Source organism: Anas acuta, chromosome 9 (assembly GCF_963932015.1).
Source record: "Anas acuta chromosome 9, bAnaAcu1.1, whole genome shotgun sequence".
Taxonomy (NCBI): Eukaryota; Metazoa; Chordata; class Aves; order Anseriformes; family Anatidae; genus Anas; species Anas acuta.
The window spans coordinates 5,237,090-5,481,393 of record NC_088987.1 but is presented as its reverse complement, the minus strand read 5'-3'; the positions used below and the strand labels follow the sequence as shown (position 1 = coordinate 5,481,393).

Sequence of the window (244,304 nt, the reverse complement as noted above, 5' to 3'; positions counted from 1 at the left end):
AAAATGGACAATGCCTGCACAAGTGCTGTTCCTCTCTCTTTCAAGATAGACAGCTGAGCTCATGTTCTTCATTCTGCTTTATAAACAGAATTTTGCGTGCCTATATGTTATTTATGTTTGAAATCAATGTCATCCAGTGGACATCCTAGTTCCATTTTCATTCCTATTTGCCTTCCTTTCATGTTTTTTTCTTTCTGAATTCTTACCTGTTTTCTTCCACTGCTCTCTCATTTATTAATGGTCACAGCAGCATTACTTTTAAATTATCGTAATGTGCAGGTTTGTCATTTTGTCCAGCAGGGTACTGTGACTTTCACAGAACATAACACTTTTGTCCTGCTGAAAAAAAGTACTGGGGAAAAAAAATAAGAATACTTCAAGAGACTTAGAAGCTTCTATTTAAACCAGCAGGAGGTGGTCTAAAGACAGAAATGTGTATCAACGCTGCATTCACAAGGCCAATCTGCACACTCCAATGCAGTTAATCTGCCACAGAAATCAGCCCCTTGGCATCCCACTGACCATGCCCTTCACTCGGATCCTTCCTGTCTGCTCTCTGCTCCTTGCTTCACACTGAGACCCCTCTTTCAAGCAGGATCAGGCATTATGTTGTTCCCCCCTAGGAGAGGCACGTGTTTTCTGCTTGCTTTTATTTATTCTCCTGGCGCTAGTCCAATGGCATTTATTTATTTCATAAATGTTTAAATAGTTGGCAGCACATCACAAGCATCTCTTACCTTTTATTCCTAATGTAAATTTAATAATTTTTCACCATGATTTTCTGCAGCATTTTAAAGTGTTTATCAGCTATTCAACAAGAAGACAGGAAAAAAGGGGAAAAAAAGAAAGCCTACAGTCTCTCCTTTAAAACTGCTCTTACAGAAATTTATATTTTTAATTACTTCTGGTTTTATAATAATAAGCCAACACTAAATATTTCCACCGCAGCCAATCATTCTTTTTTGAGGCAGAATTTCAACAAACCCCAGCACTTAAAATTATAAGACAGTCTAGGGATATAGGAGGAGTTGATTAAAGGAGGGAGCATATTTTATACAAGGAGATTTAAAACTGCAATAATAATTGATGTCATGGAAAATAAGCTCTCCCACAAACACCATGGCAGTATCGGATAGGTTGAATATATGGGATTTGAGATGGGTTCAGAATGTGGTGGAGGAATAAAGACAATGAATTTTTGCTATTAGCCTTAGTAATTTCTTTAGCAGTTTTATTGTTTTCAATTAAAATGTAATTTACACGATAGCCAGCAGAGGGAGCATTTAAAACGAAGACTTGAAAAGGTCCAGCCTCTCTCAAAAACAAAATACAGAAATGAAAGCACTATAGCAGGAATTGTGCCAAAACTTTCCTGGCAGCCCAGGCCCCGTTATTTATGAATTCACACATGGACAAGGCATAAAATTCACACTAATCTGAGATTACTCAGATTTCGGGGTGGGCAGGTGGGGGGGGGAAAGCCATTACCACATAGTCATTAGACACATAAAGCCATTTTTCTATTTCAGCATGATACACTTTCAGTCTTTGGCATACCATAAGGATTTTTTTCAGCCCTAGTTGCTATTAGTTCAGATTTGCAAGCTGATAAGGACATGTGCAGTTAATTTGGGTCTCACATGCAATTTTGTAGACACCTGTGCATGTTCCTATTCTGCAGATCTGAAAGGGTGAGTGCGTGCACCAAGGGGAGAGTCTGCCTTGCTGCTGCAAGGATGCAGCTGTGTGGTTGTATAGTGCTGCATTTTTAGGACTTCCAGTTGCCTGCATATACATCCATCTTTATCAGTGACAGATGCATGGAAAGGAGGCATAGAAGCATCTCCAAAATCTATGGAGAGATGTGAGTGACCTGGAAATGGTTGCTGGGGGGTAATAGCTGGGGAAATGGGGCTATTTCTGCTCTCATGCCTTGTGTTTCTGCTCCTTCATGCTACATAAGGCAACTGGTTGCAAGGACAAGGCTGGCCTCATGCACCCTCTGCTGCACACTGGAGCAGAAGCCTGCTTCCAAAGCAGCCCTGGCATCTGCAGCAGCCAGTTATTTTAGTGATCAGATGAGTTACCTTTGTTTTTCACCATCCAGCCACATGCACACACTGCATTCTTTTTGCAGCTGTCACATCATCTGCTCCAGCATTTTCATCCCCTCCATGCAAACGTGCTGTGGGTTGCAAAGCACTGCAGTGTAGGAATGGCTCTGTAAAGGAGCAGCGTACATTCAGTATCTGCCCATGGATTTTCACCACTCACCCTCCTGCCCCCCACAAAAATATGCTGAAAAAATTAATCAGAACATCATGGATTTATGGGATAAATTTTTAAACACTGTAAGGAACTACTTATTAAAAATTATATGCATATATTCTTTTACGTATGCATATATGCACTGCATACATTGCAATGCTACAAACCTAGAACCAGTTCGTTGAAGATTACAGGCTGACTCTTGGTTTGCAATATTCCTTTTACTCAGACTAAAATGATGCTGTCGGCATGAATTTTGGCTCAGGCCTTCTACTTTAAAGAGTGCCAACTTCTTGATTTCTTGGGCTGATTGAGCTTCCAAGGGAGTTTCTGAGTTTGAGCAAGATCTAAAAGATTTGCTAACCCATCACCTCGAGGCAGAGGCATATGCTTACTTACATCAGCCACTCATCCCAGCTCTTGGAGCCTTCGCTTCCAAATGTAAATTCCAACTTTAACTTATTTCTCATTGCCACTTTGAAATGCATCTTTATACTCAGCAGAGATTATTCTGCTTTCTGCCTACTCAGGCAGTTATCTCCTGAGCTGTGAAGACCAAGTCGTTTACTATCTGCATATTAACCCAGAAGAGCCAACTCAGCTGGATGCTCTTCCTCCTAAGATTTCCACAGCAGACTTGTTTACTCACTTGTAATCAATGAAGGGCAACCGGGTTAACTCAGCTCCAATTCGTCTGTGTTGACAGGACCCCACTTGCAGGCATCTACCTTGGCTTGACCCAGTGTAACTCAGGGTCCACAGCTGCAACTGGGAGCAAACCTGCCTTTCTAAACAAGGTGAGGCACAGAAATCATTAAAAGCTAATGTGTACCAGGATCTGTAACAAATTTTCTCAGTTATCCAGATGAAAAACAAGTTAAGGCAGAAGGTGCTTTTCCTGTTAATACCTAATCCTTGCCATGAGTAACACTGCTGTCTGTCTCGGGATCCTGGGATCATCATTGCATGGGAAGAAGGGAAGATTAACAAGCAACGAGAGCAGCAAGCTCTGAGACCAGCAGTGCTGATCTCTCCTGCCTCCAGGACCTGGCAGCAGCAGCACAAGCCTCTCCCCCGGCCGTGCCAGGCCCGGGCAAAGGAGAGGTTGTTTACCACAGATAGGACTGGGGAATTCCACCGTCACTTCTAGTTTCTCTCAGCAGCTCTTGCTTGAGTGCCAAATCTCCTTGATCTTGATAGAACAATGAGGGCGTTTCTCATTTAGGCTTTCAGGAAGCGGTGATAAATTTGAACACAGCACTGAGTTCAGCCTCACAAGCCCCTCGGCTGCTCTGCAGCCTGGCAGCAGTGAAACACATGGATGTGGGACCAGCTTGGCTCTTGGCTGCTCGCTGCTGTTTCACCTGGTGTGCCTTCTGTAGCCCACCTAGGCCAGGCACCACACGAGGCAGCAGGTCACCTGTGTCAGCAGTGTTTGTTCAGGCAGAGCTTTTAATACATAAACACACTGTCGCAAGCCGGCTCTTGCACTACCGAAACAGGTTCCTGTCCCTAATACTTATTTCCTTGACTGTTCCTACAACACTGAGAGGCTGCTTCAAGCTTGGCAGCACTGGGAGCCCTCTAGAAACACCATACTCCTCCCAGCAGCTGCGGGGACTTCACTGTTTGGAAAGGAAGGAGCTAGGTGACAAAGATATTGCCATGTTAGGACCTTATCTACAGTCTGCTAAATGGGAAGAAAAAAAAAATCCAGACATAAATGGTATTTTACCATACCCTTCCCAGCAGGCAGGAAGGTGAGGTCACTGCAGTGCAGGCAGGTGAAGACAGGACATTCCCACTTGGTGCTTTCCCTGGGAACCAATAAATGAATCAGCAAAGGGAAAAACACAGGGCTACTGTCCTTTGTCTGCTTGGCCTTATTGCTAGGCTTGCTTCCCTGAAATACTTGAAGAGACCAGTGAAGAAGCAGCGCTTCCAGCATGGATGACAGCTGGTGCTCACAGCTGAGGAGGAAGGCAGCTGGCCGCAGCATCCTGCCTGCATTCTCACCCAGCCGGGCAGCTGGGCTCATCGGGAGCAGCTGCAAATGAGGCATTGGCATCGTTACTACAGAGAAATGAAAAATAAACCTTGGGAAATGGTACGAGCTCAGGCAAATCCACTGAGTTTTGCTAGCAAAAATGTGCTAGAGGTTTCCAGTTTTCACCAGCTGAAAATGAATCGCTTACAATTATGCAGAAGAGTACCTATAGGTGCTTTAAATTATCCCATGTATCTGAAGTTTCGTTTCCCCTAAGTGAAGAAAGTTTCATTTGTGTTTTCTCTCTGATCACATTGAGCAATAATCATTAAGTGAAATGAGTCCAGCAGGGCAAAGTCACTGAGTTTCATCCACTTCTTTTACAGCTCCTATCAGGACTAACAGGAACAAGGAAAATGTTGCAATCCAACAACCCACGGTCAGAGATATCACCACTCCTGGCATTACTGTTCTTGAAAGCAATGTTCTGCCAAACCACTTTGTGCCTGTAATTCCAGTTTTCCATTATCTTTAGGTTTTTATGGGTCTGGTATTTAACAGGTCTGCATGCAGCACAGAAGGTAAGGTTGGAAAGTTGCCTTTTTCCAGCCTGATCTGATTTACCTTTGCAGAGAAACCAGCTTACCTGTCTGTCATCACACAGCTGGAGATGTAGCTATGTCACCACTGAGCTTGACTTTAGATTTCTCTTTGTTTCTTATCCTTTTCTCTCTCCTACATGTATTTCTTCATGCTTTTGACACTTGTTTTCTGTGGAAACTCCTTTTTCCAGAGATAAAGAGAAGGTTTAAACTTAAGGTGAGCAGGATTTTGGGGAGGTCTTTGCAATAACGAGGCAGCAAGTGTCTCCTGCAATGGTGTTTCTACCAGAGGTCAAGAGATAAATTTTAAAGGTGTTCAGCAAGAAACTCATATAACCACTATATATTCTAACCATAAGGAAGGCCATAAAGCTCAGTGGGCTTAGTGGTATGAGCATCAGGCACTCCTGGATTCTCAGACTTACTGGCAAAGCCAGTAACCTGTCTTTTTAGGGTTAATATGGTTAATATCATCTCCGTCTTTTTTGTTTTCTCAGACTGTTTCACGAGGAAATAACCACAGGAATGTGGGTGCTGCGTTCAACATCAGTGCATTTCTGGCTTCTCAACTTACTGTAACTGCATTCTGAGTCAGAATCTTGTTTTCCTTTGATGGTCTATTTTGACTTGGGAATGAAGAGCATGGGAAGGTTGTTCTCCCCTCATCTAAGTTTGCTCCTCAGATGACATCACCAGTGTGGCTCATAAGCCCATGCTCCCCACTTAGGTGGGGATAACCTAAGCCTCACCTCAGAGAACGTAGGGAAGGAAGGAAATTGGCCCCAAAATTCAGTCCCGACACGGTCTGCCAGCCATGCTTGCCACCTCACCCCAAGTCCCCATGCACCTTCCATCACACCTGGAGACAACTTAGTTTATACACAATAATTTCCATGGTGCACGAAGCCAAATATGTGTTTATCTAACGTATAATATCAACTAGGAATGCACAAAAATTTTGAAGCTTGAATAATGTTAGATCTCCTATTCAAGTTCAAGTTGAGACCATATTCACCAAGAAAAGTCAGGTGAGATTTTTCCAGTATGGTGACATCTTCCTTTTCTTCCTTTTACGCAATTAGGCACACAACTTGCTCATCCCAATTAATTTAGTCTTTTGAGAAAAATAAAATCCATATATGAAATCTAATAGCACAGGTAGATCTGCAGGGATTAACAATATGAAGGAGAACATTGTCAAGCATATAATGATATTTTGTGGTATGTTTGCTACAGCTAATGCTTTTAATTGCATTTTCCAGTTTAATTCTAGTAGCCAAAGGCTCAATGCACAAGGCAAATAAAAGACAGGATAATTGGCATGCCCAAGTGCCTCTTTTCAACATAAATCAGGCAGACAGCAAATATGAGTTGAGCAAGGAGATCACCGTGTTGCAGTTTAATTCTCTCAAGATTTTGCCAAAATTAATTTCACACTGCAGGATAGAAAAACAGGCCTGGGAAGTGCATTCAAAATGTCAGGAGGGACTGGAGCCACAGTATCCCCTTCCACATTAGCATTTCACACAAGTGTGAGAAAGCTTGTAAGCAAACAGATCGAGGAGGAATAGGATCAGATGGAAACGTCTTTCTGGGTGTATTTTCCTATTCCCTACATTTGTCAGAAATTGCTGGGGAATTTGTATTAATAAAAACTTTTTCTTTGATTACAGGAGAAATTAGTAAAAGGCTTTAACGTAGAAAGACCTTCCTACAAGCCCAACGGCAGCAAGATTTGCTCATCCATGCCCAGCTGTTTTTTTGACATCAGCCCAGCAAATTCATGCAGAAGTGAACTATCACACTACTTCAACTGGTGGTGCACAGCGCTCTGTATGTACACAAGGAGCTGCAAGATAACAATGATTTGGAGTGTAAATTCTCTGGGGCTAGGATTATGGATTTAGACTCACAAATACATTACCACAGCTTTGTTTTTAAATCCATCTGAGTCACAAGGTAAAATAAGTAAAAAAAATAAAAAAATAAAAAAAATTGAGTTTTAAGCCAAAGTGTTTTTTCTACTATTTGATCTACAAGTACAGCCACTGCAAAGAACTTTGAAACTGCTAACATTCATGGAAGCAGAGAAATCTGCTCATCTACCTGAGCCCTATGCATTTTTTGTTTGAAGACAGAGTAAATAGGTACTTCCACTTATCAGCACTGCAGAGCTTACACAGTTTGTTTGGAGAAAGCTCAATTCTCTAGGGCTTTGCATGGCAGCAGCCGAAACACAGCTGGTCACATTCTCTGCTGGTGTTATCTGAAATACTTCTGTTACTTCTGAGAGAGTTTTACCCTTAACGCTGGTAGACAGTTGACCTAATTGCATCTGCATCGTGGTCTGAGTTCCAAAAACTTGGCAGCTGTTTTTTTCTTTTTTTTTTTTTTCTGACTATAAAGAAAACAAGTCTGTATTTGGCAGCTACACAGATTATTTGGTTGTCTAGTCTAACAAAACACTACAGTGGTGTTGTCAATCGCATCCAGTTTTGGAGAGCTACACTGTTTTGTACAGTATTTCCAGGCTTGTTTCCATTAAACAAGCCTGTTCCTGCTGCAGTTCATGTGACTTTGGCCCCCATTAACCATAATGAGGGTAGGATCAAATCCAATGCATGGTCCCAAAGACACTTGTGCACATTTCTAACCCCACAGTCATCGGCAGTAAAAGCAAAACATTTGTGGAAATTCCAGTCAGCAAACCAGCCCCCAGAATTATTTGGTTTGTGTGCATATAAAGTGGCACAGGACAAGGACAGGTAGGTCAAGGAAAATAGTGGGGGTATGCAGCTGAGAGGGACAAAAAATGAGTTTGACTATGCATTAGTGTAAGGTTGCAATCCAAGGTTACAGTGCTTGTTCAATATATCCCTTGCTGAAGACAAGCTCCCAAAGGGCGTGAAGTTTCTCCCCAGCTTCAGGATAATCCCATTACCTGGGTGAACCTCTGAGCACAAACCGTGCCTCTGCATCTGTTCTGTGACTTCTGCAGGGACTGTCTGCACAGCCAGGCCTTTGTGCATTTACCTGCTGATGTCTCAAGCGCAGAGGTGTCTTTACACTCTTGTACATTTAGTTTACAATCTTCAGTTTGGGTTAGTTTTACTGTGAGCCCTTCTTTACAGTCAAAAGGTAGTGTTATAAGGGATGAAATCCAGATGTTCCGTGTTTATTCAGGATTAATGATTTCATAATACTCAGTCTGCAAGTCATGACTAGATTTTTTCAGCTGCCAGCAGCACAGCCCAAGTGTCAAGCTGTGTTTCCTCTGCTCGGTACATTCACAACACTGAGCTGAGCTGCAGAGATGTTAAATTGCCATGGCTGGGAATAAAAGCTTCAGAAATAAATATTTTGCCTGTGGAAAACCAGATTGCACAAATAGATAACGCATACCTTAACAATGCTCCTCAGGGTACAAATGTCCACTTTCTGGAAACATTCAGCTCTGTGCTGACAAACGAGTGAAGCACGATGCTGACCACCAGCTGACCTTTTTTCTGGTTCTGCCTGTGTCAGGATAAAGCATGGATATTTTTTCAACTACACAAATTTGGCAGCATTGATACTGTTATATTAATGCAGGGTCTTAAGCAGAACACAACCTAAGGCCTTTATCTTGAGATAATGTTTCTGCATTTGACATTTCTGTTCAGAAGATGTATCTTGGCCAAGATCACCCAGCATTTAAACCCTGCTCAGTTTTTCTTACCTTTACAGGACTTTTGCTCTCTGCAGCAGCTGCTGAGATTCCACCAAAGAGCAGAGATTAGTCAGAAGATTTTGGAGAACTACATGCTTACCAAAAACTAAACTAGCTTAATCTGAAAAAGATATTTATGCTAAGAAAATTTAATAGCAGCTATCTTATATGCAAAGAGATAACTGGTTCAACTACAGTACTACTCCATCAGGGGATTAATGTGAACCAGAATATTTAAAGCACAATAAGCAAAATTTTGCTAAATGCAGCAAAACTCAAGATTACTTTACACTGCATAGACTGTGTGCAGGTATCTGAATATCTGTATATTTAGATAGTAGCATGCATACATTCACACACCTCTGTGTCTGTGCAGACATGGTGGGTTTAAGTCTGAAGTGGCACCATGTGCAAGAATTATCTAATCAGTCAAGTTTTTAAGTAATCTGTTTCTCATGACATCCCTTCCCTGGGGGAAAAATAAAACAAAACAAAACAAAGGTTTGTCAAGTTGTAAAACTCAGTTCTCACACAGTGCTTTTCAGGCTTGAATTCTTCCTGATCCACCTGTGGGGGAGATGGGTGCTGAGATTTCTTCTGCCTGACGGTCCCCCTGAAGACAAGCACTAGCAGCATGAACATCAGGCTGCAGACACAGCTCCCACTCCTTGTACGCCTGCAAGTCATGCTTTCACTTAGAGCAGACTTCAAAATGCTTTGTTCATGTACAAGTCTCTGGATTGACAATTGTTATGGGGCCGTGCAAATCAGACACAGGCTAAGTCAGACAGACAGCAAACCACGACGGCAAATGAGGAATGCCTTCAGGCACCTGTTTTGATTTAAAAGTGCTAATGAAGCAAAAGATGTTGTTTTTTCCTACAACTCTCTTCCCACAAATCTCGCCTCGGGAACATTTATAAAATTCTGGAAACTTCTGTATTGCATTTTAAGAACCATAATCTAGAGCCACTGGCAGGCAGCTGCCTGGCTACAATACCTCTTTCAGATTGAAGGAGGGCTCTTTGAAATCAAGAGAGAAGTCACTAAACCTACTCTGATTTCCAACAGGAAAAATGCCTTCAGCAATTCACTGCCTTCAAAACAATTCAGTGCTGAAGAAACCTGATTCACTGTCAATGCAAAGAAACTTAAAATCCAAATCAACTTGGTGGTATTCCTCACCACTCTTTGAGGAATAAATTTATTCCTTAGATCTAGTCAAATTCTCCCCTCTTTTAGTTTAAAGCCATTCCCCTTGTCCTGTCACTATGCTCCCAGTGTCCCTTCCCACCTTTCCCCTAGGCCTCCTCCAGGTGCTGCAGGCCGCTGTGAGGGTTAACAGGCACAGTTCTTTCAGAGAGCACAATGCCTGACTTCCAGGAAGGAAACCATGCTTGAAAAGGGAGGTTTTAAAAACAATGTGCTCACACCTCCTTTTTACTCTCAACAAAACTTCCCGAAAAGAAGAAAAGGGGAACTCAGGCGGCAGCCATGGATGAAGGCTTCTTGGTCTGGCCCAGCACCACCTTGCCCCTTAAACGCATCAAATAAGCTCTTCATGTCACCACACCCTAAGACAGCCACCAGAACTGAAGAAGATTGCTTTTAAATCTAGTCAAAAAGGCGTGGGAGCTGTAAACTGAACTGCCAGTGGGGCAGTGCCCATGTGGGGTCAAACCACCACCTCCATGAGGCTGCTGGTGGTGGCTCTCGGGCGGTGTCTGACTGACTCCTGGCTTGGACCCCACAGGGAACTCCTGAGGGGGCACCACAGCATGGGCACCATCCCAGCACCTTGGAGGAACCTGAGGTGGTTACTGGCTGCAGAAACAAAAAGCGGGCTCGACTGTTTAATTCAACAATCAACAACTTCCTTCACGGAAAAGCACTGTTCAGCCTGAAACAAAGAAAACAAAAGCAAAACCAAAAAATGTCCTTCTGAAGGAAATTACTGTTCTAAACAGGCTCTGTCTTCATCACTGTGTGTAAATATCTGAGGGGATGGCGTCAGGAGGACGGAGCCAGTCTCTTTTCTGTTGAGCCCAGTGGGAAGATGAGGCAATGGGGAAAAACTGAAGTGCAGGAATTTCCAGCTGAATAACAGAGGGTATTTCTTTACTGTGAGGGTGACAGAGCCCTGGAAAAGGTTGCCCAGAGAGGTTGTGAAGTATCTCTAGAGATATTCAAAACCTGCCTGGATGCCATCCTGCACAATGTGCTCTAGGTGATCCTGCTCAGCAGGGGGTTGGACTACGTGATCTTCAAAGGCCCCTTCCAGCCTCAGCCATTCTGTGATTCTGTGGTTTCTCCTAAACAGGAGTTGCCTTCCAAAATGCATATTTCATTACAGGTAACATTAGGGAGATCTTCCTCCCTCATCTGTTTGACAGGTGGGTTTCAGCAGCCTAAAAATACTCAATAAAAATTTACAACAGGGGTAACAGGGGTGATAGAGAGCTAGTCACAATTTATTTATATATTTATTTTTTCTCTAAAGAATCAACTTAAAAGACACCAGAGCCTGGAGACAGTCCAGATTCCATCAGCTGGAGGAGTGGCTGAGCCCATATTGCTGTCAGGGCAAGCTGAAGCCTCCATGCCTCTTCCTCCTAGCCCTAGCACAGGCTCCCACCTCTCTGTGGGGCTTCCTGAGCTCCTCACTGAGCCAGTATCTCCTTGCTAGCCCAGGAGATAACTATGCATATGTAGGTATCGTATCAACCCTGATTATCATGTCCTGCCCCCACCACTGAAGCCAATAGCAGCGTGCTGTAAGGGAGCAGCCACTTCTGTGACACCGTGTCATTGTCTCCTAGTGTTTTTCACCTGCAACATTAAGGTCCTTTTAAAAATTAAGCCCTCCTGTCACTCCCTTTTGCATGAGGCCTCTCTGTTCCATTGATACTGTGTTCTTTCTGCACAGTGAATGGGTCTCTGCTGAGAGGTAGGCTTTTATATAGTGATATTTCTTCTCTATGTGATTAAGAACCTAATTGTCCCAAAGACATTATAGAACTGCAGCCTTATCAAAGCCAAGGAGCAAGCTCAGCTGCCTCCAGAAGTCATAGAAAAGAACATAGAAAGGAACATATTTTAACCCAAGTCAAGCCCTTAGATAATTGTTTTAATTAAGTCAGTCATGGAGGTAGTTTTACAATCTAACTGTGCTAGAGAACTATTTTATTAGCTGATGGCAGTCATCAATTATTTTTCAAGTGCCTTTTTGTGATAGTTTCTTACTAGTTACAAATAAATTACTTTTATATTTAATTTTTCCAAAGAACCATTCTGTTGCAATATTTTCACTTTTTCCTTACTCCAAACCCCACGAATATTTAACCAGCTCAACCGGTATGTATCCACAGCGCAAAATTATCCAGAAGAGGAGAGTAAAGAAAAGGAACATTTTGCCCAGTCAGACAGCATTGACACACACCACAAAATATTGCTGTGTCCTTTGGCACTCTGTGCTTTGGCACCATGTGCTTTGCCAAGGCTGAGGCCCGCCACAGACGTACCAAAACATCTCCAAGGCTTTTGCGAGAGCTGCCTCAGCTCTTGCCAGTGTAGATTTCAAGCCGTGCTTTTCCTGCTCTGTGTATGTATGTCTGTGTAGCTGTAATAAGAACACAGACATCCTCTGCAGCCTTCTCCCTGGCAATCTCATCTACTGAATTTGTCAACACAACTTTTCAACATTCGTCAGTAAAAAAATTGTAATGGTTTTACAATTTCGAAGCATATTACAGGCAAGTCTGAATTCCTTTAATATCTGGGTTTATGGTTGAACCTCCAGGTTGTGCCTTTGCTGCATTTCCAATCTTTTGTCCTCCACAATAAAAGTTTAACTTTTTTTTTAATTTCCTTACACAATCTAAGAACTTTTATCAATTCTAGGAGCTGGGCTTTAATAAAGGTCGAATATATTGATATGAGTCATCATATGAACATTTTCATTAGCCAAAAAACTGTTTTCTTTCTGCCCATCCTTCGCTGCCCTGTGCAGTTAGTCATGCTCTCAGCTATGCCTCTGCAGCAGTTTGGTGTCCCTGCTGTGAAACAGCTCCCAACGAAACAGTCAACACAAACTTTTTAGAAGTAATTTTTTACCTTCTTCTGTGATCTGCCTTTCCATCGTGGCCCCAGTCCTCCTGCTCAGCTCCAGCACTGCACAGGAGCAGATGGCCAGGCACTGCTGCTGCCCCTGCCCCAAAGATAAACAAGCAAGCCCACAGGGGTACCTGGGGCTTACAAGGCTTGCCTGGCTCCTCTGCAGATGTGGGGGCAGTGGGGATTTTCGAAGCCTCCAGACCCTACCCACTGCAGGACCCTTGCACACACTCTATGCATTACCTCTCGTAGCCTCTCCCTCCCATTGAATGACCCGGTCACCTCTCTTTTTCCCCTGCTCAGAAACCTTGTCTATGCTAAGGTGAGGGCATCATCCGAGGAGCTCTGATTTCCAGCTCTAGGAAGACCCAACAACCCTACACATCCACTTGGAAACGCCATCTGAAACTATATAAATTCCTGAATACTGTGCACTCAGGTCCGAGGAGAAGAAGGCTGGGATAAAGAAGGATGGGATTTTGACAGGACACAAAGCACGTTTTGAAGCCTCTTTCTTTCGAAGTGTTGACATCTTATGTTTTGTTTTCAGATGGACTTTATTTGCATTACCTGAACAAACTTTCTAGTTAATAAATTACTTAACAACTCTAAGAAACCAGAGTAGTAGGTAATCTGCTGATAATCTTCTGGTGTTCAGACACAGAGGAGTAGCGACTGAACAAAGCTGAATATTGTGGTTGCTGACAGGTCTCCAGGATTTCTTGGTAGACAACTCACGCATTAACTCACATCTCAATTAATGAGGAAAAAAAAAAAAGTGCTATGAGTTGTTCAGAATGAAGTACTGGGCTGCACAGAGCAATCACACTAATCGTCACTGCTCTAAAATTGATTTTTTTTTTAAACTTTGTTGTTTACTTTAAGGTGGTGTTTGTTTTTTTTTTTTTTCATTGGCTATTTATTGTCAGGAATCTTTTCCAACATCCTTCCTAAGTAAATAAGGAAATCCTTCTATAAAGAGGCCAAGGAATTGTTTGTTATACCTTTTTTATTCCCAGACACTCAAGTTCTTGTCTTGCAAACTAATGTCAGCTTGAGTTTAACTCGAAAATTTTGAGTGAGGAAAAGTGAAAATCGTAGCCCCAAGAGCAAATATAGCACAGCTTAGTGAAGTACACTGCAGTTTGCTTTTAGTTAAATATTGCTATCGTTATAAGTGTTTTTCAGTTAAATATTACACAACTTTGGATGCGAATGATGAAAATAAAAAGAATGTTGACCCAGGAGACAGCTTCCCTTTTGATTACCTCTCCTACCCTTTCTGTTTTCTGTGTTTCAGTTCTGTTCAAGCCCAAAAAAATATCTTGCACCCGGCAAAAATTGCCACCTGTAAACAACACCGGAGCAGTTCAGGCTCCCTCCCTGTGGCAATCAGGCCACAGAACCAGTTTCATACTCTGCTTACTGGTAGCTGTGGGGAACTTCTTCCCAGTATATAGTGACCTGTTATAACTTCCGAGTCAATTTAGCTTTATAGTATTTATTTATGGGGTCAATAAAAGGCGAGTAAACAGCGCCGGGTGCAGAGGGAGTCTGGGCTGCTCCAACACACACACACGTTACATCAGGCAGCTGGTTTTTGTGCTCCTGGGCTAATTCATATTCATTACTACTTCTAGAAAAGGCAGAGTTATTATAATTAGTTCCCAGAATCTGAACCCGGATTCTTCCTCCCAGGCTTTTTCCTTGTCCTTCTCCTTTGTCCATCTTGGCCGGATATCAGAGACTTGCACAGTGTCCCATGCAAGCTTTGTCTTTTAGTTGTCCTTCAGCTTTCCCCTTCTCCTTAATCTCTTGGCCAGATATCAGAGACTCACGTAGTGTCCCATGCAATAGTCATAATAGCTAGCAGTTATTCTGAACCCCCCCCAGATATCAGAGACTCAAGGTTTACCCTTCAAGCCCTCTATTGACACGAATTGCTGAAACATTCCTTACAATCCCTCATCTTCTTTTTAATATTCTCAATTCCTGTCTCTTCTTCAACGTTTGCCAGTAACACCTGGATTTCATCAGTCAGTTCTTGGGGGGTCCATTTCTTAAGCATCATTATTGACACATCACCTCTCTTCTCTACTGAAGTCATCACAAATTGGGTACTATTTATTATTCAGCGTATCAATAATGTAAAGCAAGGTATCAGACAAGGTATAAATAATAACATCATTACACCCATTTTCCAGGACAGAAAGGAAGTGCCTTTGCTCTTCAGAGTCACTGAAAAAGATCCACTGAAGATCCACATACACAAGATAGTTTTGCACCTCCATTGTAGTGTTTGCATGCCATTTATGCACTACCTTCTGTAGCATAACAGTGTGTACAATTTTATCACTGCTAAGATATTGTTGGCCTGTTCACTGATTCCAATGTCTCTTTTCAGGTTTGCTTCAAATAATTGATAACCCAACAACATGCACAAGCAATTCAGGTTCTCCTCCCAGTCTGCACAATCTTGCACTGCCTTCACTGCCATGCATTTCACATTCACTAACCTCTGAAGGTTTCCTATAAAATTCTGGGCAGCCCTATCCAGCCCAGACCAGCCTGTATAGTTCCTGATCTCTCACAGCTCCCCCTGAATTTGCAGCTGTTCACCTGCAAAAACAACAGCTGTTAACCTAAAAACCACCACCAACAACACAAAATAAAACAAACAATAAAAACACAACACACACACACACACAAAACCAAACCAAAACCAAACACCACATCTGAGATGTTGCAGATACCACCACACTGAATTTAAAAGAGCATTTTCTGAGAGAGAATCACTACACTTTCAGTAAGTATAAAATGAGTGGTTGAAGAACCTTTGTATCTTAAAGTAATGAGTATCTAGATCAGAATATGCAGCATTCAGCAGTCTTCCAGGCTCCAGGTTCATAGGTCACAGATCATAGGAGTCCCCAAGGCTCTCCAGTGTCCGTGCTGGGTTAGTGCAACAGAGATCAGTATAGGCATTGCTCACTTCACCTGAACAAAGCAGCCACCAAGCAGTCCCAACATCTACACAGCAGCAGAACACAGTGGAATAAAAACACCTAAAACAACCAGAAAGTGTACACACAGCAGTTGATAGCACTGTACAGATCCTCTTCATATACAGATATGCAGATATGCAGAGGTGTTGTGGGTGCAAAATACAAATGAAAGTATTCCCCACTTCTGTTATTGTGTCCTCAAAATGTTTTTGCTGATACAAATACAAAACCAAATCCACATGTCCTCAGCATGGATTAAATACATTGCAGGACAAGCCAAACCAGGACTGCAGGAAAACAGATTTTGCTGGACAGAGCTGAGAATTTAACTTCATGCCATGTTTTTTCAATCATAAGATAGAAAACAATCCATCCTACTAATATAATACAAATATATGGTCCAATTCATTGTGCCTTTTTTTTTTTTTTTTTTTTTTTTTTACTAGTTACAGGAATAGGGAAGGGTTCATGTAAGTAAAAATACTTCATGTAAGTAAAAATCATTCCCAGGTGCTTCTCCCCTGTTTCTCTGCACCCACAGCATTTTGTCACCAGCTGGGAGAAGACATTCAAGTGAGACCCCACATGCAACACTGACAGCACACAGGAGTGCAAAGGGCAGTTTCTCTCTGCTAGGAAGCAGAAATCTCACTCAATTCTCTACCTACCACCTTGTGCATTGCTTTTAATCTATCCCAGGAGGAAACTATAGCTCAGGCAAAGCTAGAAAGATATATGACAGATGCTTTACCATGAAGAAACCTTTGAAAAAGTCATTTTTTGCATAGAGACCTGGCACCCTAAAGAGAAATATTTGTCTTCCATTTTCAAGGGAGGTTAAAAGCACTCATCTGTGATGAAGATAATCAAATTTCATGCTTCAAGGCTTAAGCTGATTGCTTAGCAGGGCTTTGCTATGTGCCAGGGACAATTCTTTTTCTTTCTGAAATGTTTCAGAGGCAACTCGGTGTGTTATGGGTTTCCTCCCAGCTACCTCCAGAGATGAGGCTGCAATGAATCTGTTTCAACATTATCACTCTGTTAATATAATACAGAGGCAGACTTCCATGCAGCTGTAAACATCCCTTTTGCTCCCATCACCAGGGACCCTTTGCATCACCTAGTGCTTCACACAATCTGGTCATGTAGCAGGGTAATAGCTGCATGGCCAGAACCACCCTTAGCATCTGCACCTGAGATGCATTGCTAAAGAACTAAAATTCTGAGTTGCAGCACTACAAATAGTAATTCAAACAATGACACGTGAAAGATTATAAAACAAGGACATGACAAGGAATCTTGAACCATAGCACCCCAGTGAGACTAACTGCACTGATTCTCTGTGTTTTGCTTGGGATGTGCCTGGTGACAGTACCTGGCATTTGGCTCAGCCTGCATTACTGCAGGCCAAGACTGGGGCTTCAACAAACTCACAGCAAAGTTTAGCATCAGAAGATGTTCTTTAAGCCACAGCAACCCAATAAACCCCGGTTAGGTTGCCCAGGATATTGTATTGCACAAGAACTGATTTTCCAGAGATGCTGCCAACAAATTTCAAATCCATGGTAATGATCTTACAAAGGCATACAAATCTGGAGAATGCTGCTTCCACTATTCCTGTCAGTGCTCAGTGAGGACACCACCATCCAGCATGTGCATTCCCTTGTGTGGATGCAGCTCCCTCTTGCAGTGTAAACTAAACAAGAGAATTCCCTTCATTTTCTGTTCTCAACCATCCTACGGTGATATATTTGTATCAATACTACAGACTAAAAAGCTGCTATGTTCTACTCAAGAGCTGGCTTTCTGAGCACAAACTTTTGTGGAAGACATACTGCTCCATTTATCAAATCTACTGCGTGGGATATTAAAAAAAGTCAGGTCTGAATAAATTAATTCAGAGGTGCATTTGGGGGAAGCTAGGCCATTGCTGTTATATGTGCAACACTATAGGCTAAAAGGGCATTGCACTGATATATCCACATTCTGATCCCATGACAGTGTTAATGATGATTAACTCATGTATTTGCAATGGTTCACAACTGACATCAAAACATGAGGTCTGAATCTGGTGCAGGGACCACAAGGGAATTAGCAAAACACTGAAGCCAAGCTGTGATCTGTTGCACATATGTGCAAATAGGCGGACCACTCTGCAAGGTTAACTCCGCAATGGCTGGCACAGACTGGGATTTTTGTGCCGTTCGTGGCCTGTGCCTGGGGGAGAAAAGTGTGGTGGTACCCCACATAGCACTTGGAGGCCATGGAAGTGGCCACACACCACCACAGCAGAGCAGTGACAGCAATTTCTTCCTCTGCTCGTGCAGCCACATTTGCAGTGGCTTCACAGTAGGAACTAATGGCTGAAAGTAGCCCAGCCCAAAACGACAGAAACATTCAGGTGCCCCTTGATGGGCATCCAGTACCTAAGTTAGGGGTTAGCTTGTAAAGCAAGACTTAAGTCGTCACATCATCTTTGGTGACAAAAAGCTGTGTGAACCCTCTTCCTGACAGGTTGGAAGCTACAGCCTGAAAGCACAGGTGTGGGGCTGCTCTCATCACCAGAACAGATAAATTCCCTCTCTGCAACTACAGCACTACAATTACATGCTTTGATACCTGTGACGAAAAGCACAACCTCCTTTGCCGCTAGGCAGAGAAATCAATGTCAAGAACTGCTATTTACTCAAAAGTCAACTCTGCTTTCTCTGACTTGGAAAACGAGCATGGGCCCTGCTGCGCTGGGGCTCACAGGGGGCGATAGCAGAGATAGTAACAACCATCTGCATCACTTCGGGAAATATAGGTATAAATACAGGCAAACCTCTGTCCTCCTCTGGAGATGTCACTGCTGGAGAAGAACAGTTCCCAGGTATTGCAGGTCCAGTGCCAGGTGTTTCTTTGACAAGCCATATAACACAGGTCTTGAGTCTACAGCACAGATGAAGGTTTAGGCCTGATTAAATGGTTCACTGAGCAAGCTTTAATAGGATGAAAGAGCCAGGAAGAATCAGAGGTTTTGTAAGTGAGATGCTTTGTTCCAGCACTACACAATGCACAGAAATTATTTTTCTTTAAATGAGTGCTAACAGCATTCCTTCCCACTGGTGTCATGACCCTGAGTTTTTGCTGTGTAAAATCTCATCAAAGCAGTAATTTTATACTCTCTGAACCTTTGAAACAAATTATTTTCAGTATAAGTTTGCACCTATTAGACAAAACTTAACTTCAAAAATGTAAGCATTTGAAGTAGCAAAGATTCTCAATTATATTTGATGGTGAAAACTGTTGGAGTTTCACTCTCACGTTAGCCTCTGTTGGTGTGGAAAACCCATATTTTATCATTGTGCAATGATATTTTAAGATTTTAAGTACATTTGAGTGTTTTTTTCCTTGGTTGTTTTCAAAATAAACTTCATTAATTTATTCCTAGAATGCTGACACTGGCTAAACAAGTATTAAAACAGAGACATAAGCAATATCCAAGGAAGATTTCAAATGATGAGTAATGGAGACACAGACTAGGCCTGGTAGACATCTACAGCCTGTATACACAGTTCTTGAATAATCTTTCATGAACTGGTATGTTAACCTATAAAAAAAAAATAGTTCTGTTACAGTCAGGGAGAAATCTATAAAGTCACAGAACAAAGACTAACTCATAGTGAACAGCAGGAGTGCTACTTAGTGCCCTGGGCTTGCTTTCACTTTTGTTTCCATTCTTTTCTTGAAAGTAAACACTGGAGGAAAATTTGTTTCCTTCAAAGACAGTTACTTGAATGATAGGAACGAAACTCTACACCCTCTGTTCAGCACGCTGGATTCTTCTTCCAGGTTGGTTGACTGCTCTTCATATGGCTCCCTCAGGTGAATTTTCTTGCTTAGGAACTTCTCACTTAGGACTGAGATCATTTTTTGTAAGATTCTCTCAGGTATATGCTAAAATCTCTAAGAGTCTCGTGTTCTGGAGTTGATGTAAAGAGCTACTGCACATTAAGCAAAGGCAAACGGGAGTCCCGCTAGTCCTGCTCCAAACAGAGCCGGGATGCTGCAAAACAGAAGGAGCCCAAAACGTCCGACTGGCGTGGCTCAGAAGTCACAGGAGGAGACCATGAGCTCACTTTCAAGCAAACATTAATCCTCTCCATCTGACATATGTTTTGAAATTACACGAATTTGAACTGTTTTGGCACACAGATTAATGCTGCAGAGAGCCAGACAAATAAAGTGCCTGCTGCCACGTTCAATAGGGACTTGGGGATCATTTAGCCACATTATGATAGAATAAAAACCAACTAATTTCCCTGTAACTGGTTCAACACAGCACAGTTACCTCTTCGTTTTAGATACCCAGGGGAGAGGAAGAGATCTTTGTTGTGGTTTTGCCCTGTGATAGAGCTGAGAGCTCCCGCTGCACCTTGGCACTCAGGTTCTGAGCGCTGGGCTGAGGCCAGGAGCCCTGATGCCCTTCAGCGACTGCTCAAGAACCGAGACCAAGTCTCCACACTCGGATTCGAAGCCCCACTCTCTCTAACCCTCTGTAGGTGTTTGAAGGAGGTCTCAAAATCCCGCTGAAAGCCAACGCGCACCCCCTGCGCCCCCTTGAAAAACTTCTAAGGGAGGGGACCAAGGCCTGAGGCAGGAGCTCCCCGCCGGCCGCCTCGTATACCCGGCGGGGCTGCGAGGGGCGGGAGCGGGGCGGTGTGAGCGGGCCCGGCCCCGCCTGCCTCCCGCCCCGCCGGGTAAAGGCGGCCGAGGGCCCGGCTCGGTACTGCCTCGGGCGATCCGTGCCCGGCCATGATGCTGCCCACAGCCGGCCTCAGCCCTTGGCAGACCTGCGGGGCCGTGCTGGCCGCCGCCGTGCTCCTGCAGTCCGTCTGCGTGGCCGTCACCTTCCTCTACTTCACCAACGAGCTCAAGCAGGTCGGTGCAGGGCGGGACGGGGCTCGGGCACGCCGCCGCCTTTGTCCCCTTGCGAGGGGCTCCCGGGGTCGGATTTCGGTGTGGAAGCCCCGCTGGGCTTTGTGGGGGGCTGAGGAGGTGCTGGCTGCTGCCTGGCTCGGCCCTCTCCCTGCACAGCATCGCTGGCACTCCGGGCAAGTTGTGCTCCCCTCGTGTGTGCGAGCCGGATTTCCACTGCCCCCCGCGGTGCTTGGGGGTTTTTTTAGGGTGCCGTACCCAAACCTGGCCGTCCTGCTGCACGGTGCTGCCAGGATTTGCTTCTCCTGGTGCAAAGGTAGACCAGGCTGCAGGCATGTGCGCTACGCTTAAGCCATGCCACAAAATAGTGCATGAATGTAAACATATCTTACCTATGTGTTTGAGCTTCCCTGCGTGTTTATTCCACGCCAAATTTAATAGGTGGAGTCTTCTGAAATGTCAAGAAGCAAGCACTAAAGGGCACGCGGTATTGTTCTGCAGCGTAAGGCAGTGCTTGTGTTTTGGAAGGATGTGCAAGATTTTCCTGCTAAGTTTCTAGCTGTGACTGCCCCCTGCTTGGTGAAACCGGGGAGTCACAGAAATGTGTTGATTTAATGAAGTTAGCTTACATAATAGCAAGGATGAACAAAAATGCATAAACAAATTCTCATGACTTCCTGAATACTGCTCAGAGTCCTTTGCTAACAAGCTTGCCTATGTAAGCAATTGGTAACCACACTGATTTGCATAAAGGGAAGGTAAAGATATGTACACCTGGTATACGACCACATCTAACAGTACCTGACCAAAATACAGCTCAAGATTTCTGAAGAAAACACTCCTGCATTTGGTGTGCAAAGCTCAGTCCCGTGCTGGAGTTCTGCTGGGCTATAAAGTAATTTTGGTGGCTCCTAGGAGGACTTTACATACACGTTTTTCATGCTTCCTCTGGAGCATGATAAAGAAGTAAAAAGTGTACCTAGAGGCATGGACTGCTGCCCCACGTCTACATTGTGCATGTGGAATAAATCTTGAAAAGATGCAATGATTTTTGTCTGCACATTTTTTTTTCTTGTTGTTCACAAGATCTGCATTTCTACACCTTCACCAAATTGCTGTGGCTGCACAGACTTCAGATATTTTTATCTTTACCAACAAAAATTGTGTAACTAGCAGTTTTTCTCTACAGCTGTAGTCATCTGAATAGCACTCAAATACAACCGCTTTAAGAATTTTGCTGTGGGAGGAAGTGCTGAGATGCGAGTACAATAAAGTTCATTATGCTTCAGGATACAGGGCTGCAAAGAAAATACACTATTTCCTTCTTTTTTGAAAACACAGTCCATACACTAGCCCTAGGGTAAGAAAGAACCTCTACAAGGCAGCATTCCTGCAGGAATTGTGTCCTCACAGACTCCAGTGCTACAGATAAGCCTCATTGAGCAAGTCTTACAATAAGCTTTGCCTTCTCTACCCAAAAAACAGAAATACCAGTCCTTCAGTACCATAGTGGCTCTGGTACAAGGCTGCATTCCCTGAGGATTTCAAAATGGATGGAAAATACTGTTTCAGTGTTACTACAGTAAAACTGTTTGGGGGGAAAATTGCACCAGGTAAGGGTAAGGCAGAGGTGCAGTACTGTTTGCTCCCAGATTAGAGGGTGAAGCTTGCAGGTGAACCTTGCCAGGTCAGTAAAATCTCATCTGCACCCTTTTTAAAACTCATCAAACTACCTTGTTAAAGAAGCTGCTATGGTTAAATCCATCACAGTCCTTATTTGTAAGGGCAGTTTTTCCTTAAAAATCACATAATTTTAACTACTTCAAGTGACTTTTTGAAACAAGAGCCCTGATTATGAAATATCACTGCTTTCTTCAGTAAAGACACAGAAGTCTTTACCAACACTTGCAGGGTTGGCACCATCTCCCACTGATGCCTACGAAGTACAGAATTGTTTCAGGTGTTACATTAAGTTCAGGAGAGTTGGCTGCTGCAAGCTGAAGGTGCTGAGCAGAGTGGTGGGAATTGCAGGGTGCTGTGGGGGAATTCTTCTAAGCCTCCCGTAGGGGGATGTCTCTTCCTAAAGGAGCAGGAGTGTGAAGGATTGCTTTCAATGCCCTGGTCTTAAGGACAGCTGAAAGTGGTGCATGTTGAATAAAAGTATCTGTTTAGCAAACCAAACCGAACTCCTTAACATAAGAACAGTGGCATTTAGATGTTACAAGTCCATCTGAATGCTTTGCATGCCGCTGGCTGCCTGTTCTGAGTTCAGGCAGTACTTGGCTTGCAGGAGGAGCCTGCAGCAGCAGCACCCAGCTCGGCAGGGTGCAGGCGTGCAGCGTGAGCTGGGCAACAGCGCCAGCTGCAGCCGGGTGCCTCACCTTGCCCTGTGCACCCACGTTCTGCCACTTTCATTTCTCTTTATCAGGACAAAACATACTCTCTATTATGAAAGGGTATGGACGAGACAGTCCGTGTCACAAGCATTTGACGTTATCATTTCATTTGGACCCACATCATCTCTGAGCTTTGCTCTGTACTCTCAGGTCAGATACAGTCACAGAGTCCCCAAGCACGTATGTGTGCAGACAGACAAACACCAGAGAAAGCCTGGATTTTAGGTGATGCCAGCTGAAAAGACAGAATGGAAAATACTTGTACGGTTCAATATTTGATTTCATCCTCAGTAACTTGTGAAGAAAAATCCCCTGTGCAAAAGAAACTGCATGCTCTCGTTCTGCAGTAAATAAATGAAGTATTTACAGCATTAACGATTTGGGTATTGAATTTTCATAAAGCTTATTTACTTGAGTGCTGGGTACCAAATGTATGTCTGTGGCGGTACTGTAAGTGTATTTTTGCATATTAGCTGTCATTGTAATTAAATAAATATGTAAAATCAGGATGAATTACTCATGTTGTCTCTATAGTCATAACTTGTACCATACTAGCAATGCTTTTAAGAAAAGAAAGCACATTCCTAAACATGATGAATTCAGTGACATACCTCAGCTGGAGGTCTGCGAGCACATCCGAGGTGACAAATTCTGGTTTTCCCTTCTGCTGCAGCTCTGGGACATGTACTCAAAGAACAGCGTCGCTTGTCTCACTGGGGAGGAACTTGGAGATTTCATCCAAAACTTGGATGTAATTGAAAGTGAAGACAGAGCAGCTGACCCCTGCTGGCAAGTAAAGTGGCACCTGGGAAAGTTAATTAAAAAGGTATTTGGAACTGACATGTTGAAATGGGTGGAGCTTGATGCTGTTTGGATTTAGAGAATGCTAATAGCAGGATGTAGTGGGATTCCCTGATTGTTTTGTTGCAGGGCAGTAGTCCAACCATAGCTTCAGCTGCAGAGTGTTTGCACTGAAGCCAAAAAATAATAATAAATCATGGCTACAGTTGCACTGCATTCAGGAAATAATAAGGCAAACACAAATAGATTTTTACTGAGGTAATTTCAGCGAAGCTTCAGTCCCCTGCTTCACAGAGGAGGGTGGGACTGGGCTCTCCCTCTGAAGCCAGTGTCAGCCACTGGTGGCAAGGAGAATCTAGCAGCTGTGAGATGCTGATGTTCACAGTCCTGCAGGAGCAAATCCATTTTTCACTCACACACCTGCCTTGCACAGAGAGCAGGAGTTGTGCCTGACCCAACACTAGTATTTTTTTTCAGCCTGAGCACGCAGATCATAAATTGGGCCACTCCTGTTTGTAGGTACAGAGACTGTCATGAAAAAATCAGGTAAAACGTAATGGGAAGTCAGGGAAAAAGGTGCCTGAGAGATGGCCTTGTCATGGGCAGTGAAATGCAACAGGGGAGGAAGGAATGAGCGAGCACACAGCATCAGGCACAACTCCTTCCTGGCTTGCCATTCACAGAACTCTGTCTCCTACACAACTCGCACACAATGCGTGCAATTGTGGCTACAGAAAAGAAAATGAGCCTGGCTGTGAAATCAGGAAGACTAAAATCTTCCGGAATGGTTTTCAAAATCCCAGCTCCAGCACAGAAAAAAGCTCATCCATAAAAACTCATTTCAGGCTGCAACTTAACTGGTGAAACTTGCATCCCAAAATAGCTCCTCAATTTGTATTCAGAGATCTGAGCTCCTTTGGTGGAAGTTCTACCAGTGAAGTCCCTGAAATCCAGCATAAAGAAAATGCTGCTTTATGTAGTAGACATTTACACAACTGGCCAATCTGCTCGCTCCCTGCTTGCTTGAAAAAAACTAGCCTGGGTGCTAGAAATAGAAATAAATGATGGCTGGCTGGCTGGGCAGATAGCAAGAAATGTGACAGGGCAGAACCAGCAGCAAGCCACAACACAGGGAAGTCAGTCAGCCAGGATAAATCATCCCAAACCACCAGCATGCTTGCTGCGGCTGTGCTGGTGTCAGTAACCTGGCCAGTTCATTCTAGCAGACAGTGAACAGAAAGGAGGGGGCTGCACGAAGTGAGGTGTGCTGGCTTCAAAACTTAGATAGACAGGCAGAGGCATAAAAATAAATGAAATGTAATTTCCCAGAGCCAAGATCCCACAGATGTGCACTGCTGCCAAGTATTACTCTGTGAGTGGAAGCTGATACTCGTACACTTTCTCTCTTCTTATTTAAGAAAAGCAGTAGGGTCACATTTTCCGAAAGACTTAAAGCCCAGATGGCTGATTTCCCTTGAAAATGTTTTCCCTAGTATTTAGTTGTGTAAAAGGTGTAAATGTAGAAATATTTCATTACAATAAATTAATAATCTTTTTTTATGAGGTTGTTGATCATACTCAGAATAGCGTCTATTCATGAGTGGGAGAAAGGAGACTGTTTTTTCTACATCTATCACTTTCTGCTGACAAACTAATTAGTTTTCTCTGTGTTTGTTGGCAGATGATGTCGAGAAGCTTTGAGGAAAACTTATCTGCAGTCAATGGTACTATAATAATTTTATTAATTGTTGTAAAAAGGAACTGCTAGTGGCGTCTGTTGTGTAGAGACTCAAGTAATTTATTAGAATTGCAAAGAACAGTGACTGAGGTTTGGTACAGTTACACGGTTCTTTGGCAGCAAGTCATCGACACATGATTACCTATTTCTGGAAGGCAAATTTTCAGGAGCCAGAAATATGGTCAAGGGCGATGTAACTGAGGGGGATGCAGAGGACAGCTTCTAGACCACAGTATTGCGTGGGAGTTATGGGGATGTTGATATGTCCTGCTGTCCTGGGGATGTGCAGCACTGTGCTGTGGGCAGATCCATTACTGACAGCTCTGCTGAAGCCGTGCTGCCCTGAACACGGATAGCAAAAATGCTGCAACCTGCAGGTGGAAATTCAGAGTAAAGGCTACAAATACTTAACCTTAAAAGATACGAACCATGAATATGAGAATTTGTTACTGTGGGTTATTTGCCTAGTGGTAACTGGGGAGCAGGGGCAGAAGAACAAAGAGGCACATAAAGATGTTCCAAGGAGAGCAGGAGCAAAAGGTTTGATTGAGCCTTCTTAGCCAAGAGCACTCAATCTATGACTTAGCCAGTTAAAAAACCTGACATCCATATTCCTTAAAACCACGCGGTGCAGAAGTGTTTAGCACGTGACAGACATGCTTTCTTACATCCTTGTTTCTAATCGGAGATTCTGCTTCTCGTCCCTGTGTAGCTGACAGAGCCCTGACACTTCCGCGCACGGACGGACAACAGCCGCAGCGTCCTGTGCACAGGATAGCAGCACACCTGACGGGCAACAGCAACAGGAGGAGCTCCTTGTCAGCACACAGTAAGGAGAAGCCTATAAGAACAGTTAAAGGTCACAGAGCTTACTCTCTCACCGGTAGCTTGCTGTTTACATATGCTTTTTTTATACTCACATGGAGTTAAGAGTACGAAACAAATCATAGAGAAATCTCCTTGTTCCAGACAATGTGTTTTTCAGCTCATTGGCACAGAACAAGGAGAAAGCCTGTTCCCCTCGGTTACCTCACTGACTTTTCTTCTGGAGCCTTTGTTAGACAAAAATAAAAAAATCTCTTCCTAATGTTAAGCTTTCCTCTTTTCTTTAATTTACTTCTGTAGGTTGTATGAGGCCCAGCTGCTATGGTGACAGACCTATTAGAGCCAGAGACAGGGAGGCTTGACATTCAGGCTGTATTAATGAAAGGCTTGGTGGGGTTTCATCAGCTTTGGAGGGTACCAGGCACAAATGGATATTTTAACTTTGTTACCAAGTAATGACATAATGTTTTTTCTCTTATTTGAGAGCACAGAAATCCAAAATAAAAATAGTTTATATGAATACCGACATAGCCCCGAACAGCTTACTTCTGCACCTCCAACTGTTTTGAGAGGATGGAGCTAGTGACCTGCTATTGGGAACTGCTGGGAAGAGCAGGTTTCCTTACCTGGGTGTTAACAGCAGACATCAGGCTTCACCACCCCCAGGCTCTTAACTTCCCCTCTCTCTTTTTTTTTCTCAAGTAGATTCCTCACCCCGAAGAGGCACCGGACATAAAATAAGCAACTGGGAATCGTCAAGGAAAGGCCACTCTTTCCTTTACAATGTGGAGCTGAGGAATGGTGAGCTGGTGGTACCGCAAACGGGGTATTATTACATCTACTCACAAATTTACTTTCGCTTCCGTGAAAATGAGAACGAGGATTCGGGTTTGTTGGCACAAATCAGAAACCCCAAGCAGCTCGTCCAGTATGTTTACAAGCTGACTGATTACCCAGAGCCCATTTTGCTCATGAAAAGTGCAAGAACAAGCTGCTGGTCTAAAAAGGCAGAATACGGACTTTACTCCATCTACCAGGGTGGTGTGTTTCAGCTGAAAAGGAACGACAGGATTTTTGTCTCGGTCAGTAACAGTGACATAGTAGACATGGACAAGGAGGCGAGCTTTTTTGGAGCCTTTATGATCGGTTAAAAGATGAAAACCACGCTCCAAAGGAACCGGTTTTCATAGCCAGGACCACCTCGAAATGCCATAAAACAGGATAGTAAGCAAATGCTGTAGCAATACCAACAATACCAGGATCCCCCTTCCCAGCTCACTCTCGCCGTGCCGAAACACGCTCCCACCAGCCGGGAAGGAGCCCGGCTGCCACGGGGCGGGCGATGCCTCGCGCAGGCTGGGGATGCGCGGGGCCGTCGGGGGCGGTCAGACCCCGCAGGTAAGCACCTTGCTGTGATCTCTGCAGAGGTGCTCCACGCTGGCTCAGTTGGGTGGCCGAGGGGCTGCTCCGGGCGTGGGTGCCTGAGGCTGAAACTGGAGATACATTTCACTCATGGTCTGCGTTGAGATGCTGTCAGGAATATCTCTGTTCCAGCAAGGAGCCATGTAAGTCCCACTTTCCAGATGACAATGGAATTATTCTGGGCGTTTTTGTTGGAACCTGAGTTTTACAAAAGGGAAAGGCCATCCCAAACTCATGCTGCACGTCTTTAACTCATCTGCCAAAGCACTTAAGCACCTAATTAATTTTAAGCGCACAAACAGGCTGACTAAACCCGGGTATTTACATGCTTGAAATTAAATATGTGCTTAAGCATTTTTCAGGATCATGGCTTGAATAAACACATTAGTCTGTCTTAATCAGTATATTGTACATAAAAACAGCTGCTGAAAGGGCACAGAAGAGGTTTTGAAATCAATCAGTATTTTGAGATCAACACATTATGATAGCGCCTGTTTACTTAATTGCTGTACTGCAAGGATTTCACTGTGCTTCCAACAGGTTCAGTAATGCAGTTGCTGTACACTTGTTGACAGCAAGTACTTGATACCAAAAAAAAAAAAAAAGTGATTTTCTCTAGATACTGAATTCTATTAGACATTTGCCACAAATTGAGCATGACATGGTTCTTCCATGTTTATTTGTTCTGGCCTGTATTTGGTAAAGATGCAATGCTGAACAACACACCCCGATGACTAATGTTTTAAGGAAAACATACACAACTATGTGTACTTAACCAGAAGCTGCAGTTTAGGTAATGCTGTTTTGATTTTTTATTTTGTTTGTAGAGATGGGTGGAAATTTTTCATAACTTTTCTTAAACTTGCGACTGCAATTATTAACTCTATGATTAGAACTATTTTCTGTTTTAAAAAATACAGAGAAGATAAAGGTTTGCAGGTGTAAGTTGTATGGGCTAGATAGATCCTCGGCATAAATCAGTACATCTGCAGCGGTGTCAGTGGAGCTATACCAGTTTGCACCATCAATGCATTTTGCCCAGATTCAGAGAAACCAACGGGAAACAGAAGGTGAAAGTGAAAAAAAAAAAATGGAGGGAAAGGAAGACAGTTGCTTGTCAAATGTTGCTTTCAGTCAACAGAATAACGCCAGGAGAAAACCTGGTTGTCTATTTTTTTAACATATTAAGGTTCCCACGGCAACCTTCCCATTCACCTTCCCATTGTGGTAATTAAATCACTGTACAGCCCTTGCAAATGGGCCTCGGGAGTAGACGTGCATCATTCATCTCACCGCTTTGTCAACAAGAGGAAATGAAGGGGCACGAGCCCCTGTGTTTAATTTGTTGTTCGGAAGAGCAGTTCGCTTGGTTGGGCACTTAAATTCCTGTGTATGAGCAGTCAGAGGAGACCTTCAACAACACCCTCCTTTTGACAGACTAGGACAAAGAAACACTGGGGTGAGCTTAAAATAATAACATTGTCTGCTGTTTTAACATAGCGTCACATATTCCTTTTTCAGTGGTAATCAAATATGTGAATTCCTCCTTCGTTTACTGAAATACTTTGTCTCAAATTCAAATAATCTATTTCAACACAGAACAGAACACATATCTATAGTTTTCTTCCTGATTTCAGTACTTAATTCAGAAATTTTCTGCCTGGCAGACAAGGCTAGGGAGAACAAAGCCATTCCCTATATAACTGGATGTCTGCTACATTGGAAGAATGACTGTTGTAGCTGCTTATCTTTTCAAATGTACCAAGCATTTTAGTTGCAGGACAGGAGTGCCCCGTGTTACCAATTTCTTAAAAAAAAAAAATTGTCTGTAAAAAATTATTTTTTTAAAAAGTTATTTTAGGAGCTTATTTGAAAGAAATACGTTTGAACTGTGAAAAACCATTTCCGATTGCTGGTGGCAGCTTAAGAGTCAGAAGCCCTCCATATGGCTGAGAACCAATTTGTGTAATGTAGCAGTTGTGGGCAGCTAGAAAGGACTGGAAGGGAATCCGGAGGGGTCTTCGCACACTTGCAGCTGACATTAAGACAAACTATTGCACGTACATTTTGTTTTTTTGCTCGATGTTCTCTCTCCAACTCCGAATATATATCATGCTCACTGTTGCCTAGGGTATATTCCTGGGCATTATCTTCTTTTTTTAATCTGCATGTACGTATTCTTGGTCCCTGCATGCAGAGCATATCACAACAGGGATCACACTGAATAATCATATTTTATTTCTGAGTAATCCAAAGGCATGCTTGCCAGATATTATCCTGGGGAGAGACTATCAAGCGATAACTGAGAAGACACATTCGAAGACGAGTGGAAAGATATATCAACTTCTGATTGTACATTTGCACCGAGTCATACTTCTCATCTCACTTTTTGTCAAATGGTAAATGTAGCAAATTTTTATTTGTGGGTGTAGGTTGCAGTAACATGTAAGTATTGTAATTTTTCTACATATATTTTCTATAAAATGTTTTTAGTAAATACTTATTTAGCCTTGTCGTTTTTATTGCCTTCTATAACAGCAACCAGTGTGTCATTGTTTCTTTGGTTGGTGTCAGGTATAATCCATTAAATGCCACAAACACCTGCAATGCAAAGGACATAATGCAAGCCACTGTGCAATACCACATCATATAACACCGTGTAATTGGCTTCCTGACCATAGAACAGCAGGTGAGCAGCATCTGGAAGCAATGTGCTGAAGAAAACACTCAAAAAGATTTCATGACCAGAGACTGCAATGCTGAACACTAACCTTGACGTTCTTCTCACATTTCTGGAAAAATCTGGTACGGAAACACCTAATCCTTACCCATCGCCAAATGGCAGCAGATGATGTATTGAATTTATAGAGCTGATGACCATTTACATGGATGAACAGCATTAAAAGGGAGGTCCGTAGCCTGTGCCAGTGGTATTTTATCGGTGCTGCACTGGGCTCTCTGGCAGAGCCCCACATCACTGGTTTATGTGCTGCACATCCACATGTCCCACAAAAGGCTGGTTGCCTCCAAAATGGACTCACAACCCAAATACATTCCCCCCAGGGTTAGTGTTAGGATTACCAGGGACCCTGCTCATCAGACAAAGCCCTTGACGGCCACGCTGAGCCCCCCCCAAGGGCACTGCAGGCCAGGAGCAACCCCCACAACCACATCCCAAATTGCAGGGATGCCCACAGGGTTTAGGAAGAAAACATCCCTTTCATACAGACTGCTTTTATTTCAGCAGAGGTTTCTCTTTTCTGGTGTTTCCATGGGAAAGAGGGCTTATCAGCTAACTCGCTTTTATTGTACCTTTCATTACTTCAGAGAAATGGACGTCTGTTTTTTGCTTCTCTTTGGCTTAGTATATATATAATTATTACTGTTTGTATTGCAGCAGCATTCATTTGGCCAAGCAGGATCAGGGATGCATTTATGGTACTCCATGCAAACATAAACAGCCTGATTCAGACACTGAGATTTTGAGATACATAATTTCACTTTTCAGATAACATCTAAATATTAGAGACTAAGGAAAGAGTGAATGTAATGATCAAAACAACACAAATAACACATTAGGACAAGGTCTCATTCATCCCTCCAAGGCACCTTGTTCCATTCAGTAGCAGAAATAAAAGATGGATTAGGATAACTTTGGGTCTTATCCAATTTTCAGACCGGACTTTTTTTTTTTTTAATACACAGTTACATGGACATTTATGGCTATTTGCATCGGCATTACTCAGAACTCTGTTTCCACGACTTTTCTCTTTTCGTTCATACTAACAGAGAGAAATTGCACACTATGTATGTCACATGTTAAAAATCACTTATCTTCCCCTCCTTGACAGGGCACCACAGCTAACTGTGCCTGAGCTCCACGCCACAGCTGCCTTGTAATGCCCCTCCTTTTCCTCAGGTATTTGTAATCCAAACCTACATACACATCTCCATTACTTCCTTCTGAAAGTTTTCTGAAAGCCCAGGGAGATGGGGCAGCCACTCAGGGCCGGGATCTGGCAGTTTAAGCAGCTTTCCATTTTCAGGGGCTGTTCTGCCAGCGTTAACATAATTCATGCTCCTCGTCTATAATAAAATATATAATGTGTTGTGCAATAATAACATACACAATAATCATGATGTGTTCTGCACACTACAGACTCCAAGGCATAAATCCTTTTCAAGGTGCTTTTGGTTTTGTCCAGTTGTGAATTCTTCATCTTGTATTATTCTCAATTTATATCAAGTCATCCTTATTTCTCCCTTAAAGCTACCAGGTGAAGAAAAAGAAGATGAATTGCAGGTTTGTTGTAGATTCAGGCAAGTTACCACTCCCTGTTGCACACGAGAAACAGAAGTATCAACAAGAAAGTATGACCAGGAATAATGCAGTATGCAATCCCATCCTGCATATTCTGGTACTAACACAACTCCAATCACAGAGCACATCAGTAAGCACACACAAGTCAGGCAAACAACCCTCATTAGCACAAGACTTCTGTCACAAAGTTTGCTGTCCTGTGAATGACCAGAAAGGTGCCTGCTGCCTCCAGAAGCAAAGCCTCCGAATGAATGCCCAATGACATTAAAAAAAAATGCAAGGTACATCTCCTACCCTCATGCTATAAATTATTTAATAAATTCTCTGTACTTTTAACCAGGAATAAATGTGTCTGTGACTGATGAACCTTCTTCTCTCTCCACATAGTGACCGAGTTCACAAAGAGGGACGCTCATGCGCTGGTGCGACCCAGCGGCACAAGGAGCTGAAGCACGCTGAAAAAGTAAATCTAAAATGTATGCCTCTGAATTAGCAGCATTAGAGAACAGCTTTGCTGATTAATTAACTAACAGTATTTCGAAGCTGGCTTCCAGATGTTTACTTCCATGTAAACAACTCTAAAGTGACTTGAGCACATTCTGTTTTTCACATTGTTACGTTGGATTACCACTATTTGATCAGCATTACTCACTGATGATAGTTACTAAACCATAACCTTTGAAAGCATTCACCAGATGCTACCTTCTGCTCTTAAAATACAACATTTATAATAAAAGTCAAACCATCTCTGCCCTTAGATATAATCAAAAAAATGCATTTGCTTTTCTGTGAATTGTTGGAGACACATCATTTCTAAATGGGAGACCTCTCCCTTGAAGTCAGTTTTCCACATTCTTCATCTCTCCACAATAAAGCCATAATCATTCTATATTCAAAGCCTTCGGATATTTCCATGACAACAAACAATAATATAAACTAGAATTAAAACTTTATTGGATGAAAAGAAAATTGAAAGAATGGAACATAGGAGAGAGATTTCAAAACACCATAAATAGAAACTCTCTTCTACCTTATCTCTAGTGCTCAATACAGCTTTAAGGCTGCAGAAGAGAAGTGCCAATATTTTAAGAGTTCCCTGAAAGGTAAGTGTCCTTTGTAATGCTGTTTTTAGTTCTTTTTTTTATTATTATTTAGTATGACTAAAAGAGATATTCCAAAAATACATATAGTTAGTGAATAAAACTGTGAATAAAAAGTCTTTAAATTTTACCTCTTTCTCTCCATTTTTCTCATCCTGGTGATATCAGTGACTTCAATCTTTTCTGTGGTTGGTAAGGCAACATAGAAGTACTGTTCCTGCAGCTGAGGGCAGGTAGGTAAGTATCGGGAGCTTAAAGCCACCTTCTCTCCCAGTTATTATATCTTCTCTCACCACTATCTGCATGTCAGTCCTTCACTAGATGCAAGCAGATGCAGGATTTCATGCAAAGTTAGTGGAAGTTCAGCTCTTTATATCCCCTCCAGATTTGGCCTTCGATTATCAAAGAATCAGAAAACTGGAAGTGCTTTTCTTCTCTCAGCTGTTTTTCTGGCCCCAACCCCAAGAAGGAAAAGCAGCCAGAGGAGCCCTTAAATCATGCTGCCCTTCAAGCGAGCAGGGGGTCGGTGCTGCTGGGTGCAAAGAATGACTGCAATCTGTGATCCAAGTGGGTCAGCACTCAAGACATCAAACTCACGATGAATGAGGTGTTAATTGCATCACAAGCTCAAGCTGTCAGGAACATATAAATCTGCTGCTACCTCAAACTTGGCTACTTGATTTTGCTACACACACTTCAGTTTGAGTATTATTTTACTTTTCTTGGTTGTTGTTTTCTGAAAAATTAAAAGAAAGCTTTTGTCTCCCTGGGGAAAGGAAACCGGTCATTTTTGACAAGATACAGCTCAGCAAAAATTGGAAGGATTTCATGAGAATGAAAAATCCTCGCTGCAAAGTCACATTTGTAGCCTCAGGCCATCTTCTCTGCCAAATATCAAAGTCCTGCAGCTATTGCCACTGGTTTGAGAATATATCATGAGGGAAAAAAAGAGTGAAAGAATTCTTTATAATAATAGAAAGTATTTGTCAGCCTAAATACAGAGACAGTTACCAGTTCCTCTATAATACATTGCAACGTCATTTAAATTAGATTGGACACAAAACCGTAATACAAGTTAACTGAATATTGGTGGCATACAGACCATGATTTTTCTTCAGAAATATATAAAGTGATTACATAGACAGATGGATAAATAAAGTGAGAAGCACGATAGGCTTTCCTTTTTTTTTTTTTTTTTTTTTTTCCAACTGCAATTGATTTGTGGCTATACCCCCATAAAATTTAGCAACTGTTGAGTAACTTGCTACAAAACTGTCTCACAGTTCAAGAGCAAGAATGATGAATACTGACTCCAATGAAACTGCAAAATATATCGAAATTGGGATGTGGATGAGGCACTACGGGTAGCGCCTGCGTTATTACGGGAAGCGCTGCAAAGTGCTCGTCATCAGGCAGGGTCGGAGGCACAGGCAGAGTAACCCAGCCTTGGGTCACCCCACACTTACGTTCTGTCCTTACATAAGGCTCAGCAGTTACGAGATAGCAATAGCAGATATTGTGCACACATAGGCAAGTGTGCACAGGAGTGTCCCCTGGCAAAAAAGCACAAAACTCTGTGTCCCTGCTGTGTTAAGCTGGATGCCAGCGGGGACTGGGAGCACTGGTTGCCCCAGAGAGATGGGGTGCAAGGGCAGGGGCGAGCACAAAGATGGGAAGCAGGGAGTGAGACAAGGCTGGGGGCTGTTTGGCTGGGCTGGGGGGGGCAGAGGACGGAGCCCCCCTGGCAGCGCTTTGCTCGGCTCAGGCTGCCAGGGCGCTGCGGTGAGGGATGATTTGTGAGTGACAATGTAACTGTAAGTGAAAATTCAGTCGTGAGTGAAAATTTGTGTGTGAAAATGTAATCGTGAGTGAAAATTTGTGAGAGAAAATGTAATTGTGAGGTAAAATTTGTGAGAGGACGTGCAACTGTGAGGGAAAATGCAATTGTGAGTGGAAATTTGTGAGAGGAAATGTAATTGTGAGGTAAAATTTGTGAGAGAACATGCAATTGTGAGTGGAAATGTAATTGTGAGTGGAAATTTGTGAGAGAACATGCAACTGTGAGGTAAAATTTGTGAGAGAAAACGTAATTGTGAGTGGAAATGTAACTGGGCGAAGCACCCGGACGGGGCTGCCGATCGCTGCAGCTCCCTCAGCCCCCAGACACCCAAGCAGGGGGCAGCAGCAGCAGCAGCAGCCGCCCCCCGTCCCCCCCTCAGCGAGCCGGGGCCGAGCCTCGCTCCGCACCCGCGGAGGCTGCGCCCCCCCCCCCCCCGCGGCTCTGAGGCGCGGCCAGCGCCGTCCCCCCCGGGCCGGGGGGCGTAGGGGAAGGGGGGGGAGAGGCGGAGCGGGGCCGCGGCTCCCTCCCCGCCCTCCGCACCTGCCCCGGCCCCGCGGAGGAGGGCGCGCAGCGGCGCGGGGATGCGCGGCCCTGGGCGGCAGGATGCGGGAGGGGAGCGCGGGCGGGCGCGGCGCGGAGAACAGGACGGGCGGCGAGCCCCCGCTGCACCTCTTCCCCGCGCCCGTGCTCACCGGCATCACGGTGGCCTGCGTGGTCCTCTTCGTCATCGGGATCTTCGGCAACCTGATGACCATGCTGGTGGTGTCGCGGTTTCGGGACATGAGGACCACCACCAACTTCTACCTGTCCAGCATGGCGTTCTCCGACCTGCTCATCTTCCTCTGCATGCCCTTGGACCTGTTCCGCCTCTGGCAGTACCGGCCCTGGAACTTCGGGGACCTCCTCTGCAAGCTCTTCCAGTTCGTCAGCGAGAGCTGCACCTACTCCACCATCCTCAACATCACCGCCCTCAGCGTGGAGCGGTACGTCGCCATCTGCTTCCCCCTGCGCGCCAAGGTGATCATCACCAAGAGGAAGGTCAAGCTGGTCATCCTCATCCTCTGGGCCGTCTCCTTCGTTAGCGCCGGCCCCATCTTTGTCCTGGTGGGGGTCGAGCACGAGAACGGCACCAACCCCCTGAGCACCAACGAGTGCCGCGCCACGGAGTACGCCATCCGCTCGGGGCTCCTCACCATCATGGTCTGGACCTCCAGCGTCTTCTTTTTCCTGCCCGTCTTTTGCCTGACCGTGCTGTACAGCCTCATTGGGAGGAAGCTCTGGAGGAGAAAGAGAAAGAACATCGGTCCGAACACGGTCATCAGGGACAAGAACAACAAGCAAACTGTGAAAATGTTAGGTACGACTCGTCGTGCTCTGTGTTTCTGAGGGTCTGTGTGCTTGTGTGTGTGACAGAGAGAGAGAGGAAGACTGAGAGAGAGCTGGTAGGTCACTATAATCACTTCTAAAGGAAAGCATTTATTTAAAATGCTTCAGACAAAGGGCTACACTTCAAGGTAGTGGTAGAATAACTCTTCCCCCGTCCTTAGATTTATTTCTAACCGGTTGGAGCTGGGGGCTCTAAAACAGTTAAGCAGATTTTAATAACAATCACTGACAGAGACAAATACTACAGTTACAATTAGCTCTTGCCCTGGAGACTTTTGAACATCTTTGCTCTTTGGTTGTGGATACCGACATTATTTACAGAAGGATAGTTTATTTGATTTTTAAACAGAGCTACCTCTTCTAAAACCACAAAGTTGAGCTGTAGACTAAGCAAGCAGGGACAGTACGGTGCCCTTAGTTTCAAATGAAAAGGATATCAAGTTTCCAGCAAATTGGGGATATTTACCGGCATGGCTGGGTAAGCTCATGAAAGCTGATGGGCATTTTTGTATTAGAAAAACACCGGCACATGCTGAACAGTGAGCATTTTGTCTCCTTTGAGGTCTGATCCTCTGAATTCTCACTGGTTTCAGGAAATCAGGATTGAGGTGATAGGTGCTGTCATTCTTAACTCTGTGTATTTACATTGCCGGGTGGCTTAAATAACAACAGCTATTGCTGCCGCACAGAAACACAGATTTTAACATCCCGATGCTGCAAGCCCTCCCCGTGAGAGCATGTGGCGGGAGTCTGAGGCACAGAACCAAAAAGTTGCTCTGCAGTTCGGTGCCTGGAGGCAGCAGGGTCCTGCTGCTGCGTGCTTTCATTCAAGCCATAGACCCCGTGTGTGGGATTTCCGTGGGTCTGCTCCCGGGGATGCTTTACATGACGGTTCCACAGGCAGCAGCTCCGCCGTGCTCATTGCAGCCTGGCAGAGGTGACGGGCTAATGAGCTTGAAGAAGAGGTGGCAGCGTGTCCTAAGTAGCTGAATTATTAAATGGGAGCCTAACTGATCTTTTGTTCGCGCCCTGCTTTATTACTATGCAACAGCAGCAAGGATAATAAAACCCGCCGCATGCTTTGTGCCCTTCCAGCTACGTTTTATGATCAATAGAATTACTTCATTTGGGTAAACGTGACCTTGGAAGCAATTCATCATTTACACTTCTAGAGTCTTGAGATTATGAATCTCTATTTACAATAAGTAAACTGCTAGCTTATATTACTACTGTGTTTACATTTCTGCATACTTAACCATAAAGAATTTCAAAACAATAATGGCTTATTTCTGCCCTGAAAGCATTACAGTATTTCAGACACCCTTTTTTTCTTTTGCACGTCTGAGAATAGCAAGACAGTAGCAAGACTGTCCTCTGACAGAGAGCCAATATCTGAATGATAACAGCCTGATGTCAGATGGAAAGAAAAGAAGTTAGCGAGGGCTCAATACTAGCAGATGCACAAAGCAATCTGCTCTCATTGATTTCAATTTTCTGCTTAAAATTTAGAAGGCACTTTCTAAGACTTTAGCAGGTCATGGAACATAAAGTAAATGGGATTAGCATCAACTTTTCTTCTAAATTGTAGAGAAACATTATGCTTCTAGGACCATAATTAAACACCTGAATATATAGCCTGACTTTCAAAAGAGCTATCGTACCCCATTCCTGCTGAAATCAATGTGATTTTGCAAGACCAAACCGCATCTTCCAAAGCCTGACTAGGAGGGTTATGCATGCCCACCTATGAAAATATTAGTAATGCTTAAAATTCTGTTTATAAGGACCACAATGGTAATATTCATTACACACATTAAATTCTAGAATGCAGTAACTAGTGAGTGAGGGAAACATTATCTGAACTGTGCAGGTGGAGAAACTGAGGAAAAAGGGCAATAGTTGGCTCAAGAAGATGCAGAGGTGGAAAACAGATACTCTGAATTCCAGCTCTGTACTTCAGAGTCCATCATAAGTCCTACATAAGTACCTATGTAAGCACAGGAATGCTTTTTCATAAAGTTTTTTTTGGGAAATATGCTGATTATGATCCCTCTTAGCTCTTTGAATTTTGTATCTGCTATATGTTGACATAGGCAAGCAGGACTGTGAACAAGAGAAAACAGATTAACTGGGAACAATTGCTTGGGAACATCAGAAAACCTTGAGTTTTCTGTGTTTTTGTTCGTTTTTATATTAATAGATACACACAAAACTGTATGAAAAATAACAAAGGTCAATAGCATACAGTAAGTGAACAGAAGTTTCCCTTTCTCAGTGTTCAAAGATGCACGTTCCTATTACTCTACCTGTATTTTATATAACACAAATATACATATGCATAACCATAGTGATGGTGTAATATTACAGATGTGCCATGTAACTATAACTATGTAGTTATACGTTATGTGTTTACCTTTCGTGGAGTAACTCATGTTCCAAAACACAGACAAACTGGAGGGGGGACCGCTGCCTGTTGTTACCTTGGTGTACGTGCTCTACTGATCTGGATGATGGTTTATTTTATCTTTGGGCCCCTGCCTTCAATCATTTTGCTTCCCAGTGATTACATTTTTCATTATAACCCACAGTGTTGAGTCTATCGCATTGTATATATCTTGCTTTGGTAGATGAAGATGATAGATTACATTACATTTTTTGTCACCATTCTGATTCCTCTCCTTTTATGGAAAAGATAAGTTTGATGGTTCAGAAGTGTGCTACAGCATGCAGTATACGAGCAGGTTGTTTAGATACGGCTGATTTGTAGTACGTATTGCTAATTTATGCTGTCAGAAAATGTACTTGAGATAAAATGAAAAATTATAGGGTGCGTTTTCACACTTTGGGATTATTTCGTTACAGAGATAGAATGACATTTCATTTAAATCACCCATATTTCCCTACTCACACTTAACACACTTTCTTCTGCTGTTTTCATTTTAGTTGTGGTGGTATTTGCTTTCATACTCTGCTGGTTGCCTTTTCACGTAGGACGGTATTTATTTTCCAAATCCTTTGAAGCCGGATCCTTGGAGATAGCAGTGATCAGCCAGTACTGCAACTTGGTGTCCTTTGTCCTCTTCTACCTTAGCGCCGCCATCAACCCCATCCTCTACAACATCATGTCCAAGAAGTACCGAATCGCCGCTTGCCGGCTCTTTGGACTCAAACCCCTCCCAAAGAAAAGACTCTCCAGCACGAAGCAGGAAAGTTCGCGTGTGTGGACAGAACCGAGCGTCACCACATGACACGGCGTGCCGAGCAGCAGAGCATCGCTTTCCAGCATTACCCAGAAAGCCATAACGAAAGAGACGCGGGGCAGGAGACACAAATCGAAAAGCAAAGCTGTACTTCTGTCGTCACCTGGATTTGCTGAAAGACGTGACGCGGGCGGCTAAGGATTTTCAAAAACTGACTAGGCCTCGAGAATCTCAAAGGAGACACACGGTTACAGAATTTGGCGACACTCGAGTCATACTTTGCTGCTGCTTTTGTCCACCATATGATTTTTGAATGCAGGGGAGCTAGGTTTTCCCATCTGGAACACGCAAACGTAGCCCGGCTCACTTGAGAGTTTGTACGACTTCAGTAGCAGCTAATTCGGGCTGAGTTATTCCAGAGTTAACTTTAGTTTTGCTAAAAATTTGGCTAACCTATAGCCAGACCCTAGAGAGAGAAAAAAAAATAATTGCCTTTTTGGAGTAGTAAACATAGAATTTGATACACTTTTCATAATCCAGATTTTTAAACAAAGATCAAAAAGAAGAGGAGACATACAAATGGATAGTTTTTAAACATGCTAAAAATAAATGACCCTCATGTCATGTCTGAATCAAAAGGAAACAAAAAAATACCTTTATAGAAGCAGCTTAGAACATGGCTGTGCTGAAATATTTTTTGAATATTTATCAGTGGGACAAGGACAGTGCTGACTTCAGGACTGCAGTGATGCTATAAAAACTGGGAATGCGATCTCCCACCAAAGTCATTTTTTTTTAACTAGCTAATTCATCTGTAATTGTTCTGTTCAGCTTGACTGTGAACGACTCGCTGTAGCCAAACTCGGAAGCTTTTAGTTGTTCCAGTATTTGTGCTGCCTGTGGCTGCCTGTGCCTATGCTGCGCCCCCCATACCCCAGTTTGTCAGCAGTGTGAGGAGGGGGCTCCTGCCCGCGGAGCACCACGGGCTCCTGCTGCAGGCGTAGCAGGCGGTCAGAGCTTGGGGTGCAGTCGTGCTGGTTTGCTGCAGTGTGAAATTCAAAACTGTGATCGTGTTTCAGAACATTTTAAACTGACAAGGCCTGAAAAAGAAAGAGAAAAATGTGCATTAAGACACACAGGTGGACGCATTCTCATACCTGATCCAGAAAAAAATTAAATCGAGTTTTATAACTCAAGTATGCCACTCTAACACAAAGCAAACCAGAACACTCTCCATCCCTTACGCTAGTACATATGCCTTACATGGCACCTGTTGTCAAACCAACACGTGGAGTTTGTGGTCCAGCTAATAGAGCTTAGGGGCATGCATGTGCAATAGCAGCTTTTATTTATTTGATTCTAGTATTTATTGCCAGCTGGTCCACAACTGAGTCTACAGAATGAATTGTCTGTCTGCAAAATTCCCGTTGCCTTCAGCCTCCTATTACCGCCGATGGGCCATGTGCTGCCTGTTCCACTTCAGCTGACGGTGCTGCTCAGGTATAAGGGAAAAGAGAATTTGGCCTATTCTGCATATTCTGTGTCTTTTTTATCATACAGAGCTTCGATAGGGCTGGCTTGCTCCCCCCAGCACACTTGCTGTGAGAGCAGGCTTGATGCGAGGACTGAACGCAGGCACACAGGTTTAGGGGCAAACCACAGAACTAGCTGGGGAAGCACAGCAAATGGGAGATGCAAAAGGCCAAAATAGTGAGATGAACTTCGTTTGAATCTCTGGAGCGGACTGAGGCCCTGGCTGGCGGGTGTTAGGGGAGCAGCAGTGCTGTAGCATCACCCCCCGTTTGTCTCTAACCACTTCTGCCTTTCTGTTCGTTTTGTTCTTTCGGTCGTTGCCAGCTGACATTCAGATCTGATGGCAGACATCGTGCAACTCAGGGAAACCAGAAATCGGGGAATCTTGAAAAGATTGTAAAGATGTAAGCTCACTACTAACACGTCTGTGTAAATGAACTGATCACGCACCTGACATCACATCAGTGTTTCAACTTTCAGCTGTGTCTGTGGTATTAAATGTGAACAGAAAAAGAAATAAAGTCATGAGACCCTTCATAACTGCACGTGGGGCTGGGCAGGGCCGTGCACAGGAACCTGGTTTATAAACCAGGACAGCTGTAACGTTACAGCCCCTGGGGCAGGCACGCTCCTTTTCTGCCTGTTAAGTAGGGGTGTACAGATCGTTTCATTTCACCCAGTATTTCCTCAGGAGACGCTGTAAATTCTAACTACACCGTGACTGTGAAATTGGCAGAACTCTGTGCATAGAATAGAATTGATAACATTTAATCTGGGGTCACAAAAAGAAGCAGGGGGGCTGGCTTCTTGTGCTGAGGCGGGACAGGACTGCTCTTCAGTCTCACTTAGGAAATGGCCTTTTCTTTGCTAGTCACTGAGCATCCAGCCAAATCCAGCAAAATGCATGCAGTTTTAGGAAAGAAGAGTAGCCACCTCCATTTGACTCTTGCACCAAGCAGGAAAAGTTTCAGACAGGGAACATTCAAGCATTCACACATGCTGTAGCAGCTCCTGCAGCCTGCACCATACCTCCTGTTCATTCTGCCTCCCTTGACACTAAAACTTACCTGTAGGGAAATGCTAAAGTCGGGGGAGTCGCGCTTACTGGGGTGCGTTGACTCTAGATGGTGACCAGGGTCTGCTTCTTCAGACAGCTACTGGGCAAAACGAGCTGCTCTCACCTGGAGGACGGGAAGCAGCCACCTGGATAACCTGCCCTTTTCATCAGAAAGTCAAATACTGCCAGCTGCCTCCAGGAGGACACACGCCTCTCCACCACCGCTGCGGGATGAGGATGGAGTTGCCTGCCTCGAGGGTACGTTATAGCCTGAAGCTTTAAGAAACAGCTTCATTTAAAAAAAATTAAAAATGTGACCAGGACATCAGGAGGCTTTTCTAGAACAGCTGGTTCCCTTCCCCCTGCAATTTTGGGTCTGGACGTGGCTGTAGAGATCTGTGGTACCTGCAGTGAAGACTCTGCAGGAAAATTGCCTGCAGGCTGCAGAGCCATATGCTGCCCTTCTGCAAACTCTCCCCTGTAGGAACAAACTTGGCCAGTTCTGATAAAAAAATAATAATAATAAAAAAAAAAATATATAGGGACTTTGTGAGTCAAAATATTGCTGTGTTCTCACTGCCCTGTGTGTGAGAAGCCATATAGGAAGTAACAGGAGGTTCATTCATTAAACAGCTCAAGTTTTAAAAGATTTTCCAACTCTACATTTTGTATCACAGCTTCACAAATAAACAGGAACAATTTGGCAGCATTTTATGTCTCGGCAGCATGTTGAATTGGCGATAAAATAGGTCAAAAGCATTTTACCAGAAAGCTCCGTTCATTTTAGAAAAATACTTTTGATAGAAGCATGCCCAGGCAGAAAATCATGTCCTATTGTATTGCTTGCCAAAAATAAAATATCCTGGAAAAGGAGCACTTACATGTCAGATCTGGAGTTGCTGGATGCTCAGCATTTATGTACGTTTGTGTCAAATGACATTTAAAGCAGTTACTTACCCAAATACCTTGAGAACCTCTCTGTCCATCGTTGGCCTGTGGCAGCTGAGGTGCTGCAGCTGGTTCCCCCAAACCCACCTGCTGCTGCCCGGGTGACATTGCCACGAGAAGCTGGCTTCCAGACAAGCTGAAGCTTCCAAAACAATTAACATTTGCAGTTTTGTTTGGATGAGCTTTTCTATGGAAAGCTAGCGTAGAGGTAAGCTACAGGTTTCATGTGTAGTTCACCATCATCTCTTTTGGGTACTTCAATGCGACCCATGTGAAGGTGGGTTTTGGTCTTGCTTTTTGGTGGGCTTCCATAGCAAAAGCCCTGCGTGGATCCGTTCACCTCCAGCCCCCTGGGGCTGTGGATCTGTGATCACACCACTGCAATTGTGTGAGAATAGTGAAAGAGGAAGAAAAAACAATCCATCTCAGGTTAATGAAGGCTTATGGCTTTTTGAACAATCACTTCTGCTTGCTGCTAAAGCTTTAGGGTGAGCATCAGTACGTTTCTAGCTCCAGCACATGCTACGTACATCAGTGTTAGCAAATGTAACTCGTACACACGCTCGCTGTCCATGCACGTGTGAATTCCAGCCTTGTGGTGGGCTTCTAATGAGCTTTCTCATGCCTCTCCCGGCTGAAGGTCTCAGTTCCCTTCCACGTCAGCGTGACACAGCCCTTTCCATCTCAGCTAGGGACTGGTGCATGCTGTGGCTTTCCAAATCAGAGCAAAATCCAAAGGGTCTCATTAGCCCTGTATCCAGACCAAAAAAACAAAAAACAACCAACCAACCCCAAACCTCTCTACTTGAAAGAAATGTGGCGTTTGACACCATTTCAAGCAATGCTGCATGAAAGGGCACTGCTCCCTTTTCTTTTCCTCACATCCTGATTGATTTTCAGATGATTGCAGAGCTGTACATGAGAAAGAACAGGCATGGCGATTTCTAAGCCTCTGTTCACGCTGGCCTTCTCTACATGGCCCCCTTCCATGCACTGCCCAGCGCTGCAAACTGCCCCTCAGCAGGGTGGGACAGAGTCAGACCCCACCAATGCTTTCTGCCACGGGCCTGCAGCACAACCAGCTCCCAGGTGCTGAGATTTAAACACCTGCAACACCCCCATATTACAAAAAGCAGCAAAAACTCGTGCTACAAATTCTCACCATAAATTAAGCCAATATCCATGATCACACACGGGCATGTATTCTGCCCGGTCAATAGCACAAGGGGACTTTTAGCAAGCAGCGACAATGCAATTGATTGTTGTAAAATTCCCTGTGCTGTAAAAGGTGCCAACTTCTATTTTTGGCTGCACAGGAGCATGTGCTCAGCTGTGGCTCTCAGCCCACTGACCGGCCACCAGCTCGTGAAGGAAGCGGGTGGGCAGCACAGGGACTGTACCGGGGCAGTGCATGGTGTGGGGCTCCTGCCTGGGCAGTCCCTGAACACCTCCGGCCTAATGCCAATACATAAGGGGAAAAAAAAAAAAAAAAGGCAACAACATTTCAGATACAGTCAGATCAGCACAGCGGTTTCTTCCTCATAAAAGCCCTTTGGCTACAGGAACATGATTGCTGATGCCTTTGGCTAGAGGAACCTTGGCCAATGGCCCAGCTGAGCTGCTGGGCACATGGAGGTGAGCGGTCCCGAGAGCCCCCCGGGCCTGGTGTGTGGGTGTCTTGGGGAAAAAAGGGCACTCTGAGGCCTCTGTCAATGAGCACAGTGTTTGTGCTGGATTAGGGTGGGATTTCTCCACTCCGTTCACTTGCTGATCCTCACAAGACTTCTGCCTTCCTCCTGTTTGCTCTGTTTTGTTTGCAGAGAGTAAGTTTTTATGCAACAGAAAGCGAGGGAGATGAGCTAATAAAATTACTAAGAAATGACATCCACTGAGCACATTGACCCAAGCAGTTATTTATTAATCCTGCTAGTAGACCTAAAAATAGCGTAGATTGCATGCAATACCATCTACACAAGCAATTAGTACAGCCGCTATAACTACCCAAACCAACAACAGCACGTCCACCTAAATAGCAGCAGATAGCCAGCTAATCTGCTGTGTTTGAAAGCGTCTTGTCAAACCTCATAGCTGCTTTTTTATTTCACCCAGCCAAGAATCCGCACATCGAGAGAGCAATTGTCAAGAGCAGAAACGGATGCAATCATTTAGAACTTATTAAAGGTATTACCAATGAGATAGCCTTTTCGAGGGATCTCAGCTGGCTTTCTGCTCAGCCATAAAAGTATTAAACCAAAATGTCCATCTCCTCCTCTCTGTTTACCTGTGGTTCTCATTTCTGAGAAGAACAAGAGCTGACATTTATATCTTCACTCCGAGGCAGGTGAATATTACGGGCCGGGAATATAATTTCTACACCACTTCACAGAATTATAATACATCAAGAATTCTGCAATAACTGTAATTCCTGAAAAAATATTTATGCAGGAAATATAATTCATGGATAAGATTTCTACAGTAATTGCCGCATGGCTTTTCCCTAATGCCTGCCAGCAGGTGGGCGAGCAGAAGCAGAGCGGGGCCGGAGCTGCTCAGCACCGCTTCGATGGGAGCCCCATTCCAGCTGCACGGCCTCCTGTCACGGCTGGCCTCAAACAACCCGGCCAGGCAGCCGGGCCATGCTGGAGCCCTGGGACACACGGGATGAGGACTCAGGCCATGCTCTTTCCTTCAGGAAGCCCCTGAAGCTGGAGTTCCTGGCGTGTTTTATTCTCAGGGGTGTTTTCAAACACTGCTTGCTACGCCTCAGGACAGGAGGGAGAGGCACAGGAGAATTGCAGTCACCTAGGGGCAGGCAGGAAGGCCTCGGGACAACACCCGCCTCCCTCCGAGTGCATGTTTTCTCCTCAGGAGCTATTTGCTGTAGGCTGAATTTGAGTGTAGGGCCCGGCGCTGGCTGCTGCCCCGCGGTGCCTCCGGGCCCGGCTCCCACACAGAGACCCCTCCAAGGGCTGTGCTCGCCTCCGCCAAACTGCTCGTGCTCCGAACTGGCGACACAGGCTGAAGCCAAAAGCACAACAAATTTTACCTGATTCGTTTTCAAGCAGGCTCTCTGATTACCGAGAGGAGACGGAATTGCTGCTGCTATAGAAACAGCAGCCTCCAGCCCGGTGACCACGCTCGGCTGCTGGAGGACCTGGAGATTGCTCGGTTTGCGAGGTGGGGCACGGCCGGCCGGCCTCGGTCGGCTCCACATGAGCCCGGAGGTCGGTGGTAAGGCCACAGAAATATCTAGAAATAGAAGCCCCTGCTCTGCTCCGAAACTTTTCAAAGCAGGTAACTTTCCAACACCGATAGAGGCAAGAGATGGTGTTAAACACAGTCCTGCCCGAGCAGGGATACTGAGTGCTCTGTAGGGCATGAATAAAACAAAGCCCACAGGAAAGTTCGTGCTACCCACCCCGACCCTACCAGTCCGGGTGTGCGATTACAACACAACACAACACAGTGCTCGGATGGTGAACATCAATCCTCCTTCAGTGTCCTGGGCTTGCCAGGCTCTCACTGTTCCCCGGCATCCACAGGCTGTGGCCATGGGAGCTGGGAAGCAAGGAGCGGGTGAAATGAGAGCTCTTCAGGTAGCAAAGCGCTGGCTACCCGGCTACAGACATCTTCAGAAGATTTTGTTAGAGAGGGGTTGTTTTGACGAGCACCGTTTAAATAAATAAATAAAGAGCAACCAAGATGGGAAAAAAAGAAAGAAACAAACAAAACACACAAAAAAACCCCACAAACATTTCCTTCAGAAAAACACTCATGTTTGCAAATTGCAGTAATGAAAAAAGTAAACAAATAAAATGCTGCATTTATGCAGTGATTTGAAGAGGAGAAGCTGTTTAAAAAACAAACACCGTGTTTGCCACGGGACATGTATACATGCCAGCTTAATTCTCTATGACAAGTAATTGAATTTATTGTGCATAATTAATGGTAAATGAAAACTTCTGGTATTTCAAGTGTTTATTTACTCAGAGACATCAAATGCAGGTATATTTTTACTGTCATTAACATTTCAGGCAAGCTGTTCAGCCAAAGTGACTAAAACACCTCAGCAACTTGTCTCACCCAGAAGAGGACACAGGAAAATTCAGCTCCTAAATTCCCAGGTAAAGATCGGGGCTGAGTGCACTGCACCCACACTCCAAGTTCCCAAACCCCAGCCCACTCCAGCAGGAACTCAATATTCTCGGGGAGGGTTTTACACTGAATGTTACAGCAGCCTTCAGATGTGTGCCGCAGCTACGGCCCTGTTCAGGGACAGCCAAACTCCAGCTTTCCAGGGGCGGGATGGAATTGCCACGTATTTAGCGCAGTCTTAGAAAAGATCTCGCTTAAATCCCTTGAGTGAAAAGGGATTGAGAGGCTTCTCTGCGCAGCCAGAGACTGCAGCTGTCAAACTCCCCAGAAATCTCCTGCCGAGGTTTCTGAGACACTTGTGTAAAAGCCACCACAGAAGGCCAGGTTGCTGAGCGGCACTTCCCTGAGCCCACAAAGTCGGGCTGCAGGGCCATGGTCACTTCCAGACAGCGCCAGGGCTTGGAAATAGGCCAAAATGCTCATCTTGGTGAAAGTAGTTAATCCAAAGCTGAAAGTGGAGGATCTGGGATACCACAGCATCACTACAGAACAAACCGCCTCAAAAATTGTCATCTGTACTCTGGGGTGCAGCCCCACAGGGAGACTCAGAGCACCAAACTGCACCAGCAAACACTTTGTAAATGATAAAAACCTTTCCAACTACAAATCAGAAACATCCTGAATTAAACTTAGGATTCTCACTCCTGCTTTTGGTTGCAGTAACATCACCTGAGTACCTGAAAGGGCCCACCTAACAGACTGAAAGGACTGTATTCAATGAAGAAAACTTCTGGTAATATCAGAAAGAATTAAAACATTTATTGGGCATAAATATATTACATATACACTACAGATACAGTTAAGTCTTACATACATAGTGTAGTATTTGCAAAATCTATACATTAAAATTGATATGGCAGTTTTAATACAATGCATATGAAATAGTCTAAAATTTACAATACAAGAAAACGTATGATTATTTTTTTTAAAGTTGAAAAGCTTGGAATGTATGTTCCCATAGTGAGGTAAAAACTTTTTTTTTTTTTTTTTTTTTTTCAATTTAAAGAACTGTGCAAGGATAAGGTTCATACACATTCAGTTAGGGCACTTCTCAATCGTGACACTGAATACTGAACTACTGTAGCCAACAAACAGGATTAGAAAACATTTCAAGTTCTTAAAGAAAAAGGCAGAACAATATAAAAACATATCTCCTTCCTTAAGGGCTGTAAATATTTAGTGTTTCATTCTACCTTTTTTTTTTTGTGTGTGTGTGTGTGTGTGTGTGTTCATTATTTCTTTGAGAGCAGAGAGCTCCTGGAGTTGATTCAGTGCCTGATGCTACCGGATCAAAGGGCAAAAAGACGTACGGGGAAGACAAGGCAACACCAAACTGCGGGAATGGAAACCCAAACAGAAACGGTTTATGATCTGTGATGTTAACATATGAACCACAGCCAGTTCAGTATGACAGAAAATACAAACTAAAATAATGCCAAGGTAACTGATTTAGGGCCTGCTCCAACTCCTGCAGAACACTTGGTTAACCCGGGGTTGGAGTGGGCATTGTCACGAGCATGATTGCACAGGGGACCAAACAGGTTGGCACTGACACAAATGCTTGAAGTCCAACAGATTGCTTCTCTCTGCACTTCGGCTTGCTGCTTTCAGTATCTTTGTACTGCAAGCTTTCAAAATCGATCAAATAATATAAAGCAAGTTTTTTTTTTCTTTTTCTTCAATTTTTCTTTTTTAAAAAAGATGTCAAGCTTGGGTTTAATAGCAGCACTGCTGAAACAATACTCCAAAAATAAAAATGGGACTCTACTCAGATTTCTGGGTTTCCAAACTAGCAGTCTTTTCATTGTTTTAAAAAATACACTTTCCCCACCCCTCCATTGAAAACAGCTGTATATGCTTTGCTCACAAAATACAGATGCAAGGTCACAAAGTTTCATATCACAAATAAATTTAAATAAGATGTAAATAAATTTGACAAGCCATGACTTTGGCAAAAAAAAAAAAAAAACAAAAAAATATATATATTTAGCTCAATGCCATTAGTTTGCAAGGCTAAATTAAACTAATTATAGTCAATAACAAAATACAGAACATTTCTAATATTTGCTACATCTAGAGAGGCACACAGAATAATTCATTGATCTTAGCACTTTCTTTCCAGAGATGATTATGTTTTTGGATACATGTAAACGTTTGAATCACTGATAATGTTTTTTGGCATTTAATGTACTAGATGCTCCCATCTTCAAAAACACAAGAAAATGTAAGAAGATTAATAATACTAGGAATGCTGCCAGGTAAAAAGTTGACCTAAAGTACAACAGTATAAAACAGACAAAATATAACATGCTACAGGGGGTGGGGAGGGGAATTAGTACATAAGTACACTTTTTATTTTTTATTTTTTTACAATAAATAAAAGATTGCACTGTAATTGGTATTTAAAGTACTGTATGCAGTATATAGTATAAATAAACCTAAAACAAAAATAATGTTGTTTTTCCCCATTACTTTGGTTAAGGGAATATTATGCTAGTATAGGACACTGAATCCTAGACAATGGAGACAGAGCACAAAATAGCTAGGACAAAAGCAAAACCAAGTAGCAAAAATATACAAAAACAATAGGCAGGGAAATACACTGTGTCTGTTGCACCCTTTTGGAATCTATTTGCACCTCCAGCTCACTTATGTCCCTGAGGTACTCGCACAATGTTGACTTAATATAAATAATCCAATGACTCAAGAGTTAAAAATCTATCTTGATGGATTAAAATGTGTGTCTCGGAAGAGGCAGGCAGGAGGGGGGAAACACAGCTGTAAGAGCAAGGACTATACCTCCGTAGGACTCCAGTCCCAATTTTGCAATGTACCAAGTATTTTGATTAGCCCTGTGTTAAGAATAACGTAGGCACCCGTTTAAGGTACTTAAAATAAACAGATCCCATTTCTGATATCTCCAAGAAAGTTCTATAAAATCAATACCCCTCCAAAAACCAAAAGATCAACTGACAAGTGAAGTTTGCTTACATTTAGTGTAAATCTCACCTAATTCAGTAGAGGCAGTAAGCTGTCACCAGCTCTAATCATATCAATCAGACTGAACATAATAGAATAATATCTACTATTAGATTAGGAATAGTTATATACAGTGACAAACAGACAAGTTAAAGCAGCTTTTAAATAGCTGAACATGGGAATAACTAACTATTGCACAATGCCCTCTTACTTAAAATTACTGCTAGGAATCAAAATGGTAAAAAATCTATAATGCTTCATAATTTATATGCAGTTTGGTTACTTGATTTCTTATACAGGCAGTTTCATAGTGTTGTAACTGTAAAAGTAACAGGTTTTTAGACTGCAGGATACTGTTCTGATTTAAATGCACTAAGCAGTTAAAATAACAATTTACTTTTTATCTTGAAAACATGGGGCAAATGTAGTGAATAATTCATAGGCAACATTGCTAATACTGTTCAATGAAGACCTGGTATTGTTGACTAACACTGTATTCTAGTCTTACCACTATACACACTTGTGACTAATGTTTAGGAGAAAAAGAAGAAACAAAAAGTGATTCAATTAAAATTTCCTAAATAGTAAGATAAAATAAGAGACTGTAAGAACTTCAGTGAAAACAAAAACAGAACCACGATGACAAGGCAAATTGGTGACATTTTTGAAACTGTGAAGGAAAAAAATCTTGCTTTTGGTATCTGGTTTGCTTGTTTCTCCAGTTTGACCACTTCCTAGTTTTGAATTTCAAAAAGGTGCATCAAAACACTGATTTATCTTTCTTCAAGCTAGAACTGTAAAAACAAGAGAAGTATATAAAATGCATGGTAGAACAAAAGGATTTCAAAAAGGAATATCTGAATAAATGTGTGGATTATAATGCGTAGCATTAGTTAAATTTGTATCTCAAACTTCCATTGAATTCTCTACTTCATAAAGAAGTATTGTAATATACAGGCGAATATAATTGACAAACTTGCAAAGCCAAGAACGATGAGGGCTGCAAACTGTTCATCAGTAGGAATCATGTTCTTTATCTTAGGATTATCTATGCTTCCCATTTCTCCCGCAAGCATGATCTCGTTTCGCTGAAGCATAAAGGCAACGGATGGGCTGAAAGGGCCACTAAGTTCCTGTGAGGTATCCAAGCACCGGCGACACACGCAGACGCGAAACCGATAGTCTGTGTTGACTTGAAGGCCTGAGATTTGGAACGTGGTCTCATCTCCCTTGTACACCTTCAAAACAAAAGAGCAAGCACAGTTAAATAAATAAAACAGAACTACCTTCACTTTTTCCAAATATCAGAACAATTCAAGAAGCGTATGATGTATTTGTTGAGTGAAAAATGAGTGTATATTTCCATTCTAAGTAGAGGCAGAGGAAACCTGTATGTGAAAAGGTTCTGCATTTCATACGAAGTCACAAGTTGTCATAAATAAAGGTAAATTGTGCAAGGATTTGGGCCAGGAAGTTAGGTCAAGTCTGAGTCTGGTAAGGAAACATTTCTGTAGATCTGAAGGGAAGGCTCTCGTGAGGCGAGGGTAGGCCTCAGCAAAATGGTGGCATGCAGAGGAGCAGAACAGAGATGTCCGACCAGGGCAGGTCTCCACAGAGAGCTCAACACACTGAATGCACGCAAGAACAGACAAGACTTCAGGCAACACATCATACATAAGACGTGCTCATCTTTCATGGGTGTGATAAATATCACAGACAGACTTCTGTACTGTTAAAATGTGACTACATGCTTAAAATGCCTAAGATGTAAGCACCGTATCTGGCCCCAAAATGAAGACAATCTGCAAACTAAGTTTATTGCAAGACATTCACTGCACAGTCATAAAATCGGTTGCAAATATTATTTTAATATACTTTCCTCACATTTTTCTCAAGAGTCAGCAATTATGCCAGAAATTACACTTTCTGAATTGTGGAAACAATAAAATATTATTAAGGTATAAAAAGCTCCTCTTGGTTGCATTGTATTTCGTTCTTTAACAATCCAAAATCCGTGATGTATTTATGCTAATCAAATGTAGGTAACTTATGACTCAGAGTATGAGTCACAATATGAGAAAGAAGAGAGAGAACTGAGTATCTCAAAGACAGTTTTGCGACTTAAATGGAAAAAGACCACTGGAAACACTTATATACTCTGAAAACAAATAACCAGCCAACAATTTATATAACGCAGGGTTGCTGAAACTGGTATTCTATTAAATAAAATACAAGGTGTCACAAAGTGCTTGTATCTCCTAGAAAAAAACCCTCAGCTTTGGATGCTTCTTCCTTTACTCATTTTGCCAGTTTCCTTCTCCTCACAGCAGGAGCAGGAAGCTGAGTGCTCCTCTGCCCTCCCGAAGGTAAGAGCTCTGGCTGAGAAAAGGTAACGAGGGAAATTAAAACTGAGCTGACAGAGGACTTCCTGTGTGTTACTCCAGGGAAGGAAAAAAAAAAAAATCAAAATGAGACAGACTCAGCTAAACACCACTTAAAGAACACAACTTCCCTGCCCATGCTTACCCCTGAGACTACTCCTTCAGTTAGGAAGCCAGTCTGATCGCCTGGAAAGGTCTAGGACAAAAGATTAAGGTTTTCCTTCCATTCATTTTCTCTCCTCCTTTTAAACTTTTAAACTTCCACAATTTTTACAAATACAGTTTGTATGACGGTGACTGAGGTTCCAGACAAAGAACTCCAGTAACCAGCTGGTTCCTGGCCCCAAGACATAAGGCAAGAAGCAGCGCTCCAACAAAATTATTTTACCTTCATCACGTAAGCCCAGCATTCACAGGAAGTTCATTGTAGCTCAAGTGACAGGAGCACAACGAATTCATGCTGTAAATGTCTGCAATTAACCAAAGCTACACACCATTGCCTTTCTTGCAATCTTTGCTCATCTTCCCAAAGCCACCAAGAAGCAAGCCATTAAGGTACAGTAATACATCACAGCAAAAAACAATTACAAGCACTGTAGCTGCCCACAGAATTAATGTGAAGGCTGAAACATCTGTTTGCAAAGCATACCTCTTATCAAGAAAGGCCCTGCCACTGCATTTTCCAATGGCAATTGGAAACGTTCCTCCACCACAGCAGTCAGAATTCTTCTACTTCAGGGACCTAGCTAGCCCCCTATTTCTGTAGTCTCTAAGACATCACAACCCAAAGCTGTCCAGCACAGCTGTAAGCTATGTGTATTTTTGGTGCTGTTGTCATTATTAACTTCCTTTCAAAATGCATCATCAGAGGAGTTCCACATGCCTTTGCCATAAAGTAATTCATTTGCCACAAACATCACTACTTAAACAACAACAAAAACCAAAACAGTAAAAACCCCAAACTGAATTTTAATTTAAAAAAATACCACCTAAACTTCCAAAATTACATTTCAGAGATAGTAGGGATTGGATCTATACAACCTGTCTTTGCATCGAAAAAAACCTCTGCAGTTAATTGTTTCTGTTACTTGTTTCGGTGTGGCCGGGTGGTGGATACCGGTGTAACTGGAGGCTAAGGTCAGCTAAATCAAAGACTTGTATCTTCATTACAGTCTAATAGATACAGATGGCCATTCAAGCCAGCTACTCAACAGCACTTCTCAGAAAAAAGCCAGACAGCCAAGTGAGAGAACCGTGCATCTTTAAAGAAGGCTTGAGGAACAGTCAAAGGAACACCAAATACATGAATATTCAGTGCTGATAAAGACAAACCATTTCCTGTGCTAGAGCTAGGAAGGTGATGGAAATTGTCCTGCTTTCAGTGAAGATTGTTAGCACCAGTGGAGCTACGTCCCTTCTCTGCAACAGGCAAACGATTCTTGTGCTTAATCATCATCCCTTCCCACAGCAGCCTCTGCATCCTGCACAACTGGCTGCAGCGAGAGCCCTCGAGGGCTATGCAACAGAAGGCACTACTGGCCTGAGCTCAGTTTTACCTGCCTTAGTGTCCACGCTGAATTTTGTCTGCCTTAGTGCCCCCAGGACCATGCTAATCCAGGGCAGAATGCTCTCAGCACAAACATAAATGCTTGGCTGTTAATGCAGTTACACTCTGTGAACAGACTTCACATACACAGCAAAACAAAATAAACGAAACAAAAAAGTAATTTATTTTTTAATTTGACCATTATGTATAAGGCCTTTGAACTTGCTAAACAAAGGTTAACCCAATATGATTGTGTAAAGCAGCATTTATATATATATATATAGCACACAATGCTTTGGTGGCCACCAAAACGGAGTAAAGAATCCACCCAATTTATCGCTTTCAGTTCCTAGAAACAGCTCTTCTGTTTAGGCACCTGAGAATATAATAAAAACATGATGAGCTTTTTGCCTTGCTCCCTCAGTGAAAATATCATCACAAGTAATAAACCACTGCTGAAGCCCCTTACGGCATTTGATACTATTGATCAAAATAGACAGCTTAGAGAATTCCTGTAGGCAAGGATTTCTCCGTTTCACAGATGTCATTAAATAATTCCAAAACCCCTCAATCTTCTCCAAATAATAAAAATATGACAGCCACAATTGCTCTATAGGCAACACACTGGGAAGTGTAAGATAACCTTACGTGGCTGTTGCACTCTATTGCAATGACCACGGCATTTAATAATTAATACAAGCCTGTTTCGTATGGTGATCAAGAAACAGAAACAGAGGCAGGTTTCTTTCTTTCTTTCTTTCTATTTATTTAGAAAGCATGCCCACTTGAAAGGTTTTATTTCTTCTAAGTCATTTGACAGATTCCTCTGTAAGAAAGAGTCTGGGCTTCTTGTTTTACCCAGACTCATAATTAGTGTCACTCACTCCACTGCTGGAACCCTTTAGAGGCGTGTGGACACAAGGTGGGCTGCACTTACATTCTCTAACAGAAGTAAATTATTTGTTCCATCTCATTACACAAATCTGGCATCAGGAGGCAGAGAAAATACTCAGCATAAATAGCACAAAGACTGAATGTCAATGCCTGTTATACATATGCATATTATATATATTATTCTGGCCTGTAAGCAGTACAAGTGTCTTTGACTTGCTATTTAAAACAGAGAAGGAAAAACATGGGCTTGTGGATCAGAACTTTAAACAAATTAACAGTACAGTGAGTGTTTCAGAGATTGTGTGTGTGCCGAGTCTGGAACAGAGCACAAACAATAAAAATCAGAGCTTGGTAAGATCGACTGGATTCTCCCAGGTGTCCACCTCTTGGTGCAGAAAGGCCCTCGGGAAAGCAGCCTTTCCACTGCACTGCTGGGACATTGTACATTTTTGCAATGCACTTACTTTCATTTGTAAAACATTTAGGGACAGTTTTTCTCAGAATTTTTATTCAAATTTTCAGAAATTTCAAACGTAGATTTTTTTTTTCCTCACAGGCAGATGATTTGAGGATGAAGGAGCTTTACAACTTAGCGCTGTCATTTCCCTCGGACATCTCTTATTAAGAGTTGGCTCCTTAGTGAGTTGATCCCCAAAGCTGTTCAAATAGGAAACTAAAACTCAGGCTGCTGCGTGCTAGGAGAACATTATCCCAAACTTCACCTGCTTGTGCTGCACAACCCAGCCCCTCGCACTCACTTGAGGTTAACCCTATGCAAAGCTGAGGATGATTTCAACACAACTGAAAGCTAAGTTCTAACTGAATAAGCTCTGTCAGACAAAACTGCAGGAAACACAAAAACCAATCTCAGCCAGCGACTCCTGCAGTTTGCAGTGGTTTACTTCCTGACTTGTAAACAAGGAAGATCTGATTTCCTAAAAGGAACTGTAATGTCACATGGCACTGCTTTCTGATGTGTCCAAATAAAGCGTACAAGTACACAAAAAAAGAACATACTGCTCAAGAAATAGGAAAAGGAGTATTCAGTATCTCTAACGTGCTTTTTAGGTAGCCAAATTACTATCTGCTTAGCTCCTGCAAATCAAACTCATCAGACACAATTCTGAGAAGAGAAATATTTACCCACAAGTTCATCCAGAAGAGGGCAGGGATGCCAGCAGTCTGAAAGAAAGGTGTCTGAGTACTTTGACACCAGCTCTGCAAGGCCGGATGGCGGAGGAAGGGTGGCTTATGGGATGCGGAGGGCTGCATCCATGGGGCTACAAATAGAGGGAGGCAGCTCAGGTGTGATGATCAGAAACTACAGGAGCAGGAGCTTTACCCAGGAGCATGCCAGTAGCTAAATTTGCAGCAGGGGAATGAGATGCTAAAGCAATTTCACTTGTTTCATATGTTAATGAAAATTAGTATTTTATATAGTCTGTATGTGTTTCTACAACATAAATGAGGCCCAAGTACAGTGGGTTCCTCCAAGGTGTTCTTACTTCTCTCGAGAGCATCCCAAAGATGTACATACACTGCAGATCGGGGAACTCAAACTTAGAGAGTTAACAGATGGCAATGAGACATTGTTTTCTCCAGTTAATGTTTTACTTCACAGGAAGTTTGCTATATTCATTCACTTTAGATACAAAACATACTAGACAGGTGTTACGATGCCCTCCTTTAAACTGTTCTGCTGGTAGTCCCAGAAAAAATCAGTGTGGTGTCCTGCTGAGCTACACTGTATGAATGAGAGAAGTGAAACACGGGCACTTGTTTCAGCACGCACCCTACTCTGTGCCAGGAAAAATGAAGCAGGCTACTTCACACTTAGTCAACACAGTGTGCACGCATGGATTTTCTCTTCTCTGAATGAAATTAATATGAAGAACAACACATTCTGCATCTTCTGGAGGGCTTCTGAGCAAACAACTGGGTCAAGATCTGTAGTGTAAAATTCTTCCAGGACTAGTACTTATGTATCACAGCCATGAAGCTTGAGCAACAGTTGCACAAGCTTCCTTAAGGAGTCCAAGCAGACTCCATGCTCAGCTCTGTCCCACTCTGTGTGCACAACTGTTCCCAAATAGTCACGGGATGTGGTTGTGTTTTCACAGGGCAAACATAATAATCGTGAAAAAGATCTAACTCAGTTTTCATAGGACCTTTCTTTCCAAAAACTGACCTACATGAAAAAAAACTCAAATCCATTATGCAAAGCATGCCACATTCTTGTCCATAAAACACAACCATGCTAGTTTAAAATACATAACAACAGTATGAATGCAAAGCCAGTACTGCAAAAGGCATATTGAAATCTTCCTGCTATGTCTGACTAGATCAGCCACACTTCAGGTATATGTAAGTCCACAGTTTCTGTGGGGCACCTGATGCAGAGCAGTAACACATCCATACATCTACACCCTACACAGGAATGGGATGGCGGAACAAACCAATTAAAAGTTGTCTACTTGAGTGAAATCCTTGATACAAAGGCTTGAGAGCTACCCTGAAAATCCAGGAAGTGACTGAGTGAACTAGGAAAAACGATCCACCGCGCTCATCTCATCTCTAGGCAGCAGTCAGCACCAGCAGAAATCCTGGGTGGACAGAATTGTAACTTTCTATGGGTTAGTCCAGTTGGGAACAGCAATCAGCTCTGGAGAGGGCGTAAATCATTCCGGTGAGATAACCGTGTTCTATATAATCCCTTGGGGGAGAAAACAACCTACTACATACAGTTCTTGATTTTGACTCAGTCTATACCGAAGTTCACCTGATGCATCACCATAGGGTGTAATTCAATGCAGTAGAAAGAAGCAGCCCGAAGAATGGTCAAAACTATTTCTGTTTCCATCAATTAGACAAGACAATTGAGAACATTTTCCTACCTGCTTATATTCAGATTCTCTTCCAACCAGTACCTGCAGAATGTAACCAACAGGATCCCCCTTCATGGGTGCGACCATTTCCCAGGCAATTTCACAAACATTTCCTTCCAACTGTGTCACCCGAGGGGCTACAATAAAAATAAATGTACAAGCATTTAGTATAAAGACCTCATTCAAACGTTACTTATTTTACATGCACTTCACTACAGAACAGAACATTTTAAAAAGAGAATCTCAGGACATCACGGGTTTAATAGCACAATCTATAATACATTTATGTGGCCAAAAAGCAAATTACTATCACAACTGGATGAAAGAAGTTCATGGGGCTGAATTTTTAAGTCACTCAAAAGTCTCACTTATTTCAAGACAATCTTGCCTGATTTAAGCAGTTCTGGATTCTTGTGGTGTTAAACAGTAACAAACAATATGCAGAGAAAATTTGGTGAAATTCAAAGATAATTAATGCAATGGGCTTTTTGAAGCAGAAGCCAACTCAGGAATTACACTGGCATTAATAAAAGCAGCAACTTCATGAAGTTCTGAGCAGTCACCTGTACCAGTGGAGATATTTGTGTGCTCTTCCCATGCCCAAGGGCAGCCGGCTACACAGCACAGAAAGAGAGAACTACTATCGAATATTTCGTTCAGGAAGAATGAGAGGAGGAATGTCAGAACAGAATTTAAATAATCTATATTAGAGTTATGTATTAAATACATATTAATATTAAATATTAAATACAAATGTATTTAATATTTGCATATGTATAAAATATTAAATACATATGTATTAAATACATATTAGTGTTATGTGTTAAAGTCCAGCCTGGGAACCAGAAGTACAAGCATCATTTTAAATACCTGGACTCATGAATAATTCTGAGCCTGAAATTGAGATGATCAAACCTGGTGTTTTTAACAAGGCTTAGACTTGTGCTTTCACTGGAATTCCAATAAACTCCACTTTGCCAGCTGTTAAAATGCTGCCTTCCTGGTGAACAGATCTCTTACCACCTGAATGCCGTGCTATGCCCACCAGCAAGCGTGCCGGTGAGCCGAGCAGAGCAGCTATGTGTACATGCACAGCTAAGCATGTGCCACTGGAAGGCAACTGTGACAGCATTTGGGCTCCACCAACGTATTTATCAGGCACAACAAGAAAGCACATGACCAAAAAATGAAGCAGGGAGAAACACTGGTGCTAAAGACTTCACCAAGCAGTTAACATGCACGTGCAAGGCCATGAGCTCGTTAAAGGCAACGTAGGCTCACAGCCCCTGAAAACAGACAACAGGAGACTCTATCAAGGAAACAAACGCTGCTGCGGCCGCATACATTATGTGAATTCTAGATTAATTTGCTTCCACTCAAGAGGAACACATGAATCTTACGCAGACCCAAATGTCATCAATATTCGTTTCTCTCTGCACATCTGCCTGCGTTGAGAGACTGATAATAGACACCTTCATTTCAGCTGACAACAACTTTCTCAATTATTTTCTCTCCTTTTTGTTCCCTCCCCTGATACATGTAGATTTTTGTCTGATACTTACAAAACTGCCATTATCAATATTCAGTTTTAGGGTTGGCATTACTGAAGGAGTAGGCTACTTTACGGAATAAACATGTGCTTCTGATACCTGGAGAACGAAGTTTATGGCATACATTCCTCTGTATTGCTCTGAATACAGAAGGAATCAACATGATTATGTTGTTGGCTGCCTCAAGGGATCGTTTTTCCCCGTAGCATTACCTTCTCACGGCAGCGTTCACTAACACAGTGTTTGCTGTGCCCTTTTCTCTGTGTTTTGTCGTGTACCTGTGGTCCCATCCCACACACAACCCAGTATTTGCACCCTGTCTTCATGGCGTGATATTCAGCCCTCGGTATGAGTCACCTTTAACAGGGACTCAGTACTCAGGCAGCTCAAAACAAACCAAAAATCTAAGTGAGAGCTGAACTTACTAAAACGGATTTCTGTCCATCAGAATGAGACTGTGACTACAGTGCCTGCCTGTGCTATCTTTAGTCAGTCAGTGCTGCTAAGAGGAGAGAAGGCAACAGTACCGTAGGCTTAGCATGTGTCCTAGCAAGCCTGGTTAACCTAGCAGGAGCTACAAATTAAACCGCTCTGACAAACTAATGATTACTATTTCTCATGGTAAATAGTACAGCTTGAAAAATGAGTTTTAAGCACACAGAAAAACAAAAAAAAAAGAAAAGGTTAGCATGGCATCTGATTTCAGCTTATCTGACAACCAATATAGCAAATCCGCTCCCTGCATAATAGTTCTTGGAAGAAGGAGCAGAATTACTTGGGGCAGAAATCACACAAAGGAAAAGATGTATCATAATACAACTTTATTTAATTAGGCCTTTTGTTCTTCTAGCGGAACGCATGCTAAGAGACATAATGAATCAAATGTTTTATGTATGTGACTTTGTTACTAATTTTCTAAATTAAAGAAAAATAAACTCTGAAATGCTCTGCTGAACGTTACCCACCCAAACCAGAATGCAATTCTAACACTTGAGCTGGTATGTACACGTATGTAGTGCAGCTGTTATACTCCTTATGGAAGTGTTCCAGTAATTAAGAGCATCCCCTGGAAAATGTTATTGTTAGTAGCAGCATTTTACCTGTGTCTGTATAACAACGCTGGTAGGTACAACATTTACGTTGCTTATAAGAACTTTTTTGTGATAATTTAGCTTCCCTCCATCATGTAACTTCATTATTCACAGATATACAGAAGCAGCATGCACCAATTTTTTGTTATTGCATACTTACGTTAACATTTACAGAGTGATTGCATTTATCAATTACTTAAATAATTACATGTTACCTAGATATATGTAAAATATTACATACCTTTGATTGCAGGTGGGACTGACTTAGTTGTGCAGAAGGTAACTATTTCTGAGAAGGGTCCCTCCCCAGCATCATTGACAGCCTGTATTCTAAACGAGTAACAAGTGGATTCTGTCAGCCTTTGAATCTTGTAGGTATGACTTGGTCCCCTGTAAATTGGAATAAACCTGAAAACAATGAAAATTAAAATACATAATTACGTTGGAGCAGCACTAATGTTTCAGTCTGTTACATCTATCAGCTCAACGCATACATGTGAAAACTGACAGAACATGCTTTGCAAAGCTGTTAAATGCAAGTTTAAAAATGGTTTGCTACTAGCACACGATGATTATTGAATTAGGTAAATCAGAACAGTTTCATTGCCCCTTTTGCAAATAATAATTCATGTAATCATTTTTGCAAGTTAAGTATCTGGAAATACTTCTGTCAACACATTTTCTACCTTGTAGTAATCAAAATGGATTAAACTCGTGCTCTGCTACAATACACTGAGTGTGCTGCTAGTTTAAAGATGTTTAAAGCAAGATTAATTCTTTGAGTCTTTTATTGCTTGATTTGGACCTTATTCACACACTAAGACCCACAGATGAGATCGTGCCCTTATCGATGCCACCTTAAGTCGGAGTCACTATGTAAATCAGAGCATCAGGATTGCATTTAATATTTAATACATTGTGGAATATGAATGAAAAGGAAGAGGGAAAGCATAGTAACTAAGAGGTGGATATGTAGGATGGAAGGATGCCAGTTCTGGAGCTGCGGGGGACACTTGCAATGACAGGTCTGCTTGGGAGCAGGCTGAGAAGAAGAAAAAGACATGACACTAAGGAAGTGACTTCCAAAGTATTTCCATTGACAAGACCAAACCTCAACACACACAATCATGTCCAACAATATAATGCAGGAAAAAAAAAAATCAATCTTAAAGAAAAAAAAAAAGTACTGGTTGCTAGAGACTCTGACTTCTATTTTCAATTGCTCTGCTCAGATAAATGCTTTTCAGTAATAGTTGTAGGTTAGCCAGCAATTTCTAACTGAGATCCTGACCCCACAGGTGCTGAGGGTAACTAAAAAGGAAGCCCTCAGCATCTTGCATCAAACCACTTAGCCTCCACTGGGGATCAGTCTTACTTGCGACAGTTCTGAGTCTGGAGAACATTCACCACGCAGAATCACACGGTATTTGGATGATTTAGTACACTTATTCAAGTACCTTAACTATTTCAGCTGATTTGAAACCACCAGGAAGCCAACAACGTGATTTGCTTGTGACCTCCCTATCTAGGTACTAGCTTTGTCTTGGGTAATAAGTCCTGATCACTTTGGCTTTGCACGAGATACACCGTACAACCAATTTGAACATTTCAAAGAAACTGGGTCTGTCATTAGCTCTCGGGGACAGAAATCAATTCATATTACATTATGATTGAAACCCAAGGACGTACAAACACAGATCAAGAATCATCTGTAATAAAAAGAAATGTTCAGTTAATTTAAATTGCTGAAAATGTACTTTGAGGCCTCATGCGACTAACTACCCCTAGAGAGTCTTAGCAAGCCCTTAGCCTTGATTAGAAATCAAAGCGCTATGTCCATAAATTTTTAGGAGCAGATTTTAAAGCTGATTTCCAAAGGCAACCTTTTTCCAAATTCATGCTCATGTAGCTTTAACTACTTTATGCTTGCCATCTCACGTTTCTCAGGTTCACACAGGCAGCAATGGCAGGGTCAAAAGGCTGCAACAGACTTGGTGTGATGGGGTAAGATTTTTAGGGGTTCACAGCCTGATGAACAAACCACTTCTTTAGGCCAGAAATTAGACTGAAAAACCAAGCTGACTGTCTCTCTCTTCCACTCTACTTTTTGCACCTCGGGCTCGCTGAGAAGCCACTGCAGTACTCATGGGAGTGCTCAGAGGCTCTTACCCATGGGCTACAGATAGTAAAAAAGACGCAATGTGATGTTACAGAACAATGCTCTTCCTCTATGTGGAGCTAGGCAAATGTGCAAGGATAAATATCCCTTACTAGCTAATGGTTCTGAACACTCTTGCCCCAGTTTGGGCTTACAGTGCACTTTTTAGACATATTTATAGTGTAAATACCAAGAGATGCTAGTTCTCAAGTTACAGTCTTGCCTTTCAAACACGAGCAAGGTTTCATAACACTGACAAAGTGATCTGGCAAAACACTTCTGCTCCTCCCATCATTTGGGAATTGGAGTAATATTCCCATCCCGTTTCCATCTCTACCCCTTTCTACTTCCGTATTTTTATCTGAAGAAACATCTGTAATGATAGCAAAAAGCATTACAGAATTGCATCCACGTTCAATACACAGGACCGTAATGAAAGCACACTCAAACTTCTGAGATTCAACCACCTTTGAAGAAAGATGGCTTCCAATTTTGGAAGAAGAAAGGCTGACTAGTAAGTTAATCAACCTTAATTGCTGATAGGCTTTACTATGACAATAATGCTTTAGAAGAATCCAAACAATGATGTAAGAAACGTAATACGGATGAAATATTTTAGCTTCAATACACCAGTGATTATTTTTATAACAATGTAGTATTTTTCTCATGTGCAAAGCAGGTACTCTGTGCTTCTCCGGGGTTATTTCTGTTATGTTAAAAAATAGCATATTTCCCATTTGATGTAAACGGCTATAGAATTGAAGCAATATATCCTCTGATCTTTTTTCAGTCTTCCATATCTTCTGTGGAAGGACTGCAATGATCTTAAAGTTGAATTACTTATGATTGCTTACCACTACAGTGATGTCTGTACACTTTAAAAATTGCCTAAATACAACAATTTGTTCATATTATTGCAAATTGATTTTCCAAATCTAAAGGCAATTTTAAAAGCACATTTAAAGGTAAGATCTATATACCTTTGCCTTTTTGGAAAGTCTGACATTGTTCACCGTGCTTCATCGAAGCCCTGTTCCACACCTTTTTAGAATACGCTAGGTTTGAGCTTATCTTCATGTCTTATATACTGATAGGGCTGAAAGGTGAACTGGATCCGAGAACTGACAGAAGTTAAAGGTCCCTGTAAATGGCAGAGTCTTGTACTAGATTAGTTCCCTAGCAGGTCCAATGTTATGTTAAATCCGTCGTATATGTAAAAATGTAAGGCTAGTATGGGTACACAAGTGATTTAAACAAGCCCAAAGTGTTCTTGTTCCTATATAGGAACACACTTAAAGAAGTATGTTTATGCTTTTGTGCTTATTTCTTTAACACTCCCCCCTTTTAAGAGGGACAAAACCAAAACACAAAACGTGCTCGAGTGCATCCCAGCCGTGTTCATTCTCTAATCTCTGCCTGCTCAGACCATTCATGTAAACCCCCAGAGTATGCTAATAAGCACCAAGAGATGTTCGATTCTAAAAGGCTTGCCCAGCCAAATTTGGAAGATATTAGGCTGCATTCCTTACCTGGTATTTTGTGTTTGAGAAAAGACTCTGCAGGCTAACTGTATCCTCAATACAGTAATTTTATTTATTTTAAATTTGCACCATCCAGAAGTGAACCTGTGGTATCAGGATTTAACGTGATGCAGTATTGCCTCTCCTCGTAAGTAACAGCACAAACTGAGAAGGAAGCAACTTTCTCGAGGGAAAAAGACTCTCCCCAGAGAATTCTTCCCCCTCATCTCACTTGAGTGATCTGAATTCTCTCTTCCCCAGACATTCTCATGTCAGTCACGGATTATTCATTTACTTACACAGAGAGGAAAAGAGAGAACACAATGTCCTGGAGTGATTGTTTGGGAGACACCATTGCTGCTAGTTTTTCATCAATACCTTTTTATTCACTGCGAAGATCTTCTTGGAAATGTTTTACATGTTTGAGCTATTTTGTTTCCTCCACTTCAGTCACTTCCAGTCAAGCAGAGGATTATGAATATACTTGCTCTACCTTCATTCATTATCGCTCGGCACATCTTAATCAGCAGGTTCCCTTTCAAAGTCTCTGGTTTTGTTTGTATTTTAGTAACACGATTGTCTTTGCAACAATTTCATTTGAAAGAAAATCTAATGTACAGTACTAAATAAGACAGCAATCTTGAGCCAAGTACAAGGGCTATAATAGCCATCTGAATGGCTCTCTTACTGCCTCCCAGAAAAACGTGGTCATCTGCCACAGTTCGGGCTGGATCGCGGTCATTAATACACCACGGGGCTGACCTGGTGACCCGAGGCTGCTGCTCAGCACACACGGGCAACTGCACAATTAGAAAGCAAAGTACATGAATTTCACAAAGCAACAGCTCTTTTAATGTTATTATTGCAATGTCCCAGTTATCTGCACATTTATAGCCCCCACCTACTTTTTTTTTTTTAGACTGTTCCTCTTATTTTCTCTAAAGAACATTATCAAACACTCACTGCTTTAAGTGATTTTCTTTCCCCACCAGCAGTTCCCTACACTACGCAGTCGCACCCAGCAAAGCAAAGCTTCAAAACAAAAACATCTCGTTCACCCCCCGAGACAGGGAACATTCAGTTCTCCGAAGTGCTGGAGCAGAACAAGGCCGGGCAGCCCCGCTGTGGGGCTCAGCCCCTCGGCAGCACCTGCCCCTCGACCCTGACTTCTTGCCCTAATTTGAGGCATGGACCAAACACAGATGGGACACTTTGGCCCCTCTGATCCGATGATCTGTTTTCCAGAAGGTACCTTTTGGGAAGTGTATAAAGCATGCTTGCTCAGGGCATGTTTAGAAACCAACTTCCTCCCTACACCAGCAACTGAATTCCTGTTTACAGGCATAACAACAACATGACCCACTGAAGGAGACCACGTTTTGTTTTTTTTTTTCCTTGTACTTAGAAATTCAAAACTAAGTGGAGAGAGGGAAGATACAGGAAAAGAAGTACTAACAGCTAAATGAAATGAGTTTGTTTTCTTTGCTTAATTATCTCGCACATCCACAGGCAAGACAAGGAGCACTTGCAGCCAAAATTGATTTTTAGCTTGCTTCTACTACATCATCCTTTCATCTGCTGCTGAATTTAAGCATGCAATCCTTATTTACCACAGATAGCCACACGTCACGTTTCTGGACTTACTGAAAACGGAGATGCCTCAACATACAGAATAAAAATTAATTTCTGGCGGATGCATTACCATCTTCCCCTTGAAGTTCATACTGCTGAGGGCAGCTTGGATTTGCAGCCTGTGACCACAGAAGACTGAATCAAAGCATCAGACCCCTTCCCATCCACCCCACTTTGCCATATCGTGGCTTTAGGATCATATTTGTCCTGATGGATCGCCAGAGAGAAGAAAGCTGCCAATGCTTGGGATTGCTTCTGTTTTGTCCCCTTTCAGACTGCAACCTTGTGCAATCATTTAGACTTTTGGGAAGTTGGCAAAGAAAAATTGCACATAGACCACCTGAGTTCTGCTGTTTACCCGGGTGGTAGATGAGATCGTCAAAGTGCCCGTTGTGGTTCTTGTGTGCAACCACATCAGAGGTCAATGAACAGACAGAACGGAGAATATTGAGCACAACTTAGTGTGAATTAACAGCATCTAAATGAAAGATCTGGGAGGAATTATGGAGAGCATCCAGTGCCCTGTCAAAGAAGAACTAGATTACTAAGCAGCTACCAGTACCATGGTTTACAATGGCAAAGTGTTAAAAATTAACAGCAGATACAAATAAGAACAGCCTTAATAAAGCTAAAACCAAAGCAGAAGAGAACGCAGGTCAGCAGCAGCAAATTAATGCTCTTACCAGCCGCACTCCTGGTCAAGGAGCATGAGGGGTGATGCTGTATGAAACAAACCAAACAGCCTTCCAAAACGACTCTGTAAAAGGGTTGGGGTGAGGCAGTGCTCCTCTAACTGAGATTATCGATCTACTGTCTGCTTAGGTGGAATAAAGACCTGCAACAGATCTCTGCTGACCAATTCACGTTTCAGACCATTATCACATTATTACTGCTTTGCAAATATTACCACTTCATTTTTGTCAGTACATTCAGGTAGGTAAGGTGCAGCTTCATAATCAAATACACTGTGAAAAACACCTGGCCTGATGAAGTTAATTGGTAAACTCCAAATAATTTAACAATGCAGGATTTGACCTCCATATAAATTAAGGCATCGAGTCATTAGTCTTTTGTTGAAGTCAAAGTCGTTGGCAACCTTAAGGCAAGACCCTGCAGCTGTACATAGATGATGACCGACCATCCCAGAAAGAAATTGGTATGCTCAGGAAAAGTTCACCCTGTATTCAAGTTAAGGTAAAACTATGCAAGAAGAAGGAAATCAATTCACGGGATTATATAATTTGTTTGCAAGTTTTATTCCTGTATTCTTTGCAGCTAGAATTTTCCAGGAGTACATCTGTGTGTGCCTGTGGCCTTTGGGATATTCATATTTGAATACTCCTACCAAGAAAAACAGTTACCAGAAAACCAGCATGTGCCAATTAAAATTTATAGTCATTAGGCAGGTCCTACTTTTGGATCTAATTTTCTTTTTCTTTGTTTCCTCCTTTTTTTTTTTCCAAGAATTGCATCTCCTTAAATGAAAGATACCTGCAGTTTAACAAAGTATTTTAAAATAGTTTAAGATATACATAAGCAATCTTTCATATGCTAGGAAAGGGAAATGCTACTACTACTGTATACCCAGTGATATAGGGTCATAACTCACTTATTCAGCAAATAAACAGAACAAAAGCACTTACAGTTTAGAATGTCAGCAAACACAACCTTACAATCCACTTACAAAAGCAGACTAAGAACGGCCAACAATCCTTCACTGATATTTTTTAAAGAATATCTAAGATGCTTCTCATCCCAATGATTCCCTTAAAATATAACTATACATATTTTTATTTGTCTGTATACACACAAAAATCACAGAATTCACCTTAATTGCAATATATACTTACCTAAAGGAAGCACAAGTAACTGATTAATGTCTCACAAATAATGTACTTGCTATTTCTTTCTTTCAGACTAGACACTGTAAGCTTTTTAAGACACTAAGGGGTATAATTAGTTGTACGAACAACTAAAGACTAATTACCAGTACAGGAAAAAAAAAATCAGAAGAATTACTATAATTAGATTCATTTGTTTCACCTTGAAAATAAAAATCCACAGTATTCTGGAAAACTGCAACTTGATTAATGCGATTTTCTTGACATTACTGAGGTTAGGAAATGAAGTCAAAACTGAAAGTTTATTTTAAAAAGAAAGAAATTTTATCGTCCTCTTTACATAAAGGTCAACCTCCTTCAACTAACGTTCCCATGTATTGTGCTTTCTAGAAACAGATTTTTCTTCATTTCCACTTAATGCTTACACATAATTGAAAGGACAAGAGATGCTAATTTGATCTCCCTAAATGTCACACACCAAAGAGCAAATGAGACAGAAAGCAGGTACATTTCTGATGTGTACACCTTTCCAAGCCCCTGTGTTAATCAGTGTCAGGAGATTTCCAAGTATTTTGTTCCACGGGTCTTGCAATCAATGAAACATTTAGTCTGCAACAACCAGCCTGTTATACCTCATTACAGCACGGAAAAGTTAAAAACAATTCTTAATGACCAAGACACACTCAAGAGCACTGGCTGACTATCACTGCACAAAGCCCAAACCGAATCTTTACAAAAAGCCTAATAGAACCATCAGGGTCAGATGTGACTTACCATTGATTTTTGTTTTTAAAAAGAATTTGCTCACCTTTGCGTTTCTGTTTGTGAAAATGCTTCAATGTCACTTTAAAATTAACTCAGATTTTAAACCTCACCAGCAAGGAAAGCTACAATACACAAACTGCATGCTCATATTCACCAAAGAAGGGGAAATTATAATATCAACTGGAGGGATTTCAACATAAAGCAGAAAAAAATACTTTCAGATGTCTCAGAGAAGATAGTAACGATAACTTTGGAGAGACGAAGGATAATACAAAGGCCAGCCCTCTGGCTCAATGATTTTGAGTTATCCATGTCTTGCCCAGAGTCGGGTGCTGTCCATTCTCTGAACAGAGGGGACACCATGGCACCTTCTGACAATGCTTTCAAGCCATAAAAGATTCCCAATCATCCTCTTTATTCTAGATAATTCATCCTTTTTTTTTTCTTTCTTTTTCAAACTAAAGACTGGCATTTATACTACTCCATTAGACATCTGTAGTTTACCTGGGTTAGCCTGTTACAGCACTCCACAATTAGAAATGCCAGTGATGCTCGAAGGACTGTATCCCAGTGTTTTTCACAGCCATACACATGACTGAGTAACTCTTCATGGGGTTTATTTGTAGGGAAATGATCTGAGAAGACTCCTGCCTCTGTAACCACCTGCTGTTCCTACCAATTCACGTGTGGGCTGTCATTTTCTGTTCTTTAGGACTGACAGCTCTCCTGAATGTACAAAACTTTGCTGCTGTATCCTTTCAGGAACAGGAGCACACAAATGGGGAGGAAAAATGGACGGTCAGATAGGGAACAAATAAATAGACCTTATTGCCAAGACCTGTCCTCCCCAGATGTTCTCAAACACAGCACCTCTCAGAGACACCAGCACACCGATCCCACCTGTGTGCTGTGCCCACACTGGCACACCTGAGGGCTCAGGGCTATGGCTCATTTCAGATACTAACCAAAGAGATTGCTGCAAACCCAGCCATGAAGGACAGCCACTGCATGCATGGGCTCCATTCAAGTAATCAATGCAGTTTTTCTGCATCTTTGGGAGCTCATGTGGACTATAACTCAAATTTAGAGCGTAGTAGAGTAGCACGTGCAAGGAGCAGCAATTCCTCCTAATTAACAGCTCTTCAGAGACCATTTGCAGTAGGAAGTTTGTGCAAAACCAAATGGTGATGCTAGAAAAAGCTTCTTTGGTTCTTTGCTGCCAGGTAACATAACGCATTTTATTCTTACAAGGAAACTTCTTTCTCCAACATAAAAACAGGTTCAAAACAATTTGCAGTTCTTCACCCTCCTACCTGCAGTGCTACATGAAAGCAAACAAAAGAAGCCTGCTGGATGCTTCTTTACAGCTGGCTTGATCACATGCTGCTGCAGGTGATGGGCTCCTGCCAAGCATCACTGCACTCTTTAGAAACTGTTTTATCAGCCAGACTTTCAAATGGGCATTTGTATTCATTGGACACCTCTCAGTATTAATACAGGGGAGCATGTACCCTCTCTACATCGGTAGTTGAAACACTGGGAGGTATTTAGGCATTATTCATTGTGGTTTTATTGCTTACAATTAGAGCTTTTGGGCCAGACCTTCAGCTGGCATAAACTCAGCACAGCTCTACTTAAATTGAAAGAATCATGCTAATTTACACAAAATTATTATTCGTACTGAAGGTCCCTATGGATTATCTACTTGATACATCAGTTACTTTACCTAATTATACTAGTTGAGAGTGTTTCTTGGTAAATTAGGGACCCTCTATGATATTTATTCATTGAAGAGATCAGAATGTTAGGCAACATTCACATATTGCATAACTTAGTTATGCAATTTGCTTTGTTAGACTACAGGCACAGAATCCCTGCTCAAACAACAGATTGTATACACCTGCAGAAGGAAATAATCAGGAAAACACTTCTCTTACTGTGATTCACAAGTGCTTATGAGCCAGAATTCATTTTCATTAACACAACAAGAAGAATCATATCTCTTACCTCTTATTTCTGTCTTCAATCTGTAAGATATAGACCATGTCATCCGCAGCATGAAGCTTGGAACTGCTGTCTCCCCATTTCAGCTTCAGGCTCTGAGGACCTGCTGCAGCACACTCTAACCGAGGAGGTAAGGGTGGTAATGGCCGAGTTTTTGCTTTAATAAAGTGGCTAAATGGTCCAGCTCCAATTTCATTGACAGCTTGGATCCTGATCCTAAAATGAACAAGATAAAGGTGAATATTAAATAAAGTGCTTTCACAAGCATAGGTAAGTCTCAAAAAACAAGACAGCCTTCTGGCACAGACTGGCCCATCACCAATACCATCTCCCAGCTATTACTGCTTTGCTTTGGCAAGGTGAAAGCCTCTGTAAAGCCATCAGGTATTATCAACCTGTTTGTATTAAGAGCAGCAGCAAAGATATTGAGAAATGCAGTAAGGCAGAGGCGGAAAGATTTGGCTAAGCAATCTCAGAAACTGATGGCAGTCCACATGTGAGTCTAGCTAATACATTTTATTACCCTGTCAGGCTGGAGCGATGGTGAAGTAATATCTTAGACTGCAAGCAGTCACGTTTCCTCAATGGTACTACTGGCACAGTGAATTACTGCTAACAGTGAGTAAGAATCTAGCCAAGGGGATTGCAAAGTATGCACTCTGACAGTTCTTAAAACATGAATCTTCCTTGTAGTCATGCAAGATGACATGGGGAACTGCTGATTAAATATCCTCACTATGAAGGACAGAGGCATAGATAGAGCTGAGACCTGGAAAACATTAACTGTGGAACTATGAATACATACAACGCAAAAGTGTTTTGTGTTTTTCTAACAAAGTTCATGAACTAATCCATGTTCTCCGAAATAATGATTTCAGCGAAAGCATGGGTGTAACTGCCATGAAACCTTTAACACCTCTGAAGAGCAAAGAGCAGTGTTATTTCAGCATGTGCAGCGTTTCCTGAAGCACACTACTGAAGCACGTGGAATTCTACTGGGAAGAGCTAACCCTGGAAGGTTAAATTCACAACCCCTCTACACGGTGGTGGTGTGGTGTTAGATATCTTAGTAACTTGCAAAATATGGGGAAACAGCTCTCAGAATCTTACACAAAATGTAGAAACATTATCTAGTGAACAACATTTTATAGTAATTAAGAATTGGACTCAAGTTACTCTGACAAGATGCACAAAAGCTCTTGAACAATGTGAGCAAATTGAAGACATTTAGGGAAGAAAATACTAGACCACCAACCTAGTCACACAAGTTTTAATTTGGAAATATTCTTAAGATTGAGCCAGTCTTCTGCATTCTTTCTTTCTTAACGTAAGGGCTCCTGGCTTGTATTGTTTTGTCACTCTCTCCTGCCTGTCTGTACCTCAGCTTAATAATTGGCACAATGAGAATCTGTTACAGGAACGAGTGAAGAGTGGTAGTCTTTTACTATGGTAACATCAACAGCAACATCAAAACAAACGTGAAATATGCATTTGGAAAGAGCTTTGAGGACCTTAGATATGAGATTCCATGTAAATAGAAATATTGATACAGATGAGCCTGAAAGGTTTCAAAAGGTTGTTAAATCAAAAAAAAAGAATAGAAAGAAAATAGGCTGAGCCAGACTAATTATTTTTTAGACAGTACAGTCGAGTTTAGATCACTGGATAGATGCCATTTACTTTGGAAATTCTGTGCACAGCAGCCCTGAATTTTCTCATGGGAAAAGACTCTCTGTAAGAAGTGTTGCTTCTTCTCAAAACTATCAGCCACCAAGAACCAGAAACTCCCTGGGGAAGGTGGTAGGGAAAGAAAGGAGAAGAGCAGAGTCTTATATACCATCACAACTCCCTGTTCCAGAGAGAGAAGATAAATACAAGAATCTATGGTTGGCATACATACCTCAACGAAAATAAATAGCTAAGTGATAAAAATTCATATATGTAACAAGAAAAATTGCTTTGAAGAATAAGTTTGTAGGTGCACTGTTTGAAAAAGGTTATGGAGCATTGAAGGAAAAAAAAACACCTGTTTGCTCTGCGATTTCAAAACCAAAAAGGATTAAATGATTAATAAACATATTGCAAAAGAATAGAGCCTGATCTACTAATTAGGCAGATGAAATAATTGTACGCTCTAAGAATGTGGAATGTTTACACACCCCTGTGTCAATGTGTGGTTAAACCTTTGCTTATTGATCTAGCCCTGACAAGGCATCCCTTGGTTGCCTTAGTAGAAGTGTTGAGCTGATTTTTCCTCCTAATCCCCTTTTAGCTTCAGGAAACACATCCTGACCAATTTATGACACTGCACAGGACTGATTTCATCCTCCTCCAAACCAGCGGATGGCAGGAAGAGAGGTCCAGTGGGAGCCTCCTCTTGAACTGCATGCGAGCAGCTGAAGGAAAAAGAACAAAAGGCTTCTCTGCTATCATAAGGAGTGTAGTAAATATAGACATTGATCTTATTTCATATTATGTTATTGGCTTGCTTCAGATTGAAAAATCATTACATTAATATTTAATAGTCTTTCCAGTAAAAAAAATGTGAAAATTGCCTGCATTTTCAGTGGATTCTGGCAAGTCATCTGTTAGCACATGCACGTAAACATCAACAGCACAAAACACTATTACTTTTTTGTAGATTGATTACAGCAACATGCTCCAGAGCACACAGCTTTTTTCATTTTGTATTATCCAGGGTCTAAACCTCCACCTCACCTGTCCTCAAACATCATAACCAACTCATTTCCAAATGGCAGTTATCACACCTGAAACCAAGTAGCAGTTGAAGTGAATCTCTCAAACACCACATCACATTTCTTATCCACAGGCCGACATGCTTTTATGATGTGCACACAAACATAGCTATGTTTCCTCGTCCTCCCTGTGCCAGGTACTTGCACGAGGTAAAAATTTGGCTCTTCCTTTTCTCTCATTTGTGGTTTGTTTTTATCAGCTGCGTGGAGTTTCTGATGCACACACGTTTGCACCAACCAGCCCACCCCTTCTGGCCCAGGAGTACAGTAAGACTGATGGAGATTCTTAAGCCTTAAAATAGAGAAGTATTTCCTGATGAATGATGACATGGGGAAAGCAACTCATTTATTTGCCTCTACCATGGCTGGATGTGGCCAGCCTGTTGCTGTAGATTATGCCAGCATACAATTCTTCGTAAATTCCCACTGTTGTTCCTAGATTCTGAGCTTTGTCAGGCACACAGAAAACAGGTTTTGATTTTCTGTGCACATGGCAATCTAGTTCAGACCCAGCTCTCACCTCCCCCTGAAGCACAGCAGCATTCCTTCAATGGATATTAGGCTTCAAAAACCTCCAAAGGGAAGGACAGAAGGAAGAAGGGGAGAAAAGGGGAGCACCTGGAGAAGGAGGGAGAGCACATGGGAGGTGACACCTTCTACCACAGCATCTTTGCTCCATCTCAGGTGCTTTCTCATGGCCCTGCCCCGACCTGGGTCACTGTAAGCTCCTCCTGCTGGGTGACACAAATCTTGTGGGCTTGGTAACTTCCACAGTGAAGTGGAAACCAATTACTGCTTCTATAAATGATACTGGGACAATCAATTTCTGATTAACAGCCTTATTTTTATGTGAAATTTGTCTATAAACATGTAGAATTTGTAAGAATCACTTTCTCAATTTTCTTCAACTTTTTCAGCAAAGATTTCTGTCTTTAACTTTAGCTTAAGCACCCAAAATAGTGTCTTGGAAAGGCTGTTTTAAAATCTGACGATCACAGTTTGAAAACAAATTTTTGAAAATATAAAGAGTATACTTAGGGATAGTATTTAATTCTGCAGGCTCCAGCCCCAAAATATTTATATTCATTCTCACATTTTCCCACTGCATCTTTTAAACAGTTAAAAAAAAAATCAAATGAAGTAAATTTAGAAACCATTAAAAGACCTTTAACAGATTGTCATATCTTGTAAGATTCTTGACCCAGGAAAATAAACACACTAAACAGGATGCTATTTTCAGTTTGGTCACAAAATCCTTTGTGTAGTATTCCAACAAGCTGAAAAATCATTTCTGAATTAATCTTACAGAGTCTGACATGTGAAGAGTTTGATTCACCAGTTCCCATAAGCTGAATGCCACCAGTTGCAATACATGTGTGTGAAAACCTGCAGGAGTTAAAATACCCCAGACTTCAAAAGGGATGAGATGCAGCTTGGTCTACACACACCATCAGCCTGAATGTAAAAAATAGCCATCTTCCACAGCCTCCAGGACAAGCCAGCCCCACAGATCCCCTCTTCTGGAGCTGGAGCAAGACTTAGTTTTCTACTCTGAACACAGATGTTGTTTTTTAACCCACTTAGAAATTGCTAACGTGAGCATTCACGTGCATTGTTATCTCCTCATGCTGGAAGACCTTCCCCTTGATACCATTCAGAAATTAAAAATGGCTGGAATACGTATTCCTAAACCAAAGTAGAAATAAGTGTTACTATTAAAATTGGATAAGGCCACCATGTCTCTGTAAGCGATGTAACTTCCCGGTAAAAAAAGCATTCTGAACAAAATCTGAAGTTGTTTCGCAGTGAAGCGTCTCAGCAGAGCAGCACAATTAACCATGGAAAGCGTAGAGCAAAGCTTGGGAACAGAGCGTAACAGAAAATTGATATTTCTATTACTGTCAAATACTTGTTTATTGTGGAATATTTATTTACTCACTTCTAGTTAGATCAGTTCACAGAAAACCAGCCCAAGTATTATTACACTATAATCAGAGCTCCCAGAGCTTTGTGACTATGTCAATAAAACAGAAAGACTGCACAACTCGCAGACATATTTCTGCAGCTGGCCCGCTCACCACCCGTGATGTTTACAGAGTGCTTTTGTGAGGCATCTGCTTTTTGCAAAAGCAGGGCTGGTGCCTGACATTGGAGAAGTCGCCTTGAAATCAGCCCTGTCCTAGCCGCGAGCTGCATGGCAGAGGCACGCCCCAGTTCCTCATGCCTTGAATATTTTTTGAGATGGATCTTCTTGGGGCATGCTGGATGGATTTGCTATCAAACAGGGAAATCACCGAACTTGTCAGCTGCACGCCACCTACGCAAAGAGCCCTGAGCTTGCTGCGCCACACACTCGAGTCGTTCACAGGCTGCCATCCCTGCATCACAGGAGGGCAATGCCAGGCCAAAGCTAACAAGCCCAACGGGGCAGACACACGTAGACATACTGCTAGAATCACACTGCTATTCTAAACAACGCTCCTTTCCAATTTTGGCTTTGGTGGATCCAAAATAACCAAGATTTGCTTTCAAGTTCAGGGTTTCCACAAACACAAACATTGACAGAGGAATTCCAGCGCAGCTAAAGCATCTAAGCCCTTTGCTAACTTGCTCCAAATTCTGCTGAAGCTTTGGCAAGAGACTTCTTAGTCACAAAACCAGTAGTGTTTGGCTTGTTTAGTCTAGGAAAAACAAAGCCTGGAAGAAAACACATTCACTGCTTTTAAACGCAGCAGGGAATAAACACTGGAGAGAGAGAAGAGCTGGTTAAGTTAAACAAAGTTGACAGGAAAAGAAAAACTGTTGGTGAACAAATTTAGAGAATGAGACCAGTGATGTTCTGAAATACCCTAATTTAATTGGGGAGAGCAAGAAAAAGAACCAACTGATCACCTTTTAGAAAACAGCCTAAAACATGCTGCAAGGAAATATATGGTGTCCAGTCTTCAAGAGCAACTGATTGCCATCCCTACCAAAAACTCTTTCCACGTCTGCATTTCAAAAATGGTCCACCTTTGCTTTTCTAATAAAGCACAGTTATCAACAGCTTCTCATGTTCTTGCCATCACGTTTCACTCCATTTTCTTTAACAGTAATTCTGCTTTGGAGCAGCTCACAGGAAGCCATGCATGATAGATGATCAAAACTAACAACTTTCTTCTTCTGACGTGGTACTTGGGGCCTACAACAGCACAGGAGACTGAAGAGGACATGTATAAAGGGATGGTGTTCTCAGGATACTTTTCTGAAGGCACAGATGTTCCCTGATAAAGACAGGTACATACAAGCTTAAAGAAGAAATACCAGTGAAAGAGTTAATGATCAATAGCAAAAATACTCTGATGTATGTTTTTATTAGCAAAAACCCTTCAAACTATACGTGGTGCTGCATAAAGTGCAACTCAACTTTCTTCATTTGTCTTCCCTGGCAGACACAGGATTTGGGAGTTGGGAAGTTCTTCCTCTTGTTTTATTGAAGAAAAGAGAGCTTTCATATGTTATTAATTTCATATTACTTACATATATTATTAGTCTGATTTGTGCTCTTCACACTTTTTTTTTTTTGGCAGAAACTTAGTCTTCCAACAATATTTAGAACAGTTGCAGAGTTAATGCTCATGCTTAGCTTTAGCCTTTCTATTTGGATCAGAGACAACCAGACTCCCTGACTACAAATATGTTTTTTTAAAAACAAATGCAAGAAATGAGAATGCAAAGAAAAAAAGAAAAAGAAATCCAGTATGATCTCAGCACAACAACACTTCTGCGTTGAGCTTCAGGGACAAAACTGGAGCCTGATTAGAAAGCAGAGCAATGTCCTGCCCATCATTTCAACCAGGAACCAGCTAAAGAAAAGAGACTGAAGAACTGAAGAATGAAGACTTCTGTGAGGAATTTAGATATTCTACTCCGTCTGTCTTGACCGTTTTGCTCAAAGCTCTCATTTTGCTTTAGCTGCTTTGACTCTTGTCTGACCACATGAAGAGACAGCAGGTAGTTCAGGACTGCCCAAAGACGATGCCACAGCTGGGTAGCCAGTCAATGAACAAACCGTTCAACTTCTTACCAGGTGTATTGCACTTTTGATTATTCTTCAATAAGTTGCGTCTGGCTTAAAGTAAGATCACATAAACACCAGTGCAGGGAGTGAGAAAAGTGGGAGAACACACAGGTGGTGGAGGCAGGTTGGAAACATCACCAGCAACCTGAACTGGCTCAGACTGCTGTGCAGCTTTACCTAGGTGCTGTGTTTAAACTTGCTTAGGCTAAACTTGCTTAGGTTCTATCCCTCCCTTACCCCTTCCCTTCTCTCTACCCATTTAAAAGTTAAAAAAACAAGGACAGTTTACACCAAGATCAGTTTTCCCAGTCAGGATCAATACACTAATACTTCACTGGCACAAAATGGGGGACAACACAAGGAGGGAACAAGAGGTTTCTTGCTGGCAATAAACACACTTGAAAACAAAAAAAACTTATACTTCCTAACTGTCTTTGACAGAAAGGGTCACAGAGTTACAAGCCACTGAACAACTGCAGGCAGCAATAATGCAGTTGCACTTCCTGGGTTTATAAGTGATCTGGAACTGAGGGGCTTTCAGTCACCAAATTCCTATTTCTCCTTACTTCTTTCAGGTTGTCAGAGAAATGTATTTTAGAAATAAATCTACATTTTTGTTTTTTACTATGTGGTTTTAAAACCTAAATATTGTAGGCAACAATCAGGACACACTGTGCTAGGCACTGTAAGCAATGAAAGTATGCTGCTTACTTTAAATAACTTCTAGTATGCATATTTGAGTATTTGCTACAAGAAGTTCATTTTTTTTAGGGTTCAGGTTAAAATTTGAGAACTGAAATTTTTATTTAAACTCTACAAAATTTGTAGGATTTTGACCCTGAACCCAGAAATAATGTTATAGTAATTCTGTAGCATATCTAATTTTACAGCTGTGCAATCAGATTTCAGTTTTTATTAGAGCAGTACTTAAAATAGAATTTCCCTTGTCACATCTTCTGTTATATTGCTGTTCATTGCCTGCATGGTACCCTCTTATTTTTTCTTTTAGTTTTAGTTAAGGAAAAAACACGTAAGACATTAAAATACTAATACAATTTCTGTGTTGTCACATAGAAATTTGTAATCTGAACTGTTATGAGGAAATGGTTTTAAACTCAGATTATCTTTTAATTAATTTCCATACATTAGCTATAACAAATAGCTATAGCTATATAAATAAAAGTTCACCATGTGCAAATTGCTTTCCCCTCACAGCGATCAATATATTTAATAATACACTCTTGTAACAGTACTGCTAAACATCTGGAAAAAAAATGAGAAGTTGCATTCTAATTTTAGTTATCTCCCATTTTTGGAATTTATTTACCTACCAGAGTAGTCTTACCATAGCAGAGCAACTTGAAAATAAAATAGAAGGACAGGAGGAATAGGAAAAATGAGGGTGGGGAAAAAAAACAGTATTTGAGCCTGATATACCACAATTCATTCCATAAATGAATTACTGCAGATTTCTAGGCTCACTAGTTTTGTTTCTTTTATTTATTTATTTATTTATTTTTAACTCCCTCTACGTGCCATAAACATTTCTCATGTAAAATAAATTACGTACTCTCATCCTGAATGCTCTGTACCATATCAAAAAGATTGTACTCACCGGTATGAGGTTTCTGGGAGCAAATCATGAATAACGTAACTTGTAACATTTCCTACGGGAATGTTGATGTCACCAAGGTCGATGTTGTACGAAGTAATCTCAGCTCCATTATTGCATGGTTCTTCCCAGTTCAATACAAGGCACACAGAGGGTGAAAGCTGATAGGCATCCATGTGCTCATCCTCCAGCACGGAGAGGATGGAGACTGCATCGGGTACAGACGCAGGGATTCGGCAGGTTACCAGATCACTGTAGGGCCCAGCTCCTGCCTGGTTAATAGCCTGTGTGACAAAATAACATTTTTATAGGATAAATATTCTCTTTCAAATGTCGGTCAAGTTTTTAATCCTGAACTGTGCAGCCTGGAACAACTGCATGGTTTCCTCAGAGGATACGTATCACCGGCTCATTCTCTAAAGGATGATTCATACCTCCTACCTCTATTAATTAATATCTTCCTTTGTTACTCAGGAGTGTCACTCAGCTAAATTGGAGAATACTTATAATTTCCCTAACAGCTACCTAATCAAACTTAATAGTAATCTTTTTAGCTGCAGCAAAAATTGTTTGGAAAGAGAAAATGTCAGAGTCATGGTGCTGCCAGTGACAGGTGGCATCATGCTGTCCAGCACAATGGACACCCAAAATTGTCAAGGGGCCCTGTATAAAAACCTCAGCCTACTGCAGTCATCTGCAGAGTGCAACATCAGATACTTCATGCAAGGATCCCTAGACATAAGGGGCACTCAGCCTGCTGAGAGCTACACAGGTTCCTAACTCACATAACAAATAGCTGATTTGATGCTAAAAGTTTCTGATATAAGAATATACAAACTCAGCATGGCATTAAGTCTATGACTCAGATTTCCCCAGAGGTCACAGATTACTAGCGAACTACTGCCAAAGCACATAGCTCAATATTTTCCACAAGAGAGGAGACCAAATTATCAATTTGTTTTGTTATAAAACAGTTAGCGAGCCTCTCATCTTGATTCATAAATCCAGGATCCCAGTGGAAACCAAGGTTCAAAATCCAGCCGAAGTCTGCTCACTCATCGGAGGCTGAAGATTTTAAAAAGCTCAACACTGCACAATTGCACAGACCTGCTTCTTTTCTGATCAGTTGATTCTCAGCCAATGTTAAATGCTGTATGTGCTGCAGTGTTACCTCCTCAGGACTGTTCCAAGCTCCTGTGCACAGCGTCACAGAACTATTCAGGCTGGGAGGGACCCTGGGACATACCTACTCCAGGCTCAAAGCTGAATACAGATCAGGTTGCTCAGGCTTTTGTACTGACTTGAAAAATTCCAAGGATGAAGACTCCAAGGAGACCCTCTAACACCTTTAACATCCTTAACTGCCCTCAGTGATAACTTTTTCTTCTTTATATCCTGCCTCAACAGCTCTATTTCAGTCTCTGCCTGGAGCAAAACTGGATCCAGGATCTGCTAGGCTTGTTCCTGCTGATACAGCCCACAAAGTACACACGGAGCCCACGACAGGACATCTGGGCTACAGAAGTGGAGAAGGTACAGGCCTTCAAAGCAGCTTTTGACATTTCCCAGTAACATCCACCACCATCCTTTGCGCTTGGGACAGTGAGCCCAGATTCTCCCACAGATTACAATTAACTGGAAAACCTGGGTTTACAGTCTTGCCAGTAGGACTACGATGGCAAGGGAAGGACAAGTCAAGCAGCTGTTTGATTCCTTGCCTTAGCTCTAGTGAATAATATTTTTCTGCTATGCGTAGTACAAATACAAAGCCATATTCTGTTTTTCCAGGAAGCGTTTTGTTCAGCTGAAGAAAGACATAATAAAGTTAGATTTGTCAGCCTTTAAAAAGCTCTTCAAAACAAATCCTGCTCCAGGGACATCTTCTATTTAGTGAAGCTCTTCTAGAGCTGATAAAAGTGAGCCTTGTTTTGTGGTCTGCCAATGATATTAGTCTTGCCTCTAAACCAGTGTTTGGCAATCTGTATCTTGCTCCCAGCAATTTATTTTTAGTGGTGCTTTTAACTGTTTTATTGGACAACCTCATCATCATAACTGATAGGAATTTCATTCTTCTTTGCTTCCTAGATATTCCCCCTGCCTAACTGACACAGTATTTCTCTTTGCAGAAGCCACAGTTGTTTTCAGGAATATTCATTAGATGAAAAAAAGTTGAGCAACAATAAGGACAAATTGTCTGCCCTGCAGATAAATATGCCTGATTCCTCAATTCCCTCTTTTTATTGGGTTACTGTAGGTTGAGATAGCAGTGTTGTACATTTATTAGAAGGCAGAGTAAAATTGTTTGGGAAAACTTTATTTTTTTAAGAAGTAAAAGAAATATTTTCTGTTATAGCTGCTAACAGCTATGAAATTAACTATTATTCTCACTGTTAAAAAAAAAAAAGACTAGTTTCTGACACTATTTAGCTCTCCTTTGTTCATAACACTTTTTTTTTTTGTTCTTGTAATTGCTTCAATGTGTACCTTATATCGTGGTTTCTGAGATATGCATATCCATATAACACAGATTGTATCTACAGCATGAAGCCCTCTAAAAAGAAATGCACAGCCAACTGATGGATTTCAATATCATGTCTTTGTGTTGTCGTGCATTTCACTTCAGTCGATGGATTAAATTACATTAGCCATGTTAAAACCTAGGTAAATGCATATAACATTTTTGTGGCAGGTCATTTAAAATGAATGCCCACTTGAAATTAAAGATCCCATAGAGCTGGCTGTTTCCATTTTTAACATCAAAATCTCCTGGAGTTCCCCACCATTCACCGCAGAAGTGGTCTCACGCTCTCCTCCCTGCCCAGTGGGTTCTGAATGCCTTCCCTCTTGTGCAAACAGATGCACTTTCTGGCTCAGACTTCCAAGCCACCCAACCACGTTCTTTCAATTAGTTTCCCCAGTACTGCCAGGGCAAGGAATAGGGCCAGTTCCCAAAAAGTCACAAAACACAGTTGAGGGTACTTAAAGGTGTGAGGCCCTTGCTCTTTGGCTGTTGGCCAACCGCTCGAAAGCTACTTTGTATGAAAAATTCAACATCCTGTTAAAAAAAAAAAAGTAATAAGGAAACTCTTGACAGAAGCATGTTGTCCTTGATCAAAGAAATGACCTTGGGTGGTCCACACGCTGCCAGCTGGGTGGGTAGGTTAACTTTTCATTGGATTTATTGGTGGTATTCTGCCTTAACATACAAATAAATCTTCTGGAATGGTATCTTGTGTAAAAGTATTTTTACTTTACTCTCACTTACTTTACTTTCCATTTATTTTTTCAGTGGACATAAAGGAGAAAAGAGCACTGTATTTTTATTTTTATATATACTAATATATTGTATTTTAATGTTTAGTTTTTACTGAAATGAGACAAAAAGATTGAAGAAATAGAGATCATATAGAGACTCTATATGATACTCAGTCTTGCAGATCTATGAGAAAAATGGTAAGAGAAAACAAGATGAAGACTCATCTTCTGGCAGCTATAACCTCCTATGTATATAGGAATCTATTCAGCTGCTTTATTTGATAAATGAAACAGATGTTGGAGTTTATTATTTAAGCTAGGGGAATCTTCAACAACCAGTTGGGAGGTAAATGTTGTTTACCTATCATAACCAATAATTTTTTTTTTTTAATTGTCTAAAACATCTTTTTTTTTTTAACATCAGAGGGCAAGGTGGCTGTTAAAAGTATTATTCACTGAAAACAAGTTACAAGAGACACAAGAGCAATTTTCGTGAGCTAGAAGTTACGCCAACTCCCTTGTTTATCACTTTGAATAGTGCTGAAACTCAACCACGTAACAGTCTGCATTATTTAAAATAAATTAACATTGCTGCCAACTTACAGAGCACGTAATTTCATAGTGGCTAATGATATTTAAAAAAAAAAAAAAAGTCACACGTAGCTGAAGGCAGCTATGTTTACATCTTAAATTGCAATGCACGCATAAACTTCCATACCTGTAGCCTACAGCAGTATTGTGCTGCCGCTGACAGCTCACTGATTTCAAAACAGGTATCTGTGCCACTATATGCAAGCTGTAGAGATCCCTCATCTTCTCCCCACTCTAATCTGTATTCAGAGATGTCGGCCCCAGAACATTCAGGACTCTGCAACACAAATATTTATGTCAATTAAAAAATGAGTACTTCAGATCCTTGTGGTTCACTGGTTAGGAATTAAGAACATGAAAAAAATCTCTTATTTTGAAATTAATACACCATTACTTCTGCAAATTGAAATGCCCTGAATTACTGTTCCATAATAGGTTAGTGAAGCAGGCCAATTCTGCCCAAAATTTATCTGAAAGTCACAGAAACAAGACAGCGTATGCAGCTACTTCATCTTTCATCACAACACTCAGAAATAAATTCTCCCCCCACTGGCTTGGCAGAAGCACGACTGTGGAGAACACAAAAAAGCATCAATGCGGTTAAGTGATCAGAACATCTCTGGCAGAGCTAGCCCTCAAGCCTGACGTAGTTGTTCATGTTATGGAGAAAAGATCAACCTCAGCAATTGAGTAGCTTGTCTCAGGTTTTTAATGAAAGTCAGATATTGAGCTACTACTCAAATCACGGGATATGGGAGGGTGGACCTCTGTATGTTCATGTGCGAAAAAAGACTTACTGCAATACCTTTATTATTCTGAAGTCTGTGGGAATGCAGAATTTATCCAGATATTTTTACTGGAATTTGCTGGAGATGAGCTAGTGCAGGCGTAATGCCGTGGCTCCTGAACCAAAATTTTATTTTATTTTTTACAAGAACTGTCTAGTGCTGTGCTGTGTCAACTGAAGTGCTCTGAGGAATCTCTGCTTTATGTAGGGAAGCGTGGGCCAGGATATGACAGACTTTCGGATTATGGCATGCAACAAGCTCTCTTTTTAATTCTCTGAATGGGGAACTAGAAAAGTGATACAACTACACAGGCAAATCTGCTTGGAAAAAAAAAAACAAAAACAACAACAACAAAAAACAGCAACCCTAGAAACTGTGAGAAAGTTAAACAGTCACCCAGTTTAGCAACTGCAAATTTGTCAATATAGCTGTTACTGGGAAAACAAAGATGAGTGGTGGGTTGAGCAAAACACCACATGGAATTTCCACTGTAGCAGGTCTGACTACTAGTAAAAGGTACGGAGCATCCCTGCGTGGGTTCACCAGCTTTGTCCCTGGGCTTCCAGCTACTTTTATAGGAGTACTGCCAACTGCTAAGCCTGCTAAACATGAGAGGTAACTAAAAAAGAGCATCTCAACACTTGCAACTTCTAAAAGGTAACATCTAAAAGCTCAGTGCAACTTTATCTCAGAATCACAAAATGTTGCAAGAAATATCAACAAAACACACCAAAAGTGTATCAAATGCACTTGTTTCATTATAAAATTGAACTTGGATTATGTTTCTATTTAGATGTATTATTAGCACAATTACTTTCTTAAAACATCTCATGAACATCAGTAACATTTCTCAACAAAGGCATCCTTTAGTGGAGGGAAACTGAAAGATGCAGTGCTGAATAGCTGCTAGGTTTCCAGAGAAAGTTTGTGGCAGAATTACAGCCGCATTGTTCTGCATCACAGCTTTATTTATGACATCCATTCCTTTCTGCCTTAATTACATAACTTTTTTTTTTTTTTTCTTAATGACACCGATCCACATTTCAGCGTTTAAGCTAGGACTTAATCAAAGAACCAATGTCTAAGGTTGTGGAGAACAGAGAAAGAACTTATACAAACAAAAATAAAAGTAAATATTTGGGGAAGAGACAAACAATTTTTGAGAAAAGCTGAACTGTAAGCATTTGTGAAGAGTTAATTTCATATCAGAGACTTCAGCTTTAGCCAAAATCAAATATTTGCCTTCACAATTCTACCGCAGGACATTCTGACATGCTAAAAGCCTGCAGAGTGCACTTTAAACAGACCAACTCTCTATCATCTGACGCCAGTGTAGGAGTTCTTGTGTCTGAATGCTGGTCCAGATGACTCATGATCAACTTTATGCAATGCTTTAAAAAGAAAAGTAGAGATGACAACTTTCTACAATAGAGGAGTTTCTATATACACTTTTCTTGCAAAAAAAAAAATTGTTCTAAACCAGTTAACAGCTCTTGAGCCAGCTTTCAAGTGCACAGCGATCACATTAGTTTGGGTAAGTAAAAGAGAAGTTAAATGAGGGCACCTGACCTACCTCCCAGCTTACAAGTACACGTGTGTCAGACAGAAAGGACAGAGAAGGTGCTCTGCACTGCCCGGGTGGTCCTGCTGCCGTGGTGATTTCTGTAGCTTCTGAATACGGCCCGTACTAGAGGGAAACAAGATATCTATACATTAATACATAAACATACACGCATCTCATGTTCCTCAAAGGCTTTTCAAATGATTTTTTTTTTTTTTTCAACTGATTTTCAGGAACAGCACACAGAAACTTTCTGAATGCAATAATCTCTCTCAAAGATGAGCTAGGCTTCCAACATGCAGCACCAAATATCAGAGCACAGGATTGGACTATGCAAGGTTCTGCCAGGTTAAAATGTGAGGAGAGCTTGGGTAGGAGCAGACTGGCAGACTGCACCTCAGCTGCTCCAGGGCATCGTCCTGTGAAGCGGTGAGTGCTCGTGAAAGCGTAAGCCACTTCTAATTCATCAAAGAGCAGGAATGTGTGCTCAGCAATAGAAAACTGAGAAACTCTTTTCCTCTACCTTAGCTCAGAGTAATGTGTTCCCATGGCTATGCCACAGCCTGGCATAACTGGCTTTCCCTGGCTTTAAGGAGGAGCTCAGCAATAGCAAAGCACGTACTGGAGTCCAAACCCAACTTCTGTATGAAACATCTGCCACAAGTTAACTGCAAAAGGATGGCATATGATGGAGCTGCAGTCTGGGTGTCTAACAGCAGCACCTGGTGAGCAGTGGTACAAGGTACGTACACCACATGCCACCGTGCCCAGCGGTCAGAGGCCTCAACATGAAGCTCGGCCAGCTGTTCAGACCTTTTGAGCCTTGGTAAAAATTAGCAAAAGAAACAGAAACACAGATTTCAACAGTCTGGAAAGCTGGCTTCAGCCGGCAGTGCGAGGACAGGAGAGAGAGAAGGTGGAAGCAGCCTGAGGCTGTGAGAGCGGAATAATGAACCTTGTTCAGTGCATCCCCAAGCTAATTAGAAACCATTCTCCGGAACAAAGGAATGTGACTATAAGCAATTAGAGGAAACACTGGTATTTGCTTATTTTAGAATGGAATACTAATAAGTATGGAAAAGTGAGCCATTACAAAGATTGAACAACACCAAAATTGTTCCAGAAAACCTCTCAACAGGCATCTCTGCTAGCAAGGACGGCTAACACTGATTGCTTTGTTTGAATTACAAAAGATATATACTTCAAAAAAACTCATGTATTGATTCCTGTTGTTTTGTTCACTTAACAGGAGGGAGACGGGTGTATGTATTTGGTAAAGAACACTCCTTCACCCCTATTTCACATTTGGTTAAAAAACAAACAAACAAACAAAAACAACCAAGCCAAAACCAGCCCCTCCATTTAATCGAGAGAGGAGCTAGAAATACTTTGCACCTCTGAGTACAGTTACTACACAGTTAAGATTTGAAAACAATAAAGGAATGCAGTGGAAGTACAGAGATTCCTTCTTGTAAGCAGATATGACTGCTGCATGTTTTGGTCCAGCTGACTTTGGCCAGTCAATTCATGTTAGTACATGAAATCTTATTTTAAAAGACTACCAGATCCAAAACCACAGCTCTTCCTCAAAAGTTCTATTAAGCATTTCTCACTTTTTCTCTTGCCTATCTTCAGTTTCACCTTTCTGATCATCAGCTCTAATGCAATCACTGTCCAGAATCACACAACTCAGGCATTTTACTACCTCTAATGAGAAAAAGCCAAATCACATACCCCGCCATCGTTCAAAGCTCTCACTCTGAACTGATACGTTGCGCCGGGAAGAAGGTTGCTGACTGTGCACTCCAGATCAGGACCATGGTACACTTCAGAAACAACTTCTTCTGGTTCTGTCATTTCTACACTGTACTCTGAGATGGGACAGTCGCTTTCTGATGGAGGGACGTCTAGAAAGAAAACACATAATTCACTAACAACATACGGGCATATGCCAGGAAGATTAGTTTTTTTAATTCACAACACATAGATACAATCACATACACTATATACACTCACATACTGTCAGCAATGATTTTCCTCTTTGATAGATGCCTTACCTGCAGTATCTTCACCATGCATATAATCAACATTTTTAAGGCCAATGAATAAAACTACTCTTAACTCTAAACATACACCAGGTCAGATCATCACATGCAAGATCAGCAGCTCCTCCCAAGGCAAGGATGATCTTTCAACCTGGGAGACTCTGTTTGGCACCAGCAGGTGCCCAGCTATTTTTTAAGCAAAGCAAAGTAGCCACCATCCTCTTCTGAAGAACTGTTTCTTCCCCCATATCAAAGGTGGGGTTTTTTGGAAAAAAAAAAAAAAAAGTTGATAAGGCAAAAGAGAGAAAAGGTACAGAAAACTTAAGACTGGTGCTAGACGAGTGCTGAGTACATTCCTTCTGGGTCAGAGAGAAATTATGAGGCACATGGTGTCTGTCTGACCTAATCTTGGCTGCTGGCTATTGTTGGACACAAGCTAGTGAGGGTCATGTACACTCCAAAACTACTACTTACACATGGAATTTCTGGCAAAGCCCCACTAACACCTAATAAAAACACAAACAACTGCCATTCTCAAACTTTGTTAGTCACACTGCTAACATTTATGAGATTCTAAATCTCAGTACAATGATCTAAACCCTAAGTGTCACTTGGAATAACAGCTTTTTGCAAAACTCAATTTGTTTTCCGTGCCTGTATTTGGTTTGTTACAGGCACCTTTTCCACCATGAAAACAACATATTTGGTAATATTTCCATGTTATGTCACAAGCCAGTACTGCCGAATCAGCCTGTCTGGGGTTCTGAAAAGCAGTGCCACCAGAAGGTGCATCTTCTAGGAAACAACATGATCTTCTGCATGCATAAGTCGCTTTTTATACTGGATTGAGATATATTTGTCAGTTAGAAATGGTGCTGCTCTAGAATTTAGCTTATCAGTTGACACCACAAAGAGTCTTGGATGCTGCAAGTTTACCATAGCAAAGAAAAAATCTGTTGCATACTGGCATGTATCTTGTATTCTGAAAAACTGTGTATTTTTGACTGTTTAGTGTCATGTCCATGGCCCAAGTTCTTTACAAAATTACTGGTATCGCATGAGTTGTGTTTGTTTGAAGCAGGATTTAAATGTCACCCCAAATGCTCCAAGCTATTTAACAGTGATGTGCTCCAGCGGCTTACCCCATTGTAGCTGAACTTCTTTGTGCTTCGGCTTCCCTAAAACTCTTGGTGGCCGGCAGTGGCCTGGTGCAACACTTAGCGTACGGACAGGTAAACTTTCAGAACACTGGAAGAGAAGAGGAGCTGAAGTTAGCTCTGTGGTACAATTAGTGCCTATAAAATCAGCCATGATTAGGAAGTGATAAAAGAACTATGTTCTACAACAGCCATTTATTAGTGGTTTACATAAACAATAAAGGATAGGAGATGCTATCAAGCGTGTTTCTTGCAAATGCAATGAATAATGAATTCTTTCATTAGCATTGTAGCACAGAAATTTTGTTGGCTAATTTTTGGGGCTCTTTATTCTAATTTTCCTTTTTTTTCTAAAACAGTATTGAGTGCTAATGTACTCAAGCATAAAAAATCACAGCACTAGGAACAGAAGCATAGGTAATAAAATGACTTTAAATCAAAGAAGGGAATAGCAGGAATCAGTGGCTGGAAAATGGAACCTAAATGCATAAAGAACGATTCAGCCACATGAAAGGCGATTACCCCTACTACAACTTCAGCCACAGGTGTTGGTCAGTAGAGACTCACACAGATCAGAGTCTGTAGCCTTTCACAAGCAAGTGGTCAGATCACACAAACATCATGGTCTTTTCTAGCTTAAGTATAAACATTTACAGATTGGTTCTGAGGAAAGCAAACCACGCTGAATTGCAATTTGACTAAAAAGTCATCAGATGCACATATAAGTCTTGAAAAATTCGTCAACTTGCAACAGAAGATTAACAGCAATCAGTGTTGCTTTATTGTGCTACACGAAATATATTCACTTGCTTTTAAAAAAATATTTACCATATATAGCAGATAAATCTCTGAAAAATGTAAAACCAATAGCCCTTACTGTTAAATAATACTTACCTGACTGTGTCCGCCAGTGCTGATACAGCATGCCCGGAGTTTATACAAAGTGCCTGGTTTCAAGTGAGTACAGGTATATTCTGTTGCTGATCCACTATATGCCACTTCCCACTGGTTTGCTAGAAAATGAGATATATCCAAGTTTATAAAAGTACAACACAACAAGTTTACTACTGTCTAGGAGAAAAGAAAACCCTTAATATGGTCTTTCATGAATGATTTGTTTCAGGAAAGTCATTAGCTTTAATATTATTAAGAACATTATTCCTGCTTCAGGACATACATAGACACATACACACAGAAATATGTGCATAGAAATGCATATACATACAAATATATATATTTCTAAAATATATTAAAAATATAAAATAGAATAATAAATTCAGCCCTGTAACATAAAATTCCACCTGTCACGGAGAACAAGTATACTTGCTCAAAAAATTAAAAAAAAATAATAATCAAAACTCTCCCAGAAATCCTGCAGGTTTTAAGACTGCAAGTACATAACTCTGTTTCAATCATATCTGCAGTATTATCATACTAAGAGCCTAAAGGGCCAGTACTTTTGAGTAGCCAGCATGGATTAAAATGCATAAAACTTGTTTCAAGTTTACCTTCAGGACTTCCTTGAGAAATCTCCAATAGGTACTTTAGGATTTCTGAACCACCATTATCTTGTGGAGGATCTGAAAAAAACAACAACAATCAAGGCAAGTAGTTAGTGAATCAAGAATAGGAATGAAATAGAACAAAAAAGAATACAGAAACTGTTTTTGAATCTGCTCTTTCTCCTCGACAAACTAACTCCCCCACACTAACTACACCGACGAATTTATAGCAGAAGTGGGTAGCAGAAGTTAGTTCTCAGAATGAGTCAGAATAAGGTGGCTGGCTAACATTTCAGAGATGCTATAAACATAATGCATGGAAAAAGAACTGAAAAAGATGCGGTATGGAGGTTTGTCCCATTGATAAAGGAAGCAGCTGCAGGGTAAGCAGTGTCCATCTGCAATGGGACACAAAATAGAAGACAAGCCCGAATGCACACTTGATTAAAACTCCGAGTTAATTAATTAAAAACAAGAAAAAAAAATCTGATTCTTAAAACGTAAGTTCTTTTAAACATCCTTCAAAATATTCAGACAATTGAGCTGTCCAGCCTTCCAGATGTATTTATTATTTTTTTTTAACTTTATGGACTTACAAATGGCATGAAATACCTAAGGTATAAGATGCATTTACAGAATTTTATTTGAATTCAATATTCAACATTATGACCCTCCAAAGCTCTCCTATGCCAAACTGAACCTGCTTACCCCACTTAACACTAAAGCCGTGAGATGTTATTGGCCCTTTAATGATCGGTCTGGTTGGAGGTCCTGGCCTGTCTGGGCTTGTTGTACAGACCAAAACTTCGCTTGGAGAACTCTTTCCTTCCACATTAGAAGCAAACAGCTGAAACAAAAAAATGCAACAAATTTAACATTGCTTACTGTGACGTTTTTTCTGACAGTTTTGTACAATACTTCCTTTAGTAACTACACAAATATCATTAACTTAGAAAGCATGTCACTTCCCAAAATAGCGTGTGGGATTTTAATAACAACTGATTGTCAACGTTGTTTCTTTAGAAACTACATCGATTTTTCCACCCCCTCCACCACCACGTAAGCTTAAGATAACAGCATTGCTGTTTTTCTCTGAACAACAACAAAGAAGAATCACATGGCAACTCGAAGTTATTTACTCACTGAAGATGAAGATAACAACTGTGCTATTTTTGTTTTGGAGGTATAAACTGCTATTTAGAACAATTTCTTTCAGGCTATCAGTAATCACATAATTAAAACCCCAAGTAGTATGACAGGCAAACAAGAAAGGCATAATCGACAGTCACCAAAACTGGCAGGATGTGCCCAAAGTAAATTTGCTCAGCCAAATCTTTTGTCTCTACTCAAGAATACCTTCTGCTGACTTCAGTGAGAACGCTGCTAAGCTACGAGAAGACCCGAGGACCTGGCCAGGAGACGGAGCAGATCAGGAAGAAACCCCAAATGGTCTAATGCTTTGTGGCTGGTGAGAGCTGTATCAGCTCAGAATAGTCTCCGGGATATGAATCTGCTGCCAAGGAAGTGAGTAATAAAATATTTATTGTAATTGCTAAGAGTAAATATTAAGCTCGCAGGAACTTTTCCACTTGGGAAGCTCTGATATTCTCAGGATGGTCGTTTCTATCCCCTCTTCTAACAGAGGCTTCTGGGGAAAACAATTTGTAGTTTTTAAAGCCAAAAAATTAATTGAGGTTCACCAGCCCATATGCTTGCTTTAAAGAAGCCAAAGCCAGTATTGACTCCTGTGTAAGTTTTTCTTATAGCTATTTGTTATTTTTCTAAAAGGTATGGCTTTACATCTTTGTATGATCTAAATAAGAAAAACTGTCAGCAGACAAGAATTCCAAATTATCACCAACCCTGTGTTTCTCACTGAATTTGCCTGGCTCCCAATTTTCTGCTTATTGAAGTCCTACACATTCGGTCTGCTAAACTGAATAGCCAGTTATGAAAGTTTCAACCACTGTGGACATCCTTGATGACCTGCTACCCTACTCTTCCTGGCATCTTTATTTTTTTACTGCCATGTTTTTGAATTATTTAATTATCTCTTGGCTCTTCTCTGACTGTTCTCCAATTTAAGACATCCTACCATGAACACCAGATATGTAAGTCAGACAAATATCTCAGTAACAGCTCCAGGGGAACAGTTTGAGATATAAATGTAATACAACTTATTTTTAACTTATAATTTCCTTTATTCATATAGCTAAAGTCTGCACTGGCCCAGTGGGAACTGAAAATTCATATTAACCTGATTCTTCAGCTGGAATATGCAATGCTTTTTCCGAGCCCCTGCTTCCCCAAACTAGAGTTTCTCATCTTCTTACTAGAAATAAAAATGGCACTCTGCTTCCATCTCACTGATAACATTACAACACAGTATACACCAGCACTGTTGTTTGTGGAACTTCATTAGAAACAGTCACTGCTGGTTCTAGGTGGTAATTCAAACATTTGGGAGAGTGAAATTTCTGCACCTTTTCAGGTGCTTTGTGTCACTTGCCCCCCGTGCTAAACCCTCATGTGATGCTGAACAAATCCCTTTACAAAGGTGTATTACACTTCCATTGTCACTTTAAGGAACCAACCTTAATTTTGACCAAAATTTTTAGCAGGATGTCCCCTCTCTAAAGTGGACACTGATTTACATAAATTAAACCCTCCCACCCCCTACAAGAGATTTGGACAATCTCTATTACCCAGAGCGCCATACAAGAAAACCAACTATTTTGCCCAGGCTCAAAGACAAGCCTAGAATTAGCAGTATAGTCCCTACTGCTAGTTGTAAAATGCTGCTGTGACACTACTGTTTTAGCGTTTTGTTTTTTACTGTTTTGGGGATCCTTTCCCAAGTTTCACAGCTCACTAATGATGGTCCATGTGCAATGAGGGGAGGTCTCACTACTGTCAGATTACAGTTGTGCTCCGAGCCGGTGACACGAGGAAGAAGCCCAGTTCAACCCATCATCAACCCAGCTGTGAAAAATTCATTTTTAATTTGCAAGCAGCACTGCAGAAAAGCACTTAAGCATCCACAACACTGAACTAAAAGGCATCATCTCTTCACGACGCTGCACCCGCTTTCCAGTTCCTGAAGTAGTTCATGCACCTTCACAAGGTCTTCCAGCCTGCAAAGGAGCACACAGTCTGGAGGAGACAGCTTGCTGCAGGCCCTGGCAGACAGGGGTGGTGCAGCCAAACACCATCTTGTGCAGCAGCACTTGGCTCCCAGACACCTCATGCCCATGGCAGCTCACAGATTGACCGGATTCATCCATCAGGTGTTCATATAAAATAATGCCTTATGTGACAGGGAGAATTTGGTTTTGATGGCTCAGTTTTGCAGGTAATAATAAAGGTTCCCTACAGTGCCTCGAAAAAAACAACACACATCCAAGACAGAAAATACTGTGCAGTGACAAGAGGAGGAAGATTTTACCCTGAATTTATACTGTGTGCTTCTTCTGAGATTCTTCACAGTACAGGCTTGCTCCTCTCCAGTGTACTTTGGGTGAAACACGCTATCCTAGAGAGAGAAAGAAATTCCAGTAAATGCTCTCCGTATTAGTGTGCAGCTAGAATATGCTGTATCAAAGGGGCTTCATAGTTGAGTGAATTTTATGTTTGTTTTCGGTTTGCTTGCTTTTTTTTTAAGCTACTAGGTCACAATAATGTTGCCTCTAGAAGGATGGTGCAACCAACCTGAATAATATAATTTTGCTGTAAAATAAGCTTAAAAGCAGTAACAACAGTTTAACATGTTTTAAGAGGAATAAAAGTGACAGATGATTACAGAAAGCAAGCACACCACTCAGCAGAACATGGAGGATAAACTGCCCTATAGGTTATGGACTCCTGTGAAGCTTTGTAAACGAATCACGGATGACAGCACAGTCTTTTAGCTAAGAATTTTAGCTACTTTTTAAGCTAAGGATTCAAAATTCTACTGTGAAGCTGAACAAATCACACATCTCTGCCCTGCCAAGTACTGAGTACTCTTAAAAGGCATTCTATTAAAATGCTTTTTCTGTTACATAAAGTTTTAAGAGTCCTCACATAACCCTTACAGAAGTATTAACTGCAATGGCCCTCCAAAACAGGAATCCACAATATTTTCAATAAACTTGGACTAATAAATGGAAACTCAATTTGAGCCACTCAGTACGCTTCACAGTAACACAGCACTTACATTATCTTCTTCTTGAATTTCCAAGGTGTAGGAAATCACTTCCTCTGGTGTACATCCTTCTACTTTATTCCATTGCAATGCAACCCACGTAACACCAGCTCGAACAAGCCTTGGTGCAGAAGGAGTCTGAGGAATGTTACCTGCAGTGTAGCATACCACCTCCTGGCTGTACCCACTATACAAGAACAGAGAAGGAGAGAGGAATATTTTAAAAGAACAGCACAGTGTTTTCACATATATAGATGGATTACTATTTATTTTTTTTTGTATTTTCAAAAAATCTCGACAATGTTAATATGCCCAAGTGGAAAAGATGAGCACACAAAATTAGGGAAAAGCCAGAACCAAAAAATAGAAACAAATGCAGGATTACAAGTGTCCTCACAACCATTTTTACGGATTTCATTGCAATAATATTAGGAAAATAATAATGGATTGACTCAGATTAACTTACTATTAACTGTGAAGTAGAAAAAAATCTAATTTAACAAAAGGAAAATAAAGCACAGCAAATAATGTCCAACTTCTCAGCTTTTAGAAGTTGAACTTTACATGTAGTTTCTACCTTTGTACACTCAGAACACAATTTCTATTCAAGCTACAGCCTTGAAAGCCAAGTGCTTCAGCAAATCTAGTCCCTCTGCTTCACACATCCCTCTCCAAAGAAAGCAGGGAAAACCTATCCAGTCATGGCCACACACGCTTAGCATCACGTAGGAGCTGTTTGGTGTAGGCACAGATACCTTCCAACTCTCCAGGCTGGCTCTGCTCCTTTCTGACCTTCCCTGCCCAAATTTCTTTGCATTCAAAGCTGAGCAATAAAGTCATTCTTTCACAAAGCTCAGGTTGCAAAGAAAGAGAACATCTGCAGCAGAAGAGATGCATGCTCTCATCTTGTCTAAATCCCAGCACACAATGCCCTGAAACAGAACAGGCGGTTGTGTTGAACAAGTGTGGGAAGTTCTCCTAACACCCCAGGCAGACTATACAAAGTACAATGGAAATTTGAGATCAAAACTTAAAATAGATAGATTTCGGTGAATTTTCAGCAGCACATCATCGGAACTCTCAATTGAGTGCAGTGTTCTTGCAATTTTCAGATCTGTTTCCAAAGTACAAAGGTATATTGTTTCTTAACAAAGCCATCACATGAATTTAATGCACACAAAAATCCGTATCTACTTTTTGTGGGTCTTCTTTCTCAAAAACAACAGATGTATGAGTGTTGAAAAAAACAAAAACACCTGTAATGAGCACCCCAACAAGGAAAAAATCATCTCAAATGATAAATCCACAAGCATTACAACTAACCAACACCATCTTAAAATATGAAGTGTTAGATGACATTAGCATGTCATAATTTTGAGTGCTGTCTATAAAAAACAAGCCGTGTGCTGTTGGTGCTTATCTTGTAGATTAACACATAGCAGCTGACCATGAATATACTTGTTAGTCCAATCCTTCTTCAATAGCCTGAGAAAAAAAAAGAGAGAATATAACAGAAAAAAAAAAAGGGGGGGGGGAGTGGGTGGGCAGAAGTTGTGCAGCATGCCCAAAAACATTTTTAAAAAATCTGGAATCTGGCAAAAAGAAGAGATTCCAAAGCTGGGAACTTCGCAGAGGCACCACCATCTGGCAGTGCCCTTCCATTTGCACTTGGCAGCTCCAGCTCAAGTCCCTCCACAGTTCATGGACTATTTAAACAGGGAGGGAAGTAATATTGAAAGAAACTGGCAAAAGGAACATGAACAGTCCCTGCACATCTCAGAGGGACACCAAGTAACTTTTAAAAGTCATATATCACTAGGAGTTTTGTGTTTAAGATGACAGAACGATACAGCAATCTTCCTCAGCAAAGCACATCGCTATAGCCTAGTTGTTTTTCTTTCCTTTTAGTAATAATTATTAGATCCTGCTTAGCTAAGGACAATAAATGAGTATACAAAAGCACTGGATGTTTAGCTTCTTCACAGCTAAACTCTTCCTCGCCTACTCTCCTCCAGAGGCGCACAGCCGCTCACGGGGACGTGTCTTGGACATGCTCTGGTCCTTGCTGGGCAGTGTTTTAGCCCAGTGCTCCCCAGGAAGTCCTTGAGAATTGGAATAAGCCTGATTTCTCATCACCTTCACTTAAATGCATCTGTGCACAGGCAAAAAAGAAGACTCTGAAACCCATCTTGCAGTACCCTTGAGTGTGCCCGTCCCCTCTCAGTCCCGGTTCTTGCCCCCTTCTTTCCCACCCTGTCAGCCAGCCCTGCCAGTTCCCCTGAAGAAGGAAAGGACTGTACTGCTGAAAAAAGACAGAAGGGCTTTGCTTTAAAATAGAAAAATAAATACATCAAGATTCCTTTCAAAATCTGTAACTCAACTTCCTCTTGCTTGTTTTTCTTGGTTCGCAGAGGTCCCTAGTGGGAGTTTCACATAAAAGATGTATTCTTTTTGTGTAAGAAATAGACCACAAAACACCATTTAGCACCTCAAAAGGAGTCTATCTGCTTCGACCAACCTCATCACTCTGAAGGGACGTGGCAATTCCCTGGGGGTGAATGATACCACCGGAGAAGGTGTGATATACATTAAAGCATTAATAATAGATCAAACATCAGATATTCAATCCAAAACCATAAAGAGGGAAAAAAAATAAATCAAGAAAGTCAGAAGTCCCTCTTTACACTGTCATATTGCAAGTTAAACTCTTCAACTACCACTTTTTGTCAATGAAGTGTGCATCCTGGGATAACTTACCTAGTACCGATGTCATTCTGAGCTGCTAATCGGAAGGTGTAACCCAAAGCTGGACAAAGCTTCGTCAACTTGCAATGCTTCTGGCTTCCGAAGTAACACTCTCTGAAACCACTGTTCCTTTTTCCCTAGAAAGAGAATCATCTGTAATTAGATAGCTTCAAAACAAAACCAGACGTTTCTTATCCTATGACGAACTGTTAAATGATATTAGAATTAGATGCTTTCACACAGGGACTGTGCAAACAGAACTCTGAAGTCACTGACAGCATCGCAACGTTACCTAAAACAATAACATAACACCATCAGTCTGTTGTCTGATTCCTCCTCTTTCCAGATTCTTACCTTCATGAGATGTATTTACAGCTTGTCATTATACTTGAAATCAGATTTATTCATTAACGAAGAAATGTCTAAGTTAGGTGTGAGATTCATCTGTGAATCGACCCGCTCACAGGAACCCTGTAACGCTTCTTGAGCGCTACCCTCTGCACACCAAATTCCACGTAAACCCTACAAGCCCTTCAAAAACATTTCATCCCACAAGAGGGCTCTCGCTGCCCGCCGTCCAGCCCACCACCGACTCCCGCTGCTCCAGGGACGGGTGAGCACGGGCACAGCCTTAACCCCGTCCCACACAGCGCTCAGACGTGTGCCCTAAGGGCAGCAGAGATTGAACCCATGGAGATGGAACCCATATTGAGCAGTGTGGGACCGGACACGCACCTGGCTGCTCAGAGCATGCAGCATGTGATGGCAGAGATGATCTGCTGGAAAGCATGATACCTTGTTGAGAAAGTTGGATGTCAAAGGTACATGTGGGAGCTTCGCATTAGTTTGACCTGGAGCTACTATGAGCCCTGACAAAGCCAAGACGGGGCAGCAGCATGAGATGGTCTTGAGAAAACTAAGTCCCAAATACTTCCCGAGGCACATCATGTACAAGCCAGGACAGGGGCATTCAAAAACCCCCCTCCTCATTTAAAATAAAACAAAAACCTTTTCAATCCCACCCAACTATATATGAGCTAGGATTAAAAAATGTTGAGTTGCTGCAGGACAGCCTCCAAAACGTCAAAGAGCAGCTGGTCTCACCCTACCCCACCCCACTCACACATGAGAAACAGTGGTTTTGGGGTCCTTCAGGACGGAGTGCTGACAAAGGGCCCAGGCTGCTCAACTCTATACAAATAACACCTACGTGAGATGACAGAGTTTAAACTGTTTTAATTTCAAAATCTGAATGCAAAATCATTGCACAGTAACGTCACAAAGTCCCCAAAGGCACAGCAGAAGAGAAGCCTAGCAGAACACCACCAAGCGCTCGAACTGGTGCACAGACACCTCCAAGGAAGTGGCAGGGATGCACCAAGAGCTGCACTGTGCCATTTGGACGCCTGGCACCTGCCTCTACAGGTTTGTATTTTTATTTTACCTTGGTAAAATTAACACCTGCCCATAGATGAGACTACATAGTTCACAGCTTGACAGAAGAATCGATGTTTCTAGACACAAGCAAACTATGAGGAAAATTAATAATACAGGCATCTCTCCTTGCACTTAACTTCCAAACATCCCAACCTCCTCCTTGGGCTCTTTCTTTCCAGGCACTGTTCTTCTTCCATGCTCGATACATTACTTCATCACTGAAGATTTCCAAAGTGCCCGAGTGGGACAGACATTTTTCCCTGACACCATTCTCCAGCCTCTATCAATTCCCACCTCTTCTCATTCGGATTGCAACACAGAAGCAAGAAGTCCATAAAATGTTTGTAGTAAATCTCTGAAATGTGTTTACCAAACTAGAAACAATCGTGCAGACCTCCAGCGCTGCACAACCATTTGGAGACACTAAAGGGACATTTAGCACACTGGTAAACAACTGTAACTTACTTTTATTTCCCCAGTGCTGTTCAACACTCGCTCTACAACTTGGTTTTATCCACAATCTTCTTCAACTTCACCCACCTGCTCTGGCTGCAACATTACGGTACAGATCAACTAAATTAAGGGCTGGAACTGGAAGAAAATCGTGAATCCTAAAGCCAAAGTCCCTCGTAAGTGAGAGCACTTTTTCAAATCTAAATCCCTAGACATACAGTTGCATGATAAAAATTATTTTCAACAAAAATAAGAGGTCTAAGTGTTTCCCAGCTCAATGATAACCTGTTTAATATCCAGACTACACAAAACCTAATTACCAATCCTATGTTTTAATAAAATATCCATTAATCAGTGCAGGACTACTAAGAATAGCTTTTTTTTCCTGTGCAAACTTTTGCAGATTCAGATGCCTTGAATAAACTTTTCTTTAACTGTTTAAAATCATCCTGACTTCCCTGTTTTTATGCTTACGGGTGTACTTTTTTCCATCATTTTCCTCTGCTTCTTCTCCTGGAGAAGCAGAGTGGCCAAACGCTAAGCACGCAATTAAATAAACAGATGTACAGTGGTGGCTGGCTGAAAAGGGAAGTCTCACCTGTAGCACAACGCCTGAACTGAAAGCACTGGACCACAGAAACCCCAGTTTGACTAACTGGTGGGTTAAAACTTTACAAAGACTGCCAGACACTAAAGTTATCGTCAACCTTATGGTAATAAAAATTCTGATATCATATACATTTTTCTTCTAGACCCGGTACTGTACATTCCCCAGACTTGCTCAGAGACTGACTGGTATTCAAATCACTCAGACTGGCTGGTATTTTGCCTTCTATTGGCACTAATTGGAGAGGCTGGCCGATATTTCTAATTATCCTGGCATTAATAGCCTGGAAATAGTCTCTCCGCTCCTTCTCTCCCAAGATTTATGAAAGCTCTAATGCTGGCATAATTATAGACAAGCACAACTGGCAGGCTGGTACTGGCTGCCACCCAAGAGCCTTGCAGCTTTCCCAGAATCCTTCTCCTATTCTTTGTACGCTCAGCATCCAAGTTTTAATCCTCTCAATAATGTTTCATAAGTTGCTTAAAATATACTGTATCATTTCTGCAAATATTTCTAATCCACAGATTTCAGAGGGAGAGCAGACACTGGCTGACTTCTTCACCAGCTCTCCTTTCTCCAGCCTATGTTCCCTGTTGTTCACAACGCCATCCCATAATGTGCTGGTCAGCAGGGCCTGTCCGAGGAAACCAGAACAATTCAGTTCTACAAATCCATTACAATTTGCACACTGCCATAACACAGCACGTTAACACAAATTTAAAAGTTTTGCCTGCTATTTCAGCTCTATTTAAAGCTATGCATTCCATTAAAACAGGGCGCTGAAGTTTCTTGTGGAGCTCAGAGTTTACTGAGATGCCAGCTATGAGAATTTAAACAAGTTTTGTTGACTGCATTCCCTGCAGCAGACACAGTAAACACAAAAGAAGATGAGCCACTGCAGGTAGGGTGGATGTAGAAACAGCACAGTCCTTCCCAAGACCTCAAAGCAAAAGACTGAACAAAAGCTGCCAGCAGCAGCTCTGCAACCAGGAGGCACGGCACCAATCTGTTGCAGGCCACGCTAGCGTTACCTTCTGTGTTTGCTTCACACTGGCAATAAAAAGCAACAGACTGATCCTCAATCTGGCACGAGGCTGCAATGCAAACTGTCAACGGTTACTACAAACTCACCCTAATATCTCTGCAATGCATTTGTGATGCAGGCTCTTCTACGAGGGGCTGCATTTTCTGTATATGTAAGCGTTTAGAAACAGCACAGGAAACATCCCTCAAATAGGTGTGTAATGAAAATTTTATCCAAGACTATGCTCTGGCATGTGTAACTGCAGTGACACGGGCACAAAACAGACCCAGAGGGCAGGAGGGTGAGCAAACACGAGCCCAAGCATGGGAATGGAGCTGTGTACCCGAATTCTGGTGGATCATCACTGAGATGCACAGACCAGTGTCAGGTAGTATAAATTCGTACACCTCTGCCAGCTAGCTACCTCACGAAATTTAAAACTTCTTGGTAGAACAAAATGATCTCCCTTTATCTGTATATAAACTTAATAATCAACTCCTCATCAACAAATCATTAAATTGCTCGGTACTGTACCTGTCTCTGTTCTGTGCCAGTTAAATCACAACGCTTTGGGGATCAGAATTACAGCAGCATCACACACTGCATGAGAGATGTCCTTGTCTCTGGTTCAGGAACAGTCCTCCACTTCCCCATGGAGAATGAATAGGATACTACCACCACCCATATGCACAAGAGAAACATTTATTTACTACCACTTAATCACAGAACGATCATTTCACATCTAATTAGCAACAAAGGCTTGATTCTTACAGCACTGCCAGAGGCATTTTTCACTGCAGTTACTGAGGTTGATGAACGCTGGCATCAGGAGAAAGCAGCAGCCCTGCTACAGCGATGCTTTCTGTTAGGTAGGTTTTTAACATAACTTTTGAGATCAGCCTTTTGCTTACCCTGAATGATCAATTCCGGCACAAAGCTATCTGATTAGCGAGGCATCGCAATGACAATTCAAAGACCTGTGGCAGTACTGAGAAAGAAAGTGTTTGCCTGTTCTGAGCAACAGGTAACAGTCCATGCAAACGAATGAATCCAAACTGGGAGGGAACAAGGTGAAATAACAGGATTAGCTTTGTCCATCTACTGTTTTATTTTCCAGTCTGCAAGTCAGGAAAAAAATAATAATTATTTAGAACTAAACAGAAGAACCAGAGGAATTTGGGCAGGACCAACCCAACGATGTATGAAGCAGTACAGCATTCTCTTCCTGCAAGTAGGTCAGGAAACAACAAACCTAATTCCAGCAAAGAGACAAAAGCAATTCATTTTGGTTTCATCTAAAGCTCATCCCACTAAAACACAGTGGCACAAAAGAAGATTTCTGAAACGTGTACGGGAACAGACAGCTACGCCAGAGAACGGGGAGAGCACTGCATCAGCAAACTACAGTAAGAGCCTGCTCCAAGCACCTCCCTGCACGAGGCTCACTGAGGAGCACGGCACCCGCGGTCCCAGGCAGATGCCCCAGTGCCGAGCTGGAACGTGGTGCTGCAGCCCCGCAGGGCCTGGCAGCTGCAGGAGGGATTAGGTGCTGTCCTCTTGCTGCAATTTACAGCCCCACCTAATCCTAGGCCCTGTAAAGCAACGTGACGCTTCTGCTATCATCTTACAGCAACCGTTTATTTTTTGCATAGGGGAGCGATGCCATCTACTCTCCTGGCTGCATTTCTGATGCTATAAACCACCACTTTAACTGCCTCGGTCAGACGTGAGTGAAGCCTGAGATACTGCATGTGGCAGGCTGCAGGGGTTGAACCAACCCAGCTGGGGGGAGCTGGGGCACAGGGACCAGTCCTGGGGGCACAGGGCCCTGCTCGCTCACCCCACGGCTGCTCCCACTCCCCTCCCATGCCTGACACTGGTTTTATTCCTATAGACTGGGGGTGAAGCCTGTCAGTGCTGATCCCAGGACATGTGCAGTGAGGGTTTTTCATGGCTCACTCTCATCCTCTCCCCCATTATGAAGTGACTCCACTTACTAAGACTCTAGCTTTATTAGTGGATGGATTTCTTGTTCTCCAGTCATGCAAAACCCTCTCTACTTTGCCGTCACATTTTAATTTCCTTCTCATCACTGATTTTCCTGTGTTTATATTTTATTCTGTGCCCCGTAGCTAATGAATGTTGCTCTAGCTGAGCTCTGGCATAGCTTTTGCTGTTGCCTGGTGTGCGTTCTCTTCTTCCCCCACGTATTTATTTCTTGATTTCACCAGGACACAGTGGGGCATTGTAACAAACTCAGTGGTTTTGCTTATGTGGCATTTACACGGCCCAGTGAGAGGGTACAGGACTTCACAAGTGACTTATCTTCTGTACTTGGGTGCTGTAACTTTGGGAGTTCACATCACTGCATCAGGGACACAACTTGGAAAGGTGCGCAGAGCAGCTTGCCCATCTCACCGAGCTGGTAGCTCAGGCTCCTGCAAAAAGAGCCCTCTGGCACACCCAGCTGCATTTTCAGATGTTTTCATTAGCAAGCCTTAACATCAAATTTTAATTTAGCAACTCAAAATTGCATTTCTGGCTCATATCAGACTAAAAATTGTTTTCAGATGAGCTACACCTGTGGCTTTAACTGTCTCACAACTGGACAAGCACATCACGAGGCACGTCAAACCACTGGAGATGACATTGGGCTGTCATTTTTTCATCTGTGCTGGCTAGCTATCCACTGGGATCTCAGATTTCAGGATTGTTACTGAGAAAAAGTAATCAAAAGAGATAGGCAATCAGGTTTGCTTTTTTTTTTTTTTTTTTTGCCATTGGTACATGAGCTAGCTGAAAAAAAAGCAGCTTTTGCTCTGTGAAAGAAAATAGACATGATCACTCTTTCTAGCTATATGCTCTGTATTAAAAGGTTTAAAGACAAGGAAGGGTACTGTAGGATTCTCTGACTGGTATCAAAAATTACGACTAGGAGCCACACAGACAAAATTCACATTGAAAGTAGGTGCACTGTATAAATGCTCTGTTGTTGGTCCTTCTGACAATCCTGTTGCTTCCCTTCCCTTTGCAGGCTGGAATCATCCATGTGTTTCCACTACTTCATTCCTCTGTGCTGTTATGTTCCCATGGCTTCCCAGTTAATGGAAGCCTTGCAAGGGATCAAAACTGCAGATCCAAGACATCACAGAAGGTATAATGGAATTATCCTGGCCCATCCTTTTGGAGAAATGTTATTTTATTTCCTTTCCCGGACCTCACACTCCATCATTTTTTCTTCTTCACTGACAACCTTTCCCCTTCCACTATGCAGAGGGGGGCAGCAAGCCATTCTGAAGTTATTGTTTAATTTTAGTTCAGTTCAGAGGGTTTCTCATCATGGAAGTCCCACTTGCTGTGATAGTACATACAGTAAATGTTTGCACAGTGAACGGTTCCAAATGTCAAAAGTAGCAGAATGATCTGGGAACATGTTACCAGTGAAATGATGGAAAACAATTCATAATATACTATTCCCTTTAGAATATTATTTTTAGAATATTAAAAACCTCAAGATATGTTTCTCAGACTGTACGACGAAACACCCTTTCACACTCTTCATTTCCTGACTCATCACATTTTATTTTATTTTTTCTTAACATGTTACCCAAGCCTTTTGCCACCCAACACATTTTTTCCCTTAAAGATGATAATCACTGACTCATGCTTTCTGCAGAAATATGTCTTGTGCAATGGAAAGGAGGCATAAAGGAATTAGGGGAAGGAGGGAGAACTCACAACTAGAACCTACCTCTCCAGCAAGTAACACTCCACATCTGGCTTTTGGCACCCTCCCCAACAGCATGATACTCACTAACAGTGTAAGATCATCGGGAGATAGAACTTACTTCCCTTTTTGTCTGTAAGAAGACTAATTGCCACCATGTAGAGGGCACCATTATTTTAACCCTGAATATATTTTCTGCACAAAGGGCTGCACAATCATGCCTTATCTCCTTTGAGGCAGAAACAGTGTTATTCTGCATTTAGCATCCAGGAGAATGTGATCATGAACAGACTTCTAAGACACATCACAAAGCAAGTAATAGTAAGTAATCCTAATTAACAAATTAGGCACACCAAACAAGCAATAAAAAGTTAAATTTCAAGAGTACAGAAGCAGAGTGGTGTCTCTGCATAAAACACACTGAATGAGAAGTATTCCCCCCACTGTCCCTTTTACCCTCCCAGCTCTCCACCTAATGCCACCAGGATTTCATTTTCCTACTTCTAGTTTCCCCTGTATTTAATTATTTTTCTTTACTCAGAAAATCCTTGTAAAGTCTGAGTGCCATTTATTTATGTATTTATTTCAACTAGTTACTACTTACCTCATCCCACTCTAGAAGGTAGCTGGTGATTTTTGAACCATTATCAATGGGTGCCTACAAACAAAAATAAACAGAAGGCGGTTTTGGGAAGAAGAGAAAACTACTTTTTCCCCCCTAGGCAAGTGACTACAGTTTAAAGTGAAATCAAAGCTTGGGGTTTGCACACAGCTTGGCAACCTCTTAACAAGTAACGAGAAGAAGCTAATGTAATGAATGTAATGAAACACATACATTTTAAAAGTCAAGTCAGTGCACAGGGAGGGATTTGTCAGCGTACAGTGAGTTCAAGTCCCTTACTGAAAAATGACCCTCTCAGCTTTCAGTTACTGGCTACAGTTACATTCATTGTTGGCCAGCTGGTATTCTTCTGTTTTGTTGTATGCCCAATCTGATCCAAGTGTTACCCACCTTCCACTGTAAGGTTAAGGAGCTTTTGGTCCTGTGCGAGGGTTTGGGTGGGAAGGGACACTCTGGTGCTGAGCTGTGAGTGGTGAAGCTTACTGGCTCTGAGCAGGATCCCTTTACTGAATTGTACATTGCATATACCCTGCAAATAGACAAATTGACATGGGTTATAAGTTTGCTGACGGTTACAAGATGAGAAAGCACAGCCTTAGCCACAATATTTGACTACCAAAGCATCCATGATACAGTGGGTTAATGACAGATTACTCACAGAACAGTGGCTATCGTTACTCTACTTCACTTGGTACAGGTATGCAAAAAAAAAAAGATTCACAGCAGAAGAGGAGCATTACAGCACTTCATGCACACGCTCCCCTAGCCCACCGAGTTACCATCAGCTTTTCTTTCCACCACAAGAAACTGTTTCCTTGGCCACTGGCAGCCTTTCAAGCACTGTGCTAAAATCCTCTTCAGAATACAACAGAAACCATGAAGTCATAGCAAAAGGTATGAACTTTAATGCCCTGCTTACACTTGACTCACACATACCGCATGCAGTGGTGGTAACTGCTAGTCTCCTTCCATGACTGCAAGCTTCTCCTACACAGCTGCACTGTCAGTACTCGGTGAGCTTTATGGATTAAAGCTGACACAATAATAGGGACAAACACAGCTCAGAAACATTGCTCTGACAAACTAAAAATCTTAGATGTGAATTTGATTTCAAGCAATTTTCTATATGTACCAGCTTAGAGGGGGATATACGTTACAAATACATGGGAAAACAAGTAGAATACATCTGAGCACCTCCTCGTGGTGCTTTTCTCTGAAAAATTAATGATGTTATTTTTCCCTTTCACATTTTCCATGGAGCAAAAGTGCAAATTGGAAGTCAACACAGAAAAAGTTCAAACCCTGACCAGACAATGACCTCCGGACTAGCTGTGCTATTGTGTGATTGAATGCAGAGTTTAAGAAAGGGCAATTTCTAAATTTGTTTTCAGTAGATAAGAGCAATTTCTGTACAATGGCCACCTACATAGAATCAAACCTTTGGGGGAAGTTCACAAGAACTGCTGTAGCGCTGCTTTACAGATCACCTGTTAGCAGTCAGGAGTGAAAACAAATGCAATTAATTAATTGCGTCTGCATCTGGCAACTCTGTGCATGTGTGCCGGAAATCAGCGTAGCTGAGAATCAAATGGGGAATACAACCGAATGAAAGTGAGTTTAACGAGCTTTTTCTGCAAGTCATTGAAAAACTGCATTTGAGTTTGCCAGTTGTGCTCAGCAGCTGAGGTGTCCCTGTCCATAAGCCCCCTGCTGTAAAACCTACCACCTACTACCAGGTGTAACGTCAGCTTTTGGAAGATGAAAGAAAGGAAAATGAGGGTTGTAGAATTAGGTGGCTCTGGAATTTCTAAGGCAGAAGCTCTTTGTGTGATTAAAGACTTCATTTTCATCCACCTTAGCCATAAAATGGACTGACAGGCCCTCAAAAAAGAGAGTACCGTCATCTTTAAAACTACCAACAAGGTAATACTTGAAGTAATGCAGGATACAGATTCAGAATGAAACAGGCTGTTCTAGGTGCCCAGGGCCTAATACAGCATCTATCTGTGCGAAAACAGAAGCCCTTAGAGATGCTGCCAAGGTTAAGGAGACCCAAGATGACGTGCTGAGTAATTGCTGGTCACATAAATTTCTTTACTTAGCAGATTTACTTCTTCATAGTTGTTAATACATAACACGGTTTCAGCGAACAAAAAAAATTGTTGTAGAAAGCAGTCTGCTTTTAAACATTGGTTTCCTCCACTACAAACACATGCTGCTGTTTTTTTAAGTCTGACTTTTGTGTTTGGCAGTCACTTATTCTTTTTAAACAAAAGTTACAGCTAACTGTTCACAAATGATTTATAATTTGGCAAAAATGCAGGAAAATGCAGGGAACTGTAGGTAGGCAGAATGAATTGGTTTGGACGTTGGCCAGGATACGGGGGCAAATACCCCCCAACGCCCTTAAAAATTGCATGAGATCTCAACACTCCACTTTGCATGACTACCACTTTGCTGCTTGAAGCTTGCTTTAAAACTTCTGTTCAATTGCTTACAGGAGGAAGCTCAGCAGTGTTTTACAACTTTCTTCTTGCTACCATCCATCTGCTACTATGGCTGGGACTTCTGCCCGGCCTGGGAGCCCGAGCGGTTTATTTAGTTAGAAGAAGTTACTTATGGCCTTGAGAAGTTCATATTAGAGCTCTATTAGAAAAAAAACCCTAAAGAAAAAAAAAAGCTGTAGTATCAGAGGAAGAAAGACTCATTTGGGTTGATTTTTCTCTCTCTTTGCTCAGAAGTGAAGTGCTTGTTCTAAAGCTTAACAAACAGTAACAGCCTTAGTGGGAAAAAGCATGCCAAACATGGCCCTTGTCTAGAAAAACAGAAGGAAACAATAGACAGGAGTGAAAGGAGTTTTTTTAAGGATACCGAGCATAAGTGAACAGGATGTGAATTTTAAGCACTGGTTTGTAAGTAAAGCCTTTAAAAATGCAGTATGAGCAGATAGCGTTAAAAACAGCAGGAAGCAAAACTGAGAATGTGTTAGTAATTGGGCAACAAGCACAATTTTAGAAACAAAGAGAAATACGGTCTAAAAATATCAATATGGGACAGGGTGAACCCATTTTCGGGAATAAATTCTGACATTACTATGGTCAGATGGATTTGTAATCAGCAGATTTACTTTACAAAGCACAGAGTATTTATGAAAAAACATACCGGAGCACTTTCAGGTTTCCTAGCACATCTATGTTGCAATAAAAATGGCCAAATGCCACTTGCTTTAGTCAAATTTTGAACAAGGTTGAGGTGTCCCATTTTCTACAGAAGCACTTCAAGGCCCGTTACACGTACATATGGAAATATACATGTAGGTGTCTTTTCTCCTCTTACTTCAGCCATGACAATGATATGATAGAAAATGTATTGTTCAAAAAGCACTCTCATAACTTCAAATCCGAGATAAAATGCATCAGAAAATATTAAGGAGCCTCTGAAAAAACACCTTCAGAGGTAACCACAGGAATCTTGAGTTACACTTTAAAGTTAGACAAAAAAAATTCCATGTTTATTTAATTGATCAGATTATATTTAAGTGACATTCATAGTCACACTAACTCACCTGACATGATAATCTGTTGCTGGCCTAAGGTCTTTTAGGTTATATTCTAATTCTTCTCCACTGCAGAAAAGAAAGAAAAAAATAATCAATTAATTATGAAAAGGGGCATCACACTTAGCAGATCTCCTGATTTTCCAGTGACTAGTGACTCAAGCATATTATTACTTGAAAGAAGAAACAAAAATCCCAGCACAGACCAACAGCAGTAAACCATACACAAACAATTTGTCAACACACTTCATGTTTCTTCAAAACTTGATAAAGCTATGTGTATGTAACAGAACAGTAGTTATCATCCCAACTTGTAAAGTAATCTAATTATATTGGCTTATTTCAATGCTATCCTTACATTTTGCTGACATTTAGATAAAGCTTGCTGTTTTTCAGCCCTCCCAGGGCTGAAGGGGTGCAATCAATACAACATTACTTTTGTACTTCTTGCACATGTATTAATTCAAAAGACTTTTACAAAAGTGTGAGCCACTGGACTTCAGATGAAAAGGTTGTTTCTTGCACAACTGCTTCACTGATGATCATTGCTTTCTTTTCCAGAGCCACACTCTCTGTGAGGACCATGCCAAGGAGAGGTTTAATTAATGCTCTAACAGCCAGATATCCAGATCTCTTTCAATAACAAGAATATTACAAGAACAAAGTTTCAGGCATTTAAGGAAAAAAAACAGCATATAAATTGTTAATTTTAAATCTAACCAACAAAAAAACACATTCTTTTTCCTTTTGGTTCATTTGCTAGTAAATGAACACTACGCTTGGTCATACGCTGCCAATTCTGTTAAGTATGGCACGGGCCAGTGCTTAGTAAGTAATAAGCATCTCATGTAAGTGCTTGGCTTATTCACAATTTTATTAAAATACAGGAAACAAGAAAACTCTCAATTTAGCACAAAGAAATATTCCACAAATAGTTATGGATAGGGATATAGGGATATATAGGGATATATCTCAAAAACACGAGAACAAAATCAGCCAAAAAGCACGCGCTTGCTGGGCTGCCAGAAATCCAGCAAAAATCCTCCTTTTTTTTTTTTCCTTTTTAAATATAGTCCAATTATCTGCAAATTCATTTTTTTCCCTCTGAAACGAGTGCACCTCTTTGCAAAGAGAATGTATCCAACATATTGCAGGACTTTCTTTTGCCTATAGTAATAACGATCACTGTTGGTCATGACGGAGTATAGTGCATTAAGCTGATGGCTGTACTCTGGCCAGCAGCAGGAGACAGATTACTACTAGCAGCTTTAAAACAGATGCACAACATTTCATAACCAGGAGAAAATGCGCAGCCATCCCAGCAGCGAGCACAAAAAGTACTTGAAAGTATCCTTTCCATTTTAGGAGCTCAGCAGAATACATTAACATATTGAGATAACTCACAAACAGCCAGTGTAAATATCAGAAACAATCAGGCAGCATTTCCCTGATTAATATTCTCTGTTTATATTCCCCAAGACAGTCCATGCAGCACACCAGGAAGAATACCCTAATTCACAGGACATCTTAAGAAAGGAGATAGTTTAGTCTCAAGAGGGAATTCCACAAATGCTGTACCACCTGGACTCTATTTAATGACATTTGTGAAGGATTAGCTATTTCACAATAACCAAGGTCACATCTCAAAACTTTCTATCCTAGTCATCATTAAGAGCAAAAGAAAGAAAGGCGTAACACCATATGTACTTGATCACAAAATGAGCTCAGAGGATCACTGAAAGTGGAGACAGAGAAATCCCCCAGAATTTTTACTTAAGACTGCTAAAAGCCAAGCATTCCAGATTTTTCTGTGGACTGACGTAGCCAGCTCATTGCCGTGCTCTTTCCTCAACTGAGTTAAGACAACATGAAGCAGCAGAGAACTCAACTTTCGCTTGTTAACTTTAAAAATAGCCTTTAATGTTCTGAATTCTGCAAGTCCACAGAAATCCAGTCCATTAGGAAGGCAGCTACCCCATTTGAATGGTGTACATGAAAGGGTTTTGACATTTACCACAGAAGTAACCTTTTCATCGCTAATGGGTGAGACAGCAAGGCATGCAAGATCTGCAGCGTGCTGGGGAGGCAGAAAGGGGAGGCAATGAGGGGCTTGGGACAGGAACTCCACCAGATCAGCCTCCAGCTGCAGGCTCCTTCACAGCAAAGGGGTTTGACGGGATGGAGAAGAAAAAATGACAGGCTGCTGCAAATGTGCCTGTTTTGTGCAACTGACGGGCATGCCAAGATATACCCTGAAAGCCTGAGAGAACTTATATCTATTGAAAACATGAATTGAGAAGTGCACAAGTGTAAAAATGATACTGTTACCTGTAAATTATCTTGTATTTTCCATCTCTCCCTTTATCTGATAAGGCAACCTCGTAAGTACAGGTGTAAGGCAAACCATTGTTGTGTCTATCTGCATTTAAAAGGCCAGTGGGAGGTGACCAGGAAAGTAAAACTGTTCTTGCTTGAATATTTGTTACCTACAAAAGAAACAGAAGTTACTCTGAATTCCAAGAAAAACACCAGCCTCTAGGCATTTTCCTTTTGTTCGCATCCTTACAATTGATTTCTTGTAAACATGAAATTTCAGAGCTAGAGGTGTGAAGTCAAAAATGGTCATCAACAACACAAAGAAAAATACAGGTTCATAAACTAATCTCTAACAGATGAGGAAGACAGAGTGAACTGGCTAGTTATCATCTGAGCATCCATCAGAGGACTCCTTGCACCACTCCTGAAGTCCCTGCTGCTGTGGCCACTACCAGAAGGCAGGTGGGACTCAGCGGAACAAAGATGTCATCCTATAGATCATTTTATAATCATTTTTCTAAAGTTTTTGTTAGTGAGATTCTCTAATAAAACTCCAGTGGCATTTTCAGTTGTCATGTTCCTTCTCACAATTTGAAACAGCAATAATTCAACTGCAAATAATTAAAAAATAAATTCAATCTGCAAAATTACCCTGACTCAAAAAGAGGGTAATCCTGGGGATTATCCTAACAGAAGTTAGGATAATCCTAACAGAAGTTTAGCCCATCAATTTAAAATTGTATCACAAATCAATCACTGTAAGTCCTGACAAAGGCTGCATTTATGATCTGTGGTCATCACTGGGTGCAGGAGCCTCCAAGCAGACAACTGGCTATCTCAGAAAGACAGCACAAACCATTAATGTGCATCTTCTGAAAAATGTCCAGAGAAGATGCTCTGCAGCCTCAAGCTCTCTGCCACCAGCTCTCCAATTTTCACAATGAAAATGACAGCCTTTTCTTTCTGTACTGTCAAATGTAAAGATATTTTTTAGGATAGTAAAACGTGAGCTTTTATATCATTTATTTATTTCTCATACACATTAAATTTCATTGGTTTTATCATTTTAAGGGACTCAATACACAAAGCAAAGCACTATTTCAGAAGGTGTGAGAGGAATGAGGCAGGTGCCCAGTTACACATTTCCTACTCTTTTCTTAAAGGTTCTGAACACCTTACCCATAAATGATGTGGTAACAAAGCATTAACATTAATTTGCTGTGTAAGTGGGCTTCCAATGAAACAGCTCAGGTTCAAGTTTGGATTCTGTCTGAACACCCCCAGGAATGGGATGGAATATCAGGGTTCAAGGCCTGTTTGTTTCCAAACCTGACACTCAGAGGTTAAAGATTTTCATTTACAGCAACACATTTAGTCTTGCCAGAAAGAAAACCTTTGTGGAACATAATGTGAAAAACAAGCTGTAAAGCAACAAGTTTTAAGTGGTATCAACCTTTTTTTTTTTGGTAAATAAAAAAAGATTGTGCATTCTTATATGAATTTTCATTGGACTTGTCAAATTTTTCTGATGCTATGAAATCAATGTTTACTTCAAAAACTTGGACCAATGAAAACTGATACCGGATTAGACAGCATATAAAAATCTTGAATGCATCAAATAAGACAAGCAAATTAAATATTCAATATAAATTTGTAAGTGAATTATGACAAAAGGGATTTAGAGCTGAAAGTCTGTATTTCAAATAATTTTGAATAGGTCATAAACATACATTACTACTATACCAGCTCAACCCATCAACACAAAGTTTCTTTTATTATTATGGAAATACGCTTGCATAATTGTTTTTCAAAAATTCAGATGGACTTGGAGCTTGAGGAATGATATCCTGCCAATGTTCTGTTGAAATGTTTTTCTCTATGACTACTCTCAAGGACACACGTATATATTCTGCATATGGTTAAAAACTCTGGCCTTTCATGAACTTTAGCAATCTGAAAACAGTTAGGTCTTTTAGAAGTTTCTTAAAATAAAAGCAAGTGCATTGTCGACTAACCACTAGAAAACATTAAGACTAGTATTCTGAAGGCAGTGTGCACACATTTCCATGCAGTTTCCAAAGCCAGCTCCTAAGTACAGTGCTCCTGCAGATACCTGCAACTTCTCACTGCTCCGTTCTGCTGCCCTGCTTTGGTGGCATGAAGTCCACACCTACCACTGATGGCAATCTTGAAATACAATCCTTAGCTGCACTGGGTACACAAAGCAAGTGGAGTAAAGCAAGAGAGTTTGTCTGTATGATAAAGTCAGAGAAGGCAAATTTATACACTCCCTGGGTATATAAGGCAGCACAGTCAGAGCGAGCGCTGGGAACAGATTTATTTGCATGGCGTGAGATAAACCTATCTGCTGCTCACGGACTAACAGGCTCAGTATCATATCACGTTTACCAACTGAGGGCGTATCACCTCAATATCTGATTTAATGGCCAAAGCCACCACTTCACCTAACTCCTACGTGGAGCAAGAAACGCTCGTTTTGCGATGAAAAAGGGCAGGATAAAGAAATGGGATTACGGTATGCTGAAAATAACAAGCAGGCTCTGGCAGGCCAGCTCAGTAGCTCTAACCTCCTTTTGTCTTGCCTACCCCTGGGGAAACAAGCACCTTTTGGAAGGCACTGAGCAGCTGAGCAGAACCGGAGCAGCACTTTTTGATGCTGTAAGGAACAGGACAGCTAATGTCACACTGCTGGGGCTAGGTCCCTATTGAACCTGCAGACATAAAAACCTTAAGTAGGAAACAGTTTACACTTCTACTGCTGCCCTAAATCCATCCTACTGAAACACAAATAACAGAGCACCTTGTCAGAGGCTGGGCAGGAAACACGGCTTTTTTTTAGGTACCGCACCCTGAATCTCATCCCTAAATTCACAGCATTCAGCTCTTCTGGCTTTGCCTTCTAGCTGAGAAGTAACAAAAGATTCTCCCACAAGGCGTTTTGTATGTCTCGTGAAAAGCAGAGTTAATTAGTTTCTGAAAACTTCTCGGTTTACACAGTAAATGCACGCTTTATACACTATCAAAACTTGGTGGTGTAAATAATTATTTGATAAAAGCCCCTGGGAAAGAATCCCAACTCCTGCACTGCTTTAATAAGGTTACAAGACTGATGAATATCAGCCCTTCCAGTCTTTCAGGTAATGAACAATGTTTCTGTACAACTTTCATTATCTTTCAAATTCCGGGTTAGCATTCACAGGCATCGTGTGGTTTGGGGTTTTATTGTGTGTGTGAGAACTACACTGAAAGCAACATTCATTTACTCCCTTGAGGGCAATGTTTGAAAGACTTGGGGGTCAAATGAATGCACGGTTATTACTGGGTCGAGATTTCGCTTTCTGACTGTGGGCCTAATCCTGCAATTTTAGGCAAAAACTCCTAAGATTAAATATGAGTTTCAGTGCAGAAGTCAGCAGGAGCAGGCTGCCCTTTGGGAAGCCAGACACTGCTTGAACCCTGATTCCCTGCTGCTGCAGCCCTGCCCCTATACCCTCGGAGGTGCTGTGCCCTGAGCAGCTTCCCAGCCTCTCTGCCCCACTTCTGAGTGTGGGTTCAGGTTTCCCTTCCCTCAGCAAGGTGTTTGCTTCAGAGAGTGCTTGCTTGTCTACCACAGCGTGAGTTAAAATAAAAACATGAAAGAGATAAATAAAAACATGAAATGTTTCTACTATTGAAAACAGGCTGCTTTTTGTGTGTTTTTAAGAAATCAATCATTTAAAAAGCACGTTTACGTTGTGCTCAGAAAGGTGCAGCACATAGGGGCACCTGGGCAAGCTAGATTAGAGATGGCTTTAAGTGACAGCATGGCCATGAGTCCCCTGCAGGCGCTGAGTATCCTCAGGATTTGCTCCAACAGCCTATCCCTCCTGACGACTTCACCGCTGCTCATACCTGAGATGGCTGCTGGTGTGGACGTACCACAGCCATATATGCTGCAGACACAGCACCCCTCTGCGTGCCACTGATTTACTGCTCTGTATCGTTCTTTAAATTGTGCCATTTCTTTCAGAACAATTGCTTTTCTATATACTGTTTCTTTCCCGTTCACATATGTATAAGGCTCACCAGAAAACATGGCCCAGTTTAATATTTATGCATAACGATACATTTCTTTCAGATATAATATTGATTATGTGCACACATAATCATTCACAGCAATTAATGGCTTGTGGTACTCCTCTGAGTTTAATTACTCACAAATGTCTAAGTTAGAGAGAAAGTAATAGATAATTCCTAGCATTCTTTCATTACATGTCATTAACATTGAACTAGGATGTCGTATTTTAGATTTATTTTAAAGGTTCCTAGTTTTGAAATGGTTTGAGGAAAATTAATTTTTGTCTATTGGTACTTTTTTGCTCTTCTCTACTTAAGTTCTCTGGCTGCCACAAATCTAATTACATATCGTGGGTTTTATTTAGACCCACAGTACCCTTCTGGTTTCTCATTTGACACACCAAATTAGAAAAACATCACATTAAAAGGCCTTACAACCAGATTTATTAACAACCTTACCTGACCGTGGTCACACCCAGCATCACAGTTATTTACACAGTGATTCAATTTCCATTACAATTCATGTGCTTTTATGGTTAAGAGAAACTTAGAGTATAGTAATTACCATTGAACAATAGAATTAGCTTAATTTAATCATGATCGTAGATATAAATTGCTCATGACAAATAAAATTAAACCCAGAGGAAAGGGAGTAAGAGCTGTGTAAATCACCACAGTGTGCTGGATTCCCCATGATGCTGTTAATACTGGGAGCTCCCTGTAGAGAGTGACTGGTGCAATCCCTACAAATACCCTCAAGCATAAAAGATGCTTAAAATTTATTCCCACTGACCATATCCCTGTAAAATGAGATAGATATATATAGAGGCAACAATCTGCGAGGTAAAAATTCAGAGAAATTTGCAATCCCCAGTACGTTGTGACACAATCTACTTATCGTATTTGCTATTTTTGTACTTGGTATGTGGTAATTCTGGAATTTTGGATCACGTACCTGTGGCTTCTCCATTCCAGAAAGAATGTCTTGAACCCTTTTTGTTTCTGAATCATATTCTGAAAAACAGAGAATGTGGACACAGGAAGAAAAATAAATCACTGAAACGAAACAGAAGTGTCAGCTACATCAACCATCCCTCAGGAAGCTGCGAACAGGACAGGCAGGTTACCTGCACACGGGCATCAGCTGCTTTGCTAGTGTGAATTTAAGGTATGCAGCTGCATAAATACTGGTTTTAACAGAGAAAAAGGAGGGAATGAAAAGGTTAGGATTACTTCTAGAGGTGTCCTCCACAATGTTATTAAGGGATTTGGTTTCACAGAGCAGGAACACCCTCGTTCCAAGGACTGCCTGTGGAAGAGGCCTGGGCTTTCCACAGCCCTGGTGCTGCTGAGCCCAGCCCCAGTGAGACACCCAAATGTCGTTCCCTGCATCCTCCCACAGCCACAAGGCCCTGTGACACCAGGCCCCTGACAGAGATGACATCTCCTCGCCCTGAGCTTTAAAAGTGTTGGCAGAGTCTGGTGGGCACAGCTCTGGCAGCGGCTTCTCCTCTCAGAGCGACCGCGTCCCCCCAGGAGACTGGCACAGCAGCTCTTGTGGGGGGCTGCAGGACAGGGCGGGAAGCATTTCTCCCAGATTAGATGCATTAATTAAGCACAGAAAGTGACACAACAGTGATCATCTGGGCTGTGGAATCAATATTCCCCTCACCTTTTCCCCGAAAAAGCCTTGAGGTAAAGCATCAGCTTAGAGTAATGAGGTGACACGAAGCAGCTTTATTCCTTTTGGACCGCAGCACTGAGAGGCCTCGCTTTCCACTACACTGTTCTCAAATGGAAAACTAGGAACACATTTTTTTTTCTTTTTCTTTTCTTTTTTTTTTTCAAATGTTAATGTTAAAGGTTTGCTAGCCAAAGCAGAAGAATATATTCCCCAACCCCCAAACAAAAAAAAAAGACACAAAATTTGGCGTAGGAAGCAAAAAAAAAATATTAATAAAGAAAAACGGGTAAGATCACTTCAACAGCCTTCCCAACTGATTCCCCCAAAGCCTGACCTACTTCTTGTAGCCCAAGAATGCGTCTTTATTTTTGTCTGTGACCTGCTTTAAAAAAGTACATCTTCTTTTTAAAAATTCCATCCGCCTGGCTGCCAAAAAATAAAATTGGCTGAACGCTGATGGCAAGGCTCCAGTGTAAATGCCCATCTCTCCTACAAGAATGCACCTTGGTGCAGAGAGGCAATGACAGATCTGCTGCTCCATGCATTCCTGGATTCCTTTTGGTCTCAGCCATTTGGAAAAGAAAGTAATAGTAATAATTCAGAATAAGAGGAGGATAGCATGATTGCTTTTTTCCATAGTAGATAACCCTTAGAGTGTATTATAAAGTGCATAAACCGTCAGGGTTTAGCCAGCATAAGATAATACTGACTACACAGACGGACTAAATTGCTAAGGAAAAGTTTGAGATGCTGGTCCAAGTGAAAACGTCATCTAAATTGAGGGGGCTCAGGACTCAGGCTTCCCTTTAGCATTATTACAGATGCAGAACTGCGCCACAAAAGGCTGGATCCAGGTCTGGAAACTCTGGAGGTCCTGTAGGCTTATCTCGGAGGGATGTTAATAAGAAGCAGCTTCTGCAGCTACAGAATGCAACAAAAATGCTGCTACTATTCTATTGAAAGTTTATGGTTATTATGTCACCCTTAATTACAACCCCCAGAAGCTAAGCGTGAATCATTCTCAACCTTAAATCCCAAACATGTGGACTGAATTTTCTTCCCTCTCTCTGCTTTCTAGCAAGGATGCTATCTGTGGCACACTAAGCAGGAGAAGAAAATAAACCCCGGAGCCCAAAGAAATCTCACTTCTCTCTCCTGTGAAAAATGATCACTTTGTACAGTAACTAAGTCCTCTGACCCTGCCAGGTCAGGGCTGAAGGTTCAAATTGTTCAAAATACCGGAGCTGACTTTAAGACCTAAGGGAACTGGGTATACTCGGCAAATAAATAATAATAATTAAAAAAAAAAAAGTACCTCAGACTTCTCCACGAAAAGTCCAAACTTTTTGCTATTACCTCCCTAAGTATGTAGTGTGTTCACAATGAAGCCCTGAGTATCAGGCACAGTGAAGCCTTGCATTAATAAGGACACGTGCACATCTATGTGCATAATGCGGACATTTATGTCCTCAAGAGTATATACAGAAACTGGAGATGGGAAATTTTCTTCAAAGATTATGGGGAGAGAGAATGGGACATACACAAACCTAAGGTGACAATGTGAGCACAAAGAAATTAAGAACTGAAGTTGATCCTCATGGCCCAGACAGCTTGCCACAACTATTAAAGACTAGAATAATACATATATGGGTAGGCGTTACATCAGATATACCCTATGTTGCTGATTTGCTGGTACCATGAACCATTTTACAAAAGCAACAACAAAGAACGAAAAGTTTATCATAAAAATTGCCCTTTCATCACTAGCTTTGAAAGCACTATACCATACGGAAAGAAAGATGTGTGCCTTTGAGCTCTGCACTGAACTAAAACAAAAAAAGATTAATAGGTAATGCCATGTGAAAATAGCACAAGTGTAAAATAAAAGGCAGAAAGCAACAGATATGCACATTAATGACACATAAGAGCAGAGAATAGCTCAGGTTGGAAGGGGACCCAGGAGGTGATCTAGCCCATCCTCTGCCTCAAAGTAAGAAAAAAAAACACAAAACACCAGTGTAACTTTGTCCCAGGGAAGCGCTTAACAAAACAGAAGCTACCAGCTTTGAGAGAGAAAGTAGCTGACAATTGTCACAGTCTCCTAGTCTTTCAAATAGTTAGTTTCCCATTTTATGAGCCATAAAAGTTCTCAGGCCGCTATGGATGGTTGATCTCCTTTCAGTAACAAATGTAATTATTCACAGTCTCCTGAGCTAGACTAAGCTAAGGAGAACAAGACTTGTCAAGAATCCTTCCCTCAGCAGGAAGCTGGCCTCACCTGCCAGCCCCTCTCATAACACATTAGGCATCAAGCTCAACATCCTTCTCCCACGCCAACTAGGAGCAGAAATCATTTGGAAAAAGAAAATGAGACAAAAAACGTCTTATATATTCTGCAGCGATAATACAGAACGGCTGAAAAGCCTTTTTCCTGCAATAACACCTACCCCATGGCTGTTGATAGCCATTACGTGTTGATGAGTCTTCTACACAATGAGCTCACGGGCGTATTTCGGGATGAGGAGTGTACGCTCACACACACAGGTGCAGTGGTAGAAAGGTGGAGAAGAACAGGAGGAGGAAGAGAGGGGCCATGAGGTCCCTTTTGCTTTCCTTTCTTGACACTGGGCAAGGAATTTCAGCCATTTCATGCAAGAACCCAACTAACACTTCAGGTCATTGTCCCGTTATAACTTTTCCCCTCAACATCTGTTCCCTACATCTGCCATGGCAACTCTTCATCCTAGGAGGAAGACGGGGGTGGGGATAAAATCCTTGTGAATGCTCATGGAGTCCTCCGAGGGACAGAACCAAAACAGTTATCCTGCAGTTCCCAGTGCCTAAGAGATATTAGAGCTGTCCCGAGGTACAAAACGAGGTTCTCATCCCCAAGTTGTGGGTTAGTTGGATCCAATACCCCAGCTGTAAGACCTGGATTATATCTAAGTTTATATTTTGATCATCTCCCTTTTTTCAAAGTTTTGGGTCATTACCAAAGCTTCACAGATATAACCAGGAGTAAATGCCCCCCAAAATAAGGAATCCTTTCCCAGCAGCTGTTTGGTGCTAACAGGGTTTCAATGCTAATTCTTGCTGAACTAAAGCCTTTCATTATACGCTTCTGTTAGCCTGCATCTATGTTCCTTTCTGCACGTACAGTACAAATATAATTTTCAGACCTTTCCAACAACACTTCTGAAATCCAAGAACAGCTTTAAAAACCGGGAAAAAAAAATCTTTTCATTTCAAGGTAAGTTTGAAGTTTCCATGAATAGTTTTCATGTTTGCATGAACAGCAGCTGTGTATGTAAATGGTTTGAAATAGCTACAAGCTCTAAACTAATTAACATTTTCCCATTGCAAATACAGATTTTAGGTTTGTTCTGCATTCTTTCCTTCACAGAAAGGAAGAGGTCCAGCTCAATACTTAGCTTCTGGCCACAGAGAGTATTTACTGTTTCAACAGCCTTCCCATTCCAGAGGCATGACATCAGCACTAGCACTTCACAAACTTTTAGTCTAATTCTCAAGCAGAGCTCCATGCTCACAGATATGCCAGTCATAACATGACATGCTTTCTCAGAATTTGTTCCAGATTTATTGGGGCTGTGACCAGCTTTAATGCTAGGAAAGATCTTTTATCAGTCACGTACAGCACAACCTGCAAGAAAACAAACTCTTCAAAACGCAGCACAACTCCTTTGCGAACCGCCTGCTGGTGTCAAAGTTTAAGACACAAACAGACTTTTTCTTTTCAGATTATTGTAGAAATTTAAAAACTCTTCATACTAGGACAAAAAAGAAAAAACTTCAGATGCCACGTGGCAGCTGAGTCACAGAAACGAGGACCACTGGGGATGTCACACAGTCATCAAGTCTGTCATCTCACACTGAAACACAACCACACGAGAGATTTCTAATGCTTTTAATTTTTTAAAAAATGTAATAAAACAAATAAACCATGACCGTGGCGATCTCACAACATCCTAAATAGGGCAAATCTACCACAGAACATAACTCTCCTCCTCATCACAAAGGTTATCTCCTAGACTTTCCCTGCCGCAGCTTAATCCTACCACTCCTTTCCTGCATACCCCCTGCAGAGGAGTTCATCCCCACTGTGAAAGGTTCCAGCCTTTCACATATTTGAAGACATTTTGCTTTTCAAACTGACCAAGCTCATTTCTTTTATAAGCTCTATTTACTAGATCACAGATCCCACTTACTGCTTTCCTCTGGGATGCTTTTTAAACTGCTCGCCACCCTTCTGAAGCAGTGGCACCAGCACTGGCCACAGCAGTGCAGCCGAGCTCCCTGCAGGACCTGGTTACACAGCTCACTTTGGGGTTGCTGCTTCTTGTTGTCTACAAGGGAACTTGGTTTTTGTTTTGGTAGCCTACTCTATCTCCCAGAACTACTTTGCACAACTACTGCATAGTAAACTAAACTAAAACTAAACTAAACTAAAATAACGCAGGTTTGAGAAGAACTGGCTAAAATGGAGTACTTTGTTCTTGCCTCTATCAAACTGTTTTTCTTTCAAAGCCAATTGAGTTTGACTCATGTCCTGTTGCGTCCTCCTTCCCCCTGTCTTAACCCATCGAGCAATGCCAACCCTACCACAGCCTGATATGGGCTTTAATTTAATAAGAATCAATCCTTATTCCAGCCCTCAATTCCTTAATGAAAATATTGAATAAAGTAAGACCTAGGACAGATTGCTGCTGAATATAATTTGATTCATCTTGCCAGCTTGTCCAGTGCAGGACAGTGCCACGGATAAACAGTAAGGATATGTGCTAGCAAACGGCTGCAATAGAGCAGAGCAAATCCAGTCCATACTGAACACACATGGCTTTATGCAACTCTTCGCAGCACCACTTCCACAATAGACAAAACTTTGCGAGTCCAAGAATCCAAAACTTGGGAAAAAAAAGTCTATTTCCAAAACAGTCAAATACACCATGCTAAAATATAGTACACAAATGAGGATTACTAATTAAGCCTAAAAGTATCAGGATGAGCTTTCAATTCTAAATACTCAGTATTTCAAATATTCTCCTAACGACATGAAAAAGCTAACAAAAACATTAGTAAGAACATGACTGCAGCTTCCATATCTAAGATAGAGGGCTTAGCATTGTCCAACTTCAAGAAAAGATCCAACCATTGAAGTGTTTCCATTCTTAAAAATAAAAATAAAAACTGCAGTGTATGAGAAATCTGCAGAAATCTGCTTTCTGACTTTAGCAAGGAAAAGAAAAAAAACCTCTAGCCATCCTCACTCACTGAAACATATACCTCTGCACCATTGTAATTTATGCGTACATTTAATTTTCTACTTTAAATGATCTCTTGGCCATAGTTCATATCTATCAATTTGATAGTTTTACCTCAACTGCTATAAGTATCCTACCATCAATGGGGCAGGATACTTTAAAATATCTGGAGTGCAAGTTCAGTTCATGTGGTTTATCCCTCTGTTTCACGTCAGTATTCTGCAACTCTAACCAAAGATATCTGCTATCACTTCGACAAGCATCAGATGTTTTCACATCAAGCTGATGTAGAAGCACTCAGCTGTATGTAACAAAGTCACTTCTGCTAAAAATTGTTTTAAAAATATAAATTAATTGCATTCAATCCTCCTTGTCCTCCAATATTGTTTTGATGCATATTTTTTTTTGGGACACATCAAGGAAAATAACATCAGCTGCACCTACAAGGGAAATGAAATGCTGGATGCAAGGGACAAACGGAGCGTAAGTGACATGTTGGATTTGTTTTTCTCTGCTTCTTTGTTGCTACTGCTGGGACACAGTAATAACAACTTCTGCTTTACTGGCGGAAGATCTGAGTGAATTCCTACTGTGAACACGCAGTCGGTCCATTAGAAGGCAGAAAAGGGCTTTCTTAGGAAAATATAGCAACCGCCCCATCTATATAACATACATATTGCTTCTTAAGAAAGCACTTTGTACAAATTACAAGGAAGATAACAGATGCAGTGCACTACATATGGCTGCAGCTGGCTGGTTTTAAAGAAACATCAAATCAAACAATGACTTAACCCACAGAAACAGAGAGAGCACAAGCTGAATTTGCTCTAACAACAAACTCCACTCACACACAGGACCTCTTCTTGGAGAGCTCTTTGCTACTTTTGACTTGCTTTAGCTTATTTTCTATATCAAAGTAGGGGGGGTTGTTTTGTTTTTATTGTTATTTTAGGCATCGTTTCTTTTGCTCTTACACAACAACAGCCTGCATGCTACGTGGGTTTGGGAAGACAGGAATCTGCAGACAAACACAGGCTGACTGCACCAGCTGCTGCATGCGGTGGCCACCAGTCTTCCCTTCTGTGAGGAGCACTGAAGAACGGCTTAGCTGATTCATAGAAACATAGCTAACCAAGAATAACCATGTTATATACTGTTGTTTTTTACTAGCATAATTTAAGTGCTTCAGGCTACAATTTAGAAACACTCCCCTAAGTTGTGCTGGCATAGGCAAAACCCCCTGCCTGAGCAGGCAGGCAAGCATCTACATGTGCAAGGCAGGTAAAGGTATGCCATACATGCTAATTCCTACTCGTGCTGGCAAATTCTCATGGGTGAAAGCTATTAATAAGGTTCGACAAAGGATCTTTGCAGCTGAAAATGTGAGTCTGCAGCTGGACGTAAAGCCCTACGGCTGTCATCAGCTGAGAGACGCAGCACGTCTGCCTTCTGGCCAAGGAGGGGACAGGCGGCTCTACTGCACGGGCACCAGGGAGAGTTGCAGCTCAGTGCTCTATGTACCTCACTGGTTAGATCATACAGGCAGGCTTGGAAAATATATTTTTTTTAACTGGACAAACAATCCTTTCCAATGGTTTAAATCACTGTCCCTTCCTGCTCTTCGCCCTATTTTGACTACTGAGAGAACTGCTATGATGTGAGTTTATTAGTGTGTGTTTGTTTTAAACAAGCATTACCTCTCTTCTTTTTTGAATTTCTTCCTTTTCTGCATCATTTGTGATTTGGTTGGATTTATAGCAGCTATAATTATTCGATATATCTTTGCAAAACACTCTTCTACCTATTCTTTTAGGAGTTTTTAAGTAGACTACTTGCAGTTGGCATTAATGCCTTTCATTTGAAACTACCAGAAAATGTTCTGATTTGAGAAGGAGGCTGAAAGGGCTGCTTCAAATTTTCCCGGAGCTCCTGACTCACAACTTCTGGGTAAAAATCTGATGCTTCATTTCAGCTACAAGCTTTGCCGGCAAACGGTAGCCTTTTTTTAGAACAATGAAGTTCTTCAAGCATCTCATGGGTTTCTACGACAGTTGGAATGTGCGGCATCGCCTCATCCCTAATTCCTTCCATTTATTTGCGTGCTGTTCCATGCCTTCCCTCTCTCGGTTCTCCTTATTTCCTGTCACTTCAGCCCATGACTGCCTGTCTGTCTCGCCTTCATCAGTATTCAAGAGCCACGGTCCGACCTGGCAGGGCAGCCCGGGCAGCCCTCCAAGTCTGAGGAACTGAGCGGTCATTCAAAAGCAGAAGTAACTTCTGCCCAGATCACCACATTACTACTATTATTACTCCAGGCTGCCACAAACAAGGTGGTCGTAGAGGCCCCGCAGGTATCCCCAGTCCAAGGGAGGAGGAGGAGTGGAGGCCCAACCGCGCCTCACAGTTTTTGATGCTCCTCACATTGTGAAAGGCCTCGACAGCGACTCAAAAGGAGGCCTGGCTGCTGCCAGCTGTGAAGTGACGTTATCTGGAATTTACAGACGCGAGATTTCCTCTCGGAAATAAAAGGTTCCCTTCAGTCACGGCAACTGACTTCTCAGCAGCTGGGCGATGTGAGGGCCAGAAAGTCACGGATCCGAACAACGAGAGGCAGTCTCACCACTGCTCCTCCCAGCTGAGCTCTACATTGATGGAAAGCACGAGTTTGACAGCACAAAAATTACAATCTTCTCCTCACGGGCCAGTCAGCGACAGCTCTGCTGCATACCACCACCAGCCTGAGATGCAGCAGACTGCACTGGCATACATTTGTCTCCATCATACTTTCACTCCATGGTCCTTCTTGCTGAGACAGCCAACACACAGGTCCATCCATATCTGAGGTGATCCCTGAGCCCTCTAAGATGTGAGTGGGAAACACAATTCCTGTCAAACACAGCCTCTGACAGGCCTCCAGCGTTACCAGCCCAGGCGGCACTCAGGCGAGAGGTTTTCCAACCCTGTGACTGCAGCCCCATGCCAATGGAAACAGCTTTCTCCGAAATACCGTCTCCAATGCAGGGAGACAATGGGATCAGAATTGAACCTAAAACAAGCTTGCCTTTTCTTAACCCTCAATACGACCATACGAAAAAAGGCCTTTGATGATCTGCCCCTTACGCACAATAATAGCGTTTTTCCGATCAAACAAGAAACTAGCAAAATAGCCTGCAAATCTCCATATTTGCACAGGAAAACAATCAGACAGCACAGCTGAAACAAACTCCATAGGAGCTCCAAACGTGGTCTGGATTAAACACTGCTCCTTAGCCAAAATTAACAATCCCCTTGGCAGAGAGCGCCGTAAAGCCACCGGTCGGCTACAACAATGCGAAGGCAGCAGAGCACTTCCCGAGGGTAGACGCGTAGGGTGCCCCTCAGAGGCTACGGAGCTTTAAGAAAATAACTGCAGGCCTAATTCTGCCCTCAGTCACAACCACTCAGCCTCACTTGAATCAGAAGAGAAATGCAGAAACGCCTTTAGACTTCATTGCAGACAATGGAAAGAGATACTATATTTTAAGAATAATTGCTTTTTCTTTTTTTTACTCTTGGAAAGAGTCAGAGTCATTCATCTTCCCCAAGAAAGTAAGCAAGCAAAACTTCATCTAAAGCAGGACACGACATATATGTATTCACTGTACTTGATTTTAACATTTACACTGAAGTAGAAATTTTATTTCCATGCACTATTTACAGTATCTGCATGTTTAAAAAAATTAAAAGCAGACTTCTCCTGTGGAATCGCAGAAAAATCACTCCAAATTTGAAATACGAAGAGTTTTCATGGAACCTGCACGGGGATTTTCCACTGCCAAACCAGGTGAATGGCTACAGAGTCACGATGCCTTTTGAGTGAACCCCATCCTAGCTTTTCTGTTACAAATGACATTATTAACCTCTTTTTCCAGATGAAAGCAATGCGATAACCAGATTGCAGGCAGCTGGGGGGACATCACAATAACCCAAGAAAAGAATGAACATTTTTGGCATTCCACTGAGCCAAACCACTACACCTCAGCGATGGGGAAGCTGAGGAGCTCCCGCTGCCCTCTAAATCAACTCGCACACTGACAGTTTGACAGCAGAACAGAAATAAACTGTCTTCCTAATGACGGAGGACAAGCAACTCACCCAAATAACCCCAGCCTAAATTATTTTGCAGTCAAATCTGAATGATGACCGGCCTACGACTACTTCAGCTAGAAGCATATTAAATAACATTTCATAAAGAGCAAACGTGACCAACGCTATCATTTCCGAAGGAGAAAGCAAAGCGAGTTTTGCGAGGCAGCAAGTTGTTTTTGTACAAACTTTGGCTTAGGGCTGCGTGCGGCTTTGCAGCCGTTGGCTTTCCGTCTGCTCCCCAGCTGTGCCCCCAGGCCCCTCGCACAACTCCTGTGCACGCCGGAGCATGAGAATCATGCACTCTGCTCAGCCTTACGGCTCGTCCGCTACCAGGAACAATTTTTAAACACGTGTCTCAAGTGAACCCAGCATAAATCCATTTCACTGGCAGGTGCTAAATTCCTTCAACACATTTTTTTTCAATAAAAAAGGCTGCCACGATGATATTAAGTACCCTCCCGTGTCTCTGACATAAGTCAAAATCCCTGGTCTGTGTGTCCACACCGAATAGCTATAACTAAGTTGGAAGAATTGTCTGTGCAAACAGCAGGGGATACATACAATATACAACCTCAGATACTTCAACCATTTTCACCACTTTGAAATATTCAAAATATTTCTCAGAAATATCCACCTGATTACAGCTCACTGGGAAGGCTTCAGCAAAGCTACAGGAATTTCAACTTGATCTGGATTTCATTGCTGAGATGAAATTCAGACAACAGTCACATGAATCAGTAAATCAAAGCAGCTGCTTCTAAGCACAGCTCCTTGCAGAAAAAAATAAACAAAAAACAAAGTCCCAAGCTTCAGGACAAAATATTTTATAATAAACCTTGGAGAAAATGGAAATGACTGCTTCATTCTAAAAGAAAGCTTATCCATTTTTTAATTGCAATACTCAAAATTTTGGGAATCAAATTCCATCTTTCTTCAGAAAAGGAAACTCAGTGATTGGCATTGTAGCCCAGCCTAAGAGATGCAGATAAACAAAACCCATTAGCTTCAGTGGGACGTGAAATTTCAATTCATTGGCTTTGTAAATCCAAATGAATATACAAACAGACATTGTTCAGAACATCTGGGTATACAAATAGGGTTCATTAAATTATTAGGTGTTTTATTTTTTATGCTCTGGAGGGAGGAAATGTTCTACCTCTTCACTAATAAATACCCTCTCCCTTCTGGCTTGATGTCCCAGATATGTCCAAATAAGGGAAATTTGTTTCCCTTCCTTTGTCGGTGGTCCACATTATCTCCTGCTAACTGGTGAGAATACACTGTTTATCTTGTTCTGAAGCTCTGTGACCTTTATGTAACTTCTCCCCAGCGCAGGGATTTAGTCACCGAGCATTTAAGCAGGATGAAAATGTGCTTGATATATTTTTTTTCTGTTGGTTAGCTATCTATAAATTACGTAAACTCCTAGGAGAAAGTCTCAGACTCAGATTTCACTCTTCTGGATTTGACTGTCGGCTGCAGCAGAAGCTGCAAATTCTTGAGATAATATGAAGATCCTTTGGGGGAAGAGGTTGTGCCTTACGTCATTCAGCACCAACTTCCTGATAAATCATGGAGCAGATAGCTTATCCAGCTCCCCTTGGCAGTGGTAACACGAGACAAGGGAGGGATGAAAGCAGATGGGACAAATAATATCAGGGTCTGAAGAAGCTGGTGAGGATTGTGAAAAAACAGCCTTGGGGAAAAAATAAAACAAGGATTTTTAAGTCACTAGTGAGGTCAACTGAGAGCTCTGGCTCCTGACTTCCCCCCCTCTTTACTGTATACTTACCTAGATGGACTCTGAGCTAGCTTGCTTATTATTAAGATTAGGAAGCTGCAGTTAAGGTTTATTTTCTCTGAGCTTCTGCGATGGCACTGAAAATATAACCAGAACCATGGTCACCCACTCTCCCCTAGTTATCTCTCAGAGCCGTGGAAGCCCAGGAGCCCAGCGTGGAGCAGCTTACAACCATGCCAAGTTAAAATGTCCACAGCTACCAGATGTTTTGTTTGTATTTTCAGGTACAGAAAGTCTGGATGAAACCAAATTTAATGTATTTACATTCACCTTTAAAAGTAGGTTAGATTCAAGATGAAAAGCATCATGAAAATAAATTAAAAGGCAAGAGATTATCATCTAAATAGGAGCGTTACCAACAAATTCTAGTGCCTAGGTTATGAAGCTGGTTCCTTCATGGCCGAGGGAAAGAATAAATTAGCACAGGGCTTGGACTTGCTTTTCAGTATCACTGGTCTTGTGATGTTTAGGTTTTACATCATGGGACTTTGATAGAGAAAGGTAAGTCAAATCTCAAGGCTGAAGAGGGAACAGATTGATCTTCTCTCCCTCCATACAGTGTCTTTCTTGGTGAAACTGGATAAACATCTCAGAGATTCTTTTTGCTGAAGAAAAGCCATAAATTAAGTCTGATCTGGATAAATTCTTGCATGCAAACAGATTGACATGAACGTGGGAAATGTACTTTGCTTGAACTCTGCATGATGTCAGTGCTTCTAATACACTCATCAGTCTGTAGGAGCTCGCCGAAGTGGACAGTTAGGTGATTGCTACAAAGCATTAAGCAGTGCAGGATCCGTGCAGCCCAGCTAGCAGACCTGGCTCTGGTGCACAAAGGTGTACTCGGCACATCAGAAACTCAAAACCATTTCGCTTTCTGCCTGGACAAACAATTTCACACCCTATTACCTTGGAAAAAATACAAAACAAAGACTATTTAAGAAGTATCCATACATCCAAATAAAAAGAAAGAAGAACACAAGCTGTGTCATGATGCAGGAGATGAGGCAGAGGCACAAGAATATCACACCGCTAATTCCCTGGTGCCACAAATTAACCGTGGCTTCTCAAGGTCAGATGAGTGCCCTAATTAATGCATCATATTTCCTCTCGCTTATTAAAAATACAAAAAAACAATGCACACACAACACGAAGCATATTCCTAATTAGATATGAATCTAACCAATTCTGTAAGGTAATATTGTTTGCTGAAACTGTAAAAAACCCAGCAGGCGCAGTAGCACGATTCAGATCTCATATGTGATGATCTACACTCACAAGATCCAAAATGTTTCCATTTCCAGTAAATACCGCTTCATATTTCATTACTCAGTACAGCTCTAAAATTCACGTATCCTGACAAATGCATTTTAGTCTTTGGTGTGTTTCTTTTTGTGTCATGCTTCCAATAAAATCACTGTGTCAGTTTTGACATCTTGTCTTCAGGAGACAATCTTGTTAAATCTCCGTATTTTATACAATTTTACACAGATTTAAGGAACCAGAGGAAGCTGCACGTATGCGGGGGTATCCCGTATGTCTGCAGCAGAACCATTTATGATAAATTCTGTCCTCAGATCATTTCTACGTGGGTATAACAGATGTCCTCAACAGTATGTACAAAATCCCAAACTCATTTAGATCAGAAGGAACCTCAAAGCCCACCCAGTCCCAGCCCCTACCATGGGCAGGGCCCCCTCGTAGCAGCCCGGGCTGCCCAAATCCCACCCAGCCTGGCCCTGGGCACTGCCAGGGATGGGGCAGCCCCAGCTTCTTGGGGCAGCGTGGGCAGTGCCTCACCTCCCTCATAGCAAAGAATTTCTTCCTAATGTCTAATCTAAACCTCCCCTCTCCGTTCAAAACTGTTACTCCTTGTCCTGTCACTACACTCGCTGCCTGTTCCTCACTCCATTCATCAATTCCTGGCTAAGAGAACATAAACATTATACATATTGCCGCAGTGTTTCTCAGCCCCAGTGCTTTCAGGGACCAGAAATAAAGAAACTACTCTTTTAAGCTGTTAAATCTGTAGAACATACAGGTACAGATACATACATGGCCCAATAAACTTGCAAAACCGATTCAGGAATAGAATAGAAAAGAATTGGCAGGATCCAGAATGAGTAAGTGGAGGAACTTCGCCTGGTTCCTGTCCGCACTGAATCACATCTCCCTCAATTTCCCTTTAATTCGCAGGCTCTGGAGTCGTCAAACTTGACACAATTAAAAAAACAAACTAAAAAAAATAAATAAACCACCACCCTTTTTCTAAATATATTTAAATGTTACAAAGCAAATGGAGATCAGGATGGGCTTGAACCAAGAGCCCTGCCAGCTCCATTTATTTCCTATGTTGTCATCCACCCTGCATGACGTCCCAGCAGCTTCCTGAGCATATTCCACATGGCTCGAGGACACTTGCTGACAGTGGTTCTCGCGAGCATCCACCCAGGCTGACAGCTCCAGCCAACTTTACCTCTGTGTCAGCAGCTTCTGATGGAGCTGGAGCACAAGGCTTTCTGTATGGAAACGTCAGCCTCGTGCATATCGGAAAAAGGAAAAAGAATGTAACCAGCAGATTAGGAAGCAAGAAAAGAGATCAGTATTAAGAAAGATTCGCTCAAGTACTTCTCTTTTGCTGAGTTCAGTACTTTTAAAGTGTTTGCAAAGTAAAACCACCCTAGTTGGAAAGGTCTCTTGCTAAGCCCATTTTCCAAGTGTTCCTGACACATTCACCTCAACCAAACGAGCACATGGAGGTAGCTGTATCTCCTGACAAACGTCCAGCAGCAATGCAGGCAGGGATGGATGTAAGCAAGGGTTTTACCTTTGGGAACACCTCAAGTGTGCTTCAGTGCACAGACGTGCAAAACCTCAGCTCTAGGAAAGCACCACCTTTGTGGTTTTAGGCTGGTTGTACACATACGATAACGGCATTACAAAGGCTTATGATCCATCTACTGTCTCTCTGTTGTTCTAGGGCAGAGAATGGTTAGAGGCAGCTTCTGCAAGCCAGGTATACGTTCAGGTGCTGGTGAAGCTGCCTGCCTGCAGCCTGCTCGGGTTCTTTGTGCTGGCAGCCGTGCCCCAGAGCCCACCCCGTGGACGGGCAGGATGCACTCACCAGCTCCACCTCCCGCTTCCCACTCCTGCTCATGGGAGTGCTGTAGTTCTGCCTATCTTAGGTTCTGAAAACTTCAGTGAGAGCTAAAAAAAGATTTTATCTGATCTGAAAGAAAAAATGTTTTAGTAGCACAGAGGCAAAAGCATCATAAGAATGCTTAAAACTGCTCTGTTCCCACCGCGCTTGCGGTCGCACACAAAGCTTCCCAGCTAGCAGATCATTCCACGACCAAGGAGCGAACCACCGAGTGCACGCGAAGGAAGTGACTCAGACTGAAATTCATAAAGGACAGCATGAATGGGACAGGATTTCCGCTTACAGCTCTTTTACATGGCAAGGCTCCTTTCAAAAAAAAAAAAAAAGGAAAAAACAGCCAATGCCTCCACTCCCGGTCAGGTTTTAAACCAGCTCTGCAGAAAAGCAGCAGCATGGATTGCAAATCAGAACCCCTACACCAGGCCTCCAAGCCCTCTATCTGCACAAGGCACTGTCCATCCTACCACAACAAACACACAGAACAGTTGCTAACCTTTCAATGAGAAGCCACTGGTTTTCGTTTCTTTTTTAAATTTTACAATGGCATATTTCTAGCATCCAGCACAAGCCAAAAATCTTTATTTCAACTCTGGCTCCCAAAAGCAAGACACAATGCTGTCATTGAAAAAGGCCAGAGGAAACACACGTCATTTACATAGTCCAGCATCATTCACTTACTCAACTTTAGCACTACTGATGATGCTGTCACCCCATTTATTGCACCAGTGCTGAACCAGCTCTTTGGAAAAAATCCTGGTTCCTTGAGCATCATCAGGAAGCAGCAAGGCATTGACACAAGGCAGAATGTTCCAGAAGCACTTACGTGCATAATACACGCAATTAGTGGGTATTTTGATGGAAAAGTACGTCATTAACTTAAATATCTCATGTCCCGTAATCTGGAAAAAGTAAAGTTGTCCTTGCGTGGTACGATGAACATTTTCTCCAGTATTATTCTTACAGCACCGTGCAAAAACCTTGCTGTAGTCATAACAGAGATTGCTTCAAGGTGGCTAGCAAGAAGCAACACAGCCCTGCAAGAAATCTCTGCCGAGAAATGATGCTCAGGCAGCTGCGTTACTCAGACACACGGGTACCAGACCCGGGAGCAAAAATGCCTGTTGTCCACTGCCAGGTGCCAGCGGAGGAGCATGCCCACAGTGCTGTGAGGGCATGGCACAGCCCCATCCAGCAATGCCACGATGCCCAGGGCAGGCTGCTAAGCTCCTGGAGGGCTGAAGCTGCTGCGTGGTAGCACAATCTGGCGATCCAATGTGGTTTCTACTAACTGCAGCAATAGGCAAACTTCTAACTCAGTGAGCAAGCTCCTGCTCCAGCAACATGCAGGGATCCTGGTCGCCCTGCCAGGCAGCTGCTGGCCTGCCCCAGTCCCAAGCCAGCTCACCAGGTCGCTCTGACACCCGAGCACCCACAAAAGACCTGCCAGCTGCCACCCCACGTGCACGCTAACCTGGTAGGAACAATAAGCTATAAAACACAGCCGAACCTCAGCTAACAAATTCTTGTGAAGGAACCTATCGCCTTCAGTTCTCCCGCACCTTTCTCCAAGTTTTACTCTGAATTCATACATTCCTATGTGCCTCTCAAGAGGTTTTTGGTTAGTCTGGTTTTCCAAATCAAGACTCTTATTCTTTAAGTATGATATACCTTTTATAGTTTTTCCAGGGTACTCTGCAGTTTTGGAAGCAGCAACACAGCATCATCAAATTTTTAACTAGTGGCAGACTTGAATCCACACACACACAGAGTGCAAGCCAAAACAGCTCTCGTTTCTAACAGATAAAAAGGGAATGATGCTACAGCTACCAGGGAATAGTCATGAAAGATAGGAAGGCAATGGGTTCATCTTACAAAACAAATATAGCAGAGCAAACTCAACGTTTATGTTTAAGTTCACACTGTATTAACACTGTCTTTATGTGTGGGTGGCAGTGTTTTTTTGGCATAGTTACTAGATCCATATACAGGCAGCCGGTCGTAAGCCGGAAAGGTGCAATAAAAAGGAATTAAAAATAAATAAAACTGTCTTTACCATGTGGCTCTTGTTCGTTAGACTTTGGGCTGCTTCTTGCTCTGCGCTCTGGCTTCTTTACTCCTGGTGCCCCCCCGCCGCCTCCACTGCTTGCTCCATTGTGGCTCTTTGCATAACCATTATATACAGTTGTGCAGCTGCCTATATGGCTTTTGTAGATGGATGAAGGAGGACTATTCAGACGGTTTTGGCGATCGATCTGCCTGTCTTTGAGTTTTTTGTGCTGTGGTTTGCTGTACTGATCTTCCCTGGTAATATAGCTGGACATCCCATATAGTGGTATGATTTCTGAAACGAAAGAATTCGCCCACATTAAGTCAGAACAGCAACAAAATTCTTAAGAAAAGCAGATTCTTGACTATCTCCACATTAAATACCAGAGTTTCCTTATCACTTTTACAACAAACCATTTATTTTTTCTTCTAAGAAAGCTCTTCTGCAGAACTGATGTATTTTTTTCATCATATTACATGTGCTCACTTGCTGATTGAGATTTCATAACTCTTTGGATGAATGTGTATCTAAAAGTAAAATACAGTAATTGAGGCAATCAGATTTCAAGGAAAAGTCCAGGGAGACTAATACTTTGGAAAAAAGCCTTCCTAAATTCATTAAGCAATCCAGCAGATTCTTCCCCAGAACTTGACTGGACAGAATAAGCTGAGATGCCCTGGTGTCCAGCTGCAATCATGTCAGTCCCACCTGCCTGAGGAGAGGAATGGAAGTGCAGCCTGAAGTGAAAGCTTTGGGTTTTACAACAGGAGCTGAAAAAGATAAACTATCTTAAAAAGCTTGAAAAATACCACAGATACTACACACATACTTCAGATAAACATTAAATATGTTCCCCACCTCAATGTTCTTTACAATCTTGCTACACCCATTCATGCGTTATCACGAACACTTGTGCAGCAAGCAGGCATCCCACCCAGTATCAGTAGCCTTGTTTTAAGCTGAGATCACCGTGTGTGCTGTATTATAACTCTCCACGTCGTTTCAACTAGCTAGATTCTTGCTTTTCTATTTCTCTGCTGTCTGGTCCTTTACCTTTCCTTTTCTGGTTACACGATCATATTTAGATTCTCACATCAACTACCTGGTTAAGAACAGCGTGATACAAATAAATACATTTCTGTGTCACAAGTATAGGTCATTCCAGCAAGGCAAACAAAGATTTATTTATTTTCTTAATTTATGTTTAAGTTGAAACAGCCTCTTAGTATCCAAAGGCTATAGAAATATTCAACATCTACTTTGCTAGTAGCTGAAAGCCCTTGTGTTTACCTAACACGCTCCAATGCTTGCACACAACACTTCGTTAACTCCCTGACAAACTGCACTGCTCCTTTCTCAAGAGAAAAACTCCTCACCTATTTATCTGATGGGCTGCAGTGGTACTTTCCCACTCCCTTCCCTCAGGAAAAGGAAGTTAAATATCAGCTGTAACGTCCATTCCCTTTTAGAAGATGAGGTCTGTTGTTCAACAGAAACTTCAAAGAGCAGCATCACTAGATACTTCTCTTTCTGCCTCTTCCTCCCCGTACCAAAAAACACTTACTTCTGGTGATAAGGCATTTGCATATTCTTTACAAAGTGTAATAACGCCATGTATTTTGGCAGTAAAATCATGAATCCAGAACTGATTTCCACATTAAGCATCTCAAGTACCTTTGCTGATTACTTTTTTGGTTAATGCCCTCTTTCAGGTTACACCAAGACTTATCTCCAGGATGGAAGAGATACAACAGTGCTAGTTCAGCCAGAAACATGCTGCTTTCACTCCTTTTACTGCCATTATTCACTTATGGCCTGATGAGGGTTGCCACGCTACCCTCTGGTATCAGACGGTGCTTTTCGGTGACTGACTGCCCAGTCTCAACCAGAACAACAATCAGCAAATGCCTGTTGTTTCTTGGAAAACCTCTGTGGCTGTGACCTGCTGGGGGGCAGAAAGCACACTGCTGCCAACAGGAAGCGGTATTCGGCTTTTCCCACTGGAAATGACTGTGGCAAGTCCTGCTCGGATCTAGCCCTCCTTTTCCACCCCCATTCCCAAGCCAGGACTGACAAATTTTGTCTTTGGCTTTTCTGTACAACGCTGCATCATGACAACGCAGAACAATCAGCCTGACTCACCGCCCTTGTTTGGAACACAGGATGAGAATTGTTTCCACTGTATTTACAAATTAAGTTCAAATTGTCTTTGTGTCTGCAACCTAGAGTTGCAACATTGGATTGTCTTGCCTTGCTGGACTTGGGATGGTGACACACCCTGACACTTGAAGAAGAATCCCTGCAGGGAAAACCTCTCCCTAAATTCTCTAATCCATTTGCCACTCTTGGTTGCACTACCCCTTAGATCCCCCTAAAAACAGGTGTGAAACGCCAGTACCTCCTCCCAACTCACCTTGTTCTCCGTATATTGTAGGGGGAAGATGATGCTGTGGGAAAAACTGTGGTGGCATGTCCCCGGGTCCAGTGACAGGAGGATAAAACGCTGTATGAGAGTTGTGAATGAAGTGGGGATGGTGCGCCAGGTACGGAGGTAAGTGGTGGGTGGGAGAGATGGCCGAGGGGTAGCTGGGTGGGTAACACTCCGGAGACTGCGGGGTAACCACCACCCTCCGAACGCCGGTGTTGTCTTCTATCACCTGCAAGGGAAGGCAGGGAAAGGAGTTCAGGTTATGCAGCACCTGAACCGAACACAGTTTGCAAACAGCACTGGTCACAGTTTGTTCTCCTGTTAGAAAATGGCTGGGCCTTTGGTTTATTCATAAGCACATTTCTAAAATTACTATCAGCACAAGCAACCATAGCGGTGATGTGGCTTTTTTTTTGGAGGCACAGATAGCCACACTCATCACTTGGAGACTAATTATTGCCAGTGATAACTATGTGGGTAAGGGACAACATAAATACCCCGTGTTTAGAGAGCAAAGCAATTAAGAAAGGAATAGAAGGCACCAAAATAAGAGTACTCATTAGGACCAATCTTACCTTCTGCACATCAAATTCCTACTACTGATTTGGACAGGGCTATTTGAGGGAGTACAGAGTAAGGAGCAGTTGGAAATTAACTGGCATTGCTATTGTGTGTGCACAGAGCTGTAAGCTGCAGGAATGTGTTGTGTTGACACCCTTTTTCAAAAGACTCGCGCTGTTCACAACAGGTATCTGTTAAAAGCAAACCACAGGGTAGAAGTTTTCTTCTGCTAGAGAGCTCGTCTATATGTCCATGTAAATCTACCCTCAAATATGCATAGCTTGGCCCCGAAGACCATAGTCAAAGCATGTAAAAACAGATGTAGGAAGGTGGAAATGTGCTTAGGCTGAAAATAGTTTTTCAGCTTATATTTTTTCCAGAGCTGTATTTCTGGAGAACAGTCAACCAGCCCAATTTCGGTCCAGACCTATGAGCCAAGCTTTTCTTGAAGCTTATTCAAAAAAACCTCTGCCATTTCTGGAACTTCACAATACAGCCACATAGAACAGTTAATATTACTTTGATTCCGTGTGTAGAAACGCATAAGGTAGAAAAACATGAAGGAAGCAATAATCTAGTTTCAGACAACCAACAGGCTGGTCACAAAATGTTTTTTTTAAACTGATTGATGACACACGGGGAATAAATAACGTATGGGATGTGTGAACGAAGTGAATGGCACACCTTAGGGTCCCATCATTGGCAGCACAGACAAAAGGGCAAAGGACAAAGGTTGCTGATGTACTGATGAAGACAACCCATGTGTAAGTTTTGGCAGAGGAAGTCTAGCACATTTTAAGCATCTGCCGGAAGACACTGCCACTTTCAGCCGTTTGCCACCACATTTGCTGGAGACATCCAACCTCGCCAGCAGCATCAGCAGAAGAAAACCTGTGCAGGATTCCCACGCCCCACTGACTCCAGTAACATCATCGTGTCTTAGCCGAAACCACAAGAAATCATTTACGCTGATATACCCTGAGCTGAAGCAATCGTGGCATGGGCACACAATTGTTTCTGCTGACTCTTGCAGGGTGACGAGCCTTGTTTAATACACAGTGCCAGAGCCGTGAGCAGCAATGCTCCAGCAAACACAAGTCCATGTCTCAGGCATCATCTGAGCAGTTTGCACAGGGCAGGACTCAACCAGCATTAGCTGACCCAGTTCTTCACTGACGCCTGTTGTGTCCCAGGGCTATGTGAATTTATGCCGGTCAGCTACGGGCTGAGACCACAGACATGGACACTCTGAGGGCTAGCTGGCTTCCTTACAGAAGGAAATTTTCTCCAGAAAGCCATTCAGTCACTTGTAATTGATGTTTCACATTAAAAAATGCGTTGCTCGCTATGCCGAATAACCAGAATAGGAATTGTTTAGCTTAAAGTACTTTTCCTAACTTCTAACTTTACAACCTAAGCTAGCAATTTGTCATCTCCTAGCTTTAAATTTCAAAGACGCTGAAGAGTCCTCAAAAGACAGCTGAATGCCAGTGACAGAGCAGCACTCCATTTTGACCGCTCTGTTTTCAGGCCTCCAATCTCCCTTACCAGGTTCTGCTCAACCTCCACTGCCCTCGTCCATGTATCGGGGCTGAAACCTGCACTCCAATTCAGAGAACGGGGCAATCTGTAATTACTGGAGAGTAAAGCAATTTATTTAAGACTCTGTATGAAAATGCAGAAACCCTCTCAGACTTTAATCATCACCAAACTTAGCTGAGATAGCACAGTTCCTGCATTTTGACCTGTGAAGTTTTTGTCCTGGTTTTCACCAGGCTAAGCCCCAGAGATAATTTCAGTGTTCCAGAGAGGTTCAAGCCCTGATCTGTACATCTAGAGCAGACTACATATGGATTCTGTGACCTAGATGAAAGATGAATATGTTAAAAAGCAGACTTAGACAGAAAGCCTGTACTGTGTAGCAGCACCTCATGTAAACCGATACTTGAATTATTATAATTTCTCTTCCTGAAGTATCTTCTAGAAAGCAGGGAGGAAGCCTCAAAGCCTCTTTGATGGCCTTTTTGATGAAATTCTGCTGCTGCTGAAGCTGCAGAACATCAGCAGTAGTGAGAGAAAAGCCAGAGAGCCGGGGATGAGCCAGCCTTCCAAATGACTTTCGTCAAGAAGCTGAGAGACTGATGTCTTTTGTTTCCTCCAGGCCACAAATGCTTACAGCATGCTTATTACTTCATGTGCATGTGTTCCAGTGAACGCAGAGACACAGGGGATCTTGCAAGAAGCTACTTTATTTCCTTGCCCTACAGGACATTTCCTCTCTAAACTAGGATTTATAGATAGATATGTAAATTTCTGAAGATGTGCACACAACCTTTAAATATGATATTCTGTCCTTAGCAGGTCATAAAACTGGCAATCCAATGGATTAGGTTTTATATGCATTAAGTAACTAGAAAAGCAGGACTGGTTAAGAATGCAGATACCTCCTGATTTATAAAACCTGCAGTGTGTAAATTTTAGCAGCACCATTCAGGGAGATGACACTTTTTCCATTTATCAAATACAGAGTAAATGAGTTTTCAACCATTAATGTAAATAACATAACTTAGCAGAGGGCTTAAACTTTGCTACTTAAAGAAGAAAGCTGCAGTTCCTTGCATCTGCTTCAAACGGTGTCATGAAGATCATAAATTTGTCAGGAAACACACTGCCTACCAAGCTGCCTCTAAGTCAGTGCCCAGAAGCAATGCTGAGGTCTCCAGATATAACTGCAGGATTCAAAGTAATTGTTAGTATTATTTTTAGCAGTTTACATCTACAGAAAACAAATATTTCTGAGCATTTGGCACTTAGAGCCAAATTGTCATTATTTTGTGTTCTTCAAACGGTTACTAGTTAAATGGTCTTTTGCAATTATCCTTTTTGTGCTTGCTGGTGTAACAGGCACGCCACTTCAGTAACAGTACCATTACAGCGTAGTTCTGTGCGGTTATTGCCATATTTTCAGAAGCCTAATTACTAAGTGGAGTGCATGATCTTTAAGGAGAATCTGAATGAACATCTCTACTACACAATAAAGTTGCCTCCCTGTTGGTTGCTGTGTTTTGAGGATAGTATTTTTAATATTATTTGTTTTACATTAAATATCTCACCGTAGCGATGAAAACTCCATCTAAATGAGATAATTCACATCTTCTAAGTATATCACTCCTCCAAGTTCTCTACTTTTCTCCACTGAAACTTAGTGTTACATCCCCAGGAAAAATACAGGCATGTTCATTTTGTACAGGTAAGCTGTTCAGGTGTTTTCCTAAATTCTGGTGAAAGGAATACAGTCATCATCTTCTGTAACATGCACATCAACTGAACGGGCACAGTGCAGCAATATGGAATACATCTCCACTCCCTTTCAAAAAACTACTCTTATTTCATTAAACCTAGTGTGCAAGATTCAGCAAGGACATCTGGAGCATGGCCACTGGGCGGACCATGACCAGTACTTCGGGAATTTCATAAACTAAGTTGAACCTTCGCTCATAAATCAATCTGTACCAGAAAACAGTACAGAATGAGCTCATCTGCAAAGAACTTAGATGTCAACAATTTATTTATTCACTTAATTTTTTAAGGATGCCAATCCAAGATCATGCCAGTTCCGACAAGTTTGGCATTGCTATCTTTGTCATCCATTGAGTACAAACACCAGCGTTACATCTGCACCTTCAACTTGGAAAGCATGGGCGAACAGCCATAACAATAGAAAAAACGCTAGCATATTTTAAATCTAGAATGATACACATTTCCAGGGCCAGTAGACTTGAACTAAAAAGGCTCATCACTTTATGGCTCACTCTGTTAAGTATGAGATCTGCAAAACCCTCCTGAGGTTCAGTGTTAGCGAGGATCATCTTGTTAAAGGGTGACTCGACTGGTTTAAGCCCCCAACATACAAAGAGCAGCTCTGTGAGCACTAAGCCACACAGAAACAGTCTGTGGCTAAAAGCTTATGCTAGATGAATTCAATTTGGATGAGAATACCTCCCAGTGCAGAGAATCAGTGAATCATTAAGGTTGGAAAAGCCCTCCAAGATCACCTGGTCCAACCATTCCCCTGCCACCAATATCAGCCGCTAAACCATGTCCCTAAGCACCACGTGAGAATTTACCAGAAACCAAATCCTGAGGTTGTGATGGATTTCTACCACTTCAAATGTCATTTAAAGACTTCCCTCCTTCTAGAAGTCACGGTCTGTTTCCATCAATGCCGTGTGCTCGATGCAGGAATGCCGAGCCGCAGGACGATGGTTCGAGCAGTGGAGCCCACGCGACCCCGGCGCTGCCTCCTGACCCGAGCAGCCTTATCAGCACTGTGCACACTTCACACTCGGATCACTCCCTGAGTGCTTTAGCCTTAAAATATCTGCGGCGGAGGCTGCATATTAACAAGTCCGTAAATAAAACCAAAAGTGGAGTTTCATGCCAACTTTTCATGTCCAACTACATATGAGTAATTCCTCAAACTCCGTGGAATTACTCCAGATTTACTTAAGTGCGAGCAGTCCTCAGCCAATAGCCCTAAGCAAGCAAGTTCACGATCATGGCTTTTGATATTTCCATTTTTCAAGTTCCCATCAGAACACCCCAAATCCTCCCCCCTAACACACACTGTGAAAAGCAGAAATAAAAATGCAGGAGGATGTCCCCAAATTTGGATGCTCAGCATCCAAACGATGACCTTAACCTTTGGTCTGTGCTGATGTGGGGAGGCCGGAGTGCCCTGGGAGCCAGGAGGAGGCACTGGGCCACCAGCCCGAGGGAAGGGGGCCTCACACCCGTGTCCCAGCACAGGGCTTGCTCCCTGCCTGCCCCGCCGTGCAGCAGGGAAGCAGCTCCATCCGCAGCTCAGGCAGCTCAGAGCCAGGCCTGGGATTAGCAGCTTGTGCCCGGCTCCTGGCATGCCCCAGGAGCTGCTCCCTTCTCTTCCACAGTTCAACAGCTACAGCCAAAGTTGTTGATGTTGCGCTAATTTAATACAAATTTCTCTACATTGTCAGCTTCCACGACTGACTTGTACAGCAGCAATACTGTCTACCTACAGCACAGTAGGGAACTTTTTCTCTTCTGTATTTTATTAACCCTTATCCAACAAATATTTGCAGAGACATCCACTCTGATACAATCATTCATACCTGCCTGAGGTGCACAGAGCTTTGTCTGCTGAAAAGCAAATGCAGAGCAAGTGGCTGTACTTTGCCTGCCTTTGAAATAAAAACCATCCCATGGAAGATCTGTACGGGGTGTGTGTATTTGCTTTTTGTTTTTTTCCACCCTGGCAAAGCCTCATCATCAAAAACATCGCCGTAACATCATCAAACCCAGCTTCCAATCACGACTACTGATACGGTCCTTGAAGTCTAGAAATAGAATCGATCTCCATTTCCGCCAGCTTCCGACAGAGCTGATCTCGCAGGGCACGCAGCCTCCTGCCAGCTCCCTTTGCTGATCACTTCCACAGTACCAAAGAGGTACCGACGTATCATTCTAACTAATGTAAAATTTAAGGCTAATGCTCACAGTTCCAACAGGCTTGGCATAGCAAAACGGAAAAAAGATTTCATGTCTTTTCTGAATAGCACTGCTACTTCTCCGCTGGGGTATCTGCTTTCTGCCTACACGCTTTGGGGACAAATCAAACTAAAAATCAAATGTATTTTGATTCATATCTCAGAGAGCTTTAATTTGCTTTTTTATAGCCTTTCCCATGCCACTCTAAATTGAAGTTGTGCTCTTATTGTTCATCATGAAATGGTGCTTTAAACTATGAGACAACAAAGCAACAAGAGCAAATAAGGCACGAAGATTTTATTACAATAAGAACTAATTTGATTACTACACACTTTCAACTATTATTTAATATGAAGCAATCTGAAAGGCAAGAGGTTCACTCTCCACACAGCAGAACATGCACTCTGCTGCTGAAAAGCACCGAATACACTGTTTTCTCCTAAACTTAACAGCATATTTCCAGTTACCTGGATTTTTTTTTTTTTTCCAGAGGAGGCTTTATTTTTATTGGTTAAGAAACTACTTAAAGGTTTATTTAGTGGGACTATTAGGGTGAATTACAAAAAGCAGACAAGAGGAATCAAGTTCAGACAACAGTACAGCTGTAAGACTTTGATCGCGTGGTTGAAAGCATTTCAGATATACTCAGCCACTTGTCTTAGTACAGGAACTGAGAGGTCTAAGCACTTTAATAACAAAAAGGTGTTAAAAGTTATTTCACAGGAAGAGCAAATCCTTTAAAAAATAAAACCAAATGGGTTCTCATCTATTAAAACAAGAACACAGAAGTCAGCCTGCAGTGCAAGTCCTGTACATTTTTGTAAGTACCACTCGTGGAGAGGAGCCCCATGTGCTATGAAACATATACGGGGAGTGAACACGATTTCACTGTTCCACCTCTAAGATCACCTAGTCCAACCTTTAACCTAGCACTGCCAAGTCACCATGTCACGAAGCTCTACATCTACACATTTTTTGAAGACCTCCAGAGGGATGGCGTGACTCAACTGCTTCCCCGGACAGCACTCTTTCCACCTGCTGGATACAGAGCAAAGCAAAGCCATGCTGCCTTCTTGCAGCTGCTACTCAAACATCCAGGAGCAGCCAAAATATAAGACAATCCCCCAGCTATACATTCAAATGGAGGTGCACTCCAGGAATCCTGCAGAGGTTCTTACAAGTTTCGGCACTTCTCATACGCTGTAGTTGTCCCTTGGATATGTCTCTGCATGATTTGGGCTCTCTATCAAGTAGGTGAGCCCACGAAGAGCACTAAAAGCATTGCAAATGCTGTCTCAAGGTGTACCCAATCACCCAGCTAGGGGTAGGCTGGGAGCAGGCACCCTGCTGTCCTACGTGTGCTTGCTCCTAGCCCAGGGTCCAGCCTTCGGCTGAGCCTTTCAGGCTATGCTTTTTAAGAGACAGAAGGTTAACAACGTCCTCCATACTTGAGGCATGTTTTCACTGTTCAGAAGTTAAAATACCACAGAGTGATTGCAGTATTTTGTGGGATTTCAGCATGACGCCATCCACAATTTTTCAGAATTAGACAACCTCACATGTTTCTTGGGGAGGGGAAGGGATTCCAGGACACCATACATATTCTGCTTAACGAGATGTCAAAACGTATGCATCCAAAGCTCTTATGTTATCCATCAATGAGATATGAAATGCTTTGCATATTTTTAATAAAACTCTCGGTCTAGTACACAGCTCAATGAAACTGAAAAAATGATCAGACTTATTGTATTATTTGCACTTCCTCTGCTTTTTTTTTTTTTTTTTTAAACTAAAGAAAGCCTCTAAGCTTTGCAGAAGATGAAAGGAGAACAAATGATCAGGTCATCTAAAGTAGCTGCTCAAGAGCTCTAAAACCTAACACCTTTGTAAGAAGCTTTTTCCACCTTTTTTCCATAAATACAAAATAGATAATTAAATCATACATAGTGTGTGCAAATGCACATGTATGCTCCTGTTCAAATATGTGTGTACTGTCAGTAAAGAGGAAGACTATGAAAAGGTATAACTTTCACTAATATTTCTAAATTACACTTCCACCAAGTAGACTTCTCTATATGATCAATGCTATTGCTTTTATATACACTTTAATTCTTCCAGAAGCATACCTGTGAGATATAACCGGGAGGCACATGAATAGGGGGAATGGATCCATTGGGTGACATCATGGGAACCTCCGCTGGCCCTAATAAAAAAGGAGAAAAAAAGATTTATTTTTCAGTTAAAAGAAATTGCACAATTGCTCAAAAAAAAAAAAAGGTTAAAAATAGATTTATTTTAGAAGCCTACAATAACAAAATGATCAGCTCCAGTCATTTCTGGTGTGTGGAAAATGCCTTGTGCCATCACACTGAGAATAAGATCATTGTTCAATGACTTTAACATATATTCTGCTGAAATAATATTTTCATCATAAAACAGCTAAAACACAGGCTTTATATTACCCACTGATCAACTTATACTGCATTAAGCAGTAACACAATATGTCCTTTAGCAGCCCACAATTCCTATATTGAAATCTGGTTAAGTTATTCTTGCTGAAGGCATGGAAGCTCAGAACAAAGCAGAAACTGTGCGGCCTGGAATTAGGCAGCTCCCAAGGAAAGCGTCCAATTGTACCAAAAATCACATATGCGAAAAGCTATCTATCTATTTAAGAATGCACAAAGACCAAATTCATTATCTCAGCTATTCAGACTAACCTTGGAATGTGGTTATACAAGCAAGAAGCTTATGGTTTCCACTCCGAAATCCAGCCCTGAGCGTGCCAGTTCCCTTTGGAGGCACTGAGTACAAGTATAACAAAGCAAGTGCCATAACCATTCAGCTTTGCAAACACAGCCTCACAGCTACAAGAAAGTGTCCAGATAAAATGGAAACAGTTGACTCAGTTGCTGGTTGATTTAGCCATTAAAACCAGAAACATCACCCAGAACAGTCAATAAAATGAACCCCCCAAGCATCAGACAGATGTTTGCTGTGAGAATTTACTGTTTTGAAAAGTTAATTTAATTACTTTCTTATTACGCATGCAAATGTTTATACTAATCCGTTCATCTAGCATTTGCCACAGCCTGTGAAAACATCCATGGTCAAACTCCTAAGAAGAGCTCAGAGAGAGCTCTGCGCTTTGTAACCGTGAATGGAATTTTAGTTTTGACCAATACTATAAAAAACCACAACCTTCTTGGACGTCCTTCTCGGACATCTAGCATCTCCAAATTATTCTAGCAAAGGAAGCCAAGAGGCTCCAGCCATACGTGGGATGTCACGGCCAGGGCGTTGCCTATCAGCACAGCAGTGACCGCTCCAAACGCCCAGACAGGTCCAGTGAAATCTCCAGCAACAAAGCGAGCCACGGCTTGTTTTCTGGTATCAGCAAAACCAGTCCGCATTAAAGTACAGAGAAGCTGTCCCCTATCCACGTGTATCTTTGTAGTCTTCAGGCTGTGCACGGCACAGCGAGCAGCTCTCTCCTCACCCTCGCAAAGCGCACGCAGCGCACAGGAACCCACCTGTGCCATTTGCATCTCTCTGATGCTGGCTCATTTTCTCTACCCGGTTATTTATAGCCTGATCAGCACATATGGTTTTTACCAGTCACAACTACATTTGAAATATGATAATTTATCAAGTGTATTAAGCACGTGAAAACTCCTGAAGTTTAAATTTTTATTCTTTCAGAAGTCATTACAAGCATGTGGTTCTGCTGCTCTTAAGGCTTTCCTGCACTTAACTACGTAGGGAACTTCACCCATACTACAGCCCCACTAGGAAAAAAAGGCTTTATTACTCCTCTTTTTCTTTTTTTTCCCACCTCATTCTATAGCCCTTTCAATGTCGTCTCCCGAGATAAAGCTCCCATAGTCAACAATTTCAGTAGGCATGGAAAAAACCAACAGCATGAGCAGCAAGCAATTACTGGCGGGGTGAAGTTATCGGTTAAATGGCTCTGTTTAAACCCATAAAAAAATATGAAGTGACAATTGGTTCAGAGGGAGCTTTTCAGAAGTAGTATTTGAGTAAATGTATTTTTCCTATCAGAAAAAAATCTTTACAAATCTCTGTTGAGGAACGCGTTTTTATACTTCCCTCTGAACCTCTGGTTCCACACACTGCCAAGTTTCACGCCGCTGTTAGTTGGGCAATACACAGCCACACGTAACAGCCCACATGGGCACACACACACGACAGTGCTTTGTTGTGAGAGTTCAAGCCACACGACATTATCAAGTGCTGGTCAGTTCCTCAGGATGAAACGTGCCTGAGAATGGGTGAGGTGGATGATTAGCATTGTTACACAACCCATTCCTTCTCAGGGGTTTCTCAAACCTGAAAAACTGAGAGAAAAGCATCTTCCTAAGATGAAAAAAATGAACCCAACATTTAAGTGGAACAATTCAGATGTTACTACAAGAGGATAATACCTAATAGAATAAAGCCTTTAATCTGTTTCAAGCCCACACCAAAATTCTGTCTACATATGGTCACCACTGCCCTAGCCGGTCTCTCTCAAAAATACGTTGGAAATACATTCCAAAATGGAAGAGTTTTGGAATTTCTACGTATAGATCAGCTAGTCACAATACGACAACTAACTTGAGAATCACTTAACTCGGCACAGCTCATCATCTGTCCTGCAAAATCTTTTGCCAATTGCTCATATGGAGTAGCAATCTACTGGCAGGAAGAAATCAAACTCCCACACTGATACTGTTGACTGTAACACTTCCATTCCAATAAAAAAAGATTGTGTTTTATCATCAAAACGTGCACCGTGCAAGATGATCCTTAACCTTGCGCACGACCCACAAACTGTTAAAGTCATTTGGATAACAGGTTTTAAAAGAATGACAGCCTAGTGATTTGCAGAGAGGTTTTGTTTCCAGTGCTTTGATTTCAAGGCTAGCCAAATGACTTTAGCATACATTATTTCATCTCTCTCATCAATGGTATCAAAACAACTTCAAGTGGCAGTGCGTTATATACGGGGCCCATCTCCATGGCACGACAAGACTCAGAATTATTAAAGATTGTTCTTGCAGTGAAACCACTCCCCACTTCCCCATTTAACGTTAAAACAAAATCAAACCATTTTTTGTGGTGGTGGTGGTGCTTTATTTATTTATTTTTAATTTGTTTAATATGTTTAACTGTTAAAAAGTAAATATTTAGAAAAGGATGTTCCTCAATTAGTTATAGGAAGGATATAAGTTTCCCCTAGGGTATTTTAGAGCCTTGCAAGTTTTAATTGAAGCTCATGGTTCAACACAAACTTTAATTGACCTGAGGAAAAGTCATTCTGCTCTGACCTGGGTGCTGTACACTGCAATGAGCTTGCTTTAACAGTTTTTGAGCCTGTTAACAAACGAAGGCTGTCTCCTGAGTTCACAATGAAACCGAGCCAGAAGAGATTTGGCCACCTCTGCTCACAAAGCCAGAGTCCAAATTCCACTCTGAGCTCCAACATCGTAAACAGAGAGCACCTCCACCAGCTGCTGGAGGGCTGGCTGCCTCCGAAACGCAGGTGCAAGGAACCCCTTGCCCTGCTCGGCAGCTCGCGGGCTGCAGGCGCTGGAGTCTCCCCAGGCCAGGGACAGAGCACGCTTCACCCGAACCGTGAGAGCATCAAGGGTTCATTTTCCCAGCACATTTGTAATCAAGGGACAGTACAAGAGCGACTCAGCTTCATAGCGTGGCAGAGCTAATTAATAGTTTGATGCCTCGGTGAGAGCCTGTCCTCCTCCTACAGCTACACGCTGCCTCCTCGCTGCTGCTCTGCCACTCAGCTCACGGTGTGGGAGCTAAATATTGTGACCATTTCTAGATGACAAAAACATTTACCAAATCTCTGGCTTAAAAAAAAAAAAAAAAAAAGGAAAAAGAAAAAAGGAAAAAGAAAAAAGCAAAAACCAGCTGCACATCCAGTACAACAAAAATGACAATTACTCTATTCCTTCTTGTACTGCGGCATTTTATGTGAAGCTGCAGATGAACCCAAGTCTACCTCAATTTTCTTCCTTGTACTGACCCTGCCAAGGAGGCTGCTCTGCCATGGGGACTGCCAGCTCTTTTGTCCCTTTTGATTCTTTCGGGAATCATGTCACAATCTGCTTGAGGAATTTTTGCCCTAAGGTTTTCAAGGCTAACTACAGCCTCAGTTTCAGTCCATGACACTTGCAAAATTCTTGTATAAAAGCAATTTTGTAATCAGTATTGTTTTGCTCTTTTTTCTGAGCGACCTTTTATGGATACATTAAAGGTTTCTTTAGCTTAATTAGTTTTCTTCTTTTAATTACAGAAGCCAAAATCTATCATTTCAATTCCTCTGGCTGTAGCAACGCATCTTGCCTGTTTCTTCCTTTCTACGCAGGATTATAGGGCAAAGAGGTCATTGCACTTCACTGTTTTCCTTTCCTGACTGCTACAGATAAATGCATTGAATTTCTCTCTTGCTAAACCACGTCCACTGCAGAATATCATTCACATCCAGTTCCAGCCCCCACACGTTTTACTAAATGTCTGCACTGCCCATGCTGCAGACCTTGTTCCTAAGACCCAAACCCCTCCTGGATTCAGGATCAAGTTCACATCCTGACCAATTATTGAAAGCTCAAGTTCATGAACAGCTCAGCGAAATCTCAGCACTGTTTATAGCGAATATGTACTGACCTACAATTTCATCCCATAACATCCGCATTAGCACAGAAACCATATGAGATAGAGTAATTTGGGCAGGGTTTTACTTTGAAATTGAAGAATCTTCTTCATTTTACTACAATGAACCTACTGCACCCGTTAAGCAGAAAATGAAACCCAGGCAGGTAAATGCCCTCCCTGTATTTTATAGAGCTTAACAGTTATAATTAATCCATGGAAAACCGCTATGTTCACAGCAAAACTGGTACCGTGACTTTCAACACACAGGGTGCATCTCAGGAGTGAATCTGTTGAGCAAGAGCTGTGACCGAACGAAAAGGAAAGATAATTAAAGGGCAAATTGGCCTGCTTTGCTAAAACAAATGACCCAGGCCTCGCTGCCCTTGGCAAGGACCCAGGGTTCTGCATTTTCACATGGCCGAGCAGCTGTTCCGGAACAATTTCCTCAATGAAATAAGCACAAACAGGCTCCCTTTCACTGTCAGGCACACACGGCTTCCCTTCCCACTTGGTTATTCTCAAAGCACCCAAATCAGGTGGTGACACGGAAAACAACGAGCTCCGCAGGCCTGTCCCCCCCTCACAGCAGCGGTGCTGAGCGCTCTGCCCGGCCTGCAGGCCGCAGAGCAAACCTGCTCACTATCACAGGTGGCCACGAGCGTGTCGGATCCCTTTATAGAGTCCTACACCTTTCAAGCAGCATCTCAAGAGTTTCCACCTATAAATATCACCACAGCTTTGAGGTGCGGCCCCTCCTAGCCAGGAGCTAGCTCGGATGCTATAGATGTTACTTGCCAGGCCGTGGTGGTGATGGCTGAAACCCTGCACGCCCTCCAGCTGTGATATGAACATTTTCATCCATTAAAATAGGTATAACGGGTTTTAGGAAGATAATGGTACCATTTACTTACTCTACTCACATATGGTTAAAGGCAGTGGAAGAGTCAACTCCCACATGCCTGCTGAAGTTACTAAGACACGGGGTCATAAGTTTGCTGTGACCAAGACCAGAATACTTTGTTCTTAGATGAGAACAAATTTGTGTACTGAAACTACTCCTCATTAGGGACAAAAAAAGGAGCAGCTTTTACAAGATGAAGTGCCTGAGGGGGTAAAATGACAGCTGTTCAAAAACCTTTGGAGAGGTCTGGAATGCTGGAAAAATCCCAGCTATGCTGCATTCAACCTACCGGAGGTGGGGCAGGGGAAGGTGCAGGAAGACCTGTATCAAATGCAGGGTTAGTGAAAGCACCCAGCGTTTGGCCATCGCCATGGGGCTCATACACGAAGGCAGCTGCAATAGGAAGTTTCAAACTGCTTATGCATAGGTATTTGTCCATTTTCTCAAGACAACCTAATCAGCAGTTAAGGAGATGAATAAAAGGCTGCCCAGTACGTGCTTGTAGCATTTCTCAGACTGCCAAAGCTGCTAAACAATATTCCCTGATTAATTAGGGGGCAGAAGAGGGGATCTTGTTAGCATGCATGGATCTTGGATCCAACATCAAATGACTTCAAATAAATGTGCGCGAAACATCCAAAATTAATATCAGGCTGAAGCCTGGTGCATCTGCACAGCTTAACCATTGAACAGTTACCTCAATCTGTACATGCACACACAGACATTGACAGGGGAGGTTGAATACTTTCGTGTAGGGCAACTACACTCCTTCAACTCCTCTGCAACTTCCATGGCCCCCTCCTCCCACCTTTTTTTTTTCCTCAATATGCTTTCTAAATCTTGTGACTATTAGGAGTTACAAATTATAACAATCCTTTACTCATCCCCCTACGCAAATTACCAAATTAATTTGTCAGAAGCATACCAAAAATCAAGTTTGAAAACAAAATGGTCTCTCATAGTTTCAGTGTATTATCGTTATTACCGTTAAAGAGTGAATCACGTAGCTATGAACTACACGCGTAGCACTTGGATCTTACAGGACTTGGACTGCTGTTTTCAACATGTGTAGACACACTTACTCAACCAAATATCAAATTAAAATGCTCAGAAACGTGTGCCAAAAGCAGACAGCTCACAGAGCTTTTTCTGGCTTATTTACATGACAGCACCTTTGCTGTTTACACTGGAGACTCTTAGAAGTGGTTTATTTTACCTGTGTTAGCCACTTGACCTGCTACACACGGAGGGAGGCTCAAGTACGTTAGATTTGTAGGTAAACAACTGCACTTTATTCTTTAAAGCAAGAATCACGAGATTTCTATGCAACAATTTTGCTGTGTGTGTCTCCCAGATGTGGTATTCTAATTTGGGGCATATTCTAGAAATACTAAAGTAACTCCTAAGAACGGGAAATGAGCTCCAGCATATCAGTTGCACTGAACATGCTGTGCCCAAAGCTACTGCACTACCCCAAGCTGCTATGCAGAGGCAGTATCACGTCTAAATTTGAAGGGGAAGCTAGTTCAAATATTCATTTTCATCCCTCACAGAGGTATGAATTACTAAATTTCCAAACATCAAATGGCTGATGTTTCAAACATGAAATGTGTGCTGTTATTTTGAGATACTCAGCCTGAGCGTGAAGGGCTGGTCCCACTTGTCCTCCTGGGGACAAGCACCTGGTCCACATACAGCCACCCCACGCTGGTGCAGGAGCCAGAGGCAGTGACAACAAGAAGCTTTTGAAGTACAAAGATCACTGAAATGTTCATAAAAGGTTAGACAAGTATACATACTCTGCCACAGAGAGTTGGTGCAGATGACTTCTTCAGGTCTCTTGCTATTCTACATTCCCAGGTGGGTTTTCAATTTAGGGACAAATTAATATTTTTGAGTGGATTTTTTTTTTAATAGAACCAGAACATTTTGCTGCCCTAATCTGAATAAACAAGTCAGATTCTTTTGCTAAAATAAACCTTTTCTGCTGGTTGGCTCATCAGCCGCTACTGCAAAAACACTTGCAAAGAGTATGTTGCAATACTTCAAGCATTGAAAATAAGCATACTCCCATGGCAATTCACCAGATGGGTTACAGATTGTAAATCATAGATGTCTAGACTAAAACACAAGAGACAAACATCTGTCTAAAATCAGTTAGCTTGAATGGCAAATACTGTTAAATAAATTAGGACTACTTTGGAAACAAAGAGAAGAAACAACTACGTTGAAAACATCTGAAATTAATCCATTAGCACACAAGCCACAACACAATAACCTGAAACTGTAGGGACATTCATTATGTGATGAATATGAGCCCAAGATGACGTCCTGACATCTGAAGCAGGAACACAAAAGCGTTTCTTTGACCCAGCCCCAAGCTCCCCCAGCAGGGCTCACGGAGCTCTCCCCGAACATCTGCGTGGAGCGCGGTTGTTATTCTCCTCACTCCACGAGTCAAACTGAGACAAAGGAACGAAACGACTGGTTCAGGGTCACACAGGAAGTCTGTGGGAACACAACTGGACACGAATTGAGGACACGGAGTAAGTCATAAGACAACACTTAAGACTGAACCAGTCTTGGGACTGTTAGATGGGTGAGGGATCTCTTATGGCACAGAAATGGGTATCTCATGATCCATTTAGAGAAAAAAGGTCCTCTTCAGATCTGCTGCCTTTTTTCTTCCTTTGCATACCTATTTGTTTTATGCTAGAAACACAAGCAAGGCGAGATGAAGAGAAGTTGCACGGAAAACTGCAGCCTGCCCTTCGCAGGGCAGTCTGAGACACGCAGAGCATGAAGCTGAACCAAAGACAGGGAAACTCATCAAGCAACTGTGGGCAATCCAGACAAAAGATGAGCCCCCACTCAGCATCAGGCTTCCCTTTAGAATCAAAACTCTCACGTTTCAAGTTTCTGCAGCGCCACAGCTTTGAACAGCGAAGGATCAACACCTTCTGGCTGCACCCACAGAGAACTTCCCCAGACCCGTACACCCACCACGCAACCCCTCGCCTCACCGTTAGGGAGTGGATGTCGAATGGAAACAGTTTGATTTCTACACCAATCATTAACATCATTCCCATTTACACACCATTCAGCACTATTTGCCTGGTATCGACGGAGATTATTTATTTATAGAAGGACAAACACCAAGCCAGGAGAGCATCACAAGGGATGGAAGTTCAGCTATGGGCATTACTTTGCCTTTGCTCTTTTCCAACAGATTTTCAGCACATTCCAATGATGTAAATGATTTTTGGGGGGGTGTGTGCCTGTGTTAGTTTTCTGGCACATTTATGAAGTGGCATTCGCTTGGAGGAAGTTTTGTTCTGTCACAGGTTTCTACAAGTGCTAAACAATCAGCTTTGAGTGCGACTTTCATTAAAGATAATGATAATTACACAACATCAGTTTTCTGCGGCAGCAAGAGAAGATGCTCCAATTATTCATAATATAATTATTACATTTCCATGGCAACTCCAGAATGACTGTACAGTCAGCAACGGATCCAATACCCAGCCAACAATACCGTGGTGTCTTGTGCCCCCAGCGAAGCAGTAATTAGGTGATGGCTATTCTCTGCTTGTCCACCCACAGCAAGCAGCATCACGGAGACAGCGAAAGCCAACGTCAATGTTCAATCCTTCAGCCCTGGCAGTGCTGACAGAACAGCACCAACAACAACCACGGCGAGTTTTGTTCCTGACAAGTCTGGATCCTGGACTCTGGTGAATCATTTTAAACTCGCTGTTTAATGTACTCATCAAAAGCGTGGCAATTAATACCCACCTGTCACAGACGCATGCTTTTCGCATGGGAGAGAAGGAAAATCATCAACAGCTTTGGGTGAGGGATGAGAATCCGAGCAGAGCTGTAGCAGCAGCTAAGTGAGAAACCCAAACGCAGCGGTGTGCTTTCTCCGGGAGCTCTGCTGTCAGCCAAGGTCTGGAAACCCAGTGTACGCTAAGAAACCCTCACCTGCCACCATCCATTTGTGCTGCCTCTTTGCAATATCCCCATTTCCAGGTGTACATCATGGACACAAGTGAAGCAGAAGTCATGAGAGAAGTTGTATTTACTGGTTAGCAACAAGAAACAGGAATAGCAGCTCATTAAGAATTAAAAGCTGAATAACAAGCTACACCTGCAGCAGAGAAGCCTCAAGCAGAGTACCCTATGAAAAAGGAAGGGGATGGGGAAGGCTGTGACTTGCCAGGCTATGTGTGAAGGGCCCTGTCATCCTCCCCTTGCTTTCACTTCCTTTCTTATCTCAAAGCTGAGCTGGTGCAAGGAGCACGTAGCTGAGTAGTCTTTTAAAGCATGCCTCCAGGCCAATGACTGCATTACAACCTTCCAAAAACAAGCATCAGCATAAGCCTTGAATTCTTATTTTCCTGTGTCCCCAGGTAAACAATCGCCCCAGATGACAGAACAGGGCAGAATTAAGCTCTTCATCTATGTTTTCCACATCTAACATTTCCAGTATCAGAGTAAGCTAAATGCCCTAATTCAATATTATAGTTTTCTCAGAGGCATAAAGGGAGGGAAGTGGCAGCTCAGAATGTATATAGTGCATTATTAAATATATATACATATATATCTAAAATGTAAAATTCTGCATCACAGCTTTGGTCCTTGTGGCTGCAGGAGATCCTGTGCCAGTGAGGTCAAGGGCTGCATCCAGCACAGCAGCCTTGATGAACCAACTGATTAAAACATAAACCTTATTGCCCCGTTTCATTTAAATGATTTTTGAGCATTAAAAAGGGATCGCTTAGTAAAAACTGCTACCGCCATTTGACTCATCCACTTTAAGTGAAAACAAATTTCATACTACACTCCACTACTAACCAGAGCCATTTATGGGTATTTTATAGAACCGGGCACCTTATCAAGGCATTTTATCAGCATCTTATAGAGCAGTAAGCTATTCAAACCTCAGAGAATGAATCAACTTCCACCTACAATTAATAATATACCGTGAAGAGCTGACAAACACTCGGATGTGGCTCATTCTTTAAGTTTTCTCACCATCAATGATTGACTACAGCTTATGTCAATACTGCCTGGAGCAGGAGCTGGGGCTATAGAACAGGGGAGCTGTCGCAGCCCAGCCCTTCCTCCCTGCCCTCCACACAAAAGCCCAGTAACAAACACTTTCTTGTTACTTCTTCCATAGCGTGTGCACACTGCAAAGTCCCGAGCGGAACTGTGCAAGCTCAAGATTTTTCATTTCAATTTAAGAAGTATTTTTGACTTGCAGCAACTCGTGCTCTTAGTACCAGCTTTTCCTCCCATACAGAAAGCTCTCACTTTGGAATTGCAAAATTGCTTGTGAAGCGTTTTGGAAACAAAAATAGATGAGCAGTGCAATTAAAGGACTTATAATCCCCATTTATCTAGGTTGGATATAAATATAGTCAGGGAACGGGAGAGCTTTTCTTGGGGGAGGGTGAGGAGCACGGGTAAAATTCTCCTTGTGCTGCAAAGAGCCTGACGACACCAAGCCCTGCAGCTGGTCAGTTCAACCAAGTCTTATCATACCTGTCAGCAAGTTAGCTGTACTCCAGTGGAGTAGGAGTTGGATAAAGTTACACTTGCATAAAGTCTTCTACCATTAGATGAACCTTCCCAGGTTACAAGCAGTTTGTGCAAATTCTGCTGGAGAATCACACGTTATTGTTGTAAGTTTTCCAATACAAGAATACGATTTCAAACTACAACTGAAGGGTTAGAAGATGAAAAGAATTATTTTTTCGAGGCTTAGAAAAGAGTTACAATTGACTTGTTAGTGACAGCAAACAATTTTCAGAATAAACTGAACGGTATACTGAAAACATACTTTTTTTTCCAAGAAGTTGTAGATACAGCAACATTTTATACTAAAAAAAAAAAAAAAAAGGTTAAAATTAAAAATACAGCAACAAATGGTAGAAATCCTGTCCCTTCTTTTCCACTTCCTTCCCTTTCCGAAGCCCTGCACTAAGAACCAAGAGCGGGATCCTCATCTGGTCACTGAAGGCTTTCTGCGACGGCAGAAGGCTGAAAGAAATATTTCTCTCCCTTGTATTCAGAAAGCCCGAGCACAAGAGGAGCTATTCAGGCCGCGATGGAGTGCCTCACAGAGGCTGCAATATGCTCGAGGTTGGCAAACAGCGCGGTGTTTGGACAGCAAGCACAGCCATCCGCTCAGCAAACAGCGGCGCTCCTGCCACCGCGGCAAGCAGCACCGCCGGCCCGCCGCTCGCGCCCCAGCAGGTTTGGTCCCGAACAAAACTGCCTTTGTGCCGTGCTTCAGAGTCAACCGGCCCAGCAGCTTGAGAAAGAAAAGAAAAAAGAAAAAAAAAAAAAAAAAAAAAAAGCTCGCTCTTTTCTCTCGGCTTTAGAATTGGATCCAAAAAAATATTAAAAAGCTGAAAAACAGAGAGGAAATTCCATGGAATTGTATTTAAGTGAATGCTGAGCAGCCTAAACTTCGGGACGATATTGCAAATCTGTCTGTGGGTGCTCATCTGCTTCTTAAGACTACGTGGTTTTTTTTAATGTTTCTAAAGCAACAAATAAAAACCAAGCATCAAACAGACTGGAAAACAAACAGACTCCGCCACCCTCCCTGGATTAGCCTGCAAGCATGCCAGGCTTACACTGGGGACAGCAGGGCACAGCTACAGGGCAAACGGACCACAGGGGAGAAGAAGTTGGGGATGGGAAACCAAGAGCAGAACCAGAGGACCCAAAGACGTGTACATGCCAGTGCATGTCCTAATGAATTCCTTGACGTGCCCATATTCAATGATAAGGACAAATTCCCTCTCTAAACCTTCAAAAGGCGTTGTACGGAGTGAAGATGAGTGGGAGGGGAAGGTAAGTGGGAGCCTTAAACTTGTGGGATTTTTGCATTTGTCTCCTGATTCCCAAGATTGCACGCTGGCAGCTTCTCACAGGTACAGCCCTCCACACTGCCCAGCGGGAAGCTGAGCTCCATGAGCATTAGGAGAGTACTTTCCCTTGTACGCATGGAAAAAGTCTCTATTTACAGTGCAATAATATACCACTCACCAGAAGCCTGAAAATGAAGCCCAACCAAAGAGCGCTCTCTAAATGAGGGGGGTCGGGGTCTCTCTAAGCATAAAATGCAACAAAATTATACCACAGAAATTCTGGAACATTATTCAAACCATCCACATGAAGAAAACAGCCCACTTTTGCCAAGTTTGGTTCAAGCTGACTTCAGCTTTCTGCTTAAACAAACCTCAGGCTATACTGACATCATTTGTAGCAGAGGCAGCATTTTATTTAAACTTGAAATCTGAGGGTGTTGGGTAGATTACCAAGCAGAGAGCTGATTTTTCCTCTACAGGATCTTAATTGACCTAACCTCAAGGTCTGGATTTAGGCTTACTAACCCAACGGGAACCAAACACCTTTAATCTCCACACTGACGTTAAACAGAAAGTAATTCTGGGAAAAGCCCTTCATTATCACACAACTGGATGGAAACGGGAAAGGTGGCAAAAATCCAAATGATTCTGCATTAATAACCTGCCTCGCAGGCAAGGTTACCTAGTTCCTCTCCTCCTGATATCTTTTTTCCATCCCGTTTAACTCACCTCTTTTCCAAATGTGAAGTTGTGCTAGGCACGGAGCCTAGATTAACATACCTCAACACTGAACACTAAGAATTTACTCTAGGGCAGATCTGGGCACTTAGATGCATACGCAAACACCTAAATTATCTGTCATCTGCACCTAGGTGCTACTGGCTTCAAGTGAGAAAGGAGCTTTGCATATGAAAGAAGAGAACTCTGGCAGCACTGAGTGATCTTTTTTGGCCCTGGAGATGTCAAATTCTCAGAACCTGAGGCCACATTTCTAGCACAGGAGTCAATAGTGTCTTGTATCGAACTGTTCTTCATCCCTGCGAAGATGCTGAGATCCCAGGAGTCAGCGCCTGGTTAAAAAGAATGTGCTAAAAGCAACTGCCTAATGCCCCATCTCCAAAAAAACAGCTTTCAAAAACCGCTCAGAAATGCAAAATTTCTTTCCCAAAGGAAGAGAGAGGGCAGAGGAGGAAGCCGTGCCATTCACCATACACATACTGCCATGAAGTGATGTGTGGTCCAGGCACACGTATGCGATAATCTACTGAGATAAAACTGACTCTGGGTTTAAAGGCAAGAGCTGCTTAACAAAGAACAATAGGAAAGCAACATTCAAAGCAGGAAAGATACTATAAATTGTTTGAAATTACTGGATGAAATTTATTTGGGGGAATTCCAATACAGAATCCAAGACGGCACATACCTTCCAGTGCCTGGATAAAGGATGTAAGTGATCTAAAGAGAAGTTGCAAGCTGCACAACTCAGACTTATAAAAACATACCCACAAGTAATAACACGCCGTCACAGTTCTTTTTTAAACAAAATCATTGCCCTTCTTTTGAAAAGGAACATCAAGTTTCCTGCTGAATAAATTAAGGCAGCCTCATTATTTTTAGCATGCTAAGTGAACCTGTCAATCTACTTACATAAATATATACAATTAGCCTGATCCAGCAAGATGCTTAACACATGTAACTCTCAGACTCTAGAAACCTGAGCGACTCACAGGGCACGCTCAGCATCCTGTGAGTATGGAATTACACATCCTAATTGTAACTTAAAAACACTGAGTCCCAGAAGTGCAGCGTTAGCTCTGGAAGCCCAAGTTCTCCCTCTGGATGCAGGCTCTGAAGCATTCCTCTAGGCTCGGTTTATCAAGCCAGTGCTGTTGAGTGAAGTCACAAACACTTTACACGTTTTCTGCCATGCAGAACTCAAAGAGTGAGGCCATGGCAGTGCTTTTTTTCATTCTGTTTCCACCAGTAACCTCCTGCTACTAGACAGAGCCAGGTTTCATGCACACACTGAAACGCATTCCTCTGCAGAGACGTGGACAAGCCCTGGGGGTCAAGTGGGATGCAGGCCATACACAGCTGGACTTTGTCCAAAGTCCTGCATCTTCGGGATGGAAGCTATCAGCACAGCTTGATTAAAAGAATGGTGCGGTCTCTTGAAAGGTACGTGATGTTTGGTGAACCTTTGGAAACCTTCATATTCATCCTCCACAGCCACAAGTAGCAGCCTCCCCAGGACAGCCACCACCCCTACCTGCCTCTCCAAGTGATGCGCAGCAGCAAAAACTTGTGCAAGCTCATCACAAGAACTCCATCCTGTGTAGACATCTGAATTTGACTTGCCATGTGAAGAGTTTGAGAACGTGAAACAAAGCACACAATGCTTCTAGGTGGAAACACTAAAAAAAATATTATTGAATGGAAGTTGTGAATATTTACAGATAGAAACATCGGTACCTGGGAGGGAAAACCACCTACATTCTGACCTGCAAAACAGGGAGTTTGTGATGTATGCCTTCAGCAAGGTCTTCAAGGAAATACAACCAGCATTTAACTACAAGCTGTGCCTTTGTCCAGGTGTATGAAATAGCTTTCGTAACTAAAAGAAAATCCCTTTCTATGGAGGATAGTGAGGACTCAGAGTAGACAGAGGCAGACCCTTTCTAGAGGTGCACAGCAACACAATAGGAGGCAGCACGCACAATTGCAACACAGGGAATTGTAGTGAGACGTAATGAAAAGCATTTTTATCACAAGGGTGATCAAATGCTGTAACAGTGCACCCCTTGAGGTGTTCGGGACTCAGCTGGAGAAGCCCCTGGACAACCTGCTCCAGCCAGACCAGCATTATGGAGGCGGCTGGACCACCCGGCCTTGGAGATGATCTAACCTCCATTGCTCTGATTTTATGGTCTAGCTTTTAAACATCATTTAGTTTTACTGCTGAACACGGGCGTTGGAAGTGTTCTTTAGAAGGTCTTTTTAAAAATACAAAAATAAAAACCAAAGACATAAACAGTACAAAATGTATCATATTAACCAACCCACAGAGTTTACACAATCCACAGTGTCTACTCGCTTCTGTTAAGTGAGTTATGTCCTGTTAATTACTCCGCTTCATGGCAGCACTTTCCTTATGAATGCACCAGGCATGAAAAGAATGCAGAGCCTACCAGGTAGACAACACCTGGAAATGGCTTCTGCCACAATTTGTTTCAACACTTATTAATACTGTGTAAATTATTTATGTAAAAAAAATAGAAATCCATAAGAGTTCCACGCAAATCTTGTAAAAAAAAATAAAAATGAGACTTCATTTTTGGAAGCTTAATCCTGCTACCAATTAGTTTTTTTCTCTTATATAGGCAATGCCAAGGGTAAAGCAGCTTTTCTCTTGAAAGCATGGCTGTTAAATACTTGATGCCATTAACAAGAGCTCCTAAATCTGGCACGTCACTGTTGATACGATCAAACACCACACAATTATTTAACGAAGTCCATTGGATAAAAATTACCTGGCCTGCCTTCATCTTTGAATGGTTAAATTGTTTTTGCTTTATTAAATTTTAAGGCTGCCATTAAGAAAGCCTATTAAGAAAGAGCTTTTTAAGCTCCCAACAGTATAGTTGGATACTTTGTACCACTGCTACTCATGATCAGCATTAAAATCGCTACAATCAGATAATTTGGGGGCTTTAGGGAACCATGCTCTACCATCTGGGGACCGACCACACTGGAATAAATCAGACACAACTTGACTGATGCTGTAGGAATTTGTTTTATAGAATGAGTGAAGCTCATTTACAGACCATGCTCTGCTACGTACCAGCCTGAAAATAAACCAGATGTCTTTACCTTCAGTAACTAGCAGGGGATAAATGATGGAAGCTTCAAGCAGACAGCAGGTTGTCTCCAGCACAAGCTGGGGCAGCCTCTGCCCATCCCATAGCACCGGCAGCCCCTGCACACACAGAAACCATCCCGCAAGACGTGGAAACGGCAAGCATCTGCTGAGATTTGCCAGTGAATCTTTTTTGGGGGTTATCCTAAAACCCCTTCCAGAAGTCTTTTCTGCTCCTCTCAACGATGGGGATTTTCTCTGCCAATTCACCTAAAGGTTTATTGCTCCTCAGAAATACTTTGCTGCTGATGGAGGTCCCAACACCTGGAGGAGAGCAGCCTGACAACCTGTGCTACAAGGACACCACTTGGAGCGATGGAACAGGGACCGGACTCGGGAGGCTTTAAGAGTTTGGCACTGCTCCATCTGTAAAGCCAACCACCTTGAGACTGACCCAAAGAGCATTTGTTAGATCACTCCCGTATATAAAGAGGTATTTTTCCATACCCAGGTTTCCTAATGTTGGGAGCATTTCCAACACAAGCAATCCAAATTCAGCCCAGTGGAATAATGTGTTAATTACCCTCGGCTTAATTTTCATGAAATTTACTTCTGTGATAACATGGTGAACATTACGAGCCACTGCAGATGCCTGTAACTTTGGAAGAAGACGTGCTCCAGGTGACTCCAAAATCAGGCTCAGAAGACGTGCTGGCTGGGCCAGGTCCCCTCTGTTCAGAGGAGCACGGCACAGCCCCAGCTCTGCAAGGCAGCAGACGCAGCTTACGCCTGCAGAAGGGGCATGCATACGTTTAATTTGAGGACGATGAATCTTAAATAGGTCAGTGGTTACTAAATAAACGAGGCATTCAGACCTCCAGCCACACCGACAGACTCACCATGTTCTCAAGTAGCAAGAAATCAGCACAGCACAGCAACAAATTTGGATACCAGCCTTTGATCAGCAGTTTCTCGCAGAGCTCAAGCCTTTTCTGTCCATGGCCCACACAGGATTATCATTTCTTTGTATTAAGGAAAGAAATAATCCAATCGCTGCTCCATCAGAGAGCTATCTTACAGGTGACTGCTTCTTTTAGTGATGTCCCATAAAAACCTGCAATTACCACCTCTGCCGTGGCTTAGCACCAGCCCGCTGCCTTGTACTCACTGTCAAACTGTGAGCATCCCTACAGCAGCTCACAGAGCAGTTATATGAACAGATTTTTGCTCAGCAAGAATATCTCATGTGCCTGAAAAAAACACAACTCAAGTTCTTATAAAACTCTTCTCCTAGTTTCCTGGGTTTTACCAAGACATGCGAGAGACTGGCTTTCAATAACCTTGCGCACGCAGCAGCAGGCGCATATCCAAAACAAACTGGCAGAGCATGACACAGAAAGACACGAGAACCATGGGAGCTGGGGAAGCTGTTGGAGACCGGAGGCATCTCTGTGAAAGGCTGCCTGCAGCGGGCCGAGCAGAGGGGCGAGCAGCCACAGGGCTGCCCCTCGGCAGGGCTTCCTCCGCACCCGCAGCCCCGCCAGCCACCGGGCAGTGCCTCTTCGGCTCTTCCCTTGATTCCCCCTAAGAGGAGCACTGCAAAATACCAGCACACACACCTGCTTATACTGGTATCCAGCAGGATCGCTTGCAAAAGAAATAAATAAGTAAGAGACCTGTAGTAGTTGTGGCTGCATTTACCCTCAACTTCCCCGCCAGCTGCTAGAGATCCACAATTTGAATTCTTTAAATGTTTCTCTCTTTTCTACTTTTACATAAAGATATATATATAAATACAAGAAAACCTCCAGTGAAAATAAATTATCCAAGGGTTTTACCCAGAGAAATAGCTAGAAGCGATTGCACCTTTTTCAAACCTAAGAAGCAATGAACAGCTTGATTTTCAGTCCTTTCCCTCTAAGCAGCACAGCTCCTACACATGCACCAGAAAATACCCAAAACGTCTCTTCATACAGGAAAGTGGTTTAAAGCTACATTATGCCCTGATAATCCATTTAAATTATTGTTACTTTCTTAAAATAAGAATAAACAGGCAAGCACTTTTTCTAGACATGCCTGCTCACTTTTGCACAGACACATGATGGAGAGAAAGCTATCTACACCCTTCAAAAAAAGAACTCCGGAGGTTTTTCTCCTTGTATTTAAAAATTAATCTTGTTTATTAATTGCTGCCTTTTGAGTGAGCAAAGCTTTTAGTTGTGTCAAAGCTATTAACAATGACAGCTGTGCATTAAACAAATTAAATATTCAGCAGCCTCATTCCAATGCCCCTCTGTAGCTCCGCAGAACATTTACCAAACACCTTTTCTCTTTTGCAAACACGAAGGGTATTTTAGATTTATTTTTTTAAAAGCTAATTTCAGATTTTGCTTCAGATTTGCATGCAAATATTCATGATAGCTGTGTAAATATCAAGGGAATTTTTGCTGTTACAGAAAATAAGTGCAAGAGTCCTCAGTTCCTAGGAACCCTACCCAGCCGGTGTTTAGAATTCCTCGGATTCCTGAGCGCCATCATTTTGGCATCAGGGCAACAGTAACTAAAACTCCAATTAGGGTTGTCTAAAACCTCCTGCAAGAATAATGGTGTGTGGCAGTTTCTAGATAAAAACGTTATGAAATAAGGATGGTCTGAAAGGCTTCCAAATCAACAGATCCCATTTCACAGCAAAATAACAAAGAAAACCGAGTGGAAAGCTCTCCTCTATTAATTAGAGCTTGAATCTGCATTAATTCTCACATCGGCTATTAGTTCTGTGGAAAGCCTGCAGCTACCTTGTTTTCTGCTGCGACCAGAGACCCATCTGGAAGCAGAGACGAACGTGCCCTGCATTTTCCTTGGCCATTCCCTTCCTTGCTGTGGCAGAGCATTATTTCTGACCGTTCACCAGCTATTTTCTATTTTCTCCAATAATGTTGGCTCCATCATCCCCAAACTGCTCCCAGACAGGGGAAATGAGGTCTTGGCACCTTTTGGGGCAAGTTGTTCCTCATCCCCTTGTGAAGTGAAGGACCTGAGGCCAGCTCCACGCTAGGAGGGGCTGGGAGCTCTCAGCAGCTCAGATCCCTTTAGGTTGGAGCCCAAATGCCCCAGCCTAGTGAAAATTAGGGAAAACACTTCTACTCTGAGTTACAGTTAAAAGGTCAGTGAGACACGGAGAAAATTATCACAGAGAAACCAAGGGGCAGGGCACAATGAAGCTCCCAGACAGCTCTGATATTTCGATAGTCTCACGGAGAACCAGAAACTGCTGTTTTAGCTCCATTCTTTTCTTCAACCCAGGGTGGAGATTTTCGTTTTGGCCTTCTGCAGCACAGGTCGGCGGCCAGAAGATGACTCACGGGCCCTGTGTACCAGCAGCGCAACACCCCGAGGCTGCAGGCGCAGTGCAGCGTCTAGCTGGAGAGCAGCGGAAGCAGCCAAGGTGGTTCCACTCTGCATTTGGGATGAATTGTCTGCAAGTGAACTTTACCAACCCACTGAGGAGAAAAAAAATCCATATAGACACACGCAAGCTGTTCTGAGGCATAATGCATCATCCTTCATGCTTTATTACTTACAGGAAGCAGCGCTTAATGGAAGGGAAAACTGGAAGGGAGCTGGGGAGCCCCAAGCTGTATTCCCTGTTGTGCCACTGGGCTGGGTAGGAGTTGTGGCGTTAAACACAATCTCTTACGAGTCTTAATGACGCGCTGGAAATGCCTTCTGCAGTCGGTCAGCTCCCTGAGATGCAGCGCTGGCAGGCCAGCAGCCTTCCAGCAACACCATACCTTTGGTAATGAGAGTGTACGAAAAGAACTCTTATTCTAAACTAAAGTCTTCAGAGTCTAATTGCTGGTAAAGCTTCCCCTTGACTTAATTAGGTTGATGCAATAATTTCACAATGTTCTAAATATGTACTGTGCATATATATGATACATACGTAAGTGGTTATATGCACATTTAATGTTTGCTACTACACGCAGTGAGAAAATTACAAGCACTGTTCTGAACCCAAAACTGCCGTGACAGGGAGAAGAGCTATAAGGATGATGCTACACTCACAATGACCAAGACAACACACAAAAGCAGTAAGTGTATGATCTCAGCTGGTGTTTCTGGGTCACACACTGATAAAGCAGTCGGCAGCTAAAAATTACACTTTAACCTGCCTTGCCTCTCGGTATCTAATCATCAGTTTGAATTTCAGGGAGTGCGAACAAACCTGCCGACGTACCTCTGCAGAATGTCATTCCAAATAATCCACCCATTTGAACAGGTGCAGCTGGACACTTTTGGTGTTTGACTTCACGTCCTCACACAAAGCAAACTGCGAGACCAAGCAGCCCCGCAGCCTTGCCCCACCTGCACAGCAGGGACCGTAGCACGCGGACAGGATCCGCGTCCTATTTCTGGAGTCATCCTAAGTTGACATAAACAAGTTTTCATGAATTTTATAAACAGTCTCCCCAGCGATCGCAGTGACTTAGCAGATGAGGAGCAGATATTTTTATTTATCGTTGCTCACTACTGCACAGTTACAAAACTGAAGGAAGAGCCTGAGGTTTAAATCAAATTTGAAAACTAAAAATAATAAAAAAAAATAATAAGACTAATACAAAAAGGAAGTGGAGAAGAAGCCATCGAAACTTTCAATACTTTTTCCAAAGTATTCTTTTTCCTAATTATGTAAGGTTGAATATTACTCCTGATTACTTTACATTGTTTGTACAGGAATCTAGCACTCCTCATTCAAACTAAAAGCATTACTGAAGATAGAAGGGTTCCATACATAAATACTTTCTGTACATCTTTTACTTATGTAAGTAAGGGGTACCCAAATCTTGGGTTTTCCCCTTACACCAGTAAAGTGAATCCCCATAGGAACCAAAACCACTCAGCACAAGTCTAAGGAAAGAAGTGATTTTTAAAAATAGATTGATTAGGGTCTATAACAACAAAATCCCAATTAGCACAATAGACAATACAATAATATATGCACGTGTGTGCATAGTACATACAGGAAACTACAAAAACGAAAGGTATCTTCGTCTTGCTTAAAACATTGTGAAGCATTTGAGGTGTTAAAGAGAAAACAGAGTTCAACCCCAATGTCTGATGCCAGTCCGTTAAAGGGAATGGTTGGGTATATTACAGTATATTACAAAGATTTTATATGTTGTCTCCTAAATGTACCTAACTGGCCTCATGGCACACTCATCCGCCCACCGCATACTGCGTGCACATTACTGACATGGCTGCATTTCCTTCTGGCTTTCAGTCACAAAACCCAGAGACCCTGAAGCAAAGGACAAACCAACTGAGGAGCTGGCAGCAGGCTGCTCCCTCGTGTCCCAGTTTCTGGGTCTAACGCCTTAGGTCAGTCTGTTACAGAAAGTATTTGTTGGCACACAGCTGGGAATTTTTTTCCAGGTTATAGCAAGCTTCCTGAAGGAAAAGAAAAATCAAAGGCGTAAATAAAACCACAAACGCAGTGAAAAGCCAATGTCTGGTATTCTGGAGTTGGACTTGACAGGATGCATTTTCCTTCAATGTGAACCACGATCCTTGATTTGTAATACTTGCACGAACCTCTGACCACGCGACTGAGCTTTCCACTTCTTATTTGGAGCTGATGCCATGCCAGAGATGCAGGTGGCAATCGGCTGTCAGGACTCAGCCTCAAGGAAATGTGCAAGAGTCACAGAAACCAACGCCACCGATCTCCTTCAGAGAAAGTCCCTTCAGAGATGCACCTGAAGAATCCCACATTGCTAATGTAAAGAAACATCAGCCAAATAACAATAGCAGAGGAGTTAAAAGCTGCAGTCTAGTTTCCTTATTTTTAAGATTTATTTTGTGATTAAATAATCTCATTACTAGGTTATGCTCCAAGTCAAGCAACATCATCAAGTTATTGCTTAAGTTTAGGCCTCCTGAAACCCCCAGGATTTTTCTGGTTCCATATATTTCTTACCTCCTGCTCTCCTGATTTCTTTCCCACAAACACACTTCCAGTAAAACTTTCAGTGGTGATTGGTAAGCTAATACAAAAACAAGATTTTAAAGTTATTTGCCTCACTGTGTTTGTTCTAAAGGCATGGAGACAGAGTATCTGAGAAACCTGTCCAAAAAAACAAAAATATGAAAAATTGAGCAAGTTTCAGCTTGTTAGTCAGCTGAGAAAAACATTACTTCACGGATATTGGAAATGAAATTGTCCCTGCTTCTTGGTGTTCGGATAGAAGTATTTTTCTGTCTTTAAAAAGCAACTGTGATCACATTCTGCTATTCAGTATCTTGCATTTCAACAAGGAGGACTGTCTGTTATTTGAAGAAGAAAACAACCAGAAATAAATCAAAACACTTGCTGAAGTCATGCGCCCCACACAGTTCCTGCTCTCCCTCCCTCTCCCTTTCCTCTTACTTCAAAGGTCAATGATTTCCCCAAGGCAAAACTCGTTCTGGTCCTATTTAATATATTTAGGTGGTCTCTATTATAAACTAGTTTAATTATAAACAGGTAATTGTAATCACAGGTGCTTCCACTGAGAAATTAAACACAGAATAACAGATTGACTTGTGCAGGTGGAGAAGGAAGGGAAACGGATTCGCGCTGTCCAGAGCCCTGTGCTATTTTGCTGTAAAATAGATTTCCCCCATGTGCAAGGAAACCACTGGTTGCACTTTCAGGGAGAACCTGGGAGGGGTTCAATGAGTTATGAATTTATTGTCTGTTAACCCCAACATGAGGGAATTTTACTTAGCTGTCCTTGGTGCACGTTGGGTACCTAAGGCACATTTGCATCTGCCAGCCATTACGATTTAGAAAGAAGAGCAAAGCAGAAACGCTCTCTTCCAAATCACTAAAATTTCCCAGCTGATGGCTCAGGGTTAGTCACAAGACAACTATTTCATCCCACAGCTGAGAGAAGCGCATCCCTTCGGGGGGCTGCGCTGCGCCGCACCTACCGGGCTGCGGGAGCTCCGCGCAGATGGGGGCAATATGGGGAGGGAGGTGGCAAGCGACTGCACATCTGTTACTGTGGGAAAAATCCATGCTGGTGCTTTGTCAAATTGTCTCTATTAGCAGCGAGTACAGCTGTTTCACGTCGGATAATCCGTGTTGCAACACTTCGCCGAGTGACTCCACACAAAAGTATGCCCTGCTGTTCACGCTCAGCTGTAATTCTGATTATCAAGGGGGATGCCACGGTGCTTTAAAAAAAAAAAAGAAAAAGTTGAACGCAGCTGTTTCTGCTTCAAGGAATGTCAAAAGAAATCATTTCTCCCTGCCATGGAGGTGTTTTTCACTGTAAATCCAAATGTGTCCTGGCACTAAGGCAGCTGCCCACTGGCAAAACACAACGAAGTGCCAAGCGCTCGTCCAGCCGAAGCTGAGAGCAGATCAGTGCTGGCCTAGGTTTTAGTATGAGGACACGCAGGACTGCCAAGTTACCACCACCACATGCTTCAACTCGAGCCCCAGCTAAAGGAAAATATCAGAATCCTCTCCTTCTCCGTGATAAATCCCCGCCTGATAAGAACTTCCCATCGCTGCTCACATACCCTAACTGAAAGCCAGAGGAACAACTCAGTGCTCTAGGTTATAGTTTTTGCCTACTATCCCCTTTAACATCAGAGAGAGATGCTACACCAAATGCATTCCCTCTTAGAAAGTCATTTCAAACAAGAAATACCAAGCCCTAATTCCACTGTGATGGTAACTGTGTGATAACATCTCCAAGCAGGTAGCAGGTGCACCGCTGCTTCCCTTTGAAATACCTGAATCACAATCTGAACAGGGAACTTGTGTCTATTTTCCCCACAGAGCTCAGTTTTCAAACTTTGTAAAGCCCCACGGAGCCAGCACAGAGCCCCTTTGTGTGCCCACTGCAGGTGGGAGCCGGGTCCCGCTGCGGGCAGGCAGCGCCGCGCTTTGTCTCCAGGTAGCCAGGGCTCCTCTTCCAGCAGGTCCGCTGAAACGGCCTTAGCAAAGCGTCTGCACCACTCAAATAAAGCTGGTGTTGAGACAAAATACGTGTTTCAAAAGGCCAGCAAGAAGACTGAGCTTTCAGGCAGTAGAGAAATGTAAAAAGTGGGGAGAGGGAAGCAGCCCACGGGCACGGAAAATAAACTCCCAGATGCACAAACCTTCCCTCGGGGTGTTTTTCAGGCTCTCTCATTCACCACCATAACTCAAGGTTGAGCAGAAACATCCGATGAACAAAATTTCTCCTTTACAAATGCGAGCGAAGCTCTTGGGTGAAAATTCACACGTGCACAGACAGCCTGTGCATTACGCCTAACGGTGATGCGTTGGGCTGTCTCTCTGCTCTGCCACCCTCCTGCTCCACGGGAAGCAAGCGACTTCTGGTCTTGGAGGATCTGCTCACCAGGCACCACTCTTCCACACTGAGGTTTGTTTGTAACTTCTTGTGAGCTCTACACAGGATACTGCAAGGTGAGGAAGGGTTTGGGAGCACGCTACGCAGAACCAATGTTAGCATCCGGCTGAGCTGCTGTGAAACCAAAAAAATTTCCAATTTTATCATTATAAACTAAGAGAGGCCCTGCCTGAACGTGTAGTAATCTCGTGGCAGCAATTTATCCTATTTCCACTCCAGGAACAAAAGTGGAGCCGAAGTTAATCACCATTCTTTAGCTCCTCTACCAATGAAGACATCAGATTTTATCAAGGTCCCCGTAGCAAGAAAGAGGGCATGAATTTTATCTCTTGAACTTGTAAAATCAGGAACCTCAAAAACAGTTGGTAGAATTAGTTTCAATTTGTTGGAGATTTAAGCATGTAAACTGGCAGAGCAACACCACAACAGCTGTATGGATGAGCTGCTGTCAGCTGATTCCAAAAACATTTTGGAGAACCACTGAAAAGCAAATCCGTATCTCAGTAAAGCATCAGTTCAGGAGGACGATGCCAAGAACCATTTTCCTTCGATGAAAACTGGCTACTTCAAGAGGCTTTGGAAGCTGTCCAGAAGCAACCACGGCTTTAGGAGAAGTAGTACATACCAAGTCGCATTTGCCTGCAACGCCACCCATCCCATGGGTGCAACGACCACGTTACAAAACAAAGCCAGGAAAATCCCCAAAACAAACAAAAAAACCACCATTCCATATTATGGCATTCTCGAAGTGCCAAAATTCTGAGTTGATCAGGAGAATTCCTGTTGTTGCACTGGAGCCACAGCACGATGAAGAGCTGAGACATGAAAAGCACGCCACCCTAAAGGTTCTTCTCCCCAACTCCTGGGGCTGCTTGGGGTTAGAGCTGCCCGTCACAGTGTCAGGCTGTTAACTGCCAGCGTGGAAAAATGCTGCTGGTACAAGAGTCACAACTGTGTCCCGTGGAGTGGGGGAACTGAAGCAACGCAACGCAAGACATACAGATCAAGTTGTGAGCAAGTCATGAAGATCAAGCAGGGCAAACCGGTCCTTTGCTGAATTTCAAATAAGATGTGCCAAGCTCTCCTAAGTCCAAAAGGAGCCCTTGTGCTCCTGGTATTTGGAGAGAAGAACAAAACAAACAATAGAAAGAGAGACTACTGCTTGTGAACTGAAGAATTTATATTGCTCTGAAATTAAGGAGGAATTTTCTCTTGATGCAACATTCTTTTGTGAAAGAATTCCTGACTCGGGGCAGGGAGGTTGAGGACGGCCTCTTTGTGTGCTGCTTACAACTCACTGGTCTGTGACACGTCTGCTCAATATTCCTTGAGAATAAATTAAACTGTTCCCAGATAAATCAAAGAGAAGGCACTGCTCTCCCAGCAGCTCTCCATACAACCAACGTGACAGCTGACTGCCTGGTACCTCCTTTGCTCAAGTTCCCCTCGGGCATTTAAAATTTCCACTTCTTTCTGGGCAGCTTAGCAAACGTTCAATAGGGTTCGCAGGAGACAGAAGCCCGAGGTTACCTCGAGTATAATTGATGGTTTCTTCATGGGCAGCATTTCAAAAGCCCACCGTAAGAGCGCAAGCCAAAGCAGCGCCGAGCCCCAGACTGCTCCGCTGCTGCCGGCCGGAGCTTCCACGAGCTTAAATTGTGTGTTGAGATGAACGGAGTTCAACAGATACCTTTCCTGCCTTCAAACTGCTGTAACAGGCAGCTCATGCTCCTAACTCACACTATTTTCTGACCAGGGTGCATAAACGGTGACTTGGGTTTGTGAGCGAGTGCCTCCTCATCTCCTCCTCCTCTCCTCCTGAGCTGTGGGAGCTGTTCGATGAGTCAAAGCGCCAGACAAGCTATTCATTTTGTTACGGGATCGGTTTTCCCTCCCTGAACAGGCTAGCAGGTCAGGCAAATACCAGCGAGAGGCAAAGGAAGCAGTGGGAGATGACGTGAGGGGTGGAGAGAACATGGTAAGGTCATGTCTTTCAGCAGCAGCTATCCGTCAGGTCAGGTCAGGTCAGCTGTAACAAACAGCTACTTTTACAGCGTCCAAAACAACTGCTGCTTTTATCAGCGAAGGCTTTGCTCTCCTCCACTCGCACAAAAGGACAGGGAAGGGAACTGCTGGGGAGGGGGAGCAGCAGAAGCCAGAGGAACAATTACGTGGCACTGCGAGCCGAGCAGGCAGCACCGCTCCAAAATCTGTGCAGCACAGGGCAAGCAGCGCCCGGCTTCCCAGGTCGGGGGGAGATGTAGTAACGTGCAGGTAAATGCTAAAGAAAAAGCACCAGAGAGGGGCAAAAGGGGTTTAGTTTGTTTTGTACAATGGAACTGTGTTGGCGGATGCTGGCAAACAAAATGGAAATAAGGAATTAAATACTATTGACGCTGTTACCTCTGTCCAGAAATTCAACGCAGGAAAACACAACTCAAGTTTTCAAGCATGACCTACAGGATCTCTTACCTTTGGAGCACATCCCTTCTGCACAAAGGGCTGAAAGGCCCAAAACCCAAACCCAGCAGAACTGAACTTTGGTACTCCACAGCTCCTTCTGAAGTGGCCACGTTTGCAGCACCGGCTGTTGAGAAACTTCAGCTTGGCCTCCCTGCAGACAGGCCCAGGCTCCCGCCCTGTGCTGGCCACGTTTCACAGGCACGTCTCGTTGAGGAGAAGGATGAGGTGCCGACACGCCAGGCCCATACATAGCAGCGACAAACACGCACCGAAGGGTCACTTTGTGCTCGGGGTGGAGATGTGGGGAGGAAAACCTCTGCTAGGGAGCTGCTGAGAACACCAACGGCCTCGGTGACAGCCATGGGGACGCGTACGCCGCTTAAAATCAGACGTGCATTCCCTATCAGCATCACTGCTGGGTGCTTTTAAAGGCCAATTAGTATGAAGAATAATTCTCAGCCTCCAACCGCATTTGTACTTAAATCAGAATTACTCCTGCTTTACTCACTACACTGCAAATCACAAGAAGTTCCCTGTAAAAACGCCTAGACGTTTTCACAAACCGCATTTAGCAACTCACTGCACTTGGGCAGATAAGAGTAACCACGTCATCTGCCGGGCACATCCATCTTAAAGCAGAAATAAAGCAAGAAAAATAATGCTCCAAGCTGGATACTGCAATTGGTATTTGAAATGTACCTTCTTGATTGACAAAAGAAGGGCTTTAAAAAGGTCAAAACACAGGAGACGCAGTAGTACTGAAGAGCATTGCAACTACACAGCTTGGGGTTAGAAAATAGCTATACTTCTATTTCTAGCAGAGCAGCTGGCTCAAATAACTGGCTAATTCACTTAACCCATTTTGTGTATAACCTTTCTTTTCTTTTTTTTTTTTTTCTATGTATAGAATGGCAATAGCTACGTCCATGAGCAGCACTTAGCAAATGCCAGATATCTCCTTGTAAAACTTCATTTCTTTATTTCTGTATGTACTACGTAATATAAAACAGCTCACCCAAATTTGATGTTCGGCTACTCAGGATGCCCTGAAAATGGAAATTCAATTTATTTTATTCAATTTGCTCTGCTTGTCAACAAAATGTTAGTCTTATATTCACCTTGAGAAAAATGCAAGCTTATGCCATTTGAAGACATAAAAGGCCACAGTTCAAACAGAGAAGGCATTAATAAACTGCAAAACCTTTGGACACACCCTGCCCTTTGGAGGAGTTTGCTCCACTTGCAGAGCAACTGCTGCAGTGGAGAGGAGCAGAAAAATTCAGCAAAACAGCAGGACTGAGACTAGTTTGGGGGGCCTTTTAAAAAAAAAAACACAACAACAACACATGGCTTACACTAAAGCACACTCAGGATGCTTCCATATGTTCTGCATGACAAATATTTCTGCTTGATTGGAACTACTGTTACACTACTTGCATTTACAGCCATAATTATGTCTATCACTTCCACATGCCTCACCACAAGTTCTTCTTTCAATTTAGTATCTCGCCATGTGCTGAAGAAACACAACTGTAAATTTCCAACAACAACTTGAAACTTACAGTTTGATAAAAGTTCTGCTACTGCTTATATGCTCACCAAAAGCAGCACGCTAATATCTACCAGAGTAAAAAGTTTCTCCGTGTACCCTTCTGGTCATAAACTAAAACTCACTCGCACACCACCACCACCCACACACGTGCATTTTCGTAGCCTCCATGAGGGAGATTATTCCCATAAGAGTTTATCATTGCAATCAGTCTCCAAACAGCACCAGGTAAGTTGTTGAACGTGTTATTTCCAAACACCATCGTGAAGTGGGCTACATCTGGAAGCCAGAGTTAGCATTTCGCTACTAGGCAAGTAACAGAAAGTTAGGATAGTTTTATTTAAATGAGATTTTAACCAGCACATGAATTAACTTGGCAGTTAAAACCATCTGAAGGAAACGTGGCAAATACCCCATGTGCAGGAAAGGGAGAACCCGTTGATGTAGTAACTGTACCCTCCCCTGAAGGATTTTGGGAGCCAAGATTCCTTGGCTGGGGAGCTCTCTGGAAAACGTTCAATTCCTGTACTAAATAATGTCACTGCTAAACAGGGGACACCACACTGCAAAGGAGCCAGCCGGTGAGGCTGCATGTTGCTTAGAGCTTCTGTAAGAAGCAAATCCTGATAAAACACATGATGAATTCTAGTACCCTGGCAGAGTAGATGGCTTCTGGAAGTGCAGGCAAGCAAAAAGAAGACTGAAGATCTCTTACAAGTATGCTTCTTTGTAAAAGCTCACCCATGCCAGAAAAGGTTTTTAAACATTCTATGGCGATTCCTTCTGTTATTTTCTGCAATCTCCAGGAAGCTCTGATAGGCATGCTGTTACGTGACATGTACAGAAAGAACATGTCATTAAAAAACAGTAAGGAATGAAAATTAATTAAAAACAAACAAACAAAAAGAATAGGAAAAGGATGAAAAGAACCAGACAGTACAGTTTCCTACTGCCTTGTGAGTATATTGCTACCTCTGGAAGCTGCGGGTGTGCTGCAGGGCAGCCTACCAGCTCAGGACCATTGCAGCGACGAGTCCCTGCAGACACCAAGCCAGCCGAGCTGGGAAGCTCTGCCCTGCCAGCCCCAGGACTTCACGGGGCAGAGGGAAGAGGGGCACGGACCTGGCGAGCAGCTGAGTGCATGAGGAGAAGGAGATGCTCTGGTCTACAGCTACATGCTGCCTGCTGTGCTACTGCCAAGGCAATCCTCACGGACAGAGGGCAAGCGTTCACATCTGGAGCTGTCACAGGGCTTTGAATCTGTGAAATCATTCCACAAAGTACAGGGAAATGTATGCTGGTACTTATTTCCACAAAGCCAGCCAGCCAGATGACCCTGGAATAATAATCGGATCATTAGCATACACAGTTGTTTTCCAGTTGACAATTCCATTATCACTCCTACCTAGCCTATTGTGACACATTAGCTATTCAGGCAGCTCGTACGAACCAAGAATATCCCAAAAGAGAATTCCAGGAGAAGCTTAATTAAATAAATGATTATTCTTGGTGCTTAAAAAATAAATACATGCACATACACTTCCACGTGACAAGCTCCCAAGGGAAAATTTTGTAAAATAAGCATAGTGTTTGTTTAACTCAGAAGCAATTAAACCATTAAGAAGAGATCAAAGCAGGCATTATGCTAATTATCCCTTAATTGAATGCGTTCACAATAGTGACATACAAACTGCAACAATAACAGCTCTGTTACATACTCATTTTTTCTGACCTGAGCACGCTGCACAACAAATCCACCATCTCATCAGCCAGACACGTGCAACAAAAAACTAATTGAAAAGTGTCAATCTGTAACTGCTTTCCTTACGTTTCTCCCTCCTGGCATTGAAATAGCTATGATTCCTACTTCTATGATCTTTTTAAATGTGCTTAAGTTTACTTAAATATAAATAGCCAAGTTACTTGATTTACTTTTCATCATACAGCGTGTAACTGGATTCTTGTTAACATTGCAATATTCACCTCCTCTATTCATCTACCCTAACTACAACTATTTGCTGACGTGGCAGTATCTCTCCAGCACTGTCTCACCTATAAAAGAGGCCAATACAACCTACAAAATAATGAAGGACAGAGTGCAGAGCTTCTTGCACGCTGCTAAGCAGAAGTTGTAGGTTTTTGCTGTTGAGCTTTCTCTTTGCTGAGACGAGTGGCAGCTGCAGCAAGGCAATTTGCAACCTGAAGAGCTCCTTCAGTGAAACTCCAGGTAGCAATCTGTAAGTTCACAAAACACTACTGAAGTCCCAAACCTTTTCCTTAGCATGGAGATGGAGACCAGGGTTCAGCAAGCAGCAGCCACGGAGAAGGCATCTCAGAGCCTGAGCTCCCTGCGTAAACGGGGCTTCCAGCTGGACTGGCAAAGTGTGGCCTAACAAAGCCTGCAAAATTACTCTGTGGCCACAACAAAATAGCCAAATGCACAATTTAGAGCACTTTTTCCAGTCAACAACAGTAGCATCTCCTACGTCCAATGACAGGAGTAAACAAAGTAATTTTATGAGGACTCTGGCAGCGGCGGCAGGAGGCACCACCTGACAGGAAGCCAGTCTGCTCCAACCGCATTAAAATAGAAAGGCAGCAGCCAAAGCATCTAGTCGCCAAGAAAATTACAATATGATAGTCTTAATTATACTAATTTTGTTTCCTGGTATCGAGGCAGGATTAATATAGTATTTCTTATGCTAGATTTCATAAACACAATTTGTTTCAGCTTAACTCTTCGTAATTGTATTTCGCAGTTCTTTCAAACAATTAGCCACCAATTATGCTCATTCCATTTCGCAGATGGCTGATAAACATTCAAAATATCAGAATTCTCCCTCAAGGGAGGCAAGGCACGTCTACCTTGTGAAGGAAACGTAATGCACCCTCCGTGAAAGCCCCGCGGGCGGATCACCGGCAGCGCTTGCTTGCCACTTCCAGAGGCCATGAACGCTTCCACCACGCTCCCATCACTGACTACCAGCTATAAGGCAATGCAGGGGCCATATTTAATGCTATTTTTACATATCTGAGTGTATCAACATTTAGGAATCAGCCAAGAGCTGGCGCTGCCGTGAGCATCGTGCTGTCAGCAGGGCCCAGGACAGAAGGCCCCTTGCGCTGCCGCCCGACTCCTCACAGTCTCTTCGCCACGCTCGGAGCTCCTTGCCCTCACAATTGAGAATGGCTGGCATTGTGTTTCGGTCCCCTCTCCAGGCACAGCTCCAACACTCAGAACAATTCAGCTAAACGTTCAAAAATGTTATTATGAGATAATATCTTCTGCTGAGATAAAAATAATGCTTTATGCTGTTACAGCAAGTTCATCCACAGCGGCCTAGCCAAGACGGCACCTGAAGAGGCTGGTCCTTAGCAGGGGTAGGCGGCAAGCAAAAGCATGCACGTTTCTAAGAATTTTAGGCTGGATTTTTATAAATAACCTAGAGCCTAGCCTTGCTGGAGAGGTGCATCACTTCGAAGTGGACATTTGGGTAAACATAGCCCATGTGGTTACTTATGCAACTTTGCCTGAAAGCCGTATGGACGTTACTTAAATGTTGAATATTTTAGAATACAAAGTCATATTCAAGATTTATTTTTTAGATAAATATTAATGATACTACTTTAAGGCTGTCCAGAATTATGTAATTTCAAAACAGATAGTGTTGTTGAATGGTGGGTTTTTTTCCCCTCTTAGTTTTCTTCTTTAAGTCAGGGATGCAGCCATTGTAAGGACAGTCACTGCAATATCACGGACTTGGTGCCTGTGAGAAAACAATGTGCAGAAGGAACAAATAAACCTCTTAAGGATATGATCATACATACTATATCTAAATATAGACCAGGTTAGACTTGCAGAGGGAAAGCTCTCCAACCCAGAAGCCTGACAAGAAGTCCAACAGCAGGATCAACAGCTGGATCACGTACAGCCACGACAGATTTCTCTTTTTCTGGTAGGCACAAATGCAATTTAAAGTTCAGCAAAACCAACAAACAATCCACTTTACATTCTTCACCACCACAACATTTAAAGTCAATTCAATTAACTACTGCTATGTATGTGAGTTGTTTTTCTCGCTGTTGTTTTTTGGTTTGTTTTGCTGTTGTATAATTAGAAAAAAGAAACACCAGGATGATAAAAAGCCCAGTAACACTTCTGAGTGACTATGTGCTTCCTCTGGATCCCCAATCCACGTCTCCTACCTTAGTTTTACAATTGACAGACTACTTGCCTTGCTGCCACAGACGTGAACACAGTGTCTTCAGGCTCCCTCAGGGAGGGAACTTCATCAACAATTCCTAAGTGCAGTTCCAGGTGTAAGCATTTGGAATCTGCCACCAAGCCTCTTTGATTTCCCCCCCTTCATCCTTCAAATGGGCAACTCAAAAGAAGTCTGCATTTAAAGCCTGCTGCTAAATGTCTGTCTTCCTGGGTTAGCAGTCTGACTACATGGAAGGAAATGACTGCCTTAGCCATTTTATAAATATCAAAAATATCCGCTATGCCAATTTCAGGCAGTCACAATGGATCACATGAAATTAATAAAAGCTATAAAATTGGCAAACTCGCTTTACGGAGAACGTAAAATTTATTTCCTGCAAGAAATAGTTCTTGACACTCTAAAATACAGAAAGCATATCATTAGAGCCAGCAGCAGCACTGCTTTGCTTCTAGCAAATCGTTTTGCAGCCTCAGACTGTTGTGATTAAAGACCTCATTTGCCAAATATACACTGAAAGTCCTTAGAAGTGAGCAGAATCCAAGGAAAATGCTGATGGAACAGAGGTGATGTCTTCTCCACCAAAAAGTCTGAACCGAAGAATAGGTTAAAAGCAACAAATCCTAAGGTCTTCCTCAAAGTGATTTGAGGATGCAAGGTCTATTCAGGGTGGCAGCCAGCAACGCACTACACAAGCTCTGTAGGACAAGCCCGTGGCAGAGCTGACACGGAGGGTTAAAGCTTCCTTGCACTTGGATGATAGATTCCCTTTAAATCAAGGTTAATGCCAGCTGCCACAACAGCTACTTCTGGTTTTGGCAAGAGCAGGCAGGGCTTCAGTTACCAGCGTTCTTCTCACAGCCTGTTGAGAGGAGTGTCACATCACATCAAATGCATGAGGACTTACCAGATCTCGTATCTAAGACGGATGATGCTATAGTGAAGCCAGCACACCTGTGCATTTGTCCACCTTCTTGATGTTCAGTTCCCTTCCATTCTTTTTTTTTTTTTTTATCCTCTCTCCAAGAGACTTTTCTGACAAATAGCTCCTTCTGGTTATAACAGCTCACGCTGGCTTTTATCAGATAAACTCTGCTCTTTAGCTAACTCTGCAAATTGTGTTGTACCACGAAGAATTTTTCATTGCGTATGTGAAACAAACATGAACCAAAATCAAAAGGCCAACGAATAAAAAGGATAGGAAACCAAACATTTGTCTGTGAGGAGTAGCAATGGAATTTAATAAGGCTGATAGAATTATTTCTTAACTCTTCTGGCCAAGAAATATAACTGCTTCAGATTAAGGAGGCTGCTTATAATTGCTTTACTAACTTAGAACTGTAGCTGCACTAATGCACTTTAAAAAGACTGAAAGCACTGACTAATGTGTTTGCAATGTCTGCAGGCTGAGTAGACTGGGTAAAGAATGTGGATCTTGGATTTTAACAGACTGACACCATTGATTGGAATGTACTGGTTCTGCAGCTGAAGGACTATTTTCATTTGAGCAGGACCTACACAGACAATTCAAGCATTCCTGCAGAGCTGGGTTTGTTTTTTACTGAGACAGACACACAGATTCTGTGTTTTGGGGAGAAATCCACATATATTGGGAAACGCAAAAAAAATACAGCATGCTGTTATGACACACTGCCTTTAAAAGCATCCCTTCAAATCAGTTTAAATGTATCACACCTGCTGATCCTCTAAGGTGTAGGTATATACACGTAAAGCAAAGAAAACACAAGCCTCAAAGACAAGGCCTACAGGTTTACAAAACCAAAAAAGCTGGAAATCATAGCCCACTGGGCCAGCATTTGCCTTTGCAGTCTGCTGTCCTAATTTTATGGATAAATGCATTTCCCAGCAGCAGATTCCTAGGAAGTGAAAAATACCAAAGAGCCACGCTTTCTTTTGCTATACCAAAGGACAAACTTTCTGCGTGCACTCTGCTCGCCCACGTGTTGCTGTGCTGTGAAGCAGGCTGCCTTGCTTTCCCTTCCTTGTAAGCTCGCAGAGTTGGAGCCTGCCGGCCCTTCTCCCGCTGCCCCGCTCGCACTCCCGCGGAGGCCACGTCAGCAGGACGTGCGCTGGTGCCAGGTCACATCCCGGCTGTCTGCAGCAGGCAGCCCGCAGCCGCAGAGGCTGGGGAAAGGCTCTCCCTCCCAGCACGCCTGTGCGGGTCACTGCCGAGCTCCTACAAGATGCTCCAAGACCCCACATTCCTCCGCTTGTCACACGCAGCACTGCTCTCCTTCCACTCCTCCTAGGACGTTCATACTAACACTGGGGAAGGATTAACCAACTCAAAAATCTGTTGTGTGTTTGCGTTTCTTTTTTATTTTTGTCTTGTATCAGCTATTCATTCACTATACTGCATTGCAAGGGATTTTTAAGAGACCAGACATTGCATACACCATACCCACTGCAGGTGCATCTTACTCGAGATTTATTCCACACACATCCAAAGAAACCCCCTGTGATTATTCTTAGCATTATCAGATGTAAAGGGGAGAAGCTAAGATTATGCTCACAGTAAACAAAGCATCCTATTGTTTACTTTTGGCTTCTTACACAGTTTCCTATGCTTTATTCTAGTGTGCTAAAAACAAAACCTATGAGATGAAAGGAGATTGGTGCTACGAGCTCACTGACAGCAAGGAAAAAATCCATTCTGATCAAGTTAGCATCTCCTTCCTCTCCCTCCTTACAGATTTCAGCACAAGTTATGGAAATGACAAAAGCACAACCTCACTATCCCAAGGTGACCAAAAGCTAAAAGGCCAAAATGCTCAGATCTGAAAAACAACAGAATAATGACCAGGAGCACGGAGGATAACAGGCTCCACCACAATTATTATCTGGTTCATAATGGGGCACCAATGAGAAAACGGACAGAAAACACTAAGCTAACAATGCCAATTACACGGGTAGATATAGGAACTGGTGATTTATAGCTGTAACTTGGAAAATCCACATGGAGAGCATCCCAGCAGAAGGGCCAGGACTGAACCACAGCCTGGGCACAGCAGTGCTGCACGCTGGAGCTAGCAGGTGGGACGCAGCACCTCTGCGGGATGCTGCTGGCTCTGGGGATAGAAGAAATGTTTTGACTAAATCCAGCAAAGATTGCTTAGATAGGAATTAAAAAACAGCACCATGTGATTCTTCCAAATCGTAGCCCTCCACAATAGTTTTTTTTTGTTTTTTTTTTTTCTGGAAGAGACTTGTGCAGATAAGCCCTCTTTTGTCCACTGATGGAAAATATGCTAATAAATCAAAAACTTATTTAAATGTGTTGGCATGCTAAGGAGGCCAGTGAGTACTGGAGGCCTGACTTTTCCATCAAATATAAAATCTAAACACCAAGTACCACAAATCAAGTGAGATAACGTAAATGAATAGTAAGAGCTGTGCTTTAAAAGATACCAGGGTGAAAAGGGCCCTCACTGTAAAAGATAAAGAAAGACAGCGTTTCTTCCTGCTTTGCAGAATTCTGTATTAATGCAGCTTATTCTGAAAACACTTGTAACAATTTCTTACAGTTTTACCCAGGACCAGCTTCCCAGAGCCCTGCAGATACTGCAAGAAAGAAGAAAACAAAAGGCAACACCAACAGAGCAACCTGCCAGCCAGAACTTCAGACGAACCTTTTACTTCTTCCCCCATCCAAAACCAGCCCCTGGCCTGCCCAAGCCAGCTAACCAGCACGGCTCTCCCACCACAAACACCCTTCCAGCCTTCTGGAAGCCTCTCAAAGCAACACAACTTCAGGAGCTGCTGCTATTTCGGCTCAGACTGGAAGTAAGAGAGGTGCGCTGCTTCACCAGCTGCCTCCGCGCCTGCAGAGCAAGGGCAATGCCTTCAGCAGCTGATGCAACAGGTAGATCGATTCTCACAGCTTACTCCAAGTTTGCAGAGTTTGGAAAACGCCAGCTGTCTGGTTCTGCATGTTGTGTTCCACCTCCTCAAGGCTTCTTTCATCCCCAGTCTTTGGCCCTCCATCCTCCAGCTCCCTCGGGTATTCCCTTCCCTGCTCTAATCTCGGCCTCCCCTGCCTCCACCCAGCAACTATCAGTCATTTGCTTACATGATGTCCCATCTATTTTCAACTTTTTCCTTTCCTCCAAGAAACTGAGTCACTTCCTTATTTCCAATCTCATACTAAAGGGAAAAATAAAGGACTTTTTTTGGTTTGCTCAGACTAAACTGGACACTAACAGCCTTCTTTCTCTTACATGCACATTCCTCCTACATAAATCTACACTCCTTTAGTCCTTAATATTCTCTATTTCTTCTCATTTTCACCAGATCTGCTGGTGAAAATCTTTTTTTGTTAAAAACTTGTTTTAATAAAGACAATTCTGAGCTAGTATCAATTTTCATCATTTATTTGCAGAAACCCACCCACACGAATTAAAGGAATAATAATTCCAGAAAATCTTTCATTTGAGAAACCACTGCTAGATTTTTAGCATACTTCTTGCCTTCCTCTTGAGCTGCTTTGCTTTTAGAGCGACGGAAAAAGCAGCTCCGAAATTCATGCATTCTTGGTTTTACAAGATAAGAACAAAGAAAGGCCCCGTAGTGCTTCACGTTCAGCAAAGCGCTTGAAATATTAGTCGAAACAAACATTAATATTAGTAAACTGTGTGTGCTTATTAGCCCTTTTTCATTACACAATGCAGCCACTCCACACACCACCCAAACGCTTCATTTACTCGGATATTCATGCTTAACATATTAAACCCTTCCATTCCACAGCAAATTTACGCCTTGGTCCTAAAAACATCACAAAACAAAACCCCATTTAATGCAGTCTTGTTGGCCCATGCAATGCGAGGATCGAAGCACAATTTCCTTTCACTGTTTTTCTTTTTTGTAATTTTTGTGTTTCAGTATTCCAATCCAGGCTGTGATATTGAACAATCACAGGCTGCAGATAAGTTTCAAGCACATATTTCCAACAGCCCGGGCTAGATATAATACACCCAGGAATTATATACATTAATCATGCCAAGTGCTATTTCCCTACATGTTCTAGCCTTTCCTCTTTGTCACGGGCTTTTCACATACTACGCAGACATACATAAAAATACAGAACAGCAAACTTTGTCTGCTTCATTCGTGGTAGAAAATAATACCCAGCTTGCCTATCATTTAGATTGATGGCAACACAAAATACATTTAGCAATAATTGAGCAATTCCGTGCAATCCATAGATAGAAGCGTTATTCGGTCTCCATCAAGGTCTCTGGACGTGCATTTTCTACATGTGCTTGACAAGCAAATTCAGGTTGTGCCAGAATACTCATTTTGTCCATATTATTCATCCCACTGTGCGCTGCATGTGACATCTTGGCATTGCTGCCTTCCAGGGCAAAAAGCACTCAGGGATGCTAGGGTAAAACTCCACTGCCCCAAGCTATGCCCAAACTGTGCTGTGTTTGTAAGTAATGTAGCAGGTAACACTCTTCTCATGCATCACATACAGTCAGATCACATGCCACGTTTGAAGCACGTATTTAGTTCAGCAACATAAATAGTTCACTACACTCTAGTCTAAAGAGTGGAGGAATTTTCAGCGAGAATTTAACAGCACATACAAATAAACGTGTGGCTTTGCAACCAATACGACAGCTCTACCCAAAACCAGGAGACAAGCTTACACCATGAATTCTAAATGACTTTTATCAAAGACCGCTGATGAGCACCAAACAAGCCCTGCTGGCACAAATACGTTAAATTATGGGAAATACAGAATAAAGAGGTTTCAAGTTGCGTTCATTTAAATACGCTGCCTCAACAAGACTTCAAACGTGAAAAAATATACATAAATGTTGTCATAATTATATTTCTAATGGAAAAAGAATAATGTACTTGCCAATATAAAAGCATTCATTTCAAATAAAAGTACCTGGCTTTATTACTCTGTTAATTGCCACAAGGACCAATTTCTTACCACACAGCATGTTGGCTATAAATCTCAACAAGTAGTTTTAAATTGCTGCTATTATTGCTCATCCAGGCTGAATAATCCTGGATGGTGTTCAGAGGAGCTTCTGTAATATCTATCTCAAACAGCTATTAATTCCTTATTTCCATGGGGATGAAATTTCACGTAACAAAAATATCCAGCTCTTAGGTACATCCAGACAGCTCATGGACACACATATCCTGTTCCCCTGGGTGACCTTATCCCAAAAAACATTTCCTGAAGATGTCGGTCCATGGCCGTTTGTTTGTTGTTGCAGGTTTTGTTTGGTTTAAGTGTTTAGAAAACCAACAAATAAAAAAGGCATATTCATATTTATTTTGACATTTTAAAAACTGAGGTACACCCAAAACACAGGGAGGATGTTTTGCATAGTTTTGCATAGATTTTAGTAGGATTTTCTGCACAGTGCCACCCAGATACAGAGGCATCCCTTCCTGAGACTCCCACCCACCACTGGCAACGAAAGATGTGAAGGAGGCAGTCATGGAGATGTTCCTCCAGAGGCTCAAGAGCGTGCCATGTGAGATTCAAACACACACCGAGGACACCACTGGTCCAACTCCGATGTTATCCCTGCTTTAATAGCAGATGGTTGGGTAAGGTGACCTCCAGAGGCCCCTTCTAATCTAAATTTTAATAAAAAGTATAATTATCCTTGAGTAGTTCGACTTCAGGATTCAATGCAGTCCAAGAAACAGTCTGTCTTGTGCGGATTTGAATTCCACAGTCAAAATACAGGGGGAATTTTCCAGCTAGACAGTTGTCATTAGATTGACTCTTTCTCACCCATTTCTATTATTTTTTTAGGACAGGTTTTTGAATGAGTAGCCCAGTGAAGTTGCTGCTTCATGACCTAAGAGCTGGAAAGGACAGGGGAGGCAACACCACCCTTCTCAAAACAAAAGCCAGTGTTATAAGCTCAAAAAAAACAAACACTGAGAACAGTATGCAAAGTCTATTCTCTTTAAACATTGATTTAACCTGCCTGTATTTACTGTAGACAGCATTATAACTAAGCAATTATATGATTCCCTTTAAAGCTGTATTTGCTACTAGCTAGAAACCTCTTTTTCATAGTACTTACTACACAATCTGAAAGGTCTTTTGTCAATTTTCCCTTCAGACCGGTTAAAAGATTTTGTGCAGTCCCTCTTATAAAGGAGAGATGCAATTTATCATATTTACACAACTTTACAGAGAAGAAAAAACAGCAATCAAAAGACTGCTTAAATGTTTTTATTCAACACCACATAATTAACCAGCTCTGGTTTTAAAGAACCAATTAGAAATTCTGCTCAAAGCCAATTGACTTCTCCAAGCCCTCTGCCACGTCTGCACTTCTCTGTTGACTTTTTGTCACTCCTGATGCCTGGGTGAGAACAAAATTGCTTCTGTATGGTTGTCGATATGCATTTAATTGTTACTAGCTTTAAATTTAACTCGGTAACTGTTCATATTTACCGTCTGGTCATCAGGAAATATACGTATTTATGAAAATGCTGATAAATGAGCTAAAGAAGAAGAGAGATCTCCTGAACTTGCAAGAAGTTCATGACTCATTTCTGAGACACTGAAATCCTATCCCATATATCAGTGTGTAGTCATGTCTGCAGCTTCTCGCTCTTAAGTGCTTCGTGGTATTTCCAGAATGCATATGACATTTTTGTAGAGATTAGAACACAAGTTTTTCCAGAACACAAGCAAATGTTCATCTGCATGTCCCAGCATCCTCTTACCTTGAATGCACTGCAGGGTTCCATCTTCAGCCCTTATTGTAAAGGTTTCACCTGGATTAACTTGAACCAAAAAGACCTGCCAAAAGAAAAACACATTTGTTTCACTATTTCTTCAACCCAAGGTGTGTTACCAGTACTTCAGAAGTCACATGGGAGGCTGGGGAGAGGAACAGACCAAACTCAGGTACCAGCAGGGTCCAGGAACCAGTGGAGATTTCAAGCTTGCCTACTCATTTAAATTTCAGGAGCTGAATTAAAAATTTAACTAAGTTGTGCAGAGGTGAGAATTGCAGCTTCAGGTTCTACCACCAAAGCCCTGACAGAGCGTTTAACCTGGCTAAATGCTGGTAGGACATAAATCTTTAGACTTAAGCTTCAGACTGCAGCAGGAATTATCAGGCCATGCCATGGTATCAAGTTCACAGCAACACAAGTCCCTGGCAGTACAATGGGAATTGATCCACTGCAGTTTTTTGATTTTATTCTCCAGTCCCACACATAACAAATCTTAATTAGGCAAAAGCCATAGACACACAGTTCAACACTGCACACAGAACTAATTAAACTGTGTAACACACAATATAATAATAACAAAATCCAAGGATCACGCCTTGTCTCCCATTGCTCAATTCTGCAGATAGCAACGCTACCAGACCACAAAGTGTCAGAACACAGCCCCCACACCCTTCGTGCAAGTAAGCCGGGTTGCAAAAAATTGTCTTCCTCTTGTCTTACTCTTAGTTTGCAGGGGGCGAGCTTAGCACAAGCGGCTGCGAGACTGCAAAAGCACGTTACTATCCCACGACCTCATACAGCACAGCATCCTGAGGACAAGGTGAGGCTGCCTGTCTTCATTTCAACCCACAGCTAATTGGGGCCTGATCCTGATGGCCCTGTGGGCACCAAAGCAATGCTGGGGACCAAACAGCTGCAGAGCAAGAGGGCTTCTGGGCTCCACTTACCAAGCACCACGCAAAGCTCAGTGCAAGTTGCACTCCTCTTCTTTAATTTTCAGGTGTCTGAAGTCAGGAGGGGGAGTGGGCTGAAAATTTACTGTTTAGACTCATTTCCTTAATGAAGAGTTTCACTGGGGGCAAGTGATCCAATTCTGCCCATGCTCTTGCTGGTTGTGAAACTTATTCAGAGATTTTAAACATACTCCCGTTAGCTTTGCATTGCTAGAAAACGATTCAATATTGGAATTAATCTTGGTACACACAGAAAATAGAGATCTACATCTTTTTGTGAGATCTCTCTCAAAATTTAGGTCTAGTCTTTATATGCTGAGACACCTGCATGCAGAATCTAATCATTCAGCCTGGGATGACAGACTGTGAATTAGCGCTGCGTTTCTGAAGCCCTTACACTAAATGCATAGGGTAATTATTGCCTGTGTGACCTTCTGAATTGCAGTAATCCTACAGAAACCCATTACTGCAGTAACATTTTTAAAGCACAAAGCTGGAAATCAGAGGAGCGACATACGAAAGCCATTATTTTGTCTGAAACAATAATTTCTCAGAAGGCTGATCGGGGTGGACCCGATCCAGCAGCCAGACCACAATGAATGGTTGAGAGCAGATAAGAAGCACAAAGCCATCCCAGCCCCGATCTCCCAACAGCCGGCGTCCCAGTGACAGCACCGAAGGGCTCTTTTGCTGCGAGCAGCCGTGGATCGTCCACGACAGGACACAGGCATCTGCTCACAAGTAGGGCAGAGCCACTCAGTTTAAAAAAAAAAAAAGTTAAAAAGCAACCTGAACACAGAGGTAGAGGATCATAACAATATTTATTTAGCTCATTTGCATTATATGTTAGCAGCTCTAAAGCCCGTCCCTTATTAAGGAGCCTAACAGACGGGAGGGCTGCAGCTCCTCTACCCCAGTTCCTCCTCCATGAGAGAGATCTTCAAGAGCATGCCTTGTTTCTGAAACTTTTCATTAAAATCTAAGGAAAGTAATAAAAAAAAGTCTAAGGATTACATCTTTATTTCAGTGAAAACACGCAGGATCTTTAATTGCCCTGTGTCCCTTCCAGCACCTTGAGGTTTCCCAGTGGCTCAGGATGGGTCAGCGAGCTCCAGCCCCACGGCTTCCTCCGCACACAGCTCCACCTGTGCCAGCAGCACAGTCCCCATCTCTCTCTTTTCCCTCTGAAGTACTCAGACGTTTGGTAAATCCACCCCACGTGGAAGCCCAGCCTCGGCTGTAGCACCGCCACAGAAAGCTTGCTATCTGCGTGACGCCTCCATGCATTTTGCATTTGGGAACGCCACGTGTTTCATTTAAGCAGCCACATTTGTTAACACTGATTGATGGTATGAAGCTGCACAAATATTTATACTAACACACGTGCCCAGTTTGGCAGTCATTGCTGTGTCCAGGCTGCGTTTTCAGTTCAAGCCCAGCATCGCCCTCGCTCCTGCCACCAATTCCCACGTTACGGGATGGGGGAAGAGGCGCAGGGACCTGCCACCTGCATCCAGCACGGGCTTGAAGCTCAGGCTCGGGAATATAAAGTTGGGGACACAGCGGGTGAACGGTCACACACAAAGAAGACGCTGCCTAATCAGGTCCCTGGGCACGCACCCACCTCACAGAGTTGCTGTTCACTTACAAAATAAAACTGCCCAAAAATCAGTGGAAGTGAATTTTGCACAGACGTGCCGTGGCACAGCTCTCCACCCCTTGACCTCACGCCCTGAGCATTTTTGGACAAGCAGCGGGGAACCTTCGGGGAATGGCTGAACTGCTCGGCCCAAAAGATGGATTGCAACCCCCAGACTGCCCACGGGAGCGACAAGTGGCTTAGAAGCAGAGAGAGGCAGCAGCAGCTCTGGAGGGGACGTGAGAGCATTAAACACAGTCAGCAGAAGTGGAAATTAAGTATGCGAAACTAGAAAGAAAAAAAAAAAAGCAAGTGATACAAATGCCATTTTGGGTAGCATAGGGAAGAGGGATTGCTGTCAAGCAGGCAGAGACGGTCTCAGCTCTGCCCTGTACAGCTATGCAACACTTATCCCCAGGAAGATAAAAAAATTAAATTAAATGCTCCTGTGCAATTGTCTTACGCTACAGCAGGGATTACTGGCAGAACTCCCTCCTGCAGCACTCTCCATCTGGCTGCTGGTAACAGCTACGGGATTTTACCAGCCTCAGTCTGCTCTTTTCTACGCATTCAGGGACTGGTCTTTTGAGAAAAATCTCTCTCAAACTCAGAGTCCCTAAGTACAGCAACAGCACAGCCCTGCAAGTTGTTGTGCTGGCGTGGCTGAGGCTCACTTATCCAATAAAGCAACAGCGAGAGCACCCAGAGCACCTCAGCAGGAGCAGTAAGGGCACTGACAGGTTCGGAGAGGAGGTACAGATCTGTGTCTCGGCCCCGCTGCAGTCTCAAAAAGTCAGCGTGCCCTGCCTCTCACCAGCTGGGCTATGCTGCTTTCTGCCACAGCTTCTAACAGCCTGTAATTACACCCCTGGGCAAGCACATGTCCCTGTCAAATTTGCACCTATTTATGGAGCACCGTAAGCATCTTTATTAAGGAAGTCGTTCTTACGTGGAACAGATCTGAGGGCTCTTCCTGCCTTACAACTGAGATAGCTCCTTCAACAAACATCAACATCTGAAATATGTTAAAAGCAGCTGATGCAGTCCATGTGCTGCCACATTATGCAAAGATCAAGCAAAACGTTTAATTCCAATTTCATTCAATTTTAGAACTACAATTTTTAAAAGTGAAAACATTACCTAAAGCTTCAGGAGCAGGACGAAAATGATAAATAAAGGCAGCTAAGCAGTACAACTTATGAGGGCATATCCAGGCTACTATCACAAAAAAAAAAAAAAAGACAGAAAATTTGTATTCCATCTACAAGTACTCAAAGAAACAAGATAGGAGCTATTCTCAGTTCAGGTCTACAGCCATCACCCAACAAACACACGTGGAAGAGGAGCCTGACCCAGAGCCCTTCTGCTGACTCACGTTGTGCAGCACACTTCATGCAATTGCACTACATCAGCACTTTTTTTCTCCAAATCCTTAGATGAAAAGCTGGTTTAAAGGCCATGGAAGTATCTGCCAAGTGAGGCTGCTGAATCATTACTGATGGGGAAATTCAAAGTCTGACTTAGAGCCCCACCTCAAAGCAAACGGCATTTGTTCCTTCTGTAATGCACAAGGACCCACCGGACAGTGCGCCCTGGTAAATGGTTTCCAGCAAGGAGGAAAGGGCCCATCTAAGGAATAATCATGGTACTCGATAGCAATAAAACCATTCCTTCACTCAAGCATATTAATAATGGACTGGACAAATACAGCCATTACAGGCTCGCTTCATTTTTCCCAAGATGCAGCACACCATGCAGACATAAACTTCCAAAAAATCACAGCACTGAAAATTCTGCCTCGTTTTGCACATCCAGATAAGCAAACAGACTAGGAAGAAAAGGGGAAGTCATTCTTCCTTTGTGGTTAGTGTTGCTCAAAATAAGTTTGGAGGGAAGAAGAAATGATCAAGGGAACGAGAGGTAACAAAATGACGTTTTATATTGATTCATGAAGGAGAGTGTATTTCCATCTCGTTTAAAACACTTTGTTGAAATGCCTCAAATGAGGAGGGAACTAAATTGGATAACACAGAAAAATTGCTTGGGCAGATGTGCTATGAAGAGGAAGATGACAAGCCTGGGAATTTACCAACCACCAGCTTGAACCTCTGGGCTGTGAGACGACAAGGACAAGCTCTGCAGAGCTCACTGACCTGCTGTGATCCATCGCCGTTCACGATGTGCGGCATCATGGCTACCTCCCCGTTCAGCAACGGCGGCAGCTCCAGCGGGATTTGGTCGGTCATCATCATTGTGACGTACATTCATGGAGAATTTTCCTCGACGGGCTTCCTGCAAGAGAAGCACCAGTTAGAGACTCTGCAAAACCCTCCTGTGCTTTCGTGGATTTCGCCATTAAGGCGGCAACCCAAGCAGGACACCTCCTGTGGTTAATAGGATGCACACAGGAAGCACTGAAGAAATCAGGTTTTAAATGCTAGATCAAGATCATGGGCAAGTCAAATTTCCGCGTGGGATTTCCAAAAACAAGTTAGGCAGTTTGAACAAACTTCCCATGATTGCAAACCTGAGCCCCCCTCTCAGAGCTGACACGGACAAGTGCCGAGATGCTTTCAGGGAGATTTGCTCGGCTCCTACAGATCAGCATCCTGCTCGCTGCCCCAGCTCTGCAGAACACACAGCCTGCACAGTCAGGATGCGTTTCACTTAAAACCCATCAGTGTCACTCGATACCCATGGTTCAGAGCCAAACAGCGTTATTTTCTCTCCAGGCCCTATGGCAGTGAGAAGCAATGCCTGTAAAACAAGGAGCAGACTTTCACTTAACCACGATGCAAAGGAGAAGGGTTCCTGAGCACCTTCCCACTGAGCACCTCGTATTCTACGGAGGGCAACAGAGCACAGTGCAAGATCCCACTTCAGGATCTGCAGGGAACTGCTTTCAGCGCTCCCTCCCTCCCACCAGCTCGCTGCTGTGTTATTTAAACTTCACCAAAACCAGTGCTCTGTAAAAACAAGCCTTAATCCCGCATTAATAGCTCCCCATTAACGGTATGCCCCATCATACTGTTTTATGGGGCAATAATCCAACTCTTTACTGACTAAGATGGATGACCTAACCCCACACCTTATGTAGACTTCTGCACAAAACCTACACACGCCAACCTGATGGTCTCACAGTGGTCACACAGCCTCCGTATTCTCTCTCGCCAGAGATTCCCAAAGTCCTCCCAGGACAGGACCCCCAGAACATAAACAGGGGAATTTCTGGCAACAAGCAACAGGCAAAACCCTGCTCATGAGTCAGGTGTTGTGGAGCTGGCACCCTACCACTCACACCCTCCAGCCCCTATGGCTGCCCCCTTTCCACCCACACGGTACCAGGGCTAGCAGCACGGTTGTTTTTCAGGAGCCATGCAGTCACCCGGCCCTACTCACGTCAAGTCACTCCCGCAGAGCCTGGCAGGGTCGGGACCTCACCCAGCACCACTGTCCTGAACAACTCATCCCCAACTCATCCCACCACGCACCCAAGGACAGCCACCGCGTGCTCCCAGATGGGATCAGACTTTGATCTTGCTCAAATCTCAATGGCAAACCCCCCCTGCCTTTAGCAGCCCCGGACTCGCAGCCCCAGCTCCAGCAGCCTGCCCGGCCCATTTTCCATCCTTAAGCTTTGCAGTATTTGGAGCTTCCTCCTCAACCGTTTGGTTTTCATTACCTCAAAGCCTCAGGTTTTAATTTTGAGAAAGATTCAAGCTCACAACTAAAAATTAGAGGTTTGGGGTCCTTCAGGTGTTTGCTGGAGGGAGGTGGGGAAGAGGAGCAGTGTGTTGTGCGGGGTTTGGGTGGGTTGGTTTGGGGTTGTGCTGTTTGCTTACTTGCTTGTTTTTAATGATGAATACAAGAATGTGAGCTTCTGAATAATTTCTGAAATGCTCGAGGTTAAGAAAAGCACTGCAAAAGGCTGATAGTGAACATAGTAAGAACAGGAGCTCACTGCTTTCAGTGGAAACAGATTCATTCAGTCACTACTTGTACCTTCACCTCCATCGGTTATATATAGAATTTGTGTGTATATACACACAACTATACGGATATATATTCATATAGGAATAAGTAATGTGATTTTAAAAGAATGCAAGCTTGAGAGGAACTCTGTCAACCGCGTGGCGAACAATTCCCAGCCCCCAAGCAAATGACACACGCAGCCAGGCCCAACCCGACAGCCCCGCGCCTGCGAGCGTCACGCCATGTCTATTTTCTTAAAGAAAAAAAAAAGCCAGACTGTAGCTGGAAGCTACATATTTTCCGAGTAATATTTCCATTCCAGGCACAACAACCAATATGTTGACATTTATTTGCTATATGTCATTATTTCAAGTTTTACAGCTGCATTCCTTTTGCTTTATTAATGGTTTGTCACCACAGCCATGTCTACACTTGCCTCGCTTTAGTGGGGGAGAATAAAAAAGGAAAAAAAGGACAAACTGAGAACAGCTTCCTTCAGTTGTCAGGTCTGGTACAGCTCCGCCAGCGACAGTGCTGGCTACAACACGCACTGCCCACAGGCTTCTGAGCTTTTATTTTATTTTTATTTTTCTGTAAGCAGTTTCACACAGAGGTGCTCCATGCAGAGTGAGATTAGACAGGGTTGAAACACCTACCACGGGGCTGACTGGCCGGCTTCATGTCAAAGCCAACAGCTTTGGAAGCTGCTTCCCATGGTTTTTTAGCTTGTTCTCTCATACGCTCCGCTCAACACAGATTTATTCCCCGTGCATTCACACCCCTCCTAAAAGCTGGAGTTCCCCCCACCTCGGGAGCTGCTCAGATAACCAAGCTTCATTCATACAAAGAGGTTTGAACACAGGCACTTTTTTTTTTTTTTCCTGTAAATTCAGGAACATCACTGGAAGAAAACCCCAGACAAGGGCTCAAAGGGCCAGGTCGCATTTCAGGATATGAGAACTCTTCCTTAGTTAAAATATGAACTGCCAAATCCTAACCCACAACCTTTTTTTTTTCAGGTACTAACTCAAATTTGGGGTTTTGTCTAGAAAGCTGACTATATTTAAATTTAAAAAAGATATTTCCTGTGCGTCTACATTCCCTAGCTTTGGCTGGGACGGAGCTCAGAAACGCCAGCGCTCGGCCAGAGGCTGCATTTCCCCGTCTGCTCCCTCCAGGAACACGGAAATCACAGCATGGCCCACGCCACTCCTAGAGCAGGGAAGTGGAAACAAACACCCAGGTTCCAGTTTCTGTCCCCAAACCGAGCTTCCAAACCTTTGGGTTGCTGCAAGTCACAGCTGCAGACCTGATTTTTCAACCCAATGCCGCAGTCCTCCACCGATCGGCGAGATGACTCTGTTTGCTAAATTAATTCAATATGTGAATTAGCAAGGCATAAATTAGCTACACATGGCAACAGAGAAAAAAATTAGAAAAAACAGAGCAGAACAAAGTGTAACTATCTGAACCCAATTTCCATGTAAGGCGAATTAATATGACCCACGGCGTTACGTCAGCATTAGCCTTAAATTCCGAAGCAGATTGAGCCGCAGGAAGATAACCAAGACCAACTTTTCCTAGAAGGTTTTGCCCGTGCAATTAGTGGGGGTATCAGTCAAGAACATTTTTCTTCTGGTGATTTCTTTTCCACCTTTTCTCTTTTACACAGAGAAAGAAGCTCTTCCAGCTAAGGCAAACTACTTCAAGAAAATCTGGCAAAACCATGAGGAATTCTAAATATCGAGCCCTGAAACCGCCTTCTGTAAAGGCCAGATTGCTTTTATGGTACAGGCCAGTACAAGCTGCTGAATCAAGCATCCTCCTTTTTATCAGAATCCCCTCAAGTTATTGAAGTTATTACACAAAACAGTTTTCTTGAAACAAGCTTTCTCAACTAATTATTCAGAACTGTAAAACACACCCTGGTGAGGCTGGGGAGAGAAGCGGAGGCAAAAGTGCCAGCACCCAGTTTGTTTGGGTTTAGAGCATCAGGTTATATAGGCTAACGTGAGCTCCTTTCCACCACAATAAATATAAATACATATTTATTTATGTGTGTGTGTGTTAAATTAAATCTCAATGTTATCACATATGCGAGTTATTTTCATACGAGCCCCTCTCCCAAGCCCTTTTCTCCCACTCTCATGGGATCAGTGACCTCCTTTTGCCCAGCACTTGATGAGAAGCAACCCAACGCAGCACAAACACCCTTGGTACCTTACAGGGATGGGGACCAGCTAGCCCAGGTGTGATGTCAGAATCCAGTCTCTGGATGCTACAACCAATCCAGCGGCCAGCAGTCCCTTAAAAGTGTCTGTTCCTGCCTGCACCAGCTGTTTTTACCATTTTTTTCCCCTTCTGCCTGCCCTGGGGCGCACCAGACTCTCCAAGAACCACGTTCAGGAGCTGCCATTCGCATGAGCACAGGACGCAAGCATTCCTGCTATCTTATCTGCACCCTCATCGCTCGGCCAGCCCCAGCCCCTCCACCTCGGTTTGCACAGTAGGGCTGAGCACAACGCCGGTTCCTCAGCCATTTCTAATAGTAAGAAAGTGAAATGCAGAAAACAAGGAAATCCTTTGGCGTTCGCAGCAGCCATTACCTGCACCTCCTTAAAAAGCAGCATTCACGGAACCATTTGCTATTTTCCAAAAGCCTGTTTGGGGAACTGAAGATCCCTGTCACAGGCTGGTGTGGCAAATCCCACTGCTGCTCACCTGGGTACAGCTGAAGGAAGCGGAGCTTCTTCTAGGGAGGCTTCAACCCACCTCCCCCCGAGAGAAAAACTGCATGTGTGTTTCTGTATGTCCAGACAGAGCATGTACACACACCCACAGACTTGTTTATTTAGGGCCATACTCAGATGCTCGGCGTTTGAAATGAGTGTGTGATCCACGAGGAAGGCAGCTAATGGGAAGCGCTTCGTGTGCGTGCCATTATTAGCGCTGGGGCTTGCATGCAAGGGATGAAAGGGCTTCCACACAGCCCCGGCTGGCTATTGTTGTATTTCATGCAGCACATGTTGAAATTTCAGATTAATTAAAGCACACATAGCACCATTATGTTCACACTGAAAAGCAGTGGAAGTGCTGCGGTAAATATAGCTGCTTTCAAGAGGCTCTTGCCATGGCTTGCCACTTGAATTCAGAAAGGAGTGGTAATAATTGTTCATGTAGAAAAGCCTCTTGAGACATGAGCAGTACCTGGAGGTATGCACACAGATGGTTGGTCAAGGCACTAACAGTCTGGAATTTGTCTTGTCTGATGTGTGTTCATTAGTTTAGTTAACTCACATCCGTCTGAGGAGCCATTTAAACGTAAAAGCATTCTTTCTGCGTTTAATTGCAAACACGGTAGATTAATCTGAAAGCAGCCAGACGGGCTCATTCGTAACAGTTTGGAGGAAATACATGCGATTTGAAGGATCTCGTACAGCAGAGAAAACATTACAGAGAACGCCTGCCTCCGCAGCTGGGTGGCACAGAGCGACGGCCGCCTGCCCCCTGGCTCGCAGCGTGGCTACCACCAGCTGCAGCCCACCTCCAGCAGGCTGGGAAGCATAAACATCCTCCCAAAACTTAACCGCTGGGATTAACCAGCGGGTTTCCCCTCTGGTTTATTTTTATTTTAAACAGCAGTGCGATTTCACGTTCAGCTCCACCTTGAAAGACGGGATCATCAGAAGTATTCGGCTTCATAGGAGGAGATGGAGGGAAGTCAGTGGAGTTTTTCCCCAAACTAAGGGGAGATTCATAACGCTGTGTAATGCTATGAGGAAACGTCCAGAGGTTTGCAGTTATGTGGGCCTATAATTTGACCTCACATTTTTCAAGTCTCCACTATTTTAGGAAGATCCATTTTGCAGTCCAACCAGCAGCACACACGTTGGGTACCGTTTGTAATTTCGGAATAGGCAAACTATCAAAATGGATCCTCCCTCAGCTGGGGGATGAACTGGAATAACGAAATATGGCCTTAAACACTAGGCATTTTCCTACCTGTGCCTAGGCGGGTCCTTTCTGAGTGACAGACAGGCATTTCATACCAAGATGTCTTTTACCCACCTGGCCAAAAGCACAACTGGGTGCACGATGGCATCCGTGCCACTCTGTGCATGAGTAACGTGCTTGTTCTGCTTTGGCACACTAAATACCAGGCCAAAACAAGGAGCAGGCCAGCCTATAACAAAATTACACCAAGAACAGAGGGCCCAGAGACCAGGCTGGCCATCTACAAGCATCAAAACTTCAAAAGGCACACTGGGGAGAGCGCTGGGACCGAGCTGAGGTCAGACAGCATCATGCGGGAGCATCTCATTTCGTCCCACCAGCACAACTCATCAACTTGTAATAGCTCTGATGAAATAGCAGAATAAAGCGAGCGAGCTGATGCACAAAGGAGCCTTTTACTGAGGACAACTAGCTTTCCCCTGGTTTTCCAGCAGGGAATCTTACGAAAACTTCTCAAAGGAGCCAGCCCACGCTCCTGCACGGGGCTGGAGTCCAACGCACCCCGAAGGCACTCGTAGCCAGATAATGGCACTGAATTTGAGCGAATAAAGCACAACAAATCTGAAATAGATATCCAGTGATTTTATTAAGCTTGTATTAGCTACACCTGAGCAGAAACCTCAAGCACAAAAGCTACTCCAGTGCCTTCCCAGCAGTCTCACTTCTGCATGTTATAACAGCAAACCAGCCTGCTGCTCAGAAGCGGTCCTGAGGCACCCGGACACCCAGGGGCTGCAGCTCGTGCTGCTGACATAGCAGCAAACTACAAATAAGGAAGAAAACTTACAACTCTTTCTCACCATTTGCATTTTTTGGTGCCTTTTCTCCAAGGTAAAAGTCAACAGCCCAGTGCTTCTGCTGCAATTTATACTGCTTCTCTTCTTCAAAGGCTGCACGCATTTATTCCTGCTTCATCTTCCTCCTATCACTCACAGCAGCTACGTGGGACTCACAAATACACACAAAAAATCTGGCTACCCCCTGGCCTGGACCAAGGGATCCAGCTGCTAAAACAGAGGGTTTCAGACACCTGACTCTCCCAGTGCCTCACCCCGCCTCCTTACGGCAGCAATTTGGTAACTGAGGTTTGCTTCTTGCACAACAGTGGCCAATTTCTTCCCCCACAAATTATTTTTACATTTCAAATTTGATTTCTTTACACTTAAACACATCTCATTACAAAATTTGCTCTGGCACAATTTGCTTTTAATAGCATCTACTTTAAACATCATATATATTTTTTAAAGGGAAGTTGATTTATGCAGTTTTCCACAAGCAGGAGCCGTACCAGCGTTTCAGACCCATTTGCTCCTCCTGCTCGTCCACCCTCACAGCCACCCAAGCACCCAGCTCTGCGTGCCGCTCAGCCAGCAGCTATAGGATGCACTACCAGTGGCCCTCGGCATCCCAAGGAGACCTCAAACCACATCCCAGAGGGTGTCTTTCCCAATGAACATGTTACATGTTCACAGATTCGAGCAACCAAGCCCCAGTTCATTCTCCCCACCCCTCCCACACCTGCTGATAACCCCTTTCAGGCTCCCTGCACTCTATGGGGCCTCCTTTTTCCCCACCGAAAGCAATTCATAAATTAAATTCACAATTCCATAAAACGCATTCATCCCCTTTTAGCGGCGTTTCAAGTCAATACCAAGTTATTCCAACTATTTGCTTGAGGAAGAACAAATCCCTCCAACCCAGAGCAACACCTGCCTGCAATTTGGGCCTCTGTCCTACAAACACTGCACTCGGGTAAATCTTCATGCACTCTTAGAAGTATACAAGTGGTATGCTGAAGTCCTTAACTCCCTGGGATCCAGGCTCTGATCCTGTGCACATGCCCAGGAACACACACACAAACCCTACACCAAGTTCTTAAGCAAAGGTGCAAGACAGATAAGGTCCCTGCTTCATCTGTTTGCTCTCCTTCTACCTTTAATAGCCGAAATATTAATCACGGTTACAGGGCGATAAGCACGAGCAGGCTGGTGATAAATACCCTCCCCTTCAACTTTGCTCTCCCAAAGTAAAGCCCGAGGAATAATATCACAAAGACCTTGGTTATCTCTTCTAGAATTCCTGTTCAGGGGAGAATCTACCGAAATCAATGCTGTGTTGTGCTTTTTTTCAAAACCACTAATTAAACCTTGAAGAAGAAAAAAAAAGAGCTATCTATCATATCAATCTGCAGCACTTGAAAAGCAAGCATACCGAATTCCATTTCCAGCGAGGTTTCAGCACACCTTTATGCACTGCAAAACGTTTTTGTTTTAGCCGTTCGCCGCTAACCTGACTCCGGGCTGACAAAGTAGCTCATTGTGTTATTGTGGGAAACCACCGGGAGCAGCTCTCCCATTCAGCACGCCCCATTCAGCGGCGGGCATTCACTCGGAGCGGGCGCTGCAAGGGAGCGCCCCTGGACGGCTGCCGGAGAAGTTTCGAATGCATCGGGAAAGCTGAACCCATTCTTTGCACCGTGCTCACAGGCTCTCAATGCCCAGACTGCACAAGTTACAGAAAAAAAAAAAAAAAACCACCACCCAGACCCAACTTCCCCAAAATTTTCAATATCAGGGGAAAAAAAAAGAGTTAATTTTTCGCTTTGTTTCACTACCCTTCAGTCTCACTGAATGGGATGCAGAGTTTGCAAGAATGTTTTACTTTCCTGAACTGTTTCACAGAAATAAAGGTAACAAGCTAAGAATGATAAATGGAAACACTGCATTTTTAAAGACCAAGGCTTTTTGTTTGTTTGTTTGTGGTTGTTTTAAGGTGGGAAGTCACGGGGTCTCTATTTATCTCCAGTCAGTACTACTTGACTGCAGCATCAGACTTCAGTGAAATGCCTGCTCGTTTATACTCTGCAGAGGAATCGTCTGTCACACAGAATCGATCCACTTCTAAGTAACACTAAAAGACAAAGCACAACTGGCGGCCAAAGGAGCTTTTAATCAAGAGAAGAGTTTGAGACCCTGAGGCAGCACGCAGCAAGAACCGGAGTTTGCAACATCAAATGCCAAGAGCCAGCAAAAGCCAGATAAGGCAGGATCTCCGTCCCCTAAGTACACCAACCGAGGCAGCTGCAAGGCTCCAGTTACCTGGGACATGTTTTCAGCGGGCAAACCCTGGGGTTTTGTTACCTGCCTCACCTGGGCCCTGGAGCTTGCAGCGCAGACGGGAGGAGCGAAGCCGTGGCAGCGTGGACAGAGGCAGCACCACGGCTGCTTCGTCCAGGCAGTGGAAGTCACTCTCGATGGGAATAAATCAGCCCAGCTCCCTGATACCAGCAGCACGGCGCAGTGCTGGGCAGCTTTCGTTATGAAAGCTGGCCAGGAGCCAGGGCTGCTGCTGCCACTGTCCCCGTGCAGAGGAGGAGCTCCTGAACATGCCCTGAACTAGTCTCTTCATCAGCATTTCCTAATATCTCACCTTCTGGCTCTGATACCAGAGCTTCCAGTGTGAGCAGAACGTGAGGAGGTGATAGGAGTCCTGAAAGATTATTTGCATGCGTTATAATGATTATTTTTCACATCCTGAAAGATTTTATAAGGTTTACGAGAACTCTCCGAAGCCCTGAACAACAAGAGCACACCTCCAGCTTGTGGCATGCACAGTCAGGGTCCTTCAGAAATAACCCCTGAAAGGGTCAATCTGAGTGCAGCCTGCTCAGCTTCTGGTCCTTTGCCATTTTAATTGCCAAACAGCATCCCGAACGCCTTACCTGCAGTTGTGACCTTACTGCCTCCAGCTCCGAGACAGGGGAAAACATTGCCATGGCTTGTTGTTACCGCGAGCTTAGGCTGAAAGGTAGGAAAACATTCAGGGAAGGAAGGGGAGGAAATGAAACAGAAAAAAAGTTTGTTATGTTCGTACAGCAGGTCCGCAGATGGATAGCCAGAGATCTGGCTGCTTTCTGAAACACAGAGGACACAACCAGGCAACGCTAAGAAACAGAAATTGAGCAAGGTGAAGGAAGGGGAATTTCTGCACAGTGACACTGTAATAGTTTTTTGATACAAACTTCTTATTTAATAACAAGGGGGACAGCTGTGCTTGTTTGTGCTTCCCTATTGCTACATCCACATTCGGCTCCAGCAAAGCCAATCCAACCCTTGAAAGTGAAGTCAGCTTTCTGCACCCCTTAAATTACACGATCCTATTCAAGCGAAAAAATTAAAACGGCCGAGAAGCAGAAAGCAGAGCAACCTCTCAGCTCCGTGCAGCACACAACTCACTCCATTTTCGCTCACACCAAGTTTCAGAGGTGCAAGAGCCCGCTGCCAACATTCAAATAAACTTCAAAAACCCACCAAATGAAGAAGCTCTGCTCTGGAGAGGGAACCCATGCTAAGGTGGGCATGACGGCAGGTACTTCGGTCTGCTTACCCAACATGGGTGGATTTTAATACATCCATGCATTTCTGCCCTCCCCTGCTTTCCAGAAGGGAAGCCTTGGCCATCTCCCAGGCTGGCACGAGCAGCGTGCTTGCTGCCTTTAAGTGAGGTAGATCACAAGCCTAGGAGAAGACTAGCTACAGGTATCTAAAAACAAAGTCATAGGCAACCAGAGTTTACCCTTGGGTCCTTTTAAACAGAGTCATTTTGAGTGTTACGATAGCTCATGCTTACCCATCTGGTGACAGATGGTTTTTGTGAGACCTACAGCACTTCAGCTTTCTGGAAAGAAGCATCAGACAAAAACATGCCCTCCCAAAAATATCTCATTTGTCATTCTAGCTAGAATCATGAAGTGGAAGTACTTAAAGACAGAGGAAAAAAATAGCTTTGCTTCTTAAAAAATAAGATCTGTAAGCAATCCTGAATCTCAAGAAATGGGACTTCAACTTGGTTAGAACATGGGGCTGGGGAAAGTGACCTCAGCTTAAAAAATAAGCAGTTTGGGAGGGTTGGGGTCAAGGTACAAACAACCCAGGAGCTCGCTCCCAAGCTCTGACAAACAGGATGCCGGCGGCTACGTCAGCACGGTGCAGGGAAACCCTCGGCTACCCAACAGCTGTGCGGCAGCTCAGCCCCCTCCTGCCGCTCATTAAGGAAATTCCCTCATCCCTAATGAATTCTGACGGATTTTTTCCACTGTCCCAGATGGAACTTTGACCATAGGATTTTTCCTCTAAACCCCGGCCTGCTTTCCTAGGCGCTGCTGAATCGAGCCCTCACTTCCACATCCCAGCCTACCGGGCACACTTCCCCAGCACCCCCAGGTACCTTACTTCAGCACGTCTGCCATGGCAAGAAATATTTATTGCTTATTCCAGTCGCGAGCACTCAACATTTGGCTCTGAAATTCAGCACCACCGCAAGTCACCTCCCTCCCAGTGGCCTCCCTGCCCAGGGAGGAGCGGAACAAGATTTATTACCATTTAAATGAGAAGCTTGACCTGCTCCAGCTTTTGTCTTTGAATTGGGATTCCTGTAGCCGAGGAGAAGATGAATGCGCTGATTTTCTTCCTGCTCATCCTTACACGTTACGGCACAGCTCTCTGAAGGGTACTTGATCAAAAATAATGAACGACACTCGTTCTCATCTGAGCCGAGCAGACTACAATGCAGTTATTATTAAGGATGCTTTGAGAGGCATCGGGCAAGAAGATTATTTCTGAACACTTCTGGAATTGATTAAATTAAGAGAAGTCATTTTGTCACAAGCAATTTCCTCTTTCTGACAAACACTAGCGGGTTGAACCTGTCAGATACCGAGAAAACACTTACACCAGCAACAAACAGAGAGCCTTAGCACAGCCACCAACCGCATTCGGCTCAGAGCATGAACGCCCAACTATCACCGGGTCGTAAGAGGATTAGGAATTCCTGGAGATTACCAGAAAACTGAACAAAATGCAGCAACCTGGTGGCGTCCAGCAGCAGAGCTGCCTAGCGGGGGGGATGAGAACCCGTGGCAGAAGTCGCCCTGCCCTCTCTGAGGAGCCACCATGGGAAACAGATGAGTCAGTGGCAGCGCCGGCCGAGGCGATGTCCCAGCCATCAGATGAGATCTGCCAGCGATACCGCAGCGGGGACCTGCCTCCGTCATGGCTCATGTACCCACTCGGAAACAGATAGCAGCGATACAACCAGAGAGCTCCCACCAGGCAAACGGGCCAAGGCTTTATCTCAGACTGTGCTTAATTTGGTTCAACGTGCGGTCAGACACAAGGCAGAGGCCATATATAAATGTACGTGTGTATGTGTATCAGCCGTGAGAAGCCAAAGATGCAGAGCAGGGCTGTGGAAATCACTGCTAGACCCACACGTGGGCACTCAGAGGAACACCAGTGTCCCCTCACCTCCCCATAAGGTGGCTCTGTTGGGTACAGGAGTGTCAGGATTTGCCAACACAACACACCTGATAAACACCTTTACAGCTTCTTCTGGCATCGTCAGCGCCCGCTGGCTAGAGACGGGGAGAGTAGGGCCCGAGCCTGGTCACAGAGGTGTGAGATCTGTGCCTAAGCCATGATGCACATGTACACACAAGCACACACATACACATGCTACACAGAGAAGCATCATCCCCTTATTTTATCTCAGGAGCCTCCGAAGGCTTAAACCACGCTCAGAAATAAGGGGGTCCAAGAGAATTACTCAAGAAATCAAGGCGGGGATATTTTTTGCTAGAAAGCCCGGTGATATGAGAGAAAAAAGGCTGGAGTCCTCCCTCTCATTTTCCTGGATTTAACCTGCCACACAAACCTGTAGCCCCAGAGAGCGTCTTTCAGCGCCGAGGCAAAGCCTGCCCGCACCCCAGAGCCTCACCAGCGCTCACTTCAAAAGAGCGAGCGGCCGGGGAATTCGGCTCTTGCCACTGGCACATACCGAGGATTCCACCCCATTGCTGTGCTGCTACCCAAACGCTCTCAGCAGCGCGGATTTCTGTTTTAACACGTTACAGCCGAAAAAATGCAGTCTCAGCACGGTGAGCTCAGGGTTGGTGTTGGAAGCCTTTCCTTGGGTGCTGAGCGTGGACTGAAATGGGGTGAGAAGGTCTAATGCACACCCCAATCCTTCTCTTCCAAAGCCAAAGGCCAGGTGTAAACTCTAGGACTCCATACATTTACCATTTTTCTCTTTTTATTAGCACATGGATGATAACAGGGGTATTTTGTTAATGCCCCTTCATTACTCAAGCTTCTGCGAATTTTACCAAGCTGCTAACTGCACATTACTCATTGCCATGTCTAGAGGAAGAGGATCCTTTATGGAAGGGCTTGGTGCTCAAGACACAAAAGCAACAAAAGGAAAACTGATGGTAAACAATAAATGCTCCTCGTGTTTAGTAGCTGTAGGCCTTTGCTAGCAGAGGCTATCCCAGCACACACAGCCACATTTAAATGGATCCTGCCCTCAGGTTCCAGCAGGAAGGGTGCACAAGCAGCCTGATGGAGGTAGAGGTGCAGCAGGACACCACCAGCACCTCTCTGCTGCTCCTCCGGCTGCTGCCCCCCGGTGCTATGAGCGAGCAGACACGGAAGGCAGCAGCAGCAACGCTAACTACAATACAGTTCCACCAAAGGATTAACCAGATCACAAATTGCTAATTAAACCCTTCTTTATGATTGAGGCTTCAGTTCTTTAGGGGCACAAAGGCAAAGTGTGCCGAAGACCCAGGTGGAAGTCAGCCTGAAACACCCTGCACCAGCAACGCCTGTCTGGAGGCTTGGGCTCCCTCCGAAGTCAGCCCCTTTTCAGTAACAATGTTCTCAAGTCTTTTTTCCAACTCCTTTTTTCTTTTTTTTAAGCTAATGGTTAATTGCTCTACTTTGTTAACAGAGATCAGTACAAAACCCTGCCTATTCCTTATGCAACAAGGCGTGCTAGCACAAAAGGCCCAAGTTTTTCAGTTCTCCAAAGCTTTCCTCGTTCTTCCCTTAGTCAACGTGACAGAACTAGAAGCTTCCCGTCTTCTGCTGAAATGTGCAAGTTTCCCTCCCCCCTTCCATTTTGTGGATTTTCTGCCAATAATACAGTTGAAAAATAAATTCCTGTGGACAGGAAATATCCTGAGCGAAGGATATCCAGCCTTACGATACTTAAAATATTATGCATTCTTCCTTATCTGTCTTTGTGAAGGCCAGCTTTCAGCACAGGCTGCCTTCAGGCAGATGGAAAGGGCTCCTTGGCACGTTGTCCGACCTCTACCCACCACGCCAGGTGGAAGAACTCCTCCAGGGTTCCCTCTCCACCACACTCGATGCCACTCGTTGCTTTAAAGCCTGAAGGGAAGAGAAGCAACGCCAGCACCAAGTGCATCCTCCCCAACCCCTCCTGATAAGGTGCCTTAAGACGAGGCTTGCAGAGTGTAATTGAAGGCCTAATCTCCTGGAGGTGGCTTGGCCTTTCAAGAGATCCCTTCACTCAATTTCCTCAACAAGGGCACTCGACAAAAGCAAACATCCTGGCTCTCTGAGGAGCCGCATTCCAGCTGTGGGGGCTCCCGGCAGGCAGGGCTGGGGCCGGCACCTCCACTTCCCACTCATCGGCATCCCAACCAGCCCCGGGGATGGACTGAGAGGCACAGGAACAGACCCCGGGCTGTAAATCAAGTTGTCTGGTGAGACTTTACCTCCCTGCACGGAGTTCTTGCTGCGGTCCCTTGTGCCTCACCCGTGCTGCTAAGCCTGGCTCCTGGGTGGCCAGCCAGGAGCTGAAAAAAAGTTCTTCATGGGGCTGTTGTAACAGCGCCCGCACAGAAACGTGCAGCTTTCAATAAAGCCCAATATCTCTGCGATGTAATCAGTGGCGATAGCCATGTTTTAACTTACTGTGCAGCTTTGCCTTGCTTGACCAGTTTCGGGCCCCGGTGGAACAATGCCCTGATGGCTGATTCGCATCACACAGTTTCTCAGCCGTCAGTAGTTTCTGTTTCTTAACCAACAGCGGAGCAATCTGAAAATCACTCGCCTTAAAATCAGGATTAATGCCCTTTAGGGGCCCTATGCAGCTTGCTGCCTCCTATTGTGGTGAGGACAGCCGAAGCCCACAGCTGGATGTGGAGCAGCAGGGGCAGAGATCAATGTGAGATCGGTGCAGCTGATCTCCACCAGCTTTTAATTCCCCCTTGGTCAGGGCTCAGACACCCGTGAGCCACAGCAAGTTCTGTGTGTGTGTGTCAAAATCCAGCTTTAAGATACACTTCAAGGAGACTGGTGAGATGTAGGATCCGTGCTCTTCCCTCTGCAACTTACCCTTAGTAAGTTCACGCCTTGCTCACAAAAATGAACAGCAGAGAGCATTGCTGACACTAACACAAATTTCAGGGCTGCAGCTACTGCCCTTCAGCAACCAAGGGGGGCTGCTGCTCAGAACCGTTCATGACGTAGCACAGCAAGAGGGACTGTGATGGGACAACGTTGAGAAAGAAGAAAAAAGACTTATAAGTTTTATATTTACACAAAAAAAACTTCATCCCATTATAAAGTTTTAGAGGCAGCAGGTAAGAATTCCCTTCAAAGTGACCCCAAAAAGCATAATAGGCTACTCTTACTGGCCAAGAAAATATTTGTTGTTGACACATTCATTCATGATCAGTCTGAAATACACTCAAAAAAGATCTTACCAAGACCTGAGGTTTCTAACAACAAGATCACCTCTCAGGAGGTTTGAAGAGATCCTCTTACCACCTGAGCCAGTCAGTTTTTGTCCTGACACACAAAAACCTCATCTATCTTTGACTATTTTGCACCAAATTAGCCTATCACATCGAGACATCTTGTCATCGATGTATTTCTTCACACTGCAGACTGCAGGATGCTGACCTTCAAAGCTTCCGCCCTGCTGGCTGCCTGTGCTCTGCTCTCAAACCAGCACCCGTGGCAGAACTGCCCCGGCTCCACGGGGCTGAGACCGGGTTTCCTCTGGCAGGCAGCCCCTGCCAAGCACCAGGCCCTCTAGCTGTTAAGCCCTTTGTTGTTCTTTTACACCAAAATTCACTTCCTCAGACCCGATTCACTATCACAACTCAAGTGTTAAGTTTTTTGGTTTTGCCTTAAAGCAGTGGAATTTCACTGGAGAGGCAGCTCTCCAGGAAGAGGCAGGCATCTTGTCCCAACACCAGAGGCCTGGATGCACTCAGACTTCAGTCTGCAGTGCAATAAAAGTAAAATTTCAGTGGTTTTTAATTCTCATTTCTGTTGGCTTTGCTTTGTTACCAGGCAGAAGTCAGATCCTGCTCGGTGCCTCACATCAATAACCGATGTTCAAACCAGAATCCAAACAAATTACGCCTCGATCTGTGCACAAAGCAGAGCGTTTTGTAATAGTCTCATTTATTCCAGCATACCCAACGCCTGGGGGAAGCTCACTTCTAGAAACGTTGTACTCACAGTTTCCCAGCTGTAGCATGATTTCTCTGACGCCCAACGCCCCGGCCCCGTGAGCACAGCGTGCTGGAATTGGTGGCAGAACCCATTGAAACCCTCCCCTCTCGATGAAGTGCGATGGTTTCGGGCACAGCCCTGGGTCCCGACCCCTCTGAGAGCGCTCCAGCACCTCACCACCGACACTCCGAGGTCCTCGAAGCAGCGAGCCTGAATATTTAAGAGCTGAAAGCCATCTCCCCATGGCTGGGAGCTGATTTTAGCCAGCAAGCTGTGACTAGACTGCAGGGCGAGGAGGAGGAAGAGGGCTGGCAGGGCGCAGCGCCTGCCCACGGGCACGGAGGAGCGCCCGCGATGCCGGCGGAGAAGTCTTTGTCCTTAGGTGACACCGAGGCAGCCCGTACGTGCCAGAAGCGTTGTGCAATTAGCACGCTCTTAATTTTGTACCCTCGGAGAAGCTAAGTAAGTGCACTTAATCAACCGAAAATAAAGAAACGCAAAAGAAAGCGATCCAAGGAACTAATTAGTTAAAAGATGTCAAATGGAAACAAAATGAGGTGTCTAATTATATCCTATCAGTTCAAGTGTACAGCACAATGCAGGCCCAGAAAAATATGCTATTTGCTAATTTAATCAAAACAGTCCAATTAAGACACCGCTGCTGAGTAATACTGGAAAGAAAAAGTATTTTTCCAGTTATTTACGAAACCAACACAATTGTAAAGATCTTTCTGCTGAGGTGCACTAAAATCTTTTCCATCCACTGACGAATCCACACCTGATAAACAAACATCACAGCTTTCTTAGAAGAGATGTTAAATCCGCTGAGCGACAAACTTGAAACAAATTCCTAAGATTTAAGGCTTCCTCCGTGCTACCTCAATGACTATTTTACACCATAAAACTCCTTTCAAGAGAAAGGGAGAGAGAAGATTGAGTTCTCCTCCAATATTCATATAAATTGGATACTCTCCTGTATCTTCAGCTTTTATTCTCCAAGCAGCATCTCAATCTTCAGACATAACCATTAAGCCCACTGAAAAGCTAGTGCTGACAGGTATTAATTCTTCAGGGGGAAATTTCTTCAAACACCTCAGCCCCCATTATTGCATGCTTTGTCTGTCGAATGGCTCTCCAGTGCTACGGACCAGGGGAATTTCAACCTTGTTGTATCCGTTCCCTTTATTTCCACAGAGATTAGAAACTGATTTTTCCTCCTTGCTTGGCAGATAAATTGTCAGTGAGCAACTGGCACCCAGCAAAGTTCATTTTTAGGCGCAAAAACAAGAATACCCACAGGGAATTAAAGTGATGGAAGGGGGAACCTCCTCTGGTACACCGCCATCACCCGAACCCTGGTGCCTGTGCCGTCTCCAAAAGGATGCTCTGCTCCTTAGATTTGGGTAGAGCGGGGGAGCAAGGAACGACAAAGGAGCGTGCATTATCACAAAATACCTTATGCTGCTCTTTAATAAAACTCCTCAGCTTGAGCTCAGTATTTAGCTAAATGGCCAAGTAACGCCCTAGCATAACTCCAGATAAGCAGCGATCCGCCTGACTTTATCAATCGCGAGCGCACAATCTGAACGGAAGCCATCGAGGATTATCAGAGCACCGACAATGGCATTTTAACAGCTTAAAAATGTCACGGTTCAGGAACAAATACCTGAAAACAATGAAGCTCTGCTGATTTCTATCAGAGAAAAGGCTACCCCTAGGCTTGTCAAATTCCTAATATTATTACAACCTGAAAAATCGCTACCAAAGTTACACAGCAGCAGGGAAGTGAAGGATGGAGAAAAGGTAACAGAGCCTTGCAGAGCTCAGAATATAAAGGCACCTCGGACTTCCTTCCAAATTCAGTTTCACAGAGTAAATGGTAAGCATGTTTCTGGTATCCATTTCTGAGCTGCTGCTTTGTAACTTTTAACAAAAACAAACAAAAAGCCTGTAAGCCAGCATCAGGTGGCCTGTAAGTGGCTTCTCTACTTCAGTCACAAAAACGTAGCATCCAAAACCCTTCTGTGCTCCCTGCAAACAGGAGAGGTTTTCCATTGGCATGTACTTGTACCATTTGCAAATATTGTCCAAATATGTTTTCCTTACACGTTTCCTTTCCCCTTTCCTTGTTAGGGAAAAAAGAAAGCTTCAGTTCAGAATGCCAAGCACCACATAAATCAGTTCCTACCCTAGGAAAGTCTCAACCATCTAAGCAAATGAGAGAAGATCAGAATTCTTTCATTAGGAGTAAAATAGATTCAATATTGGAGAATTTGTCAAGGCATACACAGTGGTTCAATGAAACTAATACAAGTTAAAAAACTGGGCTTTATGGAGTTGTTTTGACTTAAGTCCAATTACTTGCAGCTCAAGAAGATTCTGGGGAAGAACTCAGAGAACCATTTCTAGAAATAACCAAGACACCTTCAGCTGCAGTCAATACACACACTCCCATCAAGCCGTATTAGCAGTACTCTACAAAACAAAATTAACCAAAAAGATGCTTGGAATCCCTTCTGCATCACACAGATCTTCCCAATCCAACATCCAGCATCCCAGACCTCTCTCGTGCCTGTATGTCAGTCGTCCCACCCACCCTGGTGCATGCAGATCCTGCTGCCCAACGCACTGAGCGAGTAAAGGTAGCAGCAGTAATAAACCTGCCTCAACTCATCCAAAATCCACTAACCCCGTGACTTTAAGGGCAGACCTCTCTGGATACACATGTATAGGGAATCAAGACCTAAGGACTACATTCTTAGATTAAAAAAAGCAACAAGAAGAACTTCATTAAGTGTTGCTGTGTTTCTCAGAGTGCTTCTTGGTTGCACTCTATCAGCTCTGGCTTCTAACAAAGAAGGATATTACTTAAAGGCAATGTTGCGAGGAATTCCCATAGTTCTGGGCACAACCTGGAATCCAACACATAAATATGGACCTATTATAGATCCCTCTCTCTCTATTATTTATTCACAGCTCAGTGTTTTTGCATTAGAGTCATGCCTGCGCTTCAAAGCATGCCACTCCTCCGCCTGGAGCAAAGGGGAGCCGTGAGGATGGCAGTCAGCCAGCCAAGGACAATCACTTCAAGTCAAACATCCCCTTTGCTATTTCGGACTTCAACATAAGCAGATCACAGCTCAGCTGCGTTCTGTCTGAACTTTTATCTCCTACCAATGCTGCAGTAATTATCCCCGACAAAAGACAGACATTAATTAACAAGCAGTGACCAAGCTTTATCTACAAAACCCTTTCTTCCCATTTGCCTGAAGTTGTCATTATTAAATACCACATTTTAGCAGCAAATAATCAGGAGATGCTCTTACCACACAGAGTTAAAACGTATAAATTGACAGCCACGGCTGGACAGCCCCGGGTTAAGATGGGAGAGCACAAGAGCAGCCTCTCTCCTGAAACAGCACAGAACTGCTGGGCGCAGGGCTGCCAGGGTGCCCCAAAGAGCAGCTGGGATGGGGAGAGCCCCTGCCTGCAGCTTGTACGGCTTCTTCAGCTCCTGTCTCTTACTGCTTTTGCCGTATGTGCCACTCCGGTGACGACGAGGTGGCTGGCAGTGCGGTGCTCCTCGCGCTGAGTAAAAAAGACAGACAAGATCTCCGCCTAAAGCTGCGCAGGAGAAAGAGGGAAGAGCTTTTTTGAAGCCCTTTCTTAGAGAGGACAAAACAGCCCCTCCCATCAAATCTGAAAAACAAAAAAGCAGTTTCGGAGGATGAAGAAATTTCGATATCCTGACAGGTAGCTAAATGACTCAGTCCCCTCCTCTTTAAGAAAAAAAGAAATGAACTAGTCAAAGTGTTCTTTAAATCAGCTATCGCTTATGAAGGCAGACTACAGGAACTCCACGCTCAGTAGAAAGGTGCCACAACACCAAGGAGACCTGGAGAAGGTCTCACCTCTGAAGTTTGTGTGTCCCCGTTAGCACCCCACACGTGTCCCTGAAGCGCAGCAGAAGCGGTGGTAGCAGCTTACAGGCCTCACAGGCCGCGGCCACGCACGGCTTTGTACATCTACCCAAAGGCGTGCAGAGGTGGGTCACAGCACCTCCCCTCCTTGTCCCACGATGTTTAACTAAGGAAGGTGAGCCTTCAAGTTCTGTAGGGCAAATACTTGTGGAACAATTTCCTCCCCTACTGCCTACAGCGCGCTGAGAGCTATCGGATTTACGCCACACAAACGTAATTTATGCCACACAAACGTATTTCAAACGTAGCTTAAAGAGCAAACAAAGGCTTCCCTGCACTGTAAAAAAACTCTTGGTTTTATTAGCCTTCTGGATCCTGCGCACCCAACCCTCTCCACAGCTGGGAGCTTCATCTCCACGGCCCGCCAGGGTCACCCCGTGAGGGCTTTCCAGTCAGCACGGCCATCACGTATTGTGACTGGGAAATGCACAGCACTTAGTGCATGCTCCTTACGTTTAAAAACAACCGGTGCTTATTTCCCAAAACTGATCAGAATTGGAAGGGGAAAACTGAGGTTTAACTACATTATGAATGTAAGGCTTCTGTTTGTTTAAAAAGAGGATTATGAAAAGAAAAAAAGTTTGATCCTCTCATTTCAAGAAGAGGGAAACTTCGGCTAAAAACCTATCCTGATTTAGTGGTAAAATGAAGACAGTTTACCCATTTTTATTCTGCATTACATTTAAAGGAGAAACAGAAGAACAGGCAGTGATCAAAGTGAACTAAAACTACAGAAAATTGGTGAGTGAGGGCAAGACAAATCAGAAGAAAAAATGGTCACAACTTGTAGGACACTATAAGACAAGCTACGCTTTTAAAATAAATTCGGAAGGCCTGAAATCTAATAGTGGTGTAGCCCCACAGCAAAGCAGACATGAAAATACAGCTAATGATGCTGGCTTCAAAAAAAAGCATTTAATAAGTTTTTCCACTTGGTATTTGGAAGGAGGCACAGAAGGCACTTGTAGCAGGCAGATGGGTTACATCAGTGACGAAGTCAGCCCCAAATTTTGGGGTTCGGGCCTGATCCAGTCCCTGGCATGGCCCTGTCACTGACAGCAGGCCCAGACCCAGCGGGCCGGGGCAGAACGTGCCGATCCCATGGCACCGGCTGGGAGGGGAGCGGGACGCCCAGTGCCTTTACGTGCCATTAGTGGGCACAGCCTCCAGATAAAACAATCAGAAGGCAACGGAGGCTCCTGCCGATAAGGAACTGGGAGATAGGAACATAATCGACAACGTTGTTCTACTAAAACAGGTCCTATCAAACAAATCCGAGCGCGCTCCATGACAAGATTACGCGTTCGGTGGGTAAGGGCAGCTGTGTTAGCATCTGCTCTGCCTCTTGCTCAGTGCCAGGCCATGCTGATAAAGGAGCTAGCACTGCTCCAGCTAAATGAAATACCTCCCGTGCAGTAAGAACCGGCCAGCTGACAGAGCACGGCTTAACCCGAGGGCTGGCAGTGTGTTTGGGAAGGAGCCGTACCACAGGTGCCGGCACGCCACCAGCGCAGCACCGCAGGATTGATAAAGAGTCCCAGACACCACAGAACAGCAAGAACCAGACAGAAGCCAGGCAGATCAGAGGCGGGCACAGCAATAAAAACAAAAAGCCCCAGACGAGCCATGGGGGTAGATTGGATCATCCAGTGAACAGCATTTCTTCCGCTTATGGAAAGAGGAGAGGCCACAGATCACTGCTCCTGCTCCAGGGGGGCATCTTGCAGCCCCGGGGAGCTCGCAAGGCACCTCCGGCTCTGCCACAAGGGTCTCACCCACAGCTCCACGCCAGGTACTGCTCCTGCCTCTTCCCCTTTCCATGGGACACGTCTGGCAGATGTTTTGGCAGCAGCTAGGTGACGGCGGGAGGCTCGCTGAGCTGTGCCGGGCAGCAGCTCACATCCAGGAGCTGCCGTCTGCAAGTTTGATGGGCTTTTGTTTCAAGTCTCCAGCCCTGATGGGTGCAAACAAGCTCCCAATTCTTCCACATTAACACAAAAATAAATAACTTCCCCTCCACTCCCCCCCAAGTAGCTCATAAATAAAAGCACGTTGCATGATTTTACATGTTATCAATATGTCTCATTTAAAGACAAACCTGACTATTTGGAACAAAACCCCCCAAAACTCAGCTCAGGCACTGAAAGCAGCTCTGCCAACACACTCCTGGGAGCCCTTGTAAGAGGGCAATGCTCAGACGAAAGCTGCACAAGGACTCACTGCCTGCTCCTCTCCCCAAGAAACGTTAACGACCCCCTGACAAAAGCACATCTGCTGAGAAAGGGAACAGCACAGGCCAGTATTAAAGCAATTTCAGTCCACCTACCAAGCAATTAGCTAGATGATGGCTTCACTACATGCTGATTTTTCTTCTTCCAGAGTACTGGTGCAAGCATAAGAAGCAATTTGTTGTGTTTGTACAGCCACTCTCGATGTTGCAGGTGACCCACTTTGGGTTCTCCTTTCCATGTTGCAGAAAATATTTCTGCTTTAGCACTGCACATCTGTTCACTAATCTATTTCATTTTTTTTCCTTTTAAACATTCACGTTGCATTTCAGGGTACATTCCACCTCCCAACAAATATAGATTCAGATATTTTGATTTTTAAATACTGAAAGTCACGTTTGTGAAATAGTGATCTTGTTATTTCTATTTTTTTTCTAAGCCAAAGCATAAACAAAGTTTATCTTGTATTCTGATTTTGCTTTGAAGTCTGTGATTATCCCAAAATTAAAACGCCCCTTCCTAGAGGTTATCATTAGTACAATTTTGGATACAAACCTTCGGGCTTTACTCTGGTAAGCGATCCACTGCTTCCACAAAGCAATCCTGGAAAACACCTTTATCATTTGACCTGGTATTCAAAGCTCTTTGAAAACTACTTTTCTCCTCTTCTGAAGTTATGCTACATCAGGATCTTCTACTAGTAAATAAATATCCATAACAGCATATAGGAATGAAATTCCACTGTGACCATAGCTGTATACTGAAAAAACGTTTTTCTTATATCAATTCCTTAAAGAAGTATATTGCTTGCTTTTTAATTTTGCCGTTACAACAAACATGTGAAGTGTTTCCACCACATAATATGCCAGGACAGGTCTTTTTCTGTCCTCACACTTCACTGAAACCAGTCTTCCGCTTGTACACTCATTATTCGTCCATGAAATTCCCGATGCCATGTATTGTTTCACAGCCGTGCTTGAATCTCTGTGTTAGAACTAGTCAAGTCTTCCTGCTGGCCGCAAGACGTCTCCTATTTGGACAGCTGGACTGGTTGTAGACTAAGTTTTTTGATCAAATTCTGCAGAAGTGTTTTATTTATTGATAGCTTTATGATAGATATTCATCTGCTGAAACTGCCTTTTGGCTTAAGCAGTCCTTCACGTCTCTGTGTTGTTTATGTCTCTGGCGGATTTACAGCCAGCGATTACTCCTGTGAGGCCTTGCTGCGGAGCCAGGACACTGAAGCACAATTAAGACTTTTATTTTCCATTAATTATATTTTTTTAAAAAAGCATTCTCCCGAGGACAGAAGTGAATGGATGTTGACAGATCCAATCCGCCATCCCTATATGCTTTCTGACTGAGTACAAAAATCCCAGAATCACAGACTGGTTTGGGTCAGAAGGGGCCTCAAGGCCCCCCAGCTCCCTCCTGCCATAAGCAGGGACATCTCAAAGCCCATCCAGCCTGGCCTTGGGCACTGCCAGGGATGGGGCAGCCCAGGCCAGGGCCTCACAGTAAAGAATTTCTTCCTGATGTCTAATCCAAACCTCCCCTCTTTCAGTTTAAGGCAGCTCCCCCCTGTCCTGTCATTTCACTCCCTAAGCACAAGTCCCTCCCCAGCTCCCCTGCCTTTAGGCACAGGCAGGCACCCATAAGGTCTCTCCAGAGCCTTCTCCTTGTCCCCTTATACTAACCCAGCAACTCAGGATGCACTGAAACAAAGTTTTATACTAGAAAAATCTACGGGGAAAAAAAAGGGAGCAGACAAATGGGGAGTTACTAAGAGAGAGGGCAAAGGACCGAGATATCTGCCAGCGGAGACAAGGCCGTAACAGTCTGGAAGGTCAGAGAAACTGAAAAATGTTTTACAGCAACTTTTTCGAGCATAATATCATTCTGTCTGACTGCATAATCAAGAAATGCCAAAAGGAAGTGAAACTGTTGATGTCTAACTTTGGTGTTTTGTATGTACAAATATTGCCTTTCCAGTAACATAGCAGCTCTCACACATCCACTGAAGCAACCTATTCAGAGGCAGAAAAATTAAAACGTAGCCGTCTTGTATGTTAAAGAGATTGTGGTTGCACAAGCATCTGGATGACTTGACTGCTGTGTTTTATCCAAGAGAGATGGCTGCTGTGGAAAAGATCAGAGGTCCTGGCGGTTACACGCGGCACGGCGCTCCTCGCCCCGCTCCGTCCAGCTGCAGAATTTCCACTCCCAGGACCATTTCCTGCCCACTGAGCGAGCAGCTGAAGACCTGGACAAGAATGTCCAGCTCTGTTAACCCAGAGGGGAGAGGGTACAGATCAAACACTGTGCACACGAAACCCTGCAGAAGGAAGAAAATTGAATTAGGCCCCAAGACGGCTCCTCTCCACGGCAGAGGTGCTAGCAGCTGGGGGGTGCGCTGACAACCACCGCCCCAGCAGGACACACCGACCTCATGGACGGGCTTCGGAGAGGAACAAATCTGCTCTCTATGCCTAAAAGTCAGAGGATGTTTATCTTTTGTGCAGTCATCAGAAGCACCAGTGAACTTAATAAGCAGTAATAAAGATCCGTTACAGCAGCATACGGAGTTACAAAAACAAACACGCGCAGAGCGGAATCAAACAAGTCGAGTTTGCTCCAAGCTGACACGCAAGGAAGAAGCAGCAAGGCTCCTTTTATGTAATAACACGAGCGTCATTGACAACTCAGATCACTTCTGCCCAACTTTCATAGAAGTTCTGTTTTGCTGAGAACCTCAGCATTTGACTTCTTCCTCCTTAGCTGTGAAGTTCCCTCTTCATCACTTACGGCCAATAATTAACACTACAGCCCGGCTGTTTGTTAACAGCGCTGTCCTAGATGGTCACGAAGGAGACCTGGAACATACCACACAGCAGCCAAACACCTCAGCAATCCATTTATTTCCCCAGCAGCCTGGTGTGGTCCAGCACCGTGCCAGAATAATGCAGCACAACGTGAGCTGTGTCCCTGCGGATAAATCCATAGGATGTTTGTGACTCCCAGTAAGACACCATTACCTCAATGGCAGCTGAAGCTAACCAGAAGGTGAAGTATCAAGGCATTTTGGTTTGGTCCTCCAGGTGTTTTTGTGGCGTGTTTTTTGTTTTGTTTTTTAGCTGGTTGGTTTGTTTTCATCGGTATTGAGGTCCTCTTGAACTGAAACGCATTTTAGTTTTATAACAAATAAACCGAGAGGAAAACATACAAACAAAGTTGCGTAACAGGGCAATTAATCCTCCCCCCTCAAAAGATCTAACGTGTATTTCCACCTGGTAAGAGATAAGCTTGAACTTTTCAGAAGGGAGCTTAAAGCCTGCAGTTCCATGGCACATACTGCAAGTGGAGGGTCACTTCCTTAGGTTTCGAGATATTTTGCACCAATCGAGAACCTCAAACGTTGTTAAACTCCAGAGTTCATGGAGCAAAGTGTCTATAACACCAGTGCCCTTTTCTCTTCTCCAAAGCACAGAAGATCTGAGGATGCATATACATTGTCTCCTCCTGAATGAGTGACCTTAACGCAAACAGACAAGTTAAATTGAAATCCATCACTTATTTTTAATTAAGTATTTTTTGGCATCCCCTTCTCTTAATCACAGATACCACCAAACTTTCTGCATCTGGGTTGCTCTCCAGGCCCAAGCTCTCTGCAGACCATCCATGGTGCTGTAAGCCATTGGCAGCTCAACTCTTCCCATCCTCGTCACCCCTGGGTCTCAGTGTGCTACCTCCTACACATCACTGCCAAAGCACGAGGTCACTTCAGTGCATTTCCAATTTCTCATTTTCTTTTCTGTAACTCTTTGTCCATAAACACCCTTAACAAACAAGCAGAAAACTTCTGGCCCGTTTCTCAAAACCAGCTCCTGGAAGACACCCACGGATTTCTCCCTGCATGGATGGTCAGTGGATGCTATTAACCATGACACAACCTAACAGCTGAGAGCAGTGCCCCGTGCTCCTGCTGGGTCAGACCTGGGCTCTTCTGGAAGTACGCAGGGCCCACACACCACAGCCTTCCTGTGTCATTTGGACCCACTTCAGAGCCAAGACTTCACCACCTTCACCGTGAGGCTGAGCACACGCCCACTGCACGTGTAGAAGGACACGTTTCCCCCCACAAATAACCTGGTACCCACATGCCTGCATTTTTACTCATGCAAGGGCCACAGGTCACACCCCGGCGTGATCGGGTGCACGGAGCAGAAGGCGCAGGACAGCAGGAAGGTAGCGCACCACAGTGACACTGCTGCACCCATCCCTCACCCACATCTGATGAGCTCTGGAGGAGACAGCAAGCAGCATGCCCAAAAAGCACTGTGCATCTCTCTCTTTGGTTCCCTTGCCTGCCAGATGCACTCACCGCCAGCTGCTCAGGGGGGACGTTTCCTCTCGGCACCACGTGCTGCTCCGCAGCCCTGCTCCACGGCACAAGGGCACCAGTAAGCTCGCTGCGTGACTGAGGGTGGCTTTTCGACTGCTGTACAGCCGTACAGGAATATAAATCACGCTAAGATATAATTAAAAAAGGAACCCTATCTTGGTATCAGAAACCAAAGTTAGCTAATGAATAAGCTTGCTAAAGAAAGGAGAGGCAAGTGGCACGCTGAGAAAAGCAGAAGTCCTCTGCTGGCAGAGCTCAAAGCAGAAGCAGATGCTGTGAAAACCCAGAGTAAGAAGCTGTTGCTCGTTTTGCTTGTTTTTTTTGACTGAGATGCTGCATCTTCTAACTTTCCAGCACAAGAAAATAAAGACTTGTAACTCCCCAAGGCAGGCTTTGAAAGCAGGTTTCTTAGTCAACCTGTCAGTGCAGAAGATTTGGTACAGCTCAGTGTTCCCCACTGAATCCCACATGGGATGGCCCCAAGGAAACCAGCCCTCAAGAAGTGTGCTGTCACCCTTCAGCTAGTGCAAACGAGTACGAACAAACTTCCCACCTTAAAACCCACAGCTTCAACTCCATCTCCAGTTATACGCAGTGCTGTACATTGGAGAAACAGCACCAACACATTTTGGTGAAAAAAACCTTGCTTTCTACCCCTCTTTCCAATTTAAATACAATTAATAAAAAGGTATCTACTGGAATGAGACTACCAAAGCATTTCCTTGGAGCTTTGAGTATCTCACAAGGCAAGAGGATATTAATATGTGAAGTGGATTAAGAATGGGGGGAAAACAGACCAAGAGTTTTAGTGCTCAAGCCAAACCATTCAAAGCACAGGAGAAAACAAAATCCAGCAAGATAACTACTCACCTACAACAAGAACAGGGCCACGAACACACGCGATTATTTAACCGTGTCTCAAGCCTGGTTCTGAGTTGAAATCGACCTAGCAGCACCAGGTACGAGATATATTCTGATCTGCCTGATCTTGTCACGAAAGCATTGCTATTAGCTGCGCTGGGGCAGTGACAAAGTGCTCGCGCATCTTATTTGCAGGGGTTTATTTTGACCTGTAAAGCGATCCTACAGTTACCAGCTCACATCACTTGCTCCATTTAGCAAAGTTCACCCACATGTAAGTGCTTCAGGATTTAAAACACATTTTCAGAAAAGAACTAGCAAAATACCCAGGCAAAAGGCAGCGCTGTGCTGGGAAAAACACAATTACTCTGCTGCCTGAAGTCTGAAGGGAGGTGCAAGAGCACTTCAAGGCCACCCACAGACCCTTGTGGTCCACCAGGTAAGTGTCCTTGCAGCACCTGACCAGCACCCAAAGTCTGAAGACAAAGCAAAGGGAGACCGGTCTCGCTTTCCATTTCAGGATGTGAACAGAAGCAGCCTGCTTACGAATCCAGTCCTTTTTAGCATGCCCGAAAGAACCAAACAGCAAGCACTTACAGAACGCTCCCAGTTTGTTGGCACGCTGAACCACATCGTTTACAGGCTGGTGTGTGCCATTCTCATCTGCTTTCATTAACGCACAGGTACTGTCCAGCGAGAGAGGTCTCTGTTCTTACTTTCAGACCATTCACTCTTTTTCAAGACAGTACCAAGAAGCATTTAGTACTGACATCCATGCAAACCAGAACGCTGCCACACACTTCTGGAGGAAGTGAAGCCCAAACTGCGCGCTTTTGATTTCCATTTGATTTTTATTTCATTTTCTTTGAGTTTCAGTCCCACCACCTCTCTCAGTATTTACAGAGAGATGCTGGGGAAATTCAGGCTGCTGAGCTCAGGCATTGCACACCCAGAACCTAGAACCTCTGCAGTTCTGATCGTGTCGCTGCTGCTAATTTACTCTAACAAAGTGATGCTTTTGCTCACTTGCTTGTATCAAGACATCAAAAGTAATTCTCTTCTGTAAGTTGACATTACATGATGCTGCAAGAAAAAAAAAACAGACTCACTAGAAGGAAACCTATTCGGCGCTCTCCTTCTCTGCAAACGCTATCATCTTTTTTCTCTGCTGCATTATTCCACATCAATAAATAAATAACAAGCAAAAAGCAACGTGTAATGCTTCATAACCACCAGCACAAGTGTCAGCAAGCATAAGGTCACTTATGCTATATAAATTGCCATCGAATAGGCATTCGGTTCCACAATAAAGGTTACAAGTAAAGTGGAATAAGTTCTGGCAGTTAGAAGAGAAATGGTTAGGTGATCCTGAAGCACATTAGGACGACAACTCTCTATTCCTCTACTGCTTCTGCTACTGAGATTTAAAAAACAAAAACCAACCAAACAAAAAAACAAAACAACATGTATCACAGCATCGTACTTCTCTGTGTTAAGCTTGAAGAAAGAAATCACGCAGAAGTACTGAGGGCAAAAGATAGCAGAGAGATTTAGATTACAACACAGCCTGTTAGCATTACAGGGAATAGGGAGCTACCACGTCAAGTCAACACGCCCATGCCAAGAAACCTGCAAATGCTACAAACCAAGCAGAATGAGCTTGACGTTTTGCTAGCTCAGATTAAAAGCATGGGGAGAGCTGTCCCCGACATTCCGAGGCCCTTTGAGGGTGGCGAGGGTCATCTAAAATTGTTGCTTGCTGGAGTTTTTATTAACAGCCTCTTGAGAGCCATTTCTTTTTTCTCCTTTCAAAACATTCCATATGAAACATTTCTGAAAGCATGAAGTACATGTTTAAATATATACATACACACACGTCCTATTATTAGAGCCCTGTGCGAGGACCTAATAATAGCCACGTCCACAGTCACGCTTCAGGCGGTTACAGGAGCTACGTACGAAGCACTCAAGGTACGCACTCCTCTGCCCCAGAAGGGCTATGCGCTGAGGCAGGTGTGTGTGTAATTTCTCTAGGCTATCACCTGTGATCCCAGAAAATTTGTGGGTTTGATTTTGAATAACTGAAATTAAAAATAAAAAACAACAGTGGCTGAAATCCCAATCTCAATCCATTGTGATGAAGCAAATGCCAGAACAAGCAAATGCCACAAACCTGTATCAACTGCCACCTCTGTCCTCTTTTAAAGATATTTATTTATAGACATTGCATATAAATAAAAACATACACTATTAGGAATCATTTTTCACTTCATACTACATAAATAAAAGAGCATTATACATAACAGCACTCTAATAAGAGGGGTATCCACAGGGTAACCTCTCCCATACACCACATTATGAATTGTCACTGCTAGAAACACGCGTGCCAAGTGTCTCCTGTGCACGTGGTGTAGCAGTTGGCTTGTTCTCCGTTACCCACTGATACACAACACAATTTCCTTGTAAATAAAGGATTCATCAGATCAAACACAGTCAGCACATCCCTCAATAAGCGGCATGTTTTAACCTCCAAGCTTTTCGATGCAAAAGGTGATCCATCCTCCCACAGCACGAAACGCCACGCAGACACACTCAAAGCCACATCACCTGGACCCTCTGGGGAACGCTCTTGCTCACGAACAGACTTTCACACAGACTACACTTTTCTCCTGAACTCACTCAATAGCACCGTAGTTTTCCACCCAGAGCAGAGCGCAGATTTAACATCTGCAGCAGCACTTCTGCAAGGCAGCTAATTTCTCCAATGCCCTTACAAATTGCACAATAAATCACATTTAATTAGTTTGTGCCTTTTTTTTTTTTCCTGGCAGCCTCTTCTCCAATAAAGAAGGGGCACGCACCCTTCATTTCGCACAGAGGCACTCAGAACAAATTGGTGAACATGCAAACTGCCACATTTCAGCTGGCAAATGTTTGCGGAGTTATCTGTTTTCCACCGCCCAAACATTCCTGCCTGTAGATGGCCTGTTACCGTTGTGTATCTATCGTCTCCTATTTCGACTGTTGTTTGAAGAACTTCCCTCTTCCCACATACCTTCCATCTCCAGGGACAGATCACACAACGACACTAACCCTTGGCCGTAAACAACATTACTTTTGATATTCCTGGCTCTGAAGGATTCCCCACTGCTGCTGTTGAGCACTGCAGACGAGATCACCTATGCAAAGTTAGGTTTGCAGAGCTCTGCCCCGCTGGTATTCTGCACAGCTGAGATTTATACAGAGGTTTGCTGGCTTCCTGCACTATTTATTTTATTTGCTGTACACTGAAGTCACAGTTGTTTATAATAGCCTTTAGTAACTCGCAGTATGTTCCGATACGCTGCGACGCTCGATTTCCAGACTCGCTGCCTGCTACCACGGCATTCTTGGTCGAGAGGCCGGGATTCTCTTCCAGGGCAGCCTGGACTGCCAGTCCTCGCGCTTCCCAGGGTCACGCCAGTTTTCCTCACGTCTGCTCTGCCGAGAGGAGCAGCTAACTACACTGTGGAAAGTAATTTGCTTTACTCAGCTGCATCTGGGTTCTGAGACTTTTATGTAATTACAAGTATTTTGTACGAATTAGGAACCTCACACTACACACTGATTCATACCGTAAACTTTGCTTCTGCACTAGCGCTCACCAGACTGACAAGCTACATTTTTGAGGGAAAAGCCCATTACACTAATTGGGAAGTTCATGAATACAACCGCACACAACTCTGCTCCATGATCTGTATATATTTTCTTGCACAGATTTATCAATCATAAAAGTTTAACTAACCCATTAGAGGGCTTAATGGAATTGAAAAAGTAAAAAGGAAAAAAAATGTGTCTCTGCTAGGAAGAGGCACTAGGTGAGAGTCTTCAAGTTCACCAAATGTTGTATGTAGAATGAAAGTACAAGAACAAATGCAATTCAGACTTGGAGTTACAACCTCTGCTTATAGATATAATGTTTGCAGTACGAAGTCACAGCTCCAAGCTTCTCAGCTACAGCAGAATAGCAGCTTATTTTGGACGCTAACTTTCTTCATTTCTTCGACTTCAGCCAGCTATAGGCTAACGGTATGAAAAAAAACCCTCACTGCTGTCCCAGCAGTGACCTCAAACCCAAACCAGATGAGTCCTAACGGCTCAAAAAAAAATGTAAAATGTATTAACATCCACATAGACTCATCCCTGCGCTACATTCTGAGTGTAAACTATCTGGGAGACACTAGGCGGGGAAGAACAATATATGGTACTTCTGGGGCTGTTGGCATTGCTGTCACAGCAGGGTCCCGATACAACTACAATCACAAACGCTTCAGAACTAATGAGAGGGAACCACAGAGCGCTGAAGATTAGGAGAAAAACACTAACAGACTGCTTCTGTGCGAGACCCTACATGACCCCGGGAGCACGGCCAAGAATCATTCTCGTATTGGTAGCACCGGTTGCACGCAGGTGCCAGAGGGCTGAGAGCACGGACGGAGAGGCTGGGGCAGGCAGGGTGCTTCCCTTCACGGGGGGCAGCCTGTCTGCGCCTGCCGAGGCCCCCGGGGTGATGCATTTATCAGGGGATGATGCATTTGTCCAGGGGATGATGAATTTGTCCAGGGACGAGGGCTCCCCACCAGCACACCCCGTGCGCAGGGCGGCAGCAGCTCGCCCCCATCAGCGGGGCTGAGCCCCAGCCCGCTCTGCCAGGCCAGCTGGGGGAGAAAAAAGGTTGAGAAATCGCGTTCTAGCCCTGAAAACGTGTGTGAGTTTGAAATCCCATTACGTAGCGTTGTTCAGCTCAGGTCAGACTGGTTGAACGCCTCCCAGGAGCGGACGCCTTACCCCCAGTGAGCCCTGGGCACTGCGGCCGGGGACACAGCCGCTGGGGCTGCGGGCACAGACGCGGGTGCCGTGCTCAGAAACCTGGCACCGGGTGCAGGAAGACGGCAACGACCAACACCACGCTCACAAAAAGCCCAAAAAAACGCTGAAAAAGAAACTTTGATTTTTTCTGTAGCTTCGCTTCCCTGTTCGCGAAGGAGCAACTCGCACTGCCAGGCGCTGGGCCGGTACTTTTGGGTACTCGGGCAAGGAGAAACGCAATCGAAACCCCAAAAATCACTGATAGGGAGCGAGGCTCACGGACAGCTGGGGCACAGGGCTCGGCACAGCGGCTCCCACCCCACCTCCCTTCCCCAAACCCTATTTACACAGCGCGTTTCTGCGAACCGGGCCAGGGAGCGGGGATGCAGCTGTGCTCCTAGCCCACGAGAGGTTAAGCTTTTAACAGCCTTTTTTTTTTTTTTTTTTTTTTTTCCGTTCCGCCTGCTGGTAGCATGCCATTTTACAGAGGTGTCTGGCGAGCCGAGCCCCAAGCCGCCAGCATTTTCCTCCCCGAAGGGAACCGAGGGAGGGGAAGGCGAAGGCCGGGACGGGGCGAAGTTGCTGGGTGCTGCCCCCAGCCGTGCCCAGGGCTCCGGGGCTCCTCCACCTGCCCGGGGAGCCGCCAGGGAGGGCCGGGGGAGCCGCGGGGACCCCAACTTTCCGCCCAGCCCCGCGGGGCGCGGCCGCCGCCCCGCCGGGGAACAAAAGGGCCGGGGCTGCTGCGGCTCCCCGCGGCGGGGGACGCGGCTCCGAGCCCAGCCCGGCTGCCCCGAGCCCTGCCCAGCCTCAAGCAAACCCGAGCGGGGAGCTCCGAGCCTCGGCGGGCAGCCGGGAGGCGCCGTGCTTACCTAGCGGGGTGCTGGTGCGGGGCGAGCCGAGCCGAGCCGAGCCGGGCAGGGCAGGGCAGGGCCGGCGGTGAGTCCCGGCTAGCTGCAGCGAGCGGCAGGAGGGCTCGGCGGGGATGCCGCCATGTCAGTGATGTCGGCACCACATGGGGCCCGCGGCCGGCCCACGCTACCGAGCGCTCTGGAGTAGAGGCTCCCGCCCAAAAGCCGCCTGACGAGAGCGGGCGGCGGCGCCCGGGCCTCCCGCTCCGCCCCGCTCCTCCCCGGGGCGGCCCCGCTGCCTCTCCCCGGCCCCCGGAGCCCGGCCCGGCCTGGCCCTGCCTCACGACACCCCCTGTTCACGGCAGCCCCGCTGTGCAGGGCTGTTGGGCCGGGCCCCGCTCCCCTGATCAGCTCCTTCTGCCTCAAAACGCCCCCAAACTTCACGCTGCTTTCCCTCCGTCACAAGTCTCTTCAATCTCCTCTTTCCCCAGAGCCTCTCCCGGCGGTGTCTCCCCGTATTGCCATTAGATTCCATGAAAATGCCCGTAATTTGCTTTGGGACTGACTGATGGGACCTCTTCTTGTGGAAACTCACACTGGAAAACATCACTTCGGCATAAAAGTTCAGTAAAACCCAAACGTCATACCCAACCAGGCCGGCTATTTTTATATTAACTGACCAAAGTACAGCAAAAAAATAAAAGATCTGAAGTAGATAGTTCCTATGAAAACAGAAAATTAGCATTTTCATATGGGAAAGATTTTTCAGTGTGAAATGGCCAGCCAGCACTGAGTATTGTTCATTGTTAATTGCAAAAACTTTTGTAATGAATAAAATCTAAAAGCAGGAAAATGTTTTGTTTTATTAGTGACCCAAAACATGCAGACTTTTTGATGATCCTGGATTGAGTTACAGGGTCAGATGAGATTAATTATTCACTAGGGTGGTAAAGCCTTTACTTGGTCCTGCAGGCTGTTTTGTGAGGGAAAAGATAGAGAAAAGGGAAAGAGGTGGTGCAGGCAAGAGGGAACGTGTTGGTTTAGAAAGGACAAAATCCCTGGCCTGAGTTAGAAACATACAAAAAGATTAAATTGAAGAGTAAACAAAAGCAAATGTAAAGATAGGGAAATGAAAATAAATACAGGAGGGGAAGGAAACGAAACCTCAGGGCTGATTTTTAGCTTTCTTGTCAGACGGACCAGAGGAGGGTTAGGTCCAAGCACATTCGCATTAGGAGAATCAAAACAGGCTCGGGGTGCAGGGACATTTGGTGAGTTGTCACTTCCCCAGCAGAAGCAGAGTGATGTCCTCTGCCATCATTAAGAGCAGGGCGGTTTACATTTCCCTGCAGTTTTGTAAAGCGTTTATAGTTCACACTTACTTCACTTTGGTTTCACCATTGGAGCAGAAGTCAAAGAGAAAGTCATCTGCAATAACCACATTGGACATACTTGAGGAAAAAAATGTGCCCGGTTGCTTGATTTTCACATGGTTTCCAGGCTCTCTGGGAACCACAGAATTGGTCAGACACAAAAAAGACAGCAAATTTAGCAGCACCTGGAACAAACGCGTACCTTTTTATTCAGCCTCTTCATCCGAATGAACTCAACGACCGGCTGTAGTTAACAGCAACTGTAAAATGGTTCAACAGAAACTGGACATGTGTCAAAAAACAAGGAAGAGGACGGGAGGGGAGCAGGGACTGCTTTTCCTCAGAAAATTCCTACATAAATAAGAAATTAAGCTGCTTCTTTAATGACATACTCCCTGAGCCAGCTGATCAAGGAAGAGCATTAATCAGACCAGGAGGAAATGTCTTTTGCCACTGAAAAAGGAAAAGAGCTAGGTTATGTGGTGACACAGCAGGGATGGATAAAACACTCCGGAGAAAATGACTGACCTAAACGATCATCCAAACAAATACAGAAAAAAAAACATGAACTTAGCTTTCCTATTCTGATGAGTCTGTGTTTTTCTGAGTCCATGCTTTCAATAATATGCATATTTTTCTTTTCTCGTGGTGAGATCTTTCTGTTTACTCAGAAAGCAAGCAGAGCCAGAAGAGCAATAGCGCGTCCCTTCCGCCATCCCGCGGGTGCCTGCGCAGAGGGGCAGGAAGGAGGGGAGGCAACACTGCTCCAGGACAGCCGTTCCCTAGACAAATCTCAACCGGCACCAGGCTGACACCCCAAACTCCTTTCAGGCAGGGATTGTTTACCCATCACATTAACAATTTCAGCACTGTTGGCCAGGGCTGGACCCAAACCAATTCCATATTCTGTATTCTGCTGTCATCCCTCTCGGCCATCCCCTCCTATTTGGTGAAAAATTCCGGAGAGGAGCCTGTGGAAACTCTGTCCATATGACCAGAACATGGCATTCGAGGTCAGACATCATTGTAAAGACTGTGAAGATGGCCTTTATTCTCACAAGACACTTTCCCTCAGGTTTCTAATGGGATCTGAGTTAAACTTCTGAGCTGTGTGCTCTGTATTCTGGAGGGCAAGCAGGCTGAGATCTTGGCACCAGCGCTATTCAACAGCGCACAGAGAACGCTTTGATTGATTTATTTGCTGAGCGCTGTTTTTTTTTTTTTACCTGGGGTGTACTGCCCGCAGGCATTTGCAACACCGCGCAGCACAGGCGTGTGCCGTGGGTGAGTTTTCTGCCCAGCCGTGTCACGGAGGCTCTGGGGTGGCTCGGGACATGGTGCCGAACGTGGGGCATTCACAGGGTGAGAACTCTGGGTCCAGGTCCTCTCGCTCAGGGCCAGCATAAGCTTGGATGGAAAAGGGGCACAGCCAGCAAGAAACAATTTGCCTGACCCCGCAGCACACTCCCTGAGCAGCCTGCACCCCTTTCCTGGGGTAATCATACAGATTACAACGTGTTGAGTTCCTTCAGGCTTTACAATGTTTTGTTTCAAGGTAGTGCTGGTAGAGAATGGCCCGAACCAGATGTGGGGGAAGCACAGTGCATAGGTCGGGGTGGTTGCTTTCACTGTGGGGAATCCAAAATTCTGCAGGACACTTTTTAAAATAACTAGGGCATGTAAACACTAGCACGAACCAGGATTTCTATCTGTACCTCTCTATTTAGAGGAAATGAATGCCAGTTATTCACTGAGCGTATAGTCATGCTTCTGCGTTCAGGTACTGAGTTTGGTGAGGAGTTTGTATTCGTGGTATTAATTGGCAGGTTTTTTCCCCTTTTTAGGACACAAGTCAGTATTTCTTGTGCTCAGTAACACATGCAGAAATTAAATCACAAAATGTTATTATTGGAATAAGATCAAGGATCAAAAATTATTGGGATAAGATCAAATTGCTGTAAGATTCTGAAATAAAAATTATCTGCCCTTTTTATTGGGGTGTATGGTAAGTTTGCACTGCACATCAGTCTGTGGTAAAAACAGTCATCTACCGGATGTCCTTTTATCCCATTTAACAGGCAAAGTCCTTAGTTTGGTGTTTGAATCTCCCAGACTACAGCTCTACAATAAATACACCCAATCGAGTTCTGCAAGAGGTCCCCGAAGTCCCAGTGACTTCAGCGGGAGCTAGAAGAGGCCCTCTGTGTACCAGCACCATTGTTCTCCAGAAGTGATTCTGACACCACAAAATAAGTTGTTTGTCAGGGATATTATTCTATTAATTGTTTCTTAAGCTTTACAAAGGCATGATGGAAAGAAAATGTTCCTGTTGCCCCCCCTTCCATAAGAAGCACCATTGTGTTCATAATTCGTCTGCTGGTAAGCTGAGGATTTACACAGGACATTTTTAACATGTTTTTATCTATGTTGGTTTTATAAGTTTAAATAAGTTCCCATCTGCCAAGTGCTTCCAAAGACCATTGGCGTTGAACCAATTCAAGAAGCTTGCCACGAAGATTACACACCAGTTGTGCTCATTCAAAACAATGACTTCTGACCACTGCACCAGAAGAAAATAGGCTGGTTTATTGTCTCGTAATCATGCATCTCGGCAGTGCTAGCTCCACTTTTGCCAATGAGAAGGGTGCTCCTTTGATACTCTGCAAATATTTCAGCTCAATCTCCTTAACACTGTGCAGCTCTTTGGCTCCTTAGGTTTGGTTTGGTTTTGTTTGTTGAAAGCTCTTGTTTCAGTTTGGTGTCTAAAGAAAACAAAGCAGCGTTGCTTGCATTGTTAAAGCCAAAAGTAGGGCCACAGAAAAAATGTTCTTCTTGGAAGATCTTGTAGATTGGTATTCATGAAACAGCTGGAGATGAAACATACAATGCTAATCCTGTCCAGTTGCTCCTGGTCATGTTGCACATTCAGGAAATTCATAATTAGGTGGTTATATCCCCAGTGTTTCCCCTGCAGCACTCTTTACAACTAGCAATTTATCTTCTTTCTTGTCATTAAAAAAAAAAAAAAAAGAAAAGAAAAACTACAAAGGAAAAAGAGGAGAAAAGACAAGGAGGAGTAACTTAAAAAAGCTTAATAGTTTCTCCCCTCTGTAAAAAATTCAGATGTTGTCATTTCTGTACGTACCAGCAAACTTAAAGCTGGTCCATTGCCCTTTTCTATCACAGTATTTTTCCTCTGTGCTGTATATCCTTCCTACTCACAGAATTTATTTTGCTTGTTAATTTTTTTTTCTTTTTCCTTGCCAGTTATGCACACGCTTTCCTGTAAAGGCAGCCACACCTGATAATTTAGAAATAAACGCTTTCGTAAGTAAACATTTATTTTTCTTGCTGAGTAGAAGCACTATACAGGGGGGTTTATTCCCAGCTCCCTCTAAGGTTTCTAATTAATTCCTAAGTAGTTTCTGCTTTTTATTCTGACTTCTCTAGTGGTATCATGAAAGCCTTTCCCTCTATACTGCATTTTACAGACGGTGCTTTGTCAAAAATTCATATTCATTCAGAATCAATCAGGGTACAACTTGAAGGATTTTTCTTCTTTTTACAGCCTTTAAATAGAGCGGCCTTATCTACTGTTAATTACATGCATATGCAACGTGGAGATTTTTGTCTATAGAGCAATCGACAAGAAACGTTGCCAGTTCCGAATTAAACTATTATCAGTGACTCAGCAGATTGGCTCTGGAACAGCAAAACATCACATACAGGCTTTTAAAACAAAGGTTATTACTGATTTTTTCCCAAAAGTAATTTTAAAAAGCACCTGGGAAAAACAAAAAGAGGAATACTTAGATAACACTGCTAGTTACAGTTCAGGAGTTTCCAAACCTGTGATTAGCAAGCTGCACTGGTGGCTCAGAAGCTTGGCTTCTCAAAGATAAAAATACAGCACAGCAGCATACAGTAAACGCACAAGTAACTTTAAAATAACAGAGGAGTCATAAAACTCTCTGGTGCTGGAATGGCAGCTCAGACCCCAGATCACAGGATCACCATAAATCACAGCGAGACGTTGCAGAGCAGCCCCAACTCACTGCAGCCTCCTCGCAGCACTTTCAGATCCAGAGGAGCCTCTCACCTTGCCGTGCACTTGTGCTTCAGCTGCAGGTTCCCTGTTGCTTTCTGGATTTCACCAGATGTATTTTTAGTCACAAGTGCAGAAAAAATACACCTAGACAAGGTGTTTTTTACTGTTTTTTTTTTTTTTTTCCCTACCCAGCAGTGAGCATCTCCAGTTCCCTGGGTGACAGAAGAGGTGTTTATTAGTGGGGGGGCAGAGGACTCACTGCTTTTGAATGGAGGTGCCCATCCATGCAAACACGCAAAGCCACCTGGAAATGTGTGATTTCCAAAGGGAGACAGAGCTCCTCCAAATCTTTATGTATTTGCAGGAAAATGCATTCCTTTATGCCAGGTGTGAGGCACTTATGAAAAATAGATCACCGAGTTTCAATATGTGATCTCAAAGAACTAGGGATGATGTAAGAGAGTTTTTAGCTTCCTCTCAGTCAATGACTTTTTTTCCTAGAGCTTCCCCAAAGCTGCATGAAAATGCATAAAATGTTACTTTGAAAAGCAGTCAAGTTTTAAAAATGATTTACCAAGTTGCTAACTTTTCCAGACTTAAAACGTGATGCCTGAGATAATGTGTCTGTTTCATGTTGATAAATAATGGAGTCTGGAATACAAATGTTCTGGTATGGCCTTGGAAAAATCCCTTCAGCTAACTGTGCCTTAGGCTAGAATGATTAAAAAAAAAATGCTTATTTTACATTGCCATTACTTCTTTTATCTACAATAAATAGCCAGGCTTAAACTCTCGGTCATGTTCTTTCACACAATCACGCCCAAATTCTACCCACCTTTATTTATTTGTTTTTGTTTTTTAACAAAATAAAGATCTTGCTGCATGCCCTACAGATCAACACAACCTCAAATTAGTTTTGGTTAAGAGAAGAGCAACCACTTTGAACAAGCCAGTGTAGGCAGCGAGCTCTTGTCTTCTTGCATGCATCCTGAAGACCACAGCTGTGATGTGCGATGGAAGTGAAATTGTCTCTTATATGAGTAGGTCCTGAGTCATTTGATGGCTGATAGGTCAAAGATGAACTTGGGTTTCACTTGAAAGCCAACCACGGAGCTGGAGGTGTGATTGCAGGATGTTCAAATACTGCAAATGGATTCTTCACAAGTTTCTGCTTTCATTTTTCTTTTAAACCTTGAAGATTCAAATGGTTTAAACAAATCTTGAAGTGACAGAAAAGCAAACAATATCTTTCACTACCCACGCAATGGTTATGTGAGGCTTCACTGATTGTTACTTAAAAAAATGCTTTGTGATCTACAAAAGAGTTGTTAAGGAGCAAAGATGCGATAAAAATGCCAATTACTACTGTTATAAAACTTCTGCCATATGCAGTAAAGAGTAAATACATGTAACAGACGCTTCAGAATGAATGAAAAACCTCTCGTGGAGGAAGACTCCTCCTTTCCCTGGCAGTAGATGTGCCTAGTACTTCTCCTGTCAGTTGTCTCAACATGGTGCTGTCCCATACATCAAAGCAGAAGGGGCTTAGGAAGTCCCCAGTGAAGTTTATACCCCTTGTACCTCCCCCTACACAAGGCTGTTAAATGCCTCTATCAAAAATAGCTCCGAATATGAACACTAACAGGTGGCAGATAATTGGGTGTGCATGGATAACCCTGCCTCTCTGTGACAGGCACACATCCCGTGTGATGGAGTTTCGCAGCCCTCACGACTGTGAGCCCCCAGCCAAGATCTCGGCCTCGTTGCTGCCTGGCACCATGAAAGTGCCTGTGCTTCTGACGGGTTCCACACTCAGACACTTGGACATGCTCCAAAGAGAACCATTTAATGGGTCTTTTCCCTAGCTGCCTTCAGTGCCTCTGGTCCTTTATCCTGTCCCTCAGTGAGGAGCTCCGATTTCAGAGCATCCTCAGTGCCTCACAGTCTGTGGTTCTTCTCATTTATAACTTACAGAATCAATCATAGAATGGGCTGGAAGGCACCTTAAACACCATCCTGTCCAACCAAACTCTGTGGTTCCTCCCAGCTCTACTTGCTGCTGACTGAGAACAGGAAAGGGAGAAGAAGCTCCAAGAGCCACCGCCTCCCTTACTGCAGGCTCCATCTCAGACAAGGCTGTGAAGCCCCGGTTACAAGAGCAGTAACGCTGGAGATTTCTTCTCCATATTTATCCTGGAGCAGGCATGTCTGCTGAGGGTGTTGGAGCCCATGATACACTTCATGTCAACTTGACACCTCCGTGCTACCCCTGCATCTGCTGTGGGACTAAAGATATAGTTGGGACAGCAGTGACAGACAGCGCCTGATCTGGCACGAAGCCTGGCTGTCCAGAGTTAATCCATCAGAATTTTTTAAATAAACTGGAACTGGCAGAGAGACTTCAGACCGAGTAAATACTTGGTCTCATATGGCAGCACGTTTAATCCCTGTCCAAAAGACACTTTTACTGTCATCACACCAGCCCCTTAGTCCTTTGGCGGTTCAGTTCTCCTGTAACTGTAAAATAGGGATTGCAGCATTTCTGTAGTGGGATTCACACAAATACCACCTGAAACTGTGCAGCTCCTTGGAAGCAGTACTGAAAATACATTGATCATTCCTCCTGACTGGCACTAAAATCCTCATAACCCTAAAACACATCAGTCCTGCAGAGGGCTGGGGGTACGTGTATGTGTATTTGACTTTACCCAGAGATCAATGTTCAAGGTAGACGAGGCTGCTCGTTCTGTGAGACAGTTACAAGAGCACACTGGAGCATTCAGAATAACCAGGTAAGCACATGCAGGATCAGGGGCCAAGACACAATTGTTTGGAAAAAGTATAGTTCTGTCTGGCACAGAGAAAACTCCAATGAAAAATGATGTTAATCTCAACAAATACTCAAGATATTCCCATATTTTACTTTATATTTCTTGTATAGCAGTACAATTGAAAGGAGAGAGAGAGCCACAGCTATTCTTGTTGGGGAAAGATTTAAGCTACAGATAACATTTTATAAAGGTTGTCATAGCTCATCTCTTTACAAGCTTGAACTTGATCCTGAAAACCGCTCACTTCCACTCATTGATTTGCGACTCTGTTTTAGTGACAAAAAATGGCACCTGAGTATTTTAATATAATTACATGAATTTAAAAGAGAAAACTCTTGCAATCTGTAAATTACACATCCAAAACTTATAAAAAGTTACTTTTATTAATCAGGGGATGAAGGAAATGTGTTTAAAGTTAAAAACACTGAACGGACACAAATGTTACATTTTAAGAAGTCAAAACATATTGCTAAAAAACAGAAAAATGAGCTTTTTTGATACACTGATTAAATGATCGAGTGTTTTTTCACTTGGGACACCTGAAAGACAGAGGAACAGGCTAAGAGAATGAAAGCTGAGAAAGAGTAGAGACAAAATTCTAGACAGGTAAGTTGTAAAACAAGCTTGTTTCTGCTTTAGGATGTTTCTTTGAAGAATGTGTGTTTCTGGGGCCGATAACCGAAAACCCGAGCACATGCGTGCCCATAACACGCCGTGTGGGGAGAGCCTCCACAGGCCGGGGAGATGAATAGGATTTTAAACCTGGGATGCAACAAAGTAAGTGTTTGCCATCTCCTGATTACTTACATTGGTGGAAATAAGCTGTTCAGTGGGATAATAAGATCTCGCTAAGTGAAAAATGCAAACCTAAGTTCATGCCCCTCACTTCAAAGAGAGATGGAAAAAAAAGAGCTGCGGTATCTCTGCATCGCCCAGAGCACACCTTTGGTTGGGCTGAGCTTTATCCCCAGACTGCAGCTCTGCTGTAGCTTCGTGGTACAAAGTCTTCGGCAGCAATTCGGAGTTAAGATGCGGCTGCTCCTCTCTGCTGGTTCCTACCCCTGTGTGCTGCCCTCCCGGCTGTGCCAGCCCTGCTGTTTTTCACATCAGCGCCGTGAGTCAGGTCAGGAAATTGATCTGGCTGAGGAGCAGCATTCCTGAGAATGTGCTGGGTTTTTTTTCTTCCCTCCAGCCAGATAGCTCCGACTGGTTTCACGTGGCACAAGACTGAGTGGCACAAGTTGTGGTGTGCTGCAGTCGGGAGGCAGGAGGGGGACGGAGGCCAGCACGCAGCACCGAGGTGCCTGACACATGCGGTAACGAGGTAGGGCCACATCTCCTGCAGGCACAGCACACGCTGCGTGCTGTCAAAGGGAAACAATTCCCCTTCAGTTCAGATACCAGGGACTGGCGGTGTGGAACAGAAAAAGCTGCATTATTTCCTCTCATTAAATATTTCTGAGTAGCTGCAGTGTTCACCCTGTTGACAGACGCGAAACCCTAGCAGGTCACTAATCCCCTACCTGCTCCCATAGATAACCGGCTCCGGAGCACAAACGCTGCCTGCAGCATTTTGTGCTGGGAGGTGGCCCAGCTGCTGCAGCACGCAGATCTGAGGTTGCTGATAATCCCGCAATCCCGGGGTTATGTTTCCAATCTCACCCACACCCTGAGTCATGTGTCTGCTGCCTCAGTTCCTCCTTTTTGTTTCCCTGACGAGCACATGCGTGCGCTCACATGCATGTGTGCGCAAACCGCACGGCGTGGGGTTCAGGAAGGCTGCCTGCGTTTCAGCTCAGATTTATGCAGCCTTGATTTCACCTGAAGGAGTTTTCTAAAGCTTAAGTGCTTCTGGATGCTGAGGTGCAGCCAGAACAAAACACTGAGCTAGGCATCGTGGTGGAATCTAAGCAAGAAGAGTCTGGCCGTGATGGTCTAGCTTGTAGGCACATGGTTAGTGTAAATAGTTGTTTCCTCTAGACAGCAAAAGCTGTGCATTTCTGTCTTTGTGGCATCTCTCCATTATTTATCTTTCCTTGGGAACTCTGCTAGTTCCTCTGCTGCCTGATATCCCTCTGCTCAACGTCTTTGTCCTGATCCTTGGCAAACTCTCCATCCATCCATCCTTTCCCCTGCCCCCAAACTCTCCCTCATAGCCGAAGGGTCAGTCTAATTACAAATCTCTCCTGATAGTCAGCATTACATCTCCTCTGTGTTAGCTCTGACTATATATTTGTGAACCACGCTGCCTCTGGTGCTGATGGCACAACCAGCAGGTGATAGCACGGTGCCCGGCCAGCTGCCCTGGGTCCGGCTGTGACCCAGGAGGGAAGGGTGCCAAACCCAGCGAGTTCTCACCTCCTGCTGTGGAAGTTCAGTACTTCTCTCTATCTGGGTTGGTACTGGGCTTTTGCTATCACAAGCCTTTTAAGCAGGCCTTTTTAGGGTGTGTACAAAATATTTTCCTTCCAGTGCTGTTTTCAGGAACACTCATTTACATTTGCTTGCTTTTTCTCCACGCTGACGTGCAGATATCCAGAATGCCCAAACAGATCTCAGTTCTGAATTGCTGCTTTCGAAAAGAAGCCGGTCATCCTTCACTTTGTGTACAGTTCGCTTTCTTCCACAAATAAAGCTGGAATTAATTCTCCATCAGGATAAAACCTTTTCAGGTGAAAGCATTTGTGAACTTGAAACGCCTGGGAAAATGAATGCAGCAGCTTCCCCAGACATCCCCAAATCTTCAAAAGGAGTAAAAATGAAGAAAAAAGTCACTGACAACAGCCAACAGCTTACTTTGAAAGGAGCCCATGTGGAATGATGGAAGTGCTTGGAAGGGAGACTTCCCAAGGGTGAAAAGTGTTGCTTAACTGCAGGACTCTCAGAAATGACCTGTCTGTGCTTAAACTCCAGATTCAGCTCCGTGCTGTTCACCCAGGCGTGTTTGTAGCCAACGTCAGTCAGAGCCAGAACACTGACTTCTCGGGAACTGTTATTTTTCTTTTTCCTTTTATTTTTGGAACCAGTTCAGAACTAGTTGTGAACATAGACCCTAAATTATAAATGACTGGCAGTGATAAGGGACATGCCTGCTCCTGCAGTAGACATGCTCCTCCGAGCTGTTGTGCATTGCCCTAACACAAGTCCTCCTTGATGTCCAGTGCTGAGCTCATAATTATTTATATGTCTCGGAGGGGTTTCAGGGAGAATCTCCATTATTTTTCTGTGCTGTGTGAAAAAGCACAGAGAAGACTTTGTTTTGTTTTGGATGGTGCCAGTACCTGTTGCAGTCTAGATCGTATTTTATTTCTTCTGTGGAGGCTCTGATCTTTCTTTGACCTCCTCAGTGCATACCTAAACCGCTCTCTTGGTACGCTTGAGCTTCCTGAAGACTTCAGACATTGCACATGGAGGATGAGATGTGAGAGGCTGGCGTTTTGAAACAATCCTTCAGGGAGTCCCATGGGCACTGCTTGGGCACTACCGAGACTTTCCTATCAGGATTGCGTATTTCCAGAGCAGACATCTTTGATCGTGTCCTACCTAGTGCAAGGAGCGAGCCACCCGAACCAGCGGTGTTGTTTAGACTCCCACTGACTTGTTTGGGTGTCCCAATTCAAGGAAAAGCTGCAAAAGCAAAGGCAGAAATAGAGTTCCTCTTGACCTTCCGTTATCTATAGACAGAGTCATGGGTCCATAAACTCAGTGTTTAGTTAAACCATAACTGCTGGTACTGTTAAGTTTATAATGAGGAAAATGAGGCAGAGATCAAAAGATTTGCTTTTTGTGGGTTTAATTTTCCTCCTCGTCTTTGCACTTTGGTCGTAAACACTGCAGTCCCCCCTCTGCCCTCCTGTTCCATATACTGAAGATTAAGTTGGGAAATATTTTTAGAAAAGGCGTAAGTATACAGAAGGGAGTATTAGACTGTGACCTTATAGCTGCTTTTGAAGTTTTTGAAGGCTACATGGCAAACATTCTCGGTATTTCCAAATTCTCAGGAAAAGGAGTTTCATAGATTGCTCTTCATTAATTTAAGTGTACTAATTGGCCACATGTATGTTTATTCCATCTCTCTCATGCATGCACACAGAGCAAAGCCAACACACATATTCCAAGAGGCCTGAAACAGATAATGCATCCACAGTGTTGCCTCAATAGCTACTGGCATGGAATACAAAGTACACAGCAAAACAGGAAAAGGAAGGCTAAAACTCGATTAAACAGATTGCTGCATTCAGGAGTGTGCAGTCATCTGGGAACTTCATGAAAAAAGGTTGAAAGAAAAAGTTAAAACAAATAATATACAGGCCTCCCTTGTACTTTTGAAAATCCCTCGCCATCTGTGTGGTAAAATGCCTTCAACAAACCAGCATGCAGCGTGGAGCTGATGTATAGAATTAGCCTTTCATTCCCTAACGTAAGCAAAATCTCAGGTTATTCCTCATCACTGGAATCCAAATTAGGCCTCTACTGTTTGACAGGAGCTGGAAGGAGGATATCACGGACTCAGAAAAGGAGCTTCTTTGTCTCCGTTACAGGGCACAAACATAATTTCTCAAGGTAAACACATGTTATCAATAGAAATTTATGCCACATATATGTAACACAATATGGCTTCAATTATCTGTAAGAAGAGGTGTGCAAAATCAAGGTGATTTAAGAACCTGGCCTATCACCAAAGCCAGCTAGATCTCTCGCTGTTTCTGTCATTTGAAGCCAAGATCTCCTGCTGAATACTCTAATCCCCTTTAATCCTGATTTGGATTTGAACTTGAACCCCAGGTCCTAGAATAAATCAAACACAGATCTTAACATGCTCTTTCCAGACCATTTCTGATGATAACACAGCCTCTATAGAAATAATCTGGCTTTCCTTCTGTAACAATTTCCAAGAGCTGTAGCAAGGAATTCGGCTACTTTCCTGACTGATTTCACAGACGTACATTTTCAGGTTGGGTGATCTAGACAAATTCTGCCCCAAGCCCAATCTCCCCCCCAAAAAATACAAACAACAAACAAACAAACAAAACCAGTCTTTCACCACTGTTTCAGGGTTTTATATTAGGAAATGTTAAAACTATCTTGGTATAAAGACTCAGTTGGGACAACCCGTCATGTCAGTTAAGCAGTGCTTTTCCCCCTTGTCTGCACTCCATGGGTTACTTCCCGATCTTCCAGAGGGAGCAATCAACTCAGCTGCAGTATTTGAGTTCTGCTGTCACCCCACAAATGGACAGAGCTTTTTGAAGGGACTTGTGCTGCTTCCCACTGGACAGAAGGAGCAGGAAGAGACTCTTTGCAACTAAGGAAAGCAGAAATGCACCTGTTCTTGCCCTGGTAGGAGCACCTCTAACCAATGCTGCAGGCCATTATCACCACAGAGTCCATGTAAAGCTCCCCTGCGATGCTGCCAAGGGCGTTATGTCTGGGGAAGGGCTGTCTTACTGGAGGATCGTGTCACACAGGACATTTCTTCCTTACGCATGAAGTCTTCTGGTCAGAAGGCATCTTATTTGGTTAGCCCAGCTTGGGCTAGTGAATCCTTTACAGGCTGACCTGCAAGTCACTACGAGTGACCTTCAAGAGCCTCTCAAGTCAGACTGAGGTAGCTAAAATCTGGCCTTCCAGGTGTTAATAACACAGGAGGTAGAAACTAGAACTACCATGGAGCTCTGGGTTGCTGTGGAGGTGGAGCAGGAGCTCTCATTACACCAAGAGAGCCCAGACTCCTACAGACAACTTCTGCGCACAGCCCAGTCCCCGTTACATTGATCATGGCTGGGAGCCCGCTGAGGTCAGTGGCAGGGTGCTTTGTGCTGGGGATGCTTGAACTGTATCTGACCTGTAAACAAGCAGGGAATGTCAAGCTTTTGTAGAGCCAGTGTCTTAACCTTCATTTCTACAAATATTTGTCCAGAAAAAATAGGAAACGTTTTGAAAAAAATACACATTATGAATGCATGTGTTGAATTTCCACCTGTGTGAGCCCTGGAGACCAAAGATCATTTAATGGAACTGGAAATACCCGTAAAGTTGTGAAGCCACAATAGCACAATGTGCAGAGGGTTTATATACAGAAGGAGGGCAGTGGATCCCTGCTTGCTAACTTCATCTATTTTTTTACATAAGGTTCCAGTACCATAGACAAAAAGAGATACTAAAACTTAAAGATGTAATGCTCATCTCTGTCTGTCTGACATCAGATATTAGGCTCCGTGCTCCACCGGTAGCACAGGGAACCAGGCCTATTTTAGCAGCCACATCAGAGGACAGGTTTGCAGCCAGAGCTGCCCTTTACCCCCGCAGCTCCCTCCTGTGAGATGGGTTTTTGTCCTTGTTCACGGGTCCCCCACCGCAGAAACACAGATCTGACCAGCTAAGACGGGGACATTTCTCTTTGAGCTCTGCTGAGCATTCAGCTGCAATCCCTGCACCCAGTGGAATGCAGGTGGTAGGCAGCAGTCTGTAATTACTTCAAGGACTGCAAATAGAGGGAAAAAAAAAGTACCCAAGGAGATGAAACCCTGGTCCAAATGGAATCAGAAGGAATGTAGCTGTTTACATGAATGGAGCCAGGATTATCCCCCTAGCCAAGATGATAAGACCCTGAAGTTTATCTATACATTTACTCTTGTTTTCTGCCAGCAATAAACACAGTAAAAAGATAAAGAAGTATCAAAGAAGCTGACTGTGCTACAAGGGATGTTTCTCCTAGCTTCAGGCCACCAGCTTATCTTGCACAAAGCAGTAAGTATGAAAGCCGTTGTGCAAACACTACGCACCATTGTTTATTTTGTCATCTCACAGCTAATCATAACCCTTCCAAAATGCTGACCCGGTAGTATGGAAAGCACCACACTGTCCGTGCTGGGGAAGGTAGTCACTGCTGGCCTGGAGAGGTCCCTTAAACCTCTTCAGCTGTGGCTTAGGTGCAGCGGTGTGTGGGGCTTCACAGCTCGTCGGCTCTTCAGAATGGGAGCTGATTACAGCCATGTTCTGCACATGAACTTTGACGTAGTCTGGGATCTGACTTATTTACTATGCCGTGCGTGACACCATCGTAGCTTTGATACTCCAGTTCTCCATGCTTTGGCAAGAGAGAAGGGCTTCACCATGCAGCCCGTCCCGAGTGCTGTTGTAACCCTCATTACCTCTGCTTTTCCAGTGTAGGGGTCTGTCAGAAAACGACAATTTTAAGATACTACTGATCACAGCTGTTTGTCCTCAGCAGGACAAACACACCGTAGTGAATCAGGTGTATCCCAGACGTAAACCAGTAACTGCTCACCACTTGGTGTATGGGTTAAGTGTCCATTTGTTTGAGAGTTGTGTTTGAGAGTTGCTTTTACTTGGGACACTCTGAACGCTCATCGTGTAGAAATCCTACAGAAATGACCATCTGACCTCAAATAGCCACTGCTGATTTACTGGGCTGGAAGAACCATCACGTGGAGAAAGACAAATTGAGGAAACTGCAGGGACTTGTGCTGCCTCACTGCTGAAGGCTACAGCCTTGAGCAGAGCGGGCAGCACACCTGCCTGAACCACAGTTTAAGGTCGGGCACATTAACCAAAACTCTCTGTAATTTGCAGAGATGTTGCACTGAGCTGGAGCAGCAGGATTCTGGCAGGGGGCAGTTGGCAGCAGCAGAGCCAGGGAGGACAGCAGAGCAGCTGGAGATTTCAGCCTCTTCCCTTTGCAAGCGTGACGTGGGGGCTGTTGAGTGGTTTTGTACCTTTTTTGGGAGGATGCTGACATACACTTATCTCCATAAAAAAAAAAGAAAGGACTTTGACAGGTAAATCTTTTCAAAAACTTCCTCACAAACAATAAATTTAAAGCCTACTTCATTTGTTTTCGGTTTTGACTTCTACTTGTTGCAAGCAGCACCGGTTTGAAGGCAACAGTCATGCTCCCAGATACACCCGAGGCCAGAAGGGCATTGGCTTTCCTAGTCCTCGATGGACTTGACGCATCGCAGGGTTCATCCTTCCCGTCACATGGCCTGACACAAGGGGAAGAGACAGAATTACACAGCCTTCCTCCTCCCTCACCCTCCTGGGAGCTCTCCCATGGACACAGCGCACCGGACACCGCCTGTGTCAGCAGGCTCCAGCCCTGCTTCCCTTCTTGCAGAGAATAATCTCCAGCTCCTACTGGGCAGCAGCAGCAGAATGGAAAATTTTACCTCTTTGTTTATCCACCACCAGCAGAAAGGTTTAATCCGCATCTCTGGTCATGTAATGCCCTGGGACCAGCACCTGAAACTGTGCTGCAAGTGCAGGACCACTGCCATCAGCTTCCACTGGCTTTATGAGGTTCAGGAGGAGCCAAGCCTAGGGAAGCAGGGCCATTTTTCAGCTCTTGTGCTGTTCCTTAGCCAGTCACTACCCTCGCCTTTGTGGCTACAGAGCCAGGCATCAGTGTGTAAATCAGCGCACTTCTGTCTCGCTGAGTCTGCTAGACAAACTCCCAGCAGAGGTGTGAACTTCCCCAATTAATCTTAATGAAGTGTTAACTTCAAAGCTGAGCTGCAGCCATTTATAGGTTAATAGAACCTTACAGAAAAAGCCTCCCAGCTTGAGTCATTAGAAAACAGCTCCAAGGGGATGGGATTGGTCAAATTTGGGGCTTATTCTGGGATCTGGAAGAAATCCCATTTCACTGACAGCCTTTGCTTGTGCACCACTTCCACTGCAGCTGCATTGTTAAGAGACCGAAGGGTCAGGCAGCCAGACTGGAAAAACTGTACAGTGAATGAATGCACGCTAAAAATATCACGGGAATCGAGCAGATGGCACCAGATAAGGAGGCCGGGATGATAACGTCTGCAAGGAACTGTGTCAGCTTACTGAGCTAAGCGATGCCCTTGCTCATACTATCCTTCACCTGACTCATGCCAGTGAAGTGGCAGAGCCAAACTCAAGTCCTGAGCCCAGATTTAGCCTGTGTGTTTTCAGAGTCCTTTTCCCCACATCATGACTTCAGGTCAAGTACTTTACCCTGAAAAATAATGAAGTATGGGTGTGTAGGTGCTTGTGCTAGTACTGTGACAGTCTTTGCATCACATTCAGCCATTCCACTCGTGCATTTGCAAGTGGGTATTTAGGGCCATGGACAAAGGTCTATAGGAACAAGTCCTGCATTTGGACGAGTCACACAATCTTATTTTCCTGGTACTGTGCAGCAGAGGCAGAGCCTTGGCAAAGAAGTCTTCCCCGACATGTCTCTGCCTGAATTTTCCTGCTGGAGGGATCTGGTTTGCAGCCAAGGCGCCCACCTAAGGACTGAGAAAGGAGAACAGGGTTTGGAGAACTGGGGTGACCCATCAGGACGTATTCACCTCCTATTCCCAACACAAACCAATTGCTCTTTCTGCTTGTTAGTTACTCTGAAACAGAAATTTATTGGGCTGGTGTAGCTGTAGGGCCCACAGAGGCAGGCTGGAGGAACACTCCCTGGGGGCAGGGATCACCGGTTCAGACTTGCACAACTCACACTCCTGCTAGTAAAAACCGAGGGAGCTCATTTTTAACTGTCAAAGGCAACAGGAAAAGCATCTCATTTGAAACTATCACACGGATCTGTTTGATATATCCCAAAAAGGCAAAGCTGCTGTGCTGAGCAATGCAGATTTCATTCCGGATACAAGAACTTAAATATGAAAGAGGAAGATCCTTCCTGGTGCTCTATTACAAGCTCCCTCGAAGACCTCTGACTCAGCTGATTGTTAATTGCCACAGCATGCCCGCATTTGCCTGGGTAAGCTTCTAATATATAAAACGGGGGGAAAAATGTTAAATTATTCCTAGTTTGAGAAGTTGAAAAGTAAATGGCTGGGTTGCCATGGAGGCTGTTTTGTGTTTATACCGGTAGCTAATAACGAGGGAGATCTACAAGTAGCTGGAAGAAGCAGGAGCTCACTACAAGCATCGTGCCCTGACCCCCCCTCGGCCGTGCTGTACCGCGAGCAGTGGCAGCAGGGCACCGAGCTCACAGAGCTGACAGATGTTGGTCAGATGCTGCAGACAGCACGACCAGGCGAGCAGCAGCTCTGCCACATCCACAAGGCTCGCTTCAGAGCATCTCACCACCAGCTGCGCTCCCAGGGTGAGGAAGGAGTTGTTTTCCCAGCGCAGTTTTCACGCTAGCAGTTGCTGGTCTCCTTCTCCTTTCTGTGAAATGTCCCGTTAGTCAGGACAGCCTGTTAATCTCGGCGTGGTAACAGCAGGCACAGTCACCAGGGGAGCAGCTCACAAAGCAGGGGGAGGCGAGAGCTCCCACTCCTTTCAGAAGCAGCGGGTCACGGCAGAGGCAGCGGTAGGAAGCAGTTCCTTTAACTAACATCGTTATAAGCTGGCTGGAGAAAAACCTCTCAGCAGCTTCAAGTTCTGACATCTGCTGAGCTGTTGTGACACTGCTCAGTCATGAAGCCACATTTACAGCTGCCAGTAAGTTCTTTGCTAAACCAGAGAGGCTTTTTTCCTCACGTCACCTCCTTCCCAGTGCATACGTTCAGGTGGAACAGTGTGTGCCACACACATCACACAGGCAGCCTCGAAGGACAAGCTCCAACAAGAGCTCAGCACTCAGCAGCTCCCAGTGCAGTAACTTCCTTTTGCAACTGGTTCCGTGTCCAACTTGAAAGCCCGGGCTGTGCTCTGTTCTCCAAAAACTGACCTTGATGTACATACTGGAGCATAATGGGATAGTACTTGAGCTTGATTTGTCGGATATAATCTACGCCCTTTTTAGTTTTAATTGCATAACTCATCTGTTCTTCATTTAGAAGACTTTGTAGAGACCCAAAACCAGTTACTGGGAAAAACAGTGATTCTGCATTGTACAGATCAATTATTAATGTTTAACTTTGCACTATTTCTTCTCTAAGATATTGCCACTTACATAGTAGAAGGAGAAAGGAACACAGCATCTCATAACAGAGCAGCCCTATTGACCAGGCAGAAACAAGTGCTTCCCTAAACGCTGTCCAGCAGGTCTGCCAAGACATCACTAAATAAGTCATGTTGTTGCACTTTTTTTGCCTGATTTAAATAACAGAGCCTGCAAGGGTTTAAAGCCAGCCCAACAAAGATACACCTGCAGATATGAAATCACCTAAGCTACAAAGGCACAAGCTCTTGAGCATCTCTCATCCCTTAGTTAAGCTCAGTGCTAATAAACAGGGGGAAGTGAGTGTGTGTTCTTGTGCCTCCATACCTGTATGCATATGTGGAATAAGTAAACCATGATCCTTCAGCCCAAGAAAAGGAGACTGAAGAAATAGTGTGGCAGAAGCCTGCAGTGTCAAGTTATGTGCAGAAGGTGCACAAGAGCTGATTGCTCATTGTACGTCACTTCAGGAGTTAATGGGTGTCATACGAAGCTAGCAGCTAGCAAATGTTGTTCTTCACATTGCCTGTTATGTCATTAAACTAGGGCTCAGTCCCCCAGTATCTGAAAGAGGTGAGCAGGACAGGCCCACAGATCATAGCCAGCTTCGGCCAAGAGCCCAGAGCAGAATGCAGCACTACGGCAGCGAGGCAAAGCCAAGGCCAAGTAGTCAATCCACATGGAAGGGTTAGGGTCAGGTCCAGCATATACCAATTGGGACCCTGGTAACAAGCCAGGACTGAGGGCAAGGTGGGACTGCAGGCCATAATCTGGACCAATACGGTCCCCAAATAAATGGCAAAGTAGCTGAGGGATGATGGGGCGAGGAAGAGGGTTCTCAGGTCTTGTCCCGTGTGTCATTTTCCTATGTCATATAAATCCATGCTAGAGCTTATACAGCCACAGCTTACCAGTAACGTGGGGCAGTAACATCCCCAGCTACTCGGCTGGAGGAGCTGAACTGTTAATGTTCAAGTAGATGAGGATCAGACCCTGAGGATGAGGCCTCAGATCAACAGCCTGCATCACAGCACCTGCAGACAGGCATAGGCACGAGGTAGCACTGCACAGCTCCACACAGTCATGCTTCTGAGACCCAGCACAAGGCTAATACCATGGCTTAAGTACTGCTGTGCAATGTTCTCCTCCTCCTGAGCAGAGAAAGTTCCAGCAGACCCAACACCTTTTACTTTTCCTCCCATCGATAGGTTGCATGTTGCATTAAAAAGGCAGGAAATATCAAGGAATTGTAGCATGGCAGGGAGGCTGCTTGAGATGGCTCTTACAGCATATGTAATACATTCATAATTTTCAGCCTTTCATGATGTGGATTGGATTTTGACAGACTATGGAAAGTCAGTCAACGTGAATCATGGACTGTCATGTGAATCACTTCCCCTCGCATCTCCAATCACGCTCTGGCAGCGGTAACGATAACATTTATGGAAAACTAATGACAGTTATATCATTAATTTGTTAAGCTGCTGAAAATAAGAACACCAACACCAAACTATCCCTTCTCTCTCTGTGGACCACTAATGATATATTTACTGAGGTTGCTGAGCCATGGGAACATACAGTCCTGTACTTAATAACGTGAGTCATTCAAATGGAAATTTTCTACTCTGAAATTTTATGACTCTAATTAAGAGCATTAAAAAAATCTATACTTTATGATTTTTTTTTGGTAGCATTTTTGTTTTGAATATTACCTTTATGATATTTCCATTTTTTAAGAATTATAACCAGCAAATGAAATAATGAAAGTTCTACGTGCAAAAAAGGGAAGTTTATTGGCCTAAATTCACAGGTCGGTGTCCCACACCACATATCAAACTAAGAAAACAAATCTTTTTCTTTTTTCCTGCCGATGCAGTACAGAACTCTGTTGGTACTTAAAAGGGCAGTTGCCATAATGACAGCCCAGGGTGCTGAGACTCTTGTTGTGTTTTTAGGTTGGGTAAACAAAGTGCATAGAAGGGGCTGAGGAAACGCCCGGGTTTCTGTAACACTCAGCAGAAACGGATGACGATCATGACACTGTGTATCCAACCATGACAAGCTGTCTGTAAGAAAAAGGATTTGGCCCATCAAATCCAGCACTTCATCTCTGTTACGAGGAATCTCTCAGTTAGAATGGGAAAGGGAGCAATGGACTGCAAGTGACAAACTGCAGGGGCAGTAATGACAGGGAGACGAAAATACAGTACAGAGGACATTGCTGTATTAGCAAGTGTTAGATGGAAATGGCGAGGAGAGCAGCTAGCTGGAAATGGAAGCCTCATCTGGACAGAGAGAGAGCTTCTACCCACAATTTGATCTGCAGCCAAAGCAGAAATGTGGTTGGTATCCTGAAAGAGCCAGTCCCATTACTTCGGTGTGATTTGCTGCTCTCCCTGCTTTCGGTTCCACTCGCATGTTCTATTTCCATAGAAAAAAACTGTCCCTCTACAGACAGCAAAACCCATGAAAGTGTAGTTATAAATGAGCACGGTCACGGAACAGCTCTGGTTCAGCAGCTTCTTGTTGGCTTGCACACTGCCTTCTTGCCTCCTCCCCAGCCTGCCTGGGCTCCTGGTGGAATGCAGCACGGCGCACGTAGGACTTTTATCCAGGGCGCTTTTAGCTCCCAGCTTGTTGCCACCAGCCACTGTGCTAGGCTTGGACGTCTCAGCTTACTTTCCTAATTCCGCAGCAGATTGTTAGCACATGAAAAAAATCCCTTGTATTATTTTAAGCTATTGTTGTGTATTAATAGCTTTATTATTCCTACGGTCATTTCTGTTAATGACACAGTACTTTGAGACAGCTTTGCACAGGAGGGTGCTGCAGCATGCTGGCTGTGCAGTTAGTGATGGTAAGACTAAAGATAACTTCCCATGCACATCGTGTTGAATCTTACTTTGTGATCAAGCTTGCTCTTTCTGTTAATCAATACTTTTCAGTATTTATGCAATCAAATCTTTCTATGGCAATAGTTTTATATTCCTTGGCAATGTGCTGCTTCTGCTTCTTTGCCATTTTCCTCCACCACTTGCAGTCCACCAACGCAATGTCCTTAAGGCTCAGCAGAGAGTTGGGCAAGAGGAGACTTGGGCAAGC

The 244,304-nt window shown here is 43.3% G+C and overlaps 3 protein-coding genes and 2 long non-coding RNA genes across 14 annotated transcripts; 2 read left to right on the top strand and 3 right to left on the bottom strand.

Moving 5' to 3' along the window:
• Positions 1–1,559: 1,559 nt before the first annotated feature.
• Positions 1,560–23,748, bottom strand: LOC137861290 (uncharacterized). Of its 5 annotated transcripts, none has more exons than XR_011099521.1 (5): positions 20,997–21,138; positions 8,260–8,373; positions 4,009–5,038; positions 2,918–3,912; positions 1,560–2,221 (listed from the first exon to the last, which is right to left on the bottom strand). It is a non-coding gene; the product is annotated as an uncharacterized lncRNA (long non-coding RNA). The 5 variants fall into 5 exon arrangements; XR_011099522.1 differs by having other exon boundaries at positions 2,918–3,056; XR_011099523.1 differs by having other exon boundaries at positions 2,918–3,056; positions 4,902–5,038.
• On the top strand, positions 20,399–30,285 carry TNFSF10 (TNF superfamily member 10). Of its 3 annotated transcripts, none has more exons than XM_068692493.1 (5): positions 20,399–20,607; positions 23,674–23,826; positions 25,483–25,525; positions 26,252–26,398; positions 27,070–30,285. In XM_068692493.1, the coding sequence occupies exons 1-5, from the start codon at positions 20,482–20,484 to the stop codon at positions 27,513–27,515; spliced, it is 915 nt and encodes a 304-aa protein (XP_068548594.1). In that variant the 5' UTR covers positions 20,399–20,481; the 3' UTR covers positions 27,516–30,285. The 3 variants fall into 3 exon arrangements, with proteins under 3 accessions (XP_068548594.1, XP_068548596.1, XP_068548595.1); XM_068692495.1 differs by having other exon boundaries at positions 20,401–20,607; positions 26,252–26,368; XM_068692494.1 differs by having other exon boundaries at positions 20,401–20,607; positions 26,252–26,368; positions 27,067–30,285.
• Positions 30,286–35,291: 5,006 nt separating this feature from the next.
• GHSR (growth hormone secretagogue receptor) lies at positions 35,292–39,681 on the top strand. The gene is made up of 2 exons (XM_068692492.1): positions 35,292–36,404; positions 39,377–39,681. The coding sequence occupies exons 1-2, from the start codon at positions 35,651–35,653 to the stop codon at positions 39,679–39,681; spliced, it is 1,059 nt and encodes a 352-aa protein (XP_068548593.1). The 5' UTR covers positions 35,292–35,650.
• On the bottom strand, positions 39,625–42,558 carry LOC137861291 (uncharacterized). The gene is made up of 3 exons (XR_011099524.1): positions 42,234–42,558; positions 40,288–40,733; positions 39,625–40,099 (listed from the first exon to the last, which is right to left on the bottom strand). It is a non-coding gene; the product is annotated as an uncharacterized lncRNA (long non-coding RNA).
• A 5,505-nt stretch (positions 42,559–48,063) lies between these two features.
• FNDC3B (fibronectin type III domain containing 3B) lies at positions 48,064–222,330 on the bottom strand. Of its 4 annotated transcripts, XM_068692941.1 has the most exons (26): positions 222,075–222,330; positions 188,720–188,858; positions 183,960–184,035; positions 143,387–143,463; positions 135,159–135,402; positions 132,752–133,039; positions 115,602–115,660; positions 110,582–110,739; positions 108,263–108,322; positions 105,088–105,226; positions 104,680–104,733; positions 96,840–96,964; positions 94,095–94,269; positions 93,345–93,431; positions 90,608–90,746; positions 89,906–89,977; positions 89,292–89,410; positions 88,383–88,488; positions 86,930–87,102; positions 85,208–85,321; positions 82,974–83,123; positions 79,004–79,284; positions 70,576–70,788; positions 60,894–61,060; positions 58,021–58,148; positions 48,064–51,543 (listed from the first exon to the last, which is right to left on the bottom strand). In XM_068692941.1, the coding sequence occupies exons 2-26, from the start codon at positions 188,828–188,830 to the stop codon at positions 51,232–51,234; spliced, it is 3,627 nt and encodes a 1,208-aa protein (XP_068549042.1). In that variant the 5' UTR covers positions 188,831–188,858; positions 222,075–222,330; the 3' UTR covers positions 48,064–51,231. The 4 variants fall into 4 exon arrangements, with proteins under 4 accessions (XP_068549042.1, XP_068549045.1, XP_068549044.1 ...); XM_068692944.1 differs by lacking the exons at positions 183,960–184,035; positions 188,720–188,858; positions 222,075–222,330 and adding an exon at positions 180,132–180,192; XM_068692943.1 differs by lacking the exons at positions 183,960–184,035; positions 188,720–188,858; positions 222,075–222,330 and adding an exon at positions 177,133–177,212.
• Positions 222,331–244,304: the final 21,974 nt, after the last annotated feature.

Excerpts from the sequence above, each read along its gene's own strand:
- TNFSF10 (XM_068692493.1), top strand. The coding sequence starts at position 20,482 with ATGATGCTGCCCACAGCCGGCCTCAGCCCTTGGCAGACCTGCGGGGCC. Across the intron at positions 20,608-23,673 it reads TCACCAACGAGCTCAAGCAG|CTCTGGGACATGTACTCAAA; the intron begins GTCGGTGCAGGG and ends CTTCTGCTGCAG. Across the intron at positions 23,827-25,482 it reads TGGGAAAGTTAATTAAAAAG|ATGATGTCGAGAAGCTTTGA; the intron begins GTATTTGGAACT and ends GTTTGTTGGCAG.
- GHSR (XM_068692492.1), top strand. The coding sequence starts at position 35,651 with ATGCGGGAGGGGAGCGCGGGCGGGCGCGGCGCGGAGAACAGGACGGGC. Across the intron at positions 36,405-39,376 it reads GCAAACTGTGAAAATGTTAG|TTGTGGTGGTATTTGCTTTC; the intron begins GTACGACTCGTC and ends TTTTCATTTTAG.
- FNDC3B (XM_068692941.1), bottom strand. The coding sequence starts at position 188,830 with ATGTACGTCACAATGATGATGACCGACCAAATCCCGCTGGAGCTGCCG. Across the intron at positions 133,040-135,158 it reads TACAATATACGGAGAACAAG|AAATCATACCACTATATGGG; the intron begins GTGAGTTGGGAG and ends CTTTCGTTTCAG. Across the intron at positions 88,489-89,291 it reads GCACTGGCGGACACAGTCAG|TGTTCTGAAAGTTTACCTGT; the intron begins GTAAGTATTATT and ends CTTCTCTTCCAG.